The sequence below is a fragment of the Canis lupus genome, chromosome 5, assembly GCF_003254725.2.
Source record: "Canis lupus dingo isolate Sandy chromosome 5, ASM325472v2, whole genome shotgun sequence".
Lineage (NCBI taxonomy): Eukaryota > Metazoa > Chordata > Mammalia > Carnivora > Canidae > Canis > Canis lupus.
In genome coordinates, this window is record NC_064247.1 from 56,464,620 (window position 1) to 56,731,485 (window position 266,866).

The following is a 266,866-nucleotide window of genomic DNA, read 5'->3' on the forward strand; positions in this document are numbered from 1 at the left end:
GGGGCTCATGATGCCCCCAGGATGTGAGGGAAGGGGCCTTCCCCTGTGCCCACCCCCAGGACCCGGCCTAGGGAATGCAGGCAGCAGAGAGGCCTCCCGATGTGTGGGGAAGCCTGCTGTTCAGGCTGTGGTATTTGGAGCCTGCTGTGACTCCTGTGCGCTGCCCCTCCTCCCAAGATGGGGAAAGTCCCCAAGGAGGTCAGGGCAGAGGAAGGTGAGGCCACTGTGCTGACCCATGGGGTGAGGATGCAGGCAGCTTTCAGCACAGAGACCCCCTCTGGAACTAACCCAATGGAGTGGTGTATTAAAAATAACACACCATGACCGAATGAGTTTCATCACAGAAATCCAAGGCTGGTTTGATAGATTAACACAAGGAGAAAAGTGTGATCAGCTCAAGTGATGCAGTAAAAGTTCTTAATAAATCTTACAACCAACCCATTTGTGATTTTAAAGATACCTCTTAGCAAAGTGTCCACACGCTGAAACCTCGAAGCTGACGTCATAGGACCTGTGGAAGCCTCCAACCCATTCTCTTTAAGACCTGGGTCAGGTCAGGGTGCCCCATGGCCCGGCACAGCCTCACATGGTCCTGGAGACCTTCTCCATAGGGTGAGGAAAAATCAGCGAGGGGCATGGCATCTGGATATGAGAAGAGACAAAAACTGATGTTATTTGCAGAAGATCTGGATCATCCATCTAGAAAAACAAAGAGAATTGATGGGTAAACTCTTAGAACAAGAGCCCAATGAGAGCGCTGGATGAAAAACTAACCTACAAAAGCCAGTAACATTACCTTGAAGACATTATGTTGAGTGAAATTGGCTGTCACAAAAAGACAAACACCGTGTGGCTTCACTTACATGAGAAAACTGGACTGGTCAAGTCATACAGAGAGTGGATGGTGGCACGCAGGTTGGGGCGGGCATGAATGTTCATGGGACAGAGTTGGCTCGGGAACGCAGAAAGTTCTGGACATGGACATGGGGATGGCTGCACAGCGGTATGAATGTGCTTCATGCCCCTGAGATGTGTATCCAGAAAGGGTTAACATGGTAAATTTTATGTGAAGTATATTTTATCACAATAAAAAGGTCAATATTATAGTAAAGAATAGTAAAGATGCCAGACATGAAAGATCACATGTTGTGTGATTCCATTACTATGAAATATCCAGAATAGGCAAATCCATTGAACAAGAAAGCATATTAGTAGTTTTAGGGGCTGGGAGGTTGAGGAGTGAGTGCTTATGGGTGTGGGGCTTCCCTTGGGGCGATGAAAATGTCCTGGAACTAGGCAGAGGTGGTGGTTGCACAACATGTGAACACGCTAAGTGCCACTGCAACATATACTTTAAAATGGTTACTTTCAGGGCTGTGTGGCTGGCGCGTCAGGGGAGCATCCAACTCTTGATACCAGGGTTGTGAGCTCAAGACCCACTTTGGGTGTGGGGCTTAGGTTTTTGTTTCTGTTTTTTTTTTTTTTTTTCCAAAGGTTACTTTTACATTATGTAAAATCCACTTTTTTTTAAGGCAGGTTCCATGCCCAGTGTGGAGACCAATGTGGGGCCTGAACTCACAACCCAGAAACCAACACTCAAGCTGAAATTAAGAGTCAGTGACTTAACTGATTAAGCCACCCCGGCGCCCCTCACCTCATTTCTAACAAAGAAAAAAATCAATAGTGTTCTATATACCACCATTAACCAGTTAGGGGGAAAAATAAAGAATTCACAAGAGCAAGAAAAATGATAAAGTACCTGGGAGCTAACTGAAGCCAGAGTATACAGAGCATCTGTGGAGAGAATGGGAAGCCTCGATGGATGCCCTTGACACCAGTCTGAGTCCACAAGACGTGCTCTGCGCTTGTGGATGAGGCTTGAGCGTTAGACAAGTACCACTTCTCCCTCATGGACTGCAAAGCCCAAGCTGTCCTGTTCAAAATTACAGGTGGAGATTTTTCAGGAACTAGATAAATTTACTCTTAAAATCTGTGAGAGAAAAAGGTATGAATAACTAAGTAAACATAAAAAAAAGAGGGAAGAGGGACACCTGGGTGACTCAGCGGTTGGGTGTCTGCCTTTGGCTCAGGTCGCGATTCTGGAGTCCTGGGATCGAGTCCCGCACTGGGCTCCCTGCATGGAGCCTGCTTCTCCCTCTGCCTGTGTCTCTGCCTCTCTCTCTCTGTCTCTCATTAATAAATAAATAAAATCTTTAAAAAAAGAAAAAGAGGGAAGAGGAGAGCCAGCTCTTGCAGGTGTTAGGGGCACATGGCAAAGTGACAGTTTTATAAACCAGGTGCTCTGGGCAAAGCGAGACACAGACAGAGGAGACACAGCCCAGGGACGAATGTGCCATGACCTTATCTGGACAAATCAGTGGGATGGGGTCACTGTATGGTGCACAACAGAGCTGGATCCCTCATAGCTTGTGCAAGGCAGGCTGGAGAGCTCGCTGGTGCCTGGCATCCTAGGAGGCACAGGGAGCGAGACCCAAAGCAAAACCTCAAATGTACAAACCATCAGGCAAAGAATGGATGCATTTGATTGTATCAAAGTCAGGGATTCCTGACCAACGGACAGGATGGAACCTGAGTTCGTTGAAATGAGCAAATCCATTGGGGCTATCATCTAGAATATACTAGGAATTTTGCAATGTAGCAGGAAAAGGCTAGAAATCCCACCCCCCCCCCCAAAAAAAAAAAAGTGAGAAAAGGAGCGATGTCTACGAATGAGCATGTTTCCAGAGGAGGGCCCAAGCCCGAAGGCCTCATGTGGGGACATGGTTGGCACATGAGCAGTCAGATATGCAAGGTGGATCACAAAAAGGCATGTCAGGCTGCCCAGCACAGGCACCAGCATGTGGGCAGGTGTGCTCAGGGCAGCCGGCAGGGAGAGAGGAGCCGGTGGGACCTGTAGGCCTCCCCACAGCATGTGGGCAGACAGTCCCCCAGAGAGCAACACACATGCTAGGAGCATTTCTGGAAGCTCAGGCCACTCCATACATCTTGAAACTTGACACAGGGTGAACAAACCAGGGCGGAGAAGTGTCAGGCAGCTAGGTGCACTCAGGGCTGACAGTGCCCACACTCAAAGCAACCGTGGTCTGTGGGGAAGGGGCTGCGGTGGGTGTACGACCTGCTCCCCAGCTCACAGTGAGGAGGACTAGGGCCCTCCATCCGAGGAGCCCCGGCCACCTGCAGCCTGAGCCCATGCCCTAACATTATACCCCTTGCCTGTTGAGGGTCACAGCTTGTGGCCCTGCTGGAGCTCACTGTGTCCCCTGTTCCTTTTTTTTTTTTTTTTAAGATTTATTTATTTACTTATTCATGATAGACATAGAGAGAGAGAGAGAGAGAGAGAGAGGCAGAGACACAGGAGGAGGGAGAAGCAGGCTCCATGCTGGGAGCCCGATGCGTGACTTGATCCCAGGACTCCAAGATCGTGCCCTGGGCCAAAGGCAGGCACTAAACCACTGAGCCACCCAGGGATCCCCATGTCCCCTGTTCCTTATGCCTTGGCGTCCACTGTATAAGAGGGTGGGCCCCAAAGGAAGCCTCTACCCCCCCATGCGTGTTCCTGAGGGTTATTCCCAGCTTAGGCCTGGTGCGGTGTCCTCCTGCTCAGACAGGGCCTGTAGCTGCCCTGAACCACCTAGCTAGTGAGCTAGTGAGCCTTCTGCTGTCCCTGAGAGGGCCTGGGGGCATTCAGGGATCACACGATGCTTTAGGAAGAGGCTGGGGAGCCAGCGCCTCCTGACCCACCTGCCCAGGACCCTTGGGTCTGGGCTCTCAGCTCGGCCCCACCTCCCTTGTAGGGACAAGCTCAGTTCCCTACAACACCCAACACACAGAGATTCCCAGGGCCCCCAGCCCGTGACCCACACAGCAGGATGGAGTTGGGCCACCTGGACCCTGGTCCTCTGCACTGGATGGTGTTGCCTCCTCCCATGTGGTGGTGATGCCTGTCCCAGAGCTGGAGAAACTTAAGGTCTTTTCAGGGCAAACTGGTTTTAGGCTGTGTTTCCTGGTGCCCCGTATAATGGTTACTCTGGGCAGGGCCGGCTGGGCCATCCCCTGCCCCCCCTCCAGCCCCCACCATTATCCACAGGCCCACAAGAGTTCCGCATGGCCTCTGTCTCATCCAGCCACAGGATTGCAGGTCCAAGCCTTGGATAAGTACAGAACTAGTGGCCAGGAGAAGGGAAAGCAGGGTCTGTGGGTCGCAGGGGTAGGAGGCTCTTGAGAGAAATCACCATCCTGGGTGTGGGGTTACATGCCAGGAGAGGTAGGGGGCCACGGGGTGGGGAGTGGTCACCTAGCCGGCTTTCTACCCAAAGTGTCAGGAAGGGTTTGCGCCCACACGCTGGAGCCAGCGCCCACAGGACCTGAGAGGCCTGCCCCCCACTTCACTGCAGGAGGAGGTGAGACCTGGCTTGCAGCCCAGTGGGATGGCCAGCGAGTCCCCCAGCCCCTGTGACTGCTCTCTTTCTCTGTTCTTTTCTCTCTTTTTCCCCAAAGCAGGTTTCCTTGTGATTGAGGTATTTACTTTTAAGGGAAAGCCGCTTGGCATTCCTATGTAGACAGACACTATATACAACCCTGGTTTTCCCTCAGCAGAAGTTAAAAATTATTCAACGCAAAATTCCTGGGCTGTGTTGCAGAGGCCGGTTGTACCAGGCAAAGGTTTCCACCGCATTCCGCCCAGCCAGGCCACGATAAGGCAGCCCGGGGAGCTGCGCCTGCCGATGCTGCACTGCCACCCTGCCATCCTCACAGAGACCAGGTAGGACTCGAGGCTTCCGGGAAAGCGCCAGTGTGAAGTTTGTCTTGTGGGGTCTGTAGTGACCTCATCACGTGTGATCAGAGGTGGCTTGAAAGCCCTGCCAACTCTGCAGTTCTTCTCTCTGAGCCGTGGTCCAGCCCACAGTCTCTGGATGTCCTGGTGTTGCCAGTGGCACCATGACCAGGGGGAGGCCCCCAGCCCCTGGGGGAGAGTGGGGGTCTTTGGCAGGTGCTGCTTCTGCTGAAAGGGTCATATAAAAAGCTAGCAGTATTTCTATTTGTTGCAGGATGGGGAGGAATTATGCCCAAGGCACACCTTTGGGAGTGTTGGAAGCTATCTGGGAAAGCAGGAGGGGGCCAATAGGCCTGTGCTGGCCAGGGAGGCAGCCTGAGGTTCCACAGCACGGTGACCTGTTGGAAATCCAGCCTCACTGCCTGCCCGAAAAGGCCACAAGGTGACCTACAGGCCTCCCGGCAGAATGGGGGTCCTGAACCTCTGTGATGAATGTGGGTGTTTGAGCGTTCTCTGGGGAAGGATGTTGTTAAGTCCCTAAAATGTTCACTTATGACCCCATCACCTCTGAAGATGTCAGCCAGGACCCTGGGGGCTCAAGAAGGGAGGGAGCAAGACTGAGATCCTTCACATTTCCTAGATACGACAATGCCCTGAAAGCACTCTCAAGGAAACCAAATTTATTCCATTTCAAAAGACACTTTCATACTGTGCCCTACCCTAAAGGTATGGAGTTCATGATTGGCTGGAGTAGGGCCAGCTTCCTCCATCAAAGTTGAAATTGAACCCTGCCGAGATTTGGAGCCTGTGGTGTCATGGTAATGTGGGGACACAAAAGAAACAAGATGTGGCCTAAAACACAGGACAGCTCCACAATGGGGTTAGGCTTTGAGTGGTCACGTGGCAAAAGGGTCAGAATGTGGTGGCAACCATGCCTGCCAAAGAAGGTGGACTCAGGGTGAGGATGCTAGACTATGTGTGACCTTATCATAGAAAATGGACTTGTCCCTGCCATCTATCAAGAGGAGGTGGAGAGTGTGATAGTATTCGTAGGAGGCAGATAAGTTTTAGCTAGCTTTATTTGCAAGTCCTTCCACAGTCTTCATTGGCCAGAGGGGATACCAGCTGAGTTTTTATTTCATTTTTTATCAGAGTTATATTTGTATGTAGTATGAGTCAGACATTCCTATAAGGCTTGGACCAACACAGCCTCCCAGTTACCACCCCTCCATGCCATCCTCAAAGACAACCACTTCCTTATTCCAGACAATTCTTGTGTTATTTACCTGCATCTGTGTAGCAACATGATCAAACACCAGCTTCTTGCTTTAGTTTTAGATATTATCTACTGAATTCATTCTATGGAAGACAGCATTTCCTTCGTCCACTTCTCTTTACTCCCCCCCACACTTGCATCCTCTCTATTTTCAATGGAATTATGTTATAATTTTAGTTAGCTCTGTATTCAGGGATTAGTTTGTATTCCCCCCCAGCCTACGGCATGCATGGTAATTGTTCCAACACACATGCGTGTTGTTTTCCCTGGAGTTAATCATCACCTTTCTTTTTTTTGTGCTTGCTGAGTTTTCTCTGAACTCATTACTAATTCATCCTCAGATTCTTGCCGTGGCTTAAATTCAAACACATGGGGTATTTCTGAGGAGGTACCTGCAGGAGCTTTTGCCCTGCCCCAGTCCTGGTTAGTCCTCGTGCATCTGCGGCAAGGCTGGCACATCAAAATATCCCTCACCTTCATCCTGAAGATTCCCTTTGCTTCTCTCTAGGTTGGATTTTCCTGGATCCCACATCTTCCTCTTTCTTAATTACTCCTTGTTCTGGTGGAGCATGTCCTTCAGTAGCTTTCTGAGGAAGGGCAGGTGGCAGACACATGGCTTTAAAATATCTTTGATCCACTGTCACTTACGTGGCGGTTTGGTGGTGTATAGAACTCCGTTTTCCCTCTGAACTCTTAGTACATTACTCCAGTGGCTCTCAGTTTCTGATGCTGCTGTGGGTAATTGTGATGTTTTAACTCCTGATCTGTGGTATGAAAACCACCTTTTGATTTTCTTGCTGGAAGTGTTTAGGGATAACTTTTTGTCCCTAGTGTTCTGACAAATGATCTTTGTGTGGATTCATTTCCGTTCCTTTTGCTAAGTGCCCAGTAATTCTTTTGGTCTGGGAATTCCTTTCAGTTCCAAGAAACTTTCTTACATTATTAATTTTAAATTATTTCTTCCTTCCTATTTTCTCTGTCCCCTTCTTCTGTGGTAAATATTGGGATCCTGGACCTCTTAGACTGGCCTCTAACAACCTTTCCTAATTCCTTTTCCTGATCTTCTGGCTTTACTTTCAGTGTTCCAGCTCCTTTACTGAACTTTTCACTTCCTCTGTAATATTAATTTACAAGAGTTCATTTGGTTCTCTGAATATTTATTTCTACAGCATTCTGATCTTTTACTATGCTCACAATATTTTCTCTTATCTCTTTGAAGATATTAATGATCTTTTTAAAGTTTTCCTCTCATACAGACTGTGTATGGAGAAACACAATAAATATATCTTTCCCCATATTTCCTTAGAGTTACACTTACTATATCAAAGTTAAATCATAGCTGAATCAGAGTTAAAAACTCATAAATTGTCAAGAAAAACACAAGAAACTCTATGGAAGGATGGGTATGGGCTATGGCCCAGTGAGCCAATGAGCAAATCCTGAGCAATCAGACTTGAGAAAATTCAGATTCGCTATCTGTCAGGAAGGCAAAAGTCAGACGTAGGTCCATTTTCTGGAAGCAGAGCCTAGGGCAGGGAATCCTGTGTAAGGGGGGGTACTGGGGAGGAGGATACATCAGGGAGCAGGGAAGCAAGACTGGGTAGGGAAGGAGCTTCTGGCCTTGGGGAGCAGGCCACACTACTCTGCTGAGTATCAGTTATCATTTTGAGGGTGACAACCCCCAAGAGGCAGCTGAGAGCCCTGGGCAGTGGGGACTATATACCTACTAGAAGGGGGCACCTGGTTTCATGGGATGTGAGGTGTCATTTGGGAGGTGTCACACTTGCAAAATTGAAAAAGCAAAGCACCAATAGCTATGGAGGTGGACATAGGGAAAGCAAGATCTCATGTTTGGGGAGGGCACAGGTGCTTTGGCCTTTGGGGAAGGTGGTCTGTTCACATCGCTGGAATCAGGAGCATCTGTTAGGTGCCTGCAAGGAGGCGTCCTGTGGAGTCCCACAGGGTGTGATGGGAGGCAGAGGCAGTGCTCCCTAAGGGCTGGCTGTGTGTAAGTGTGTGTAGTCTGTCCACGGTGCACTGGTGGGTGTCCCAGTCTATCTGTCGCATCCCTGGTGGTGGGCCTGGGTCTCCTGTCTTTGGTTCCTGGTGTGTCCTTCCCAAAGGGGTTCATCATGAGTGTAATGCTCCTGTGTGCACAGATGTCATCTGCTCTACTACTCAGGGAGGCCATGAAAGAGAAAGGCTGGGAGCGGGTAGCACATGGTGTCCTCCCAACTGGCCCAGGGTAGACCCCACTGTGAAGCCTGCCACTTCTGGGGGATCCCCTGGTTAGACTCAGTTTCTGTTCCCAGGGAGTGGTGGGAAGGCGGCCAGTGGGACAGGCAGCCTTGCAAGTAGGGAGAATGTCTCACTCCCTACCCAGCTTGATTAACCCTGGGTGGGCCTTCAGCTGTTTCTACAGAAACCTACCACCTGGGCCCCCAAGGGACAAAACAATGCTCCCTCTAACCTGTCAGGTCTGTGCCAGAGTCACCAGTAGGAATTTTGGGGACATTCATGATGTCTGTCTCTCCATGACTTGGCTCAACAGGCTAGGTGGGGGGTTCCTGGGTCTGTTTGGACAAGCACATGGTTTCTTGGAGTTTAACCCAGTGGGTCATTGGTCTGGGGAGAGGGAAGTGTCCTAGAATGTGGATTCTGTGCTTGGTTTTCCTGAAAAAGAATGGTTTGATGAATTTGCACATCTTTGTTGTGAGCTCCTTGTTTAGTATCTATGAAACTGCAGGGTCTGGGAAGGCACACTTTCTCCCTCTCCTAAGAAACAGGCACCTAATATAATAGCACGACTGACCATCAGCTCACTGGGAAATCCCAAGTGCAGGCTTGCTCTCTCCCTGTATAGACCCCTCTCCAGCCCTTTCCCTACCACCCCATCCCACTCTGAAAACCAGAACACATCTGTCACTGCTCTCCATAAACCCATTCTTCACATGCTGTTAACACCAACAAAATCTCAATGACAACATCTGAGATGAGTTGAGATGGGCTGTCCCTGCCTCCCAGGACCTCACTGAGTGGCACTCCAGCAGGTGAGATGGCCTTGAGAGAGGGCAGGTCCCCACACCCTGGGGCCTGGAGCTGTCATCACACCCTGGGCATCTCTAAGAATGTTTGGGGTGGGGTGGGGGGGTGTCTGCAGGGCTCCCGGAGTCTGCCCCACAGTATGGGTGCTGACTCCTTCCAGTGCTCTGCAAACGGGTGCCTAGGAGAATGCACCCTGGGGAAGTGTCGGAGGTCCATATTTGTGCTGGCCCCAAGAAATAGCACTCAGGGGCAGAGCATGGGATTGAGTGGTTGGGGTGATGCCCCACAGAAGAACTTGGGGACCACAGAGTCCTCCAGAGGGACCAACTGACCACCAAGGCCCAAGGAAGAGGACACATAGAGGTCCATGGCTGACACTGACTGGAGCTCAAACCCAGGCCTCACTAGTGTCCCTTTTGTGGGGGGTGGGGGGGGTGTTGGTGATTTCTGGTTTGTGGTTTGTTCCTTTTTTACCAGGTTCCCTCCAGGCCAGAAGGGAGTAGTGTGGAGGGAGGGAGTGGGCTGCCTGATTCGTCATCACACTGCCCTCTGCAGCTCCCCTAGGGGGCTGCTCCAACCTGAGCCCAGACCAGCATGTCTGTGGCGTCAGAGGGTTTTAATGTCCAATGTGCTGGATGCCCAGGAGAGCCCTACCTGTGACCACACCTCCTAAGGCAGGTACGCTGCCTACAGCCCCTGACCATCTCCAGGGGCTCTGGAAAACCAGGCCCCAAGGCCACTGTCTACTGCTCCAGCTTCCCTGATGACAGGGCCCAAGGCTGCTCAGGGACATTTGGGTCATGGGACCAGCATGCTTGCACGCCCCCACACCTCCCTGCTCCAGGGCCTAGAGGGTCTTGCCACCTCCACCCCCAGGGAATGAGATGGTCCTAGGCCATGGTGAGCTGGTAAATGTTTAACAGCTGGCCCTGGGGTGTGGGCACCTGATTGGGGCATTTGTCCGTTTCCACGGTGTAAACGCCCACCACTGATCCCAAGCTGCCAGGGCACAGCCAGCGAACATTGAGGTGGGAAGAGATGTGAGTAATCTACCAGTGGGAGTGCTTCCTGAATCATGGCCTCCTCTTGTGGTCCTGTGTGGGAAGTGAACCACACAGAAGTACAGGTGTCCCCAGGTCAGAAAGTAGGGCTTTGGGGTCATCGTGGTCCTTGGCCACAGGGGTAATGGTGCATGCCCAAGCCTGGGCCAAAGGGCCTCCTGTGGCCCCCTTTTAAGCTTATGGGTGCATGAAGAGGGAACAAAGGGAGTGTGTCCAGAGCTGTAGTCTTGTGTCCACACACACCCTCTGAGGCCAAGAGAGACATTTACTCCCCAGCTGTCTGTGCCCTGTGGGTGGGGGGCGGGCAGAGCTCTGGAAACCAATAGGCTGGGGACGGTGGGGGTGGAGCTGGGGCCCTGGAGGGCTCTGGGCTGGGCAGAGGCCTGCAGGGCATAAGTGCCTGGGAGCCCCTCCTTGCCCTGGGGGTGGCCATGGGGTCCACACCAGGTGGGCAACCCCGGCCACCCTGTAGCAGCATGGGAGGAGGATTGCTGGTGGCCTCTGGGATGTCCTGGGGGTGCTAGGAGGGCTTCACCTTGAGAGGAGGCTCTGATCATTCCCAGAGCTCAGGGCAGGGGTCTCAGCTTTTGGGGTACAAGCCTGGACAGCAGCTCCCAGAGGGGCAGGCAGGGGGCACAGGGCTGAGGCTGCACCCTTGCTGATGGAATCCAAATACAGAGCTTTAAACTTCTTCCATGTGAGCAAACACCTGCCTTCTGCAGACTGGAAGGGGGTGGGGGCGACTCTCGTCCCCTGGGGGGTCTCTGCCCAGGCCTAGGCCTGTGCGACAGACAGGAGGGCGGATCCTTTTTCTGGTGGGACTCTGCAATCTCACCTTCATTTGTCTGGTTTAATTCAAGAGCAGGTGTGGATCTCTGGCAAACAAAGGTGCCACCCAGGCGGGCTTAACCCTTTCCCTGCTGATCTTCTCTGGACTTGGGGGTGAGGCAGGGTAGCAGACCTATGGGGTAAGAGGGCCAGAGGCCTGTCTCAGCCGGGAGGTCAATTTGCCCTAGGTCCTTGGCCACAGGCAGCACTGTGGGAATAGTGACCGCACTCCTGCTGACCAGCTGGGTCAGGTGGAGACCAGGAGACCCAGGCGGCCGCAGCCCACTCACTCCCTATGCAATCTCTTGGCATCAGGGCCTCTGGAGTCCGTGCACCTGTCCACGACCCCTCAGCTCCGCCTCTTCTTTGGTTTTCCAGCTAACAATGCAGGCAGGGCGCTTTGTGGTGGCCTCACCCTGGGGACTGTGCTCGTCCTGGGAGGGTAGGAGGGTGTGGGTGGGTGGGAAGCTCAGCTTTGCATAAGGAAACCTGAGCCCCACCAGGTGCGGGAGACAAAGCCTAGGGACCCGCCTGCTAGGCTCTGGGCGGATCCTCTACACGGAGTCTGGGGGGGTGGGGGGCTACCGTGCTGTGTGGACTCAGGAGGGGGAGGAGGAGGGAACCCGCAGGGCAGGGGCTGTGAGTGTGGGGGTCTAGGAGGCCCAAGTTTGCCCCAGCTTCCTGGCCCCTCCTGTGGGCCCTTCCCAGCTGCACATCTGTGGACCGAGGGCCGCAGGGCCGAGCTTGCTGGTCACAGCACGTGCACTTGTCCTTGGAGTCGTTTCCCAGAGAAGGGCAGATGCCCACCAGAAGCAGCAGCTCAGGGGTCTCCCTCTCCCTCCTTGCCTTTCCTTCCCTAGCCTTATGGCCCTATGTGGGGGCATGAGCTCCCTACCAGAGGGTCTGGGGCCTGCCCTCCTCTGCGCCCCAGCCTTCTGCAGTGTCCATGGCTCTAGATCCTTCTGGAGCCCTGACTACCTGCACTGTCATAGGGTGGGTGCTCCAGTACTCCTGAACCTGACCTCAGAAGCATCCCTGGGAACTTTGGGCACCTACAAAGGGAGGGGCTTTTTGGCAAGAGGCCTGTGCCACTCCCACCCAGCCTGCTGCAGGGGTGAGGCACAGTCTCTGGGCCTGGGTTCAGATCCCTGTGACCTGGGGGAAGGGTCAGGGTCTTCCGTCATAAGAACCGACAAAACCAGCATCCATGGGGAGGATGGAGTCCCCCAGGCCTCTCAGGCTCAGCCCACCCCAGAAGCTCAGGTGTCTGGGCTACCTGTACCCCCCTGCTCTCTGGTCCCTCGTCTCCTTCCTCCCCTGGACTCCACATGCTTGTGCACATACACATGCTAGTCACATGTGTGTTTGGTAACAGGTGCACACAGTCACACATAATCACCATATGTACACACACACACACACACACACACACACACACACACACGAGAGGAGTGTCCACCCGCTGCCCTGGAGCTGGGTGACAGCACTCTGGAGCGTCCTCTGGCCCCATCCTGGGGGATCCACCCCTCAGCCCCTCCAGTTCATTTCCAGAGTCTTCCAGGCACCAGTAGAGGGCAAGGCAAATGGTATCAGCCTCACGGAGAAAGAGCTTTAGGCCACAGGCCTTGCTGTCCTCGGTCTTGTGGAGACTGGAGTGGTCCTGACCTGGCACCTACCTCACTGGCTGGGCCAAGCTGATCTCACCCAAACAGGCTGCCCTGGGCTGGAGGCCATGGCTCCTTCCTGCTTCCCGCCTCCTCCAGGAATAGGGTGGGGCCCTTGTCTCCCCTGCCCCAGGGTGACTGCCTTCCCAGCTCCCATCACACTCTGGATATTCAGCAGCCTGTTGTCTGGGCAGGCAGAGTAGGGAAGCTCTTGAGACGCGGGGAGTGGGGGAACCCCACGCGCTACATGTGTGTCCATCAGAGCTGAGATGATTCCCTCTCCGCCAGAGACGGCCTGGCTTTGCTGGTCTGTGGAATGCAGTGAATTTTCCAGAAAGCTGAGTTTAAACGCATGCAATTTCAAGGAAGCATCCTTCACCCCAGGATTGTGTCCTCCCCGCTGATGGGTGCTGCAACCTTGATTGCTTTGTAAAATGACAGGTGGTAGGTGGCAGTATGTTTAGATGCCCTTTGCATCAAAGAAACACAGGCTGGACCCCAAAGTCCAGGACAGTGGGCCCGGTCTGTGTTCTTTGAGGGGAAGGGCAGAACAGGGGCCCACAGCTGTGCTCCCGGTCCACATGGTGGCCCCCAGACATTTGGAGGACGGAGGAGCCGTCCCGCCTGGGTGTCCTGAGCACACAGTGAAGGTGTGCACATGTTGTTGTCTTTCCACAGTGTCAGCTTTACTCAATCATAAAGCAAGGTTAATATAATTATAAAGCAGATCCAGGATTCCAACCCTGATGACATTTCACCCCGTGATTAGATGTGGCTTCTACCCGGCACACAGAGCACCGCACAGACAAGCTGGCCCCAGACAGGACAACGCAGGGGGTAGGAGGTGAGGGCCTGTGGGCGGGCAGCAGCTGGGACAAGGCCTGCGTCCCTGCATCCCTGGGTCCCGTCCAGGTCAACTCTTGGCACTGCCTGCTGCTCCCGGTCAGGCAGGGAAGGATCTCGGTTCTGTTCGGAGATGGATAGGCCAGAGCCTTTGGGGGCAGCTCCTTTTTAAAGTGGTCAGACGAAGAGGAGTCCGCGTCCTGAGTGACAGATTTCCTGTAGCCTGTGTGGCCGTGCCCCTCCCACCGCCCCAGACCCCTGCCCAAGGCTGAGGGGCCTACCTGGGCTCCTCCCTGAGGACAAGAACACCCTTTGCAAACAGACGGAAGCCCGGAGGCTCAGGCCAGGGGGGAAACCTCCTTTGCCAACACAATTACTCCTTCCCTATCCCAACTAACATCCCAAGGACAGGGAGGGTCCCAGGGACGGTGCAGGTGACTGGGTCATGCGACTGTCTACCTGCCCGCACAGGCCAGCCTGCACCTGCCCTCCTGCTGCATGTCCCTGTGCAGGCATCTCCTCAGGAGGACCCTACTGACCTTGCAGTCCTGACCTCGCTCCACAGAGGCTGCTCAGGTCCCAGTGACCCCAGAAAGGCCCTCCAGACACCTCCAAAGCCCATCCACAGGACTCAAGGTGTTCACGGGGACTCACGGGCACTCATAGTGCACCCCCACCTTTCACACAGAACCCCCTGGGGCCCGACAAGAGCCTGGGGTTCTGACCCGAAGAGGCCGATACCCTGGGGGGCCTGGGGGCAGCTGCTCCAGGTGGGAGCCATGACTTCAGAGAGCAGGACAGGTGACCCAAAACCCAGAGGGTGGATGTTTGATGAGGGGGCTGTGGGCCATGTTTACAGGCAATGTGCCTGTAAACATGGGGGGCAGTCTCCTTCTTCTGCCAGGGCTCCCTCCTCATGGTTCTAGACTATCCTGAGATGGAGGACCCCCATCTGACCCTGAGGAGGGAGGACCCCCTAAGTGATAGTGAGAAGGAAAGGCAGCTAGAGTTGGGCTGGGGTGGCAGCCAAGTGACAGTGGACTAGGAGCAACCCTTCCCACTGTTCACCCTAGAAACAAGACCTGGGGTGCCCCAGGTGTGATCCCAGCACCTTTCAACATCCAGATAGAGCTGGGGGAACACATGAGTGAGGCTCAGGCAGTCTGTAAGGTGAAATCTGAGGGAAGAAGTCCCTTGGCAGGTGCAGCCATGTGAAAGAACTGTTGGGACAAGAGGCAGTGTCCTGGGGTGACGCCCTGGAGTGAGCTAGTAAACTCTAGGATCTCACCTCTTGGACAAGTGGCTGGGATCCTCCTGGGCCATGGCAGGTTCACTGGGGCAGGGACCCCACTTAACAAGGGTGTGCTGTCCCCAGATCCCAGCCCAGAAGCACACCTTCAAGAATGATCTGTGCCCCCATGGGGAGCAAGTGGGGCTGGAGCTGAGGGGCTTCCAGCATGTAAACCAGGAGTGGATGTGGGACGGGGGGGTCCCTGTGCATCAAGTCAAGCCAGGATGCTGAGTGAGGGGTACCCTCTGACATGCATGCCCCTCTCTCAGGCAGCAGCTGAGGGCTCAAGCCACAGTGAGGGAAGAAATCCTTCTGAGCATCCCAGGCATCAGGACCAGCCCCTGGGTCCCCTTGTGCCTTCTACTTCACCCCAAATTCCCAGGCCTGCTGGACATGGTTGCTATGGGAGCATTTGGCCTCCTCATGTAGCGAGGCAGGTTCAAGATGTGGGAAAGCCCCAGGCAGACTTTTTCCTTGAAAGACCTGAAGCCCAGGTGGTATCACTAGCTGAGCTACAAATATTGTCCTTGAAGCTCATCCAGCATCCCGTTGTGCTTGGTCCAGCCAACGGCGGACACTCAGTGCTATGATCATTCCTATTATTCCTCGCAGGATGATGAATTAGAAAGGGTGAGGATTTATGGCCCCAGGAGTGTCCGATGTTCCCCTGCAGTTAGCCACTGTTCTTGCCCGCGTGTCCATGTTCCCTGTTGATGACCCGAGAGCTGCTCATAACTGACTGCTGTACGTTTAATCTCCAGCTTTCATGATTCTCACTACCTGGTCCCACAGTTTACTTCGGCAATAGTAAGACACGTCTGCACTTTGCTTGGCTAATTCCAGAAGTCTAAGTGCTTCGTGGCCATGCTCCGTCCCCGGCACAGGCCATGGGGCAGCCTGCCCCACCCAGCTTTGCAGCCCTGTCACTCCTAACATGTTAGTTTAGCATCCAGCCCTCACCCCCCACAGACAGAGGCCTTAGGGGATGGTCTGTCTTGTCTCTTCACACCTGGCCCCAGGATCAGCCCCTGGTAGGCCAGGACACCTGTCAATCATCAGTCAAGGCCAATGGACAATCAAATGGGACACGGGTCTTTAAGAGGCTCCCACATCCCTGGGGCCCTGGCCCAGCCTCCGCCCAGTTCTGGGGATGCTGCAGATGCTGCATAGAGGACCCCCCCAGGTGTTGCAGGGGTCCCCAAGGCACTGTGTAGGATCATGTCCCAAGCCTCAGTTAGACCAGAGGCCCACAGCATGGTCCCACCCATGGACAGGTGTGGGCAACAGAAAGGGGTTCACCTAGACCCAGGGTGGGTACAGGGTCCACTTCCCATGAGGACTTGAGGGACCACCCAGGTACTGGGGGCTGGAAGGGGGCTGCCCCTTCTGGCTGGGTGGGACATGGGCCGATCACTGTGGTCAAAACAGCCTCTATTTCCCCCTTAGATCGTCCCCACTCTCTTTCCTCAAAGGCCCCCAGGTCCGGGGCTGAGTGCTGGCACACACCCCTGCCCAGGACCCCATCCATAGAACCCCACCATCCACTCCCATGCTTCCTCCATCACCATCCATGCAAGCCTACTTCTTGTGAAGTGCTCACCCTACCACTCCTGTCCCCACCGAGCTGGTGTTCTAACGGGCCTCCCAACACCCTTCCACTGCTTGCCATACCCACAGAGGTCTCTGGGCTGGGCCCTGGGACCCCAGCCTCTGTGACCCGTCCCCAGGTCTGGCCTCCTGGGCTGCAGCCTCCCTGCTCCCTGACCCACAGGGCCAGTCTGTACTATTCCTCTCCAGCCCCGGGAGCATGGGCCACCGGCTGCCCCTGGGGCTGGATCCAGCAAGACGCTGTGGGACTTGTGAACCCCACTCCTCCCCTCCTGTGACACCTTCCGGGGTTTGCCCCTGACTCCTGGGGCGCGGCCTACCTGCCCACCGTCTGCCTTCTCAGGTCCCTGCTGACAGGGCTGTGAGGAGACACCTGGTCTTTGGCCTCCTCTCAGCCTGTGGTCAGGCTGGAGCCTTCCCTCAGGGTGGACGCTGTGCTCCTGGCCAAGGGGAGCCCCAGTGGACCTGTTCAGGGGCATCCTGGGGGCCCTACCCTCACAGGTCCACCTTGGCCCACACCATGCCGGCCACCTTCACCTTTCAACAGAACCTCCTTGGCTGCAGTCTCCAGTTTCTGCCTGTTGCTCTGCAGCCCTTCTCACAAAGCCTTCACTGCCTCTCCACGCTGCACCTCCAGAACCCACCGCGGGCTCCTCCCTCCTGCAGCCAAGGTCACAGAGGCCTCCCAGCCATGCCCTGATGCTCCCCTACCTTCCCACCAGCGCCTGTCTCCCTCCTCTTCCTCCCACTCACATGCAGGCCAAGGCCAGTCCCCAGGGCCCTTCCCAGCGGCTACATCCAGACCCGGGGCTATCCAGGGGTGCTGGATTCCTGGGACAGAGTTTCCGAGTGTCTTTGGAAATGCCAAATCCAGACCTGGAGGAGCCATGGGTCTGATGACAGCCACAGACCCACCCAGGTTCTAGGCAGCATTGCACACATGGTGGGAGGGTCAGCAAAGCCCTGACGCGTCTCGTCAGCATTTTGTAAACTTCCCAACTGCTGTGCTCACATTTCAGGGACCCAGGACTTTGGTGCCCTTCATGTGTGCCAGTGAATGGGTCAAAGAGCACAGACTCTCCTCACAAATTACCCCTCATATCCGAGAAGCCCACGAGAGCTGGCCTCTGGGTCGCTGACACCCTAGGGTCTGGTCTGGGTAGCCATCATGTTTGTCTGTTATGTGAAAAATCCTCCGCATCTCTCCCCAAATCTGCCCTGCCTCAGATTTTCGAGGCTTCACCCCAGTGCCCCCCTCCCATCCAGGTGCACAGTGGCCTCTGCAGCCCCTGCTGCCCCTGGACCCCAGTCCCAGTGCTGCTGGGATCTCCATCTGCTGCCCACAGGCATCAGGCCTATGAACGAATCATCTGAAGGGGCCCCACATTTCCTGCTGTCTGACCCAAGGGAGGGTGGGAGGATGGGGGTCCTTGCAGGTGCCAGTCAGCAACATGGGGGCAGGAGACACCGAACTCAGCCCTTGTGGGGGCCGCTGCTGGGAAGTGTGCAGACAGGCAAGGGCATAGACATGGAGGCATGGCAGCGGTTACCTGGGCCGGAGGGTTATCTAGCGGGTTTTCCTTCAGGGGGATAAAATGTTCTGGAACTAGATGCAGATGGCGCTTGCACAACATTTTGAGGCCACTAAATGCCACAGAGTTGTTCACTTTAAAACGGTTAGTTTCATGTTGTGTGAATGTCACCTCAGTTTAAAAATTCTCCCTTGGTAAACACCCCCCAAAGCAAACCCCGGCAGACCAGGATCCAGGTGCGGCTCAGGGCCATGGCGCGGCTGCCCTCGTCCTTTCTGCTTGAGCAGACCTGGAAGGCTCAGCTGGGAATGCATCTGTGCCCCTGGAAACAGGGGAGCCAGCCTCTCCTCCTGTGTGCGTCTCAAAAACAAAGCTGCCTGGTGCCGGGTGGGCGGCCCCAGAGCACGATCAGCCTCCAGTGAGTGGAAAAAGAGGGTGGTAATTTTCTGGAGCCCTATCCCTGGTGGCAGCCTCAGGCGTCTCCGTGACACTCTTCTGCCTTTGGAGACCAATTACTGAGGTGGAGGGGGTGAGCTGGGCCCAGCGGCCTCGTTAGCTTGCTTTCTCCATCCGAGGGGCCCAGGCAGCTCGGCAAGGCCCCAAGGGCCTGCGGGCGCAGAAGGAGCCTGGCCATGCCAGTTCCCCCACGTGGAGTCAGGGCTCTGCCCAGAGGAACAGGGGGCAGGCCCCTCCCCGGGGGCTGGGGTGCCCGGTGGTGCAGGACTGCAGAGCTCTCTCCCTGCCCTGGCAACAGCCCAGCTGACGCCTGCCTTTCCTGGGACCCAAGTTGCATCAGACAAGTGGCCCCATGAGGGGAGCACCATAGAGGGGGGAGGGGTGCTTCCTGGATGCCCCGCCTTCCGGCACCAGGCTGCAGCTCTGTCCTGCTTGGGATTACCACAGCCACCCCTCCTCCCCTGATGCTACCTGACCTGATAAATATGGGGTGTCTGGATAGTTTTGCCTCCATGGCCTGCAAGGCAGTCTGCTCAGACCAGACACTGGTTCCAGAGCAACTTCCCAAACAAGCCACTGACTCTCTGGAGGCCTCTCAGGGTAATCCTGTAGCAGGGCAAGAGCCATGGCCTTTCCTGACCCCTTGCCCACCCACCACAGGAGCAAGAGGAGCCCAGGACCTCGGCCCTCTTGCTGCCCGTCACCCCCTGGTACCTCCCGGGTACCTCATCTGAAGGCCCAAGGAAATGCCTCCCTGTTCACCTCAAAGCACAAGACTTGAGGCCATGACGTCCTCACTCCTGCTGGCCTGCAGATGGGCATCTGTGGGAGGAGCTGGCATGGCTCCAAGATCTGCCTCTGGCTCAGGGGGAGAGTTAGGAGAGGCCTCACCCACAGAACCTAACCTCTAGGCTCCTCCTTACAGTCACTCCCACGTCCCTCTGGACCAGCCCCTGAGTCCCTGTTCCCTGTAGTCATATTTGGATCTAACTTGGGGTATGGGACAAGACCTATACTTCCAGTCTCTCCACAGCTGGATCCTGGAGGACACCCCCTAGGACAGGCCCCTGCAGGAAGCACAGGACAGTAACAACCAAGGGGCCACCCAGGAGGATGGGGCATCCCCAGGTGGGAGGCCAGGGGACAGGATGGAAGAGGGTGACCTCCTCACTGACCCTGCCTGACCCTCTCACTGACTTCATTTGACCTCATGGCTCACCCCCTCCTGAACTTCTCACCTACCTCATCAGACCTCGTTGGCCCCACCTGACCTCACTCACTTCACATAACCTCTGGCTGAGCCCCCTGACCTCACTGATGCCACCTGACCTTCTTGCTAAAGACCCCACTTGACCTTGCTGACCTTCCCACTGACCTCATCTGACCTCTTACTGACCCCACCTGACCTCCTCCTCCCTCTTCTGACTCGTATTTCCTGAACCCTTGCTTCCTGCCTGCTGGGGGGTGGGGTGCCCCAAGTCTCGAGGGCTCATCCATAAGCGAGAAGGGGAACCTTCCAGAAGAGAGGCAGTGTGTCTCCAGGGAAGCCACCAGGAAGGCTGTGGCTGGGAGCGAGGGTCAGGTAGAGCCAGATGGTCGTGAGTGGGGCAGAGGGCCACTTGGGGCTTCGCTGTCTCCTACAGGCCCTGGGGGCCACTGAGGACACCGGGTGGGAGTGGACCCGAGAACCAACTGCAGGCAGGAGTGGCCAGCAGCATTCCCTATCCCCGCCGGGTGCTGTGCTGGGGCTGCCCCATCTCTGTGCCACCTCTGAGGTTCAGGGAGGCCAAGTGGGATTGTGGGGTACAGGCAGTGGACTCTCCAGAACTGTGACCGTGGCTGGAGAAGGCAGGTCAGGGGTGAGAGGTGGCAGGAAGCAGCATCACCACTGCAGCTAAGCTGGGCCTGGAGGGGTGGGGGGCCTGACAGACATCCATGCTCGCCAGCCCGGCTGGCCCAGAACCCTAGTCAGGGTGTCGAGGGTGGGAGGGAGGGGGGATGTGCCCTGCATCCTCCCAGCACTGTCTGGGGGCTGATAGGCAAGTTTCCCACACACTGCGAAGGCCCCCCATCATCCCTTTAGCTCTGGAGCCCCACCCTCTGCCCTGAATCTGAGAATTTTCACTCAAATTAGATGCTAATGCCGGCTACAGCTGGTGATTTGAAAACCAAATCTGAACCACCACACAAATGCTGCTGCCGTTCTGTGGCCCTCGGGCAGGGTTGGGCGGCAGGAGTCAGAGTGGGGGCTTCCAGGATGCAAAGTCACCCCTGTTGGTAGGGCCATTGGGAGCATCCGACACCTTCCAAGGTTTGCCCACGTGGTCCTGGACTGGGCCTCAGAAGGAGGCCAGAGCCCGGGGCCACCCCTGCCTTCAGGAATGAGGGAGGTTAGTGCCAGGGTCAGCTCCAAGGCCACTTGAAGTAAAGCCAGTGCTGGCCACAAGCTGACCTTGTACGTCTTGCTGTCTTTTTGCCTCCACATGGGGAAAGGTCACAGGACTGGTGCCCAGACACTGCCCAGACATCTGCCCAACAGATGCAAAAAAGCTGCTGCTGCTGTGTCTTGAACCCAAAACTTCCCTTTGTCCTCTGACCCCAAAGTGCTGGCCTGGGGCCACTGGCATCCCCCTTCCCAGTTGTGAGTGCCCCGGAAGTACACCTCGACATCCAGGTGGAGCTGGCACTCCAGCATCATTCATTCATTCATTCATTCATTCATTCATTCTGCAAACACCAGTGGTGCCATCTACATATGGCTGTACCTCATCTCCTGGTTGGCCCTGAACGATGTAGTGAGAGCTACATCAGACTGTGCAAATGAGTGCTAGGTGGAGTGTGGACCAGGCTCTGAGTTAGCAGATGATCTGGGCCTCACTGAGGTAACATGTGAGCAAAGAAGCCGAGAGGTGAGGGGGCCGATGAGCCCTCAGGAAGAGGCAAAGGCAGGCTCTGAGTGGGGAGAGCCTGCCAGGGACCAGGGGTCAGTGTGTCTGCACTTGCGGCACGTGGAGCTGAGCCTTTGGCCCTTGAGGTCAGCTGCGGGGCCAGCCAGGGTCACAGCACTGACCCAAGAGAGACAGTGGTGGTTAGAGCAGGCAGCAACACAGGCCAGAAGGATCTCCAGGTCTGGGTGCAGCCAGCTGTCCTGAGGGCTGGGGCTGGAGAGAGTGCAAGGGGACGGCTGGTACTGGAAGGACAGAGGGCCCCCAGTGAACATGGAGTGGGTCCACATGGGTCCATGGGTCCATGGACATGGTGTGGCAGGTGGGTAGTGTCTGGGAGCTGCTAGCACGCAGAGCATTCTGTCTGGGGACCAGAGACAGAGCACAGACAGACTGGGGCCTGTCCAGGTTCAGAGGTCAGAAGTGTCCAGGGTCAGGAGAGGAGGCCAAATGAAAGACCTGCTCCAAGACCACAGAATCAGATGATCAAGGGCAGAAGGTCTCAGCCGTGCCTGAGAACTGAGTGCTGGGCATGGGGAGGAGGCAAAGGGGAGCTGGGCAGCCCCCAGGGCTCAATCTCCACTGAAAGGCACCCAGCTGCTTGTAGAAACACGTGTTAGGGCCACACAAGATGAACAAAGTGTGGAAAGGAGGGGAGCCAGCCTGTTAGCCCCCCACCTGCCAAAACAGACACCAAAAATGGTGACAGATGCGAGTGTGTGAGGTGCGTGGGGAGGACAGGGAACCGCTTTTCCTTTCAAGAGAACCATGAACAAGAAAATTGCCATTCATGACCACTGGTGAGCAAAGCCAGAGCCACTGCTGTGACAGGCAGGGGGTCAGACACCACACAGGGGAACTTTGTGCAGAAGGACAGGCCCGGAACCTGCCTCAGACTCCTGTCAGTTATGACCAGGAGATAGAGCTCTAGGTGATGGCACGGGAGGAGGCGGCAGGGGGCCCTCCCCAGCCCAGGAAGCCGTCCCTGCCAGAGCCTTGGCCTGTTAGAAATGAGAGCTGAGCAGAGAGGGAGGCCAGGGGTCCTCAGGGTAGGGGGCAGGCTGGCTGAGGTCAGGGTATGGCAGGGTTGAGCTGGTCTTCCCCCACCATCACCTCGCCCCAGGCTTCTCCAGCAAGGAGGTTTCAAGGGGTCCTTAGCCGAGGGGCTCTGAGAGAGATGGGGTGCAGACACTCCTCGCCACCCCCTCCAGGGGGTCCACACCAAGGCCCCAGGCCTGTGGTCAGTTCGTGTTGCTGTCCTTCCCCAAGACAAATAGGACCACCCACCAGTTGCTCAGATCACAAGCCAGTCTTTGCTCAGGGCCTCTGGAAGTGCAGGGCACTTAGACGTCTTGGGATCCCCCCCGCCCCAACACCTGCCCCCTTCAGGCCCTGAGTCTCCAGAGCTCCCTCTGCAGGTTGGAAGAGAGGCCATGAGAAGGGAGGGCCATGAACAGAGCTGAGCCCCCATGGCCTTAAGGCCCCATTTCCATGGCTGCCTGGCTTCCTCCTGGAAGTTCTGGTTTTAGCAGGTGCTTCACATCTGTGAACCTGCTGAGTCCCCTGAAATGGTGACTGGGGGTGCATACTCAGTGCTCACAGCTCTGAGGTTCCAGCATCCTTGGAAGAGCTCTTGGTTTGATCCAAATGGTTTGATCTGGGAGTGCCCTTGTCCAGAACCCCACAACTCAGGATGTGCTCAAGGACGAGGCTGGCAGCACCAGGGTGGGTTCTGCCGATGAGCTCCATCAGAACCTGCTTTCTGACACCCACCTCTGGAGATTCCTGTGCAAGGGAAGTCGGAGGAAGCTGTGTCATCAGCCTGACACCCCTGGTCAGATGCCAAATGGCTGCCTGGCTCCCCAGACCTTTTCCCTCCAGGGCCTGCTCCTGGGGTTCACCTTTCACACAGCTGGCCTTGGCTATCCAAGGTGGGGGTCCATCTCCTGGGCCCCCTCAATCTCTCAGAGGCAAGACCCAGAAGCCCTTCCCTATCTGGCCCTGAGGATTCTTCAAAGAATGTTTAAATAGGGAAGCCTGGGTGGCTCAGCGGTTGAAGGTCTGCCTTTGGTTCAGGGCGTGATACCGGAGTCCCGGGATCGAGTCCTACATCGGGCTCCCTGCATGGAGCCTTCTTTTCCCTCTGCCTGTGTCTGTCTCTCTCTGTGTCTCTCATGAATGAATAAATAAAATCTTAAAAATATATTTATTTTTTATTCTTTTTAAAAAGGTTTTATTTATTCATTCATGAATAAATGAGACTCATGGCAGAGACACAGATACATATATATATATGTATGTTTATTTATTTAATATATGTTTAAATAAACTTTTTAGTTCCAGTATTTTCGAATATATAGAGAAGTTGCAAAAATAGTACCAAGTTCCTGTCAACCCCACCCCCAACTTCCCCATTATTATTCTTCCCTAGTGGGAAGCATCTGCCACAATGAACCAGTGTCAATACATTCCTATTATCTAAAGTCCACGCCTTAGTCAGATCTCCTTTGTTTCTCCAAAATATCCTCTTTCTGTCCCAGGATCCCATTCAGAATCTCACATGACATTTAGTCACCACATGTCCTTAGGTTCCTTTGGGTTGTGACCATCTCTCTTGTTCTTGTTGACCTTGCCTGTCCTGAGGGGTACTGGTCAAGTGCCTTGTGGGACCCGCCTTGATTTGGGTGCTCTGAGAATTCTCTCATGGTTAGGACCGTGTGCGGATTTGGGGAGTTCCACAGAGGTGCAGCACTCCCATCTATGCCATGCCAGGGTGTCTGCTGTCACTGTGATGTTGACCCTGACCTCCTCAACAAGGTTTTTCCATCAGTGGGGCTTTTTTTATTGTCTTGTATTTCAATTTCAATTACCTTTGAGTCCTGTTGCTCATTGTCATTATCATTGTTGTGTGAAGTGAAAATTAATTCAGATTGACCTGCCTTTTACACCTCCAGCCTCCTACCTGGAATCATTCTCCTTCAGGTGTGCGTCCTTGGTGGTTCTTTTATGGAAGGCTGCTGGTGGCAAATTATCCCAGTTCTTCTCTCTTGGCTTTTGTTTGTTTAGCTGTATTCCCCCTTTGTTCTGAGAAAAGACATTCTGGTTGGGGCTCCACCCTCACCTGTTTCCATCATCACTGTCCAGACATCAACAGTCACGCCCACTGTTGATGTCTTGTTTTTCTCTGGTTGCTCTTAATGTTTTGTCCTTGGTTTTCTGGGGGGGTTCACTTCAATGACAAGGTGTGGGTTTCTGTTTATTTAACCTATTGGAGATTCACTGGGCTTCCTGAATCCGTATTTTGATGGCCTTGAACAGCTTCAGAAAGTTTTCAGACAGTATCCTTTCAAGTATTAATGTCTTTCATTCTCTCCTCTTCCAATTCTGTATGTTTTATATATACCTATACATCTTTCCCTTCCTTCTGTATTTTTTGCATCTTTTTTTCCATTTCTTGCCTGCATTCTGGATAATTTCTTCTTACCTGCATTCCAATTGTTTTCAGCTACTTTTTTTTTTTTTTTTTTTTTTTTTAAGATTTTATTCATTTTGGAAGCAGCTGGGTAGCTCAGTGAGTTAAGTGGCTGACTCCTGATTTTGGCTCAGGTCATGATCTCAGGGTCCTGACATTGAACCTTGCCTCAGGCTCTGTGCTCAGCAGGGAGTCTGCTTAAGGATTCACTCTCTCTCTCTTTCTCCCCCTCTGCCCCCCCCCCACTGCTTTTGCTCTCTCTCTCTCAAATAATAAATCTTTTTTAAAAAAGATTTTAGGGATCCCTGGGTGACGCAGCAGTTTGGCGCCTGCCTTTGGCCGAGGGCGCGACCTGGAGACCCAGGATCGAATCCCACATCGGGCTCCCGGTGCATGGAGCCTGCTTCTCCCTTTGCCTGTGTCTCTGCCCCTCTCTCTCTCTGTGTATGACTATCATAAATAAATAAAAAAATTAAAAAAATAAAAAATTAAAAAAAATTAAAAAGATTTTATTTTTAAAAGATTTTTATTTATTTATTCACAAGAGACACAGAGAGAGAGATAGAGGCAGAGACACAGGCAGAGACACAGGCAGAGGGAGAAGCAGGCTCCACGCAGGGAGCCCGACGTGGGACTAGATCCCCGGTCTCCAGGATCACACCCTGGGCTGAAGGCGGCGCTAAACCGCTGAGCCACCCAGGTTGCCCTAAAAAAAAGATTTTTAAAAAGATTTTATTTTTAAGTAACTTCTATGCTGAATGTGGGGCTCGAACTCAGAACCCCAAGATCGAGAGCCACATGCTCCACTGACTGAGCCAGCCAACCACCCTCTTTTCAGCTACTTTTAACCTGATGTTAAGTCTATCCATTGAATTTTAAATTGTGTTTATGAAGTGTTTTCATTTCTAAATGTTCATTTGTTTTTTTAATCTACTATAAATTTTATAAGTTCCAGCTGCCTGAAGATACTAAACTTGTCTTCTTTTTTCTTTTTCAACATAGTAAATTTTTTTTTTTTTGGTCTGCATCTAATAATTCCAAAATCTGAGATTCTTGCAAATCTTTTGATCTCTGTTGTTTCTGCTGATTCTTGCTCGTGGTGCCTTATAGTCTTGCACGCCTGGTTATCTTTGTGTGCCAGTCATTATACTTGAAAACTTATTTGCAGGAATGATTTGATGCCTCGGGTAAAGGTGCCTTCCTGGTTCGTTTTTCTTCTGCTAGGCACCGGGGCCCTGCCCGCTCAGGGATTACCTTGACTTGAGGAAGATCCCAGCACTTGGACTGGGTTGTACTTATACCTCCTCTTCACTGGAGACCTTGGGAGTGGAGAGCTCCCTGCTCTCTGTGGGGAGAGTGTTCTGTTAGACCCACATGCTCACTTAGTGGGGACCCTGAGCTTTCATTTCTATCCCCCAGCTCCTCAAGACCATCAGAACAAAAACTCACATCTGATCCCACAGGACAGTGGCCTTTGTGCACATTTACCTCTCAAGGTGACAATTTTCCTTTTGTTGCAGCCTGAAATGCCCTTACCAATTCCATGGCTCACCAAAGCTTTAATAAGACAGCTCAGCATTTTGGTTATTTTCAGTGAGTGGCTTGGCCTCAGAGCCTCCTCCTTCCACTGTTGCCAAGAAGCAGCTTGGTGCTGGCCACATTCTCCTTCCTGGGGCTCTCTCTCCCTTGCTTTCAGGGCTCCTCACTCTCCTTCTTGCTCCTCTGTCTCCACTATGAGTCTGCCAATCACTTCCCAACCAGGAATCCCGGGACTCCTCCCGGCACAGTGGACTCTGACTGTGGCCTCCATTCCAACCAGTATATCTCCTGCCCAGGTTCTCAGCTGACTTCCTACAGCCAGCATGGACTCTCCACTTGAGAAATTCCCACTCAAATTCCACCTGCCCAATCAGAAACAGCAGGGCATCTGGGCTGAAACCACTGGACCCTGGGGAAGAATGTTCTGATTCCCCTCCAGCCTCCAGATGTTGCGATGCCAAGGGCTCTGTGCTCAGGCTCCTGGTCTCCACCTGCACCCACTCCCGTCTCATGGTGGCCTAGTGGAGCAGAGGCTCTGAAAACACACAGTGACCAGCTGCTGACAGGCTGAGCCCAGGAGGTCTGAGGGCTGACGTGGATTTGACATCCCAGAAGCCTCTGGGGACCTCAGTGACAGTGGCTGTAGACGATTGGATGGGTGAGCACTCAAGAAGTAAATGGACAGTTGGGACCAGGAGAAGTAAATGGACAGTACAGGGACAGTTGTACGTGGCAAAAGTACAGTGGACACAGGTTTTCAGCCTTCTGATGTTATCTGAATGGCAGGACCAGGTGTGGCTTTCAGGAAGAGGGACACAGGGACAACACAGGTGCTACAGGGTCTCAGGCAAAAAGCGTCAAGATCAGGACTGAGTCGGATTGCAGGAGAACGCATCAGAGTTGGGGGGCCTGTGGGTGTCACCGCCAGGCCCTGAGATGGTGGTCCAGAGCAGGATTATGGGGGAGGGGTGGCCAGGATTTATCCAGGAGATTTGGAGAGGGGTCCCCAGTGTGGAGTTAACCTTCACCCCATCTGTGGGCATGTCGGAGGTCTTCTGAGGTGACCAGTCCTCCAGCTTAGCCACACAGGGCTGGAGAGGCAGCCCTGGTCCTCTGAGCTTGGAGTAGTGAGCGGGTCCCTGGGCCTCGTACCAGGTGAGAAGAGCCAGGGCTTGAAGGCATGGAAATAGATAAGAAGGTGGGTGAAGAAGGGCCCCCTCGGCGCAGTGTCTAGTTATGGCAGTGCCACATGCATGCCAGGCTGTGCTTCCCTGTCCGCAGGGCAGGAGGGAGCACCTGGGTCAGGGGCTGGAAGCCAAGCTGCTGGGCAAGGCTGGAGGCATGGCTGCTACAGCCCCATCCTCACCAAATACACGGGCCCCTGCAACCTTCTGCGGAGGTGGAAAGGGACAACTGCTCCTCAGACAGCTCAGGGTGTGAGGGGGCGGTGAGGAAGCTGGGAAACACCAACGTGGGAGACCCTGAGGAGGCAGTGCTGGGGCCCTGTGGGAGAGCTCTTGTCCTGGGCACAATGTCCAAATCCAACCCCAAACACTAGCGTCCAGCTCTGCTGGGCCTGTGACTTGAACTTCTTCCCAGTTTCTCAATGTGTTCTAGGGCATTACTGAGGGGAGCCCCTTCCCCATCCATACCCCACCCCACCCCCCGCCCAAGGTGAGTGACTGCGTCTGCACCCTCCTCTCCCATGAGGGGCATTGACCCCAGAGACAGCTGCCAAAGTGGAGCATATGTGGGCTGGTAGCTGGCCCCAGAGTCTACACCTGCCCCAGGGGTTGGCTCTGCTGTAGCCAGAAGGTGAGTCAGATGGAGAAGCCTGAAGCTGCAGGAAGCCACTCAGCATGTGTAGAGGAGAAGCCTGGCCCAACCAGAACTGGAGGGACCTGCGCAGGCATCTTTGAGCTTGGGTCCCCTCAGAAACCAGAGCTGGCTAAGTCCTAGCAGAGTCCCCCTGCCCCCTGCGTCCAAGGCTCTAGAGGTTCCATGGCTCTCCCTCCCTGTACCCAGTACAGCCCAAGGGGTGGGGCAATCCCCTGGTACTGAGGTAGGACCCCCATCAGCCCAGTTTCCAGGCCATGGCTGAGCCTCAGGGGTGCAGAGACCCTGAGGGCAGCTGCGACTGGCTGCCATGCAGGAAGTAGCCAGGAGCCCCAACACAATAGTCCTTTGTCCCACCTGCCCCACCCAGGCAGGCCTTGGCACCAGCCAGGACTGGTGGCTGGAGGCTGGGCCCCCTCAGGCCAACTCTGCCACCAGCCTGTGCCCCCCAGCGTGAGGGTGGCCTTTGTCACCCTCCCAGGTCAGACCTTCCTTTCCTTGTCCCTGTCTCTCCTGTCCCACCCTGTCTGTGGTGCCATGGCAACATCCACACCCAGCAGGTGGGCTGGGCCAGAGCCTTCATGTGGCGGTTTCTCCAGTGATCCTGGCACCCGGTGCAGCTGCCACCTTCTAGGTCAGAACGGCACAGGCCTGATGTGCTGTGGGGGCTGGGCCCAGGCTGATCACTCTGGGCTCTGACACCACAGCTCTTCCCTTGCAAGAGGCCAGAGGCTCCAAGCCTTACCCCACTGCCCCTTTGTCCACATACATCCTTGAGGAATGGGGTGTCCTGCCCCCAGAGAGACCTGTGTGGGCAAGGGTCCCAAGCCTGCCCTCACAGCACCTCTGCACAGGGCAAGTGCTGGGATCTTGCAGCTGCCAAGAACTGGTGGTGGCCCACAGCTGCGTGGTTAGGACCAAAAGCCTCAAGCTCAGGGTCTGGAAGATGTTCATGGGCAGAGCTCAGCAGCACCTGGGGGCCATGGGACCCAGCCCTGCTGGCAGGATCTGCCCATGACAACTCCAAGAGCACAGGGAACGTCCCAACTGACCATGTGTCTGAAGCCGAGGGACAGGATGCTAGGGAATCCTGCATGTGCTGCCCTCCTGGGACCCCTTGCCAGCACCAGATGGCAGATCAATCATTTCCATAGTCTGACTTTGGATCATTTTTACTCTCTCTGGGACTCAAGTAGGACAGTGCAAGGAAAAGAGTGAGCAGTCAGTGCAGGGTCAGAGAGCAGGTGCTCAGCCAGACCAGAAACTTTCTCTTCAAAGCCATGAGCCCCTGGAGTCAGTCAACGAAGTTTCCATTAGCTGGGGGCCACCTGGCCGAGCCGCAGAGCACCTTGGTGCCCCCCTGGAGCTCTGGTTAGAGAGCACAGCTGCTGCTGTGCCTTTCCACCCAGGGTGGAGTGCTCTTCAGCCACCCAGCTGGCCAAGTTTGTGTCGCCCTTGCCCACTGTGCAGGAGTAGCGCGTGCCGAGGTCTCTCGCATGCTGAGCGCCAGTCACAGCACCATCTGGCTCCTCGTTCAACCTCCTGTAGAAAACAGTGTGCTCTCTTAACTCTGCGTCAGAGCTCACTGTGATCCGGGTGTTTCTGTGCATGTGAGCATTAGAGTCAATGGAAAGTACGATGTCCTCCTCGGCCAGCTGACCACAGGATCAGAGTAGTCACAGCAGGCCAGGCTCCACTGAGTGGCCAAAAAGCAAAAGGCATCCACCCCGCGGGCCTGCGACCTGGCAAAATTTCACTTCTCCCTCACCCGGGTGCCCCTTTCCTGACAGGCGACTGTCCCTGTCCTCCCCAGTGGCCCCAGATGTCACAACTGAGTGGGGAGCCACCCTGTCCTCACCACATCCTGGCTCTGGGGGCTCAGTGAACACTGGCTGTGGCCTCCTGCAGCCACCCCTCATCCTCCTGGGAGCTTCTGAATGCCCACGAGCCCCAACCCGACATTTCTGGGCAGAGCCAGGTGGTTCTGATGCAGGGCAGCACCAAGCAGCTCTGTGACTGAGAGGATGGGGCAGCGTGCAGACGTCAGGCTGTGGGCCTGAGACAGGGGTCAGCGGCGAGCAGCCCTTCCTCCCACTCCCATCCAACGGCAAATGCCTTTGAGTTTTGTTAGTGAGCAATGCCTTAGTCTCCCCAAAACACAGGTGCCAGGCCAGGTGCATCCTTCCCCCACACACACCTCCTGAGTGAGTGGTCCTGACAGCCCTGAGGAGGGGCATGCCTAGTGGGTCACCCTCATCAACACTGCCCTGGGGCTGGAGGTGGGAAGGTCGGAGTGTCAGAGATCACTGAAGCTCCAAGGCTGGGACCAGGGGAACTAGACCAACTCCCACTGCCCCCTGTGGAGGCAAGGCAGGTGCTCCCACCCCCAGCACTGCCTTTGGGGCAGAAGGCCAGGTTTCTGGGGTAGAGAGTGGATTCAAAGGGTCTTCCACCAGGACCCCAGTGATTAGGCCCATGAGGACTCCTGGACAGGGGGTGGGGAACACCCAGCCATCGTCTGGGACCTCTCTTGCAGTAGGGATGGGACAGCACTCCCTGAAGTGGCTACCGCCCTCAGGGGGGGCCTCTGAGGCAGCCACCAGCTCTTCTGGCCACCTCCACCCTGGAGGACAGCCTTTGGTGTAAGACCAGGCCCTGGATGGAAAGGTGAGGCTGAACCAAGCTGGGCTCCTGGGGTAGAACAAGCCCCAGCGTTGGCAGCCCGGGGGACAGGCCCTTTGTCACCAGGAGTTTACAGCAGAGCTGCAGGGTCGTTATGGAAAACAGCTGGGCCCTCAGGGATCTCTGCTGGTGGGGCCAATTACCCGTGAAGCTGTGTTTCATCACGGGACCTTCCGCCGGGAGTGTCCCCGCATTACCCCCCCAAACTGGACGGGGCCCTCAGACCGGCCCCTGCCCGGCAGAAGGGGCCTTCCGGCAGCCTGGCATCCCCAACATGTGGGTCTATGTGACACGTGTCTGCCCCGTTCTGCAGCCTCCTGCCCTAGGGCGTGGCTGGAGGCATACAGGGGAGGCAGACCCCCCCTTTGCTGCCACAGCCTGGGGCTGGGGCCAAGAGCCAGAGGGGCAGGTCCAGGCCTGGCCTTCTATCAATGGGAGCCTCAGTCCCGGGGTGCAGGGGGCCATTGCGGGGCCAGGCCTGGGGCCCAGCAGAGGGTGCAGGCTGTGACCTCAGTGGCCCCCTCCTCATGGGCAAGGCGGTGCCCAGGGGCCAGGACGGTAGCTTGCATACTCCATGCATGGCAGCTCCTACAGAAGCCTTCCTCCCTGGTTTTTGTTCAAGCTGGGCCCCGGCAGCAGCGGGCGGGCGAGGCGGGCGAGCTGGGCGAGGCGGGGGCAGGAATGTGTGCGGGGCCTGCCGCCCGCCCTGCCGCTGCGTCACGTCGCTGCCTCCCTCCTGGCCTATGGGAGCCCAGGGGACACACCTGTCGGCGGCCAGGAGCAGAGATTGGTCGGCAGTGAGCAGGCACCTGCATGGGGCGGGGTGAGGCCCTACATGTAAGGCGAGCCTGGGGCCACCGTCTCTTCCCTGCCCTGCCCTTCACAGCTGCAGAAGGACCCGCCACAGCCTCCATTGTTCCCCGTCGCTCTCCAAACTTCCCTGAAAGACCAGGCCAGCTGTCCACCTGCACACGTGTAAACCTAAGAGTTCCCTTTGTGAGGAGCCTGAGCTGCGGGAGGCAGGAAGCTGGTCTTTTCCAGGAGGCCGGCAGTCCTCGCCCGCCTCCAAGCCGCTCCGAGTTTGGATCTTGGTTGGGGGCAGGTTGGGCAGAAGCCAAACCTGGGCACCCAGGCGGTTCACCACGGGCTGACAGGTATTCGGGGTGACTGGTGCCAAAGCTTCTCTGATGTCTGTTCTGAGGCCTGGGGGGTCCTGGATGCAGGGACAGTGCGGAACGTGCAGGCCAGGCTGCAGGCCAGGCTGCCGGCCGGGGTCGGGGAGCGGCCTCCCGCCGTCCTTCAGGTGCAAGACCTGTTGGGGCAGGCAAGCCGGGAGGCGGCGGCCAGCAGCCTGAGGAGGCTGCTGTGTGGGGAGAGTCCTTCGAGTGGCTGGCTGACCCAGGGCAGACAGAGTGACGGTGGCCAACGGGCTCAGACGCGGGCCAGGGTGATCCTTCCCCTCCAAGGAGGTGCCCCTCTGGCTGAGCATGAGGGCTGTGGGCTGCAGAGCTGTCTCAGGCTGGCCGGGGCCGCTGAGGTCGGCGGGCGGAAGCAGCCAGGCAGTGGGTGTCCTCTAGCCACCCTGAAGGCAGCTCATGGTCACTGGCTGCCAGGGTTCCCGCCTTCCGCCTGGTGACGGGACCTTCTGGAAAGCTCCCCTGCTGGCCGCCGATGTGCCAGCTCCCAAGGCCCCTTGTTTCCTCGGCTGGCGCAGGGTGCGGGGAAGGGCCTGGTGGGGGGGCTCCGGGGTGGGATTCCGCAGTTTGCTCTCGGAGGGAAGGGCTTGGCTCTGGCGAGCAGGGCTCGGGATCAGAGCCGGTCTGACCTGGATTCAGGCCTTTCACGCCTGCGTCTGAGGCGCCAACAAAGCCGGAACCACCTCGGAGAAGGTGCGGGCCAGCCCCTCACCCAACACCCCTGCTGGGGCAGGTCCTCGGCTGTGTCTGTGGTCACGGCCCACAGACCCGAGCCGGAGCAGAGTGCGGCCCCGCCACCTCAGCGGTGTGTGCCCGGCTTTGAACTTGCCGCGTGGCTGCCCCAGAGCGGCTCCCACAGATCCGAGTCACTGGCTTTTCTAGAGGTGATAACATTGCTGCGAGGAGATGCTAACTGTCTGGGGCATAATGCAGAGCTCATGGTTCGTTTAGGGCACAGAAATACCATGTTTTCATTAATCCAGTGGGAGCATTCTAGGCCTTTTTTAGGCTGTCTGAAAATTTAGGTCTGTTTTGTTTTGTTTTTTTCTAGTAACCCAGATGAAATGCTTACAAGTCAGAGCAATTGGCAGGGTGTCGAATTGGCCAAAATAAGTGCAAAGCATTTCCTTTATGAAAGTGCAAAACAGCTGTAAGATAGGGACACCGTCCACTGTTACTTTTCCGACATTTTGGTCATTTGCAAATGCCTTCTCTGCAAAACCAGCGCGTAAGACCGTCTCTGGCGAGTCTGAGAGGAAGTGAATGGCCTAAAGGGGTCCCCCACCCCGAGGAGCCTCTGTGCCCCCGGCTGGCCGACGGTGGGCGCGCCCCGGGAGGGCTGCGAGCCGGTGCCCGCCGTGCCCTCCCTCCGTGTGCGGGAAATGGCGGCCGTGCAGGAAGCGCCCGGGTGTAGTCGGGCCAGCGCTCGCCGCCCCTCACCCCCAGCGGCCTCCGGGCCTGCGGGCTGATCTGCGCAGCACACAGGGGTTGGGTTTCAGGGCTTTGTTCTGTGTGCGGCCCTCAACGTTGATTAAGGCCCGTCAGGCAGGTTACCCCGCAAGTTAGGTTTTCACGCCAGGATCGCCAGGATCGCGTTCCCCACCCAGCTCTGTGCCCGTGTAGGTGGGACGGCCAAGGGCCGGTGGGAGAGGAGCCTGGAGGGTGCTGCTCTGGGCTTCTTGATTCATTCCTTGATTTTTCCGAGCTGAGCCTGCTTGGGATGGTGATGATTAACCAGACCCCACATCCGGGACCGACATAAGGCTGGCTTCCCCCTGCGACATCTGGCAGAGAAAGCTCCATTTAGGCAGTCTGAGACGGGGAGGGTTATTTTCACTTTTTGCGTATCACCCCATAAAACTTGCCACTCCTGTCTGCCCCAGACGTGGGACGCTTGGGCTCTTGACCTCGCGCTCAGCCGCAATCAGAGGCCAAGGCCAGGTTCTGGGTTCAGGAAGAGAGTGGGATTTTATCCTGGAACTTAGGAGGGAGCACTCTGCCACCCACCTCCCCCCGACCTGCCCCGGCTCTGTCCCCGTGTCTGTCCGCGTGTCCGTCCACGCACCTCTTCACCTCCCAGGTGAGAAGGTAGGGCTGATGGTGGGCAGCAAACAGCTGGGGAGGCCTATTCACCAGGCTCTCAGCCAGGCCATCTCTGGGCCTGTGGGGACTCCAGGGTCTCTGGCGCTCCCAAAGTTGGGCCGGCCCGGAGTGGCCAAGGACACTAGGGACTCCAGGCCCTGGCTCCAGAGGCCACCCAGCGGGAGGCCAGTCTGTGCACTGTGGGCTGGCTATGAGGGAGGGACCCTGGATACCCAACCCCCACTGCCTCCCCCTGTAGCCTGGCAGCAGAGAGTGGAGCTGAAATTTAACTCACCTCTGAAAGCAAAGTTGAGATGGTTTCACTTAGCTCAGAGAAAGGTGAAATTGCCTACCTCCAGCACACTGATTTTACAGGGTCCATGAGAGAGACCTTGAAAGGTGACGTATGGAGCCAGGACGGGTGGGAGGTGGTGACAGGGGCACAGGGCAGGAGCCTGACAGTGAGGTCCATCCCCTGAGCCTGGACATACTCACCTGGAGGCCTCCTTCCCAGGTGGAGGGCAGGCATCTCACCTGTCCCCCCAAAACGGCCTACATTAGGGTCGGGTCCCCTCAGAAATGTTGGCCATTCCCAAGGACAAAGCCAGAGAACTCGGCCTTGGCCAGGCAAGTGGACACAGTCTTTGTTGTGGTCAGCTGGACAGCCTGGGGGGAATGGGCATGGGCCTACACCCCCTCCCTACAGCCTCTGTGGGTGGAAGGTGCTGGAAAACTTGAGCTGCTCTGGCCCTCTCTCCGGGTCCAGGTGTCACGTGTGGCAGGCAGAGAAGAGGCAGAGGGAGGAAGAGCCTCCTCTGTTTTTCCAGGGCAGGGGCCCCAGGTGTGGGCATGGAGCTGCCCGCCTCCTTGACCCCACTCTGAACTCCAAGGACTGGCCTGGCCTGTGCAGGCATTGTTCGGGGGCCGGGGGCTGCAGTTGTCATCCTGTGTTCTGTGCTCGGGAGCAGGAGTGACTGCACTCTTACACCCTCCTTCAGGCCCACTGCCAGCTCACCCTCAGACCGCACAGCCAACAGCGGCCAGAACCACAGGGCCTCGGAGCAGTGGGGCGGGCACACAGAGCCATCTGTGACCTGGCTGGTGAGCAGGGTGCAGGATCTGGCCCTGAGGAGCTCCTGCCCTGCATGGGGGATGGGTCCTGAGGGGGCCCCTGGTACCCTCCTGCCTCGGGAGCCGTGGCCTGCTCCATCCTTGTCCCAACACCCTTCCACGCCCTTGACAAGGGCAGGAGGGGGCTGGGCTGGCGGCAGCCGTTAGGGTGGCGTCCAGGAGACAGAGGCTCATTGTCCGGCCTCAGCAGTCCTCCTGGTCTTAGACACACTCACATTCACATTCACCTGGACCCTGAGGGGGCCGGGCCTGATGTCCAGGCCTTTCCCTGGGACCACCCTCCTGTGGCCAGGACATCTGGCTCTCCTTGGTATTCACCCTACACTGAGAGCTGATGGCCCCGCTGAGCCCGGCAGGGCTGGCTGGGCAGGAGGTCACCTTGGGGTCCTGGCCTTTGAGGGTTTCCTGGCACTGCAGTCCAGCCTTCCCATGCTTGGTCCTTAGAGCTGTGGTCTGCCTGGCACTGGGGCCTCTCCTGAGACCCCATCCCTCTCAGATTCCTCCCCACCTCTGTGCCCCAAGAGGACTTGGTTCTAGGTCAGGCTGCTGATCACCTCCCATTGAGTCCCCAGCTGGGCGGCCCCCAGACCCAATAGGGGGCGGCCATCGCCATCTTACTGGGCAGCATTGGATGGTGTCAGGTCTCTAATACTGCCTGGTAATGATGACGGCGGGGCCCTGCGCGCAACGACGGGGCCGCCCTCCCCCACTCAGCCCCCACGCCCCTCCCTCTCCCCACGCAAGCTCTCTGCAGGCCACAGCTCCCCAGCAGATACCCACAGAGTCAGCCCACCCACTCAAAGTTCCCACATCCCATCCTGCCAGGTGGGGCTATGGGGCAGAAACATGACCCCTCCCCCGGGCCCAGATGTATCCCAGCACTCCTTCTTGGCCCCCCAGAAGGAAAGCTGTCCTGCAGCTGCACTGAGCAACCCCCAACCCAGGCTGATCCTGGATTAGGACGCTCAGGTATCTGGGCTCTGCCCACAGTCCCCAAGCAGGTGCTGCCACCACACCTGGCAGGTGTGGACTGAGCAGGCGACAACAAAGCGTCTGGAGGGCAAAGGCAGCCTGGGCCCCGGGGTGGCCCCGGGGTGGGAGGGCCACCTTGCAGACTGGCAGCAGCTCTAGCCCCAGGTCTCCTTGCTCTTCAGGGAGGCCTCCCCACACAGGGATCACAGGGATCCTCACCCACTTCCATCTGAACCCTGCCTACCCAGGGGTGGACCCCAGAAGTCTGTCCCTGTCCTCGGGCCGAGGCGCACCTGGGCCTCTGTGGGCATCTTACCGGACAGTGCTGGATTTCTTGGCTTGACTCTAACACTGTCTGGTAACGATGTTCAAAGGTGACCCACTGCCTGCCCACCAGGAAGCAGCCCGAGGACACCCGTCCTGAGCTCTTGGCCTCCACAGATGGGCCAAGGCCCAGGGCTGGCTCAGGGATGGGTCGACAGGCCTGTCTCAGCACCACAGCCCAACCCACCTGCAAGCGGGCACCCCTTTGCTGTCCCACTGAGCCCAGGCCGGGGGCCCCGATTCTCCCTCTGAGCAGAGTTCTCAGAGTGCTCTGATACCTGGGAGAGACCAGGAGGATTAGGACTCCAGGGCTGGAGAGGACCACCAGTCCTGTCCAAGACACCAATATCGTCCTGGGGGCCTGGCCCACACCCCACCCTGCCTGCCTTGCCCAGTGCGCATGCTATGGCTAGGCTGAGGGCTTTCAGCACAAACAGATGTTGGGACGGGGTCAGCAGCCACAGAAATGTATTTTCTGGCTGGTATGGAGCTGGCAGCAGGCAGCATGCCCTTCTTCCCTTCTCAGCCCCTCCTGCCCACCGTGCAGGGTCAGACGTCCCATTGTGGGTCCTGGGGCACCCTGGCCGGCCCTCTGGGAGCTAGCCCGGCCCTTAGAAGCCCCAGCCAAGCAGGGCCAGCCATGGGCAGTGACCTCTCTCACATCAGGACTGTTACCCTACAAAGGGGAACTCACTCCCTTGGTCAGCCAGAGATGCAGGAAGGACAAAGGTGTGGCAGGTGCCCCGGCCCAAACCCACAGGCGGAATGTAGTAGACACGCTGTGCTGTTTCCCAACGAGGACAGAGTCTCCCTCTCCCCCCACCAGCCCCCACGGTGTTGCAGTTGAGAATGAGAACATTGTCCAAAATCAGTGAGGCCGGGATGGCCTTTGTTTTATCTTTTTGATCTGAAGCCAGGACGCCGGTCTCCAGGCCTGCCCAGCTGACTTGCACAGGGGTGGCCCTTCTGGGCCCAGGGAACCCCACCCTGCACTGGGTCCCAGCTGGCCTCTTGGGAGGGAGGAGGGGTCTGTCCCTGGCCTCATTGTTACTCATTAACCAGCCAAGAACCATTCAGAAACCTGGTGAGGGTGCCACAGTGAGCATACTCAGAGTCAAGTGCAGGGAAATCAGATTGCCCGCTCCCCAGCTACACCCACAGACACACGCACCTAGAGGCTGCTGGGGCTGCTGGGGCTTGGATCTGTGGGAAAGGCCTCTTCAGGGCAGCCCCGGGCAACACAGGTCCTGGGAGGCTCCAGCCAGACACCAGGGGATAGTGGCTCCTGGGGACCGCTCTGCAACTCAGGAGGGTTGGGGGTCTCACGAGGTCTCACTGCTTCCTCAGGGTGCTGCAGGATGGGCAGCGCACTCCTGTCCTGGAAGTGCCACCGCCTGGAGGCCGCCCGCACCACAGCCTGCTGATGGGCGTCTTACCAGACACGGTTAGATCTGGGTTCTGGTGTCTAATACTGTCTGGTAATGCCGTTCATCCATGGCCTGACCACCGCCGAGGAGGAGCCCCTGCGGGGACACCAGGGGGAGGACGAGGCCTGTGGGCCCGCTCGTGGCTGAGCCAGGCGGTGCACACCTGCCCAGGCCCGGGGCCCCTGTGTCCCCTGCAGGGCACAGGTCAGGCAGGGTCCTCCCCAGCCGCTGTGACCCAGGCCATGACCCAGACCAGGGAGCCCTTCCCAGGCTTTGGCCTTTCTGTCATAGCCATGACGGATTCTCTGCATAATAAAGGGTGTGAGGTATGGAGGTGGCTGGCTTCTCTTCCTCTCAGGTGTGTGGGTGAGTGGGGCTGCAGGGGTCCAGCGGCCCCACCCTGAGGGTCTGCCAGCAGGTGAGGCAGACACCGTACTGTGCTGTCGGCACTGCCCTGAAGCCAGAAACCAGCCCAGGGGCCATAGTCAGTCACTCTCCTGGAGCCCCGCCTAGAGCCCTCTCCAGGGAAGTGACCTCACCCCTCACCCCTCTACACACCTGAGCCCGGCCGAGCGGGGCCTGAGGACGACAAGACCAAAGCAGCCCCAGATCTTCAAACTTCCAACCCAGGGCAAGGCAGGGCATGCAGAGCCAGCCGCGCACCCATGCTCTGCCCCTCGCCCCAGGCAGCACCAGGACACTGCAGACTGCTGGCGCAGAGACCCCCTGGATAAGACCCTACCCCTCTGCCTAGAGCAAGAAGCTCGGGGAAAGGGTGAGATGGGTAGTGGAGGGGGTGCAGGCCACCTTTGCTTCTTCTACAGCCTTAGCCCAGGGCCCCACCCGGTCCCCACAGGCCCATCTCCAGAGCTTAGGGAGCACCCTCCGGGTGCCAGACCATCACCATGGGGGTCGAAGGGCAGGCAGCCCTTAATCTTGGGCTCCCACCCTGAAGCCCCCCTCCCTGCTCCCCTCTCCTCTACCCACTAGGTACTCATGCACATGTCCCCTGTCTAAAGTAATCCTCAAACCAAACTTCTGGATGCTAATCCATCCTCAGCCTCAGGGCTGACCCCTAAAGCCCCTTCCTTCCCTTAAGAATTCCAATTAGGTCCTAGGGTCTACGTCTGGCCCAAGTGCTCAGCAGCCAGAGTCGAGGAGGAGGGGACCTCTGGGGACTCTGGGGAAGCTCCTCCCCACCTTCTCTCCTTCCATTACCAAATCTCTCCTGAGAACCTTTTGCAGATTCGCACAATCCTGCATACTGTGGGGAAGAGGAACATGCCTGAGAAGGAGGGGCAATGGTGATGAGGCTGGGAGGCAGGGCCTGTCAACTAGGAGGGCTGCCTGGGCAGTCAAGAAGGTGGTGCTTGGGTGGGGGAGTGGGGTTACAGTGGCCCAGGAAGGCCTCTAGGAGCAGATGTCCAAGAGGGCCATGCAGACACCTGCAGGAGCCAAGCAGAAGTACCAGAGGCCAGGGGCTGCACGCCATCAGACAGGAGGACTTCCAGGCCCAGTGTCCAGGTGGCACAGCCTGGTCCCAGCAAAGGCACCAACTACACAACCAGGCAGGAAGTGGCTGGGCCGTTCCCCTGCACCCCCAGCCCTGCAGGAAGGGCTCGGCCCCCAGCCTGGAGGCCCTGGGCTGCCCACTTGCCCCATGGCAAGTTAATGATTCCCCTGCTTCGCTCCAGGGTGCAGATGCGCAGTGACGTGCCCAGCCCCAGGCCATTACCATCATGAGAAAGGCTGGGGCGGCGCCCACACCATCCAGTTGGACAGGTTATGAGGCAGGGTTTTGGAGTTCAAGATCTTGTGTCGGCAAAGGCTGGGGACCCAGGGTGGTGGGCTGGCCCAGCCTGGGTGCCTCCAAGGGGCCTGGGCCCCCAGAGTTGATATGGGGAGGGAGCACAGATTCTGGAGGGGGTTCTGTGCTCAGGCCACCAAGAAGACCAGGGGCCCCACTCCCCATACCCACCGCTGCCCCAGCAGGCCCAGGCTGGGGGCTTGGCTGGATGAGCTCTCTGACATCCAGGCTGATGCACGGCCACCTCAGGGCAGAGTCAGAGACCATAGTCCAGCAGGACGGACCCCTGGAGCCCCCAGCACTGGCACAAACAGGCAAGGAGCCTGGGGGTGCATCAGCCTCTGTGTGGAGTCAGAGAGGCCTCGCCATTGTGGGGATCATCCACAGGACCTCAAAAGGAGCAGTTTAAGGGATATGTTTGTCTCCTGGGGCCATGTGACCAATAACCACAGACGGGGGGCTTGAAATCACAGAAATGTATTCTCTCACAGTCCAGGAGGCACAAGTCAGAGATGCAGGTGGGGGCGGGGGGCACTCTCTCCCATCTCTAGGGGACGCCCCCTCCTGCCCTTCCAGCCTCCCTGGGCTGTGGCCACACCAGCCCCTGCTCCCGTCTTCACGTGGTTTCTCCCGGGTCTCCTCTCTCTTTCTCCCTCTTGTGAGGATGCAGGGCCTCCAGCTAATCCAGGAGGATCTCCCTTCAAGATCCTTGACCACATCAGCAAATACCCTTTTTCCAAGTAAGGTCACATCTGCAGGTTCTGGGGCTTCAGACATGGGCTCATTTGGGGGCCACCCTCCAGCCCCACAAGTTAGGGTACCATAGGCAGACACAGCCTTGAGACCCACAGGACACTCTGAGGGTAATGAGGCTGTGTGACCGGAGGGCTGACACTACACAGGAGAGGCTGTAGTGACAGGAGATGAAAGAGCACAGGGTCAGGTCCTGGGGTCCTACCATGGATTTGGGGGTCTTCGGAAGGCTGCGGGGTGCTCCTGTGGAGGACCCAAGGCCCAGGTGGGGACCATGCACACCATGGCTCTGGCTCTGGCCAAGCCCCATCCTCCCTCCCTCCCACAGCCCCCTGCCCAGCTCCCCTCAGAGCCTGGCCTCCTGTGCCTGCCCTGCTCCCCTCACCTCTGGGCCACAGGGTTGCTGTTGCCCAGAGACTGTTGCCAGGCCACCACTGTTGTTCCCCCGGCAGAGGACTCACACCACTTTGCTGGGCAGGTAAGAGGGAGAGGTGGGCCAGCGGCGCGAGTCCTTGCTGGGCGTGAGGGCCGTGGCCGCCGTCCTGTGCACCCTCTCCACCGGAGACCCCGTGGGTTCTCTCAGGACTCTGCCCAGGAGCAGAAGGGAGATGAAGGAGGGTCAGGAGAGGGGAGTCCTGACTGAGATGAGCCCCCTCTGGGGGCGACCCACACCCCCAGAGCTGCTGCATGAGGATCACGAGCCCTCGGGCCAGGCCGAGAGGAGTGCACCTTCTGGGGGTGGTGGCTCCTCAGGACGAGCCCCCTTGCCCAGAACTAGGTCTGTCTTCCCGGACCAGCCCCACACAGGCCGCCCTCCCAGAGAGTCCACCCCCAGCCAGGAGGCCCCAACCCACCCAACAGTGTCAGCACCTCCCAGCACCTATGACGGCACTCGTGTGTCTGAGGAGAAGACGCAGGCAGGACCCTGACATCTCCTTTGCTTGGACATGTTCTGCAGGTTCACCGGGGTCTTCCTTTCATCACACCAGGGTGCTGCTTCCTGCCGGTCTTTTTACCTCACCAGGTAAAAAGTTTATTTCAAAATTTACTGTAGAGTCGAGCTGTCCCCTGCCCCCGGCAGTGCGGTCCCTGCTTCCACAGCCCTGTCTTGTCTGGTGGCCATCCTTCACCCGTGGGATCAACGCATGCCCTCAACGTCTCTGACCACAAAGCTTTGTCTCTGTATTTAGAATTATGTCCAGAGAAACCCTGAAAAGTGCAAGCGCTAAGGCAGAAGGCTCACGGAGCCGGGAGGTCTGACACCCGCACCACATGCCCACCTGTCACTCCACCAGCCTTGTGCAGACACCACAATGCACCGCCTGCGTGCCCACCCACAGTCCCTTTTTCTGCCCTTAATCTCTGTTAACTTCAATGACAAGAAACAATAACTCATGGCTTACTTCTCTGTGAAAGTAATAAACCTAGGTTTTCCCACTAGCAGCAGAGCACTCCTATGAAGGCTTTCGTAAGCTGAGATGGCGCAAAGCAAAAAGCCAAGTGCCATTAATTTATATGGAAAAAAAATCTTAGCATTCCCAGACCCTAAAATAACTTCTCTTAGGCTTTTCTGAAACCTTAGGATACGTCTTGCTAGTGGATGCAAAACCCAAATCGAGAGAAGCCCAGAGGGCTGGACGCAGGATGTGGGTGTGCCCCAGGAAGGAATGGGCAGGCCCAGCCGGCTGCTCATTGGCCCTAGAGGACTCGTGGAAATAGGAACACACCGTTTCCCCTTTTCACCTTTCTTTGTAAAAGCAGGTCCTAACGTAGGTCTTCCCTAAAAGTGAAGAGGTATAACCAGGGCCTTCAGACGTCCACATAAAGTTAGGGAAGCCAGCTCAGGTGCAGCCCCATCTCTGCTGTGCTCACATATCCATCAGCTTTGGATGGTGGAGGACAGGTTCGCTCCACTGCACGCAGTCTGCTCTGTCCAGAGCTCACCATCACCCTGTTCTACACCTGCTGTCTTCCTGCCCTTCCCAAGTCACGCCCAAATGCCCCGGCAAGTCCTCGTTGACATGTGACCATCCTCACAGCTGCCCCGGTTAGGCTGTGGCCACTGCCGGCCTGCATTACAGATGAACAAAGTGAGGCCCAGATGCACTGGCCGGGCTGCCCGGGAACTGGCCCAGGTGCTCTGACATGCAGCCCCCTAGCCCCTCCACCTCTCGGGGCTCCTGCCAGTCTGGCGCCCGCAGATGCCAGCTTAGCTCCATTTTCATCCTTCTGCCATCTCTTCGTTCTTCCTGCGCTCTCTCCCAGAACTTCCGACCGTTCCATTGCGTTTTCCATCTCCACGAGCCCTCTCACCCCTGTCCCTTTGTTGTGCCTGCAGCCAACCCCCTTTCAGGAAGCCAGTCTCCTCTTCACCACCTAGCACCTTCCAAGGGTAGGCTCCCTTGGGTCCCGTGTCTCCCACGCACTCACACTATCTGTGTGCGTGACCGTGTGTGGGGCTCTCACACCTGTGAAGGTCTCTGTCAGATGCGTGTTGACTTTGGGGCCACTCACCCATGAGTGCTGAGGGATGGTACTGAAGATTAGTATGTTGGGTGGGGGTTCCTATGCCCCCCAGCAGGACTCCTGGGACTTGCTGCTGGGTTCTGGGCACCTTGTGGAGGGGGCCAGGGTCTTCCAGCCCATGTGGAGATGGCACCCACAGGTATTCTCCCTGCTTTCAGCAGGCTTGTGACCCCCCAGCCATGCCGGGCCGGGGCCAGCACCCACATTTAGCCTCCTCCAAGGAAACCTCTCATTCTGCGTAGGCCAAGACTGAGGCAAGGGATTTGGGGTTGTCCACAATCACTCTGCCCACCCTCAGCCACCAGCCCAGCTCCCATAGTCAGGATGACAGCTCTTCACACTTTATCCCTCTTCTGTCCTACATGGGGATTGACTAGCCTGTTTCTTGGCTGACCAGCTGGTTTGTCTGCAAAATGATCGTCCTTTCTGAGGGACGACTCTCTGCTGGCACCTGCTTTGTCTTGCCGACTCTACAGTGTGCTCGCCTTTCTCCCCCTTCCGTGTTTTCAATGCTTTAGAAAGTCCCTACCTCCCAAGCAGCCCCCAAATTGGGAGGGGACCATTAATAAATGGCTAAAATTCCCTGAAATGTTCCCAAGTTGGCCGCATGGGAAAGGGTGCTTAGAAGGGGACATGGCCATTGGAGCAGGGCCTGGAGCAGCAGTGAGGATGATCTGGACACCTGACTGCCAGGCCTCATGTTGCAGAGCCACCTCAGCTCCGGGGAGGCACCCCACCTAGGGCCAGCATACCCCTCCAGGCCCACAGAGACCTGACAGCAGCCCTCCTTACAGCCGGCACCACCGAGGCCAAGCATGGCAAAGCCAGACAGACGGTCCCTGCAGAGAAAGCCTCGCCTGGGATAAACAGGATGTACAGATGGCCCTGCCTCCACAGGGCACCAGGCACCACAGTCACCACAGAGACAGGAGCCCGCCGCAAGCTGAAGCCCACGTCCAGGACGCCAGGAGGCACTCCTCCCCAGGGCTAGGACCACAGATGGCCCAGAGGCCCCACAGACGGGTTGGGGTGGTGTCCTCCCAGAGGTGCCCTTGCCCCGGGGTTTCCATGCCTGCAGCCCACAGCCATAGCCGCTTCATCCACCGTCAGGGGCCACCCACTCGGACCCATGTTAGTGGGAAGAGAGGCAAGCGGTCCAGGATGGCGGGGGTCCGGCAGAGCCACCCCCGAGGGCCAGGTGAATGCAGCTCCCAGCTTGGCTCCACCCCCATCCTCCAGCCAGTGCCTCGCTGGGGCAGGCATCCCATCCCCAAGGAAAGCAGTCCCATGGGCAGACCACATATAGCCATTCTCTGGGCGAGCGGCCAGAAGAAGGCCATGCACTGGGTATGAGGTCCAGGCCAGCTGAGCAGGGCAGAGGGCAGCACGACTGGGGTCTGAACAGGCACAGGGAGGGAGCACAGCTGCCCTCCATAGTCTGGGGGCACCACCCTGATGGGCAGCCATAGCAGGCATGGCCCCTGCCTGCCCCAGAACCCAGCCTCTGTCCAGGACAGCCTGGCCCCATTTCCCTTGCCTGATGTGGGTCATCCATGACATCATGATAGACATTGTGACCCTCCTGAGCACATCCCAGCACCATGTCTCCTCCCAGGTCCAGCCTCACACCCTAGCCCTCCCCTGCATGGAGTCCCTGCCCTGTTGGTAAGCAGGGACCCTGCCCACTCCAAGTCTGGCCCTAAATGGTGATGACTGCCTGCTGGCCCAAGATAGGTTCAGGCCCACTGGTCAGGACTCAGCCTAGGCTGAAATGAGCCCAGATGACTGGGGGAACTGCCCAGAAGCTGCTAGAAACAGGCAGGATGGCCAGATTCAGGATGGGCACCTCCCCCAGCGCCCCCCCTCGGACCCCACCCTGTTCACAGGCTGGGCCCATGAGAGACCAATGAGGAGCATCCAAGAGGAGCAGCTCCTACACTCGCTGAGCCAGCTGGGACAAGATGCAGGTGGGCTTGGGGCAGGGCTAAGGGACAGGAGAGCCTCCAGCCAGGCCAGAGCCTCTGACCGCAACCCCTCCCACCTGGCCACAGACCTCCTGGATGACACTGATGTTGCCAGGCCTCGGACCACTCTCCTGGAGAGACACCTGTTGGAGGGGGAGAAGCAGCCACACAGCACTGGGCAGGGGCCCTACTTCTACATTGGAGGGACCAATGGGGCCTCCATGTGAGTGGGGGGTGTTGGGGAGTCAGGCTCAAGGCCCAGCCCAGCCTCCACATCCCCACCCCCAGCATGCTTACCCACTCCCAGGTCCCTGAGACCCCCAGGGTCACCGCTGCCCCGTGCCCCTGCAGAATCAGCTCCTACTGCAAGAGCAAGGGCTGGCAGCGCATCCAGGACAGCCGGCGAGAGGACTATAAGCTGAAGTGGTGTGAGGTCAAGTGCAGAGACAACTACTACAGCTTCCGGGAAGGTAGCAGGGGAGGGGCCACGGGCTCTGGCCTGCAGCCAGCAAAATCCTTCTGGTCCTGAACCAGGGGCAAAGGGATGCCATTGTCTTCCATTCTGGGAGGTGGAGGCCATGGTGGGAGGCTGTGGTGGCCTGGGCAGCCCTGGCCCACAGCGCTGCATGCCAGCCAGGACTTTGCCGTATCAGGTGAGCAGCTGCTGTACCAGATTCCGAACAACAAGCTCCTCACCACCAAGATCGGGCTGCTCAGTGCCCTGAGGGAATACTCAAGGGTTGTGAACAAGATCCACAAGACATCACTATGTGCCCAGGCCAAGTAAGCCTGCCCTCGTCCCCCAGGGCACCCACCATCAACCCACCACATATCCCTGTGTCCTTCAGAGCAATAATACGTCGTCCACATACCCTGTCCCATGAACCCATTCACTGTCCTCTTCTAGGCTCCATATGCACCCCATCCAACAGGTCCGTCACTGGTCCTGACCCTCCCTGGAATCCATCCACTCACCGTTCTGTCTCCTTGCCTGCCATCCACTGCATCTACCTACCCCCATGGACCACCCAGTGATCTGTACACACACCCACTGTCGTCCACCCACCCACAACTGTTCCCCCAATCCTCCCATACCCACCACACAGTTGTGCATGAACAACTGTCCACTAATCTGCCTCCCCGTCCACCCCCACCAGGCAGGCAGCCTACCTGCTTACCCGGCCATCCATGACATCACCTTTACCTGTACATATCCAGCTATCCACCTATTTCAACAACTACCCATTTCAACAACTCTAGTCTACTCCCTCCAGGCATCTATCTACCGGAACACTGGCCCATCTACCTACTTCCAAAATCCATTTATACAACTACCCACCTATCCACATCGCCATCTATTCACTTCTCCAGACACCCACCAATCCATTCTCCATACACTACTAAGTAGCCACTCAGGCCAGGCCCTGTGTCCCCCCTGGGGTACAGATCTAGAAAGGACGCAGCATTTTTCCTTGAGGAGCTTACATGGAACAGCCCAGAACACCTCTGGCCACAGAGGTAGATGCTGAGCCATTCCGCCCTAGATGGAAGGATGGCCTGATGGTCAACGACAAGGGGTTAAGGGCACCCCTAAGACAGAGGATGAGGTGTGGACTAGGCAAGCATGTTCAGGGACCTATGCAGACCACTCACTGCATGCTGGACACCGTCCTGGCCTGGGGACACAGCTCTCAACTGTCCGCTCACAGTGCCTGAGCCGGTGTGGGTTGGAGTGCACCGGTGAGGTGGGAGAGGGGCCAGGGTGTGGGTGAGGCAGCCTACAGCCTGTAGAGAGGCCAGGTTACAAGGACCCAGAAAACACTGCTCCTGGCAAGGGAACAGCAGGTGCAGGCGTTGGCTTGTGGGGCAGAGGCAACCAGCTTTCCCATGGATACTGTCCCCCTGCTCCCGCAGGTCAGTCCCCTAGTGAGGCTGGCTGGCCTAGCTGGGGGGAGGGGACAGCCCGCCCTTCGACCCCACCCCACCTCCCTGCTCCCCTAGGGTCCTGAAAATGGAAGAATTTTTCCCAGAGACCTACCGTCTGGACATCAGGGATGACAGAGAGGCTTTTTTCACCCTCTTTGATGGTGAGAGGAGGCTGGACGCCAGGCCTGCTCTGGGGAGATGGGTTCAGGGATGGACAAGGACCAGGCAGGATTAGGGCAGGGCAGGACCCTGCGAGGTCACGGGGGTCGTGGCCATGGAGGGGAAGGGTGGAGCCGGGGGGAGGGGCGGGACCATGGCCTGGAGGGCAGTTGGAGCATGGGTGTGGTCACCCCGGGGCGTGGCCAGGGCCGTGACAGGCGTGGTCAGAGTGGGGCGAGGCTAACCTGGAGCTCACGCAGCTGTTCCTACAGAAAATCAGATATGGATCTGCAAGCCCACTGCCTCCAACCAGGGCAAAGGCATCTTTCTGCTCCGGAACCAGGAGGAGGTCGCTGCTCTGCAAGTCAAGGCCCAGAGCATCGAGGACGACCCCATCTACCGCAAGATGCCATTCAGGGCGCCTCAGGCGCGGGTCGTGCAAAGGTGACATTCAGGCTGGGGCTGACCATGCGCCCCTCTGGTGCCTGGGAGGGCTGGGGGGACCACAGGGCCCATAGAGGAGTCCTTGGTCATGGAATGGGGCTGTCTGTATAGCCAGCAGAGGTGAGGGTGTCACATCTTGTCCAGGTTGCAGAGGAGATGCCTGCTCCTCTATACACACACACACACACACACACACACAGGTTCCTGGACATAGGCCAAGCCTGGGCCCTGCCTCTCTGTCCTGCAGGAAGGCCAGCGTCTCCCCCAACCCCAGCCCAGCCAGCCCCAGCCGTCAGGCCTGGAGCCAGAGCTGACCACCCCTCCCTTGCTCCCTCTTCCAGGCAGTCCTCCCTGCCCACGGGGCCCAGTCTGCTCCCACCCTCAGGGCATCTAGTGAAAACCGCACCTTGGGGCACCTCAGACATGTGCAGAGGGCTGAGATTCAGGGGCCAGGTCTTCCCTCCCAATTCCCTGAGCTGTTCAGGCTCAGAAATGTCCCTTCAGAAGAAAGGGCCCACAGATCACACCCGGGACAACTGGTGCTGAGGAAGTGGTCTAGGCCCAAGTGAGGGCAAGGGAATACAAACTAGGCTGGCCATGTACTCAACCCCCATGCGTCCCCCCAGGTACATCCAGAATCCACTGCTACTGGATGGGAAGAAGTTTGATGTGCGCTCCTACCTGCTCATTGCCTGCGCCATGCCCTACATGGTCTTCTTTGGCCATGGCTACGCCCGCCTCACCCTCAGCCTTTATGACCCCCACTCCAGCGATCTCAGTGGCCACCTGACTAACCAGGTAAGGGTAGCCCATAGATGAGGGCCGTCTCTGCAGCCTGGGGACACAACCATTGCTTGGAACACAGAGAAGAGTTCAGGTATGGGCAGAAGCTCAGACCCAGAAGTGGCCCACTCTCTTTGATGGTGAGAGGCCGCTGGACGCCAGGCCTTCTCTGGGGAGATGGGTTCAGGGATGGACAAAGAGTGGGCACAATTAGGGCAGGACCAGGCCCTGAGAGGTCACGGTGGGGTGTGGTCATGGAGGGGAAGGGTGGAGCCAGGTGGGCCCTGGGTAGAGGTGGAGCCTGGGAAGTGCAGTTGGGAGGGGTCTCCATGAGGAGCTCAGCAAAGAGACCCCTGTGGGCAGAGGTTTCTATGGAAAGTTCTTAATGAGAAGGGTCCACATGGGGCCTTCCAGGAGGATCTGTGGGAGACTTGGTGGTTGAGAGGGTCACTGGAGGGTCTGGGCATCCTGGGATGGTGGTCTCCAGGTGCTGTACTCCCCTCAGTTTATGCAGAAGAAGAGCCCCCTGTACGTGCTGCTCAAAGAGGACACAGTGTGGAGCATGGACCGCCTCAACCGCCACATCAATGACAAGTTTAGGAAGACCAAGGGGCTCCCCAGAGACTGGGTCTTCACCACCTTCACGGTTTGTGTGCTCCTCCCCAACACCAGCCTGTGGGAGGGGGCTCAGGGTCAAGACCCCTTATGGTCGGGGCGGCAGGGCCACTGGACACAAGGTGCTCAGACAGTCCTGGGGGCTGTGTCTGTGCTAGTGTGTGTCAAGTGTGTCTCTGCATGTGAGCTTCTGAGTATGGCAGCTGGCCTCTCGAACGAGTCGCCAGTTACCCGCCCTCCCCACTTCTTCCTTCCCTCCCTCCTCCTCCCCCCTCCTCTCCACTCCTTCCCTCTCCTCCCACCCTTGATAATTTACACAACATGAAATTCACCATTTTAAAGTGTGCAGTTCAGGAATTTTTAGTATATTCACAAAGTTGTGCTATGATCACCACCTGGATCGTCAAACAGAAAGGGCCACACCCATTATCAGACACTCCCCATCATCTCCCCCAATTCTGGACATTTCATAATAATGGAATCATACAATATGTGGCCTTTCCTGCATATGTCAGTACTCCATTCCTTTTTGTGACTCAGTAATATTTCATCATAGGGATGTACAATTTGTTTGGATAAACATTTGTCACCTGATGATGGACATAGGTTGCTCCCATTTTTTGTCTATTATGAGTAATGCTGCTGTGAATATTCATGTGCAAGTTTTTGCATGAACATAGTTTCAGTTCTCTTGGATACATAGCTAGGAATGCTACTGTGAGGTAACGTGGTAACTTATGTTTAACATTTTGAGGAACTGCCAACTGTTTTCCATAGGGGCTGCCATATTTCACATTCCCACCAGTGATGTAGAAGGGTACAATTTCTCCATATTCTCACCAACACTTGTTTTTTTCCCTCCCTTCCTTCCTTCCTCTTTAGTCATCCAGTGGGTGTGAAGTGGTATCTCATGATGGTTTTGATTTACATTTCCCTAATGATCATGTTGGGCATTTTCTCACATGCTTATTGGCCATTTGTAAGTCTGTTTTAGAAAAATGTCTATTCAGATCATTTGTCCATTTTTCTTTGTTAGGCTATAAGAGCTTTTTACAGATTCCAGATACTAGACCCTTATCAAAAATGTGATTTGCATATATTTTCCCCATTCTGTGAGTTATCTTTTCACTTTTTTGATAATGTCCTTTTCCTTCCACAAAAGTTTTCAATTTTGAAGACACCCAATTCATCTATTTTTTCTTTGTTATTCATACCTTCAATTTCATATCTAAAAATCCATTGCCAAATCCAAAGTCATAGAGATTTGTATCTGTGTTTTCTTCGAAAAGTATTACCATTTTAGCTCTTACAGTTAGGTCATTGCCTCATTTTGAGTTAATTTTTGCATATGGTGTGAGGGACTCAACTTTATTCTTTTGTGTGTGGATGTCCAGCTTTCCTGCACCACTTGTCAAAGAGACTGTCCTTGGCACATTAACGAAAATCAATTGATTAGGTATGTCTGGGTTTATTTCTATCAATTCTATCCCATTGCTGTGTGTGCCAGCACACACTGTTTTGATAGCTCTTGCTTCATCCATTCTATGAATGTGTTGTATTACATTGACTGATTTTCCTGTATTACTCTTGCATTTCTGGCATAAATCAAACTCAGAAGTGATATATTAACCTTTAAATATGCTACTGGATTTAATTTGCTAGTACTTCAATGAGTATTTTTGGTCTACACACATAAGCAGTATTGGTCTATAGCACTCTCTTGCATGTTTGTCTGGTTTGAGGTGTGTTTCTTTTCTTCTGTTTTTTGGAAAGCTTGTGAAAGGTTACTGTTAATTCTTTCAATGTTTGGAAGAATTCACCAGTGAAGCCACCTTCTCCTGGGCTTTTCTTTGTGGGAAGGTTTTTTGAATGACTAATTCAACTTTTACTTGTTATAAGTTATTCAGATTTTCTATTTCTTATTGGGTCAAGCTTGTTACTTTGTCCATTTCTTTCAAGTTATCTAATTTGCTTGGCATAGCATCCTATGAACAATTATAATCATTTTTATAATTATTTTCGTCTCCACATAAGGTCTTTCTTTCTTGATTTCTTGAGTCTTCATTTTCTTGGTCAATCTAGCTAAGAGTATGTCTGTTTTGTCAGTCTTTTCAATGAATCAGCTTTTGGTTTCATCTATTTTCTCCGTGGTTTTTCTATTCTCTATTTCATTTGTAGCCACTCTAATCTTTATTATTTTCCTTCCTTCTGCTTGCTTTGGATTTTCTCTTCTTTTTCTAATTTATTAGGGTTAAAAGCTAGGTTATTGATTTGAGATCTCTTTTTTTTTATATGTGTTTACAGCCATAAATTTCCCCCTAAGAACTGATTTTACCGGATTGCATGAGATTTTGTATGTTCTATTTTCATTTCATTTGTTACTAAAGAGTGTGCTGTTTAATTTCCGCAGACTTGTAAATTTTCCAATTCTCCGTCTCGTTGATTTTTTTTTAAAGATTTTGTTTATTTATTCATGAGAGACACGGGGGGTGGGGGCAGAGACATAGGCAGAGGGAGAAGCAGGTTCCATGCAGGAAGCCTGACATGGGACTCGACCCTGGGTCTCCAGGATCACGCCCTGGGCTGAAGGCAGTGCTAAACCGCTGAGTCACTCAGGCTGCCCTCTCTTGTTGATTTTCAATTTCATTCCATTGTGGTCAGAGCAAATACTTGGTGTGATATGCACCCTTCCATAATCATTGAAACTTGCTGTATGTCCCAACATATTGTCTGTCCTGGAGAATAGTCAATGTGCACTTGAGAAGAATATGCATTCTGCTATTGTGGAAGGAGTGTTCTGTAGATGTCTGTTAAGGTCTACTTGGTTTACACTGCTGTTTGAGTTTTCTCTTTCCTGTTCATCTTCAGTTTAAACGTTCTATTCAACACTGAAAGTGGGGTATTGAAGTCTCCAACTATTATTATTGAATTGTCCATTTTGTCCTTCAATTCTGTTTTTGCTTCATGTATATTGAGGCTCTGTTGATAGGTGCACGTATGTTTACAATTATTACATCTTCTGGATCTATCATTTTACAGTGTCCTTTTCTTTATTTTCTCTGATATTAGTAAAGCCATTCCAGCTCTTTTGATACTGTTTGCATGATATACCTCTTTCCATTGTTCCACTTTTAATTATTCTTTGTTGTTGCCCTGAGGATTACCATTAAAATCTTAATTTATATCAATTTAGTTTCAATTAATACCATGTTAATATCCATAGTATTAAAAAAAAAAAACCTTGTTCCTATATAGTTCTTTCCCTCCCTTTATCTGTTACTGTCACAAATTACAGCTCTATATATTGTGTGGCCATCAACATTGATTTATAATTTTTACTTTATTGAGTTGTTTTTTAAATAAAAGAAAAAAAGAATTACCAAAAATTCATGTATATATGGCTTTTAAATTTAACTATGCTCTTTATTTTTTCATGTGAATTCAATTTATCATCTAGTGTCCTTTCATTTCAGCTTGAAAGGACCCTAAGGCAGTTCTACTAGTGATAACCTCTGGTTTTTAAAATCTAGGAACGTCTTGATTTCTGCTTCATTTCTGAAGAATAGTTTTGCCAGATATAGAATCCCTGGATAACAGCTTTTCCTTTCAGCCTCTGAATATGTCATCCCATGTCCTCTGGAATCCATGGTTTCTGATGAGAAGTTGGCTGTGTATCCTGTCAAGGATCCCTTGTGACTCATCACTTCTCTCTTGATTTCAATAGTCTGTCTTTTGAAAGTTTGCTTATGGTATAGTGGATCTCTGCGTTTATCCTAACTGGAGCTCACTGACCTTCTTGGGTGTATAGACTATTTTTTTTTTTAAATCAAATTTGGAAAGTTTTCTACCATTATTTCTTCAACTATTCTTCCTGCCTGTGACTCTCTTCTTCTGGGACTCCCATTATCTATGTTGGTCTGCTTGATGGTGTCTTACAAGTCTCTGTAGCTTTGTTTACTTTTCTTCATTCCTTTTTTCTGTTCCTCAGACTGGATAATCTCAATTGACCTATCTTCAAACAATTCAAATCTACTATTAAGTTCCTCTAGTGAATTCCATTTTTCATTTATTATACTTCTCTTTTTTTTAAGATTTAATTTATATGTTCATGAGAGACAGAGAGAGGCAAAGGGAGAAGCAGGCTCCATGCAGGGGGCCCAATGTGGGACTCAATCCCAGGTCTCCAGGATCACGCCCTGGGCCAAAGGCAGGCACTCAACCGCTGAGCCACCCAGGCTGCCCGTTTACTATACTTTTTAAATCCAGAAATTCTTTGTAGTTTCCTTTTATAATTTCCGTCTCTTCACTGATACTCTATTTGATAAGAAATCATTCTCATATTCTTCTTTAGTTATTTTCAAGTGAGGTCTTCTGGGGGCCAGCAGAAAGCACACAACAAATAGCTACAATTCTTTGCAAATCAAGTACATTCTGTCATCTCCAGTACTGAGAATTTAGACTTTTTTCAAGTCTAGCACTGAGCTAGGAAGTAGGGGATAAAATTATGGCAAGTTAAAATGCTACAAAGCTTGCTCTTCTTACCAAGATTCAAGATTTTTCTCTTTTTAAAGATTTTATTTATTTGACAGAAAGCATAAGCAGGGCAAGTGGAAGAGGGAAAAGCAGGCTCCCCTTTGAGCAGGGAGCCCAATGTGGGACTTGATCCCAGGAGCCTGGGATCACAAGCCAAGCCAAAGGCAGACACTTAACCAACTGAGCCACCCAGGCACCGCAAGATTTTTCTTTTGTAAGCACTACTCAGTTTGTTGTAAGCCTTTGATTAATTTCCAGAGTTCTGAAACAGTTGATTCTGATTACTTTTGCAGGTTCTTGTGTGTGTGTGTGTGTGTGTGTGTGTGTGTGTGTGTGTGTGACTTTCATGGAGTGATTTATTTTCAGATGTCCTTCCTCTGCCATTTTGCTGAGCCCTTGACCCACTCCGATGAGGCTTCTTCCTAGGGTGCCACTGAAACACTCACTGATGTCACAAGTGACCTCCATGTTGCCAAACCCAGACATCAGTTCCCAGTCCTCTTTGTCCCATCTGTCAGCCAATTTGGACACAACTGTTCATTCTCCGGTATTCTTTCCCTATGGCTTCCAGGACCTTGCCCACTCCCTCTTGGCCCCCTGTGCTGGCCCCCCATGTCCCAGCTACTGCTCTCTGGAGGCCTAGGGCTCTGCTCTTTATCTGCACCCATTGGTGATGAAAGTCTCTTGGCTCCACAATTAAACATCTAGCCCTGACCTCTCTCCTGAACTTGAGCCTTATATCCCAGGGCCTATCAACACCCCATCTGCAAGCTCATAAGCCTCCCAGACTCCATGGTTCTCCTTCTCTTCTCAGTTGATGGGGGACTTCATCCTTCCAGAGTCTCAGACCAAACACTTAGGGAGAACTCTGAGGCTCATAACCCATTCATAAACCAATCAGGTTAGCTCTACCTCAAAGTATATTCAGAATCCAGCCCATCAGCTCTACCTGCTTAAGGTAGGTAGATAATTGCATCTTCCTCATGTCCCCTCCATTTCTCTCAGCACAGCAGCCAGTAGACTCTATTAGGGCATGAATTAGTTATGCCCCTCCTCTGGTCCACCTCCCAGCAGCTCTGATATCAGCCTTAAAAGAAGGTGGTTCCCATGCCCCCATGATGTGACTGGCACCACTTTGGACTCATTTCCTGCTGCCCCTCCAGCTTGCTACAGCCCCAGCAGCCTCACTGTTTCCCCAATACCTTGGGCATGCTCACACTTACAGCTGTTGCTCTTCCCCCAAATTCCCCATCCCCTACCTCACAGACTTTCCATTCAGTCTTCAGTCCGATCACTATTTCCTCAATGAGACCAATACCCCATGCCCTTTTTACAACAACCACCTCAGAACCCTCCCAACACCTAACCCCACTTCATGTTCTTCATCAGCACTTATTGCTTGATATGCTGCACAAACTATGCAGTGACTCATGTATCACATTTGTTTTCTATCTCTCCTGCTACAACTGAGCTGCTCAAAGTTCTCTCCGTTCATATCTCCGGTACCTGCCATGAGGGAGGAGCTCCACATGTTTGCTGCAGGGATAAAACAAGAGTGAATGAGTTTCTAGCTGTGAGCCTGTGACTCAGTGTGAAAGTGTGAGCAGGTGTAGCTATGCAGGTGAGGTGAGGGCATAGGTGGGAGCACAGGTGAGGGGGCACAGATGGGAGCGCAAGTGAGGGGTGTGGCTGTGGCTGCTCAGGCCTGGGAGGTATAATCAAGGGGTGACATCCAGTCACCCCCTCCCTGCTCCACTCACAGAAGCGGATGCAGCAGATCATGGCCCACTGCTTCCAGGCTGTCAAGGCCAAGCTCCACTGCAAGCTGGGTTACTTCGACCTCATTGGCTGTGACTTCTTGATTGATGAGAACTTCAAGGTACCGCTGAGGTTTCCTGGGGCAAGTGGGCTTTGGTAGGCAGGTGCAAGGAGGCAGGGGCCACCTGTCTATACCCAAACCCCTCAGACAAGCCCATGGGGTGGAGTCTGCAGTCAGACACACACCCCCAAACCCCCCTCCCCAAGATCCTGCAGGCCCAGCAAGAGCCTTAGCCCCCTGAGCAAATAGGAGTGAGGCCACACAAAAGAAGTGGACTGCCTGGGATCACTAGGCCTTATGGGGGCCAGGGCCTCAGCCTCCTGTTGGCCAGGTGATGTGTGGGGACGGATGCTAACCAGTGTTGGGCCAGGTGTGGCTGCTGGAGATGAACTCCAACCCCGCTCTGCACACCAACTGTGAAGTCCTGAAGGAGGTGATTCCAGGCGTGATCGTGGAGACCCTGGGTGAGGCCCTTGTGCAGCCCCTACAAACCTCCAGCAGGCAGTTTGCCCAGCCTTGGATGTGCCATCCCACTCTCTTCCCAAATTCAGGTGCCCACAAGCTTAGCTCTCCGATGCCCTCGGGCCCCACAGAAGAAAGGCACCCCTGCCGGACCTCCCCACTACCCGGGTGCCTACCGCACCTGATCTCCACCCGCTCCCTCACCTCCTCTGCGTGCAGAACCTCCGCCCCAGCCCCGAACCGTGACGCCCCTCCCCGTCCCCTCCAACAATGCCCCCACTCACCCCCTCCCCCAGACCTGGCATTGGAGACCTTCCAGAAGAGCCTGCGCAACCAGAAGATGCTGCCTCTGCTCTCACAGCGCCGCTTCGTGCTCCTGCACAACGGTGAGACAGACCTGTGGCCGCGCCTGGGGGGCTCCCGCAGCGCCCTCCGGCCCCCGCCGCCCCGGGCCGCGTGCGAGGCCGACTGCTCGGCGCCACCTCCGACCCGCGCCGCAGACAGGCCGGGCGCTCGCAGGCCCGCGCTGCCCCGGAGCCCCCGCGGCGCGCACGGGCGGCCCCACTCGGAGCAGAGGCCCCGGGCACCCGGCCTGGGCCCGGACGGCGCCCAGAGCGCGGACCCGGCGCCTGAGCCCTGCGCGCGGCTGGCGGAGGAGGAGCGCGAGGAGCGCAGGAGCGCGGGCCACCGCGGCTCCTAGCGCCGGGCCACCAGCGCCCCCTCGGGACCTATAAAGACTACTTTGTTAGAGACGGGCCTCTGCGCCGATGGATGGCCCCAGGCGCTCCCGCGGGGGCTCCCCTGGACCCAGCGTCCTGCCCTCTGTCCTCGGGGGAGGGGGCTGCTGGAGGTGATGAGCTCCCCACAGCCGCCGCCTCTGCCCTCATGGGGCTGCCTCTATCCGGGAGAGTCAGCAGTTTCAGGGCTCCTCCAGACCACCCCGTGTCCCTCACTTACTGGGACCCTCCTGCAGCCCCACAACTCCCGCGATCCCTGCTGCCTGACTCTGTGATCCCCAGGAGAGGGTCTGGATGCCCATGGAGGGGAGAACTCGCTCACACCCACAGAGGCTGCCCCTGGGGCTGCCCTCACCCCTCAGGGCATCGCCCCTCTCAGGGGCCTGCATAGCACTTGGGCTCCGCTCCCCACTGCCGCCACCGCCCCTAACTTTCCCAAAGGCCAGACACTGAGGCCTGGAGGACCTAGGCCATGGGTGAGGGGACGTGGCCATGGCAGCACAGCCCTGAAGAACGAGCTCAACCAGCACTGGCCCTACCCTGGCCAGTCCCTGCATGGCTTCAGGTGTCCCCATTCCTCCTGGGCCCAGCCCTAAGGCCACAGGGAGATGCAGGGCCTCTGACGTGTCTAAGCCTCCTGCCACCACTGTGTCCAGGGCCAGTCATAATGCCTTCTCCACCTCTGCCCCCCACCCACCACCCCACCTCCTGGCCAGCTTGCACAACTCCTCATTTGCTCCCTTTCTTTCCCCTGCCCTCACCTCTCCAAATAGTTTCCCCAGCTCACAAATGCCCTCCTTCTGACTGGCTGGAACCCATTCTCTGTCCTGCCTCGGAGTGCTGGTGGGACCTGGGGTCAACAGGGGTCTGTTGTCCAGATGGGGGGGGGGGCCGGAAGTCAGAAGTCACAGTACCACTAGAGGGCACTATGCACCGGGCGGTTGCTCAGGCCAGGCAGCAGGCCTGGGGCCAGGGACTCACCTGTCCATCATTCACAAACCACCCACCCCACCCCTGTTGTACCCCTCACTCCACCCCACCCCCCATTTCCTCCACCCCCCACCCCCCCACACACATGATCTTGCTGCTGTGGCCTGGAATATGGGGCCCCCAGACCAAAGTCAAGAAGCACTTGTCACCATGTGCCTAGGGACCCTAGGTCCCCTCCCAGCACATCTGGTGATCAATCCTCACAGCTGGCCAAGCTCAGCCATTGCCTGCTGTGCAGCTGGGTCTGTTGGCTCTGCCATCAAAAGGCTGGGGAAGGAAGAAAACTAGCCTCCTTTGGGGTGGGGGTTCAGTGGCTGCCTGGGCCAAGCTGAGTACACCCAGGTCTTTGTAAGATACACACACCTTTGGGGTCAGGGCTGTGTGCCCTGCTAGCATTCAGGCTACTACACATTTCCTGATACGCTCCCCCTACACACACCCAGGCTTCTGTACCCTACCCTTTCTGGACACCCCATCCACCCTGCAAACCCCTGCCTACAGGTCCCCTGCCCTCCACATTATCTCTCAGTTCTTGATGTGGCTCATTGGTGCTTTCCCAGAGCGTTCCGGCTCTCCTCCCTGCCACAGTGGAGCCGTTCACCTGGCCATGCAGAGCTCACAGAGTGGCCTGAGGCCTCTGTGACACGCTTCCTTTTCCTGCTGCCTCCATAATCCCAGGCCCTAAGTGGGTGCAATGTGAAGAGAAGTGCACCTTAGCAGAACAGCTTGCCTTGTCCTAACTGAGCCTCCTCCCGGGGCTCCCCAAAAGGCCTATTTGTTGCTCTGGGGTCCCTGGCACCCCCTGAGAGCCCAAGTGTCAATAAATGAAGTTTCCCAAGAATCACTGCTGTTGGGCAGCCCAGGTGGCTCAGCAGTTTAGCACCGCCTTCAGCCCAGGGTGTGATCCTGGAGACCCAGGATCGAGTCCCAGTTCGGGCTCCCTGCATGGAGCCTGCTTCTCCCTCTGCCTACGTCTCTGAGCCTGCCTCTCTCTCTCTCTCTCTCCCTCTCTCCCTCTCTGCGTCTTTCATGAATAAATAAAATCTTTAAAAAAAAATCACTGCTGTTCAAACACCCAGAGGTGATGGCTACACCCCTGCCCCCCATCTGCCCACTGTCTGGGCCCCACTCAGCTCACACTTGGCCCTGAAGTGCCCTTTCCAGCCAGAACTGTAAGGACTACCAGGGAGAAAAAGGCCAGATACGGAGTTTGGGGTGCCGTGTACCTCCAAACACCTGGAGGTACGAGGTGGATCCCAGGATTCAAATGACACAGATGGGCAGCAGACACAGAAGAGGGGCTCAGGACGCCTTCAGGGGCTCAAGGAGCCTGCCCCAGAAGCACGGGAGGGACAGCTTCCCTAGTGCCTCAGACAGGGCTGCCAGCACCGCTGCTGGAGTTTGCAATTCAAGGTGAATACAGGCTCCTGGAAGCTAAGTATCTCCCCCGCCCCCCTCACCCACACTCCCTCCTTGCCTCTCCCCTTTTCCCCCTCCAAGGCTGAGTCCTAGGGTCCTACCGATAGGTGGGAAACTCAAGCAGTGCCTTCTGCTCTCACCAGGGCACCACTCAGGGACCCCCATCATTGCTGCATCCATCGGGGGGACTGCCCGGCACAGGCCCCACCTTGGCACCCACTGGGGCTTCCTTCAGCCTCTGGTGGACACAGTGCCGGGTCTGCTGAGCACCTTCTAGCAGCCACAGGTCTGATTCAGATAAAGGTCCCAAGGAGCCCCAAGGACTCAGAGGACCTTCCCCTGCACCCCCCGAAGCCCATCTCCTGTGGAATGTGTGTCTGAGAAAGGGGTCTGGAGCAGCACTGCCCCGAATCAGCATCTCTGGAAAGCATCTCAACTCCAGAAGCTTCCTGGAAACATGAGACACGCGGGGGTGGAGGTGACTCTATCTCCACCCCCAGCACAGCCACTTGGTGAAACTGCCACAGGGGCCACAGGGGTAACCCCTCCAGAAGCCTCAGACTTCAGCCCCACTGGAAGAAGACTGCTTGCTCCTGAATGTTCAGGAAACCACGAGGTGCAGGAGGTGGCCATGAGTGATGGCCGCACATCCTGTCAAAGCCCCAGCATGGTCAGGCCTGGCATCATGAACCTAAATTATCAACGTGCCTGGGGGCAGCCAGGCACCACCTGCCTTCGGACAGCTCCCTGCAGCTGTGGCAGGGCTGGGGCTGAGAGGGGCCAGTGTCCAGTTCCATCTCAGATGGGTGTCCAGCCGAGGGTGACCCACACTGGCCGGGTCCAGATCTCAGTAAAGGAAGAGGCAGGGGCCTTTTCCAGCAAGTGGAGGGGTGAGGAGCAGGGGGCGACTGTGGCAGGAAGCACTTCTGAGAACCACGGCGGCCTTCAGGCCCTTATCTGAGGTTTAACTAGACACCGTGGACTCCCAGCCGGAGCGGAGGAGCTGCGGTTTTCCAGAACAGCTAAAGAGCTGTTCCGTAGAGTGGGGGTTTCCAGAGGAAGCAGTCAGGTGCCTAGAGCTGGCGGGGCAGGGTTTCCTGGGGGGGTCTCTGTTGGGGCTCAGTGAGCCAGGAGGTCAGGCGGCCTGTCAGGCTCTGCTGCTGGGCATGCACCTGCCTCCATGCCGGGGAGCTGGGCTGAGTAGGAGGGCACAGGAGCCCCTACAGCCCCTTACGCCAGGTCCACCCCTCGGCCCACCCTGCCCCAGGCATTGCCCCCTCCAACACCCACCCACCCACACTTCCGTCCCCTAGACCTTGGGTCTGGTCAGTCCTCTCCCATCTAAAACCCCTAGTGGTACCTCTGCACAGCCATGCTCTGGGTTCTCCTCCTGACTCTACAGCCCCTGTGCCCCAAGCTGGGATGAGGGATGGGGGCATCTCTGTGAGGTGCTGTGGCGGAGGGACAGAGAGAAGGGGGCCGATCCAGCCCTCCCCAAAACCCTGAGATCCTCAGGGCCAGACCCCTCCTGCCCAGCCCCCCTGAATCTAGCCTCCTCCCCATTCTCCACCTGGGCCTTGGAATCTCCCACCCTGCTCTGTGCCGCCCCCATACTGACGTCAGGGTGCTACCACCCCACATGGGACCCCCCCCCGGGGAGTTTCCATGCTGAGTCAGCCAACAGAGAGGTCCCTCGGGACTTGGGTGTGTGCAGGCCAGAGTGGTTTCTCAGGAAGGTCTGTGAGTGCAGATGACCTGCCTCCTCTCCCCAACCACCACTGGGGACAGCTGAGCCATTGTTGGGGAACCCTTTGCCCTGGGGCAGCCTGAGCCAGCCACTATAGAAGGTCCTAGGCAGCTGTGAGCATCCCATGTGCCCCATCCATGGGAGTGAGACTGTCAAGTGACACAGGTGACAAGAGCAAGCCCAGAGGAGAGCTGGCTTCCCAAAGCAGGGTGGGTAAGGGGTGGGCAGGGCAGGAAACCTGGCCTGGAGACCCAAGAGTGGCCAGGAGTGTGGCCGGCAGGTCCCAGAGAAGTTTGCTGGGGGCTCTCCTAGAATGCACTTCACTGGCTTTGCCAGTGCTGTCTTCCACTGTCCCCTGACATCCAGCCAGGGATGAGCCCGGGATCCAGCAGGCATGGAGAGGATGAGGGCTTCCAGTATGAGTAAAATCATAAAGCAGTTGTTCACACCCCACCCTCCAGGGGTAGAAGCAGGATGTGCCATGCTGAAGTGGGGTGGGGACACAGGTGATGCCCTAGACACGATGCTTCCAGAGCTCTTCACCACCTCCTTGATGCCTGTTGGGACAATGAGTCAGGGGATGTTTCTGGGTAGCTACAGGCAGGAGAGGGGTGTAGGGGTTGTTGGAGCACTGACTTCGGGCAGGTGGCTGGGTGTGCTGGCACCTGCAGGGTGCTGCTGCCGAGACCAGCCTCCAGGGGCCTACCTTCCACACCCAGGACCGCTGTGTCAAGGATTTTTTTATCAAAGTCTCCAGGTGCGGGAAAGAACACTGCTCAGTTCCCACGAGCGGGAGCCTAGAACATGCCCCAAGGGACAAGGGTCTGGGGAGGTGGTGGAGGGAGGTAAGCAGTGAGACTTGGAGAAAGGGTGCAGGCCAAAGGCAGGTTACTGGGAGGTCACCCTCCAGACCACGACGTGCTGGGCGTAGACCTCGTCTGGGACTTGGGGGTGAATGACACAAGGAAAGGCCCCCTGCAGGAGCCAGTAGGCTGTGTGAGCAGCCCAGGACCCAGAGTCCGGAGCAGAAGCAGGCCAGAGACCAGACACAGAATCTAATGGTCCCAGTGTGCTGAGCAGATTGCCAGGGGAGGGGTTTCCAAAGAGCCGTGAAAAGGCACGCAGGACAAGTATCCATCATGGTGCCCTTCCTCCAAGAAGCCTTCCAAGTCCCATGGTCCCTGCTAAGTGCTTGTGTCCAGGACGAGAATGGCCCTGAGAGCTGCCCCCCACCCCCAGCCCCGCCTAGGCTGGAAGCAGATGAGGAGGGGGGAGAGGGGCTTCTAGTCAGGGAGGCCTTGTCTCCCTGTCCCCCGACCCCAGAACACATCCACTTGGGTCGCTACACAAGTGTTTATTAAGCGCTGCCGGCAGCCAGGTCCAGCACTGGGGCACAGCCTCCTGTCCTGGGAGCCGGGGGCCCCAGACAGGGCCAGCAAGGGAGGGAGGCAGTCATGGCTGTGTCTGTATCTCCTGTGGGGTCTGGCACAGCTGCTGTCTCTTCTGCAAGGTCTGGGGGATGGGTCACGGTCACCACCCCCCACCCACTTCCGCCATCGAGGGGAGCAGGGCCAGGCCCAGAGCTGGGGCCCCATGGCAGGGTAGGAGCCCTGGCTCCCAAGGGTCCACCCAGGGTGCTTCCTGGGTGGGCCAGCTCCGAGTCTGCAGCAGCAGAGGACAGCCAGGCCTCACACCCACAGGTCCCTTAGCTGGCCTTTGTCTGGCGACAGCTGCTCCCCCCGCTCTTCCTCAGGGAACTGGCAGCTGCAGGTGTCCTCTGCTGGCGGCCGTGTCTCCAGGAGCAGCTGGGTCTCTGCAAAGCAGCTTCAGTCAGCAGGCAGCCCAAGGACCCACCCCTCCCACCCCTGGGGACCACTGACCTGGCGGCCACCTACGATGCCCCCTCAGCTGCCAGATGTGCAGGACAAGCTGGGTCCCACTCAGGACCAGGATGCAGGTGGCCACGGTGAGGAGCACGATGGTCAGTGGATCACGCGGCTCGGTGGGTGGCAGCCCTGGGCTGCAGACAGCATTGTGTGTCTTGTTCCCGGGGAACGTGGTAGGATATCCAAACTGGGAGCAGCTGGGACACACGGACACAGAGCCCTCCATCAGCCCATGGCCACCGGAGCAACCCCTCCGCACGCTGCTGTCCTCTGACTTGTGCGAGGGTCACCGTGCCAGGAAGGATCGGAGAGGCCCCTCCCTCAGGAACTGCCCGGCCACCCGAAGGTCCTGCCAGGACTCACTCTGACCAGGGTTTGCAGCGACCCTCTTGGCCTCCAGAGAAGGTCCCTGCGGCACAGTCGACACACTCAAAGCCAAAATTGAAATTCCCTAGAGACAGACAGACAGCCAAGGTTTGTTGGGGCGGATGAGATGGGATCCATCTGGGGCCTGAGTCTACAGCGGAATGACTCCAACACACCTCATCCTCTAGACTGAGGTCTCTGATGCCTGCAAGACCCAGACCTGTTATAAATCATGTATGCCCCATTCCAGGCAGGCATCTGAGGGGGAAGCAGACTTGGGGAGACCCCAGGGCTGTGACCCTGAGCTGAGTGGAGGTCCCTGGGGGATCTGGGGATGGAGAGCTGTGTGGCACATGGCCAGAGGGAGGTGCAGGGGCCTGTCCCCTGGAAGGCTGGAGGGTGAGGGAGCCCAGAGGGGGTGGGGGTGGAAACCAGGCAAAGACCCAGGCCAGGCCTCATGCTTGGTCCAGTAGCCCGGAGGGCAAGAGGTCAGTGAGGATCCCAGATAGACCAGGTGAGGCTTGTGCCCCAGCTGCCCCTAGATCCTGCCCTATCCAACATCACAACGCTGCTCAAGTGACACTATGCTCTTCCCATCAGCCAAGTAAGCCCCAAGAGGATTTGAGCTGCTCCTTCTAGGATACACTTGACCACCAGACATGGCAACAGGGGGCAGGCCTAGTTTTGTCAGATCATCATGCAGATGCTTAAGGTACGTGGAGGACTGGGGGCCTGGTCAGAGCCAGGGCCTAAGGGCTAGACAGCCCTGGACACTCCACTACTTCACACAACCAGCCCTGAAGAATACCCTAACTCTGGAGAGAGAAAGCCAGGCTAGGACAGGGAAGGACTTCCCAGAGCTGCATGGGTGCTGGGACTCATATTTAGGCTGAAGCAATAAACAGCAGAGATGCCAGTGCCTGCCTGCCCAGAGGACATGAATGTACCTTCCACCCCCACATGGCACTGGCTACACACCCACTCCCATGAGCTCTGGCTCGGCCCTGGTCTAACCCACTGTCCTGCTCAGGCCACAGCTGCCAGTGACTTACCATGAGGCCGTACCTCCTGGCCAGGGGGGCAAGTGTGGTGCTTGCAGGTCTTGCACTGGGGGTCTCCACAGTGGAACCCTGGCTGGACACACGTGCAGTCCAGCTCAGGACAAACCTTCTCAGCTGAGCAAGAGAAAATCCAGCCCTCTCAGCAGCTGGGCCAAGCCCCTCCCTCCTCAGGGCTCTCCCAGGGGCCCTTCAGGGGGAATGGGATGATAAAGGGAAGGGCAGTCTCCCCACCCTCAGACCCCCATTTGGTCCAGCTGTCTGCCTCCTCGGCATCCAGCTCCTCCACCCATGTGGCCTGGCTGTGTCCCTCAACCCCTGAAGCTGCTCCCACCTAGGGGGAGTGACCAGAACACATCTCTGCTGGACAAGGGGTCCCCTGAGGGACCTGCTCCCTCTCCTTCCTGCACGGCCCCCAGCTGCCATGACCCTCAGGGCAGGCTGCCTGCCTCTGCAAGCCTCACTGAGACTTGGGACCCTCAGACCCTCCCTTCTCGATTCCCAGGCTCTGGCAGGCTGACACTCTGGGGTGTCTTCCTTGCAATATTTGTCCCCAAACTTGCTGTCTCCCACAGAGCTAGGGCCGGGGCAGGGAGTGTGCTGCCACCCTGACCTGGGCAGACAGTGGTGGCCTTTACCCTCAGCTGGAGCTGGGACAGCCTTCCTGCGCGGAGGACCCAACACTCGCCTTGGTGAGGGCTCTCACACCCCAGCCCCTCCTCAGAGGTCCTCCCTGCGCCCGCCCCCTTACCCCTTCCCCGGTTCCCCGGCCCTTACCCGCCTCACCCGGTGCGCACGGGCGACAGCAGCGCGCATCTGTCCCTGTTCCGCGCAGGAGGCGGCCTGGGCCGCAGCTCGGAGCCCCGGGGCGGCCCAGGCCCAGCGCGCAGAGCAGCACGACGCCGCACAGCCCCGCGCGCCGCGCCCCCATGGCCCCCGCGGCCCAGCGAGCTGGGAGATTTGAGGGGCCGGCCCACCACGCCCCCATCCGGCGCGCCCCGCCCCGCCCCGCCCCGCCACGAGGGCCTCTCCCCGGGCCGAGTGGAAGAAAGGGAACCCGCCGGCTGCACCTAGCGGCTCGCAGGGGGGTAGAACACTGCTCTGCGTGACCAGAGGGGCGGCAACAGGTCCTTACCGCTTTGTCTGAGCAGCAGGACTCCTTGTTACACACCAGGCACCCCAGGACCCCGGGCGTGGGAGCCGGCATGGGGCAGGAGCACCAGGGAAATCTGCAGCTGCCGCACAATTTTAGTGTGAACCCAAAACTGCTCTAAATTATTTTAAAAATTGAAAAAATTTAAGTCAACTGAGCCTGGCTGTATCTCAGGGAGGTGGGGTCTCTTGGCAGGCTGCAGAGCACCATCACGGAGGGAGGGAGGCCTCCAGGAGACTCATGTGCAGCGAGCAAGCAGAAAGAGGGTGACCTTTGGGGTTCCTAAGTGTCCTTGCACTTTGGTCCAGGAATTCCTACCTAGAATTTTTTTTAATTTTTTCTTTCTTTTTTTTTTTTTTTTTTTTTTTTTTTAATTTATGATAGTCACAGAGAGAGAGAGAGGCAGAGACACAGGCAGAGGGAGAAGCAGGCTCCATGCACCGGGAGCCCGACGTGGGATTCGATCCTAGGTCTCCAGGATCGTGCCCCGGGCCAAAGGCAGGCGCCAAACCGCTGCGCCACCCAGGGATCCCTCCTACCTAGAATTTAAATATGCCCCTGAATGTGTATGTGGGAGGGGGGACACAGAGCAGCCTGCCTCCCCAGCCTGCCCCCCCACCCCCAGCTAGGTCTGGGGCAACACTTCAAGGGGGAGGATCAGAAACCTGTTCTAGTCAAACCTGTGGATCTGTCCGGTCTAAAGGGATAGACACCAGCAGAAACTGTGGGAGCTAGATGCTAAGCGTCAGCATGCTGAGGTGGGAAGTGCTCACAGGGGAGCTAGTGCAGGGACTGCTCCCTCACTGTGCCTGGCTGGGTCCCCTAGCTTCCTCAGGAGGGCCTCACAGGCTTTTAAAGATCTCCACCTCCCTAGTCAGCTAGCCCCCATCAACAGGCATCATGGCCCTACCTGGTGAGGCTCAGCACAGAGCCCCACACCCAGAGGCCTCCCCACTTTCCAGGGATTGAGACAAGCCCCTCACTTGGCCATCAAGGTCTAACTGGGCTCCAGGTGCACATGAAGCCCCAGCACACACACCTCTGTAGCTGTGCAGATTCACTGCTCACAGCTTAGAGCCCCAGGGGGGCCCCATCACATCTCCCAACCCAGAGACCTCCTCAGATCTTAGGAGAGGTCTGGGCATTGATGGAACCTCTAGTCACTGGAAGCTCTGGGCCAGAGGTGGCTTGCTTAGGCCCCTGCTCTCACCACTGGGCCAGGTCCCACTCAGACCTCTCCAAACAGATCTGCTCCTCCTGGAGGGTGGGGAGGGCCAGCCCCCAACCGAGCTCTCCAACCAGAGAATTCAGCCTCCAGTTCACTATGAGCTTTGGCTTCCTCATGTGACACGGAGGGCCTCTGGATCCCTGCCTTCTCCGGGAAGCCTCCCTGGAGCCAGGGTCTTAGGAGCGTGACTGTGGTGACGCCCCGGGGCTGCAGGTGTGCTCATGCCCTCTGAGACCTGTGTCTGTACCTGGTCTCATGGGCAGCTGTCCCTTCTCCGAGGGGAATGACAGGACTTAATTCTCCAAGTCCCAGGATGCACAACTCCTCTGCAGGGGGCAAACCGGGTCCTACAGGGGAAGGAGGGGGCTCTTGGGTGGGTTCAGTAGAGCCCTGAGATCTCCCTTCAGCTCCCAGACACGGACCTGTGTCCAAGCGCTGGGACAAGAGGGACAGCTGGTAAAGGCGCTCCAAGCACAGAACCAATAGTTCTGGACCTTCGTCTACTGCTCAGTTCAAAGACCAAGGGGACAGGTCTGTGGCAGTGCAGGGTCACCCCAACTCTGGTAAGCGGGCAGTATACCGTGGCCCAGGAAAATGGGATCAATACCCAACAAATGATGCTTGTCAGACTGTGCATGTGCCAGCTGGCTCTTCTGGAAGCAGGGATAGAGAAACTTCTGGAAGTAGTTTGTTGTGGTGGAAGGGTGAAGGTGGGCTGGGCAGGAGCAGCTCTGTGCAGAAAATGTTCCCTGGGGAGCCTGGGGGTGAGCAGGAGAGGAAGGTTCTTCAGTGGCTGCCACCTACAGCCACACAGGAATCAAAGGGCCCAGGTTACGTGCCCATAGAGATGGTGGCTGACAAGCAGGGCCCCTCAAAAGGCAGGAGTGACGTCTGCGAAATGTCAGTGCCTGCGTGTGCTTTCTGGTCCCAGCCTCTCCGGAAGCCGCCCCCCCAGCCCTAGCCACAGGCTGCGTGGACAAGTGGAGCTTGCAGAACTGGGCAGCGCAGGAGAGATGATCTCTATCTGTGTTTTCCAGCCCTCTGTGAGCGGCTCACCGCATGTTTGCATCATCACTTGTCCCAGCTTACAGGAGTCACTTCTGTTTTGTTAGCAGAAGGTCCTTCAGTAACCAGAGGGGGTGGGATCTGACTGTGGGGGCACGGAGGGGGCTTCTGGAGCTTGTGTGAAATCACAGCTCAACACCCAGGCCTGGGGTCAGGTGGGGACGGGGATCAGGTGGGGGCTGGGGGTCAGGCAGGGCTGAGGTGGAGAGGGTCTGTGGGTTTTCTTTTTTTTTTTCTTTTTTTTTTTTTTCTGTGGGTTTTCAGCAGCCGGGCAGGGGGTAAGGGGTTGGACAGTGTGCTGAGGGTTGGTGAAGAAGCACAGAGAAGGCAACACTGTCCATGTTTCCACCCTATGGCAGGGATGGCTCAGCCAGGCAGGGGTGGGTATGGGCAAGAAACCCCGGGCCCCAGGACCTGACCTCTCCCCTGCCCCCACCCTGACTCCTCCACAGGTCCCATTGCACTTCCCCACGCCCAGGTGCTGTCCTGGGCACCACTGCCCCCACATCAAGGGTGCGGGTTTGCTGCCTGTGTTGAGGGCACGGCTTCCACTCTTCTGTTCACCGCCGAGTCCCACACCAGAGTACTGTGGGAAGCCAGTGTCAGTGGGATATGGAACAGCTCTGTCCTCTCTCCGCATGTTCAGGCGGGGACCAGAGGGGTCAGAGGTTTGAAGACAAGTTGGACAGGCCTCTGGGGCGACCTTGAGGAGACAGATGGCCCCAGAGACAAGGAGGGCTGGTGGCCAGGGCTGAGGCTCTGCCAGAGTCAAGGCCAGCATTTAGCGCTGGCCGCAGCCCCTCTGCCTTAAAGGACATCTACAATCTGGTCTGGTACCCATTAGGAGGGGCGCCATGGTTGTGGAAGACAAGCCACGGGCAGCGGGATTTTCCTGCTTGATGTCTCACAGAAAGCTGCTGTGCTCCAAACAGGCTCAGTTTCCCAAAGTGGTGATGCCCAACTTTTGCCACTTACTATCTGCAACACACTCACAGGTCTGGCAGGCCTTGAGGTTTGAAAGGCCTCAAGAAACAAGGAATGGCTCTTGAGCTCTGTGCTCTGGGGGAACACAGAGACCTGAAGGGTTGCCCTCAAATGTCCCCTTTGGGGCTGGGGTCTCAGGTCTCTCCTACCTGCTCCCACTAGAACCAGATCAGTGGGCTTCCTAGTGCCCTGGGCCTTCTCACCCAAGTGCAGGGTATCCGAGCAGCAGTTCTTAGATCCACCCAATAAGCGGCTGGGTGGTCTAGCCACCCCCAGGACACTGCAGGTGCCAGGACATGCCCAGAGAAAGGGTAAGCCCCTACCCCACACCCCTGCCTCAGTGGGAGATCCGTCTTCTGCCAGAGTGGGCACAGCCCAGCTCTCCCACCATGGGCGTGCAGCCGCCTCCCCACCCGCGCCCAGTCAGAGACCCACATTTGCCCATGTCATTTATTGGGGGGGGGGGCACCACCCTGGGCGGGGAGTATGCACAGCATACGTAGCAGAGCCCTGGATGCCAGCCCAGGAGCACCTAAAACGGCGCAGGTTGGGGTGGCGGGGTGACAGGGCACCCAGGTGACAGGATGTGCTGGCCAGTGCCTGGGGGCACCCACAATGCCCCTCAACATCCAGCAGACCCTCTGGGCCCCCAGCCTGGGGTGGGAGCACTGGCTGCTCAGATCTTGGCCAGGGTGGAGTTGGCGTCAGCATGCTCCTCTTGGATGGGGGTCCGGAAGCTATTTCCACCTGGGGAAGAGGAAAGAGCAGGAGGTGGCAGGTGGGTTAATGTCTCAGCCTTTTGGGAGGCAGTCTGGGCGGGGGTCACGGTGTATACTCACCGGGGGGCAGCCGCCAGGCTCTGTGGTGCAGGAGCAAGGCCAGTGCGGCTGCCACGGGGGCCAGCAAGCCTAGGCCCAAGCCCAGGACAGCAGCCAGCTGGGGGCCTGTGGGGAGGCGGGGCCTGCTGGATGGGGCCCCTGGAGGAGGGTGTCCACCCCAGGGTGGCCTCTTGAGGGGGGCAAGGGGGCAGAGGCCATTCCCAACACTTCCCTCCCTTCCTCACCCCCTTCCCTCTTGAGTCAGCAGAGGTTGCTGCTGGGGTGAAGCCACCCCCCTCTTACCCCTGGGGGGCTCCGTAGGGGGTGTGAAGGGCCCCTGCGAGGTCCTGGGCCAGGCCATAGTGGGCTGAGGGGTAGGGGGCCGGGTCAGGGGGCTCTGGGTCTCCCATGGCAGTGTGGCGGGGAGGCTCCTGTCCTCACAGACAGCGTCTGAGCTCTTGCTGGCCGGCTGCATTGTACGCCTTCCCATCAAGGTACAGCTGAGGAAGGCAGGGGTGTGGGTCAAGCTAGAGCCCACCCCCCACCCCACCAACTCCTCCCAGATTGACCAGATAGGCCCAGAACTAGGACAGGACCTGAACAGGTGGGGAGTAATGGGAGACCCACACGGGATCAGCTGAGGCAGCATCAGACTCCCACCCAGGGAACCACACCCTCAGTCCCCCTTTCCATGGGTTCCCCACCCCGTCCCCTCCTACCCACCCACCACTGACTCTTCTCTTCCTGCCTCTGCCCATGGAGGCCCTAGGTCTGGATGAGTGGGAGTTTCACAGCCTCCTCACTCCAACCCAGCTGCCAGGCTGGTGGGTGGGGGCTGGCAGGGCTAAGCAGGGAGACAGCAGGGTGGGGCCAGGGGTCATGAGGGGACAGGCACCAGTAGCACCCCCACCAGCCAGCCCGCAGGTCACTCACTTGGTCCAGGGCTTGCAGGCCTGGTCATCCCCTGGGGAGAAGTGTCCGGGTGGGCATGGGGCACAGTCTGCAACAAGGCAGCAGGACCATCTCAGCCCGTCCATGGCCACGTCGGGGACCCAGACACCATGGCTGCTGGGACTGGTACGTGAGGCTAGGCGCTCACCCTCCAGGGCTGCCAGACCCTCCTCCCTGCCCACAGTCCACCCACTGGCCCTGACCCAGGTGCCTCCCCCCACCCCATTCTTGGCATAACCTATTTGCTAGGGAAGGACCTTGGTCTGACAGGGCAGTGGGGGTGGCATGCAGTGGAAGTGATAGCATGTAATGTGGGAGACAGGCCTCCTTAATGGCTTCGGGTCCCCGAAGCCCCCTGGCCCCTCCAGGTCCCCCCTGCAGGCCCACAGAGCCTAACCTCTCATGCACATGCTGCCCACCCCGTGGGGCTCACCGACTCCACGCTTGTAGCCGTCCCGGGGCTCTGTGCCTGGCTTACAGCTGCAGATGGTGTCCTGCGTGGGTGTGCATCTCCTCTTGGGTTCACTCCCACTTCCTGGGAGGTGTCAGGAGCAGTTGGTGGGGCGCCCAGGGCGGTAGGTGGGCCCCCAGACCAGTGGCCCCATCCCCAGTCTCTGGATGCCACACTCTTTCTGGCCACAGGCTCCTGGGATGCCTCCCCATCCTCATGGCTGTTCCAGCCGCCCTTCCTGCCTCCTCTGAGGCCCGTGGCAGGACCCTGGGTGGAGGGGTGTGGGGGAGGGCCACCTGGCAGGCATGTGCTCCTCCCTGACCCCAAGTGGTGTCAGCCCCCCTGGTGGGAGGGGGTACTCCTAGCGGGCCTCTGTGGTGCAGCTGGCCCTGCTGTGGTTTGGGGCTTGTTTCTATGGTTGGGGGGCCCCATGTAAGTGCTGGGTGGAGCGACAGGGCCCCCAGCCACCCCCCCAAGGGCAGAGGGCCAGGGATCCGGGCTGGGGCTGGGTGGCACTCACTCTGATTGCACTGAGTGCAGGGCTTGCAGGGTTCGTAATTTGTAGCCTCATTGTAGAAGCCAGATGGACACTGATGACATTTGGTGTCATGGCTCCTACTGCAGCGGCTCTCCATTCCATAACCTGCAGCGGGACGTGGCTCAGACTCAGCCTGGCCCTGGCCCTGGCCCTGGCCCCGGTCCTGGCAGCCTCCTCCCCAGCCTCCGGCTGGCCCACTGTCCCAAGCCCCATGGCAGGTCACCCGGTCCATCAGCCCAAGTCCACTAGCGCATGACACTTGTGTCCCAGGACGCCATCAGCAAGTCCCCCACTCCCCATCCTCCATTCCTGTGTCTCCACCCACCCCCATGTCGAGTGTCCCTGCCCTCTGTCCCCGTGTCTCTACCCCTATGACCCCCAACCCCATGTTTCAGGTCCCCATGCCATCCTCCCCATGGGCACCGCTCCCCAATTCTGTGGCCAGGCCACTCACCTGGTGGGCAGTCATTGCAGCACTTGCCGTCTTTGGGGTAGGTGTTCCCGAAACAGTTGTGCTCAGCTACGGCACCCAGCACAAGCCCCAGGAGCAGGAGGGCTGAGTGAGGACCGCTGAGCCGCAGGGACTCCACGAACATCCTCATCTCTGCCAGCAGTACAGGAGTCTGGGGTTTTTCCTTGGAGGATGTGGCTATAAGGGCTGCGGAGGAGGGGTGGGGAGGGTGGGAGGAGGAGGGGACCAGAAGGAAGGAGACCCAGGAAGGGCTGGCGACCCCTGGCCTGGGCTGGTGGCAGGAAGGCAGCTTGTCTGGGCAGCCCCCACCAAGGCTAGGGGCTCCCGTCCCGCCCTGGGCCCCAGGGCCTTCATCCCCCCCGACGACACCCACTGAGCTCAGGCTCCGCCAGCAGGCACAGCATACCAGCCAGCACACAGAACCAGGCCCAAGTGAGGACTCGCAGCCCCCAGCCCCTGCCAGGGCCAGCATCTCTAGTCTGCACCCACCACCACACTGGACCCCTCTGCCCAGCACAACCGAGCCACTAAGGGCCCCTGCACAACCCCGCTTCTTCTGGGCCCTCATTCTCCATGTACAGGGCAGGGCAAACCCCTCGGGAGGAGCAGGTGGCTGCTCCTGCCATCCCCTCCCCACACATAAAAGGCTGCACAGAGCACACGGGTAAACCAAGGCAGCACACTGGGTTAGGAGACAGGCCCCTCACCATGTGGACCCTCTACTGGGCATCAGCTCACTGGTCCCAGACTCCAGAGCACGGTCGCCGGCCCAAGCGTCTGAAACTAGCTCAGACCGAGGCAGTGGTCAAGGACTGGGATGGCAGGAGGCCCACATGGTGAGGCCCTGCGTGTGGGAGCTTGTGCAGGGGTGTAGTGGTGCATGTGCGCTGCTGAGGTGCCTGAGCACAGCAGGTGTTAGGAACTGAATTGTGTCCTCAGAGTCACATGTTGAAGGCCTGACCCCCCAGTGTGGCTGTTTGGAGATGGTGCCTCTAGAGTGGGGGTGATGTTCAGATGGGGTCAGCAGGGTGGGCCCTGATCCCATAGGGCTCATCCTTCTGGGAGACCTCAGGAGAGCCCACAGAGGAGGCACATGAGGACAAGGAGGCAGCGTCTCCACCAAGCAGAGGCCCCAGGAGAAGGCAGTCCTGCCCACACTTGATCTCAGATTCCAGCCCCCAGGACTGAGAGACAGTCATCCATGGTACTCATCAGGATGGCCCAACAGACAGCACCTGCCCTGCATCCTGGGGACAAAATATGCCTGGGAGCAAGCATGAACCTGTATCTGTAAGGGTAGGGGGGTCCATCTGCACTCCCCTAGCTCCCTGGCCAGGCGGGGCCAGCAGGATGACTGTGTCCCCTCTGGTGGCCAAGCCTGCCCCACTCTAAACCCACCCTGGGCTGAGGGTGTCTCTACAGCACCCACAGGGCAGCAAAGACTGGGACGACCCACTGGATGGTCCCACGGAGCCCTTGGCATCCTCGGACACGGACCTGGCAGTTCCAGGGCAGGTGGGGAGGCCATGCGCAGGACCACTGTGGTGTGTAAAAGGGGAAGAACACATACACACACACACACACACACATGTGCACACACAGGCACATACATGTGCACGCGTCCTCTCTTACACGCACTCTCTCCGATATCACTGGGTGCTCTGGGGGCAGGGGAGGCTACACAGTGTCACTTTTGTTACCTTCCAAATCATAATCTTGAGATGAAATTAAGCATTCAACAGTTAATTTAAAAAGTGTGAGGCAGAGGGCCTCCTCGGGGAGGGCAGCCTCCCGTGGGCAGAGGTAGAGGCTGGAAATCCCCTTCCCCGAGGACAGGTGAGAAAGCTCCGTCCCAGCCCACCTGGGGAATTCCTCCCGGGCTGTGCTGGCAAGGCCGCCACACAGGCCATGGCCCAACAGCCACCTGCCCACTGGAGAGCGGCTCCTTGGAGCCAGGGGAGGCTGAGATATCCCAGGCACCCCAACTAGGGGGCAGAGAGAGAGGCAGGCTCCACCAGCGGCCAAAGGGCCACACAGGGAGGGGGTCGAGGGTCCAGGGTCAGGCAGCCTGGTGCGTGGGCATGTGCACCCCCCTCCACAGATGCTGAGAAACATCTATTTTTTTAAACTGACAAACGTGGCCTCTGAGGTTGAGCTAACTTGGGAGTCGGGCAGGCTGTGCTCTGCTCTAGGGTGCCTCTCCTCCTCTGGGGCCACCTGCTGGGTGGTCCCCACTGCCTGAGGCCCTGCACACTGGGCCCACATGACTGGGCATCTGTCCACTGTGACCCACGCAGCACAGATGGCCAACTGCATGTCATGCGCATGCTCACCCTCCACCCTGGGGTCCCAGCTGACCCCCCGGCACAGCCCACACTTCTGCTGAGCATCACACATCTGCTTGCTGCTGGCTCAGCCATGTGGGCCTGGCTGCGGGGACCCCTTCCCACCACGTACTCTCGTCCTCTCTGAAGTCTTTCCTCTTGTTTGCCTGGAAACCAGCACAGGTGTCACTGCGCCTCTGTTCCTCTGCAACGGCCCCACCCCACGCTGCTCGGAAGCAGGTCCCTGTGGCAAGGGCGGGTCACAGGGGCAGCTCAAGGAAGCCCCTCTGCCCACTTGGCTGGAGCCCCCACCCGAACAGGGCCCTCTAAGGCTCAAGCAGACCCACTGTCTGGGTGAGCTATCCACTAAGGTGCCACAAAACCACAGCTCAGGGCTCCTGAGGGGATGACCAACATGGAGGTGGGGAGGGTCGAGGCAGGGACTCAAGGCAGCAGCTGGGAGGCACGTGGGGTCAGAGACCCTCAGTTAAACCCCTCACAGCTCAGTGCCCTCTGTCCCCACATGCCAGACGAACACTGGGCACACTGACCCCCACAAAGGACCTGGGAAAGCAAGCATGAGAAATTCAGGCCTGGCAGGACCCAGGCTCTTGGGCCCCCAGCCCCAGCGCAGGCTCCGTGAGACTCCGGCCCCCTGACGGCTCTGCTGCATCCCCCACAGCCAACCCAGGACCTCTGTGTTCTCCCCCCCAGCCCCTGCTCTCAGGGTTTGTCCTCAGACCTTCCTCCTCTCCACCCCAGCTCCTCCCAGGGGGTCTCACCCAGGTTCCAGGCTCCTGATTTTGAATCCGTAGCCCAGACCCTCAGCATCCTGTGAGAGCTCTTTCCCACGTAACTGTGGGCCTCCCCATCACTAAACACATCCGGGGCCTGGTCCTTCCCGCACCTGCCCTGGCAGGAGCCTGACCAAACCCTCTGTTCTCACCAAACCACCCACCTCAAAAGCAGTAAGTGGAAGCCACCTAGCCACAAACATTCAAAATCATTTTATGGGATTTTTTTTTTCAACAAAAAAATGAAGCTAGGAGAAAAAAGCAACTGTAATTTAAAGTACATTAATGAGATTCTCGTCACAAGCGTTTGTGTTTTCGGAGACTAAACATTGTGGCGGCCCCTCCCCAGCACCCCGGGAAGGGGCAGGCACCCCCCAGAGGCCGGCCAAGAGCTCTCAGCAGAGCTCATTCTAATACTATGATCACTTCTTGGTCTTCAAGGAAACGGCAGGAACTGCGTTACTCCCCACAGATATGGTGAGGCTGCAGCGCCTTGATGCAGTCAGTTCTCAGAAGTGACCTGCACAGTCCTGTGGGACTCCATGCATGGAGGGTGGCCAGCCCACAACTGCACCTCGGGGATTTGGGCCCGTTCAAGCACATCTTCAGTAAGCCTGGAGCCACAGCTGTCGGGGCCACAGGAAGGGGGGCTTTTAGGAGGCACCAGGGGGCCGAGGTGTGCAGGGCAGGTGGCAGGTGGGGTGGGCTCAGAACTCCTCGTGCACATTCCGGGCATAGTCCATCAGTTTGCTGCCTGTGAAGAACTCGCTGTACTTGAGGACCTCCTCAGGCTCTAGGTGGTGGTTCTGGTTCTCATCGGCGATGGCGATCATCTGCTTGGCCTCGTTTAGGGCATTATACTCGTTCATGGGGTCCATGTAGTCCTACAATGGTTCCAAGCACAGGGCCACTGCAGACCCTGGCTGCCACGGCCCTGCCCAGCTGCCCACGCCCCGAGTGTCCTCTTCACTACAGCGGCGCAGGTCCACACTCGGTGACGGGCCTGAGAGCCCCCAGGACAGACACCCCGCCCCACTGGATGCTCCCTCAGGGAACCAGCATCAGGGCCTGACCTCTGACCCTAAAACCAGCACAGAGAGCCGCTCCTTATGCAAAACACCCCACTGGCTGACAGTATAGAAGCAGCAAGGACAGATGAGCATGTTCTGGAAGGCAGACACCAGGCTGGAAGTGGCTCAGGGCCAGGCAGCCTTCACCTGTGTGGGCACCCAAGACTTACCACCTCCACCTTTGTCAGGACACCTAACAGAAGGGAAGGGTTAGGGATAGGGAGGAGGGAAGCCCTGCCTTGAGTGGCCACCAGGGACCTGTCCACAGATCTATATGATACCCGGACACAGGCACAGACACGGACTCAACCAGCTGCGCCCGCCAGCTATCAACAGGGATCAGAGAATTCTGGCGTAAAGTGAATGAGTCATCCAGCAACGGGGAAAAACAAGCCCACACAGCACCTACACGACACTGGCGAAAACACTTCAGGGGAAGATGGTAGATTCCAACACCGTCTGTGGCCCCCAGCGCCCCAGCATCCAGCCAGCTGCCCATTGGGGAGCGGCTCCTTCTTGTCAAGAGGGGCCAAGACATCCCAAGCACCTTGACCTGGGGGCAGGTATAGTACCTGACTGGGCTGCCTGCTTTTCTGCTCAAATCTCATCTGAACAACAGAGATGACCACACTGGCAGGTGGATCCCCTCCCCCACACACAGGGAGCCCACCCCAGGTGCCCCCACAACCAACACTGCCTTCTCATCACCATAGCCCCTGCCTCGGGCACACCTGGAAGCCTGGGGACTTGGGCCCCACCTTGGGGGCGGGAGATGCCCCCACAAGCGCCTGCGCTCACCTCCAGTTCCGCCATGGTCACGATCCCGTCATGGTTGGCGTCAATCAATTCCTCAAACTCTTTTTTTCGGTCTCTGACCCAACTGTCATCAATGTCCTGGCCCTGCTGATTCTCTACTGTGCCCACGGGCAGAGAGATGAACTCAGGCAGTGAGAGCTGCTTGTCACCGTCCTGGTCTGTGGGATAGGGGAGGGGATGCTTGGACCTCAAGTGGGCATGGGACCACCCAGGCCCATCTAGGGGAAATCAACCAAACAGGTTCACTGCCAAATGTTCCATGTGTTAAATTTTAGCCTAAAGCAAAACACCTGACCCGCTCAGGAGCCTAGCGGAGGCCAGATGGTGCAGGACAAGGCCTGACCATCCCTTACCGCTGTGTAGCCACACAGCCTCCAAACCCCCAGGGCCACCGCTGCCAGGACGACTGGCTGCAGGTGTACCACGGACCCTGCCATCCAGCCCAGCCACCAGCAGGGAGGTACCAACACCCTCAGCCTCACCACCCCCTCAGGATGGGCCACAGGCCAGGCCTCACCCAGGTCCCGGACAATCTCTTTGACCATGAACTTGAGCATGCCACGGCTGTGCTCAGGGTGCAGAAATGACAGGAATTCATCCTCCGTCAGAAGCAGGTCTGAAGGGGGGTTGTCCGCCTGATACCAGCGATCCTTCAGGTTCTCTAGGACTTCCTGTGCTGGGAAAGGCCGACCTGTGAGGACCCAGCACCCAGGACACCTGCACGCACCTGAGCAGCTCTGAGATGTGCTGCCTGGATGGGCAAGGCTGGCCCAGGACACAGTGGTGCATGAGGCCAGGGGCTCAGCACCCCAAGGAGAGCTCAGCCCTCAGGAGGCACACAGTGCAGAGCCCCCCAGACAGACACAAACCCTCCCAAGATGCAGACACAGATCCCACGAGGTACAGATGCAGAGGCTCATGACACAAACCCCCCAAATATGGGTGCCGACCCCCCAACACACACCCCCAACACACACAGGCACAGACGCCCCCCCTGCAGGCCCCACCCTCAGCTACTGCTGCTGCTGTTTGCTCCTCGGGAGAAATGGAAAGCAGGATGTAGGCGGACCCACCCCCGCCACGCACCCACAGGAACAAAGCGCGACCTTATTCCCTTCTATCTCTTTCACGTGCGCGTATACGGTGGGTAGGGCTCTGGAGGAAAACCCAGCTTCCAGGTATGACTCAAGTATCCCCCACAGCCTCTCACCACAGTCCCCCTTCTCCCTCCGTGGGAGGCCTAGAGCCCAGCCTGAAGCTCCACAGGCTCCATAACTGTCCCAGTCTTCCAAGAGAGCGGCGTAGGCCAGGCAAGCAGGAAGAGTTCGGGCATGGAGGCCCTCACTGCCATCACCAAGAGCCAGGCCATGGCTGCATCCCACACAGCACCCGTCATCTCAAGCCCCAGCACCTTCTATGACAGAAGATCCCGTGGTGACCTACTTTTAATGGCAAATACACCTGAAGAAAGGTGGGAGTGACGACATGTTCTCGCCTGCTCTGCGTTGGGACAAGACGCGTGGGGACGGGTACAGAGTCTGTGAGCAGCTGTAACCCCTCAAGGACCTCACCATGAGGTCACTGGGGATTTAAGGGGTGCTGAACCCAACACCACAGCAGAGGTCAGACACACAAGCAGCAATGCCAGCAGTGCCAGAGGCTGGAGGGAGGCCTGGCACTGACCTGGGCAGGCCCCCATGTGTGGTACCTGGGGACAGCAGCCCCCCAAGCCCACGTGCATGTGCCAAGCATCCCTGAGGAGACACGCTGCCACATGGGAACTCTTGAGCCTACCTCTCAGCCCCCACCTGTGCTCCCTGGCATCCCACACCCTCAACACTGCTCCTCACTTCTGATGTCCCTCACCTGCTCATCCCCTCCAAACTAAAGAAGGGACACGTGCTGAAATGAAAACATTGATAGGCAGGCTTAGGCAGCAGAGCCCATGTCCCTGAAGGACAGGTCCTGACCCCAGACACACCTGAGGGAAAGGCGTTGCAGATAGACCAGATCCCAAGAGCAGGCGGGACAGGGGGCCGGCTCCCTGCACCCCAGTAGCCACCCAGACGCTGGTGTCAAATCGCCAACACCGGCAGGAGGACAGAGCCCTCTCCTCCCCCAGGACCCCTAGAGGCCTCTACCCTCTTCAGGGGACAGTGGAACCCCAGGACAAACCATGGAAACAAAACAGAAACAGACATGAAAAAGACAAACTACCATTTCAAAAAAAAATAATCGGGATCCCTGGGTGGCGCAGTGGTTTAGCGCCTGCCTTTGGCCCAGGGCGCGATCCTGGAGACCCGGGATCGAGTCCCACGTCGGGCTCCCGGTGCATGGAGCTTGCTTCTCCCTCTGCCTATGTCTCTGCCTCTCTCTCTCTCTCTCTCTCTCTCTGTGACTATCATAAATAAATAAAAGTTAAAAAAAAATAATCACATCCAAGGTACATGCTTTAAAAAGAACAGAAATGAAATTCTGGATGGCGCCCCAGGAATGGGGAAAGGCCAGCCAGTGTCCAAGGGTGTCCAGGAGCCTCCGTGCTGCTCAGGAAAAGGATCTGGTGCTGCTTAACCTGAGGCTCTTCTAAGTTACATATGCACCATGGTCAGATGAAGCAGGAAAAACAAACGTATGAGACACATGGACAGGGTGCCTGTAACAGGCAGCCCCCACGGGACAGCCCAAAAGCTGGGGGCTCAGACACAAACAGAAAAGGGAACTACAGACCAGTGTGTCTCATGCAAACATGCCCCACAAAAGATCAGCAAATTAAACCCAAAAACATGTAAGAAGAATTATAGACCATGACCAAATGGGACTCATCCGAGGTACACAAGGCCAGTACCATTTCAACATCTGGAAATCAATTACCGTGATCATCACATCAACAGCTGAAGAAGAAAACTTGTATGATCAGATCAACAGACAGAAAAAATGACACAAAATCCAACAGCCATTCATGATCCAAACTCTCAGCAAACTAGGAACAGAGGAGGATTTTCTCCAGCAAAGAACACCTACAGAAAACCTGCAGCTCACACCAGTTTAATGGGGAGAAACTTAACACTTCCTCTGAGATCAGAAAAAGGAAAAGGTGCCCCATCATCAATGCTCTCCAGCATGGTCCTGAAGTCCCAGGAAATATGGTAAGAGGAGGAGGCAGGAGGTATACAGATTGGGAAGAAGGAAACAAACTGTGTTCGCTGATGTCACTGTCACCTGTAGAGAAATCTGAGAGAACTAACTAAAGTCCTAAAACCACTAAGCAATCATAGCAAGACCGCAGGACAGAGATTAGCACAAAAAGGCCAGTCACTTCCCTGCTTGCCAGCAAGGAAGGCAAAGAATCAGGTGAAGGATGAACAGGGAAAATACAAACAGAAAGAAGGCATGACTGCCACCCAACAGAGGACAGAGGGGTCTGGGCCCCTAACCACAAACACTGGCACAGACAAGAGTGCCCACAGTCCCCCTGAAGACCCAGCAGCAGGGGACAGCCACAGCCCAGGGGCCGCAGCAGCAGCCCTCACAGAGCGAGGGGGCAGGGGGCGGGCACATGACAAACAGGGACCAAGTCATGGGTGCAAACATGCTGCAGAGAAACTTTCAAACACACATCACCAAGAGAAGACACGATAGGACAAGGTGGGATGCTGACTCACTGCGTGGAGGAAGAACAGGACGCAACAGGCAACACGCCAAAACTCGGCAGGGGCCCCAAACGGGATGCAGTGAGGGCTGTGAGGATCCTCCCCCGACCATCACGGACCCTGTCCTGGCCCACAGACCTCCCCAGCAAAAACCTATGGGAGGCCGCCTGCTGCTCCCATGGCCTGCCCGGCTAGAGGCCTCCCTCTAGGCATGCCACAGGGCCCAGGCACTCACTCTCCTCGTCGACTTTCAGCTCCTCCCCATTCTTTATCTTCTCCGCAATTTCTCGTTCATTGTGGCCTTTGCTCACCAAAAACTTCACCTTATACTCGTCCCATGACACATGCCCTAGAAGATAAGACCGATCCAAAATGGACAGTTTTGGGAAGAGGTATGTGATTGTTTGCAGACATCTGCCAGTATCCCCAGGCTGCAGGCAAGTACAGAAGCACTGAAGTGGCCACAGCACACCCCAAAGCCAGGCCCATGCCCCACACCCCCATCCTCGCCTGCAGGGGATGCATGAGCCAGGGGTCTGTCTTGGGGCCAGCACAATCGAACACTACGGCCTCACCTCCTCTGCCCCTACACACTGCCCTCCCCTGGCAGCCTCCAGCCCGTGGAGTCAGGGTGAGGTCACCATACCATCGCCATCGGGGTCCACAGCGTGGAAGTGCACCTTGCTCTCCTCGATGGCCTCCTGGAAGTGCTCTGCAGTTTTCTCCATGATCCAGTGCTGCATCTCCTTGGCGCTTATCTTCCGGTCAGTATTCACATCAACCCTGTGGCCAGACAAGCAACATCAGACGAGGTCTCCAGAACCCGGGACCAAAGGATGGCCAGCGGGACTCCACTGCCATGAACAGGGACACATTCTACCCAACAGTGACGCCAGAAGTGTCAGGGGACACTGGGGGTGGCAGGGAAGACTGGTGGTCTACTCTGTAGCAGCAGATCAGCATCACTTCCCCAGTAGTCTGGGGGCCACCGGGGGAGGACAGACTCGGCCCTTGCTCAAGACAGGTGGCATTGCCAACCCAAATCTACACACCCAGACACATGGGACCAGAGCTATGAAGCCAGAGCAGAGTCATGTTCCATACGTGGGTACAGATGGCTAAATGGAGAAGCAAATACAGATGCAAGTGTGCATATACGTGTGTGCATGCATCAGCACACACTCAGTGTATGAACTGGCTCATACACACGTGTGCACACTAGTATGTGTGTGCACGTGTTAACACACCTATGTTCACACACATCATCTAGCCCTGCCCACCAGGAGGGCCCCAGGAAGCGAACCCAGCAGTAATGCACAGAACCAGTGCCCAGATCTGGGCAATAAAAGAAGCCAGGGCTCCCTGGAGAGTTGCCCCTGGAGCACCTGGTAGTGCCAGCAAGTAAGGAAGTGCCCCAAAACAAACAAATGGAAGGCCTCCCCACCTCCAAGTGGGAATGATGCGAGTGGCAGACCAGCGCAGTACTGGATCCTACCCAAAGTGTACAAGAAATGTCCAGGAGTCCCGGCTGACAGAAGGAAACGAGTGATAAGTCAACGTACGGGGAGACAGAAATGCTCCCCACAGAAATCCAAGTCATACGGTGGCTCCCCTCCCCATCCCGCTGGAGGGCAACTGTCTCACTGAGTGGCTCCCAAAGAAGACGGGAGGGACAGGGAGACACTTGACAGACACCACCTGGACCAGGTGACCAGGCCAACGTGTCCTGAACTATCCTACAGATGCCAACTACCCACTAACGGGATTTGACAAGAGGGCCACCTCACCTCTGGGGTGTTCTTTCCCAAACCCCAACCCCACTCTCAGCACCAGAAAGCACAGCAAATAAACCCCAAATGAGGGACCCCACACCTGTGCAGTCCTCCCCAAAACTGTCAAGGTCATGAAAGAGTAAGAGAGAGACACCACCACATCCCAGAGGGGACAGAGGACCCGTGACACTCAGCGTCCCTGTCCCCTGAATGGACAGGGATGATGGGGAAGAGTGGAACATGAAGGCTGGAGTGTGGGCAACAGGAATAGCCCTGCTGATTCTTAGTTTTGACAAATGCACTGTGGTTACCTAAAGGTCAGTATAAGGGAGAACTGGCTGTCTTTGCCACTTTTCTGTAAATCTAATATTATTCCAAGATAAAAGTCTTATTTAAGAAATATTGTGGTGGGGTGCCTGAGTGGATCAGTCAATTAAGCACTCGATTCCTGATTTCGGCTTAGGTCATGATTTCAGGGTCGTGGGATCGAGCGCCATGTCAGGCTCTGTGCTCAGTGGGGAGATTCTCTCCCCCACTTCCCCTCATCACCCCCAAATGCATATGTGCAGGTGTCTGTGTTCTCTCTTTTTCTAATAAATAATTTTTTTTTTAATGTTGTGACAGGGGACCCCTGGATGGCTCAGCGGTTTGGCACCTGCCTTCAACCCAGGGTGTGGCCCCGGAGACCCGGGATCGAGTCCCGCGTCAGGCTCCCTGCATGGAGCCTGCTTCTCCCTCTGCCTGTGTCTCTGCCTCTCTCTCTCTCTCTGTGTCTCCAATGAATGAATGAATGAATGAATGAATGAATAAATGTTGTAACAGGATTACATTCATCAAAACCAGGTCCTTGAGACCACGTATAACTCGGGCAGAGGGCCAGTGAGGCAGCAGCTGACAAAAAGCCAGACGCCACAGTCTTGGGCCATGCAGCCTCTTGAAGCAGGAGTGGCCATAGATGGAAGTCAGTGTGGAAACCACAGTGGCAAGTGGTGGTGAGTAGAGTGAGGTGCTCCCCACCTGTGACCCCGCAAAATAAGTGATGCATAACAAAAATACCTCCTGTGGACAGCCACAGCCACACACCTCAGAAAGACTGAAAAGCAAGCAGCTTGCAAGGCAACCCCCATCTTCCCGCTGGCAACACGGCTTACTGGTCCCGTTTTCTCCACTTCCAGGGGATGTGTTCTTAGCATTGCTACCCCTCTGAGCAAGCGCGCACCTCTCCACCTGCAGGGCCCCTCGTGACTCCGTGCAGAGGGCAGCAGGTGCCCAGGAAGAAGAGGCCCAGGTGAGGTCTGGCATTAAGCCTGCTCCCTGCCTGCGCACAGACATCTGCACACCTGGACCTCAGAGCCCTGACAGGTGTGAGATACAGGTGGGGCTCCAGACACACCCCCAGCCCCCACAGTCCCAGGCTCATTGCTGAATTTTTGGCTCCCTGCTCTGTGCTCCGTCATGATAGCCAGCTATGTTCCAACCAGGTAAAGAACGAACCTTCAATATTGAAAACATAAGCACGGCAGGAAAACGCCTGCCTCCTGACTGCACCCCCTGCTCCAGTGTCAGGCGCCTGCTCCTGGCGCAGAGTCTCTGGGCAGTATCCCACCCTCTTTGGATTCTGCCCCATTGCCGTCACCTGTCCAAGAGGCCCTGCCTGGTCTCTCGAGGCCCGGCCCTCTCATGGCCCCTTCCTCCCAGAGCCCTGGGCCCCCCAACACACAAAAGTGCCAAGGGCTCTAAGGCCCAGAAGCAGCTCGGGGAGAACATGCTGTTGGCTCAACAGCTGAGTTTGAGTCTGTCTGATGGGAAGATGTTCTAACGGACACGATATTCACAGGTTTGAGGTTCCACAGGTATCTTGGGATCCAGGGTGAAGCCACCCTCTCCCAAGGAAGCCCAGGGCAGGTCTGGGTAGATGTCCTTGCCCAGTGTTTTTAGCCCAAAGGCTACCTGCGGGCACACAGCTGGCCCGTGGCCCAGTGAGTGGTGCAGACCACCCTCGTCACGCTGCCGGAAGGTGGCTCCCAGTGTGGGGAGGGATGCTCCCAACAGAGTCCTGGGGAGAGGCCAGGGACCTCGACGTTAGCCAGCCAAATCATGAACAGATTACCCAGTCTGGTGGTCCAGCGCCCACCTGTCTCCCACTCGGTCTCGGCCAGCCCACCATCCACAGACCTTCCAGCCGCCCTCAGCTGGTGGGATCCACCTCTCTCGCCAATACCTATCCAGGGAAACCCCATCAGGGCATCGTGGAGACACAGAACAAGCACTGCAATCTCGCTGCCTTGTGTGGGTTTGCCTCCATCTGACAAAGAAGGAGCCACCTGCTACCTGGTGGCTTGGTCCCTAGTTTTCCTCTGCTCACAGAAAACAGAAGACTTCACTCCAGATGAGAGTAAAACCTGGATGCTAGACGAGGCTTTAGCACATTTCATCAAGGGCAGAGACACCAGTTCCTCCAACTCAGCCCCAGAGGGGGCTGTCCAAGGAAGCATCAACCCTTTCCCCCTAGAGCCTCCTAGTTGCTCCTTTCTCCTGACCTCTGAACCCCACAGGCCCTGGTCTGGCGATGGTCCTCTTTCCAGATCTCTCACCTGGTGCCCAGACTTGGCCGAGGACACACTCACACTTGCTGGATGCTCCTCCTCAACTCCACTCGGTAACTGGTATACCCGACATCTCTGCTCTACTTGTAGGAGCCTTGCACTCGCCCCACCCTCTCTTACCTCCACCTGCAGCTGCTTAGTCCTCTCCCACCTACCCAGTGGTAAAACCCACCACACCCCTCAGCACACCCCAGCCTCTCCCAAGTTACTGCACTACCCACTCAGCCCTGCTGCCCTCCTATCTGTTCTCCACCTCATTTCACCCTACCCTAGAAATAAACAGCACCCAGCATATGCCGAGACTTTGTTCTCCCCACACCAAGGAAGCAGGGCTCTCAATGCTCCCTTCCATAGATGAGGACGCTGAGGCTGACAGGCTCAGGGAACAGAGTCCAGGTCCAACTACCAAGGGCCTCCTCCCAGGCTCATGCCCTGGCCATGAAGCCCCTCTACTCTCTTGGAGGCTCCAAAGCCACCAGGCCCTGTGCCCTCTGGACGTGTGTCCCCAGCCTGTGTGACACCTGTGTACACTCAGAGGGGCTCCTCTCAGTCTCCTTCCTGGAACCGAGAGCCATGAATCCTGGGTCCTGGAATGTGCCTGGACCACCAGTCACCAATACCCTGAGAGCCTGGGCCCCAACAGGCCTATGCTGGGCAGGGAGTCTCCTAAGGCTCAGGCCCCCTGAGATCTGTGGGCCCTGCCCAGCCCCAGCACATGGCTTGTGTGAGCTGTGGCCACAGGCCACAGGTGCCTACTTAGAAAAGATGACCATCAGCCTGTGTGAGCTGTGGTCCAGGCCCAGGTGCCTACTTAGAAAAGATAACCATCAGCTTCCGCCTGCTCCTCCGTGGCTCTGCATCCTCCTCAAACCCGTCCATGTCCTTCCCCAGGAAGACCTCCTGGTGGAAGTCCTTGTTGAGGTGTCCATCCATCTCCAGCTTCACCCCATTCAGGTGATCCGGGGGTAGGATCTCAGGCTCGTCCTTGGTGCCTGCTCTCTCCCGAGCAGATGAGTGGTTGGCAGGCCGGGCAGACACATCCATCAAAAGGATGACCCCCAAGAGCCATAGGCAGTGAGGAGCCAGGCCGCAGAGGGGAGCCTGCCTGAATGCCATGGCCACCCAGGTCCGGACTGTGAGATGGCCTGCAAGTGCGGCCAGGAGCTGGGGAGAGAGGAACAGGACAGGTCATTAGTGAGGCCTGGGTCACAACCTTCCCACCACCCCAGGTACTGTGAAAGGCCAACAGCCCACAGCTACCAGACCCCAGCATGCAATTAAAAGTCCACAAAGAGGACATGGCCAACGTTCAATGGAGCATCAGCAAATATTTCACTAAAGCAGCGCTTACTTTACAACACGATATAGAAATTCTTGGTTTATGGATCTATACTAGACATACTACTTTTCCATTTTCCAAATATGCTGGAGAAGCATCTTATCTCTCTCTCTTACTCAGATCTAAGTTGCCCCACCTCAAGGGCCACTCAGCACCACTAAACCTACCCCTTTTCAATGCCCACAGCGGCTATTCCCAAAACAGTGTTTCTCCATCCCTTCTGGTATTGAGACTGACTCCAGAGTCATGGTAACCCACTCTCCAAATCCCAACTCAGCATTTGTGAGCTCTGTCCCTTTGGCTCAGTCACCTGACCTCCCCAGCCTCGGTTTCTACCATGAAACAGGAAGCCCCCTACCCTAGTCTGAGGCACTGTGAGGACAGGGCCTGGTGCCAGCAAATGCCCAAACCACCCATCAGGGCACCAGCCCCTCCCTACCTTCCCATCTCAATGACCTGCAGGTGTGCACACACATACGCAGCAAGTACACAATTGTACACAAACACGAGCATACACACACACACACACACACACACACACAGCCCTGCTCGTGTTCACACAGGAACAAGAAGACAGGAAGTCTGTCATCCTCGGTATGCCTGGACCTGGCAATGAGGAATCAAGGCCACTCTTCCGTCTACTTCCCCACAGTAAGGATCCCAGGGCCACAAGTACTCATGCCCAGCACTTGGCCATCCCAGCCTCCTCCCATACCTGGCTCCTTCCACTTACCTGCTTTCCCTTCCAGGCTCCTCCAGATTCCCTTCTGGAATGACCTAGAACTCCCTTCTGGCTGGCGCCAGAACATGGCCCAGCTGCCTGCTCAGCGTCTAGCTCAGCTTCTCACAGACCTTCACACTCCACACTTCCCAAAAGAACAGCAGTTCCTTCTGGCCCTTTACTTAACCTGTCCTCATAGTCTGTCCACCTGGCAAACACCTGGTGGTCCCCTCGGGCACAGCTGAGGCCCTGCCCTCCTCTGGCAGTCTTTGCAGGGAGGAGCAGCAAAGGGAAGCCCAGTAGCGCCCAGGGCCCAGGGCTGCTGGCCCTGGAGGCACCCACAGCAGGCCAGGGTGCCACCTGCAGCCAAGTTGGGGCATGGCAGGAAGCACAGGACCTTCTACCTGGCCAAGCAGATGTCTATGCTGGCCAGCAGCACAGCCACCACAGCACAGCCTGAGGGCACACTGTGCAGGACACAAGCTCCACTGGCTGGTACGGCAACACGAGCAGATGCCACCACTTGCTTACTTGATGCTTCCTTTCAAATGTTCCTACTCCTGAATGGCACTATCCACCTGTCAGCTGACACCTTTATATGCTAGTCCTGTCAACCTGAGCACCACCTGGGCCCCACTCTCTGAACTTGTCTCATTCCTGGTCTGGGGGGCCTGCAATGTTTTCAGAAGCACGCAGGCTGGCCGGCTGCCCCAGGGTGTTCTCTGTGACAGGACTGCCCCTGAGTCACATCCACTGGAGCGCCACACCTCCTGCCCCTCACCATCCAAGCAGCAGTCACGCTGTCCACACAGCTGAACGAACATGTACAGGGGTTTCTACCACAGTGCACACACATGTTCCTGAAAATATCCGTGTTCTGCAGAAGCGCACAATAAAAAACACAGGGCCTGTGGGAACAACATGGGGTATGTGTCTCAAGACCAGCAGAGCCCTACATAAACAGACCCTGAGGAACCCAGTAAGTGGTGTTCACCCACTGTACCTTGCCCACTCGCTGTGGGCGAGGCACCCACAGCTCCAACCAGCAGCTTAGGGCCTGGGGGATTATGCTGAGTGGAGACGCCACTGGGGCCCAGGAGGACATGCAGCCTGTCACAAGCCTGCGGTCACTAGGGTCCAGTACTGGCCTTCCTTTCCTGCTCCTGCCTGCCAGAAAAGTGCTGTTCACACCAAGATAACCGCCCCTGACATTAATACAGCCCTCTCTGAACAGTGGACATAAAAACACGCATCGGGTCCAAGCAGACTGTACTTTGCTCCCGGAAAGAACAAACTCGATTCCTTCCTTATCTTCAAGGGCAGAACACTAGTTCTGCAGATAAAGCAACCTCGAAATAACCAAACGGATATCAGGAGGCCAAGTGAGACTTTATCTTCTCCCTTCAGAGGTTCCTTAGCAGGAAAGTAGCAGCGTGGCTGAGGATGCCATCAGGTGCTGGGTTCCTCACCCTCTGCCGGCCCTGCACCCCTGACCCTCAGGCCCCCACCCCCGACCCCGACACCTGATCCCCTGACCCGGACCCCCGACACCTGACCCCCACCCGGACCCCCTGATCCCGACACCCCAAGGCTGGGATTTCAAAGCGCAGGGAATCCCCATCCTCTAGAAGCGACGTGAATAGGGAAGGCAACACCCCCCAGGGCTCCCAGCTTCGGCGGACGCGACATTTCTCGGCCGCCCTGGGGTGTCCGTTCCGGCGAACCTCAATCTCTCGCGGTTAAAAGCGCAAACGCTTCACCTAAACGCCCCGTCACAGGTCTCGGGAGTCGCGTAGAGAAGGTCGGTAACAACTGACACTGGCCGACCCGGAAGCCAGGGTCTTCACACGCACAATTTCAAATCTTCACCAAGTCCCACCAGTTAGGGCAGCGAGGTCGCCTGGCCGGTAAACACCGGGGTCCCCCCGGCTCCCTTGCCGACCGGTCATCGTCAGCTTGTTTCCCGGAGGCAGCCGTCGCTGAGGGCAGAGATGACATGAGCCCAGGATCCAGCGGCCCGAGGGTGCGTCCGCAGGCCTCCCGCCGCCCCCTCCCCGCCCCGGGGCCCTCACTCACCGACCTCCCTTCCCTCGCTCAGGAGCCACCGAGCGGGACTCGAGCGCCCGTGACGCCTCTAACCGGACTCGCCTAGGCCGCGGCCATCTTTCTTCCGGGAAGAGGCGGACCAAGAACGGCGCGCGTGGGCACTACCCCAGCGCGACGATGCTGGTGCCGCCATCTTTTCTCCGGGCGGAAGTGACCGCGCGGCCCCTCCCAGAGGCAACCAACGAGCTGGGTGCGCGTGCCCACGTGACGGGCGGGCACGTGACCGGCAGCGCCGGGCCCTTCGCCTCCGCCGCCGGTGGAAGCGGCCTGGGCGCCGGCTTCGGGTCCTCCGGGGCGCCTCGCGCGCGCGCGCGCGCCCGCCATGAAGCTGCTGCGGCGCGCGTGGCGGCACCGGACAGCGCTGGGCCTGGGTGGCCTGGCGCTCTGCGGCGCCGGGCTGCTCTACTTGGCCCGCTGCGCCGCCGACGGCCCCCGCCCGCCGCCCGGCCGCAGCCTCCCGTCCGCCGGGCCCGCGCGCGCCACCGCCTTCCTGGCGGTGCTGGTGGCCAGCGCGCCCCGGGCGGCGGAGCGGCGCAGCGTGGTCCGCGGCACGTGGCTGGCGGCGGGGCGGCGCGGCGGCCCGGGCGACGTGTGGGCGCGCTTCGCGGTGGGCACGGGCGGCCTGGGCGCCGAGGAGCGCCGGGCCCTGGAGCGCGAGCAGGCACGGCACGGGGACCTGCTGCTGCTGCCGGCGCTGCGCGACGCCTACGAGAACCTCACGGCCAAGGTGCTGGCCATGCTGGCCTGGCTGGACGAGCACGTGGCCTTCGAGTTCGTTCTCAAGGCCGACGACGATTCGTTCGCGCGGCTGGACGCGCTGCTGGCCGAGCTGCGAGCCCGCGAGCCCGCGCGTCGCCGCCGCCTCTACTGGGGCTTCTTCTCGGGCCGCGGCCGCGTGAAGCCCGGAGGCCGCTGGCGTGAAGCCGCCTGGCAGCTCTGTGACTACTACCTGCCCTACGCGCTGGGCGGCGGCTACGTGCTCTCGGCCGACCTGGTGCACTACCTGCGCCTCAGCCGGGAGTACCTGCGCGCCTGGCACAGCGAGGACGTGTCCCTGGGCGCCTGGCTGGCGCCTGTGGACGTCCAGCGCGAGCACGACCCGCGCTTCGACACTGAGTACAAGTCCCGCGGCTGCAGCAACCAGTACCTGGTGACGCACAAGCAGAGCCTGGAGGACATGCTGGAGAAGCACCAGATGCTGACACGCGAGGGCCGCCTGTGCAAGCAGGAGGTGCAGCTGCGCCTCTCATATGTGTACGACTGGTCCGCGCCTCCGTCGCAGTGCTGCCAGAGGAAGGAGGGCATCCCCTGAGCCGCCCAGCACCCGGCGCTGGAGGGAGGCCAGGACAGATGCCTCAGGCGGGGTTCTGGGCGGCAGCTGCCGAGGGGGCCTCCCACCGGCCCTACAGGTTCCCGATGGTCACCCAGGATGAGTCCAGCCCTTCGGGGGACGGGGTGTATTTGGCGACCGGTGGGGTTTTCAGGCAGATGCTGAGTGGCAGTGGACAGCGTGTAGGGCCCAGCTCCAGTGGGTGCCTGGGGCTGTGCATCCCAGTGGTCACTATAGGGCTTGCCAGGGCAGCACATAATATCTAGGGAGAGATGTCTTGTTCCTGGAGTTCAGCCAGCATGGGCCTACACTGGGAAGATGCCCACCTCTGAGTGTGAGGGCAGGCAGAGGTGGCTGCAGCCCCTCCCGGGTCTGGGCGTGTGCTGCCTTCTCCCAGGGTAGAGGAAGGCAGCCAGAGGCTGGAGCCTCCAGGCACTTGCAGAGGCTGACCCCAAAGAAAGAATCCAGACTTGTTTGGGGGTGGGCACTAGGTCACAGCCTGCATCCTGCATTGACCGTCCATCTAGGAGGTCGCCACATTGGAGCTGTGGCTGCAGGGAACTGATCTTCCGGCCCTTGCATGCTGCGACTTGACTGTGTTGTGTTCCAGTGGCTTTTATCAAAATCACCGTAGATTTATTGGGTTAGGTTACCTTCTTTTATGTTCCACGTTGGTGTCATTTGTCGCGTGGTAATCCAAGAGTTAACCGTGTGTGATGTTAATTAGCTTCAATGGTATTTTGGTCTGTGTTGCTTTAGGGTGAATTCGTGATAAATGTAATTCAGTGCTAGCCTGTGATTTATAAATACTGTAAATTTGTGTAGATAAGAGATTAAGTTAGGAATGTGGACCTCAGTATTTTTTAAATTATTTAAGGGAAGACTTTTCTATCAGAACTTGGACTTTGTGGATTAATCTGTTTTTACAGCTTGAGTCGTAGACCTGTTGCTGCCTGTGTGTTTAAATGTGGAAGAATTCTAAAACTGTCCATTTCTCTTCCCAGTTTACACAAAAGTCAGTCCTATTGTCTCTTTCTGAAAAGACTTTCCTTTTAAGGCTTCCTCACGGCCATGCAGGGGCAAGTATTTCTCACACACGCATCTGTTATTGTAGACTCTGGGCTCAAGTTCCAGGAATCTGAACCCTTGGAAGCATCGGTGAGGTTTCCCACGTTCTGTCTTAAGAAAACAGGCTCTGCCAACTGGCGCATCCCTTTGGAGACAGCACTCTCCCTGCCGATCTTCTCTCATACCCTAACAGATCCCAGAAGATCAGTTTCTTTTTTCCCCATTAAATGTGAAAAGTGAGTGTTGTGGTCATCACAAAAGTAAAATAAACAGACTCCAGCACAGCCGTGAGCCCTTTTCTCAGTCCTGCAGTGTTCGATGCTAACGCACGTTCTTATTCTGGAACCTGGCTTGGGTTTGCTGTCCAGGTCACCCGGCCATGCCACCAGCATCTGCAGTCCTTCGGGGCAGTGCAGTCTGGGGGTGCAAATCTCTGACTTGCCTTTTTTCACTGCCATTCTTTTGTGTTCTTAGGCCATGGATTTTTTTATTTTTATTTTTTAAAAGATTTACTTATTTATTTATGACAGACATAGAGAAAGAGACAGAGACACAGGCAGAGGGAGAAGCAGGCTCCATGCCGGGATCCCGACTCAGGACTCGATCCCAGGACTCCAGGACCATGCCCTGGGCGAAAGGCAGGCGCTAAACCGCCGAGCCGCCCAGGGATCCCCTAGGCCATGGATTTTAAAAGCAGATGTCTTGTTCTGCTTGCACCACCATGACAAAACCCCACAGACAAGGCTCACAGTTCCTCACAGTTCTGGAGACTAGCAGTCAGATCAGAGTGCTAGCTAGCAAGGTGCAGTTCTGGGGAGGGTCCTCTTCCTGCTGTGCAGGTAGCCACTTTCTCGCCATGTCCTTAGGATGAGAGAGAGCCAGAGCAAGCTTTCTGGTGTCTTAACAAGGACACTAATACCAGCAGAGGGCCCACCATCATGACCTCAGCCAACACCAGCTCCAGTCACTATTACATTGGGGGTTAAAGCTTTAGTCTAAATTTTGGGGGACACAGTCCAAGCAGAAGGTTTGGGTTATTTTTGTTTAAAGGTAGAAGAATATCCAGAATTTGAAGTCTTGAGCTAGAAGGAAGGGGGGATGGTCTTGTGGTCGCAATTCTCCTGCTATTAGAAGGTAGAGCTGGGCCAGAGAGGTCCCATGACCCATGGGACCCCATCATGTCCTGTGATGGGACAAAATTCTAATTATAAGGTGACTGTGAGCCTTCTGATTGGCTGCCTCGAGGCAGGTCTGACTGCCCCATAAACACATTGTTTACAAGGCAAGGATTCATGAGAGGGTCCAGGTTTGGAGACACTGGTGAGCAGAAGGGGACCCTGCCAACTGAACAACAGGTTCTCAAGGAATGCTGAGAACAGTGGGACACCTGGACGTCTGTCTGAACCTTTGGATGGTTGAAGGGGATGGCATGTGTACATCTCCATCTTTCAAACAAGGAGACTGCTGGCATAGACCAGACAGCTTCTGGAGCCTGGGTTCCAATGACAGAGCCAGTTCTGAGCCGAAGACTGGACCTCGAGACCCCTGCCCAGCATCTGCGGTCCTGCTGTAGCTTCTGGGTTTCTCCAGAGTGGACCCCATAGAAAGTATGGCACCAATGTCCAAGACCTCCTCATAAAAAATCTAGGCATGTCTCTTTGGAGGAGGGGGTCCTGGAGCTTTAGCACTCAGTTGAATCACATGGAAATGCTAATGTGCATTCCCATTCACAAAAATGGGAACTTTGTATTGTTCAACCTAAGTCATTAAATTTCCAAACAGAACAGACCAGGCAGTGGGCTGACTGCATATCATTAGCACATTGTGATATCAGTGTTCAGACTACATGGAGCTGACAGCCAGTGGCCCCTTCCTACAGTGACCCTCCGCTGTCACCTTATCTGTTGTCACGGGGCCTTCGGATAGAGCCTGCCCTCCTGCGGTCCAACTGGTGGACTTTCCAGGTCAGGGTGCCCCTCCCCATCCACTGAGGCACCCCACTTGAGCTCCACACCATCTGGACATGTGTGCCCTGTGGACCAGAGGCTGAGCCAAGGTTCTCTGTGAGCCCAGCACTGTCCAGGAGGTGGGGATTTAGACCACCGAACGGGTTTTTATGGGGGATTTAGGATGCAGGACGGCTTGACTCTGCTCCCAGCCAAGCCAGTATCCTTCTCTTAGTTGCCATCAGAGCCCACTGACAGGGCATTGAGGCCAGACAGGGCAGGGGGGCATCCAGAACCCCCTCAGGTGGTGTGCCCCTCCTCGTGCAGGGTTCTGGTCCTGCCCCTCCCTCCCTCAAGACCAACATGGAGAGCAGGTATCTGGAGAGAGAACATGGGCCGTCAGAGGACCAGGATCACGTGCTGGCGCCTGCATTCAGCCCTGGCTACAGCCCCTTCACATTCCCGAGAACGGAGGAAAAGACGGGACCTAGACCCTGAGTGCTGTGGTCAAGGTCCCATGGCTAGAAAATGGGAGAAACTGGAGAAACATTGGCAGTAACAGGATGAATCTATGAAGATTTGTCAAGAAAGAAAAGCCCATCCCAAAAGATTGCCTACCGGGTACTTCCATTTCCAATGACATTCTTGGATGGTCACGGTTATAGACATGGAGGACAGATGAGCACTGCCAGGGGTCAAGGAGGGGAGGTGGGAGGGAGACAGAGGTGGCTCTCCTGGGGGTGGAACTGCCCGGCATCTGGCTTGAATATCAACATCCTGCTTGTGATATTGTCCAGTAGTTTTACAAGACTCTACCTTAAGGAGAGACAGGGTGAAGGGCACAGCAGCTCCCTGTATTATTTGTCACGAGTACATTGCATTTGCAATCATCTCAACATTTAAAATTTAATACAGAAATATATATTACATCACTAATTCTAATACAAAAGAGAGGAATGTGAGACCCAAGAGACTCTGGAGGAGGCAGTGCCCTCTTGGGTGGATGGCCACCAGGAAGGGACTGCAGTCACGTGGGGGAGAGAAGCGTGGCTCCCAGAGATGAGCCATGAGCTGTGTGGCCAATGGGAGTTGGTGCTGTAACCCACCATCTGCCCTGTTTCCCTGGATCTCAGCCAAGAGCCCCCATCCCCTCTCCTGCCCCCTCATACCCCCCAAAAGCCTGGGCCCACCTGGTGTGGCAGAGTTGGCAATAGCTGGGAAGGATAGGGGACATGGGAGGGATTGATGGGGACGAGGGCTGCAGTGTGGGGGGCCCACCCTGGACCCACACCTGTTGGAGGGGACCACGTAGCAACAGAGCTACAGGATTATGGTTGAGCCCTAGACCCGCACAGCTCCGGGTCCCTACCAGCCCCTGGCCCTCCCAGCTGCATGCACGTCACAGACCCCTGATCTCTGGGTGTCCACATCCGAGCTGGGAGGGCTGGGTCACAACAAGGATGGCCAGTGCCCTCCCAGCCCCCGCCTGACCTGGGCACCTTGGTCCCCATGGTGAGACCATTGCCTCTCGCTGTCAGGAGCCAAGGGAGCATATGGCTATTGGCCACAGATAGGCCCACTCAGGACCTCAGAGGAATCGGAGAGAACCCCACGTTCCACGGCCCTGGCCAGCAGGTCGCGCAGTGAAGTCCGAATTACCGCCCACTTGCTCCCTGGTGCTTGCACTCAGGTCCCAGAGGCTTGAAGAGAGGCTTGGCTTGTTTTCGCTCCTGCTAAGTATGCTCTGTTGTTATGCCTCTGTCCTGCCCTGAGTCCAGGGAGCAGGCACCACGACCTGGCCTCTTGAGGGGCCACAGTCCAGGCCCTGTGGGTCTCCTTGTTCCTAAGACCCGATGGTCCTCCAACTCTCGGTCCTGCCCAGGGGTTGCCCCTTCCAGCCCCCACCCAAGGGACCTTCCCCACAGCCTCCCTCGGTAACTAAAATCATCCCTCCACTTGTCCCCTGGCCTCTATGGGCACCCACTGCCCCTTCCTTGGGGCCAGGGTGGGCTTACTGCCAGCCTGGGCCACCCCAGTCCTCCTCCTCCCCACACACACCTGCTCCCACTCATTCCCAACACTCCTCCATTCCAGACCCATTCCCAGTCTCCCCAGCCCCCATGCCTCCTGTGGATGAGGCAATTGGCTCCCTATCCCTCCCATTCCCCCTTTCAGGAGCCCCAATGCTACCCCTCATGGCCACACTGCAGCCAGGTGACCCTACCCCCTGCACTGACCACTTCAATGATGACTGTCCTCTGCTGGGACACCTTCAGGAGTGCCAGGAGCTGCCACCCCTTCCGGCCTTACTGTGGGGTCCCACTAGAGGTTGTGCAGTGGGTGGGGTTGCCTCAGGAGTGGTAGCAGGTGAGGGGATGGAGGAGACGGACAGCCTCAGGCCTTCGGTGCATCTGCAATGACATGGAGGCTCCGGTACCCTGCTCTGCCCAGGGGCCAATGGGCATCTGTGCAGTGCAGCTGCTCCCAGCTCCAGGCCTCCCCGCACCCCAGAGGGGCTCAGAACAGGACATGGAAAGTGAGGAAAATGTACGAGGCTAGGACAGGGCACCAGGGCCAGGGGATTCTGTTCTGGGAGGTCCCAGGGATTGGGATGCCAGCCTCAGCTGCCCAAGTCAGAAGACGGGACAGAGGTGTGGCCCCCAATCTGAGCTCCCACAGGTGCCCAGGGGTCCATCCAGCCCCATCCAACTGGTGGGGTCCTGGAGAGAGTACCAAGCCTCAGAGGGGGAATCAGCCTCTGCAGAAGCCCAGAGTGGGGCTGGCGTGGCTCCTGCCCCTTTCCCCTCAACACAGAATTGAAGGCTACACCTGGCTGCCTTGGGAGTAGGGGTGTGTGTGGAGGGTGACCCAGGAAGTGATGAGGGTCAAGAGTCTCTACAGAGGGGTGTCCACTTGAGCGTAGAAATGAAAGCCACCCCAGAGCACACCCCCACCCTAGGAAGGGGACATGGTAGCTGGATGGGCAGCCAGAACCAGAATCCGGGAGGACTGGGCAGGTGGTTTTGGTGGGGGAAGCCAAAAGCAGCAGCAGCAGCTTGGCTGGCCCCTCAGCAGGGCCCTCCCACACTCCTGTGGCCACCTGCCAACGTGGTGCCCCATTGTCCCCTGGCCCCAGGTCCCTGCACTTCCCTTGCGCATGGCCCCAGAGCCCCTCCCGCTGGGCAGCAGGCTCCATCAAGCAGAGCTCATCTGGTTGTGGCGCTGGGTGATGCTCAAGGCTAGGGAGGAGCCAGGGCCCCAGAGTGGCCTGAACAGGACACTGCTCTGTCCACTGGATGGAGCTGGACCATGGGCTGCTCCATCCTCCAGAGTAAACACCACAGGCAGTGGCCAGAACTCTGCAAGGACACTCACCCAGATCCCGCCTCCCACTGACCCATGGCCTGACCCAGCCTGGTGACCCGAGGAGAAGGAAATCCAAGCCCTGCCCCCTCCCCTCCTCCCAGGAGTCTGAGGATGTCAATGGCCCAGCCCCCAAGAGGCCCCTGCACCCTGACACAGGCGCCCACTTGATCTTGCAAAGAGAGTGATGGATGGTTGGCCAGAACCAGACTGAAGCCCAAAACAGCACGTCACCGTGTCAGGCCCTCCAGCCACATACCTAGAGAGGCCCCCACCCTGTCCCTCTGGTCCCAGGGGAGGGATCAGACAACCCCCCAGTAAAGGCCTGGTAGTGCCCCCGGGGTCTGGACTGGTGTATTCTGCTCTGAGGGACCCCTGTGGCCAGGGCCCCCCGCATGGGTGGCAGGGGTCCAGGCCTATGGCAAGGGGCTGGGCAGCAGGCAAGGGGCTCCTCTGGAGATGCTTTACTTAAGTAATGGAGTTTTGTTTGGCCCTCTGACACCCTTCCTGTTCACTCCTGTTCTCGCTGCCACCCCCACACATACCCAGCTTCCAACTGAGCAGCCTGGAAGGGCCGCAAGAGCAGGTGGGGGTCCCTCCTACCCTCGAAGCCGCCCCAGGTGTGTGTGTGTGACATGCCGGCTGTTGCAAAACTGAAGTTATCACACCAGAGGAACCCATGAGTCATTGCCCCGAAGCAGGGGCTGCACCCCAAACCCTCCCAAACAAAGGCCTTTTGTCCCCAAGCAGCCCCCCCCCGCCCCCGCCAGCCCCAGGCCAGACCCGCCTGTGCACACCATCAGACTCGCAAGAGAGCAGACTTACTGGTGGCAGCAGCAGGCACAGGCTTGGGTCAGGTGTGTGTTCTCGACACCCAGACATGCTGCCGTGACCCAGCTGCAGGGTCTGGGCCCTGGGACACCCTGGGATGCTGAAGGCCTCAGCTCGGGTCAGCTCAGGTGCCCCAAGCTAGAGCCCCAGTACCTGGCTGACCTGGGGTAGGACCCTGAAGGCATGGAGAACTCAGAGCCCAGAGGGTACACTGGCCAAGACCAATCAGTGAGCAAGACCCCAGGTATGCAGCACCCCGCACCCCTTCCCCAGTCCCAGTCAGATCAGTGCTCTGTGTGCAGAAAAGCGACCTCAGGGGAGTTAAGGCTCCCTGCTGCCCCCCCGTGAGCTTCTGCCCCAGGATGGTGTACTGGAGCTTCTCCTTGGGGGTGAGGAACTCAGAGTTCCAGCCACCAGGTCCTGGACACCTGCCCTGTGTTTGCTCCCAAGGATCCTGGCAATTCTTGCTAAACAAAGAAAGTCCTGGTCCCAGGGCAGAGACAGAGGAGACACAGAGACTCACCCCATGCATGTCACACAGAGATACTCAGGGACACTGCAGCCCCACCACTCCAGGTCAGAGACACTGTCACAGCCACCAGGACAACGGGTCGGTACAAGGAGCCTGGGTACATGCAGACCCAAGAAGAGAAATACACAGGCTTCCAGGCCAAGTCTCAGTCCCTGGCCCAGGTCACAGGAGTCAGGATGTCTGGTGTGCAGGGAGGAACCTGACTGGGGATAGGGAGCCGGCCCCAGAACAGCCCCCTTACCAGCCCTAGGCCCACACTGAGGGAGCAAAGTCAGACCCAGAGCTGGGCCCTGGCCACAAAAGGCCAGCCCGCCTGGCCACAGGCTATCATCCACATGTCTTGCAGGTACCCCAGGGCCCAGGCCGGGGAGGGATGGGCTTCTGCAAGCTTCACCCCTGCGCTGTCCCATCCCTCAGCCCCACAGAGAGTCATGGGAAGAGGGGACAGGCAACCTTCCCGCTCACAGCCAGGAGCCCCCACTCTGCCCCTCTAGGTTCGTGCCATGCACCTGGGGTGTGGCCTGGCTCCTAAGCTAGTGGTTGCTCCTGGACCCCCACGGAGGACTTTCTATCTGTCCTGACACCCACATTCCTGTCCGCATTCAAACCAGACGGCACGCCAAGGGTCTGGAAGGGCTGGGCTGTGACCCAACATCAAGATGCCCCCTGCCCCAGTTTCCCAAGGCCCCAAGACCAGAGCTGTGGCAGCGCAGGGCCAGAGGATACTGGGGCACACCCCTTCCCAGGAGCACCCAACCTGCACAGCTGGCCCTGAGCCCTGCCTAGCCAGCCCCAGAGTCAGAGGGAGATTCTGAGATGTGAGCCCTAGAAGAGGTCAGTGTGGTCAGCCCATTGCTTCCTGCTGCTCCCGGGCAGGGCTTGGGTCAAGGGTGACCCCAAGGTCATACGGAGCTGTGGGCCCACTCTGGCTCTGCCACCCCGAAGCCCAGCTATAAAACCAGAGAGGCCAGGCCTGGAGAAGAACCCCATCTCCCAGACTCTCGTACCCCTTGAATCATCTCCACAAATATCCAGGGCCCCGTAGGGGCTCCAGATACCTCCCTAGGCCTCAGGGAGCTTGGGGTGGGGGCCACAGAGCAGCCAGCTCCCACTGAAGCAGGCCCCAGAGCCAGCGATGTCTCCATTGGACAGAGGCTGTCTTTGCTTTCACCTACGGGCCTATACCTGGGCTCTGGAAGGCCCTGCCCCGGCCCCTCGCTCACACGGGGCTGGGGGGGTGCGGGGGTTAGTCTGGCTTGCGTCCTGGGGGACCAGGTTGAGCCTGGGGCCTGAGCCCTGGAACCCCCGCCAGCTCATAACCCTGGACACTATACAGTAGCCCCCACGGACCATCCCAACCCCCCATAATTTCACTCCCACCCCCTCAGCGATAGAAGCTCAGCGGGACACAGAGCATTCCAGGGGGATTAGGTCTACGTGGTAACGGGGACCTCTGACTAGGGAGGTGAGAACAGGGAGACCAGACAGACCTGGAGGCAGGCGCAGTCAGGCGCCAGGACGAGCCCTGGCCACGCGCCCACCGTGGGCTTCCCAGGGCTGGCCTGCTCCATCCTTCTTGTCCCAGCCTCTCATCTGTCATCTCCTGTCACTCTCTGTGGGCCCTGGGCCCCATCCCTGGGTCTGGGTCTCCATCTCTGTCATCACAGCCCCCACAGCAGGTCTGGATCTAGTGAGACCTGCCCCCTCCTGGGCCTGACCAGGTAGAGGACTGGCTGGTGTTGAAGGACTGCAGGGAGCCCTCGGGCACAGCTGAGAATCTGCTGGGTGCTGGCCATCATGTCTCAGCATTCCCACCCCCTGTACCCTGGGGGAGCCTGTCTTCCGCTCTCTACAGGGTCTCAGGCATGGCCAGTGCCCACAGTCAAGCCCAGCACAGGGCCTCAAGGATGGGAAGGGGGGCCAGTGTCCCCTCCCAAGTTTCTGCCTCCCCTGTGCACATGTCCTCTCCCAACACACAGAAAGGCCCCCCGTGCCCCTGCCCCCCAAGCTGCCAGAATATCCCCACTCAGCATCCCCCCCTCCCCCTGCCCCTGACGCCACCCTGGGGCGACCAGGGAGAGAGGTGAGGACGGGTCATCGGCCAAGCCCGTGGTTGCCGCCAGCCCGGCACCAGTGCTCTCCTGCCTCATTACTCAGCGGGCTGCAGGGAGGGTCCCTCCCGGGCAAGTGCTCCCCCCAGTCCCGCTCCCCCAGGGCCTTCAGAGTCCCCAAGGGGCAGGGCTGGCCCTCAGCCTCTAATAGCTTCCTGCCCTGCTTCCCGTCTGGAGCATGTAGGCAGGCCCCAGAGCCCAGGCCCTCCCCCTGCCCCTGCCCCTGCCCCTGCCCAGCCCTGCTCAGCCTTGGAAAGGGGGCTTCAGGCCCTGCTGCTGCAGAGCCAGGCCCCACCCCCAGCCCCCAGGCATCTGCCGAGGGCCCAGGTGCCAACCCAAGATGGTATCTCGGCAGCTCTGCAGAGGCCCGGACATCCCAACACCAATTTACATTCTTTGGTCTGGGTTTGCTGGAGCCAAAACAGGGTGGGGGTTGGGGGCTCCAAGTACACACAGAACCTGCAGGCCGGACTCGGTCACCCCGCCTGGGGTCTGCGGCTGCCCGGTGTGGCAGCCACCAAGGTGAAGCGGGGTGCGGTAAGGTGCCCTCCCAGCCTAGGAGCGGACAGCCCCGGGCCCTGCCCCACTCATGAGCACTCAGCTCAGCTGGGGGTGGGCAGGAACGCCTTCTGGGTCACATGTGGCATTGGCAGCCTGCACACCCCCCCCCGGGACAAGGCCTTCCCAAGAGCTCCCCACCTTGCCCTCTGCACCCCAGACAGGCACAGAATGGGGTGTCTGGCCGCCATCTGACTCACCAACCTTGAGGACTTCCAGTGCCCCAGGATGAGAGACTCTGGGCCCCTGGCCCCACAGGTGTCATAGGCTGCTGCCCTCAAGACTGGACATGAGGCCACTAGTCCTTCCAGGGCCATACCCCCACCCCACCCCTATGATGACACAGTGACTAGGTGACAGGGGGGCTGAAAGCTCTTTATTGCTGTGAGCATAGGTTTAACAGTCAACACAGTAAACAGTGGGGACAGGAGGGACAGTCACACTTCCAGCCCCTGGCATGGCCCTCACGTGCCCAGGAGAAGGCCGGAGAAGCTGGAGCCACTCTGGATGGTGAGGCTTGTCCCGGAGCCATTGTCCACAAAGACGGAGGCATACTGTCCAGCCTGTAGACACCCCACATTGGACATCACCACCCACAGTCCCCACCTGCCCAGGGGGCAGCATCTGGACGAATGAAGCTCGAGCCCCACCAGGCAGCAGCCACCCCCAGGGTCTATCCACTCTGCACTGGGCAGTGCAGGCCCGAGACTCCAGTCCTAGGAGCTCTGCTCAGCAACCCAGCCCACGGCCTCACCTGCAGCTGCAGCAGCCCCTCCACATGCAGGGTGAAGACCCTGGCACGGCTCTCCAGGCCTGAGATGGCCACCAGGGACCTGGAGACAGTGCCCCAGGGTAGGGGTGAGGGTACCGCTGCCTGTGAGGCCAGGACCCCACCAGGTTCACAGGCAGCTCTGTGTTTGGAGTAGCCCCTTCCCTGTCTACGGGTGGGACAGTCCAGCCCTGGGCACCACCCCTGCAGCCCCCATAGCATCAAGGATGCCCCCAAGGAAGACAAGACTCACGCGTGTCGGTGACAGAGGGACTCGATGCAGACGAGCACCCGTACTGTGTCCCGAGCCCGCAGTCGCATCCTGCCCTGCATCTCCCTGTGGTCTGTGGAGACAGGCCTAGCCTGCAGCAGCCCCCAGGGAGCACAGAGCAGAGGGGGCAGGGGCCAGGCCCTGGGGCACACCACCAAGTACAGGCCCAGGAGCAGCTGAAGGCTGTGAGCAGGTGGGCCCCAAGCAATCCCCCCCAGTGGGATCTGCAAGGGGACCCAGGCCCCCACTCACCCACATGCAGGCTGGCAGAAAACTGGAAGATGGCAGTCATTGGAGCTGTGAACCGGCCGGAGGCCAGGCTCAAGCCAGACCCCCGCAGGAAGGCGCCCTGGGCAGCGGGCTGGAGGGATAGCAGGTGAACAGCCGGCTACAGGGCCTGGGCCCTCATCTCGCACATCCACCCTGGGGGAGGCGTCTGTGACCAACAGCCGCCACCCCAAGCAGACCCCAGGTGGGCAGGACAAGGGCAGAGGGTCACGGGCTCCTGGCCCTAAGGGATGGATGAACCCTCCAGAGCCCTCACCAGAGAGGGCATCCTGGCTCCTGAGCACCTTGCACCCCATCTATATTTGTGGCACACAGGACCTGCTAACCCTGACCCAGATGACCTCCCCCAGGTGCCCCCTGTGTGTCTGTGCTGGGTGGCCACCCCAGGCCAACTGTGAACCCTGCCCAGCAGTGGGGAGCCTACTCAGCACCTTGCCCACTCCCACTTCCCCTGCTGGCAGGTGAGGAGGGCCTCCAGCAGACGCCCCCAGGACACCAGGGCTCATCCCCACGCCCACTCACGGCCTGGAAGCCATGCAGTTCTACCAGCGTCTTCTCCTCCACCACCATGGGGCCCTTCAGTACACAGTGGAAGGCCTCTGCCACCAGCTGCCGACCTGTCCCCTCGGGCAGCAATGAGCCCAACAGCCCCAAGAACCGGCGCTCGGTAGCCTCTGGTGGGGGAAAGGGTGAGGACAGCATCTTGGGACCAGGGTGGAATCACCCCCAAGGCCTAGGCGGCAAGAGTCTGGGACAGGGGTCTCACCTTTCAGCATCTCCTGAAACTCTCGCAGCAGGGCCTCCTGGGTGATTGCAGCCCCGGGAGGTCCTGGGGGCCCCGGGGGCCCGGGGGGCCCGGGGGGTCCAGAGAGACCTCGCTGGAGGGAGGCAGGAGGAAGTGAGGGCCCCAGTGGGACCACAGCCACCCCTACCCTGGGTGCAGACCCTGGGGCTCACCGACTTCTGGTCCCGGCCCCGGCACCGTTTCTTTGAGGCCACGTCATCTGGCCGCCGGACGAAGTTCAGCCATGTCATGTGTGCATCTGAGAACTCAGACCCCAGGGCCTCAGGTGGCTGCAGGAACAGGGGACAGGGGACAGGGCTAGTGTTCCGGCTACTGGGCCCCGATGAGCCCTGCCCTACTGCCCTCAGCGGAGAGTGGGGAACCTCAGGGCCCAGGCAGGACTTAGAACACTCACAAGAAACATGGCAACAGGGCACTGCAGGCTACCCCTGGGGACCAAGACCAGGACACACAGGGCAAGGGCTTAGGTCCTTTGTGGAAGCCAGGACCTGCCATCCAAGGACCTTGGTTTGGGTTCTGTATTGGAGCGACCATGTCCCCTCCCACCACGCTGAGTTCCCGAGCAGACAGGCACACCCATGCACACCGGGGGCAACCCCGCAAGTCCCAACAGGGACCTGCCCTGGCTGGGGGCACAGTAAAGAGCAGAAGCAAGTTTCCTGGGAGGCTTCTCAAGAGCCTCAGAGACACCCAAGCCGGGGAGAGGAGAGACCCAGGCCCGGCTTTGTGCTGGGCATCAGGTGTGAGAGCTGGCAGCCTTGGCCCTCCCGCCAGCCCTGCTCCTCAGGCCGCAGGGAGGGCCCCTGGCTGGGAGGGGCAGAGCAAGCTGCCCAATACCATGTCCCCCTCCACCCTTCAATCACCCTCTCCTCGGCCCAGTTTCTGCCTAGAGCTGGCAGGACAGGCAGGAGCACCCTAAACCCCAAAGTCAAAGGAGAACCTCACCCTAAGGAAGGGGGCATGGGCTGGGGACAATCTGCCTTCTCTGAGGAAGGCTGCAGGCCAGGCTCCCACAGGACACTCACAAAACGGCTGAGAGAGCCACCAGCACGGCCGCCCTCAGAGAGCTGTCCCGGCAGGGCGGACTGAGAGGCCCCGACTCAGGGGTCCAGCCTGGCAGTCAGCCCTCAATCCCTCCCACAGTACGAGCCAGGTTTCTAGGACGGCCGGGGCTTCCCAGTATACCCCCAGACAGGCCTCTATCCCAGGGTGGGGTGTGGGAGGGGCAGGCAGGGGGGGTGCCTCCCAACCCTGATCTGGGCCCCACCCAGAGAGGAGAGAGAAGCCAAGAACGTTTGAATATCCCGGCTCCTCACATATCTGATACCTGCCTGACCCCCTGCCTGCCATCCACCCCGGCCACGAATGAGGAACGCAGGAGCCTTAACAGACAAGTCCATTAGTGGTCTAGGAGCCAAGGGCCACAGGTGCAAGGGCAGGTCGGAGATGAGCCCACAGCTAGCAGGAAGAACAGGACTCCCGGTGTCGGGGCACATGTCCTATGGCAGCCCCCCGCCCCCCCACCCCACGGACACCAGGGGTCCCAGTGTCTGGAGCACATGTCACAGTGCAGTCCCCGGCCCCCCCTTCCCCCCACCGCATGAAACCACTCCTGGAATAGAGATTTGCCTGCTTGTCCCCAGACTAACCGATGCCTGCCCCCAGAAGCTGCTAGTAGCCCACTTGGCTCTGGCTGGCCCAAAGACTCCCTCTCCTCAGCCTGCCCATCTGGAAAATGGGGCCTCAGGCTCCAACGGGCGCGTGGGCTGAGAGCAGCCAGGCTGGCCGCCACAGAGACGCCCTTAGGAGGTGGGAGGCCAGGATCAAAGGCGTGAGGGCCTAGGGGGTGGGGGACCTGCCTCAGCATCTGCCTCTCCCTTTCCAGGCCTCGGCTCCCAGGTGGGCAGCTGCACGAAGCCACCAGGCCTGTGCTTCTGGGGTTGGCTCCAAGACCTACTCTGGAGAGACTTGGCTCGAGAGGGTGGAGGGGAACCCAGGGGCAGACTGAGGCCAGAGACCATCTGGGGTGCTCACTACACAGTGGCAGTCAGGGCAAGGACCTCCAGGAAGCACAGAGTCCAGGCTAACCTCGGCCTCTCAGGCCACTCAAGTTGAGGGGTATCTGGATCCCCAACAAGGGTCTAGAGCTCCCCCCACCCATTCCTGAATTAGCAGCTACACGGAATGGCAGCAGACTGCTAGAAGCAGGTAGGACCTGGAGCTTCAGAGGGTTCAGTGCAGCCCCTCTGGGAAGGCCTCCTTCCCCCTCCCCTTCCCCTAGCTAGGGGTGTGGGGGGCACCCAGTGGCTGCTCCAAGACCAGCTGCTGCAAATCCTGCCCAAAGCCCCACTCCACCAAGACAGGATGGAGAGACCTGGAGAGCCAGACAGGGCAGAGACTGCAAGTAGGGGGACAGCTGAGAACCAGGGGCCCCCTGAAGCCTACAAGTGCATGCACACCCGTACCCACATGCAACCAGCCCGCACGTACCTTGGGGGAGCCCAGCAGCCCCTCGCGGTTGGATGTGGTGGCGGTGGGCTCAGTGCGCTGGCTGGGCTGCCGTGGCCTCTTGGGTTCCCGCCGCGCCCCAACACCCCCAAAGAGCATAAGCTGCAGCCAGAGGAGGGCCACGACAGCGGCTGCGCAAACCCAGTGCATGGCGCCTGGTGGCTCCAGACCTTGGTGGTGGCTCAGCGCTGTGAGGAGGGACACCCAGGTGTGCTCATGGGGGCGGCAGTGCAGCTGGCACTCAAAGCCCACATGCGGGGACTCGAGCCCAGGGGCCGCCTGGCTTCCCCCGCTGCATGTGCAGGCAGGGCGAACACCACGATGGGCAGACGACACGGGACACAGCAGGTGAAGACGTGCTCCTGCTCCAGAGGGCCAAAGGGCCAGAGGGCCAGGGCCGCTGCCGCCGCCTCCCCTCACACGCAGTGCCCTGGCTGCCCGAGAGCGCGCTGCGAGATAAACCCTCCCCTCCTCCCCAAAGCTCCAAGGGGGAGGGCTCATGCTCTGCTGATCTGCCAGCCTGGGGGCGTGGACGGGGTGTCAGGCTGCTTCAGGGGCTGCACCTCCCCCAGGCACTCCCTACTTTCGGAAACAGCTCCCACCCTTCCCCAGGAGGGTCATCTCACCCTGTAAACTGTTAAGGCGAATTCACTCCACCCGTCTCCCAGCTAAGCTCCTGGCACCTCACATCCAACCCCTTCAGGGTGGTGGCCCAGGCAGCCCAAGGGTAGTGACAAACTCCCATGGGACCAACAGCCCCAGCTGCCCTTCCTATGTATGACCTACCTCACTCGGGGTCCCCTCCCTCTGACACAGGTCCCCCCGACCCCACCCCCAGGCCCTGGTGATGCCTAGAGGCCAATTCAGACCCAGCTCCTGAGAAAGGCAGGACCCAGGAAGCAGGACAGCTGACCTACTGGTCTCCCAGCCTTGCCCTGGCCTAGGTGACCCTGGGCACTGGCTCTCCACTAGGGGCAAGCATGGCTACCCAGGGGAAGGACTGACCCTGTAGAAAGGAATGGTGGGTGGCCTGGCCAAAGTTGCTGGAGTCCTCCTCTCCCCTTTTCTTGGGGCACAAAAGAAACGCTGGGGAGTGCCCTCACCTAGCCAGGCCTCTTGGCTTCCTGCTATCCTGAGCCAGCAGGGGAAAGGGAGAGGAGTCCCCAGGCCTTGAGCTCTGGAGCTCAGCACAAGGGTGAGCCCTGCCTGGGTAGCTGTTTCCAGCCCGAGGAGAGGGAGCACAAGATTCCCCCCAGCTGGACCTGAGAAACAGTGAGCGGGTCCCAGGAAGAGTTAGGGCCTTCCTTAACCACCTCCACACTGCAGGCAACAGGATGGCCGGGGCCAGCTCAAGCCAACAAAGCCTGGCAGACTCATTGGCCACATGGCAGGGGCCCAAGTGGGCCCACAGCTGCCCCTCGGCAGATGAGACTTGGAATGGCCAAGGCTAGCCCCCGTGGGAGCCACTGCTCGCAGTCTAGCCTAGAGGAAGGCAGAGCACACTGGTCCTGGTGGCAGTGTAAGGGTCCCCTGGGCACTCTTCAATTTCCAGATGTCTGCTAGGAATGATGAAAGCAGACCCCAGCCCCAGACCACGTCCACAGTTGGCAAGTAGAGGCAGAGCTGCCCCACAGACAAGCCTGGTGGGAAGATGTGAGGAGTGTGTCTCCAGGGTCAGGGAGAGGTGGTCACCTCACAGGCCAGTGATGGTGAACCCTGCACTTGCTGTTGAAGCCTTGGCCCTTCTGGGTGTCCAGCTGGTAAGCCAGCTCTCAACGCCTGGGTCGTGAAGGGTGCCACAATGCAGAGGACCCACTTTTGCCCTGCCCGCCTGGAAGCCTAAATATGACCTGCACGCCCAAACCCTGCTCACCCCAGCCACCTGGACAATAAGCAGGAAGCAGGAGCCAGTCCCCTGGCCCATTGGTTCCTGAGTCTCAGTCCATGCTTTGCAGGGGATGCTGCCCCCCCGGGGCTCAGCGTCAGTGGCCCCTCCCCGACATCCCATGGGTCCTCCTGGGGCCCAGCACCGTGAGCACAGGAGCTGCTTGGAAACCACCAAGGAGACCCTGTTCTCCAGTGCTCCCCACCCTGCTGTTGCAGATACCAACTGGCCCTGAGGAGGGTTCAAGGCAGCGGCCGGTCCTCCATACCCACAGCCACAACCCAGGGCATCATTCCCACAGCAGCCTGCCCCCATGATGCCCCGGGCACAGAGGGGGCCACTGCAGGCTCAGACCCAGACCACACAGCTGCATTTGCACCTTCAGGTCTCAGACTTGAGCCTGGGGAAGCTTCGTGGGGCAGAAATGCTGTGGAGACCCTTGGCCAAGACCATGTCCCATGCCTCCAGGACTGCTTCTCCTGGGTCCATGCAGCATCAGTTTCAGCAGAGGCCTGCATCCAGGGGTTCACCTGGGCCAACTACTGGGGCACACATGTTCCACGGGTGGTGGCGGCCTGAGGAGGCCCAACTGCCCTCCACCAGGAACCCCTCCAGGGACAGCAGTGGGGACATCATGGGGTCAGACATACAGACCCAAACAACAAGCTCATTTAACTTTTTTTCACTTTTATTTATTTTAAGCAATCTCTACACCCAACGTGGGGCTCAAACCCACAACCACGAGATGAAGAGTCGCCTGCTCTTCCAACTGGGCCAGCCAGGCACCCCAAGGTCATCTTTTACCTCGGGTCACTTCAGATAGCACGCCACCTTGGACACTGGGTGAATGCTCTGTACAGCACGGATCTATTTCTACCGCTGACAAAGAGTTTTTAATAGTTGAGATTTCACATACGGCGAGAAAACCCACATTAAGTAAAATATTTGCTAAGTAATCTGCCTCTTGAAAACCGCAGGAAACACTAAGTGTTTGGGTCAGATACCAGCTGTGGACTGAGGCAAGGCCTGGACCAGCACGGCAGTGTGGCACTGCCCCAGGGCCCACAGCTCATCACGAGGCGCCTCCACACTGCACAGTAGCTCCAGCCCGTCACAGGCCATGCTGCTGGCCAGCCCACAGGCTAGCCTGTCAACCGCCTGAGACGGACATGGGTTTCCAATAGAGACAAAGCACAGCATTCAGGAACAAAGATATAATGGAAGATGTTGTTCACAAGAGTGAGTTAAATACACACAGTGGTAAATTATAGAGCAATTTTAAATAAACTGATCAAAAACCAAAGAATGTTGAAGACGTACAAGTGCATGGCTGCACTTGAAGCCCTATGGCCCTGGAGTGAGATCAGAGCACCTCAGCCTGGGACTCGCACACACACCACTTTCAAATGATGTGCAAGTGAAATCATCAGCCAGGTGCTTGATGGGAGCCGTATACAGCCCACCGGCCCGTCACTTCCTGTGATGCCCGAGCCGTGTGGGGTCTTCTAGGGAAGAGCCCATACTGGACATGGATGGATCAGCTGTGAAAAGGAACGTGTGAGCCCATCTACAGGGTGAACCACAGATCTGGACCAAGGGTGAGGGAGCCCCAAGGTGCACAGAACCTGCCTGTCAGGTGCTGACCCCCCACAGGGCTGCCGGGACCTTCCTGTGGGCATGAAGGGCATCCGCCTACAGCATCTGGGAAGCCAGAGGTGGCAGTGGGGACCCTGCCTGGCAGGGCTGTGGAGGGAAGTGGGGGGAGGGAAAACCACCTCAGGATCACACAGGACAAGGTGGCTCTTCAGGGGAAGGATGCCACCTTGTGGCCAGCCAGCAAGCAGATGCTGAACTTCAACCTCAGCAAAATGAAGAACCACGTTCCTAGGAGGGACCGCTTCTTCCCAAGCGGACACAAGCACATTTCAAATGCTGAGGCTGAACACCACATCTCCCGGACCCCGCCTGTGTCTGTCCTTGGCCCCCCTTGGGCCCCATGGCGGGCCCCCTGTCCCTGCCAACTGGGTGCAGCTGTGGGAACTGCCCCTGCCTGGTGAGCCAGGGCTCCAGTGGACCAAGAATGCACGCAGAATATGTGATAATCGAGTTTTGTATTTGTAAGTGACCAAATCTAATAAAATGAAAAACAGGTTTACTAAAACAGGTCCAAAAGACGATACAGGAGATAAGCTATAAAACCAAAGCGTGAAGCCCCTCCTCGACACCCAAGCTCCATGGTCCCCAACAGACCCCAGAGCGAGGTCAGGGAGCTGAGGATCTTGCATCTCCTCTAAATCCAAATTACACACTTTGGTTTTGTTTTCCTTTTCAAGGTTTTTAAAAAGCTAACCCCAGGAGTCAGGCAGGTCCACCCTGCGCTCGGCGGCACGTCCAGCCAGCCCATGGCAAGCTTGGGCCCAGTGTCCCTCGTTTTTGATCACTTCTGCTGGCCACGGCATATGGCTCACTCCTGCGCTATGCTTCTCAGCACATACTTGACCGTGTAGGCAAAGGCTGCAAACCCAACTATAACAAACAAGTTCGCCAGGGCGCCGCCCAGGAGTCCGTGGTGCCGGTTGGCCTGCTGGAGCCCTGCAAGGTGCGGCCCAGCCCCTGGTGCATGCCCATTGAGGAGCTGAAGCCCATTCTGACCATGGTGTGTTTCCCCATCTGGAACCACATCTGGTAAGGGGAGAGCCTGGGGTCGGCTACTGAGTTCGTCTTGGGCTTTCTGTTTTTGTTTGATTTCCTAAAATAAAAACAGAGAAACAGGGATTGGTCTAAACTAACAAGTTCCTTCAGGACTAGGAAGAGTCCCAAGATCCACCAGGAGCATGTGCTCAATCCCAACAGCCACTCTCAGAGGTGGGGACTGCTGCTTGTACAGAGACTTGTCACAATCACCAAACCTGCACCTCCCCGGCCCTTGACAGAGTGGGCCCAAGTGACATGGGATCACCATGGCTTGCACCTTAGGGCAGCCCCCTGGCCCCAGACCAAGAGCAGGGTCCATGCCAGTCCCCCATGGCATGCAGTCCACCTGAGGCGCTCCAGGCCCTGACATCCAAGTCCTCCCAGCCCCTGAGCACCTTGAGGAGGGGCCTAGGCTGCCCACACCAGTCAGCCCCACACACATGCATATGGGCACAGGTGCACTCTGTGCTGAGCATCTGCAGCACAGGGACACACAAGAGCACTGTCTTCTCTCTGGAAGATTTGAATCTGAAAGTGCTTCCAACAAGGAGGGAGCAAGACTGCTCGCTTCTGTTCCTTACCTCCACGACTTCAGGGAATAATTCACAAAAAACTTTGTCTTTCAAATTAAATGTTAAACTTTGTGCAGCCAGTTGTCTTTTCTAGGAAAAAAGAGAATAGAAATATCAGCCCAAAAACTAATTTCAATTCTTCTGAATCCTAAAGACTATTTTATCCTCAAAAGCTGCTATCCTATCGTTGAGAGCACTCAATAAGCTTTCTCTTCACAACAAACTAATTTAGTCTTATTAAGGCTTATCTTACCAGTACCATCAATTAATAACATTAGACTTGATTCCTACTTAAACACTGGGGAAATAAAAACCAGTTCACAAGGACTGCCTGCCCCTCCCAAGACCCCAGAGGAAGCTCGGCCCACCCTTCCCACTGCTGAAAGGAACTGCCAACATGCAACCATGCTCTCCAGCCCTCACCGTGAAGTCCGACGTCTCTATGCTGCCCAGGGTGGGGCCTTTCTCCACCATGAAGCTAAGGAGCCCAGTCAGTATGGTGGAGACAGACCAGGCAGGGTTCCACGTGTCTGGATGGAAATCCGTGATGGAAAGACACAGCCTGAAAAAGAGGGACCCACTCAATATAGCACACCCCCAGCCTGACCACACTCACACTTGAGAAGCAGAAATGCCTTACCTCGTATTGCACTTAAATCTTCCATTGGGCGTTATCATATAAATACTAGGAGGTTTAAAAGGAAATTCTCTGGGAAAAACTAGTTTTCCGTGGTAATAGCCACCTGTATCAAAACAGAGAAGGAGCCTTGTTACAGTCCAAAGCACAACTCCTGTAGGGGCAAACCCCTTGCACTTAGCCCCATTCCAGCCTCCAGGCTAGCGTCCCACCCCACATGGTCTCCCCTATCTCTGTGCCCACCTGCTAGCCACCAGGAACACAAGAGTCTTGCTGAAGGTCTCACTGGGGGCTCATGACCACAAATTAGGAGTGGCCCTTGCCCTGCATGACTAATGCTCAACCATCCTGTGCCCTCTCACTGAGAGTAGAACATCAGAAGAGAAGCTGCACCAGGTCCCTTGCTGGCCCCCTCCTGCCCTCCTCTACAGCATGTCAGCTGAGGTCACCCCTCTTCAGACCCGCTCTCTCCTGCACTACTCATTTCTTCTCCTCCACCAAACTACATCCAGCAGCTAGCAAAACTGCTATCATTTCTCCCACTTTAAATAAACCAAAAAACAAAACTCTGACTGCCACTCCCACCAACTCCAGACAGTTGCTCACTCTCCTTTATGGAACATCCCTGGAGAATCTTGTCCAAGTCTGCCCTGACAAGCTCTTCCTCCCACCCTGGTCCTCAACCCTGACATTGACATCAGCAGACCTCCCCACTGTGGCATTCCTGGCCCTGTCTCCTTGAGCCCCACCCTGGCATGGTGCCATCCCCATCCTACCCCCCTAAGTGCTGGCCACTGACTGGCTCCTCCGGTGCTCCCCCTGACCACTCCCACTTCTGGGTTCTCACAGCCTCCCGTGACACGGGGGTACAACCCACGGATGGACCAAGAGAGAACACTGCCCAGATAGGTCCAAGACAGAATTTCACTTATTTCCCCTCAAACAGCAACTCTACCCTCTTAGCCATTCAGACTAAAATCTAGGAGGCCTCATTGCCACCCCAGCTCCCTGCCAGTCTCCACCACCATTTCACACCTAACTCCATCAGCAAATCCTGTTGGCCGCACCTTCAACACTTTGGGAGACCTTGCTAATCTCACGGCCTTCACTCCTACCCGCTCACCTCCCACTCCTGCTGTCCTGAACCTACCTGAAGCCTCACACCCTCCTCTCAGGGCTGCACTGGGAGCCTGCTGGATATGCAGACCTTTGGGCAGACCACAGGCAGGCTAAGTGGAACACACACTGACAGGATACCCAGCGACATGTGCATATGCATGACTGCTCAGTGAGGCTTCACGAGCTGCCTTGACCTCCACCTGGGCTCCCTGCTGTCCCCTGCACCCTTGGTGTGGTCCCACCTCAAGAATTGGGACACACTAGTCCCAAAGCACCACACATCTCTGCTCCAATGCCACTCTTGGGTAGGACCACCCCACCACCTCATATGGGCTTCCCACCAGACCCCTGGCCACCTCACATGGGTACTATCTTCTACCCCAAGCTCTGCCCGTAGTGGAGGGATGACATGAGCTAGTAGTGTCCCTTGTAAGGCCAACCCAAACAGGCAGACAAGTCCACCAGTGAGTAACTAACACTATAAATGATTCTTGGGGCACACTCACTCAAAATCACAAGAAAACCCAAATTGGAAAATAATCAAGGGATACAAACAGGTGCTCTTCCCAGGAGGAAGCAGGAACAGCCAAAGTGCACTTGAACCAGTTGGCTCAGTACTACATAGGAAATGGCTGCCATGTGTAGCTCAGTGGAGGGTAGTGGAAGGCAGACACCGCCTCATTGCCTGAGTGTGAACCTGCAGGCTGCTGAGGAAACCTGCCAGGAAAAGGGAATTCTCAATACTTGCACTGACCCAGCAACTCTACCTCTTGTCATCTACTGGAAGAATGTGAGGTGAAAACCTCCCAGCGAGGGAAGGGCTCTGTGCAGGAGCCAAGCACAGGCAACCACACAGGGAGCAAATACCTCTCAGCGCAAACTGGAGAAGCAAGCACTCCTCCCCATTTAGGTGAGGACCTTCAAGGGGAGATGATGAATTCTGGGAGGATCTGTACTAGATGGGCCAGGAAGGTACATCCTAAAAGGTGAAGAGGCAAGGCAGGGGACCTGAGAGGATGGAGCCTCACCCAGAGGTCAAGTCCTCAGGGAGCACAGGGAAGCATGTCTCCCATGGCAACAACTCCCACATCCTTCCTTCCAAGTGTCCACAGAACAACGAGCACAGCCTTGGTAAAGCCCTAGGCAGAGAAACTACAGAGAGCACTATGGCCCTGGAAGGAGGCCAGGGAGAACAGTGCCCAGCATGATGCTGCATGTCAGTGCCGCACTTCCTCCACTGAACTGCTTTTGCAAATAAGGGAGTGGGGGTGGGGGGAGACCTCCATTGGCCACAGCTGTGCTGGACTGTTCCTGGTTCTCTACTCTGTTCCACTGACCTGCATTCCCACATTCCCTCCTGTCTGCTCACTGAAGCTACATAAGTCTTAAAATCAGGCAGAGAGACTCCTCCCACTTTATTCTTGTTTTAACTATTCTAGATTCTCTTCCCTTCCGTGTAAGTTTTAGAACAAAAATCTTAGAATAAGTTTGTGTATGTCTACAAAAAAAACCTTTGTTAGGACTTTGACAGAATTGTGTAAAATCTATAGATCAAGGAAGGGAGAATCTTTAGCAACACTTGTACTAGCAGGAAACTATTTCTGAGCTGTTAGGATCGGTGTGCCTGGAGCAGACCAGGAGTAACCTGGCTATGGAGTCCAGAGCAAAGACAGGGTCAGTGGACAACCAATGCGGAGTCAACCAGACATGCACAGGTAGAGGAGCCATGAGAGACTGAGAAGGAAGAGTCAGAACATCCAGAAGTCAGGGGAGCACCAAGTGAGGAGGAAGCTAGAGTCAACACCATCCAGTTCCACAGAGCCCCAGACACTGAGGTCTGAGATCTGCCCCTTGGATCCCTCTAGAATCAAAGTGGTCAGCAGAAGGCAAGGCTGCAGGCTGCAGAGTGGAGGAGGGGATGGGCAGAGACAAAGGGGAAGAATTAGGTACTGAGGTGGGCAGTGAGAGGAGGAGAGGCAGAGGAGGGGAAAGAGGAAGAGAGAAGGAGGAGCAGCAGCAGCAGGAAAAGTTCTGTCTCTGAAGGGAATCTTGAGGCAGCCTGAGGACCAGAACCAGCAGAGAAATTGAGTACCAGACACAAGGAAGCATTATGACAGCATTAGGTCTGGAAAGAGGGCACAGTGCCTCTTTCTGCAAAGTCAGGAGACCCCATGCAGGCAGGGTGTGGGTGAATGGGGTTCTCCTGCACCCCCAGCCCTGCACAGCTTCACTCCAGGCCTGCCCTCTCCTCTCCCAGCTAACTGCACCCTGTCCAGGTTCATTTCCCACAGCAACAAGCCTGGTTACAAAATTAATAAGTGTTCACTACTTATTTGGAAAATACTAAAACTACAAAAAATAAACTTAAAAATCAGGCACAGGAGATCCCTGGGTGGCTCAGTGGTTTAGCCTTCCGCCCAAGGCATAATGCTGGAGACCTGGGATCAAGTCCCATATCAGGTTTCCTGCATGGAGCCTGTTTCTCCCTCTGCCTGTGTCTCTGCCCCTCTCTCTCTGTGTCTCTCATGAATGAATAAATAAAATCTTTAAAAGAAAAAAAAAAAAAAACAGCACAATGCCCCTTGTGAGAGAGAACATGTAGTCTTAACAAGCATTTTAACATGATCTGTACAGACAGCCCTGAAGCCTGTTTTCTTTTTTTTAATTTTTATTTATTTATGATAGTCACACACACACACACACACACACACACACACACACACAGAGAGGCAGAGACATAGGCAGAGGGAGAAGCAGGCTCCATGCACCAGGAGCCCGACGTGGGATTCGATCCCGGGTCTCCAGGATCGCGCCCTGGGCCAAAGGCAGGTGCTAAACCGCTGCGCCACCCAGGGATCCCCGAAGCCTGTTTTCTGATGTATTTCTAGGAAGCTCACTTCAAGACCATGAAGCCCACGCCATGGCTGGGCATTCAGAGTCCCCAACATAATACTAACATACCCACCCTAAGACAGGCTTCTGCATCTGTTTCCCCAGAACAGGGACTCCTGCACCCAAGAAGAGTTCTCAGAAAGCTAGTGATACATATGCCAAATGTTCTCCAGCAGCTGGACTGTTTTCCAGTGAAATCTTACGCAAAACCCCCATGTCAAGGTAGATGTCACCCAAAGTGAGGACTGCGCACCTGGCCACAGCTCTGCCCTGGGCCTGCCCTGTCATGGCTCATCTCCCAACCTGGCCTACACCCTAAAGCTGGCATCAGGCTCCCTGAGGACCTCCGACTCGCTGATCTAATCCCAGGTCTACGTTGTAAGACACCAGAGGACCCTGGGTGGCATCACCAGATCAGCCTCAGCAGCAGTTAGGAGAGCAGAGGTGCCAGCTGACCCAGAGCAGATCCTGCATCCTCCCTAAGCCTCAGTACCCCATCCACAAAGGGGCCCACCACTTAGCTCAGAGGGCTCAGCAGAGTGAGTACCCAAAAAACACATCTTTTCTCTGACAATACTCATGTTGGTCTAAACAAACCCTAGGAGAAACTGGCCGCACTGTACTGCTCACCAGGCCTGTCTTCCAGCTCTGATCCCACTGAAGTCAGTAGCTGGGTCAACTCTGAGGTTCCAGAGAGCCCCTGAAGACAGCACAATGGCAACACCAAACACTTCTAGGATTTGGAGAAACACCAGGATGGATTCCAAGGAAGTCCAACCTCACTGATGCACATCCCAAATAGAGCATAATTCACAAATACAAAGGGCTTGATGGGAGAGGTATATTCAAATAGCAAATAGCCCTTTGTTCCTCTCAAAGACTTACCTTCATAAGGGGTCATCTCTGGGCCTCGGACCACATAGTGCCTGAGGGAGAGAAGAAAATCAGCTGGCTCTGGGGATGGCAAATTCTCCAAATTCTGAGTCACTTCAAGGCTGGGGTTGGTAGGATCCAGCCAAAACTAGACATTCACAAACATTCAGTAGGTGAACTTGTACTACAGATGGTTTAGCCACTTTGTAACAGAATCTTAGAAACTGTTTCTCCCAGTTTTCCCACAAAGTACTTTTGTGTCCAAGATGCAAGAAACAAATCCTCTCTAATCATTGCAGTCACCTGAAAAATTTTTGATGTTAATTTCACATACTTTCTTGAGGTGTACTTGGAAACTTGCATTCTTCATTCAGTATGCCCAAACATCATGAAGTAGGTGAAGCAGGGAGCAGCTGGTGACAGGAGGGGGGCTCTGTGTCCCCAGTCTGTCAAGGTTCTGGGAGAGCCAGGCATGACCTCAGAGCAGCTATCCTCCAGCAGGAGGAACAGGGACAGCCCATGACCATCACAGAAGTCCTCACACACAGCCCAAGCCCAGGTGGGGCCCACGTGCCTCAGACAAAAAGCAGCACCCAGACACCACTTTCCCGTGCAAATCAAGAGCTTCAGTTCTATGTCAAGAAGTGTTTGGACTTAAGGATTTTCAAACAAAACAGAAAAGCACAAAAGAGAAAGTAGAACCAACCAGAAATGCAAGACCAGACACTAACGCCTCTTCCCACAAACACCATTTTAATGCTGTGGACCATACATCACCTATCTGCTAGCTGATACATTTTACTCCAAAAACACTGCCATCCCATGTTGGCCGACCGGGAACAACTCTCAGAGCTAACCAAGCACATGACACACCCAGGAACATGGCCTTAATTTGTCACCTCCCAATTCCAGTGCCCAACTTGAGAACACTGCAAAGGGGCAGTGAGAGAGTACAGAGAGCCCAGCAGCCTGAGCATCAGAGCAAGGGATGGGCACCACTGACTCAGAGGCCATCCACAGCCTGACAGAAGAGCTTGTCCAACAGGCCTGACGTGGCTGTCCTCAGCCAGTTCTGGGGAGAGGGTCTCACCACCCCAACAGAGCCTAAATTCTTGGTGCTAAAAATAGGATTCATGCTGAAAGGAAGCCTACGTTCCTCCTGGGAGTCTGGAACACTGGGAGGTGCCAGGCAGAGGTGCCTACATGACCTGCTCCCACTGGAAATCCCGCACCCTAGGTCTCTAACAGGCTTCTCTGGTGGACAATACCTTACTTTTGTTGTCACACCAAGTCCTGTGAGTGCCCATGGGGATGGGAAGCTTGTGCCTGGTATCCTAGGGACCCTGCCCCCAGTGCCTTTTCCATTTGCTGATCTTGCTGTTTTTACACTGTACTAAATAAACCTTAGCAGCAGATCCTCCTTGTGAATGACTAAACCTGGGGACCTGAACTCATGGATAGGGAGAGGCTCCCCAGATAATGAGGATATCCCTGCATCTGCCAATCCTGTGTGTGGGGCCATGCTTGGTTTTCGTTGCTTGGGGGCAGGGAGAGTTCTGCTGTAACACTAAAGCCTCGTGCATACAAGGCCCACCTCACTTGCCATGGCTCTAAGCTGAGGGAGGTGGATCCAGAATCCCTGCACACCTGTCCAATCTGAAAAGTATTTCTTTGTAACTCAATTAAATCCATGTTCTCTGGATTTAAAAAATTAAAAATTAAAAAAATTAAAATCTTTAAAAAAAAAAACGGTTTTCTTTTTTTAGATGTGGACTCCACGCCCAATATGGGGCTTGAAGTCATGACCCTAAGATCCAGACCTGAGCTAAGATCAAGAGTCACTTAACCAACTGAGCCACTCAGGCACCCCTAAAACACACTTTTTAAGATCAAAACACAAAATACCTTTCAAACAGAAAATGCTTATTACCATTTCAGCCCTATGCTTTACTTCCCACAAAATCACCAACAAATCTCATAATGGCAGCATTTCTGTAGAAGCACATAGCCTACTAAGACCACACTTGAACACAGCCAAAGAATCACTACAAAATAAGTGTCTGTGAGGTACAGAACCTGCCATGTCAGCCCAAGGGCTGCCCAGGCTAGTGTCAGGTGCTGAAGTATTAGGACCGCTGACCCTCTGTCACAAACTCTCCAAGGCAGGAGAAACTACTTCACAGCACCAAGAGGCAAAGAGCAAGAGGAGAGTCTAGAAATGCAGTGTCCCCATCAACAACTGTGAGACCTCCAAACCCCAGAGCCTCGCCTATGGATCCCGCAGACCCAGCATCCCACCCCCACCCCAAAGGTATTCTCCATCACTCTCTCTCTCCAGCCCCAGCATGCAGGGGTTAAGGAAGACCCCATCATGGCCCAGGCTGACAGCCATTATGAACACAACCAGGGCATATCTGTAGGAATCAGTGTACTGGCATCTGGAAAAGGTTTAACACACCTTTCCCAATGCCAGGATGGGAGCACCAAGGCTACCCAACCAAGCCAGCAGAGAAACCAGGTGACAGTGTGGGGTGAATGGCAGTGCAGAGCCTTACCATTCAAGAATATTGGAAGGGAGGGGCTCAGCACAGATATAAGGTACCGGGTCCTTCTTAATTCGGAGATAGTCCTGTTTCAGCCGCTGGGTTGCTGTTGTTGGAGCTCTTTTATTGCTGTTGCTGCTCATCTATGAAAAACAAACATTTCTGTTTACAAAGAAACGAAAGACATGCCACTGCTTCCCTCACCCACAGATGGCTTCAGCAGTCCCACAACTTCTGCTTTCATTTCTGCAGCCCATCATCATGCACGGTTAATCCCAGCCACCCAGAACCCAGGCCTGCAGGTTGTCCTGACTTGCCCACCCACTCAGACGCCTGCAGGACTTGCAGATTCTCCTTTTCCGTCTGCCCTGCCACAACCTTCACTTATGTAATATCAGATGCAAAGATTAAACACACACACACACACACACAAAGCCTCATTCCTGTCCTCAAAGAACCTAAATGGAGAGAAAAACCTGATTTAAAGGGTTCTAAGTAGAGGTCTGCAGAAGCCAGCCTGGACCAGTGCTCCTGGGTGACTGGGGATCTCTCTACAACTCTGTGCAAACAAAACTTCTATACGACGGAAATTAGGATGCACCCCAAACCAACCGCCACCAAAAGCCTATTGTTAAACATTTTCCAACACATCTGCCACTGGTCAAAAGTGGATAGGAGGTACAGAGTAGCAGAGACAGGGTCTCTCTCTGAGACTGGAGAGAGGAGACGCTCAGAAGTCTGACACACATGCTGGGAAGAGGGAAAAGGAGTACCCTCCACACAGAAGGAGCTGCATCATGGGTCCAGGAAAGAGCGCTGGGCCAGTGTGTAAGGGGTCACAGAACCATAAGCAGAGATTGACAAGGCTGGCCAGGGAGGCAAGGCCAGGCAGTCAGGCAGCAGAGCAAAAAGTTTTTAGGCCCCAAGCCTTACAGGAGATCAGATTTTCTGTTAGATCACTTGGACGTGGGGCACCTGGGGGGTTCCACTGGCTAAGCGTCTAACCTTCAGCTCAGTTCATGATCCCAGGGTCCTGAGATCAAGCCCCAGGTCAGACTCCCTGCTCAGCGGGGAGTCTGCTTCTTCCTCTCCCTCTGCAACCCCTGCCAACCACTCATGCATGCACGCTCACCCATGCTTTCTCAAATAAGTTAACAAATAAAAATCTTTTTTTAAAAGGGAAGAAAAAAGATCACTTGGACAGTTCAGCGAAGGTCAAGTGGGACATGAGATGGCATAGGAGGACAGCACTGAAGGCTAAGGACCAGGAGCGAGGTCACAGCCTCACTCAGGAGGAGGAACGTGGCCTGGTTCAGGGGGCCCTGGGACACTTCAGCTATGCTCAGAGGCAGAGGGGAGGGATGGTGAGAGAGAAGATAGAGCACTGTCCCACCCTCACAGACATCAGAACAGCTCCAACTCGAACTGCTACATAAACTGAAGTTTCCCATAAGATGGCAAGGCAAAAAAGTTCTGCTGCTAAAAATAAAGTGTGAAAGTCACTGGTCTAAAATATGATAGAGACAGAGGACACGTAGGGGTACGCAGGAATGGAAAGGAGAAAGGAGCTTCCAGGCTACAGTGGTGGCAGATTGGAGCCATACCTGTCCTGCTCTCCTCCATGCTACTGACGCTGCCACTCAGCGATCTTAGCCCATCTTGCCACAGCACTGGACATCAGGGGTCAGGACCTCCACCCTGACCTCTGGCCTGCACAAACCAGAAGTGACTCCACCCCCACCTCCCACCATGATGCCTGCCTCTCCTCATCTCCACCTCGGAGCCTCTGCGTGCTCATTTCCCTAGCAACAGCCACAGCTCCCTCTGCTCCATCAGGTCAGAGGTCTGCGGACTCGTGCCCTCAGAGCACTAAACCCTTAAATGACAACCAGGACTCAGCGTGCTTACTCTACACCCCAGGGCCTGCAGAGCAGTCCTCCGCACACCACTGCCCAGCGCACTTCTTTGGGGCCCCTAAGTTTCAGAGCCTCTGTTCCCCTCCTCCTCCCGTTCCCACTCCACTTACCCTAATGCAGGGTCTCACTACTTCTCCCATTAACCATCACAACAGCCTTCCAACTGGCCTCCTAGTTTCTAGTCTCGCCCCATTTCTGTCCATCCTGTATACTTCAGTCAGATTAACTTTTTCCAGCCACAGTTCTGATCACAGCATTTCAAGATTCCCCCATAACCAAGCAAATAAACTTCAACACCTCCCCCTGCCTCTAAGCCCTCGACACAGGAGTCCCAGCTAGTCCTCCTAGTTCCCAACTCTCAAAACCCCTCCTTATCCTAACCATACAGCTGCTTCTCAACCTGGTTTCTACAGGCAGAAAAATCACTTAGGCCTTTTCTGGCCCAACTCAAAAGTGAAGTCCCTCAAAAGCCTCCCCGATTTCCCTAGTCAAATGCCTCCACCAGCCTCCTTGCTATCCAGCTCCACACCACGCAGGTGCCTGCCAGGCCCCGCAGAGATGCTGGTGAACTCACAGCAGGAACAGGCTGCGAACAGCCTGAGAAGGGAGTGCTTTCCCGCACAGTACTGCCCCCAAGCTCCTGGCCAAGCCAAGTGGGCCAGGTGGCTCACCTGGGAACAATACCTAATAACACAGCAACAACCCAAAAGCAGAACCACTACACCAGACTTGTTTAGTTTCTTTTAAATGGTCACCGTGAGGTTAACACTCTGCCATATGTAAAACAATTCAGTGGATAATTCAAATACCACTATGTTTGCACAGGCTGCATGCTTAATGAAGGTTACTGGACAGCTGCACAAAACTAAAGGGATCCTGCCTGGTCAGTCACAAACTTCTCTCTCCTTCTTACTCCCAAAGGCATGATCTTTAAAATCACATTCATGATCAACTACTCAGTTCATAAAAAAGAAAGGGCTCCCCACCGACCTCTCCTTTGCCTCACTCAGGGCCCCACAGCCTCTCCAGTCCACAGCATCTACACACACTATGAAGCAGGTCTCAAGTTCCTGCAAATCCCCACAGACAGGGCACACAGAGTAGGAGTCTGAAAGAAATAGAGTGCAGACATTTAAAACAAACAAACAGCATGAATAACCAATTTTCACATAGAGAAACTGAAAGAAAATAGCCTGAACCAACATCCCAGGGCAGGAGCCCCTTCAGCTTCCCATCGACACACTTGTCATGGGTCCAGCATCCATTCACCCTGCTCCTTTTCTCTCCACACATCTCTCCTTCTCCATGTAAGCGTAACTCAGTGACAGTGTGGCAAGAGACCTTGGCCTGACCAGTCACCAGGGCACGTGACACACTCAAGCCCACGACTTTCACGGAAGTTTCTCCTTTCTCCACCAGGATTGCTTCACAGTCTGGACAGACTCCCGGGGCTGATGGAGGCGTCCCCATCACCATTGGTGCACCTGCCTGAGCAGGGAGCTGCCACAGAGGTCAACACCTCCAAACAGTGCCGATGACCAACTGCAAGTCCTAGGCACCATGATCCGACCCTGCCTGACGGACACCGCAGGTTTTTCAACGAGGCCTCTTTCTACCAAAGCTAGACTACACCAAGTTCCCCTCACTGGGAATGGAAAGAGCAGCCCGCTCCTCTGCCGGGGGAGTTCCTGTGCACCTACCAGCGCTACTCCCCCCAGGCTGCGGCACTGCCTCTCTACCAGCTCTACGCCAGGCCTGAAAGAGGCCGGGGACCACAGTGGGATTAAATACAGACCAGCTAGTGGTACCGGCTGGAAAAAGAGCTAGAAGTGCACATGTGGCCGGACGTGGAGAGGGTGCAAGCGCCCTCAGTGCTGGAGCGCGGCCCGGGGCCCAAGCGGGGCCACCGACTGCGGCTTCCCACCCCAACCACCTGAATCTTCTATCGGCTGTTGGCCCAACAGGCCTCGCCCCGGGCACACTCACACCTGCCGGGATTCAGGGAACGAGCCGCCGGGCCTGAGGCGGCGGCGGGCTCAGGAGCAGCGCCCCCCCCCCCCCCCCCCGACTCCGAGGACATTTACACACCAAGATCTACGCCGGCTCGTCCTGGAGGTGCCCGCAAGCGCGCCACTAGCCCGAGGCCTCTCCGCAGGAGCCCCAGCCGCGGGGCCAACCTCACCCCCACGCTGGCCGGAGGAGCACCCCGGCCCGGAGCCCCGGGCGCCCCGCCGTAACCGACCTCCGGTTCCGCGCACGGAGGCTCCAGGCCAGGGCCGCTCGAGCGGCGGGGCGGGCGGAGACGAGCCTGGCAGCGGCCCCGTGCCCTCCGCGCGAACCGGCTCTGGCGGGGCGGGCGCGCGCTCACCTCTCCCCGTCGCCGCGCGTGGGCCGCCGCCGCGCTCAGGCTCGCCGTGGTCGAGGCCGGAGCAGGGAAGGAAGAGCCTCACCGCGCCGGGACCGAGGCCACCGCACCACCGCAGCGCCGCCACCGCCTCAGCTTGCAAGATGGCCGTTCCCCGGGCGGGGGAGGCTGAGCCCCGCTTCCGATTCCGGTGCGCCGCGCTCGGGGGCGGCCGCTCTAGCCGGCCGGGCGGACGTCGCCTGCGTCTCGCCGCCACATCCTGCCCCTCTCGGCCGGAATCGCCCGCGCGTGCGCACTGGCAGGCAGCTCCGTGGGGCGGGGCCCGAGGGCGGACGGTCTGCGCGTGCGCGCTGACGGCGGCTCAGCTGGGGGTGCGGGGCGGGGTTGGACCCCTGGGCCCTCCGGTGACGTGGTGAGCGGGCGCTGACCCATCCTTCCGACGTCCAGTGGGCTGCCCCGGGGACTATCAGCGGGCGCGGGATCCCGGAGCCCTCCCCACGAAGGAGGGTCGGCAGGGTCCGTCCCAGGCAGGGCACGCCCTTTGGGGAGGACAGCCCAGCCGGGGCAAAGGGTGACCCCCGAGGTGCCGGGTGAGCCGCCTGAGTTCACGGGTACCCCAACTCTCGCCCCAGCCACCTTCCAAAGAATGGGGCCAATCTGGCCAGGGGGACCCAGTCCTGTGCCCCCTTAACAGAAGAGTGCCGGAGGAACTAGCGTCCCCTGGGCCCCTAAGGGTCATGTCTGGCCACCAGGGAGGCCTGAGGTTGGGGAGCCCGGCCAGCACCTGTACCAGGTGGGGTCTGCTGGGCAAGCCTGTCCAGCCCCTGCCCATGGGGAGAGCCAGCCTCATAAAGATAGTTCCAGGTTCCCCAGCTGAATTTTCCACCCAGCCCATGAATAGTGTCATTATGCAACAGTGGACACTGCACTGAGGCTTGCTTTCTGCTCCCACGGTCCCCTCCCTGGCCTGGGGGAGGGGGAGGCAGAACTGGCCACCGGGCCATGGAGCATGCCTGAAGTGGGCAGGTGGGGATGCCGCTCCAAGGGCCAGCCACAAAAGGACCCTGATTGCAGAGGCCTGGAGCTGGTCCTCTCCACCTCCTCAAGTCGGCCATGGGGAAAGGTTTGGAGGGACATGAGGATGGCACACAGGAGGTAGGAAAGTTGGTGTCTGAATGCAGGGTGGGGTGGGTGGCTGAGCAGGCCAGCATACTTACTGCCTACTGCCCTCCCTGGAGAGAAGATCCAAGACAGGGCCGAGTGGACGCTGGGATGTCTCTCTTAGGTGGTGTCAGGGGAAATGCTGTGTATCAACTAGGAGGCGGGTGGTGGTCATCAGCCTGGACATATCTGGAGAGGCCATTGCTATGCTGTACTACATGGCATATCCATGGGATAGAGCTGGGGTTCCAAACCCTTCACCATGCCTAACTGCCTCTGGGCATGGGCCACGAGCCAACCAGGTGATGCATCACACTACAGTTGACAGTGGACACCAAGCACCGGCAGGTCCAGCCATGGCCGCTGGCAGAGGGCAAGCACCATGCTTACCCTTGAGTCTGGCCCACCCAGGGAATCTCAGGCAGGATCTAAGCAGCTGCAGACCTGACCCCAGGCCCTGGGCAGAACCTGGAAGGCATGCCCGTCATCCATTAGTCTGCAGCCAGGCAAGTCAGCCCATGGCAATCTGGCCTGCTTCCGCCTTCTACCCCATCACCCAGCCCTGGCCTTCCTTCCTCCTGGGGAGCCTGGCGGTTTCCAGAGCTCAGCCTCCAGTTGCCACATTCAGCATAGCCTTCACCCCTCCACCTCTTCCGGGGGTTCTCCCAGCCCCACGCGGGGCAGACCCAGCTGTTTTTAGCACACAGAAAGTTACATAAGGGAGGCCACAGCAGGGCACCTGGGGTTCAAGCACAGGTGTGTCTGGCACACGCCCACACACACCTGCAGAGTACAGGCAGTGACAGTGCAGGGCTGGGGCCTCAGGCAGGTAGAGGCCCTCTCCTGCCTCAGTTTGTCCCAGTGTAAAATGGGGGTGCCAACTTAATGTGGGAGCATCTTGATGGGAAGGCTCAGCTCAGAACTCCTTGGCATAAGCCCCCAACCTCCTGATCACCAAGCACCCCCGAGTCACACCTAAGGGCGAAGGTGTCCGAGACAGATGTGGCCTGCAGGTCCTGTGAAGACCCTCACCCTACAGCTCTACATATGCTGCCTTCCGGGCCAGCCCTCCGACCATAGAGCTGATGGCCTCAGCAGTTGAGACAGGGGTAGGCAACTAGGCTGGTGGCAAATGACAACGAGATCTTCTTAAACCCCAAAGCCATCCTTTTGGAGCAGAAGCTGGAGCCAGCCCTTCCTACCAGACTTCCAACCCCTGCCACTTCTGCCAGTGGCCAAACCGCAGGAAGAGGAAGGCTGTATTCACTCCTGAGCATCTTGAGTGAGAGCCTATGGCTCTGTGTCAGAAGAGCTGCCAGGAAACCAAGAGGGTTAGAATCAAGAAAACATCCCCTACCAGTTGCTGTTACCCGCCCCCTCCCTGAGCACAACTTGAAGGCCTCGGTCACATCTGACCAGTAGAGCCGCTTGGTTGGGGCTCAAGAGAGGGTACCAGGCAAGAAGTGTGCACACACCCCAGCCCTTCCAGTGGGAGACAGCCGGCCAGACCCTGACCCCCACCCACCCCCAGCTGGCTGGAGGCACCTCAGAGGCCTGCACAGAGGTCTCCTCTGTGCTGCTGAAGCCCCTGCTTAACCCTGTGGTCAGTGTTTGGGGGAGTGGGGAGGCTCTACGTTTCTCCTGGAAGCAGATAGGCCAACCCCCAGGCCCAGGGAGGGTGACCCCCACCTGCCCGTGCCTACCAGGAATCCAGCACACGTGCAGAGCCTGTGGGCTGTGACACCACAATTCCCTAGGACCAACTCTAAGCTGCCTCCGAGGGTAGGGCCACCCACAGGTAGACAGGCTGTGCTTGGGGTCCCCATGAAGCCCCAGCACCAACAGTCCCAGGTCAGCCCCAGCCTGGAAGGGGATTCCTCGACACCCTAGGCCCAGCTGCAGGGAAGCCCCAACTGGGGTTGTACTCAGGAGGTGGGGGCTAGACATCCTACTGTCCTTCTGGAGAGAGGGTGGATGACATGGGACCACCCACCTGTCCCTTCTGAGGCATCCTCACACTCCTTCAGTACAGCTACTGAGGTGTGACCACATGCGCCTGTCCTGTGCCAGGAGCTGGAGTCACCCTGTCCTGCTCCAGCCTGCATTCCTGCTCCTCCCCGGGCCAGTGAGGCCTGGAGAGGCAGGAGAAGGGATGTCCCAGGAAGGGAGGAGGGGGCTGCCAGCCTCACTGCCTCTGGATGCAGTCACTGTATCCTGGTGAGGCAGCCAGAGATCTCTCTGCCCTCCCTGAGGTAGACTCTGGGGTGACCTCCTCCCTTCCACTGGCTGATGACCCTTTGGCAGTCCTCCAGCTGTCTCCCCAGGAGGAGGGAGGGAAGGTTTGTGCCTGCTGCCTGGATGAGCTCTGACATGAGTCCCTCAGGCACAGGTCATCATCACACGGGAGCCTCTGCCCCTACCCCTCTGCCTGCAGGGCTCCCTCCCCCACAGGAAAGTGGGGTCTCCTGTTCCCTATAAGCAGTCCTGGGCTGGCAGGAACTCTGGGCAGACTTGAGCTCCCCAAGGCAGGAGTCCCTGGGACCCTCCTTCCTGGCTGCTCACTTCTTCAACCTCCTGAGCTGGGAGCCACAGGTCCTTCCTGTTCTAATGCCCCAGAGCACTCGGGCCCCTCTGCTGCTAAGAGGCCTCCCCTAGGCCAGTGTGCCCCCACTCCCTCGATAATGTAGCCTATCCCACAAAGGAAAATTGTTCTGTGGCAGAGGGCCTGAGACACCCCCAGGCCTGTGCTGAGTCTGGAGGCTCTGAGGGGGGACTTGGGGAGGGGGTATCTATTGTGCTGATCCCAGCTGGTCCCACTTCTGAGCCTTGAGCAGGAAGAGGAAACTGAGGCCCATTTTGCACTTGAGGAAATGGGCTCTGAGAGGTGGATTGATTTGGGCAAGATCACAGAGTCAGTGACAAAGCTGTGATTCGCATCCACACCCTGGTGAGTCTAGGGCCTGCTCTTCCCCAGGGATGACTTCCTTCTCCCAGACATCACCAGTGGCCATCTGCCTCCTTCCAAAGCCCCAAGGCTGATGACCTCACCCCCTCCCCGCCCAGAGCCAAGGTCCTACCAGCAGGGCCTATTAGGTGAGGCTCCCTCCATCATCCCAGTCCAGGCCCTCAGCACTGATTTGGGGTGGGGTGTCAGAACCTAGAGCCTGCCCTGCGGGTGCAGGGGGGCCTGAGCCACACCCCAGACCTGGGACCAGGCTGAGGGTCTGGTCATTTGGGATGGGGAGTCCTCTGAGTCATGCTGAGTCTGGGGTGTACAGGTTGTCCTGCCTTCAGCACACCCTCCAGCCTCACACAACCACACTGAGGTCAAAGATTTCAACCCCAGGACAGGGTGATCTGGACCTTGAGTGTGTATGTGGCCAAGACACATGGTATGTCCTCTTCGTAGATGCCGTGTCGTCTTATTCTGCAGTGTTATCAGTGGGAACAGTGAGCTGTGTGCCACAGGGCACCAGGTGCCATCTCCACACCCAGGCCCTGGGTTGTTCCCACAATTAGAGCCGGTCCCAGGGGCTGGGTGGCTGGCCCTAGACACCTGGGTTCCAGGAGTGGCGCCCCTGCCCACCATCCCTTGGTCACAGACACCTGGTCAGTGCTGGCAGTGCCCCCCAGAAAGGGATGTCTCACTCCCTGGCCTATCAGGAGTAGAGCAGGCAGAAAGATGAGGGTCCAGGGCCAGGCCAGGTCTGCTGGGAGCTGGAAGACTAGGTGTCTGACCCTAGGGAGATCCAAGCTTCAGGAGTTGGGGGGGATGGGAGGGTCTGCTCAGAGAGAGTCAGGTGAGTCAGGCAATGGGTCTCAGCCAGTAAAAGCCTCTCCTGTCCCTCTAGAAACCAAGAACCCCTCATGCCCAGGCCTTGCTTCTGGGGCTCTGGGCAAGAAAGGCTCACCCAGGGGAAGGACCCCCAGCCCTGCCCCTGTGCCTTCCCCTTCCAGGTCCGGAGAGGGTGTGTCTACCCCTGTGGCCTGGCCCCTCCCGCCTCCCCCACACCCCAGCCAGCCTGGTACAAATAGGAGGCAGCCTGGCCAGTGTTGGGCCACATCCCACTTTGTCTTGTCACCCACTAGAGCTGTCGTCACGGAGGCCAGCCATCGTGGGACAATGAAGGCTGCAGCTTCAAGGTACCTGAGGGCACCTGTCATGGGCTCCCCTTCCCATGCTGGGGGGCAGGGAGGGGCATCCTCGGGGTCTCTTGGTCACACAGGCCTGCTGACTGAGGGTTTGGTGTATGTGATGGGCATGTGTGTGTGCGTGTGTGCGCGTGCACGAAGGGGTCACGTGGCCCTGCCGTGGCTGTGTCTGACTCCAGATGTCTCAGGCCCCTGAGTGCATCTGGGCCTCCATCCCAAGTACCCTGACCCTGCCCCTATCTCAGGAGATGCCAGAGGCTCTTTGGGTCTTCAGGATCCCCATCTTACTGCCCTGGTAGCCCCAGCGGGTGCAGGAGGAGGCTGGCTGGGGCCACATGTCTAGAAGAGGGCATACATGGTTACTGGACTCAGAAAGAACCTTCTGGAGCCTTTGTGCCTAACCTATAACATACGGCTTAGGGTCCTTCTCATTCCTGGAGGCCCAGTGTGATCATGGGGGAGTATATGCAGGGGCAGAGCTCTGTGTGATGTGAGACCCAGTATCAGTCCCCGGCACTGGCAGGGCTAGCAGGCCTGGCCTCGTCAGGGTACCATGTCCCTGGGGTAGCCCTGGGTCTGGGCCTCTGTTTCTCCAGGCCCTCAGGTCTCCACCATTGGACAGCCCACTGGCTTTCACTGAAGCCCCAGGTCCACAAGCAGGGCTTCCCTGGGGACACAGCTCAGTCGGCGAAGCCTTGTCTAGGAGCCCATACCACTTGAACAATACCCAGGCCTGACCCTTGGCGCAGCTGTGGCTGGAGCAGTCTGGTTCCGTCAGCCCCAATCAAATGTGGCCATGCTGGCCACTAAGGGTTGGTAGAGGCCATTGAGGCCCAGAGCCTAGTCTTTCTGGAGCCCCCAGACCTCCAACGTTGGCTCTAGGCCCAAGGACACCCCAAGCAGGTCACCTGGCCTGCCCCTACCTAGAGGCCCCTGCCCTACTGGTGTGGACAGGAACCTGGACCTACCCAGCCTCAAGCCTGCCTGTAAACAGTAGAAAAGCTGCCCCTCTGCTGTCCCTGTCCCCACCAGGCAGACCCAGCTCCGGCTGCAATGAGACCTGCCTACAGAGGCTGGCCGGTGCCCTGGCAGGTGGCTGGGGAATCGCTGTGGGGCTGGACCCAGGACTCTGATAGGGCCTCAACAGGCTGGGCGATGCCCCCAGCAGCCAAGCGACATGACTGAAGTTCCTGGGGGCAGAGAATGGAAGTCCTGGTGGCGTGGGGTGAGGAGGCCCACATGGAGTCAGGCTGGGGCACAGGCTGGGGCCACACTAAGTTTGCTTCTTGGATGCAGGTAAGAGCCATGGCCCTCACTCCTGGTGGTTCCCCGAAGTTGCAGGAGGCGCAGCCGCCACTGCCACCACTGCCCGAGGACAGGCGGCAGGAGAGGCTAGTGGAGCTCCACACCTCCTTCAGGGAGCTCTTCACCTTCTTCTGCACCAATGCCACCATCCATGGCACCATCCGCCTCGTCTGCTCCAGCCACAACCGCCTCAAGACGGCATCCTGGGGGCTGCTGTTCGTGGGTGCCCTGGCTGCACTCTATTGGCAGTTTGGGCTCCTCTTTGAGCAGTACTGGCGCTACCCAGTCATCATGACGGTGTCCGTGCACTCGGAGCGAAAGCTCTTCCCGTCCGTCACTCTGTGCGACATGAACCCCCACAGGTAGGGGTAGGGGGCTGGCCAGTGGGTTTCTGACCCCCCGGCAGCCTGTGGGCATCTCCCCAGGTGTGGTCACAATGGAAGCCCCAGTGGCTCACAACGCCCAGGTCATGGGTGACTCCACCTCTCACTACACCCCTGTGCCCAGCCAGGAACTCTGAGCCCTCCGCCCTGGGCAGCGGTGGTGGGGAGTGGGAGCGGGGCACGTTCAGGGCCAGAGAGGAGCTATTTGGAGCCTGTTGTGATCTGTGCCACCCAGACACCCAGGTGCTGGGCAGCTGGGAAGGGTGAGGGGAGGTGGGAGGGAGCTTCCCAGAAGCATAGCCTGGAGCTAGGCTTCGGGTAGAAGGAGGCTGCAGGAGCAAAGATAGTGGAGGGGAGTCCACACGGGGCCCCTCTAGATTCCCCCAAACTGATCTTTGGGATCAGTGCCACAGAGGCCGGCACACTCTCCCCTGGCAGTACCTTGTGGCTGATGTGGGGGACTTCCGGGGTGGCTCTGACTCAACCTGCCCCCATCCCTTGCCCATCACCCCCTAGGCCGAGGTCAGCCTGCCACCATCTGCAGGTACTAGATGAGTTTGCCCGGGAGAATATCCACTCTCTCTACAAATTTAACTTCAGCGAGGACAGGGATGTCCTCTGTGCTGGTGACCGGGTCCCACTGCCGGCCTTCTACTTGGACCGCACGATCCGCCTGCAAAGGCTGAGCCAACCAGGTGATCAGAACAAAGTGGGTTTCAGACTGGTGAGTGTCCCTGGCCCTGAAAGGTCCTGGCATGGGTGTGGGCAGGAGAGGAGACCATGCTGAAGGGACCCCACACCCCACAGTGTAACAGCACAGGTGGAGACTGCTTCTACCGAGCTCACTCATCAGGTGTGACAGCCGCCAGAGAATGGTACCACTTCCACTATGTGAACATCTTGGCCCTGCTGCCCACTGCCCATGAGGACAGCCACCGAAGCCACAGAGGCCACTTTATCTTCTCCTGCCAATTTGATGGCCAGGACTGCCAGGCCCGGTGAGTGGGAGTGGGCAGGTGGCTGCTCCCCTCACCCCCCTGTGGCATGGGTGCCAGCCCTGGGGTCTGGCTGGCAGCAAACAGCTTCCTCCAGAGATAAGGCCACAGTCCCCCAGGCCATGTGCAATGGATCATGGCCCAAAGATGTGTGCTGGTCTGAGTGTGGCTCCTGGCTCCAGGTACTTCCAGACCGTCCACCACCCCACCTACGGCAGCTGTTACACCTTCAATGGCATCTCGGCCACGCAGCACCCGGGCATCACCCATGGTGAGTGCCATCCCCAGGCTGAATGGGACAGGGGGCCTCTGGGCCAGCCTGGCCTTACCCCCTCCTTTCCCAGGGATTAGCCTGGTCCTCAGAGCTGAGCAGCAGGACCAGGTCCCTCTGCTGTCCACGGAGGCCAGCATCAAGGTCATGATTCACGGGCGTGACCACACGCCCTTCCTGGAGCACCAGGGCTTCAGCGTCCGGCCAGGGACCGAGACCACCATTGGCATCCGAGAGGTGGGTGGGCTCCTGGGAGAAGGGGCAGAAGAGGGGCTCCACTTCTCTACCCAACCCTGGGGCATCAAGGCGGGGGACAGTGGAACTGAAGAGTGTCCCCTCCCATCAGGATGAGGTGCACCGGTTGGGGAGCCCCTACAGCCACTGCACCAGGGGTGCTGAGGGCGTGGATGTGCAGCTACTCTACAATGCCTCATATACCCTGCAGGTGAGTCTGGGGCCACAGGATGGGGGGAGCGTTCAGGAGGGACCCGGGAGGCCAGGAGAGAGGGTGGTCAGGGCAAAGCCAGGTAGGAGGGTCCAGGGGGAGGGGTGACCATGGAGGAGGGCACAAGGAGGGCAGGTGCTCCGCTGAAAAGGAGATGAACCGAGTCCTCTTACAGCCCCAGGAGAGGGCTGGTTCCCCCCAGGACCTTCAGCTCATGTCTCTGGCTGTTCCTCCCCACTCACCTGTCCCCCCAGACCTGCCTGGTGTCCTGCTTCCAGCAGCTGATGGTGGAGACCTGCTCCTGCGGCTACTACTTCTACCCCCTGCCGTCAGGGGCCGAGTACTGCAGCTACACCAGGCACCCCGGCTGGGGTGAGACCCAACCCCCCACCCCAGCCCCGCGCCCACGAGGGGGTGGAGCACTGTCAGGCCCTGCCCGGGATGGATCCTCCTGGGTTCATTGGTGACCCCTCCTCCACAGGTCACTGCTTCTACCGCCTCTACGGGGACCTGGGGACCCACCGGCTGGCCTGTGCCTCACGCTGCCCCAGGCCCTGCAGGTGAGCGCAGTGTGGGAGTCCAGAGCTGGGGATTGCTGCTGTAGCAGCAGCACCGCGGGAGTGTGATGGGGGCCTGTCTCTCCCAGGGAGTCTTCCTACAAGCTCTCCGCTGGGACCTCCAGGTGGCCTTCCTCAAAGTCAGCTGTGAGTCCCCTCAGGAGTGGGGTGGGGGGTGGGCATGCAGGTGGGTCTCACAGGTCCCAGGGAGCCCACCCTAGGGCAGCCTGGGCCCTGCAGTCCCCATGCCCTGCCTGCCGCCCAGCACCCTGAGGGCTGGCAGAAGCAGTGGTCACAGCGAGCCCTCTGTGTACAGGACTGGATCCTGTCCGCACTAGGCAAGCGGAACCCCAGGAGCCTGAGCCAGAACCCAGGCCTCAGGTGGGTGCATGCACCTTCAGGGGTCCTGGCCCTGCTGTCTTCCAGCCTGTCCTTCACTGCCCTGAGGAGGGGCCCTGCCAGGCTGGCCCAGGACCCAGCCCCTCACCCCTCTGCCTTGCCCTAGGAGCCATGTGGCCAAGGTGAACATCTTCTACCAGGAGCTCAACTACCGGACAGTGGATGAGACACCCATTTACTCGGTGAGCCCACCAGGAACCAGAGCAGGGCTGGGAGCAGGACCCAGAACCTCCCGGGGCCCAGCCCTGTGCACCAGCTCACTACCCACTGACGCTTGCAGGTGCCTCAGCTGCTTTCAGCCATGGGCAGCCTCTGGAGCCTGTGGTTTGGTTCATCTGTTCTCTCTGTCCTGGAGCTGCTGGAGCTGCTGCTTGATGCCATAGCCCTCGCACTGCTACTAGGCTGTCGCTGGCTCCGCAGAGTGCAGGCGCCTTCACCAGAGGCAGCCACAGGAGCATCCCGGGGTGCACCAGAAGCCAACCAGTTGCCCACGGATTGCAGGAATGACATTAATCCTCAGGGGGGGACCTGCCAGCCTCATCCCCCACAACGCTCCCGGGAGCCCTGGCAGGAGTCCTTGCTGAAGAGTTAGGCCAAGTGAGAGCCCCAGCCTCCCCACACCTGAACCTGCTGGAACTTGTCCTGATCCTGAAGGCTCTCCTGGCTGCCCAGGGTGAACCAGACCAGCCCCACAGAGCTGCCCCCAGCCAGCTAAGCCAAACCCAGGGCCCAGGAAGCAGCACCTGGACCTGCAGGCAGGCAGGCAGGCAGGCGGGTAAACACTCTCATCAGCCCAGCCACCCTGCCCAGTGGTGGTGGCCTCACTCAGGGATGCCCAGAGCAGTGTCTCTACTGCTCTGGATTCCCGTGTCTAGTCTGTGCATTGCTGTGAGTGTGTGCGTTGCAAGAGGGAGGGGGCTGGGCAGCCCAGGTGGCTCAGCGGTTTAGCGCCACCTTCAGCCCAGGGTGTGATCCTGGAGGCCCTGGATAGAGTCCCACGCCGGGCTCCCTGCGTGGAGCCTGCTTCTCCCTCTGCCTGTGTCTCTGCCTCTCTCTCTGTGTCTCTCATGAATAAATAAATAAATAAATAAATAAATAAATAAATAAATAAATATTTTAAAAAAAGAAAGAGGGAAGGGGTCCCCCATATGGGTGTGTGCCTGTATGGTCAGCGTCATATAAATTAATGTGTGTCTCTAAATCACCTGTGTGCAGGTGCGTGCAGGCATCAGCCAGAGCCTCCCTCAGCTCAGGGCAGGTGGGAGGGAAGGTAGAGCCAGGCTGGTACTTGGTAGCCTTGGGCTGCTTTGTAATAGAATCAGTGATTCCACCTGATGGCTACAGTGTGTGCGCTTCCCAGTTACCCCTCCTGCGTAAGCTGAAAACCCCTGGCTATAAATCCACACTCCTTGGAGCCACAGACGCACTGTGGGGGCTGGGGGACAGGAGGACACCGTGCCCATGGCCAGCTTGCAGGGCCAGGGCTTGCCCAGGAGACAGGACAAGCCCCAGACCACTCTCACAACTAAGCATCCACTCCCTACTGTGCCCTCCAGGGGGCACAGTCCAGGCCAGAGAAAGGAAGAGGGGCGGGGGGCTGGGGGAAGTCCCAAGGCCCCCAGCAGGACCCCAGCAGGACCCCAGCAGGCCCCCAGCAGGCCGTGGCTGCGTTCTGGTTTACTGCATCCTTTCAGGGCACGGATGCTCTCCCACTCAGGGTCACCATTAGGTGACCCAGAGACACCTCCTCCCCAGATGAGACAGAGTGGAGTAAGGCGGGTGAGCCAATGACAGGCAGGGATGCAAGCAGCAGTTTATTAACTGTGATCTGGAGCGGGGGCAGGTCCTGCCAGCCCGAGGCCCTGATGCAGGTAGTGGGTGGGAGGTGGGGGCAGAGCTCAAGCAGGGAGAAAGGAGGGAGTTAATTCTGCTCTTTAGGGGTCACAGCCAACAGGCGAGGGAGTTGGGGGACTCAGCACCCACCTTACCGCCCATGGAGCCTCCCTGGACAGCTTTTGCATAGTGGCCTTGGCCAGACCAAGGATGTAAGTTGGGGTGAGGCCCAGCCACTGCCCCAGGGCTCCCGGAAGGGGGAATGCAGGATGAACGCCTTGGTGGGCCCTGGGGGGTTGATCTGAGGGGCCCCTGGACCCATCCACAGGCCCGGCTTGAGGGGTGAGGCCAGTGAGGGGCAGGGTAGAGTTGCAGGAGCCTCCCCCCAGCAGCAGGCAGAGCCAGGTGTGTCAAGGTGGTCCTCAAGAATCCACAGAGAAAAGACGCAAGACAAAGTGAGAAAGAGGTCGTTGTAGAAAATCTGCTCAGTCTGTGACAAAGAATGTCAGATGCAGGGGTGGAAAGTGCCAAAGTCCTTTATGCACCGGCTCTGGGCCAGAGCCTCTGGAGAAGGCAGGGACAGGTCTCCGGCCACACAGCACTGGGGCCTGTGTGGCCAGCCACATGGCCTTGGGACGCCTGCGTCCAGCCAGGGCTGAGGCCCCAGGCCACAGCCCACCCCCCCAGCACCCGAGAAGCCCAGCCTGGATGCTGGTAACTAAGTGAGGTACACGGGTTGATTCCCTGGATGGGCTGCCCCTTCTGCCCTCAAAGGGCACTGGTGGCCAGCCACCAGCCCCAGGGCCTAGCAGAGGGGCTCTGGGGGTGTGTAGGTGGGACCCAACTAGCAGGTCAGTGTTCTACGGCAGTAAAGGTGGGGGCACGAGGTGACACAGGCCCTGAAGGCAGAGAGGACCTAGGATGGATGCAGGGGCATAAGGTGACACAGACCCCAGAGGGAGGGGGCGTCTGAGGGGCACAAGGTGATATGGGGCCTTCAGAGTGGTTTGTGACGTGAGCAACCCAGGTCCCCAGGAAAGGGGTCACCTGAAGACACGGGGTCCCCAGGTGTGATGAGGGGTGCCAGGCAATGCAGCACCTCCCAGGGGGAAAGTGGGGCTTCTTAAGACTCAGTGCTGGGGTCCCTCACAAGCCCTGGGGCTGGGGCGGCTCTAAGGAGAGCTGGCCAGGCCCTGGGGCTCTCAGGAATCGGGCCCAGGGCCACCAGAGGCAGGGCAGGCAGGGTGGGGGGACAGGGAGGCTCCCGCTGCAGCCTCTGGCCAGACCCGGCCGCCCACCCTAGCTCTCCTCCAGGTGGAGGCTGATGAACTCCTGGATGCACCTGCGGTACTGGAGCTCCGTGGGGCTGGTCCCCAGCAGGGCGCCCGGCTGGCCAGGGGGCGCCTCGGCCTCTCGCATCTCCTCAGCCATGCGTGCCAGACGCAGCCTGTGGGAGATGCAGGATGAGGCATGCCCCTTCCCCCACCTTGGTGGCCCCTCTACCCCTCACTGAGGACCCCAGGCTCTCTCCCCACCCCGCGGCCCCGCCCACGCTCACAAAGTGACAATGTCTGCGTTTGCCTCCTGGACCGCAATGCTCAGCGGGTCCTGCTGCTCATGGTCCAAGGCATGTTGGTCAGCCCCTCGCTTCAAGAACAGGCACACCTGACTGCAGTATGGAGAGGACGAGTCACAGGCAGCCCGGGGTGGGCTAAGGCAACCCTGGGCCCCCGCAGGCAGGAGGGGTGCCAGAGACTCACCCTGTGCGTCCCAGGAGCGTGGCGTGGTGCAGGGGCGCCCGGCCCCGGCTGTCTTTTTGGTTCACATCTGCTCCATTTTGCAGAAGGAATTCACAGACAATCAGGGAGCCCTAGGGAGCCGAGGACAGTTCAGGCTCAACTGAGGAAATGGACTTTGGCTGGTCTCCAGGAGGGTACAGGGTATCCTGGTGTTGGCACCATAAGGAAGCCAGTGCCAAAGACGCACCTGTGCCCTCCCCGCATCTGCTCACCCCTAGCACAGCCTGCACCAACGGCGTCTTGCCCTCGTCCTCTGTGTCAGCCCAGTTGACCTCCGCCCCGTGAGCCAGCGCGGCAGCCAGCGCAGGGAGGTCTCGGGTGCGCGCCGCTCGGTGTGCCAGGAGCCCAGGGTGTAGCTCACGCACGTCTGCCAGGCCCCAGGCCTCAGCCTCTCCGTCTGCCTCACCACTGGACTCCTCAGACTCTGCACCCTCTAAAGGGAGGAGTAAAGTCAGGGGCTGCAACATGGCCTGAAGGAGGGTCGGGGGAGGGCACAGGCTGGGCTGCAGTGAGGCAGGTAGGGTGCACCCACCCTCCTCCGTGACACTGTCCACCACGGAGCCTGTGCTGAAGGCCAGAACGTCCGAGCTGCCATCAGAGCTGCCCCCTAAGCCACTGTCGCTGCTCAGACCTGTGGGGTCCAGGGACAGATGGAGGTCCTTAGAGTACCTGACTCCTCCCAGAGCCCTGCAGGAAGGCTAGAATGCCCATCCATCCCTGGGAAATGCCCTAGAGGAGGGGAGCTCTGCCTAGGATGGCGGGAAGGGGAGAAAACCAAGTGATAGCTCAAAGGAGCTCAAGTAGCGCACCCAAGAGCATAGCTCCAGAGGAAGCCTACCCTCAGGCAGGTCAGCCCTAGCCGGATAGAGGGACTGAAGCATAACCATGCAGTCAGGCGTTCAGGCCTGTTCGTGGCGAGTGCATGCTGGGAGATCACCGCGCAGCGTGAGGTCTTCACCAAGTGCAGGGCACACCCCCATCCCTCCCCAGCACTGAGCGAAATCCCAGATGGCTTACCCAAGGGCAGCCCCAGACTTAGGAATGATGGTGAGGCAGCGCCCTCTGCTGCCAGAGGACACCCCCTCATCACCCCACCCCCGCCCTCTGAGTTCCTGGTCTGGGTCCAATGCCTTCTGTCTACATTGCCCAAAAAGCTCTACATAGGCAATGGGTAACCACTGGGTGCCAAGAAATCATTAACAGGAAGCCCTGCTTGTAGCATTGGGCCCCCAACTCCAAGGATTGTCTCTCAGGCTGGCTCCAGCACACAGCTGCCCAGGCCACAAGTGTGCATGCACACAAGTATGCACATGCCGTGTACACCCACGCACATCACATACACATACTGCAGTGTGCATACCACACACGCAATTCACATACATCAGTCTTGAGGATCATGGCCTTAGCCTCTGATCCAGTGGCCAAGTAAGCCCAAACCCTTGAGAGGCTATCTCAGCCTTAGCTCTCCTTGGCCCCCAGATTCTCCCCAGCCCTGTCCTCCCTGCAAGGAACACCAGTCCCTCCAGTCTCCAAGCAAGGGGCTTTGGCTGGCCACACTCAGCCACCTTACAGGTGAGCCATGCCTGGCCCCTGCACTGCTGCCCTGACTGGGGCCAAAGGCAGTGGGCAGCAGGGTACTAGAGTCCTCACAGCACTTACTACGTGGACCAGCTGCAGCAGCTCCTGCGTCAAAGTAGGAGAAGAGGGAGTCCAGCTCATCTGGGCAGAAAAGAGAGTCCCTCCGGAACTTGCGTTCCCCAGCACCTGCTGCAGGGAGGTGGGGAAATTGAGGCCTAATCATGCTGGGAGTCTCTGTGTCCCTCCTCCTGCCCTACCCTGATCTTCCTAGGGCCTGAGGCTTGGCAGCTACAGCCCACCTCCCACCCTTGCACAGGTATGTGAGCTGAGGGTGCAGCCCCCCTGGCACCTGAAGACAGAGCAGCCACGGAGGGCAGGACAGGCTCCAGTCGGACCTTGCGGCGGGCAGCGGGGGCTCGGGGGGAGCTGTGGTGGCGCTGGCACTTCTGCACCCGCCAGTGCCGAGGGGCCTCACGAGCTGGTGCTGAGGGCGGCTTCCGCAGGAACTTCTTTTCCACATACTTGTCCTTGATCCAGGCCTCTTTGTCTTGCCTGGACCAGGAGTGGACATGAGGTGGCACTCAAGGGCGGGGGCTCCCCTGGCCTGGTCTAGGCTACCCCTCCCCACCTCACCTGGGGCTGCTGGCTGTAGGCTTCTTGCTACCTGGTCCCTCACACTGAGCCTCGTAGATCTGGTTCATGGTGCTGTTTCCAAGCTCACACATCAGCTAGCAGGACACAGGGTGTGCCAACATCAGCTCCAGCTCCAGGGTGCCCCACATCCCCCAAGCTGGCAGACCTGGCTCCTGCTAGTGTGGCAGCTTGTAATGGCCTCATACATACATACCTTCAGCAGCTCCGGCTCCCACGAGTCCAGAGTCAGGGACCGCACCTTAGAGCAGTGGACACCCAGGCTCCTGGACAGTGAGGAGGTAGGGGTGAGTCAGGGAGCAGCTCGACCCCAGCACCCCTGCCCAGCCCACCCAGTGGGCCTACCTGTGAATGCCTGAGCACTCAATGCAGAGCAGCACACCCAGGTTGATGCTGGCCCAGCGGGGATCCAGCTGGCCACAGTCCCCACACTGGCTGTTGCCAGCCACATTCTGCACACGCTGCAGCACACTCTCGCCCTTGACACTGCGCTCCCGAGAGTCTGTAGCAGAGTCGATGCTACTCGTGGATGGAGATGCTGTGCGGTCCAGCCTCTGTGGATGGTGTAAGGGGCCACTCAGCCCTCAGGAGCTCCAGCCTCCATCACCCCAGGGGGACCCCCTCTCCCTCCCTAGCTGGAGGTGCCAGCACAGGCTAGGACAGCTAAAACATAAGCTGTGTGCTCACGTGTGCGTGCATACTCACACGTACACAATATGCACACCGGCCTATACAGACACATGCTGACATCGTACACATCTGCTTGCATGCAGCCTATAGGGGCCACCCCCCTGCAGCACACAGGTATCTCGCACACACATGCGCACACACACAGGGTACTAAGAGGGCCACACCTCACTGTAGCAGCTGTCTGGGCTCTCCCGGTAGGCGGAGGCAATGCTGGCTTGCACAGCTTGAACCCAGGCCTGCCGCAGCTTCTCTGAGTCGGCCTGTAGCATGCAGCTCCTGGAGGAAGGGGTCCATCAGGCCAGGCAGGCAGGGGCTCCCTCCCCACCCCTGCCCTGGGTTGGGCCTCCTCACTTGGTGGGTGACACGACCTCAAAGCAGAACCTCCGCTCAATGTCCTCACATGGCTTCACAGAGCACAGACGGAGGTCATCCACCACCACAGTCAGCACGTCCTGCAGGCAGTAGCACCATGGGCCTTGTGCTCAGCACCCAGCCCTGGTCCTGCACTGGCCACCTGTTTATCACTCTACTTCAAAGACACAGACTGTCTGACACCCAAGGGGTGTCCTCACCCCTGTACAACCTCCCCCCACAGAGCAGCCCACCCCAGGGTCCAGGAGGGGAGGGGCCCAGGAGTCACAGACCCAGCCCCAGCAGCCCTGAGGCGCACCTTGAGCTTCTTCTGGTAGACCAGCTGGCTGTTCTGGATGGAGAACCAGCGCCTGGGCAGGTGGATGGGCCAGGAGGGGGTCAGGCAGAGCCAACCCCATGTCTGCCCCACAGACCCCCTGGAAATACCCCTCCCTCACCGGTTCCATGTCTTGAAGGCATTACTGGCCCTCTTGAAGAGATAGCCCTCCATCACCACACCGCTGGGTGCATCCACATCAAACTCCACTTTGGGCTCATCATAGGAGAAGTCCTGGGGGTGGTAGGAGCCCAGCCCCTAGTGAGTGTCCACCCCTGGCTGTGAGGACACTGCCGCCCTGCCAGGCTTCCCCCAGAGCCAACGCTGAGGTGAGGCACTGCCCTCCACAGCCTCTTCCTGACCCCAGCACAGAACATCGCCCTGAACTCCCCGGGGGCAGATGCCTCCCATTACAGCTGAGGGCCCCCAGAGCTCTAGCCCTCACCCCACACCCACCCTTGTAGGGACAGCGGGCTCCGGGACCAGGAAGGAAGCTGCCTCCCCCCCCATCCGCAGTCTCCCATTCACACTGCCAGCTGGGACGTCTCCAGCCAGCCTGACAGAGCTCCATTCACAGGGACTGAGGAGACACTGAGTGTTGTCCTGTGTGTCCGCGGTAGGAGAGGAGGCCCAGCCACCTGCTTCCCTGGCTGAGCGGAGGCAGAGAGGGACAGCTGCGCCCTTCCCGCGGGGGACGCGGTCCAGCTCAGCCCAAGTCCCGCTGGTGCCAGCCTCGGCTTCCAGCAAGTGCTCTCGCAGGTGCTCGGCGCGGAGGCCAGGAGTTGTCCGTGGTGCTGAAGCTCTTGGGCGGGCAGAGGCCCCGCCCTCCCCGGGGACACGCCCACTCACCTGCAGCAAAGTCTGGTGGGGGTGCCGGGAGCAGCAGCGTGTGAGGAGGGGGAGAGAGAGCCAGTGAGTGTCAGCGGCTCCCAGCATCTGGAAATAGTCCCTCCTCCCTGCAGCCCACCTCAGGCCCACCTCCAGCCTGGGGCTGTCTAGACCAGGGCCAGCAACGGAGGCCTCCGAGACCACCACTAGCCCCAGGGAAGGAAAGCCCGTATCCCAGCCCCAGCCCCAGCATCTGTGAGCTCAGGAGGCTGGCCCCGCCGCCCACCCTACTGCTCCACTCCTCCAGGTTGAGGCTCCTAAGGATGGAGACCTCCCCCTCGGAGGGCGGGCGCATTTCAAAGAGGAACAGCATCAGCCCCTGCAGAGGCCGCAGGCCTACACAGGGAATAGGAGGTACTGGTTTCTTGGGGTCCCCATCCGTGCAGGGAGGTCAGGGGCTGAAGGGCCTCACCCGCTGCTGGATGGCAGCGTGCTTTCGCTCCATGTCCCGCTTTTCCACTGCAGAGTCGATCACCAGCTGGTCAAGCTGTGGGGGAGGGGCATGGGGGAGGAAGTGAATGAGCCTCCACTGAGACCTTGGTCTTGGGTCCACCTCACCCTAGGGCTCACCTCGGCTGCCAACTTCTTCATGTAGGGGTCCAGCTGGTGCAGCAGGCTGTAGCCTTGCTGAAAGAAACTGTACTGGGCATGCATGAAGGACAGCATCTGTAAGGGGGGCGGGTACAGGTGGGGGGTCCTCAGCAGCAGTGACCAGAGGACCCAATAGGTATCCTCACACCTAGCACACCTCACAAGCCTGCACTGGAGGCCAATGCCCCCACTCCCACCCCCTCACCAATCACTCACAGAATCCAAGATTTCAAACTTCTTCTTGGCCTGGAGGACATTGATCTGCCAGGGGAGAGGTGAACAGGTGAAGGGTGCTGGGGCTGAGGTAGCCCATGGCCTGTCCCCCAGGCTGCTTGTTGTCCCCTGAGACCTCCAGCTCATCTTCAGCTCCCTGCACTTTTGCCACCCTCACTCTCCCATGGTCATGGAGTCCTTCCCCAAGTTAAGACTTTGGGCTCTTCCCATGAACAAAGCCAGAAATTCTCACACCTGCTCTGAGGCCCTCCAAGCCCCCCTCACTCTTCAAGGCCTCAGTCCACCCCCTGCACCCTGCAGTCTTGCAGCCTCACATTCATCTCCAGCCCACTCCCACTGCTGAGCCTTTGCCTAGGCACCACCCCCCACCATGTTCCTTCCCAAGATCTGGCATCCAAGGTTTCCTGGAGCCAGAAGGGACTCTCTGAACGCCAGCCCCCTGCCCAGCGGCTGACCTGGAGTACATAGTCTAGTGCCAGGTGACGGAAGCACTTCCGGGTGAGGGTCAAGGCACCTGTGGCCTCCTCCACCTCATGGGGACGGTGCCGTGGAGCCTGGGCATTCCTCACGAGGGACAGCTCCATGTCCTCTCGAACTTTGTCAAACTGCTTCTTGGTCTCCTTGAACTTCCGCACATCCCTGGGGGCAGGGAGTGTCAGATGGGGCCTTGGGAGGAGTGCTTGTAGGTCTCCCACCTTCATGAATTGCCCTCCCTCCACTAGCACCCACTCTGTGCTCTGGGGCAGAGCCTCCCCTCCCTACTTCCCTGCCCCCGCACCCCCACCCCCACCCCCATGCCAGGGCTCTCCTCCTTCTCTCCCTCCTCTTCATCTTCCCTCTTCCCCTCCGTCCTCCCCCTCCCTCTCTTTCCCCACCCTTCCTCCTCTCCCTCCTCCTCTCTCCCTCCTTCCCCACTCCCTCCTTCCCAGTCCTTCCCCTCCCCATCCTCCCCCTCTCCACTTTTCCCCTTCTCCCCTCCTTCCTCCTCATCCTTCCTCCATCTCCCTCCCCCTCTCCCTCCTCCCCCATCCTCCTCTCCCACCAGTCCCCCTCTTGTGATCCAGGCCTCCTCCTGCCCTTCACCACTTCACTCCCAGGATCACTCCAGCCTAGAGACCCCCTGCCTCACCCTAGACCCCAGACTCATACTCAGATCCAACTCGACATCACTCAGGAGTGCCATAAGCACTCCACCTGTACATGAAGGCACAGAGCTCAGACCTCCACCCAGCCCTCGCCCCTCCCACCACCACCCTAACCCTCACCCCTTGCCTGGGGCCTGCCTGGCTACCCTGTGTCCTCTCTGACTCCATGCCCTGCCTTCCAGGCACTGCTTCCTCAACCTCAGCCTCACCCACCTCCAAGCCCTGGTTCCTGCTAAATCTCCACTCAGTCTTGAGGCCCCAGGCTTCCCAAATTAAGCATAGCTCTGGTCTGCTCCCCACTCCACCAACTCCTCCCAGGGCCAGTAGAGGGCAGGCCTCCCTCAGGGGTCTGAGGGCTACTCACTCTTTGACAAAGTTGTGGAGCTGCTGCCTCACAGACCTCTGGGCCTGGTCAAACAGGATCTGGGGGCCGAGGGAGGGAAGTGGTGTTGGGGTCTACTTCTATACAACTCCATGGGCTGAGCCCCTGTCCCTCCAAGGGAGGACCAGGGAAACCCGGCCCAGCCCTGCCTGGGCCCCAGCAGGTCACTCACACAGAGCCAGCCTCATGGGGTCCAGGAGAGTGGGTTTGGCCCCAGGCCTGGGTCACTGCCCAAAGGCCACAGCTGTGACCACCTGCCCATCTCCCCTACCTGGCTCTTAGCCAAACAAGAGACCAAAGCTATCTCAGGCAGGTCCCCCTCCTAAGGCACCACCTCATGCCAACTCAGAGCAGGCATACACAGGCCACTGAGTATACTCACTGCCTCCCAGGAGGCCACTTAAGTACAGCCAGGCCTACAGCAGAAAGGAGGGAGTCAGAGCCCAGAGCTCATGAGGGCTTGGCCTGGGGAACAGGAGACGGTGGAAGAGCCTCCCAACAACATGGATTGGGCCCAGAATCAGACCCTCCCATCATGGGAGGAGGGCTAGGCCCTAACTAGGGACAGAGAGACAGACAGACAACTAGGGCAGAATGCACTGTTCTGAGCTGGTTTATCTCTATACTTCCCCTGCTGGAGTGGGGCTCCTCGATCACTCTGGGACCCTGGTTCCCAAGCCGGGGTCTGACCACCCACAGGTGCTCGAGATCCTGAGAGACTCAAGGTCACCCATACCCAGCCTGGGTAGCAGTGAGGTCAGCAGTCATCCCTGGGCCGTGGGGTCAGCCGGGCCAAGTGGGGGACCCTAAAGGAGCCTCTGAGGTAGCCCCCACCCTGAGACCCCACTGTCCTCAGACCTGGGTTGATATTGTTCCCTCTGCCCCCCCCCCCAACTGTCTGGCCCCCATCTGGGACACAGTAGAGCACCTCAGTGGTATCCCCCCACCCTGGCAGGCTGAGGAGTAGGAATGTGGCTTCCTAATAGTGGCCAGCTCAGCTCTCTCTGAGCCAGCTGTGGGCAGTTCCAGGCTGGGCGGGGCCTGAGGGGAGCCAGTGGCGGGGCTGTTGGGATGAGTAGCCAGAGGGATGTGCTCTTGGCCAGGCCACCACACATCAACCCCCCGGGGCCAGGGCTTACCATGTGGTAGTTGACCATCTCCTGCAGGCTGTCTCCAAACCTCTGCAGACATTCCTAGGGGGAGACAGGGTAGGGAAGATGACACGGCTGTATTCCCAGGATTGTTGGCATCTCCTTGCCCACAGGTCTCAGAGTCACCCAGCCCTGCAGCCCAGCACAGATGCCCACCGGCGCCGACAGCCTAGGCACCATCACAGGGCTGCCTACCGGTGCCCACCCTCAGCTCCCCCCTCACCGAAATGACGGAGTCGCCCTGGCACTGCTGGGACAGGTCTCGAACACCACTCACGAACAGTCTGTTGGTTGTGACATAGGCTTTGCCAGCCTCTATCATGCTGCTGCACAGCTTGACCAGCTATGGATGATAGAAGGAGGACCATTCACTGTGCCTGCAAGTGGCAGCCCTCCCCTCCTCCCAGAGACCAGGCCCCAGGGCTAGGGACCACCCAGGGGCAGCCAGAGTTCATCTCAGTGCCCAGGACACAGCTGTCCCCACAGAGCCAGCCCTCTCTCTCACCCACCAGGAGCTATATGGACAGCCAGGGGCCGTGAGGGTCTTGGCTCCAGAGCAGAAGCCCAGAGCAGGGGAACACAGGGAGGAAGTGGGCATGGGGTCTTGGCCAGGGGCTGGCAGGACCAGCCAGTGAAGGCCTCAGGGATGCAATCCCTCCCTCTCCCTCTCCTCCTACCCCACTCCTTCCCCTGGGCCCAGTCACCCAAAAGCACCCTTTGCACCCTCCTTGCCCTACAGAGGGTGGGAGGGGACTCACAAAGGCCTACCCCCACTTCATGGGAGACACACATGTGCAAGCAGCATGTGCACCCTGGGACAGTTACGATAGGCTACAGCCAGGGAGAAGGGGGGACTGACCCAGACCCTGTACACCACACACGGGGGGGTGGGTGGAGGAGGCATGCCCTGCACACACACTCACATGTACACACATGCTTACACACTCGCACACACATATTCGCTCGCACACAAGCATGGCGGCCCGTGAGCCAGTCGGGGCCAGGCCTTGGGACAGAGCAGCAGCATTGGACCCCATGCACCCCACCCCACCCCAGACCCCACTTCACCTTGTCTAGTTTTGCCTCAATCTCCACCACGTCGGTTTCCACCTCATCAATAGTAGCCCTGCAACAAGAGCGAAGGTGTTTGCAGACCAACCCACAGCAAGCTGCTGAGCCCTGCAGGGCCAGGGGTCAGGCTGCGGTTTCCTTGTCCTCCATGCCTCCCCGTGAGGATGTGCAGTGGGAAAGGATCACAGAGCTTATGGCCACCTGCTCCTGTCAGCCCTCCTGCTGTCCAGGGTGCCTCAGATATGCAGGAAATGGAGGCTGGCAAAGGCAGATGCCCCCCTGGGCAGAGGGTGACGGACTGGGACCCAGGTCCACCTGACTCCAGAGCCACCCAGCCTCCACCCCACCACCCCTGTCAGCCGTGATGGCCCCACCTAGGGTCTGGCTGCTCTGGCCCCAGAGAGAGAAGGTCAGACGAGCCCCTGAGGACAGAGGGAGAGGCTGCAGCCATTCTCCTGGCCCACCCACTGCACTTCTTGGGGCTCAGTTGACCCCAGACCCCACCTTGGGCCTGGGGACCCGGGAGCAGACCAGTCTCAGGACCCAAAACCATAGGCCAGCTGCTTCCTCTGGTTCTAGCAGCATCACGAGAGCCCAGACTAACTGTGGAGGGGGGGCCCTGCTGAGTCCTCCAACCTCACCATGACAAACAGCACAGTTTGCTCAAAGGGAGCAGTGGGGCAAGCCTCAGAGGAGCCCACTCCCACCGGAACAGCCTGACAATGGTGCGGCCTCAGGGAGGCAAGAGTTAAGGAATGACATCACCAGAGAAGCCACACACACGGGAGAATCCCCGGAAGGCGGCGAGGCAGATGGATCAGGCACGTGACCCCCCTCCCTGGTTCTGGGAACAGGAAATAGGGAAAGAGGGCCAGGATCCCAGCGCCACCCCCCCAACCCGTTCAGCTGGTGAACTGGACCCATCTGCCTCCTGGGGGTGGACGACAGCAGGCAATGAGGGCCAGGGGTGACAGCAGGGCTCTGAGGGACTGCCAAGGCTCCAGAGACAGGTCTTAGGAGGAGGTCGGACAGAGGGAAGGCCATCCATGCCCAGTGGACCCTTGCTGCCCCCATGGCTGGTGGGGGTTGGGGGAAGTGGGGACTGTGTTCCGGGTTTCCCAGGCCTTGGCTCAGGGACCTAGTCTTTCATATGGGGTGTAGTTCTGTTTGCCCCCAATCTAGATCTGTCAGGAGGGCACCAGGATGCCCCAGCCAGGGACGTTGAAGTTCCCACCCCACTCCCTGACTGGTCCTGAGCTCCTCTCTGACCATGGGGATCTCTGAGTTCCAGAGAAGGGACTGACCACCCACCCAGGGGTAGATGCTGCTCCTGGGCAAGGAGGGGCCCCTCACCCTGCCCCGCAAGGGTGGGGCCAACTAGATGCTGATGAATGTGCTCACTGGGGCAAGGTAGGTGCTCTGCAGAGAGCAGAGAACCAGCACCCTGCCCTGGGGGCTCTGTGCCCATCTCCCAGCACCTGCCCTCAAGGACCTAAGGCCTCCTCTCCTGTCCTTCCTCCAGGATTTCTTCAGTAGCTTGGATGACAAGGAGGAGGGTGAGGCAGGCTTCCCCACCAAAGCCATGACTCAGCGCCTGAAGCCCCACCCAGGGGAGGGGGCAGCACCTCCAGGCCTGTCTGGAAGAGTCTGGACTCTCCCACATGCATCCCAAGGTTGTGGGGCTCTCCCCAGGCCAAGAGCGTGGGGGCATGGTCCCTATTTCCAGGGCTGGGGCCACCTGGCCTCTTGTCACTGACTACAGCCTCCCACCCAGCCTTACTGTGGCTGACCCCAGGCCTGCCACCAGGAAGTCCCAGGTTACATTTCAGTGGCACCTGAGGGTGCAGAAATAGTGGGACCCCAGGAGAACCTCAAACCCCTGTTAAATCTCAGTCCAACCCCGAAATCCACAATGTGGCTTCTGTGGCCCAAGGTTCAGATGAAGTTCCTCAGTCCCCATCCCAGGCCTAGCTGGGCACCTTCCTGGGGTAGCATCTCCCAGCCAGAGGAAGCACAGCAAAACCCAGGCAGCCACTGTACCCACTGTGGGCTATGGACAGACCAACCTAGTATGGGAGGGAAGGCCTGGAGGTGAATGAGGTGTCAATGAACCCAATTTGCCCAGGCAAAGTAGGTCTGCATCTCTCCACTCAGGGGAAGAAGGACCATAAGGCTCTGAGCAAGGGGCCAGGGTGAGGTGTGGAGGCTTCAATCAGGACTGAGGCCCCAGCTGAGGCCCCAGCTATATCCTCCCCCGTAGCCTGGGTTCTAAAGGACAGTGGGTGGTGGTAGGGATGTAGGATTGTGGGTGCCAGAATTGCTCACGCCCCCTCCCTCAATCAATCATCAACAGAAAATGGGAGAATGCAGAGGATCACCCCCAGACCTTCTGCCCCGGGGCCCTTCCTGGTCCAACCCCCCACCCCTCATCCCTAGCCTCCCCAAGCCTTTGCTGCTGGCTTCCCTGCGTGATGATTGTGCAAGGGGCCCGAGAGTAAGAGTACCAATCCGAAGGCTCACCAGCACATCCATACACAGGTCCTCTTGCTGGCACACCCAGAATTCAGCAGGCACACACACACATGACCAAGCACACGTGTGCACAGAAGCATGGTAGAAATGCTCATGTGCAAGCAAATGTACACACACACTGTGACACAGTGTACACATAGACACGTGTGCTCATAGATGTGACATACACAGGAGTACAGATATGTATGCCTGATGCCAGAACACACATGAACAAATTAGTATGTGTATCTTGTGCCAAAGCTCATGTGTGCATGATAAACATTCAGTACAAGTATGCATCCACGAGAAACATTACAGAGTGACACACACAGGTACATGCCCACATCAGCATGCCGCCCAAGGGTGCAGCCCACCCACCCACGCTCATGTCCAGGGTCAGGAGCCTCTGGGGAGAGTCCAGGGGAGCAGAGCTCACCCATACGTCCGCGACATAAGCATCTACACCTGATGCACAGAGGGTGCCCCGAGGTGCCAGCAGATGAGCCTGTCTGCCAGGAAGAACTAAAAAGACAAGCAGTGCAGAACCCCTAGCCGGAACTCCCACCCAGCCTACCCACCCTAGCCCCTGCCCCTCCAAGCTGCGAGGTCACCCCTGAGCGCGTGGCTCCCTGCTGCCTGACCGGCAGACACCCCCTCCACACAGACAGCCCTGGCCAGAGTTGGACGGCAGGGCCGGGAGGGTCTCAGTCCCGTTCAGGCACCCAGCACGGAGGTGCAGGCACAAAGCGGGGGTGAACACTCCCACGGAAAGGTGGCTCTCCTGGCAGCCTCCCCACCCCCCCACCCCACCCCCGCAAACCCCTGCGCGAGGTGACCAGCACAAGGGGCATCTTTTGTTCCAGGCCTTCGGGCCTGGGCTGCGGGCTTTGTGCGAGGCAGGGTCCTCCAGCTCCCGCCAGCGGCCCCCCCGGCCCCGCAAAAAGGCAGCAACGACACCCCCCAACTGGCGCCCACCCACGGCGGCCCGGGATGCCCCGAGGGGGCGGCGACCCCCGCCGACCACAAAGGGCCGCGCCGCCTCCGGGGGCGCACCTGAAGCGCGGCGAGTCCTTGATGCACTCTTCGAACTCCACCGTCATGGCTGCGGCGGCGGCGGCGCTCACTGGCACGAGGACCGCGGCGCTCCGAGCGGCATCCCCGGCCGCCCCGCTCGTCCGTCCGCCGGCCCGCCTGCGCCGCGCTCGGCGCCCGCCCGCCCTGGATTGAGGCCGCCGCGCCGCCGCCCCGCCCCGCCTGTCACAGCCGGGGAATGTCGCCAAAGTCCGCCGCCCGCGCGCGCCGCCGGCTGTCACGGCCGGGGAGCGTCGCCAAAGTCCGCCGCCCGCGCGCGCCTCCCGCTGTCACGGCCGGGGAGCGTCGCCATACGCCTCTTCCTGCGTCTCGGGCCGCGGCCACGCCTGGCTCTGGCCCGACGCCCCGTCGTCCGCCCCCTCGCTCCCAGGCCACTACGGGCCGCGACGGAGTCGGACCCAGACACAGTCGGCTGAACCCGGGGCGCTGGAAGGGCGCGGGACTGCTTGCTCCAGCAATGCGACCGCTGAGCAACTCGGGGCGTTTGCAAGAACCGCCGGCGCGGATCGTGGGGACGGAGCCACTCCAGGCCGGCGGGCGCGGGGGAACAGGAGCGAGGGTGGACGGAAGTGTGAAAGCCCACGGGAGCGCCTCCCGGGCGCCGCTGGCGGGATCCGGCCCACTCTCTCTCCAACGGCTCCGCAGTTTGCACCCGCTCCCTTAAGTCTGGCCCCGCCCCCCGCTCCCGCCCTCAGCCGTCGTGGGGCGGGTGAGTGCTGGACTGCCCAGGCGGGAGGAACGCTACGGCGCAGGCGCAGGGGCGGGGGCGTGGCCACGCTGCTTTTCTGGGCGCGCAGGCGCTCCGGGCACACGTGTGGTTCTGCTGAGTTTGGGGTGGCTCACCCCCAGCCTTCGCCCGGTCCCGCGGACCCGGAGCCTCTCCGCCGCTCCCGCCATGGGCCCGGCCTCAGGCTCGGTGACCGCGCGCTACCTCGTGTACTTCCAGTACTTGGGCACGGACTTTAAGTACGGCTCCGGTCCTCCCCGCGGCCCCGAGGTGGGGGGTGGGAGCCAGATTTAGGGCCCGACGCCGGGAGGACCGCGGGGGGGGGGGGGTGGCCTCCCCCTGCTCACCTGCGCCCGCCTTCTCCTGCAGCGGGGTCGCGGCCGTCAGGGGCTCCCAGCGCGCAGTCGGCGTCCTCAACTACCTGGAGGTGAGTTCTGCCTGCCCGCCGCCCGCAGTGGAGAGGGAGAGACCCGGGGCAGGGACATGTGGGAGCCCCCGCGCCCTGGGGCTGCGGCCTTCACCCCAGGGAGCTCTGTACCCGCAGGAAGCTGCAAAGCGGCTGAATTCGGTGGTGCCTGTCAGGTTCACGATCTCCAGCCGCACAGATGCGGGGGTTCACGCGCTGAGCAACGCGGCCCATCTGGACGTCCAGCGCCGCTCAGGCCAGCCTCCTTTCTCCCCCGAAGTCCTGGCAGAGGCACTCAACGCCCACGTGAGGCACCCGGCCATCCGGTGAGCACCCGTCTGCTGTCTCCAGACTGGTCCAGGGTGGGTGGAGGCCCTAAGTCCGGAATCTCTTGGGGTCAGGACGGAACTTTGTGGGATCTCTGTGGAGTACCTAATCTTGCTCCCACAGTGTACTGCAAGCTTTCAGAGTACCCAGTGACTTCCATGCCCGCCATGCAGCCACATCCAGGACCTACCTGTACCGCCTGGTCACGGGCTGCCACCGGCCTGACCAGCTGTCTGTGTTTGAACGAAACCGATGCTGGCCACTGAGGGCAGAGTGAGTGTGGGGTGTGCGTGAGCCAGAGGGGGTTGCCAGGCCCACCTGGCTGGCTACTCCCTCCTGACCACTCATCTGGCTCCCCACAGCTGCTTGGATGTGGATGCCATGCAGGAGGCTGCCCAGCACCTCCTGGGGACACATGACTTCAGAGCCTTCCAGTCAGCTGGCAGCCCGACCACTAGCTCAGTGCGCACACTGCGCCGAGCCTCAGTGTCCCCTGACCCAGGCAGCCCCTTTGTCCTTGCCCAGGAGAAGAGGTAAGGAAGGGCACCCTGCACACAGGCCAGAGGCTGGGGGAGCTCGACTTAGCACCTTCCCTGGCAAGGGTAGTGCACCCCTCTGGGCCCCATCAGCCCTCCTGGGGAGATTAGCTAGTCAGTTGAGTGGCATGGCCCCAACAGCCATGAACCTGCAAGCTGCCCCACTCCCCCACCCCGCCTGGGTTCCTGCCATACTGGGGGCAGAAAACAGAAAATGCTCTTTCTCCAAGGTCTCTCTGCCCTGCCCGGTGCGGCACTCATTGGCTAGTAAATGGACCTTGGCAGCTGCTGTAAAGGCTTTGCTGAAAAAGAAGCACCAGGCCAGTGGTTCCGGCCCTACCTGGCAGGGGGTTGCTTCTCCGGTCCCTGGGGCCTCTGGTCCGACCTCAGCTGTTGACTTACAAAACTTCCCAGTCTGAGCCAGCACTGAAGTGGGGAGGGGCTTCTGCATGGTCAGCTGAAGATCCCTGGCCTGGGGCTTGGGTGTCTGGTAGATGAGCTGGCTGTGCTCGAAGCCTCCACTGCCCCAGAGCCCTGCCCCCAGACCTCCACCTCAGCATCACCTCCACCTGAGGGCCCTGTCCCCACTGCCAAGGCCCTCAGAAGGCTCTGCTGCCCCTCCCACTCCCGATGCCCCTCCCACCAGCTTCACTTGAGGGTAGAGTGGCCAGTGGGAACTGCTGCGTTGGAAGACAGGGGGAACCAGTCTTCCCCAGCCTCCCCCCACCCCCCTCCCCCACCCACGAGGTTGTGGCATGGACTCAGAGCTGCCCTGGCCCAGAGACCACATGTGCTCGTGTTTCTAGGTTGCATTTCTGGAACCTGGAGTTCGAGAGCCGGTCCTTCCTATACAGACAGGTGGGCTCTGCCCTGAGCCACCTGGACGGGGGTGGGAGTGGGGGTGCCCTGAGGGCTGGGCCCAATGGCAGTCTTGGCCTTGGGTTGCAGGTGCGGAGGATGACAGCTGTGCTGGTGGCTGTGGGGCTAGGGGCCTTGAGGCCTGCTCAGGTGAAGGTGATCCTGGAAAGCCGAGACCCCCTGGGTAGGCACCAGGCGCGTGTGGCCCCAGCCCATGGCTTATTCCTCAAGTCAGTGCTCTACGAGAACCTTGGTAAGAGTGGACTGCCTGCAGAGATGCCAAGTACACCTACTGACTGACCCCCCTCCCTCCTGAGCCTGGGTGCTTGACAGGGGAGGAGCTCTTGGTGACAGGACAGCTATAGCCCTTATCTGTCCTGCTGCCAGGTGGGAATCCAGCCTGTGTTCAGCAGGAAAGTCAGGGCCCTGGAGGCAGAGAAACCCCAGATTAACCAAAAAATCCAGTTGGAGACCAGCAGCCCACAAGCAGGAGACTTGGAGTAAGGTACCTCTTTTCCTGGGGCCCCACACCCAAGCTATATTCCTGACCTGGGCCTGGAATCAAGTTCTTAGTAGGGGAGGGTTGGAGAGGCAGGGGCTCTTTTCAGAGAGTAGGGGGGCCTGGAGAGGCAGGGGCTCTGCAGCCTGGAAGAAGCTCCGCATCTACAGCCAGGCCCAGCCTCTGCAGAAAACCTTCTGTGCCCTACAGGGTTTACCACATGGAAGCCACAGAAAACCCCCAGAAGCCCCACTGAGGTCAGGGCAGCCAACACAGCCCAGCCACTGGACCCTGCCCAGCTCTGCAGGCATGTGGGCCTCCTGCCCCCCACTGGCCTGCACCTGCCCAAAGGCCCCACATGCCTGGGCACCTGCTATGGGTGGACTGAAGGAAAAAGGTTTGAGCATCAAGAAGGGAATATCCACACCGTCTTTGGTTCTGTTTTTACTGAAAATTAGTACCTCAGGTGCAGCCACCCATCTCAGGGGCTCAGGAACAGAAATAAAAGGTCATGAGGTCCCCAGAGTTCTTTCTTTCCTCAGCCAAAACCAGCCAGTTGGGCAGGCAGTGACACTTGTGGTCTTGTCCTCAAAGACAAGGCTGTAACCAGCCGTGGGCTCCCCATCCAGGGACACAGAATGAGGGCTGAGACACATGTGGCCCTGGAGGGGAAGCCCAAGTCCCTATGGTGACCAGCTGACCTTAGCTGCTGGCCTGGGGTAGGCCCTTCTTGAGCAGCGACGTGAGGTAACTTCCCAGCTCTTCGTCCTGGAGCCAGAGACAAGAGAAGGCGATCATCTTGTTCTCCCCAAGCAGCACACCTGGGCAGTCCCCACCCACCCTGACCTGCCACTTACCTGGTAGGTCCAGGAGACCAGCAGCACCTTGGTGCCTGGGTCCTCTGAGTGGGCAGCAGCCTGGATGAGGATGGACTCCACCGTCACAGACCCATCAGGAAGATGCTGCACACAGTGGTCCTTGAGGACACTGTGGGGAGGTGCAGTGAGACCCCACATTGTGCCCTCTGCCTGCCACCCCTAGGGCCAGGAGTGCAGTACCCACCTCTTCAGATGGCTATAGACACGCACGGCCATCTCCTGCTCCTTACGAGGGTCATGTAGGTGCACACGGCAGGTAAAGCGCAGCTGATGCTCAGCCAGGCCCAGTTCCTTGAGCGCCTGCTCTGAGGACACGAGCCGGAAGTTCTGTGGGGCAGGGGCAAGTCAGGGGGCATGGGGGCACCCCGTACCCCCACCCAGGCACACACATACTCACACTGTCCTTCATGATCAGAGTGCCATGTAGGAGCCGTGGCTTTTTGACATCAGGAAGCAATCCTGCAGAGAAAGGGACAGGGATGAGCGCTGTCCACCTGCTGTGCTGCTGCCCTGCCCCTGCCCACTGCCCTCCCTTGCATACCCTGTGCCATCTCCCGCTTCAGCAGCCCCAGTGAGATGCCCACAGGGATGCTGGGGCTTGTGGGCAGCGTCACCGTCTCACCATTGGCTGGCATGTAGCAGTTGACCCCTGGGCAAGAGAGAGGGGCAGAGAGCCTCAGTCCAGACCACCTGGCCCTGCCCACACTGAACCCATGGGTAGACCATGCCCACATTCCCTTTATCAGCCCAAGCCCACGCCCCCCCCCACCCCCACCCCATGCCTGGGCTGCCTACGGAATTCCTGCTCAATCTTCTGCTTCAGGAACTCCATCTTCTTGGCTTCCCCATGTACGAGCAGCACACTCTCGGGCTCCGCCTGGCCCACCAGCTGCATGATGCCCTTGGCATCAGCATGGGCACTGAAGGACATGTACTCCACCTGCATCTTGACCTCCAACTGCAGCGTCACAGTGCATATAGGCCGTTAACCACGAGCAGCAGGCTGAGGGCTCCCCACCAACCCAAGTAGGGACTTACCACCTGCCGCCCCTCCATCTCCAGTTTGCGCTGCCCACTGAGGATCTTATGGCCCACAGTGCCCTGCACGCAGTAGCCAGGCATGATGACCTATGGGAAGGGAGAAATGGAGCTGCCAGCCACCCCCACTCCCACCTCAGGGGGGTCCTCCCTGCCCGGCAGAACCTGTACCCTTAATGGCACCTTTCCTGTGCCAGCAGCTCCCTATCACAGGCCCCACTGCAGACCCAAGCCCACCCAGGCCTGAGAACCCATCAGCTCAGATGGCCAGAGGCTTTACTACCTGATGCAAATAGGCCAACATATAGCAGGAGTCGGCCTGGGTAAGACATGGCCCCAGCATACTGAGCCCTATTCTGACAACAGTGGTGTCTGCTAACCAAGCAGAGCTCCTGTCCTCACTAACCCCTTCCCCTACAGGCCCACATCTGATCCTGGGAGCCAGACCTCTTACCATGTTCTTCTCGTTCCCTGCCCACTTCCGAAAGATCTGCAGGGACTGGCCAGCGTGCAACATGCCTGGGGTGGCAAACACAACCTGCGGGGGTGTGTGCGACAATCAGGGCAGCAGTGCCCGCCTGTCATAGAACCAGTACTGGTCACAGGCCCTACCCTGACTTCCGTCCATCCCCCAGCACAGTGCACCCCATTCCCTAAGGGAGACCTATATGCAGGGACTCCTTGAATGTCCCAGGCACAGAGGAAGTGCATTATGTGGACAGCCAGCATTGGCCCAGGTGTCCAAGTCCGAGGCAGGTGTGACTATGTTACAAGAGACGCAGGAGAGCCATCCCCAGCCCTCCTGGCCAGAGCCTCACCATGGGACCTGGATTGTCAGCAAATGCTCGGTCAAAGGCCTTGATGTGCTTAAACTCAAACATGTTCCTCTGGACGAAGGTCTTACGGATCTTCTGGTTGGTCCAGGTTATGAAGAGCTTATAGTAGTGGTTGGCCTTCTCTGTCAGGCCCGTGGAGAAGTAAATGGGGGCCTTCAGGTTCATGCGTTCCCTGTGGGCAGTGCAGGGCCACAGTAGAGGAGGCTGCCATGGAATGACGGGCCCCTGTCACCCCCACACCACCAACCTGGGTTGTGCCCAGTGTAAGGAATGACTCCCTGATGCCCTCACCTCACCCTACAGTGGGTCAGATGATGGGAATACAGAGCATGTGGTTAGGGGGGCCTGGTGTGGGACAACATGACACCACAAGCCTCCTGGCTTGGGAAGGCACCCCTGCAGATGTCAGGCACCCTGACTCTACCTAATAGCTGCCAGCACTACAGCCTAAGCTCTGTACACCCTGCCTATGGCTAATGCCCACTCAGGCCAGAGGTCCCCGAAAACAATCTGGCTGCACCTACCAGAAGGTCTCCAGCAGGATGCAGAGCTCCTGAGCGCGGCCCAGGGCAAACACAGGGATCAGCACCTAAAGAGGGAGGACAAGGCTAGCTCATGCAGGAGCCCCAACCAAGCTGAACCCACATCTGATCACAGTGAGCAGACGCATGTTCCCTACGGCTGCCTGCTCAGGGAGCAGCTGCTATAAAGACTAGCCCTGCTGGTAGTTGATGGCCAGAGGCCCTATATGAGCCATAGGTAAGGCCCACACATTCTGCCCTTAAGTCCTGCTCCCAGCCACAATCTGTCCAGAAATGACCATGGTGGATACTCTGGCCAGCCTTATGCTGGGATCTGACATGAGGCCTGAATAAGCACTCCTCTAGTCCAGAGGAGTGTTTCCTACTAATGCTGAGCAAACTTTCCTCCCTGCATGCCCAGAACACACAGCACCCATCTCCTGACATGCCAGGGGTGGCTGAAGGACTGTGTAGCATGGTCAGGACAGGCACATAGCCCAGAGCCCTGCCTGACACCCTGCCAGCACCAGCTACCTTCCCGCCACGCTCCACAGCCTCGTGGACCTTCTTCAGAAAGTCTCGCTCCCGGCAGCGTTTGGAGTCCCGGATGGTGGTGGCATATGTAGATTCTGTGATGAGTAGGTTGGGGCGACATTTGTCAATCCAGGCGGCTCTGTAACAGAGGAGGGTATGGCCAGAGGTGGACAACCCACATGGCTGCAAAGCGAGAAGCAGCAAAACAGACCCCAGCCACAGCCTCCCTGGACCCTTTGGCAAAGCAGCACACTTCAGGGGAGACAGGAGGAAGAGCCTTTGCCATGCATAGGGGACACGTGGCAGAAACCAATGCACAGACAGCCCAGGCACCAAGCACATCCACAAGTATCACTGCACACTTGCGGGGGGGGTCCCCACAGGAGGAAACAAACCTGTCTACTCACCCCAAATGCCGGTCTGGGGTCATATTATAATCACCCTGGCAAAGAATGTGGCAGTAAAGTGGGTGCCTCCTCCCCCTGGCCAAGCAGCACCCCCTGTGCCCCAAATGCTTCCACTGACCGTGTAGACCACAGACTCTGAGCCCACTTTAATCTGGAACATGGCTGCCCCCAGCACGTGGCCTGCATAGTAGGCTTTGATTTCAAGTTCATCGTCCACCTACAGAGGAGAGGGTTCAAGTCAGGTCTGCCAGCTATGCTGGTATGTGGTCAGTTGAAGAGGATGGCAGAGGGACCAGGAAGGTAGACACCAGGAAGGCAGAGGGCAGAAGAGGAAAACATGGTTCCAAGCCTTATCATTTCCTGTTTCTCACACATAATGCCCAATTCTCAACCAAAAGCAGCCAGACACAAGAAATAAGACAAGACCATGTAAAACAAGAGAAACAACTATCTAGAGAAGTAGATTCAGGGCTCCTACAATTTTCAGACAGAGTTTGAGAGGGCTGTGATCAAAATATTTGGAGAAATTCAAGACAGAATGTTGACCAAAAAAATGAGAAATTATTTTAAAAAGCAGAAATTCTAAACCAGAAACTGTAATAACCCCAGTAAAGAACTGAACAGATTAATTTAACAGCATGTTATATATAATCAAAGAGTATCAATACATAGAAAGGACTGCCTAGCACAAAGCACAGAACAATAAACATGTGAGGGAAGGTCTGGAGCAAGAAGGCCTAACATTCCTCAATCTGGGCCCTGGGTTGAGGACAATGGGCAGGTGTAACACTGGAAGAATATGACAAAAGACCCCAGGTCACAGATCCAAGAGGCTTCACCTCTGGTAGGCTCCAGGAGAAGAGAACATGCAGGGCCACCACAGCACATGCACCATAATCCAAAGAAAAAGGCATAATCCTACAAGCAGCCTAAGATTAAAGATTCTCTTCCAGGGCAGCCCAGGTGGCTCAGCGGTTTAGTGCCGCCTTCAGCCCAGGGTGTAATCCTGGAGCCCCAGGATCGAGTCCCACATCGGGCTTCCTGCATGGAGCCTGCTTCTCCCTCAGCCTGCGTCTCTGCCTCTCTCTCTCATGAATTAATAAATAAAATCTTTTAAAAAAAAAAGATTCTCTTCCAAACAGTGAATAAGAAGACATATTCAAAGTACTGAGAGAAAGAAATTGCCAAACTATAATTCCACACAGAATGAAGAGTCCTTCAGGAATGAGAGTGAAGCAGACCCATGTGCAGACAAACAAAAGTGAATTCATTGCCAACAGATCCATACTGGCGTTCTTCAGGAGGAAAGTAAATTATCTCAAAAAGTGAAGAACAGGGTTCACCTGGGTGGCTCAATGGTTGAGCATCTGCCTTTGGCTCAGGGTGTAATAGGTCCTGGGATAGAGTCCTGCATTGGTCTCCTTGCAGGGAGCCTGCTTCTCTCTTCTTATGTCTCTGCCTCTCTGTGTCTCTCATGAATAAATAAAAATAAAATATTTGAGACTTCTGGATGGCTCAGCAGTTGAGTCTGCCTTCGGCTCAGGATGTGATCCTGGGATCCCAGGATCAAGTCCCACATAGAGCTCCCCGGATGGAGCTTGCTTCTCATTCTGCCTTTGTCTCTGCCTCTCTCTCTGTCTCTCTCATGAACAAATAAATAAAATCTTTAAAAATAAATAAAGGACGCCTGGATAGCTCAGCAGCTGAGTTGAAGGTGCTTCCCATGCAAGGGGAATTGTGCTAGAAGTAGGAGTTGAAGCCAAATAGCCAAATTCTGCCATCAGGAAGTGTGTCAGGGTCCAGCTGATCAAGAATGGCAAAAAATCACAGCTTGGTACTCAATGATGGCTGTTTGAATTTTATTGAGGAAAATGATGATGTTGTGGTTGCTGGATTTGGTCACAAAGGTCAAGCTGTTAGTGACATTCCTGGAGTTTGCTTTAAAATTGTTAAAATAGGGATCCCTGGGTGGCTCGGTGGTTTAGCGCTGCCTTCAGCCCAGGGTGTGGTCCTGGAGTCCCGGGATCGAGTCCCATGTCAGGCTCCCTGCGTGGAGCCTGCTTCTCCCTCTGCCTGTGTCTCTGCCTCTTGCTCTCTCTGTGTCTCTCATGAATAAATAAATGAAATCTTAAGAAAAGAAAATAGTTAAAATAGCCAACATCTCTCTTTTGGCCTTATACAAAGGCAAAAAGCGAAAACCAAGATCCTACGTTCGATGGTGAAAACAGGACAGTAATAAATTTTCAGGGAACCCTTGGTGGCGCAGCGGTTTGGCGCCTGCCTTTGGCCCAGGGCGCGATCCTGGAGACCCAGGATCGAATCCCACGTCAGGCTCCCATTGCATGGAGCCTGCTTCTCCCTCTGCCTATGTCTCTGCCTCTCTCTCTCTCTCTCTCTCTCTGTGACTATCATAAATAAATAAAAATTTAAAAGTAAATAAATAAATTTTCACATGTCTAAAACAAAACAAAACAAAATTACATGACACTTAAAAGAGTATTTTGACACTTAAAATGTATTTTGGGACGCCTGGGTGGCTCAGCGGTTGAGTGTCTGCCTTCAGCTCAGAGCGTGATCCTAGAGTCCCGGGATCAAGTCCCGCATCGGGCTCCCTGCATGGAGCCTGCTTCTCCCTCTGCCTATGTCTCTGCCTCTCTCTCTCTGTCTCTCATGAATAAATAAATAAATAATTTTTTTTAAAGAGCTACATTTAAACATGATGCGTAAAGCTGAAAGTAAAACAATAGAAAGACATACTATACAAAGAGCCAAAAGCAGGAAATCTGAGGATGGTATGATATTACCAGAGACACAGACTTTAAGATAAAAATCATTATTAAAGATAAACACACGTACTTCGTGTTGACAACAGGTTCAACCAGAAATGAAATAACTAAAAGTACACAGGTACCTAATAACAAGCAAAACCCACTGACCCTAAGAAGAAACAAACAAATCTATACTATAATCTTTGTGATAAATTTTACCCAATTTGATTGCATTTGCCTGCTTAAAACCCTTCACTTCCTCACTGACCCACACATAAGTTACTGAGACAAAAAACAAACTCCAGAGCCCAGTACTGGCTGCCTTTTGGGGTTTGCCCATCTCACTGTCCAGTCTCTGCCACCTGCTGCCCCTGGCGGACACACCCTCTCAGAAGCACTCAGGCAGAGCTGGGGAACAGCAGAGGTTCCACATGCTTGATGGGCGCTTGGCACACTGCCCTGTAAGCCTCTGAATCTGGGCTGGGACCCCATGTGCTTGCCCAGTGCTGCCTCCTGGTGGTCTCGCAATAGCAGAGTGAGATGGGGTCTGTTGGTACCCTGACCTGGACCGTCTGGTGGAGGTGGACAGCTACCACCTTCTTCATACAGTCTTTGATCATCTGGGAGGTGAAGAAGTTGGCCTCGCCCTTCTTGTCCACAGCAATCTTGCGGTAGTCCTCCAGCAGGATGGGGCAGATGGCCTGGGTGGGGTGGGTCATGTAGATGGGCCCGTCATAGCCCACCATCTCGCTGAAGTAGGGGAGTGCCCCACAGTGGTCCAGGTGGAAGTGGCTGGGGGTGCAACACAGGTCAGCCCAGGACCACTGCTCCCCAACCAAGCCTGCCCCCTCCACAGCCCCTCCACACCAGCAGAGACTCACAGCCATTCCATCCATTCATCCATTCATGTCCTGACTGCCTACTGTGTATCAGATGTTGTCCTAAGTACCACAGAATGAGGAATGAGCAAAATAGATAAAAACTACCATCTACCTGGAACTTACAGTCTAAGTGTCTGATGAAGTAGTAAGCAGTAAAGAGGTAATACTCGTATCAGATGGACACGTGTTCTATAGAGTAATAAGGAGGACGGGGCATCAGGACAGATACCATCTCTGGCAGATAGATGGGCAGGAAGACCCCATGGCATGTGAACCATGGCAGGAAGGCACTGGGGCAGAGGGAACAGAGTGCTGTGTGTCCACGAATGGAGCAGACCCGCTGCATTCAAGCCCATATCCAAGAGGAACCGAGACCACAAGAGCCTCAAAGCAGATGAGGACAGGGCTGCCTTGGGTCAGAGATCCTCTGGCTTGGAGATGCAGAGAGAAGACCAGCAAGAGGCTGTGTGGTCATCTGGCCACATGGAAAAGGTCAGGGTCTGAGAATGGGCTGGACCACACACACCGTGGACCATCTGGGTGGAGCGTGAGGAATTGGAGGAAAGCAGGAGCCCCATTCAGCCAGGCTGGGGAGGTCGACTGCCACCAGAGGGGCCTGACCCAAGTCTGGATGTCAGGGGCAGGGTGGATGGGAACATATGGGAAAGTCTGTGAGAATCGAGGACCAGCAGGAAGGGCATAGTCACTGCTGCCAAATGATGCTGAGAGGCTGAGTGAGGAGGCCTGAGAAGGAGCCTGGGGGAGATCTCACGAGAAACGGGCCATCCTGCAATGCGGCGGGGGGGTGAGGGGCCTCCCTACCATGGGCCTGTTGCCCTAACACAGCCTCATCTTCCTGGGGTACATGGAGCTCTCATTCATGACACTTGGGCACAGCCAATAGGCATGCATAGCACAGGATGCCCCCTAGCTCCACCGTGCTGACCAGAGCCCACCAAGGAGCAACTGTGAATACCTATGACCTCATGCACATACACAACCTCCAGGACGACCAGCCCTGGGGCGTGCCACATCAGTACCCTGGAACAAAACCTAGGCAGCTCTCCTGGGCTCTTAAGCGTCCTCAAGGTGGGGTTAGATGTGAGCCCACAGGGATCCCTGGGTGGCGCAGTGGTTTGGCGCCTGCCTTTGGCCCAGGGCGCGATCCTGGAGACCTGGGATCGAATCCCACGTCTGGCTCCCGGTGCATGGAGCCTGCTTCTCCCTCTGCCTGTGTCTCTGGCTCTGTCTCTCCTTCTCTCTCTCAAGAATAAATAAATAAAATCTTTAAAAATAAAAAAAATAAAAAAAGTTAAAAAAAAAAAAGATGTGAGCCCACAACACACAACACTACCACTAACAGCTGAAAGGTGCCCACCTGGGATCCCTGGGTGGCGCAGTGGTTTAGCGCCTGCCTTTGGCCCAGGGCGCGATCCTGGAGACCCGGGATCGAATCCCACGTCCGGCTCCCGGGGCATGGAGCCTGCTTCTCCCTCTGCCTATGTCTCTGCCTCTCTCTCTGTGACTATCATACATAAATAAAAAAATTAAAAAAAAAAAAATGAAAGGTGCCCACCTGATGATCACACAGTCCAGAAAGTCGGTCAGCCGGCCGTTGCGGGTGATGTAGGAGAAGTCAGGGAAGCGCCTCTGAGAAGCCAAGAGAAAGGGTCAGAGCACAGCATCCCTGGATCTGCCAGCATTCCAGAGAGCAGCCCCCAGGAGTGGGGAATGAGAGCGCAGGCTGAGCCTGGACACCAGCACCCCCACCTTTGTAGGCGACACCAGGATCACTGACTGCTCACAGCTCCAAGAACACAGGGAGGGGTCAAACTGCCAGAACCAGTAACCAAGCCCTGAGTGGGGAGTGCCAAGCTGCCCCACATGACCCTGCAAGGAGCCCAAGAGCCCCTGCTCCATACAGATCAACCTTTCCACACAAGGCACCCTATCTGTCAAGTGATAGTGGAGGGACTGCCGGGGAATGCAGTGACCCCAGACCCACCTGCCTCCTACTACTGCCCACCTGCCTAGACTTCCTACTCCACCATCAGAGCCTGACGCTCTGGAGCCTGGGGTCCTGCCGAGTGAGGTCCCTACAGGCCACCTTCCCTTGGGACTCACGTCATCATTGAAGCCCATGTGCATTCCACAGTCCAGCATGACATTCTTGCCAGCAATGGACACCAGGATGCAGCTTCGGCCCACATCCTGGCCAGCCCCTGAAAAGGAAGACGAGATTAGATGCTGCCACCCCCATGTCCCTTTCTCAACTGCTGCAAGTGATTGCCCCAGCCCCAAGATCAAGGCCTTACTACCTGCCTCATACCTCTACTGGGCACTCTGGGGCCCTGGCCCTGCAGAACCCTCAGTGTGCTGGACAAACCAGACCTCCATGGCTGCTGCACAGATGATGTGTGAGGCAAGAAGCATTGCCACTGCCACCCGTACACATAGTCCAGGGAAATGTGCAGGGCAGGGGCAAAGGCTACCAAGCAAGTTCTAGCTCACATGCCCTCCCCAATTCCACCTCCAGCCTCAGGCCCTGCCACTAACAACTAAATCAGATGGAAAAGCCCCGCACCTCGGGAGGCAGCAGCCCATCTACTGTGGCTGATCAGAACCTTCAAAGGCTAGGGACTGTGTAATAGGTGCTGGACTATGGTACTGGCACTTAATGGGGTTACATCGGTGCTCCACAGGGTGTCACCACCCCTCTTGAACACTCAATTGGGGTCGTATCTGAGCTGTGGGGCCCTCTCCCTCATGACCTACTCCCAGAAGGCATCAAGTACCTCCAGGCGATGTCACTGCAGAGGGGCACCTAAACGGTGTTTGCCCAGCTATGGGAAGCCACAGCCTCAGCTGTCCAGTGTACTGTAGTGTAGATGCCCCACTACCACACCCTCTCAGGGCACCCACAGCCCAGAATTTAACAGTCCTATCCATGTTCCTGACTTCAAGCCCTATTCATCTGCTCCAGCCCCAGGCACGAAACATCCATGCCACACCTCTAGCCATCCGTTACCTCCTCTGGGGTCTGGAGGCCCAAGAAGAAAGGGACACAGCCTTGCAGGACCTGATGACAGCAAATGACTATCTTTCCATCCTGATCCTACAAGCCTCCCTCTGCCAGCCATCTGAACCTTCTGTGAGCACCACACACATCATGGTGGCCCAGAACGGCTGGTCCTTTAGAAGCTTCAATCCCCCGTGACAACAGTAGGTGACTCCAACCAAGAGCTTTGTCTGTGTGCCTCAGGAAGCCCAGCCATAGGTAGTGGCCTGGAGGGCTCTCGTAGGCCTGCTCCTGCCCCACCAGGACACCAGGGTCTCAGCTGTATGCTCCCTGCTGTGCCTTTAACCCTTAAGCTGTGCCCAGCACAGGGGCCCTCCAGACATTGGAAGTGGGGGAAGGAGAGGGCTCCCCCTCTTTACAGAAGTCATGGGATCAGCCCATGGGCTCACTGGCTCTTAGCATGGGGCCAGGGATGGTTTCCCAGACTCTAGAGTTCAGCTCTTAGGTACTAGCCCCTGCTCCCAACAGGACAACCATCCCAGGGAGCAAGGACAGTGGCCCAAACTGGGCAGGGGATGTGAGGGAGTCTAGGACACACAAAAGGAGGCAAGACTCAGGAGCAAAGAAAGGTGACACCATGTCCACAGGAGTTTATGTTTCAGAGGAAGGAGACAATGGCCATGTAGATAAGACACAGCACTGAGCCCATCAGGTTGAGTTTAGACCCTGAAGAATATGACACAGAAGGTTCCAGAACCAGAACCAGGCAAGTAAGTCCACCTTAAAATGACTTCTGAGCAGGGTGGAGAGGGAAAGAGGGGAGATGGGAGGGGTATCTGTACAAAGGCTGTGTGGTTGGAGTGACCCAAGACTGTCTGTATCTGGTCCATGTGCCCAGGGAGCCCATGAGGCTGTGCTTTGCTGCTGCTGTGGCCCTGGGAGCACATTAGGTGCAGGTTGGGGTAACAAGCAGTAGAAAGGCAGAACGGCTCAAAGTGATGGTGAGAAAGAGGCCACATCCTGAAGGGGCAGGTTGGAGAGCACAACCGGAGGAGACCCTGGAGAGGTGCCAGAGGCAGGGGCATGGGGGGGTGTGCTCTAACCCGGTAGGAAGGAAGGGGTGTTCTCCCGCTCAGCGTCCACACGAGGGGATGCTATTTTGGGAAAGAGCTCATACCATGAGAAAGAAAATAGAGCTGCGGGGAACCGCACACGAAGCCCGGCCAGTTCTGGAAGAGCACGGAGTGCCAGGGCGGGGAGGGCGCCCAGAGACCTCTAAAGCGCGGGCCACCAAAGCGTAAAAAGGTAACCCCAGTTGTTCCTGGGACCCTGGATTCTCAGTGATCCTCCTCCTCCGCAACGTTCTGCGCTTTTTGGGCTTTTAAAAGTGCGCGCGTGTATCTTTTACAAAATGGAAAGCCTCTTTTAAAAATAAAAACAACAAAGAGCGTTGCAGAGATGAAGTGAGACAAGGCTGAAGTGAGAGCGGACGGCTGGACGGGGCGAGCGGGAAGCTGCGGGCAGCGGAGGCACAGTCCCCGCGGCCCGGTGCCAGCGCAGCGACCACGCAGGCCCTGCGGCTGTGCCGGGGCGTCGGAGGGTGGACCCCAGGAGAGGTCGCCCGGTCCCGGACCCACCCTCCTTTCACCGGGAGGAGCGCGGAGGGCGTAGCAGAGCCGCGGGCAGGGACCCGACCCACAGCCGCCCCCGGGAGGGGAGCCCGGCCCGGCCCTCCGCGGCCCACACTCACCCAGGGGAGTGACCCTAATCTCTGGCATGCTGCCGGCCGCGCTCCCGAGCCCTCACTAGCCGGCCGAACCACCGCGGCCCACCACACCCCCAACCGAACCCCAGGCGCGCCAGACGCGGCCCGCGGCGACGTACCGCGCAGGCGCAGCCCCAACGGGGCCAGCTTCCGGTGCGTCCGCCGGAAACGCCGGGCCGTGCGCCGAGCCTGCGGATTGGGCAACGAGCCACCAATCCCGGCGGCAGGTGGGAGAAGGGGCGGGGCGGCGGGGCGGCGGGGAGGAGGGTCCCGCGGCGGCGGCGGCGGCGGCGGCAGCGGCGGCGGCGGCTCAGGTGAGCCTCGGCGGCACAGGTGAGCGGGACGGTGGCAGGCTCGGGCCTGTGGCTGGGGGCAGAGTCCAACCGAACTTGGCAGGTGGGCCTGGTCATCGCCAAGGGGCCGGGCGCAGGACAGGGCGGCAGACTGCCTTGCTTCCCGCCCAGTCCCCCGGCCTCCTCTCGGGCAGGACCCGCCCGGGACCCGGGCCCCACTCTACCCGAGCGCGGGGTCCGAGCCCGGTGCCCCTTGGCCTCGCCTCTGCCCCCTGGGCTGGGTGTGGCGGGGTGGGCGCCTTCTTCTCCCGGGGCCTTCCGCCTGCTATCAGCTGTTAAGGCTGGGGTCTCAGGCAGCCCTCCTGACCGAGACTTGACCTTGGAGCTGTGGGCTGACCCTGGGGAGCCGTGCTGGTGCCCTGCATCACCTCCCCACAGCTGGCAGGCTGCCTGGCCGGGCTGCACAGCAGTGTGCTTCCTGTTTCCAAGTTCTGAAAGGTTCCCAGCCGCTCCCGTTGGCTGCCGGCTGTGGTTCTGGACTAGAGGGCCAGGCCCACAGGATGTCTGGTGGCCAGGAAGGGAGCCCCGAAGGTCTCAGAGACCATCTGCTCAGTGGATGAAAGACGGGCCCTGAGAGAGGGGAGGTGCGTGGTGGAAGTCTCTGGAGGAGGACCCTCTTTTTCCTGAGGCCAGGTCGACTGCCCCGACACCTGAAGATGGGGTGAGCTCATTTCTGGGGGCTCAGCAGCCGCCAAGCCCTAGCAGATAGTCCTGACATCCCAGGTGGTGATATGCAGCTGGGTCCAACCACAGTGCCAGCCCCAGGTGCCCAGGACAGCAGAGGCGGGATTGCCCAGTAGCACCCATTTAATGCGTGGGCAGTTGAATGTTTATGGAGTGACTGAATGTGAGCAGAACCCAGGGCAAGACTCTGGCCTAGGGCACTTCTGGAAGGTTCCTTGGGCTAGGAGAAGGCCTTGTGGCCGTCTTCAGAGTATGGAGGACCTTTGGCCCAGCTGCCCTTCTGTGTGGGTCCTATACAGCTCCAGTAGCAGTGAGAACCTTGGTGTCTGACAGTGGTGACCCCACAGTTCCTGCTCTAGCTCAAGATGCAGCAGTAAAGCAAGGAAGGGCCTGGCCCTCCACCTCACTCTACTGTCTTCTTTTTCATAGTGTTTATCTCTTTTTATGTACCATGTTGGAATTTTCTGGCTTTGTTATTATCCAACAACCTCCCCAAGAATATTCCTCATAGGCAGGGCTGTTTGTCTCATGGGGCATCCAACCTGGAAGGGTGCTTAGCTCTGGGCAGAGACTAAGCAAATTGTCTCTCCAACTGGTGAAGACAGATGCTTTCTGGTGAGAGAGACGAACAATAAACAATCAAGAAAACACGAGTTAGAGGTGTGTGCTGTAGGTAAGATACAGTAGAGTGATTTGAAAGCCTGGGTGACAAGGAGGGGCCATGCTAAGATCTGTGGGCCTGTGTTTGGGGCCAGGGGCATGGCAGCACTAGATCATTATGTGCGAGCATGTGATCCACACAGTGGAACAGGTCCCTAGGGAGGAGGGGATCAGGGGCCCACAGTGGGCTTTCAGTGTGGGGGAACCTGGATCTCAGCAGTTTCTTTCTGACTGCTCTCACCCCCACCCTGAAGCAATGACCTAGGGAGTGAGCTGACTCACAGGGAGACAACCCGTGTATTTCAGTGCATATTGAGAAATGGATGACTTGGAGTCGAACTTCAACCTGAAGATCGTCTTAGTCAGTTTCAAGCAGTGTCTCAATGAGAAGCAGGAGGTGCTGCTGGATCACTACCTCGCCGGCTGGAGGGGGCTAGTCAGGTACATTTGGGGGGCACTGCCTTGTGGAGCCTCCCCCAAAGGTGGGGCCTCCCCCAAAGGTGGGGCTTCCCTGGCCACACTTCCCACGTGCTGTACTATGGGCTGTGCATACCAGGCTCCCACTTACTTGGGCTGGTCAGCTGTTCTCTCTCACCACTTGCCTGACAGCACTGAGCCTTACTATCCCCGTCTAAAAGTGGATGTGTGTACCAGGAGGTGGGGGGCAGTCTCCCCCATACCCTGCGCTGAATGTCTACTTCCCCCTCGAGCAGGTTCCTGAACAGCCTGGGTGCCATCTTCTCATTCATCTCTAAGGATGTCACAACAAAGTTGCAGATCATGGAGTGTCTGCGCGGTGGCCCACAGCGGGAGCACTATAGCAGCCTGCAGTCCATGGTGGCCTACGAGGTGAGCCACAAGCTGGTGGACCTGGAGCGGCGCTCCCGCCACCCTGACTCAGGCTGCCGGACCGTGCTTCGGCTGCATCGTGCCCTGCGCTGGCTGCAGCTCTTCCTGGAAGGCCTGCGCACCAGCCCCGAGGATGCACGCACGGCTGTGCTCTGCACCGAGTCCTACAATGCCTCTCTGGCCGCATACCACCCCTGGATCATCCGCCGGGCTGTCACTGTGGCCTTCTGTACGTTGCCCACACGGAAGGTCTTCCTGGAGGCCATGAACGTAGGGTCCACGGAGCAGGCTGTGGAGATGCTGGGTGAGGCCCTGCCCTTCATCGAGCATGTCTACAACATCTCTCAGAAACTCTATGCTGAGCATTCTCTACTGGACCTGCCCTAAGAGCTGGTGGGCTGGGTGGGGCAGGGTCTCCCATCCAGAGCTGGCCTGGGGCAGCCAGCACCCAGAAGTCCCACCATGGAGACCTATGGGTGTCCCAGGAACAGGAAGAACACTTTCTTCTGGGCCGTGCTTCTGGCCTGTGGCACCTGGCCTGAGAAAAAGAAAGCAGGCCCTGGCAACCTGCTCCTCCCTGGCCACCGTGCTCTGCCCAAGGGCATCCTTGCTTTTCCCTCAGCCAAGTTACACAGATGTCCAATCAGGCCTCACCCAGACGGGTGAAGTGCAGAGGCAGGGCGGGGAAGGGGCGGGATCGACATTCATGCAAAACCTGGAGAAGCTGCCCCCTGCCTGGGAGCCAAGTGGTGAAGGTCCTTGTGGCACAGACTGCATCCCTCCTGCCAGCAAACACACTCAGCAGGAACTGGCCCACCTCGGTGTCTGTGCCCAGGTGCCCCGGGTCCTCCATACAGGGATGGCCGTCCCCAGGACAGGGATAGAACCCCTGGGCACCAGTTGGCAGTGTAGACTCTCTCCCTGCCCCTCACCTCCTTGTTAGTCAGGGGCCCACATGTCCTTAGCAGCCATAGTCAGGCACTGAAGCCCTGAGCAGAGCCTGCCCTGCCTCTCTCTGCACTCTCATCAGCTGCCCCCTGCAGCCACCCTGTCAGTCGGGTGCTCCTCCACCCAGGGGCTCTGCACTGCCCCAGAGCTCTAGCGAGCCCACAACTGTGCCAGCCCAGTGCTAGCCTTGCCCTCCCCGTCATCCAACAAAATGCCAGGTTCCCTCCTTGCTGCCCCTTGCTGCCCCAGCCCCACAGAGCTCATGAGGCCCATGATGATATGCACACACAGAGAGGCTAGACCCTTTTGTCCAGCTGACAGGCCAGCCATCGCCCAGCATTTGGGGGCCTGGCCTCTCCTACTGGCTCTTCACCGTGCTCAGGCCCCTTGACCCCAAGGGGACCATATCCACCATGCAGCAGATGTGCGCAAGTATGAGCTTGCAGAGACCCTGGGAAAGTGTAATCGGGTGATGGTTTTTCCAACATCAATAAATTCCACTTACAAAACAGGCAGTGTACTGCAGGATGGAGGTATTTGGTGTGTCAGGCAGCTGCTCACTGATGGGAAGAGGGGGTGACCCCATAGGGCTAAGGTCCTACTGCCAGGCTCAGAAGGCAGTGTCAACTGCAGGGACATGGGGCAATTCCTGGCCGGCATGGAGCAGGGGATGCTGCCTGTCCAAGGGGCTGGGGTGGAAGGAGAAGAAAGGTCTGCTCAGCCTGCAGCCTGTGGAGGGGGAGCCGCTCCTCACCACAGCCGTGGCTGGGACAGAAAGAGGAGACACGTCAGGCTGCATGCTTTTGGACACTCCACTCCAACATCAGACCCCATAGTGTCCAGAGCCAGGTTGCCTCCACCCCCAGGTCTGCCCTGCACCCAGCAGGGGCCACAGCACCATGTGGTACCAGCAAAGGCAGATGACTATGAAGGATCCACAAGGGCCAGAGTACAGGCTGCACGTGTGCCTCTAGTGTATACAGGTGCACGGCATGTTGTGTGCAGGTATGGGGCATCGAGCGTGTGTTACACACGTGTATGTGTGTCTCCTGAGTGCGCCACGTGGCACGGTCCCTCCCGATAGGCAGCAAATATCAGATCCCAGAACTCCTCTTATAAACATTGGCCAGACCCCAGCAGGGCTGAGACCACCCAGAGCTCCCACTCCACACCAGGGGCATCAGTAGTGTCTCCTAGTGTCCACATCTGAGCCTCATGTCAGGTCCCCCAGACCCAAGCCTAAAGAGACTGGTCTCTAGGGCACCCAGAGGCTGGGCTGGACCTGCTACCAGCAATTCCATCAGGACTTAGCTGCAAACACCTGGTGCAGACCCAGCGTCAGGGTCCTATTTGGTTACAGCCTCTCCTTGCTCATTTGCATACACTGTCCTGCAGGCCCATGTGCCCTCCATCCCCAGAGGGAGGCATCTGCTGTGTCAAGAGCCCAGGCTCAGAGGCCCCAAAGTTTCTAGCTTCAGACCCTTTTGGTTGCACTGTTCTCAGGCAGGCTGAGAGGCCACAGGTCCCCGACCCTGGGGCCCTCCCCACCCCAGCTACAGGATGGGAACCCAGCTGGCCAGCCGCTGTCCCCCTGGATGGTCTGCCCCCTGAGTCTGCAGGTGAAGCCACCCCTGGACACCACAACCACCACCCCCAACCCCCAGGCTGCTGACAGTTCTCCCAGGGCTGGAAGAAATGTTTCCGTACCTACTCCTCAGGTCACTTGCACCTCCCTCAGGCAGCTGGAGACCCCAGGACCCTCTGGCAGAGAAGTCCTGAGTGTCCTTCCTCCTTTCCAGGAGTGGGGTGGGGCTTGGGCACAGGCATGTAACAAGATGTGGTCAGTGGTCAGTCAGAGCCCGACTGCCCAGGTCACTGTCAATCAGAGAGCCTCGTGGTGGCATCAGGATAAACGAGTCCGGGATCCCTGGGTGGTACAGTGGTTTGGCGCCTGCCTTTGGCCCGGGGCACGATCCTGGAGACCCGGGATCAAATCCCACATCGGGCTCTCGGTGCATGGAGCCTGCTTCTCCCTCTGCCTGTGTCTCTGCCTCTCTCTCTGTGTGACTATCATAAATAAATAAAAATTTTAAAAATGTTTAAAAAAAAAAAAGGATAAACGAGTCCAAGAAGCGCAGACCTGCAAGGCCTAGGAAAGTGAGGGTGTCCCCAGGGGCCCCTGGACATGACTGGTAAGGACAGGTGATAATTTTGCTAAGCAAATCCTCTGCCCTCCCCTGCCCCCACTCATCATATTGGGGGCCCCCACTCGGTTCTCTCATTTGCCGTCCCTGCTGGAAGCTGCCACCTGCCATGGCAGGCCTGATGCTCCTGAGCCTCATGGCTCTCTTGGGCCTTGGAGCAGGCGCCCCATTGTGCTTATCCCGGCAGCTCAGGATGCAAGGGGACTATGTGCTGGGCGGGCTCTTCCCCCTGGGCACAGCTGAGGACACAGGTCTCAGTGACAGGACACAGCCCAATGCCACTGTGTGCACCAGGTAGGGATGCCGGGGCTGGGAAGCAAAGGGTGACGGGGTGGGGGGCTCAGCTCTGGGGTGCTCCCAAGGGAGGACGTGGGGTCAGCCCCCCACAACCCTTGTGGCCCAGGTTCTCGTCCCTCGGCCTGCTCTGGGCGCTGGCCATGAAGATGGCGGTGGAGGAGGTCAACAACAGGTCCACGCTGCTGCCAGGACTGCGCCTGGGCTACGACCTCTTTGACACATGTTCGGAGCCTGTGGTGGCCATGAAGCCCAGCCTCATGTTCATGGCCAAAGCGGGCAGCTGCGACATCGCCGCCTACTGCAACTACACGCAGTACCAGCCCCGTGTGCTGGCAGTCATTGGGCCACACTCATCTGAGCTCGCCCTCATCACCGGCAAGTTCTTCAGCTTCTTCCTCATGCCTCAGGTGTGCGCCCCCTCCTCTCCTGGGTCCCCTGCCCCCACTGGCCCTGCCCACAGGAGCCCCCACATCAGGAGGTGCCTCCCGGCTGCCACAGGTCAGCTACGGGGCCAGCACCGACCGGCTGAGCAACCGGGAGACGTTCCCATCCTTCTTCCGCACGGTGTCCAGCGACCGCGTACAGGCAGTGGCCATGGTGGAGCTGCTGCAGGAGCTTGGCTGGAACTGGGTGGCTGCAGTGGGCAGCGATGACGAGTATGGCCGGCAGGGCCTGAGCCTCTTCTCCAGCCTGGCCAATGCCAGGGGCATCTGTATTGCGCATGAGGGCCTGGTGCCATTGCCGCACACGAGTAGCCTGCGGCTGGGCACTGTCCAGGGCCTACTGCACCAGGTAAACCAGAGCAGCGTGCAGGTGGTGGTGCTTTTCTCTTCCACTCGTGCTGCCCGCACCCTCTTCAGCTACAGCATCCACTGCAGGCTCTCGCCCAAGGTTTGGGTGGCCAGTGAGGCCTGGCTGACCTCGGACCTGGTCATGACGCTGCCTGGCATGGCTGAGGTGGGCACCGTGCTTGGCTTTCTGCAGCAGGGCGCCCCAATACCCGAGTTCCCATCCTATGTGCAGACCTGCCTGGCCCTGGCTGCTGACCCTGCCTTTTGCGCCTCACTGGATGCAGAGCAGCCGGGCCTGGAAGAGCACGTGGTGGGGCCCCGCTGTCCCCAGTGTGACCACGTCACTCTGGAGGCTATGTCTGCAGGGCTGCTGCACCACCAGACCTTCGCGGCCTACGCAGCCGTGTATGGCGTGGCCCAGGCCCTCCACAACACACTGCTCTGCAATGCCTCAGGCTGCCCCCCACGGGAGCCAGTGCGGCCCTGGCAGGTAAGGCCAGGAGGCCCCGCACTTCTGAGGAGCAGTGTCAGTGGGGAGTCTGGGCCGGGGACAGCTACTGGCCTGGCCCCACCCACCTGCTCCAATCTGCCTACCAGCTCCTAGAAAACATGTACAACTTGACCTTCCGTGTGCGCGGCTTAGCACTGCAGTTCGATGCCAGGGGGAACGTGAATATGGATTATGACCTGAAACTGTGGGTGTGGCGGGACCTGAAGCCCGAGTTGCGCACCGTAGGTGCCTTCAACGGCCGCCTGAAGGTCTGGCACTCCCAGATGTCCTGGCACACACCTGGGAACCAGGTGAGCACCAGGTGGCACGGCCCTAACTGCACAGCAGCTTTCCCTTCAGCCCCATACGAGCTCTGGCTCTGCTGGGGGGGGGGGTGAGGTGGGGGAGCACCCCAAAGACTGGGCGGGCGCACTCAGCACAGCACAGCCTGAGCCCCAAGGCCTTTGTGGCAGCGGCCCGTGTCCCAGTGCTCCCGGCAGTGCGGGGAGGGCCAGGTGCGCCGTGTGAAGGGCTTCCACTCCTGCTGCTATGACTGCGTGGACTGCAAGGCGGGCACCTATCAGCGCAGCCCAGGTGAGCACCTCTCCAAGGCCCATACACACGGGACAGGTGGGGGCAGGGACCCCCAGGTCTCATGTCCTGACTCAAAGGCCAACTTTGAGGCCAGAGCAAGTGGGTGGGAGCCTGAACTCTCCCCCAAGTGCCCCATCTTTCCTCCCACATGACAGATGACCTCCTCTGCACCCAGTGTGACCAGAACCAGTGGTCCCCAGACCGGAGCACACGCTGCTTCCCCCGCAGGCTCACTTTCCTGGCATGGGGGCAGCCGGCTGTGCTGGTGCTGCTTATACTGCTGGCTCTGGCGCTGGGCCTGGTGCTGGTGGCCCTGGGGCTCTTTATTAGGCACCGGGACAGCCCACTGGTTCAGGCCTCAGGGGGGCCACGGGCCTGCTTTGGCTTGGCCTGCCTGGGCCTTGTCTGCCTCAGTGTCCTTCTGTTCCCTGGCCAGCCGGGCCCTGCCAGCTGCCTGGCCCAGCAGCCACTGCTTCACCTTCCACTCACTGGCTGTCTGAGCACACTTTTCCTGCAAGCGGCCCAGATATTTGTGGGTTCAGAGCTGCCATCAAGCTGGGCAGATCAGCTGCGTAGGTGCCTGCAGGGGCCCTGGGCCTGGTTGCTGGTGCTGCTTGCTTTGCTGGCGGAAGCGGCATTATGTGCCTGGTACCTGGTGGCCTTTCCACCAGAGGTGGTGACAGACTGGTGGGTGCTACCCACGCAGGTGCTGGTGCACTGCCGAGTGCGCTCCTGGATCAGCTTTGGCCTAGTGCATGCCATCAATGCCATGCTGGCCTTCCTCTGCTTCCTGGGCACGTTCTTGGTGCAGAGCCGGCCAGGCCGCTACAATGGCGCCCGGGGTCTCACTTTTGCCATGCTGGCCTACTTCATCACCTGGATCTCCTTTGTCCCTCTCTTTGCCAATGTGCATGTGGCCTACCAGCCCACTGTGCAGATGGCCGCCATCCTCCTCTGTGCCCTGGGCATCCTGGCCACCTTCCACCTGCCCAAGTGCTACCTGCTGCTGCAGCAGCTGGAGCTCAACAACCCGGAGTTCTTCCTAGGAGATGATGCCAGAGGACAGGGCAGCAGTGGTAGTGGGGGGAAGGAGACTTAGGGCAAAAACAAGTGACCCCTGACCCAGTGACCCCAGACCTAGCTGAGATACCCACAAATCACATTTCTATGAAGCAACCACCAACCTGGACCCCAGCTGCTGAGACCACCCCTTTCTAGATCCTAACTGTAGGCTAACTAGCTGACCTTGATGGAACAGTGACCGTTAGGCCTGTAGCATCCATGAAGGGCTTCAGCACCCACCTGAGGCCCCAGAAAAGCTTTGTCCCTGTCCTAGCCAAGGCCTGGCCAAGGCCTACCCATGTGATCCAGCCCTACTGAACAAAAGGTCCACGAAAAGGATCCTTGAGGCTCCTGGCGTTCATGCCAAGAGCTCAAGACACCTACCAGCCAGGTCACTTAAAGGCCAAACTGGGCATTACTTGCCTGGCCAGGCCCAGCCTGGAGCCTCCAGCCAGCACCCCCTCCAAGCATCACAGGGATGGGAGATTGGTAAGAGGGCTGGAGATGTCGTGACCCCTCTGCAGGGGTCTATGACTGACCACAGGACCAGATGGGGCAGGAATGGTGAGCAGGGAAGAGGGCTAGTGGGAGGGTACATACCCAACCTCCTTCTCTCTGTGGCCCAGGCCAAGCAGGGAAAATGGGGTTCGATGGCCACCAGCACCGTGGACAGAGCCCAGTGGGTGGGGGGGTGGGGGTCAGCACCAAGGCCAGCACCCACTGCCAAGACCCCTGGAGCCTGGAGCCAGCACCACGGACAGAAGAGCAGCTACCAGGACCCTACTGGCACCCAGCATCGGGCACAGAGCCCTGTCGCTGACCAGGGACCCAGAGGACAACACTGGGCCAGTCCTGGATCAGCTCTCAGCCAGGCCCTGGGGAGGTGGGACAAGCCCTCACACCCCAGCCTTCTAAGGTACCCCAGCAGAAAAGAAGGGACACAGGCCACACGTTAGTCCCATAAAATTAAATGCTTTTTAGTCTTTAAAATAACATTTACACAGAAGCAGCTCTATTAACTATCTGGATGGACACTCCGACTCGATACAGTATCTACAGCGCAGATGTGTGCAGGCCAGAAACGCCAGGAAGGAAGCGGCGTGAGTGGGTGGGCAGTCACTCGAGGACAGCAAGGAAGGGTGGGCTGGCTACCCCTCTTCCCCAGACCCAGCCTCTACGGCAGCTGTGGGCATCTGTGCCCCCTTACCCCTCAGGGTCACATCCCCACCACCGCCAGCTGAAACACGGCCCCCTCCCATCTCCCCTCACCCCCCCCCCCCCACTGTCAGACAGGACCTGTGTCCCTGCATTCAGTCTGAAGCCTGGTGGGCGCAGGAGCAGCTGACCTGGCCACCACCTCCCCTAGAGCACACAGGCCAGGCAATAAATAAATAAATTAGATCCCTACCCTGGACATCCACAGAAGGGCCTGGGGGTTCTGATTCCACCTTGACAAGGGCCAACCCAGCCCAGGAAAGAGTGGTGGGGCCTGTGATGGGCAAAGAGGGGGCCCAGGCCCAGCAGCCACTTCCCAGCATAGTCTGGGGCCCTGCACACAGCTCTGTAGGCAAGTGGGGGTCCCTGAGGCACACCCCAAGGGCACAGGGTCTGCATGGACACAAGCTGCTCCAAATGGGAATGGACGGACTGCCAAATTCAGATCATGGTGGTCTGGGGTGCCCTCAGCCCCTCGCCCAGCCTTCTCCCACTCTGCCAGGCCTGGGCCCCATGACCTGGCCTCTTGTGTGCATGAAAGCACAGGCTGGCTTGACCCAAGACAGCCACCAATAAGGCAAGCCCACATAAGCTCCAGAGGCTGTGCCCTCCTGCAGGAGTGGGCAGGACCACCGGCTCCCCCTCCAAGGGCCAAGCTGAAGGCACTCTCTCCTCAGTCACATGATGTCAACAAAGAATTCACAGGGGTTTCCCATAGCCTTCTGGAAGGACTGGCGGCTGCCTGTCAGCTCTGGGGGAACAGCCGCCAGCTCCCGGACAGGTGGCCCCCCAGGTGGCCCCACCACCACCGAGTATGCCTTTGTTAAGGGATACAGTGGAGGGAGCCCCGGGGCAGCAGCCGAGGCCTGGCTGTGAGGGCTGCTGCCCCGGCTGAGCTGACTAGCCGGACGCTCCCGCCAGCTGCTGCCACCGACCCCACTTGGTGCCGTGTGGTCCGACTCGCTGCCACTGCCCCCGGCTCCAGCCGCCCGGCGCTCCTTCTCACGGCCCAGTGCCCGCCGGCTGCTCCCGCCAGCACTCCGGGCAGACCCGCTGCTTTTGCTTCCTGGAGTCAAGAATGGGGGAGAGGAATGAGATGGTCAGCATCAGGCCAGGCCACTTCCAGGATGACCAGCCGCTGCCAGGGCAACCGGGTCAGAACCTGGTGGTCTCAAGCAGGGTGGGAGTGGGAAGGGGGCAGCCATGCAGACATGAGAGCAGGGCTGGCCCCACTCAGAGAAGCAAGAGCAGCTGCAGCAGGCTGGAGGGGGGGACGGGTGGGGAGAGGCAGGGTGAGTTGTGGCAGGCAGGCAGGGACACTCTGGGGCCAGCTCAGTGTCCCCTGTCTCACCCAATGCCTGATCTTGCAGCTGAGAACCTGAGACCCGAGTGAGGCCCTGTGTGCCCGGTGTTCCCATCGGCCATCCTGGGCACCCGACCCCGCCCCAAGACCCACCTTCTGTCCAGCCCCAAGGCCCTGGCCAGCTACTCAGCTCAGCCCCTGTCCTGGGCTCCCAGGAAGAGTGGGGAGCCTGAGAAGGCCAGCTGGCCGGGAACATGCCGAGAGAGACGCCGGGCACGACCCTGGCTTACCGGCCCGGAGGGTCCACTCCGCTAGTCCTTCAGTCTAAGGCTTGCTCAGCACAAAGCAAGGGATAGCACAAGTTACACAGCAGGCCCGGCCCGGATGCCCATTCCCGCCTACTGAGCATGCCACCACCGGCTGTGCCTGTCTGAGGCCCACAGGCACCCAACGGCAGCTTCCCCTTTGGCATCACTGCCCTCTGACCTGCTCTCCTCTCCCTCCCACTCCTGTTGGGGTCTGCTGGGCTGGCTGCCTGACCTCTCCCCTGCTCTCAGGGACACCTCTCAACATCCCTCGTTGGCTCCTGGGGATTCACAGTTATTTGGGGACCGTCCACCTCCGGCTCCTGGCCGAGGTGCAGGTGCTGAGGATACATATCTGTCCTCTACTGTGTCCTGGGACCTCTCTCCATCCCTCCCCAAGCCATCTCCTGGCCGTTAGCTTCTGCTGCATCTGGAATCCCCCCACTTACACATGCGCACACATGCACACATACAGAGACACGCACACACAAGGAAACACGCACACACAGACATGCACACATGCATGCACACAAACACGCACACACACATGCACACCACACACAACCACAGAGATGCATACATACACAAACACAGGCACACACACAACTGTGCACACACACACACGCACATACATGCACACACAGAGAAGCACGCACATGACTACCAAAGTCTGCAGGGTTCTCCCCATCCCCCTCAACCACTCACCCCTTCCAGAAGGAGCTCAACCAGGGCCTCAACACAGAGCAGGCAGGAGTGCACAGGGCAGAGAGGGTGGGCACACAGGGCAGAGCCAGGCGGCAGGGACAGAGGGGAGCTGGGCACCGAGCAGGCTCTCACCTTCACTCTGCTGACTCCCAGCACTGCCGCTGCCGTAGCTGAAGCCAGGGTCCTGGTAGGCGGGTGGGAAGCAGGGCGGGGGGCCCGGGTACTGGTAGGGGTAGCCCTGACCCAGGGGCCAGGGAGCGGCCGGATGGGGCAGTGGGGCCAGAGTGTCCTGATCCGAAGCCCCACTGGAGCCGCTGTTCAGGTTCAGGGCTGCGAGATCTGGCAGGAGGGGAAGGTGGGTGAGGGCAGGGTGGGCAGGCCCTCTGGGGAGCCCCACCCTGCAGCCCCCCACTCACTGCTGCACAGGTCCCCAAAGACGTAGTAGCACTGCTCCGAGAAGGTGATCTTGTTCACTGTGTGCCGCAGGAAGCCGCGCTTCAGCATGCTGCTGGCATACTTGCGGGCCTCACGCCTTTCCTTGAAGCCTTCCACATGTGTATACAGCCAGTCCACCACGTCCGCCCCTGGCCCGCAGCACACGTCAGGGCGCAGAGCCTGGGGGGCTGGACCCTGCCCGCCCAGAGCCAGCCCGGCAGGGACTTCTCACCAATGACGGCATTGGCAATGGTGATCTTGAGCCACATGCGATCACGGATCTCCAGGCCCGAGTCCGGCAGTTGCATGACGCGCACTACAGCACCCATGTCGCTCTTCACCGTCAGAGGCGCCTCCTCCAGTTCTGCAAGGCATGGCCCCCTACTCAGCCCTGAGCAGCCCCAGGCAGGGAGAGGGCTTGGGACAGGCCGCAGGTCCCTTGGCTGCAGCCCACCTTAGAGCCTAGACTCTGTGTAGGGTCTGTGGTCACAGAGCCTAGACCTTGAGGCTATCCAGTGACTGTGGGGCCTGATCCCACCACAGGAAGGACCCTCGCAGGGGCAGGGCAGGGAGACTGGATCTTTGTTCCCTCCCCCAGCAGATGCTGCATCAAGATCCTGGGCCCAAGCCCAGCGGCCACCCCCACTGCACGGACCAGAGCCCCTCCCTCTGCCCCTCCGCCAGCTCAGGATCGTTAGTCATGTTAGCTGCAGGAAAGCCAGGTGGGGGTCACATGCATGCACTGCCTCTGCTCTCTGGGAGGGAGGGACCACAGGGGTGGCCTGACCCCTCTGGGCATCTTCCAATTCCACCACCCAGACAGCTAATGGCAAGGAGGGCGGGTGTGCAGGCACACATGTGGGTCGGTGCTGGGTCAGACACACCCGCGTCAGCAGCGTCCATCCACGTGTGTGCCCTGGCGGTACGGCAGGACAGCCCTCGGGTGTGACTGCCAGGTGGGCACATCGGCCGGGTCCCTCGCCCACACGCCTCAGTTCCCTGCTCTCCTGAGCCGCCACTTACGTGGAGCGCCGGGCACAGAGCTGGTTAGTGAGGAGGAGCTGGTGCGCGTGACAGCGCTGGAGCAGGGGCTCGTACCGTAGCGGGGCAGGGCTCCCGTCAGTGCCGCCGTGTGGGACAGCCAGGCAGCAGGGTCGATGGGCCGCACCGGGTCAGCTGAGTGGCCACCGTGTGGTAATGGATGGATGGACAAACAGACGAGCAGATGGGAGCACACACGACAGAGCACGGGGGTCACAGAGGAAAGGACCTTCAGGCCGGGCCAGCGCCCTTATCCCCCCTCCCCTACAGCCGTGAGGGGTCACTCACCCCTCGGGATGGTGAAGTAGCTCCGGGGGGTCGGGTCCCAGCATTTGGCCACTGTGAGGCTGATGGGCCTGTGGGGTGTAGCAGGTCACACAGGCAAGGCCCTGCATGGGCCCCCCAACATGTCTCCCACCTGCCCTGTGTCTCACCCCGTCTGTGACACAATCTCCCGCAGCACCCGCACCGCGTCGTCATTGCTCATGTTCTCGAAGTTGATGTCATTCACCTGGGCAGGGAGGGGTTCAGTGAGGTGGAGTTGGGGGCCGACTCCAGCCCCCCAGCACCTCCCTGCGGCCCTGCACCTGCAGCAACATGTCGCCTGGCTCGATGCGCCCATCGGCTGCCACAGCACCGCCCTTCATGATGGAGCCGATGTAGATGCCACCATCACCCCGCTCGTTGCTCTGACCCACAATGCTGATGCCCAGGAAGTGGTGCCTCTCTGCAGGGGCAAGGGGCGAGCCGGCGCCTGCTGAGTGGGGCCACCTCGCCCAGGGAGTCCGCAGCCCGCGGGGGACCCTCCTGAGGCCTCACCCATGTTAAGAGTGACGGTGATTATGTTCAGGGACATGGTGGAGTCCGTGATGCTGCTGAAGGAAGAGGCCTGTGGACAGAGATCAGTGAGGGGATTGGACAGGGGCTTCAGAAGAGCAGACCCCACCCAGCACCCAGCTACCACCTACACGGTCCGCTTGCCGCAGGCGCTGCTTCCGCCGCCGGCGTTTGTGCTTCCGGATGAGCCGGGAGGAAGTGCTCTGCTCCGTGGAGCTGCTCAGTCTGGGAAGGGGCATGAAGGTCAGGGACCAGGCCAGAGGCTGCAGGGCTGCAGCGGGGTGGACAGAACAGGGCCCCCCCACCACACACACAAGACAGGGGATGCACACAATGGGCGACAGGCCAGCTCTGCACTAGCCAGGTGGATTGCGGAAAACACAGGGCTGATCAGAAGGTTCAGCTCCTGGTTGTACACACTCTCTACACACATGACACATACAAACCCCATACCTACATGGAGAGCTACTCAGGGAAGATAGACACAGACATTGAACCAGCCAGCATGTGCGTGTACATACACCTGCAACACACCTGCTCATGCACATGCCCACTCATATATACATGCCCTGGGAATCACATACATCCATGGTCACATACACCTATACACACCTGCATCCCCACACATGTACACACATATCTGTACATGCCTACACACCCACACATGACGTGCCTGTGCATACACACCTGTTCACACATACACCCATGCACATGTGCCCACGCTAGTCTGTGTGCATGCACAGACACCCTTATGTGTGCACATTGGTCACACACCTACCTGTGTGCCTGCTTGTGCATACCTGTTGCACACTTGCACAGACTTGCCCCCAGACACCACGCACATGCATACATACCCCATAACACACCTGTGCACACACATTTGTGTGCATACACATCTGCGTGCACACACACACTCACCGGCTTGTGTTGTCATCCTCGTCTGAGTCAATGAAGCTACTGGACTCAAGTTCACTGCTTAGCACGGTGGACGCACTGTCAGGGGGTAGCCCCAGGTCTCGCCGTCGGTCCCCCCTTGGGTGCCCGTTGGTCCGGGCAGCTGAGGGGACAGAAGAAGGGGAGCTGGTTATGGGGGTCCCCTGTGTGGCCTCAAGTATCAACTGCCCTGGGAGCCAGCCAGGTGACTGTGGGCTGCTGAGAGGGTCACTGGGGTGCTGGGCAGATAGATCTAGGGCCTCTACTCTGGGACCCCATCAGCTAGGGGGCAGTAACTGTGGATAGGCACAGTCATGGGGTCACCATAGGGGCCCAGGCATGTCTGAGGTACAGCCTTGTTACCCTCTTCGCGGTTCCGACGTCGGGCTCGCTCCCGCCGGTGGCTGACCATTGACTCCGTGCCGGTCTCATTGTCCATCCCATCACGGCTGCTGGCAACATTGGGGCTGTGCCCACAAGAGGGGGTGGGCTGGGGCGGGCTGGGCCACCACGCTGTGGACACTCTCCCGGCTCCTTGCCTCATCTCCCACCCACTCACCTGCCTAGAGGGTGCCTCTCTGCCTGCCCCTCCTCCACTGACCAGTTTCTACTGACCATGAGTCCCTGGTCAGCTGCCCCCCTCAACAGGCCTGGTAGGCAGCAGGCCCCTCAGAACCACCAGGCTCAGCCCCCAACCCACAGTCCTTACTGGAAAGAGGGGGGCCGGGAGTCCCCGATGCCGCCCGTTCTCTCAAGAGGTGGGGGCAGATCTGTGTGACCATCAGTGCTCTGAGATCCTGCATCTGAGTGTGCGCCCTCGGCCAGAACCAGCTATGGAGGAAAGCAGTGGCTCAGGGACACCTGCCAGCCTGCAGGCTCCCCAGCCCCACAGGTTCAGCCCACTCCAGCCCCCACCCTAGCCAAGCATCCTCTGCCAACATCCCATGGACTCACCCAGGAGACCACACGGCCATTGAAGCAGGGCAGCTTGGCATTGTCATCAGAGATCTCCTCCTTCACCACCCTGTGGGAAGACACTGCCATGAGACCCCTGGTACCAAGGCTGCTCCCCACAGCAGGCTCTGGAGGGAGAACCTCCCCACGCTCTTGTCCAGGGTCCACGCCAGCCCAGGGTGTCCAGCCACATGCTCAGATATCACTCCGTGTGGATGCCCCAGCCTGATGCATTCCCTTCCTGGGCACCCTTGTCATCCTTCTGGGGACCCCTCCCAGGGCCCAGGCCAGAGGGAAGTCCAAACTCCCAACTCTCCAGCAGCAGAAGGTCATCTCCTGGAATACCCTGTGCCAGTATCTACCTTGCTTTGTGTCTGTGTGCCCCATGGAGTACAGATCCATGAAAACAGGGTTCTGACTGGAGCACCCCCTCCACCTCCCACCCCCCAAATCTGGCCCCAACCCAGAACAGGGCCTGGTTCACAGCAGGCCTTGATACAGATGTGAGGATGATCAGACCGCATGAACACAGGCACACAGACCCGAACGTGCACCCTGAGGGGAGGCCTCTGCCCTCCTGGCCCGTCCACCTGGCTGCGAAGATAGAAGCAGACCCCACCCTCTGTAACAGCCCAACTCAAGGCCTGAAAGGACAGCCAGGCACAGGGCTACTGGGTGATGTGAGAATTCTCAGCCCCAGAGGCCAGCAAGCTCCAGCAGCCATACTGCCCAGCAGCCAGCCCCTGGCCTATGTCTTGATGCTGCCCCCAGTCAGGTGGGTTCGGGGGTAGGGAGGGTTCCCAGGCAGAACACAGAGAGCCAAAGCAATGCTAGCTAAGCAGGAAGGAAGCCACTGATGCCACGGCCAGACACAGGTGGGGGATGGGTCAGGTGTCAGATTCAAAGGGCCCAGGAAAGCAGCAGCCAGCAGGGTACACTGGGGGCAGCTGGGAAGGGCAGGCTGCCTAGTTATGGCCCAGATGCACCCCACACCGTGGCCTTCTTGAGGCTTAGGGATCAGGGCAGGCAGGGCCAGGCCCACAGCAGGAGCACCCCGATGCCCTACCTCCTGGAGCCCAGCCCTGCCCAACACAGCGGGATTTCCACACCCGGGACTGGGGCCCAGTGGAAAAACAGGAGCCAGGAGAACAGGCAGGAAGCAGCCTTGTGACCCGTTGAGCCTGGATGCCTTGACTCTGCTAGTCCTGGGCAGCAACAGGGGCAGGAGGCCTCCACAGATCTGGCACCCCACACTCCCCAAGGGAGCAAGGCCCAGGTCCATCACCCACCACCCAGGCCTCAGAAGACAGAAGAGACCAGGCCAGCCAGGGCAGGAGGGGGCAGCCTGCCAGAGTCCCACAGCAGCCCCTCAGACCCCTCCGCTCCCATGCCAGCCACATGTAACAATGAGGTGGACACCCCACAGGAAGAGAAGACCTCACATCTGCCACCCCAACTTATGCATGCACCACAGCCCTACAGAACTGAGCTTCCAGGGGATGCTAGGCCCCCGGCCAGGACTCAGCTGAGGTCACATAAGAAGCTGTCACCACAGGAAGACCTGAGGTGGCCTAGGGCCACCAAAAGCTCTGCCAGCCACAGCCAACATAGAGCCCTGAAGCCAGCCTCCCCTCCGCCCTCCCCCCCCCGGGTCCCATGGGTCCCAGCAGGCTGAGAGAAAGGTCCCTGAGTGAAAGCAGCAACAGAGAAACTCGGGAGGGACCTAACTCCTGTCTCACAGCCCAGGAGGCCCAGCCTCCTCTGCCATTCCCAAGCCCCCGCCCTTCCTGACTCACCCCCAGGCAGGCAGATGAGCTCCCCAGCCCCCACACCACTGGGCCTGCCTGGCTTTTTCAGGGGCCAACTGCCCACCTGACCAGGGCTTCCAGATGACCCAGCACCCAGGGCTGCCCGACCCTCTGTGCCCCCTACCCCTGCACAAATGAGCCCGAGGCCCAGAGTCCCTGCCTCTGGCCCCCCAACCTGAGAAACCCAAGTCCCCCAACCCAGCACTACAGAACATCCTGCTTTCCACCTGAGGCCTGAAGCCCGGGGGGGGGGGGCACCACAGCCCCCCCCGACACAGGTCAGCCAAGAGAGTGGGGCGGGGGGGGGGGGTGCCAGAGCAAGGGTGCAGGTGCTTTCCTCAGGATGCATGATGCCACCCACCACTGGCCAGCATAACCTCCAGGAGCTCCAGACAGAGTCGGGCAGGGGAGGCCTCAGTGGAGCCTGGGGGAATGCCTCCAAACAATTTAGGGGCTCCCTCCTGGGAGGGAGGGTGGAAAAGCAGGCCTCAGAAGCAGTCTCCACCAGCCTTTAGGGGTGGCCACCCAGGGGCACCCCCACTGGTATCAAGCCCCCAACCTCAGAATTCCTGGCAAGATCCTGGTTAGCCTCAAACTTGTGGCTGTTGGGCCCCGCCCGCCGCCCCCGCAGACTCGCCCTGGCAAGGAATCTGCTCAGAGCAGGGCCCTTGGAGCCAAGCACAGCCACAGGAGGACCCCCAGGGCTCCCAGAGGCCACAGCAGGCCACAGCCAACCCTTGCCCATGGGTCCCAGAAGCACAGGGTCCCCCCACTAGACCTTCCCACCACAGAGCAGGAAGATGGCTTGTACATGACATGGGGGACCTCAAAGAGCACCCCCTCATGCCCCCACAAGGCAGGGATCCTCAGCTCCTACCGTGCCTTCGCTTGTCCATTCCCCATGACCCCTACCTCCTGACCCTAGAGCTCCCCCAGGCTCAAGCTCTGCAGGCTACAGGGCAAGGGAGTCCCAGTCCTCTACACCTTGCCAGAAGCTCCAAAGGTGCCTGTCTGGACTCTCCCGACACCACTGGGGGCACTGACACCAGATAGACCAGCTGCAGCAGGCAGAGTGGGCATTCACCCAGGCAGGCGGGGTCAGGCCCAGCCCCCACCGCCTGCCCTGCAGTCTTCACACCGCCCACAGGCAGGTGGCTTCAGAGACCAGAACTCTTGGCCCAGAGATAGAGAGACCAGGGCCACTGCCAGGGAAATCAGCTAAGTGCCAAGTCTAGCCAGGCCTGGAATCAGCAAGGCAGCCCTAGTAGCAGGGGGACTCCAACCTCTGCCTCACAGTCTAAACACTGGGGTCAGACTCCTCCCTGTACCACTGCCTTCCAAAGCCAGAGTGTGGGACAGCTCTGGGCCAGCCTACCATAGGCCCGGCTTTGCTGTGACCTGCGTGGAGAAAGTGGGAGGTAGGCACAGAACCTTCCCTCCAACTTGGCCAAAAACAGGAGTGGGACCCAACCCAGAGCAGGTGACCGTGGCCATACCTCAGACTCCCCTCTTTCCTTGCTAGATGGCCAACTATAGCCAGGCACAGAGGCTTGGGTAACTCAAGGTCCAGCCCACAGCAGGACAGTAGGGGCAGGGGGCCCAGGCACATTAGGGTGTTCCTCACAGCCCCTGATCTGAGCCCCCTCTCATGGTGGGGCCACTGCCCCAGCCCATCCAGGATTGCCAAGAACATGCTCTTCCTCTCTGCCTCTCTGCAGCGATGGTGGTGAGCAAGAGAGTCATATTGTCCCAACTTCCCTCAGTTCCCTGAGAGCTGTAGAATGGCCCCAGCTTGACCTGACCTGGGGCTGCCTAGGGTCCATGCAAACCAGAGAATCCAGGAAATGGCCTCAATGTCAAAGTCCCGAGACACAGTCACACACAAGGACACAGGCTGCCTGAGGGCGGCCAGGCACACCTGCTCAGCCCACACGAGGCCTCTGAGTACCCCGCCCCCAGCACTGCTGAGCTGGGGATTCAAGTTACCCCTGGCAGTGCTTGGTCAGGCCTCAGACAGACAGCCTCCTCCTCACAGTGCCAGAGTCCCAGCCCAGTGCAAGTGGGAAGTCCCCTCAGCCACGACAGCCACCACTGAGGCTGGACGTGGGGACACTGACCCAGAGGCTGCCCAGAGTCAGCAGATGGCCCAGGCTGCTCCTTGGAACCCAAGTACTGGACAGCACCCCTTAGGTGGGGGCGGGGGAGGGACGACCTGTGGTCCCCAGTGATCCTTGATCTCTGCCCTAACCCTCAGGACCCTGGAGGAGGGGTTCAGAGACAGGCTGTCTTGAGCCTCTGGAAACTTCTGTGCTGGTGGTAGATCACCTCATTCCCCCCAAGCTAACTACTGTGGACCAGGGGGCAGTGCTAGGACCCTCCCCTTACACCCTTCGGACCCCCGGCCCTAGGAATCACAAGCCCTCCACAGGAGGAGGCAGTGGCATCCCGAGTCTGACAGGTGCCAAGGTGGGACCTCAGCTCACCCTGGGCCACTGAGCCACACAGGCCCAGGCCCAGAGTGGGCGCAGAGACGAGGGCCGTGCCTCCCCACTGTCCTGGTTCTTAGGCTCCCGGGCGGCAGCCAGGGCCCCGCGCCCTGACCCCCGCGCGTCCCCAGCTCAGGCAACAGCTCAGGACACAGCCAGGTGGGGCGCACGGCACCCCGGGAGACCGAGGCACCGCCGAGCCCGGGCCGGGCACGGACAGGTGCGGACACCCGCGCTCGCGCACAGGCCCCCCGCGGCCCACTGACCCGAAGTCCTGGTCCATGGACTTGAAGAAGAATTTGTAAGCGTGCACCGGCCGGTTGCTGAGCACATTCTTGAAGTCGGCCAGCGTGACGCGCTCCGGCGCCACGGGCAGCTTGACCAGGTACGGCGTCTCCTCCTCATCCATGTGATAGATGATCTTGGTCTCCGCCATGGCGCGGCAGCGGCGCGGGGCCCACCTCCCGGCCCGGCCCGGGGCTCGGACGCCGGCGCTTCCCCGCTGCCGGCCTGCGCCCCGCCCGCCCGCCCGCCGCCAGCCGCCGCCGCTCCCGGCCCGGCCGCTCCCAGGCCCCCGGCGCCCCGCCCGGCCGCCCCGGCCCCGGCCCCGCCCGCCCCGCCGGCCCTGGCTCTGCTCGCGCCCCGGCTACTGCCCCGCGGCCCGCGGCCGCCCATCCGCCCCGGCCTGGAGACGCAGGCAGGGAGGGCGTGAGGCCGGGCCGCGTCCCTGTGCCCCGCCGCCGCCGCCCCCTCGGGCCGCGCAGTTAAAGGGACCGCCGGCCCCAGGCTCAGCGCGCCCGCCGGGGGGCGCCCGAGAGCGGGCGGGGCCTGACGTCACCGGGCGGCCCGCGGCGCGGCGCGGGGCGGAGCGGCGCAGGCGCGGAAGGGCCGGAGGGCGGGGCGCGCGTGGGGGTGGGGGCGCGCGTGGGGGTGGGGGCCCGCGGAGTCCGCGCCAGCGCACAGCCCTTTCCGCCGTACCCTGTCGCGATCGCGATCCTCCTCTCGGGCCGGGGGTCCACGGCCCGGCTGGCGACAGGGCGCCCACTGTGTGCTCGGGCCGCAGCCCCCGCTGGGCCTAGGGTCTCGGCCGGCCGGACAGGGGCTCGTCCCTCGGGGGGGGGCCCAGACAACGCCAGGTTTCCCGCGGGGACCCGCAGGGTTGACCGCAGAACCCAGACCTCCGCCCCTTTGGGAGGGGCGCGGAAAGTCGGGGGACGCCCTGGTCGCATCGGAGGGCAGCAGGGGCCAGCTCGGGAGGTTAGGGTACTTAGGGCCTGGCGAGGGGGCTGGAGACAACTCGGTCTCTGCGCTCAGGCGCCCACTGCGGGTCCCACGGAGGCTCCGAGGAACACGGGCCAGGTGGTCGCGGCGGCTCACGGGTGCTGGCGTGGACATGTGTATGGGCGGCTGAAGGCACAGCGGAGGTCACCCTGGCAACGGTGCACACGCACGGTGCACAGAAGTGCCCAGACAAGGTGCACCTGGCAGCAGGTGAAGAGATCCCCCCACCCCAGCCCGGGGTCCTCTGTGGACCAGGGGAAACCCAGAGCAGCGCCCCTGGAGCTGTGGAGGGTCCAGCCACAGCTGCTACCACTGGACGTAGGTCTTCCTCACCCCAGGAAGAAGACTTGAGGCCACTAGAGGGAGTCCCACACTGATGAGCCTGAGGAACATGAGAGTCCATAGGATAGGACCCAAGAGTGATGATGCTGGGGGGATGCATGATGCCCCTTGCAACCTGTCCCCAGCACTCCCCTTGAGGCTGGCTGGAGCCTGGGGCTCTCCCAGCTGCCTAGTCTGACCATCCTTGGGTGGTGGATCAGCAGAGGAAAAAGCCCATCAGTCCACCACTGACTGGAGGATACAGACTTTGAAAGTCCCTGAGCCCAGGCTAAGGACCACCCCCAGGTCAGCCCAGGCCAAAGGTGCTGACTGACCATGATCCCCCTAGGCTCTGATAGAGTGGGCAGGGCTGTGTGAGGTTGGCACCCACTAGCAAAGCCTATGCCTTCTCCCTTTGGGTCTCAGTTTCCCCAGAAGTGATCTGAGGAAGCCAGGCAGTATAGCTTGGAGGAAGGGTCTCCCATGGCTCTCTGCTGCATGTCCAGGGGAGGGAGGCAGTCCCCACGCTGAGAGCTCACGGGGGACCAGCATGCCCCAGGCCAGACATAAATGACTGCTAGTCTCACAGATGCAGGGGATCTGATGCCCCATCTTTACTTTGTTCCCCCCACACACACACACACAAGCCCCTCTTTCTCACCTGACTGCCCAAGTCATATGAGAGAGTCTGGCAGCCAGAGGCTAGCAACCAGTACCAGACCTGACTGATGCGGTCAGGCTGGCACACTGCAAGGAGGGATGAGTTTGTGGCCAGAGCAGTGCAGCTACTGTGGGCCCAGGGGTCACTGGGCTGGGAGGGAGGCACATTGTCAAGCAAGCCACAGCTCCTTGGCCCAGCCTCCCTCCCAGCCTTCGCCACAGCAGGACCCTTGCAAGTGTGTGGTGAGGAGACAGCCACTCCAAGGTACTAAGCATTTTATGGAGTTCACACCTGGAGTCTGGAAGTTTACATAAGAGCCCGAGCCTAGAATGCCCACCTCAAACTCCTGCCGTGTTTCCTGGGGTATTTTTTCAAATGACCACTCAGAACTGAGCCTACAAAAAAATTAGTGACCACCACCCCAACCACCTTATAAGTAATAGATGTATGCTACCTTGATATCTCTTTGCTGATCTGGGATGGAGGATGGCCCTTCTAAAGCCTTGCTCACTGCACCCCTGTTCTGGGATCTGTAAGTAACAAATCTTTTGACTTTACTTCCCTGGTGAGGTGCTGAAACTGTGCATTCCTCAAAGTGGCCCTGGTGTTTCCCCTGCCCCGGAGTGGGAGCTGGGATGCCAAGTTACCTGCTGACCCTGTGTGGGTGGCTTATGCCCCTAATTTAATCAGGCATAATCTGCATATTCTTAACACCACCTCTGGGTTTCCAGCAGGGGGTGACAGACATCCTTTCCAGCCTCCTACTATCCTGGGAGAGTTTTGGAGGATGGGGTGCTTCCTCCTGCAGCCCTCTCCACTCCCCCTCACAAGGGTCCTGCCTTTGGCACCTACTCCTGTTTCCCTCCTCTTTATCCTCACACAACTAATCCCATGTTGGCATCTGCTTCTCAGAGGGCTGTCCTCCTCCATGTCCAAATAAGCCCTCAGAAGAGAATCTGGAACTCCTTCACAACCAGGAATAGTGCCATAGGATTCCCAGGATACCTGGATTCAGACCTTCCACCCAAAGAAATGGGCAGTGACAGCAGGGCTTCAGATGAAGGAAAGCATTTCGAGGTTCCCAAGGCCCAGACTCTGCCCCCCAGGACATGAAGTAGGAGCCACAGAAGCAGACCTAAAAATTATGTGGTCTTTATTGTGATGATGGTAGGTTCCCAGGGGGAGCAAATGTGGGGCGTTGGGGGTGGCAGCACAAGCCACTCTAGAACCACTTTTACCCCTCCCCTGTCCTCAGCCAAAACAGAAACCAAACAGGGTCCCAGCCCCAGACTACAGCCCAAGAAGGGGCTGTGGGAGGGGGGCCAGAGTCAGAAGTCACATGGAGCCCAGTGACTGTCAAGGCACTTGCTGGAAACAAAGCTGGAATAGAGTGGAAGACAGAGAAAAAGCCTAGGGCAGCCCTAAGTAGCCCCAACACAGAGCAGAGGGGAATTAGCCTGGGGCCTGGAGTGTGCAATCCCCAGGTCCTAGCTGTAGGCTCCCCCTAGAAAGGGGTGAAGAAGGGGCCAGGGTGCCAGCCCTGAGGCTGACCTGAACTCCAAGAGTCCCCACTGAGCACCAGCTCACAGTGGCAGGGGCCAGGAGAGCCTGAAGGATTGGGTTGGGGAACATCAGCAGGGTTAGGGTTGTGCCAGGGGGGGTGGGCAGGACCACCAGTGAGTATGGGAGCTGGCAACGGCCTGCTAAGAGCTGGTGAAGGGGCAGCTGCGGCTCCAGCAGAATCCCAACAAGCCCGTTGCTGCTTGTGAGGATTAGGATAGCTCTCAGGAAAGGGGTCTGGAGGCAGCCTCACTCTGTACCAGTCCAGGCCAAGTTCCAGGACAGCGGGACCAGCCGCTGGAAGGGGGTCGGGTGAGCCACATGAGAGTCAGGAGGTCATCCTCCAAGATAGACAGACAGGAGTTGGCAGGGCTGCTGGCCCAGCCAGGAGCCCAGGGTCACCTTATTTGCAGTACTCCTTCCTGAACACTGGAAGCCAAGGAAACAGGTGGACATCTGTCACAGGGACAAACACAAGGCAGACATCCAGCAGGACGGCCCAGGGACCCCTGCCCCTGGGGCTGGCTAGTGAGTGTGGATGGGGTGAGGTATGCCACTCACCTTTGTCCAAGTCAATGTTCTTGGTGGGCAGTGGGGTGTGGCCCAGCTCAGCCCTCTCCTTGAGGATGTTGTTTTTGTAATCTGGTGCAGGGAAAGAGCAGGGTGAGGCTCCCCCACCCAGAGATGTACCTTCCCTAGCTCAGGCCTGGGAGCCACAGTCTGCTCCTTGGTTCTGGGGCCCTCCCTCACCTAGCTGGATGTCCTCACTTCTGTAAACAGCCTGGTCGCCTGTAGCCACAGCAAACTCTGCCAAATTAACATCTTTCCTGGAGACAGGAGGGTGATTGGTGGTTAGAGCAGAGAGTGGGCTGGGGAGCAGTGGGGAAGTCTGGTCCCCAGGAAAGCCTGGAGGAGCCACTCACCCCTTTGACTTCCCCGACTTCTTGTCCGAGTACTGGTAGCCTGGGGAGGAAGAGTCATGTCGGGGATGGTCTCACCCCCCTCCCCAGCTCCCGCCCCTGCTCACCCTTTGCTCAGGGCACCGCATCCCACACCCTGCCTCTGGTCAGGGGAGGCTTCCTAGCGCTGTCCTCAACCCTGCAAGATGGAGCCCCCCTCACCTCCGCGGCGGCGCTGGCGGGTGGCCAGGATGACAGTGATGAGCAGGAGAATGAAGAGGAGCAGGGTGGCCAGCACGTAGCCCAGCTGCTGGAAGAAGTGGGCGCGGCCCTCGGGGACGATGACGTTGATGACGCTGCGGCCGCGCGGCAGGGTGGAATCTGCACAGGCCGAGCGGGGGCTGTGTCAGGGAGCGCGCAGCGCCCCCCATCCAGCGGGCACCCGACCCAGGCCGGCCCTCTGCGCTGGTCTGGGGAGAAAGGTGCGGCTTTGGGCGCCTCCCCTCGGCTAACACCCCGGGCCATGCGGGGGGGGGGGGGGGGGGGGGGGGAGGGGCGGGGAGGGGCGCACGGTACCTGGGCCGGGGGCGCCGCTGTGGCTGGAACCGTTGCCCGGCGAGTCCCGCGGGGGCGGCTCAGCGACTGGCTCGGTGACCCTCAGGTGAAAGATGCGGCGCTCGTGCAGGCCGCAGTAGTGGTGGTGCAGGTGGCAGGAGTAGGTGCCCTCATCAGCGGGCTCCAACGGGTCGATGCGCAGGGAGAAGTCGCCACGTGCAAACGCGTCCACCCCCACCGCCACGCGGTCGCGCAGGAAGGGCGGCCCGTAGGCCCGGCGCTCACCCGAGGCATACAGGTCCAGCAGGCGGTCAGCGCGGTCGTGCGGCACACCGGGCGGCTGTCGGTCCCAGTGCACGACCTGCTGCGCCTCCTCCAGATGCCGGTCGGTCCAGACGTGCTCCCGGTTCACGCAGGTTAGCAGCGCGGGCGCGCCGCGTTCTACCACCAGCACCTCCTTCTCGCCGTCCCAGTGCGCGCCAGCCTCCTGGGCTGGGGGTGCAGGCCGGTCAGCACCCGGTGGGAGGGCAGGGAGCCAGCGGGGACACGTCCCGGGGGCGGGAGGGGGGCGCACTCACGGTTGTCCGTGACCTCCAGGCGGACGGCCAGGGTCTCGTAGAGGTGGCAGTAATGGTGGTGCAGGTTACAGGTGTACAGCCCCTCGTCGGCATACTCCACCGCTACGACCGGGCAGGAAACCCAGCGGTGAAGTGCAAGGTGGGCCCGCCCAGCCCCTGCGCCCCGCCCCCCTCCCCGGCGCCCCGTCACCGCCCCGGGCTCCTTACCGCGGATGAGCAGCGAGAAGTTGCCGTCGTGGAAGGCAGAAGGCGGGAGCAGAAGGCGGCCGTGGTCGCGAGGCCCGTACACGCGCTGCTCGCCCGCCGAATACATGTCCACGAGTCTGCGAGCCGGGCCGCCGGCGGGGCTGCCGCTGAGGTCCCAGTGGACCACGCGCTGGCGGTCGTGCAGCCGGTCCTGCGTCCACACCATTCTCGGGCTCTGGCAGCGCAGCACGGCCAGGGCGCCCGCTGCCCAGCTCACGGTGGACTCGGACACTACGGAGCTGGCGGCAGGCAGGGACCCCGAGGGCACTGGTGGGGAGGAGGAGTCACTGGGGGAGGGACAGGACCCAAGGGCAAGGCATAGGGCGGGTCTGGCAAGTCAGGAGGGGGCCTGTTGTAGTTTCCAGGGGAGGGTGGCCACTAACCTGAGGAGAGAAGGACAGCAGAGCCTAGAAGAAGAAGAGAGTCCTACTGGGGAGGGGTTGACCTGAGCCTTTGCATCCAGGTCACCCACCCAGCCTGAGCCGACATGGCTCCCTGGGTCCCCTTACAGCACTTGCTGGGCTGGTGGGGTGGGGCATGTTAATGACTCCCTGTTAGCAGGTGGGGATTGTCAGAGGCTAGCAGATGAGATGGGCAAGGGGTCTCCTTTAGCCCCCCATGGTGCAGGCACGTCTCCCACGGACACCACCTCATCCCCACAGCCACCTGCCTGGGCCGTGGGACAGCATTCCCCTTTTGGGGGTGAGTGGTGGAGGCAGCTCTGGAGTATGTGCTTGTCACCAAGGGCCACCCTCAGGAATGGTGGCTAGTATCACCATCACTGCAGCAAGGCCACCAGAGCCCCAAAGCCTGATGCTCAAGGCTGGTTTTGAGGGCTCCTGCACCTTGGTATACAGTGAGGTACACACACCTGCCAAAGCTATGCCACACAAGCCCTCAAGAGTCCTTGCCCCAGCTGGGCACCCTGCCCCACACCCAGGTCTCACGGCTGGAGCCCCCGCAGCCCCCCTGAAGGGCAGAGGCCTGAGGCTGAGCAGGCTGGACCATCCGCACCCCCATAAGCAAGTTTCTGCTTCAGAGATGGGCTGAGCGCCCGGGACCAGGAGGAATGTGCCGGCTCAGCGGGCCAGCCCAGGAGGCGGGCTCAGGGGGCCTGGGAGCCAAGTGGGGGCTGGAACAGACCCTGTGAGCCTCACTGTTCCCAGGCCCCCTAGATCCCCCGACCTACTCCTCTTCTGACCACTAGGACAAGTGGAAGAGTGAGGTGGGCAAGGGACCCCAGGGAGAGGCACCCGCCACCTCAGCCTCCCTGCCTGTCTTAGCCCTCTTGTTCCTGAATCCGTGTGGTTTCCTGGGTCCTGGGGGGCCCCCGCATCCTGGTGAGCTGCCATCTTGAGCCCCCCCAACCCCCGCCCCGCCCCAGCCCCTTCCCAGCAGTGAGGGCGTCCCACTGCTCCACACTCAAGCTCCGACAGGCGGCTTTGCACAGCACACAAAGACCTGGTTGTGCCCCCACTCTGGACCCCCACCCACCCTGCACTCACTGTGTAGAAGCACAAGTTCCCAGAGCAGAACTTGGGACTGCAGCTCCATGGCGCCTGCCTGGCTCGCTGGCCTCGCTTTGTCTCACTTCTGCTCCAACTCTCCAGAAAAACAGCCCGGCCCCCTCCCCCTCCTTAGCCCCCACCATGACATCACAGAGCCCTGGGCGGGGTCAACAGTCTGCAGACCGCCCCCTCTGGCTCCAGCTGGCCCCTAGCCCTCCAGAAATCCTTGGCTGGCCTTTGGGTGGGTGGGTAGGAACATGGGCATGGTGCCCAACAACGTGAGGGGAATCAGAGCAGAGACCCTGCCCCTTCTCTGGCCCAGGTCCAGGAGGGGTAGGAGGGTGGAGGGCATGGTCCCAGATGCTGTGGGGGCAGCTGTGACATATGAGGCCCTTGGGGCTGCTGCAGGACTGGGCTCTGGGGTGCACATCACCTCCCTTCCACTCCTGTCGGGGGACCTTGGCCCAAGGTGTGGGCAGGATCCTCCCCCTCTGTGCTTGCTATGGAGCTTGAGGCATTCCTAACAGAAAGGCCTCCAGGGTTGGGACGCCTAAGGAGCCCAGGTTGCCAGACCTACACCTCTTCCAACTCTTCCCCTTAGCCTCCTCTGGGGGCTGCATTTCTTTATTTATGAAAGGAAAAGAACAGTCACAACACCCCTGGGGGGTGGGGCCCAGGGGGCTCCCTTAGGACAGCATGATGGGCCCTGCTGTTGATCAACATCTTTACCACCCAGGGGAGCCTGCCAGGGCATAAGGGTGGGGACCCTGAGCACTTTTGGCATTTGACCAGCCTCCAGCTCTGGCCTGGACCCCCATCTGCCCACCATCCAGGGCAGAGCTTGGTGTCCCTGAAAGCAAATCCTGGCTAAGACACTCCCTGCCCAGAGTGGAGGGAGGAAGGGAGGTATGGGAACCTCCCCAACGGAAGGCACAAATTTGAAGCTCTGGGAAAACTTACAGAGTCACATAAACAAATGCAAAATAACAGATCATACACTGCATACCAAACCCACTCTTTCTAGTTAAGCAAACCTCAAGAAGAAAAAAAAAAAGCAAACAACTACCAAAACCCACAGTGCGTTTTTTAAACTGCCCATTTGAATAGAATTATGGTCACTGGCCCCCGTCCCTGGTGGGTGGGGATCTCACCCATGAACCCTGTCCTGGTCCCCAATTCCTCAGACCAGCAAGGAACCCAGTCCAGCTGGTCTCCCCAGCTCCAGGCAAGGTGGGGAGACTGTCACAGCTGCAGAGGAATGAGGGGTCAGGACAGGGAGCGCCAGCCATGAGGATGTGAGGAGCCCCCCCCGCAATGGACTCATTTCCTCAGCAAGACCCAGGCCCTGGGGGTCAGAGCCCCTTTTCCAAACTGGAATCAGAACTGGTCCTGGTCCCAGCCCCTCCCTGGGCCTTTCATTCTGGAAAAAACAAGCCCTGCCTGGCTGGCTATGAGGCCTGGCCTCTCCTCCTGTTTTTTTAACTGGTTTATATTAGCTGGTGACCAATCTTCTCTGTGTCCCGCCCATGTCTCTCCATCTCTGTCCTCTGTTCCCGCCTCTGTCTGCTGGGCTGTCTCTCCACAGTGGAGGGAAGATGTCCAGGCAGTGCTAGAGGGAGGCAGAAATGGCCCAGCACTGGCCCCTGTCTGGAAGGGGACCAGGGTCAGCTCCCAGCCGAGGAGCCAGGAGCCTGTGGGCGCGCCTCCTCTCCCAGCAGGTTCCCTGGCCTTGGGCCCTGTGAGGCCCTCTCGGGTAGAAACCCAGCCCTCAGCTTGGCCCAGATGTGTAAGTCTGAGGGGGCCGCCACTGGGGGGCAGCTGACCCCAGTGAACCACTGGGCAAGAATGGACAGATGTGGTGCAGGGCTGCAACCCCTCTTGTCCCTCTCTGCCTGAGGCCAGCAAAACCAAAATGAGCAGCAAAGGCTGCTGTCCCCACCCCTACTCTTGGCAGTTAATAGCCACAGATGAGAGTAAAGTTAAAGTTTCAGCAGGCCACCTGCCCCTCCCCTGGCCAAGGCCTGAGACCTCCGACTCTTTCCCAAGTGACTGCCGATTGCTCAGTTCCCAGTGTCACTCAGCATCTCTGTTCCTTGGGAAGAGACCACCAGGACAAAGCCACTGACATCACCATGGTCACACCCTGAGCTCTGGCCAACCCCCTACCAGACCAGAGCCCTGTACCCACCTCCCCTCTTCTAGGAGGTGTGGCTGGACAATGCAGGGGCCAGCCAACCAGCCCCACTAAGAAGCAGGTTCTGGCTCCTGTTCCTGGGGACTCGGACATTCCAGGCAGCCAAGCTCACTGGGAGGAGAAACCACAGGCACTCAGAGATGCCACCAGACACAGACACGTGCTCGTGCCACTGTTCTGTCATTCAACAAATATTTGCTGAGCACCTATTGTGTGCCAAGGAACTGGAAGCTATTGGAGGGAGGCAGACAGATGGCAGGCCTGCTCTCGGACAAATAAGATCATCTGGAAGAAGTGTTGTCGAGAGACGAAAATGGCAGGATCTCCCTCCACAGGACTGAGCTGACGGCCTCTGATGGAGTAACACCCACAGGTAAATGTCCAGGCTGGGGCCTGGGGAAGCTGCCTCTCAGATGAGAGCAGAGCTGGGCTCATAGGGAGGTCTGCGGGGCTGCAGTCAGGCTCTCTTGCTGATAGGGTGCTTGGAGGGACTAAGGGAGGAGGATGTGGTCTGGGGACGCAGGCATGTGAGGTGACTCAGAGCCAGTAGGGCCTACACAAGCACACAAGGGACATAGCCCACCAAGGGCCAGGTGGGCTGCAGGACTGTCAGGTGCGGTCAGAGCACACTCTGTGTCCTCCCTTGAGTGCGGGCAGGGTGCTGTAACAACCAAAGGACGAGGGGCTGGGATGTCACTGTCTGATAGAGTCTCCATCGTGCTGCCTGGAGTCAACTTCTCCAGCTGGCCATTCTGTGAAAGAGCCCTTGGAGGGAACATGTGGGCAGCCCCCAGCCAACAGCCAAGAAGAAACTGGACCTCAGTCTGATGACAGCAAGGACCTGATTTCTGCTGCCCCCTAGGATGGAGTGGAAGGGGACTAGTGCCTCGGGTCCAGACGCAGCCCCGGCAGACATTTCATTTGGGAGGCCCTGAGCGGAGGCTCCTGTCTAGGTGTCTGACCCAGGGCAGCTCTGTAATAATAAAAGTGTTGCATTAAGCTGCTCAATGTGTGGTACAGCAATAGAAGACAAATGCAAGTGTCTCTGGAACAGAGCAAGGCCAGGCTTAAACCTGCAAAAGGCACAAGTTTCACAAGGAGAAGGGACTAGTTTGTCAGTTTGGGACTGGTGGCTGGCAGCAGGGCTGAGGCTGCCCAAGTTCCTTGGGAATCGCATGGATCATCAGTCACATGAGGCTCTTCCAATTTCACTGACAGTGTCTGCTGGTTCTGACCTGTTCTTGGAGGGGCCACCTTCTCCTGGAGGCTCGCCACCCTGCAGCGTTTCACACCATGAGGCAAGAACTGCGCCCATTCCGGGTCAGAAGAGTTGAGTGTGTCCCTCAGGAGAGCTGTGGGCTGGGAGGGTGAGGACTTCAGGGCGATGACCTGGCAGGACAGGCACCCAGCATGCTCAGTTGGTGGAGCGTGTGGTTCTCCATCTCAGAGTTGTGAGTTTGAGCCTCAGGCTGGGTGTAGCAATGACCTAAAATCTTGAGGGCACCTGGGTGGCTCAGGCAGTGAGGTACCCAACTCTCGATTTCAGTTCAGGTTGTGATCTCAGGGTAGAGGGCTCTGTGCTCAGCTGCCCCACCCCACTTGTGTGCTAGCTCTCTCTCAAAAAAATAAAAATAAAAAATACAGATAAGAATATGGAAATGTAGATACATTGCCTCATGGACCAGCCAAACTTTTCATCCTGGGAAAATGTCAAGCAAACAAGACCAAAGATTTGACTAGTCAGGGTCAGCCTCTCATCAGTGGTTTCCTGCCACAGCACCCAACCAAGGGCCACCCTTGGTCGGGTGCTCCTCCGCCTAGCTGCTCCCATCTGTGGGTGCACAGCAAGCCAGCCTGCCAAGGCACTGGAGCCCACCTCATAGACATTCTTGAACTGGAACCTGGCCCCGAGCTGCAGGGGGTGCGTCAGTGTTTTAACCTCTCCTGTGATGCCAAAATCACTTCCTCATTGTCCTTACAGATCCATCAGTTTTCAAGTCAGGAGCCAAAAACCATCAATTTTGTTCTAAGGGCCGTCACACGCAGTGCCTCTACTGGTGGGGGTGACCTCCATGGCCACCACATTTCTAGCGAGTTGGTTAGGGGACGGCCTTTGCTTCTGAAAGGCTGGGGCAGATGACCTGTGGAACAGCCACCAGCCCAGCCTCCTGAGAGGACCCAGAGCACTGCATCCACATGAGGTAGCTTCCCGGGTCCACGGAGGGAAGTTCACTTTACCGACCTCTCCGTTGGTGACAGATTTGGTTTATCCAGTTAGGTCCTGTTAGAAAAGAGACAGGCCTGCAGTGGTTGTGTGATGTGCCAGCTGTCAGGTTGCTGACCCTCCACCGTACCAGCCTCACAACGGGCGGTGCCCTTGGGCCTGGGACTTCTCCGAGCATCTCCACTTTACAGCAAGCATGGGTGTGAGCTCCCCCAGCAGGAACACACAGCAGGAAGGGGTTTTCCTGTGTGTCTGGCTGGGCTGGGTGGGTCAGCGGTGTCTTCCCATGACACAAGGTCCCTCGGCCATCTCGAAGCCTTGACCTGGCCTTGGTAATCTTTCTGCAGCACTGTCCACAGGGATACCAACCCTGCTTCACCCTGCAATGCACCTTGGGCAGTGCAGCTGGGAGGGTTCCCACTGCCTTGCATGCCCAGCACCCCCACCTGCACTCTCAGTTGGGACTGTCACTTACTCTGCCTCATCTTGCGGATCTTGGGCTGAGCTGAATGTGTTTCCAGGCCGTCTGCTTCAAGCCTTGGTGGGATCAGCTCGAGACCCCTGGGGAGGCCCCAAGGAGGCTGAGTCTGGGCGACAGAGATGCTTTTCCTGATGAAAAGAGAAAGTATCTGGTGGAAAGGCATCCTGGAGCCCTGACATGGCCACAGGAGAGAGTGCGGTAGGTGTCCAGGGTGGTCGCGTTTACCCAAAGCAGACCCTCCTATACATGCCCTTCTGACACCCTAGAACAGTCCATGATTTATGCACCTATGGCAGAGCCATGGCTTGCAGCATCCTAGCCCCCACCACACAGCATGGGGCAGGAGACCAGACCTGTGTCTGGGATCTTTTACTGCTCAAGAAGTCCGACAGGACAGCCTGTCTGTGTCCCACATAGTGCTGGTAGAATGGCTCACCGGGGGCCAGAGGATCCAGACAGCTTCCCTCTGGCACCTGGGGCCTCAAAGTGGCCATCAGCTGGGTCCTCTCTGTGTCTACATGGCCCATTCCCTGTCCATGTGGCCCCCCCACCCACATGGTCCTCTCTGTCCGTGTGGCCTCACAACCTCTTGGTACTCAGTAGTCTAGCCTAGCCTTCCTCCTGCTGATGGAAGCTGCCAGGCCCCAACATGAAAGCTCGGCAGCACTTGACCACACTCAGAGAGTCAGAGCAGGTGCCAGGCAGCCCTCAAGGGCCGGGAGTCAGACCCCAGCTCTCAATAGGAAGGACAGCAATCTCACGTTGCCAAGCAGCATGTGTACTGGGAAGGGGAAGTTGTTGTGACATCTTCAGAGATAATATACCACAGGAAGTGAGAGATGAATGGTGTAATGAAATGCAAATAATTCAGAGCACTGAGGTTTACAGAAGACATATTTTATGATAGAGAACAGTTATTTCAACATAAACACAGATGTGTACATTTATGTGACTGTAAATATTTTCTGGTAAAGTAACTTACCCGAGGCACCTGGGGGACTCAGTCTGTGCATCTGACTCTGGATTTCAGATCAGGTCAGGATCCAGGGTCATGAGTTCAAGCCCCAGTCGGGCTCTGTGCTGGATGTGGACACTACTTTAAAAAAAAAAAAAAAAAAAGCTCAATAAAGATAACTCACCTGACCTTAAAACCAGACCAGGACATTTAGTAAAGTTTATGCAAGTTTTGCATCATCAGTAAATAACCTAATCTTTCCAGAAGCTGTAACTTTCTATCATCTTATAACTGTTTTATTTTTTTAAGACTTTATTTATTTGACAGAGAGAGAGAGAGAGAGTGCGCACAAGCATGGGGAGGCAGAGGGAGACGGAGAAGCAGACCCCCCACTGAGCAGGGAGCCCTACACAGGACTCAATCCCAGGACCCCAGGAACATGACTCAAGCTGAAGACAGCTGCTTCACCAACTGAGCCACCCAGGTGTCCCCACATAGTTGTTTTAAATCAAAATCATAAAACGAGTCTAATTTGTCCAAGGATTCACCTTGATTAAAAATATTACCTGAGGGACACCTGGGTAGCTCAGCAGTTAAGCTTCTGCCTTCAGCCCAGCACAGGATCCTGGAGTCCTGGGATCGAGTCCTACATCAGGTTCCCTGCATAGAGCCTGCTTCCCCCTCTGCCTGTGTCTCTGCCTCTATCTCTTTCTTTCATGAATAAATAAATAAAATCTTAAAAATATATTACCTGAACTTTTTCTGATAGAAGCTGTCAGACTCTACATTTTTCAGCCTGACATTTAAGCGACACTGAATGAATGTTTATCTGAATTGAAGTCCCCTTGGCATTACTTGCTCTCTGCATGAATTTACATCTTTGCTTCTTATCCAACAATCAACCATTATCCCTGCTTTTTTCTTTCTTTTTGAGCTGTAGATTCTGCAAGAAAATGACCTTTCTTAAAGGGTGAACATTCCTAAGGCATTAGAAGCTAAATTTTTTTTTCCTTTGGAACTGTCATGTTCTCTATTTTAAATCTATACAAGCATGTATTACCCTATTTAAGCCCATCAGAATGGGCATTCCATCAAACTTCAGAGACTTTATAATCTCATACATCATTTTTGGTTTTCAGTTAAGATAGAAAGTTATACTAATATACTCATAAAAATCTTCTCAGTCTTCCAATCAAAGAATGTAATCAATTTCAGGAGGGCTACATGCCTCATGACCTCTCGATCAGTCCTCCAGTTGCCCAGTGGATTTCACTTTATGCTTCAGCCCAGTGTGGTTTATATTCTTTCTGACGCTTTCTCACTTGGCCAGTGAAAGCCTTCCATGCTGGCTCCTGAGCCCTCTGACACACCCACATAAGCCTTCGACAATGCTTATTCCATCTGGTATGAAAAGACGCCCCAGTTCCATATGCTTCTTGCCAGACCCAGTGTTAGAGTCACCAGATTAAGTACCACACAGGACACACATATAATGAAAACTACGTGTTCCTTATCCGAAATTCCAGTTGAATGAGGGGTTGTGTGCTTTAATTCCTCAAGTTGACAGCTGCACCTGGAAGCAGCTACATCTCCAAAGCATCCTGGCTCCCACTACAAGTGGACAGAAAGGGTGCTTTGAGAGTATTTCTGGGTGTCTTGGACATTTCTTGCAGAGCTCTGTAGACCACACATAAATATAAGTTTTACCAGAGGAAACCCACTAACATGGAAAACAGAGACCAAAGTCAACAAACAGAAAAACCATCTCAGAAGCAGAAACTAGACAGGGGTGATGGGGGCACTGTGCTTGAGAATATAGGTATCATTAATATCCTTACAGAAGAGATGACATCACATCTGTGAAACATAAACAGAGTGAGCACTATTAAAAATATCTCCCCAAAATACCCAAAACACAAAGCCTCTTAGAAATTAAAAATTATGTAACTGAAATTTTTAAAATTTCATTAAATAGATTAAAAGAAAATGTTGAAAATGCCAATGAGATAGGAAATGGGAAAGGAGAGAGGGTGGGCAGGTGACAGCACAGCAGCTCGGAGGATTTCCCAAGACTTTCTAGATTGCATCAGGCTTTTCCAAGTGGAAACAGATCTGTAGTGAACTACATCACTGTGAACACTGCAGAACAAGGAAAAAGAGAAGCTTCAAGAAAACAAGTTGGTGGCTTACTTCTCCTTTCCCTCTCTCTCAAATAAATAAATAAAACCTTTTAAAAAAAGAAATAGAAAGAATATATCTGAGATTATTACACTTAGGAGGAGTAAGTGTAAGTGTTGCTTTTTAAATCTTTCAGTTCTGGGACACCTGGGTGGCTCAGTGAGTTGAGCATCTGCCCTCCGCTTTGGTCATGATCCCAGGGTCCGGGAATCAAGTCCTGAGACAGGCTACCTGTGAGGAGCCTGCTTCTCCCTCTGCCTGTGTCTCTGCCTCTCTCTCTCTGTGTGTCTCTCATGAATAGAAAAATAAAATATATTTTTTAAAAACCTTGCAGTTCTGTGCGTGTGTGTAAGCACCAGGTAGTGATATCAATTTTTTAAAAAAGATTTACTTGACAGAGAGAGAGCACAAGCAGGGGGAAGGACAGAGGAGACGGAGAAGCAGACTTCCCAATGAGCAGGGAGCACAACGTGGGGCTTGATCCCAGGACCCTGGGGTCACGACCTGAGGCTGAAGGCAGATGTTAATCGACTGAGCCATCCAGGTGCCCCAAAATATATTCGAGTTTTTGTCAAAAACAATGTAAAAGCCACCAACTTAAAGATAGGACAATAAATGCCAAAAGAATCATCTAAGAGGGCTAAAACTGACCCTGGGAAAGGTGGTGTGCTATTTTTCATAGCACTATTGAACTACTGACCTAGTTCAGCATTCACAGGCAAAACTTCTATTAAAATAATTTTCTTAAATTAAGTTTCAGAGTCAGACTTGTAGCTGAATCATGAACAGGTTCTGAGCTTTGTGACTGTAGGTGAGGTAACCTCTGCTGTTGGATAAAACTAGCTGATCACAGATTTACTGTTACTAGGAAATGAAGCAGCTCCTATAAAGAACCTAGTACAGCACCTGGGACTGCAGGGAACCCACTCACACACGTCAATTAGTCCTTGTTGTATGATCTAGCTCCCATGAGCACTTTCCAGAAAAATATACTCCATGGGGGTACCTGGGGGGCTGTCAGTTGAGTGTCTGACTCTTAGTTTCAGCTCAGGTTGTAATCTCAGGGTAGTGGGATCAAGCTCTGTGCTTAGCAGGGAGTCTGCTTGAGATTCTCCCTCTGTCCCTCCCACCCCCACCTGTGCATGCTCTCTCTCAAATAAATAAACCTTTAAAAAAAAATGGAAAAAGACAAACATACTCCATGAAAACAAGGGAGAACATGGTGACCAGGACCCAGCAGATGGGGCCCAGGGCAGCCCAGACAGGGGACACCAGGAGGCTACTCCATGTGAACAAGAATCATTTCAGAAATTTGACCAAAACTGTGACTTTTAAAATTCTGTCAGCAAATTTAGGGCTGAATTTTGATAAATATAAAAACAAGGAAACAAACAGTTGTATGAAAAGGAAAATGTGATCTTGCTGAGCCCAGAGACCATGCAAGTGCTGTCAGGCTGTGGCATGCCCACCAGGAGGGAGTCCACTGAAGAAGCCGTGGTTGCCAGCTTGGTCAGACTCAAGTGGGCAAGAAGGAAACTGTTTTGTTATCAGCTTTGTAGAACAACTTCACATGGAGCTACAATCTTACTTGGCTGGGAAGTTAAAAAATAACTGCAAATACAAAGTACTGAAACCAACAAGGCCAATCAAAGTGAACACACTCCTTTTTGGAGGAGGGGAAGGGCCCAGAGCCCCCGGATCTGGGTGCAGAGGGAAGGCCATGTTGGAGCCCAGCCCTGCATACATGACCCACCTCAGCTGGGACAGATGGTGGGCAGGACAGCCCTGTCCATGAGAGGGTCTTGGTGGCCTCAGGGGCCCCGTCCACCCACACAGCAGACCCTGAAGGTCGGCCAGCTCTGCTCAGCAGGACTCTGAGCTGGATCAATCTCCTCCTGGACTGCAGATTGTCCACACCAAGGTGAGGCCAGCACTGGGGGCAAGGATGTGGGGCACAGAGTGCCAGGTCACAAAGCACTCACCGTGCATCCAGTTGTGGCAGAAACCTGTGCTCCCAAATTTACTGGGACAAGTACACTCTACAATTTACACTTTATGAGATGCACGTGCTATTAATACCACCCAACGTAGCTCAACCCTGGTTTTGACCATGTTCTCTAGGAGGTGGCACAAGCATGTACCCAGCCTGAGGCCTTCCCTCCCCTTTGCCTCAGGAGCCCTGACAGCTCTGCTGTTGTCCCAACTCCCTGCCCCCCTGGGTCATCAGGGAGCATTCAGAGCTTCCCTCCCCTGTACATCTGGGAGTGGTCCTCAGCAGATACACAGGCCACCCCACCTCCTAAAGAGAACCCCAGGCCCCCAGACGCTGTCCAGACACCCCACTCACCCTCCCTGGACTCTAGTTCTAGCCCTAGCACTCAGCTGTCATGCGACTCAATGTCCTGGATCGGATTCCTCATCCAAATGGCCCTAGAAGACTGAGGTCGGCAGTGGACAGAATTTGATGGGAGCATGGGCTGGACTCTGGGTACCCTGACAAGTGGTAGGGGCTGTCTCCACTGGTCCCTATCCTGAGGCTAACTCCAGACCCAGCTCTGGACTCCTCAGCCCCATCCCAGGAGCCACAGATCAAGAGCCCTTCAAGGGCTTTCCCCAGAACTTAGCCCTAGAGAGGACTGTCCCCACCCACATTCCAGTGACCCTTCTCACAGAGCTCAGCTGGCCAGGCCCGCGAAACAGGCTTCTTTCTCCATCTCCGTTCCATTTGGAGGCTGTGTCACTCTCACCAGCCTGCATACTCCTTGGACAACAGGGAGTGCAGCTGTTCCCAGCTCATCTGCCATAAGCAGGCCACAACCAGCCCCTCTCAGGACCCAACATCCAGCCTCAGCATCCTACCCTGAGGCCTGAGCCTGTCTGGCTCCTTCCATGGCCCACCGTGTGGCCAGGAACACACAGGCCAGAAGACACTGGCTGCATGGAGCAGCCAAGTGACAAGGAATGGGGGCTGAGCTCAGAGATGCCTCTACTTTGGGGCCAAGAGGCAGAGCCCCCAGCAGATGCCCAAGAACACCCCCAATACCTCTGGCCCTGGCTGGGGCCTCCTCTGGCCAGAAACCAAGCCCTAGGCAATGCCAGGAGCGGCACTCTGCCACACCCCTCCTGCCTCTGCCCTTTCACTGTGGGGGGTGCCTGGGGCCAGCAGGGAGAAGGGGCTGTACATCCCACAGCCTGGGGGGGGGCAGGGTGGAGGCCCCATACAGAAGAGGGAAGGGGTGGTTTCTTACAGCCTGGGAGGAACTGCAGAGATAAAAACAGAAACACCAAAATTGCCTCCTGAGGTCGTGGTTGGGGCCCAAATACATCCAAGCCACAGGCAGGACAAGCTCTGCACACAGGCAGCCCAGGCAGCAGCAGGGAGACAAGGATGTGGGGTCTGGGCCAGTTCAGGACCTGACCCCACAGGATCAGTGACATCTGGAACAGCGGTCTCAACCGTAGTATCACTGATGTCTGGGACAACCTATTCTCAGGTGTCAGCTGCCCTGTGCGTTGTAGGGCATTTATAGCAGCATTCCTAGCCTCTGTCCACTGTTGTCAGTGGGACCACCCCCAACTGAGACAACCAAGGTCTCCACATGTGGCCAGGAGCCCAACCCCTCAGCTGGCACTCACCCCAGGTGAAGCAGCTGGTGCCAGCTGCCAGCTCCCAGGAGTGTGGACCTGTGGCTTCCTGCACAGACCAGCCCATCACACCCCTGGAATCACAGCCCAGCCAAGCTGCTCACAGAGCTTTGTCTCCAGATAGCAGATCAACTTAGCATCCACTGCTCCTCTCACCCACCAGGGAAGGGTGGAGGGAGCCACGGAGCAGCCAATGCAACATGGCTGGGAGATATGGGAGCAGCCACCCAGCAGCTGCCGACACCACTGGCAGGCAGAGGCCAGGCTGAGATGCCAGGCGGAGCAGAGGCCAGACCTGGTACTAACAGGGCACAGTCCCCTCCACCTCAAGAGGCCTCACCACTGCACCATGGCACCTTTGCCCTCGCGCCCCCAAATGAGGAAACCCAAAACCCAGGAAGGATGCCTGTGACCCTAGCTGGGGGCCTAACAGGGCCCTTGGGCCCTCTCAGGTGACTGGGCTGGCAGGGTGCTCTGGCTGTCCTGGTTCCCAGCCCCCACCACAGGGGCTGCTGGGAGCCCAACTGCTGGCCCTCAGCAGCTGCATGCGGAAGCAGGCCTGCACCTTCCATGGTATCAGGTCTCCTCCAGATCATAGCCAGCTTCACACTCCTCACTGTCCATCATACACAGCCCCTCCGTGTGCTATGTCCCCTGACAGAAAGGGACCCAGTGCAGCCCAGTGAGTAGAAGCCTGCTTACCCAGCTGGCTAGCTGCCATGCACAGGGCAGGGGCCTGCCTGGCTCACTGAAACGTGGGGTGAGCAACATAGTCTGTGCCATTCCAGAGAAACTGCTGGGTAGCCCACGTGGCAGGCCTCCCCAAGACCTGCCTAACTGGCAGAGAACTCAACCCTGTTCCCAGACATGTTTCTGTGACAAGACAGAAAATCCCCACAGCCTGGGGAGAAGTGGTGTTGCCCTTATGGGTGGAGGGGATCCAGGAAAGGTACCAGCATCAGGATGCTGGGATGACTCAGACCTATCCTTTAACTCTGCCACCAGGAAGCAGGGCAGAGGCTGGAGAACAGCCTCTACCATGTTCATGGCTCTGACCAAGCTCCCCTGCTTGCAGCCCACCCTCACCAAGCCTGGATGTGGAGATCCACTGGTCTACACAGATGCTCCAGGGCTCCTCCAATTCCACAAACAGCATTCGTTTCTCAGCCACCCCCAACCCTGAACCTGCCAGAGGACACCCTCCCAGCCATCCTTTCCTATCAGCCCCCAGCCAGGGTCCCATGAGGGGGCAAAAGCCAAGGAACCCAAAGGAGACCAGTGGTCCCCAGTCCTCGCTGAGCAGGACATCTCAGGCAGCCATTTGAGGTCTGGGTCTGTGGGGCACTGCTGCCCCCCTCCCTGTTCCCTCTCATAGTCTGGCCCCCTAGGCCCCCAGCACTGTCCCCTGGTGCTTCTGCCATCAGAGGCTTAAGAGTCTGACTCCTCCTGTAGAAGACAGTACATGAGAGTGGGCCTGGGCCTCTGTCTACAGCTGTTCTGACATCATATTAGTAAATGAGGAGCCTGTCACTCCTGTGGGCTCAGCTCCAGAATAAGAGTCTTCTCAGGGAAGGGATCCCTATCTGCATCCTGGGGCTCTTGTGTCTCCTAGGAAACTGGAGGTTGGCACCAGCATCCATCCCAAGACAGGTGACACTTAGGCAGCAGGGGATACAGGACAGTCAGGGACAGAGGAGTTCCAGAACATTTATTACAGTGGGTTGCCAGCAGTAATAGGTCAGGGGAGAGGAGCACTAGATTCATTTGCCTTTCAGGTAGATCTTGGGGGTCTGCCAACCTGCAGGGGCTTCCTTCAGGCCTGCCTTCAGCCAGATACGCCTCAGGTCTCTCTCGAACTTGATCTGCGGGCACAGGAAGGGACAATGGACTGGTCGGTCTGTAGCACAGTCACACATTTCCATCCCAGGTTGAAAGGCTCGCGCTTACCTGCTTCCGTCTTAGGCGTCCTTCTCGGACCTTCCGCCGCAGGAACCGGGTCCTCTTGACTAGCTTACGGTACTTGTGATGGTTCATCTTTCGCCGGCGAATCTTCAGCACATTTTTGCACTGCATCTGGGGAGCATCCCAGACCTCCTCCATCCCCTTCTCAGCCCCCTGGCCCACCTGGCTAGGCGGACACTCATAGAGTTGGGATGGAGCCAGGGTCCCTGGGGCCCTGGCCTCTAGTCTGGGTAGGAGGTAGTGGGCGCTCAGCCAGCTCTCCAGGGGGCTGATAGACATCTTCCTAGGGACCAGCATCTCCTCAAGCTCCAGCTGGAACCTCTTCCCAGGGATGGAGGCAACTCCACTTGGGCGGGCTGGCTGTGTGCTGTAGCAGGGCCTGCAGGCTCGCCTGCCCAGCAGCCCCGAGGCCGGCCAGGGCCGACTGCAGCCTGCAGAACAGGGAAAGGCACAGTTACCACCCAAGCAGCGATGCTAGGGCTGAGCCCAGCCACCGCGGCTGGGGAGCAGCGCTGTCCACACGGAGGGGGATGCCCCGCACCTTGTTCCCTGCAGGAACTCACGCTGCCGTTCTCAAGCCCAGGCCTTCCCTTTTTGCTACTTGGTTGTTGGCTGGCCCACCTCCAGTGGGACGCACGGGCAGGTTGAGGGCGGGGGAAGGGGGGGGCAGGGACTCCTCGCTCCACATTCCTAAAGCAGGGTGCCTCTACACCCCGGGGTCCCTTACCTGCCCGAGGAACAGCCCTCAGCAGCGGGATCAGGCGCACCAGGAGCATGGTCCGTGGTTGTGGGGACCCCAGGCGCTCCAGGGGCTGCAATATAGGCAATGTAGGTGAGCGGGGGGTTACGCGGGGCGGCCGGGTTCCTGCCCGTCACCCTCATCACCTTGTCCCGCCGCGGCTCTGACTGCACCTGGAGCCTCCGCAGCCGACCCCCACGAGCCTCGGCGCCCGCCCAGGGACCCGCCTTGGGCGCACGGCCGTCAGGGCTTGCAGGCCCCGAGGCGGCGGTCCCCGTCCTAGCCCGGCCTCACTCGAGCGGCCCCGCAGCCGCGGTCTCCCGCAGACCCTACCCCCACCTAGCCCGGGGACCTGACACTGACCACTCCGGCGCCGACTTCAGGCACTTCCGGTCCTTCCCCAAACCGGCCCCCGGCCTCGCGTGCGACCCCCTCCTCCCAGAGCCCCCTGGCGCCCTCACGGCGTCCGACTCCGCGGCGGTGCAGGTCCAGCCGGGCCCAGATAGCGGCGGTTTCCGGCCAGAGGGGCGGCCCTCTCCGCCCACAGCCCGCAGCCTCAGCCTCTCCCTTATGGCGGCGAGGAAACTACATTTCCCATAAGATGCCCTGTGCGCCTGTGCAGTAAAGCCTCGCATCACGACCGACCAATCCGAGGCAGGCGGACGTGGCGTCGGCCCAGCGACGGAAAGAGTTCTCGGGGAGCCGACAGCGGCTGGTGAGCGAACGGCCTGGATCCCATATCCAGGGTCAAGAGGAGCCCCGCGGGAGGCGCCGGGGGTGCATGGAGAACATGGCGCTTTTGAAGGCCGAGAGCTCCTCTCCTGTGCCAGCGGGAGGACACCCAAAGACCGCAGGCAGCCCGGGTGTAGCTCCCCAGGATGTACCCCGCCAGCGGTCTTGCTAAGGTCGGCGTGGACAGTGGACCTCCGCCCCAGGGACTTGACTGCGGGCGCCCCGACCTCCCAGGAGGTGTCGCTAGGATTCCCAAGCAGCAAGGCCTCCACCCTCCCTCCCTCCGGGCATTTTACCGGCAGGTCACCGGAACGAGTGAGCCCCCTGGACCCACCGCCCTCGCCTTTCCTGGGGCCCACGCCCCAGCTGCCCTCCCAGCCGCCACCTACCCGACCCACACTTGCTGTCCTTCAGGACTAAGAGGATTGCAGGACCATTTTGTCCTTCCCCGACCCTCCCTCCGTGAGGGCCCAGAAAGTGGCGTTTGTCGGGCAGCAGACATGGCTCAAGCTCATCACGAGCCTCGGTGGAAGAGCAGTCCAGCACTCAATGAGACGAGAGCCGGGACTACAGGGCGTGCACAGGAACGAGCAAGCAGAACAAACCACACATTTCTGAACCTTCCGAATGTCCTGAGTAGAGAGAATTGTGTTTATTTAATCACGTAAAATGCATATATAGGAAACCTCTATTTGGGAGCTGGTGGCCTGCACACAGCATCGCACAGATAAAAATATACGACTTTCAACACAGATCTAAATACCTTCACATTTTAAAAATCAGAATTCTCTACACAAGTTTTAAGCTGACAGAATTCAAGTTCTGAGTTTTCATATATAGCTTTAACTTGTATTAAACACATGTTTATTTACAGGGCGGATAGAGAATAAGGGGCTATTAAGGCCATTTTCTCATCGTGAAACACTGCAAAATATGTACAGAAGTACAACCTAATATAGGCAAAGGTTCTAAAAGTCATTTTCTTGGTTTAACGTAATTGAGTATTGGTATGGGAGTAAAGACACAGCCTGTCATTAGCACCAAGCCACACCACTAGGATGTACGTGTCCGCTTCCACATCCAGCTGCCACAGGGCTGGCTGCTGAGGTGGGCCCTGTGCTGGCACCGGTGTGTACCGTGCCCAGGCCGGCCTAAAGGGCACCTCGCCGGCCTCTTGATTCCATCTCCAAAATCACGAGGTCCAGAGTTAACAGCCATTTCCAAAAAGAGTCACACACCACAAGGCAGTCATGCCCTGCCTGGTGTGCACACCAAGGATCAGAGGGCAGCGCTCTGGGAGCCCAGCACCTCACCTCCGATGCCTGCTGTGACCAGGGTGATCCCGCTCGTAGCGATGACCTGTTCGCTCGTAAGACCGAGAACGCTCCCTTCGCTGATCTCTATAGTAATGACTTTTTTTCTTATATTTCCCAGAATTATCTGCCCGCTCCCGTGAGCGGCTTCGAGAGCGAGAGGAGCTCCGGCTCCGGGATTTGTGTGGTTTCTGGGTGGGGTACTTGCAGTCCTTAGACTTCCGGTAGCTCCTCACCTTGGAGCCCTTGTACGGAGCACCTCTGTGTGCCTGTCTCGGTGGGGAGTCACTCCTGCTCCGTGAGCGGCTCTGAGACTTGGACCCACCAGACGTGGAGCCACTGTCACTTTTTCTGTGAGGAAGGACAAGCACCACCAAGTAGGTGACCATTCACCCCAACCACCTCCGGCAGCCACATCACCAGCCACCCTGGGGAAAACATCCCCTTGCCAGGTGCAGCCCCACCCCCCAACCAGGGGAGCTCTGGGCAGCAAGCACATACCTCCTCTTAGGAGAAGCAGATCGTGATGGGGACCTTGAGTAGCTCTGCTCACGACTGCCGCTCCGACTTCGACTCCCTCGCCCCTTTGGCAAGCTGAGAACACAGTGGGAGCAGTTACAGGCTTGAAGTCTCTGTAGCCCACCCTGAAGGCCTGCTTGGGATGCATGGGTACTCACCCATTTACTGGGCTGTCAGCCTTGATCTTCTTCACGCCATCCGTTTTCCTCTTGGCGTTTCTCACAGAGAGCGGGGAAGCTTTGTTTCCTTTCCCTTCTTTGGGGGATTCTGCTAGACCAAATACAGAAAGTTTAAAACCTGACCATCAGGGAAAAAAAAAAAAAAACCTGACCATCAGGAACCTGTTGTGATAGAAAACATATTAGCACAGCAAGACACCACCACTAATATGGGATGTAAGGAGACTCCCTGGTCGTGGCCTGGGACTCAGAACCTAACCATGCACCCAAAAGACAACAGACACAGATAAGCCACCTGTCTCCCTCGCTTTCTCTCAGGGACTGGGGACATGCTACAACCCAACAAAATAATCTACTACCCCAGATTTATAAAAATTTTCATCAGAAAATAAGCTAATTAGGTGGGCTGGATTAAAAAAAGGATTTTGGAAAGCCTGTCCACGTCCCTTGCTAATGAAAATATAAAAATAAGGTATGCCTGGCTGGCTCAGTTGGGGTGCATGCAATTCTTGATCTCAGGCTTTTAAGTTCAAGCTTGACACTGGGTGTAAAGATTACTTAAAAGTAAAATCCTGGGGCGCCTGCCTAGGTGCCTCAGTCAGTTAAGCATCTGCCTTCGAATTGGTCATGATCCTAGGGTCCTGGGATCAATCCCCACGTCAGGCTCCCTGCTCATTGGGGAGCCTGCCTCTCCCTCTCCCTCTGCCACCCCTCATGGCACATGCTCTCATACTCTCAAATCAATTAAGTCTTGAAAATAAAATATAAAAACGAAAACTTTAGGAGCGCCCCCTCACTTCACAGATCAACAAATGTCTGCTGGGGACCGTGGTTCCTGCCGAGTGCTCAGGCTAGCAGACACACAATTCCAAGAGAAATCTGGAGGAAAGGAGGGCCCCACATCCTTACACTCATGCTCACCGAGCTTGGGGGCAGGTGAGAACCCTGAAGCATTGTCCAGAGCCTGGGTGCTAGTAGGCAGCAGGCCTCTAGCTTGTGCCTTGGCCTCTTCAATGGCATGCCTTCTCTTCTCTACTTCACTTTCAAGGTGTGTCAGATCAACCTGTGGGAGTCAAAATCCAAAAAGATTCAGAACCAGGTACTTCTAGGTAACACAAATGCATATGTTACATGAAAAAACATAGAACCTTTTTCCGAGTATAAAGCTGAAGGATTTTTAAGCAGATTTCTTGAATTTCTTCTTCAGTTGCTCCAAACAAAAGAAACCAATGGGGACGATTGGGCAAAGGGATCTGTAAACACAAATATCATCACTTTAATACTTTTTTTCATGGCCACGAAGATTCTTCGGGCAATAAAAAACAAGCCTTTCTGGTCACCCAGAAACAGGCTTTTTATTGGCATTGATGCACATAATCTGAAGAACACTACATAGAAGTTTACTGAAGGCTGGAGAAAGAATCAGACCAGGATCCCCTGTGGTGGCACAACACTGACCTCCAGTGTCCGGGCAGCAAGATAAATGCAAGCACAGGCAATGCTCTCAGGCTGGAACCTCACGAACACATCTGTGCGTAGGCTGTCATTCATGTAATTCCTGAAAACCAAATGCAGGAAAGACTGCAACGCCCCGGACACCCCCAGGATACCCGTGCACGTCATCTAGATAAGATCACTACTCTATGCAGTCTACTCCTAGGCTTAGAGCTACACAGTCCTGTGAGGCTCAGGATTCCTGGAGAGACATTCTAACTGCTTTTTGCGAATACAGGACAGGAAAACAGGGAATTTACTGGAAAAAAAATCTAAAAAGCTGGCTGAATGTCAGACAACACATGTTGCTATGAAAGAGAACCGACTTTAACTTTACTTTTCCCTCAACTTCTGGCTGTTCTCGTGCAAAGCACAATGCCTCAGAGAGAAAATGTCTACTGTAGTGGTTGAAATGTACTTGATGAATATCTAAATGCTCAAAATCCATAGTGCAGAGAAACATGCAAACTCAAATGAATGGGCTGAGCAGGCAGCCTGCGAGGGCTCTTCTGAGACAAGCCGTCCTCTTGCATCTCTTTTCCTTGAAGAGGCGCTCAGGGCTTGGCCCTTCTCCTTCCATGAGTCCACTTGGAAAGGGAAAACACCCTCGGGCGCATGGGGACATCATGCAGAGGAAGGCTCAATGCCCAAAGGGAAGTCCTCTTCTCAGGTTTATCAAAGAACGGTTTCCAAATTGTCCCATTTCAATAACGAGTCTTAAAATGAACATTCATAAAATCAGACAAAAGCAATAAAACACTACAAGTTTCATCATAATCAATACATTTAAAACATTACTTTAGAAGATATAAAAATACAAAACATTTGCATGTTTAAAAAGCTTAAGGATTTTAAAATTGGCTACGTTTTCAACATTTTCCTTTAAAAACATGTCTAAGATTTAACAGACCAAAATCAGATCTCATATTAATTTCATCATTATTGCAAAAACAACACATTAATTCCATGAGAAAACAGTCAAACAGAGCATACATTTGTTGCTCCTAACATACCCCACTATGGCAACCCTTAGAGTCAGGCCACACCCACAGGGTAGCCAAGTCGGCTGTGTGATTTGATAAACCCCCACCCCAACCCTGGTAACTTTGCCCTAAACCCTGGAGAAGGTGATACACAAACCCACTCAGACTTCTCAGTGATATATTCAACATATGCCAGCTAGGGGCACCTGGCTCTGGAAGTTCTTGCTCCAGGCATCAAGAGATAATCAAGGAAAAAAACCTACATAATGGCACCAAGGCCGTAGGTCTCAGAGCATTGCAAGTGAACAGTTCAAACACTTCATAAACATAAGCATCAGTAACTTTTTTGGTTCTAATATTCAATACTCAAATAGTAATAACATTAATCTATTAACTTTTAAATCCTAAAAACAAAACAAATGAATTCCTTGAGATGTATATTTAAACTTATTGCTTATCTAAGTTACAATATAAAAAGTGTCCATGAAATAATTTAAAGATGCACACCTTTTACTAGAATGTATCAACACTTAGCTGCTGAAAAGAGCAACTTTAGGACTTCCAGGAATAATGCCATAATCCCACACTGAAGTCTGAATTCCCATCAGCCAATTCTTACAGCTTTCCATAGAAATTTTTTTAAGAGAAAGGTACTGCATCTTTATTGCACAGGTACAGCAGTTTTAAAGGGACAAATTTCAAGTCAAGACAGTTAACTCTAATCAATACAATTACCAAAGCACGACAGAGGATTAACAAGAAGCACAACCGTCAGAGAACCACAGCAGCAGTCGGCCAGCACTATACTATCGTGCGCATACCACCATCTAGAGCCAGCCTTCGGTGGAGAGCCTGCACTGGATTGGCTGAGGACGGCCGCTGTCCCTGCACCAAAGCGCTTGGACAGTAGAGGAGAAGTCTTAGTCACTTACCCTCAGAGGCTACCCTTTGATTGAAAGAGTACAGAAAAGAAAAGTCAAAATAGGTTCTCTATTAGATATGGCATAGCACCAGACAATTCAGGCAGCAAAAATATGACCCTTACAGACTTAACTCCGTGGGAAAAAATTCACAAAGTACCCAGCACTGACTATTACTTTAGGCTTCATTTCTAACATATGCATTGTTAATACTGGTCCCCAGAAAAACTTTACCCTAACCCTCCTTCTCCCACAGGATTGTAATAAGAAGCAGTTAGAAGCAACTTCAAAGAAGATAATAAAGTCACTACATCGACGTTGGCACCTGTGGGAAAGATCCCGATATGCCAAGTCAACAGTCTCCAAAGGGAAGCCCAGTGAATGCTCTCCTGGAAGGTCGGGGGAGGGTATGGGCCACCTTACCGTTATACTAGTGGCTGATACTTTGGGAGGCTGGTTAGAATTTACACTGCAGGAACACTGGGCACTCAGACAACTCAAGCCCACAACCAAGTCATGGGACTGACTACCCACTGCCCAAGTGCCTCAAATCAACATATTCCTGCACTGCCCTTGCTGGTCTCATAAAACAAGCAAGGAAGGTCAACTCACCATGAGGTCTGGACCAGGTGCTGGTTACGCTCACACTCTAACACCTGAAGGTACATAACGATTATCTGGAAGATACAGGTCAGGTAGTTATTACCAAAAACCTCGAGAACCCAAAATTCAGATCTTGAGAGCGTCCATGCAGTAAATATGAGCCTCATGCTAGATCCCAGAGGTGACTCCTGGTCATATGCCTGGTGCACAGCTCAGCTGGAGGGGAGTTTTTGCTGACAGGCCCCACTACCTGCTTTCCAACCCAGGCACCACAAAAGCATGTGAGGACCAGGCTGCACTCACAGCAAAGGCAGCCGCACTTTTCATGGCCATCACAAGGCAGATGCTCATTCTCATCTTCGACATAGTTTCCATCAGTGAGATTAGCTTGTCTTAAACATCTCTGTACCCTAGTCACCACCTTACACAAAATATGGTGTAAAAATACTTCAGCAAATTTTTAAAAAGCTCTAAAATCTATGTTAACTTATCAAGAATTTGATTTGATGTCAGAAAGTCAAACAAGCAAGAGAGAAAATAATACGAAGAAATTCACCAATAAAAAACAAATAAAAGCAAAGACGCAAATTGCAATCTTTTCTTTAAAAAAAAAATTTATGTGTGTCGCATTAAAAGTTCCCATGGTACTATATAGGAGCCATCCTCAACTGTCATGTGCTGCAAAGCTGCTTTAGTTAATTTAGAAATAAAGGGTTCAGAATCCTTCTAATTCCCCCACTAAAGAAAACAGCAACTTTAGAAAATTAGTTGTTGAGGAAAAAAAACAGAAACTGACAGATCTCATTTTTACAAATTCATCACTATTTTTGAAAGCTCAAACTCAAAAGATTCCGTTTCCAAAGCTCTTGAAAACATACTAGTAAAATTAACAGGTAGTATAAAGGCAATTAACAAGTAAGAAACTTTCAGACTTTAGATATAAATTGGAAAACCAAGTCAGGAACACATTTAATCCTCTTCAGAATTTTCAATCTTGGTGAGAACGGAGCAGTCAGGTGGGCTCCCGTGGCAGCTGGGCCACATACCCACCTTGTGAGGGTGCTTCACGTGGACACAGAAACCCAGCTCTTTGAGAACTCGTCTTTCTGCTTTTATAATCTGATTCTTTAAATTAACATAATCTTGATCCAACAGTAGAGGCACAGGTTTCCTACACAGACAAAGCACATGTCTACATAAGGGTCAAATAAAACGATGTCTTTCGAATCCCAATTACCTCCAAATGGTGAAAATCCACTGTAAATATAATATAGCTGTAGCTAGTTCACTTTGTTTCCTTTAACCAGAGAATCTTCCTAAAACCCCAGAGCTAACTTGATTATCCATTTTCAATACTTTTCCTTACAAGCAACAAACACAGAGCATAAGATTTCACGATCTCATCATACAAGTACTAATCTCACTTTACCTGACTCAAGACACAAATGTATCTGTTATAAGTGAACGGAAAACCACAGTACCAACAATGTAGGATATTTAAACAGCCTAAAACTCTATTTTCCAAAAGGCTTCCATGACCTTGAGGAGTATAAAGTTTGGGTTGTCTAGACAGTGGTTCTCAACCAGGAGCAATTTGCTATCTCCGGGCCAAGTCTGGAGACATTTCTGGCTGTCACAACTGAGAGATGAACCGTTAACATCCAGTTCAGAGACCAGGGTACTGTTAACCATCCTACAATGCACAAAACAGTCCTCACAATGAAGAATCATACAGCCTAAAATGTCAATGGTGTGGAAGTTGTGAATCCAACTCTAGAACATTCGGAGACAGGCATTAGCAAACAGGGAGACCAATGTTCATAAAACCGTACCCACGGTGCCCTGCCCTTTTTACTGGGGTTCCTTCACTCATCGAACGGCATCTGCGGGGTACCTCCTGGGCAGCAGGCCTCTCCTGTACACAAGTTTAACAGCTCAAACCCTTAGTTTTGTTTCAGAAACGTTAGTGAAACTTAACCACAGAACAAGGCGACCGATATTTACAACAGCTCTGACAAAGACTCACTTTTTCTCTCTCAGATGCCGAAGGCGATGAAAAACGTTGATGACATCCCGTATCCGTCTCGGGGCCTCCTCTATCTTGGAGGCCAGGTGAACACAAGCCATTGACACGTGCTGAAATGCAAGCATGTCAACACATAGATGTGTCCCTTCCCATCATACCGGCCTCCGACGACTCAAAGAGAGCGACGGGCGCAGAGCAGGGCCTCGCATAAAGGGCCGCCGCGGCGAGAGCACTCTGAGCGCAGGCACTCAAGGACAGCACGCCACCCCGCACCACCACGCCGCTGCCCCTCCCCGACACGACAGAGCCATTACCTCCATGGAATGCTTCACAAAAGACTTGGTGTAGAAGAACCGCTGGAACAGCACCTGCCCGGTAGCCATGGCCACCTGGAAAGAAATGTTCCGTCGCTTGTAAAAGCTTCGCGGTGAAGCCTCTCGCTCCGTGCGACGAACGGAGACGCTGGCGCGCACGCTGGCAAGCCACCGGGGCCCCGCGGCCCCGCCGCCCACCCAGCCTCCCGAGAACGGCGTCGGCCGCCCGCCGCCAACAAAGGGTCCGGCCGCCTCCACAGCGCCGGCGCGGCGGTTACCTCGGCCCGTGGCTCGTGGCCGCGCCCTCACCTGCGGCAGGCGGAGCAGGATGCCGGCCGCCTGGATGAGCTCGCAGCCCACCACGCGGAGGTCGGTCTCCGTGTCGGTGTCGAGGCCGCTAGACATGGACGGCGTGAAGCGGAGCTTGTCGTCGGGCAGGAGGCAGTTCTCCAAGGTGATGAGCACCCCGGAATACAGCCGGTCCCCGATCAGCATCCCCTGCGCCCCGGGACCTGCGCTCCCCGAGCCCGGGGTGCAGGCCGCTGCCGCGGGGGCCGCCGGCCCGGGAGCCCCAGCCGCGACCGTCGCCGCCGCCGCCGCCATTTTGTACCGCCGACTCCCCTTCGGGCTTCTTCCCGGCAGGGCGGCTCCTCGCGACGCTCCACGGCCACGGCCGCCCCGCCCCTCCGCGCGTCATTGGCTCGACCTGCGGGCCGCCCGGCGCTACCTCGCCGCGATTGGCTGCGCGACCTATCCGTCAGCGTTCTGGCGGACGTCGACGCCGTAGTTCAGGACGGGCGGGGGCGGGCTCGTCACCCAGGGTGCCCCGCGGCGCCCGTGTAAAACCCGGGTCACGGCCCGACCCGGAAGCGCTACGGCTGGTGGCCCGCCGCAGGTACCCTGAGGCTCGGGCCTACCCGGGAGGCGTCGTACCCTTTGCACGGAGAGCCGGCAGCTGGGGGAGCTCTCACCGCACAGCCCCGGCCTGTCCTGAGGTGGGGCGGGGGGTAGGTCCCCGCGACCGGGCCCGAAACCGCTCCAGGTCAGTGAGGGCACATGCGGGCGCGTGGCGGTTTTGTTTCCGCGGAGATCGCAGGCCTTGGAGGCCCCCTGGGGTGGCTGAGCGCGAGGAAGAGTTGGCGTGCGGGTAAGTTGTCCCCAGCCCATGCCCGCAGCAACGAGATGCGGTTTACCTGCGCCCACCCGGGTCCTCCCTGAGCTCACAGGGACAAGGGAGGAATAACTAAACGTCGAGTTCGAGGTTTCTGCGAAGCCTGGGTTAAGGCACGAGTGGCTCCGGACGGGCAGGAAGGGAGCTCGGACGTCGTTCCTCAGTGGGGAGCCGCTCTTGATGCCTCATCGCTTCTACCGGCCAGTCCCGTACCAGGGCAGCAGCTGCGGGATTCGTTGTCTTGCTGCACAGCTAGCCCAGACTTTCGTCATGACTAGTGCAAGAACTTCTGGGGGTGGGGTACGCTGGAGAGGAGATGACAGGGAAAAAGCCTACGGTGGGGAAGCTCCAGACGCTTGGAGATACTAGTTACTACACCCAACTCAAACTCCCAAACCCAGAGGCATCTCTGGCTTTCACCCCTGGTGACTCATACAGCGCCTGCCTCCCTCTCTTCATCTTCATCTTCATGGGCAACACGGTCACAGGGTCCCATCTCCCCTGATCCCAGGCTGCCAGCTCCAGGGTGCCCCGCTCTGTGGACTGAGCAGCACACTGTTGGGGAAAGGAGGAACATTCTTTTGTCAGGCAACAGCTTGTTTCTCCTTGTCCCTGCCATGAACCCAGGCTGACCTGAAGGAAAATTTGGGTCTTGTTGCTGGAGGGGGAGGGGTGCTGGGAGCAGCCCACAGTTATTTACATTTTCCTGTCCTTTATTGAGATGGACAAAAGCAGTTCCTACATAGCAGCTTACTGCACACAGAGTTCAGTACCCTACACCAAAGGACTATGTGTCCTCCACCCCGGTGTGTATTCAAAACCCACTCACTGATGATTGGTGTACACTGAGCACCTTGTGTGCAGAGCTAGTGAACAAGACAACCTCACACCTCCAAACGGTCTGGTCATCATTAGACTCAGTGAAAAGAGCCAGGAGGGGGAGCCTGTTAGGAGGCCAGTACAGTAACTGAGCCAGAAGACATGTTGGCCTGCAGGGAGGAGGAAGAAAAGACCATCGAGAGGTCACCAAGTAGTAGGTAGCCAGATTTTGATTGGCTTTCCATGAGTATGGAGGTGGGTCTTGAGTCCTCAATAGGAACCCAGTGACTCCAAGAAGACTGCTGACAAAGGATGGAGGACCCAGCATGGGAGCATTAGGAGTGGTGGAGGAAAGATGGGCACTCATTTTGGGTAGGTAGGTGTACATTGCCAGATAAAGGCCGACAACTGCTACTGTAGGCCTGAAGAACTTTCCTGGGGGCAGAGGGCAGAGCAGAGGGAAACAGTGCAAGGAGAGGGAGGGGAGGAAGTCCATGGTCCTTGGAGGTCAAGGGCTGACTATGTGTTGGATTTTGGTTCCAGATGGCTTTGATGAGAGTTATCTGGACATGATGGGACCAACTATAGACCAGTGGCAGGAAGCAAGAGGTAGAGACCAGAGCTGGGCAAGAGAGGAACAGACTCAAGCTGGAAGGAGCTCAAAGTACATTGAGAAGGAGTACAAAGTACAGTGAGAAGTACAAAGTACAGTGAGAGAAACGGGGGGTAATGGAAGGGACCTGGCCCGGAGCAGGGGGTAGATGCCAGACATATGGGTGGGGCAGAGTTACAGTTGCTATAAGTTGGTCTCTATCAGGGGAGTGAGGATGTTGGGAAATTGTTCCTAGGCTTGATTCTGTACTTACTGAAGTAGAGTATCTGGAAAAGGGACCCAAAACCCTTATGTTCAGGTCTCCCCACAGGTGATGTAAGGTTAGGCGGGGGAATGAGGGAAAAAGCAGAGAAATTGAAACTTGCACTCAACTCAGGGTGACTAAAGAGCCGAGCAACAAGGTCCTTGCTGGAAAGTGGAGACCTGGGGAGGGCCAGAGTGGGGCAGGTAGGCTTGGGTTCTAAGGACAGGCTACCCACATAGCCCTGAGAGGAGCTAGCATTAGAGTTCAGATATCTGGCACAAATCTCCCCACCTGCAGGAGCTCATTCATAGTTGACCCCTCACCCTAACAGTCTCCTCCCCTTACCCCACAAGGCACCCAAGGTATGTGTACTTATGCCAGAGAACACAACTCAAAACGCTGAACACCACACGAGCTTTATTTGCACATCTGTGTAAGATTTCTAGATTTGTCCCAGTAAGGGAAGAAGGGGCCTTTCTCTTACACCTGTCACTAAAATGCAAACTAATATAATTGCTGACCAAACTTACACACATGGTGACATAACTTTTAGCCCCTATGTTAACCACTGTGATTATCAGGGGGAAAAACACTTTTCCTAAGACATTCAGCTACAAAGGGCAGGCAATGTTGGAATCCCCCTCAGTGATGCTGCACCACTCTGGAAAATATGCCTTCAGGCTCTTTGCCATCCCCTAGGGCAGCAGCAAATCCTTCCAGTCGCCTCCTTTTGGCCAAAGCAGCCAAAGATTTAAAAGTCTTTGGTTCATAGATGGCTAGATCCGCAAGTACTTTCCTGTTGAGCTCCACCTGGCACTGGGAAGAAAATCAGAGCCTGTGTCAGCATCAGAAATGTGTTTTTAGGGGATCCCTGGGTGGCGTAGCGGTTTGGCGCCTGCCTTTGGCCCAGGGCGCGATCCTGGAGTCCCGGGATCGAATCCCACATCGGGCTCCCGCTGCATGGAGCCTGCTTCTCCCTCTGCCTGTGTCTCTGCCTCTCTCTCTCTCTCTCTCTGTGACTATCATAAATAAATTTTTAAAAAAAATTTAAAAATAAAGAAATGTGTTTTTATTGAAAAAACGACAAGACTGAATACAGCTGTCCTATGTTGAGTCAGCCAAAAGCATCTCCTCTGCTGAGCATACTATGCACGCCTCCAGGGCAGTCTCTTCCCTCATGGGACAAATGGTCTCTGGGGAGGTGAAGAGTGTGTGGAGAATGTGCTCAAGCAGCATGCTGGAGGATAAATATGAACAAGGACAAGAGGAAGGCATCCCTGCAAGAGGTGATGACACATGAACAAGAATATTGGCTTCCAGTCCTGGTGCCAGCCATGGAACTAATAAACTTGTTTGGGGCGGGGGGGGGGACTTTTTTGGAGTCAATGATCTACCATCACCCAGACACAACTACGATTGCTGGCCTGGGGTAACCCTTTAAGTCAACTTTGAAGAAGAAATCACAACTCTCCTACAAACAATGAAGTGAGACACAGAAAAGTATATGAGATACAGGCAGAGGATTAAGGAACAAAAGCAGGTATTCTCAATTCCCACAAGAAAATGAAACCAGATGTCCTATCAAGTAAAACTGCACGTGACTTCCAAAAACTGATGAACATAAGAAGCAAAAGAAAGGATGATCCCTGCACGTTAACCCCAACTATGCAGGGGTGGCTCCTACTCTACTACCTGAGCCTTGCACAAGGTCTATTCTGGGCCTAGGGTCTTCATCAGTAAAACGGCAATGTTAGGCATGAGGATCCTTGCAAATTACCAAAGACAGGGTGTGGTACAAGCTAGAAACACAACACCCACTCCTTTTTCCCCCCCCACTCCTCTTTTTAAGAAAAAAAACAAGAGGGATGCGTGGGTGGCTCCCTGGTTGAGCATCTGCCTTAGTCTCAGGGCATGATCCTGAGGTCCAGGGATCAAGTCTCACACTAGGCACCCTGCAAGGAGGCTGCCTCTCCCTCTGCCTATGTCTCTGCTTCTCTCATGAATAAATAAAAATTTTAATAATAAAATGTACACAAAAGGAGAGGGATTAGGGATCCCTGGGTGGCGCAGCGGTTTAGCGCCTGCCTTTGGCCCAGGGCACGATTCTGGAGACCCGGGATCGAATCCCACATTGGGCTACCGGTGCATGGAGCCTGCTTCTCCCTCTGCCTATGTCTCTGCCTCTCTCTCTCTGTGTGACTATCATAAATAAATAAAAATTTAAAAAAAAAAAAAAAAAGGAGAGGGATTAGGATAAACACCAAATCGAACAATTAACCAAGATTTTGTGACACATGCTTAATCTGTCCTGTCCAGGATAAGTCCCCATGCTGTTTGACTATGAGTTTCAACTTCACCTGCTACCTAATCAGAAATCTTTCAGTGCACAACTCAAATTACACTTTAAAGTGAAGTCCAAGTTTTCTGCTCTTTCTCTTGATGGAAAAACACAGTGGCTCATGTCCTGGTACCAGTTACCATATTTCCAATTCTGCTACCAGCAGAGCAAAGGCAAAGCAACTGTGATGAGTCCTTGAACCTGCCAGAACTCCACCTTGAGAACATATCAGGAGCTAACACTCCATGGCCTATTGCACTGGAGCACCCCAGTCAGGCTGCTTTCTATAGATTTCAACATTCAACAGGACCACATCCTCAACCGTACCTTAATTAAATTGACAATGAATGCCGGGTACTTCAGGCCATGTTCCTGGGAGGCAGCTGTGATTCGATTAATCCAGAGCTGAAATGGAACATTGAGATGCTTAAGGACCACATGTGCATTATGTCCACACCTCCCAACAAACGTTCTGAGTCAACTAAAAATCAAACAACTCTTTTTGCAAAAATGAATAGGAATAGAAAAGCCTGGGACCGCTCAGTGGTTGAGCGCCTGCCTTCAACCCAGGGTGTGATCCTGGAGACCAGGGATCGAGTCCCGCATCAGGCTCCTCTCTGGGAGCCTGCTTCTCCCTCTGCCTCTCTCTCTGTCTCTCATGAATAAATAAATAAAATCTTAAAAAAAAAAAAGGAGTAGAAAAGCCTGTGATTTATATTTAGGCACACTGGTCTGCAGTATAGTCAGCAGAATTTGATGTTCTTCATTCAAATGCCAGCTTCCTTCTAAATAAATAGGGAAATCACATGCTGTAAAGCATTAATTCAACACACATTTTGGGATCCTGAGAATACAAATGTGAGCAAAGGCTTCTGTGTCAGACACAGCTCAATCCAGAAAGGATCCATGTGAATGAATCAGAACAGCCACCGAGATCAGTGCTACCAGGTGGGGATGAAAAACTTGAGATGGAAGCTTCATGGAGTTGGAGGTAAAACGGTCTTGAAGGAGGTACAGGGCTGGAGGAGATAGGAGGGGAGGCATCACAGAGAACTTCCTGGCAAGTGGTAGCAGGGTAAGTTCCAGGCACAGCCAAAGGTCTGAAAACTGCAAGAAATCAAGGCTAGTGGTTTGGTGCAGCACGACCTAGAAAGGTAAGTCTGTTACGTGGAAGATTCCCAATAGATCTGGTCTGTTAAATAACAGGTTGGATTATGGGACACCTGACTGGCTCAGATGGTAGAGCCTGCAACTCTGAATCTCCAGGTTGTACAGATTACTTTAAAATTTTAAAATAAAAATAAGGGATTGGATTCTTAAGCCATTCTATACTCAATCTTAAGATCTTTTTTTTTAACTTTTTAAAAAATTTTTATTTATTTATGATAGTCACACAGAGAGAGAGAGGCAAAGACACAGGCAGAGGGAGAAGCGGGCTCCATGCACCAGGAGCCCGATGTGGGATTCGATTCCGGGTCTCCAGGATCGCACCCCCGGCCAAAGGCAGGCGCCAAACCGCTGCGCCACCCAGGGATCCCCTCAATCCTAAGATCTTACTCAAGTTCATTTTATTCCTTTACTTCAGTGGTTCCAATTTTTAAATGTGCATGAGAACCGTGTGTAGTGGTTTATTTAAACAGATTTCTAGAACCCACCTCCAGGCTTTCTGACTCAATAGGTGTAGTGGGCCCTGAGAATCTGCATTGCTAACAAGTTCCTAGATGAGGCAGCTGCTGTACAGGGACCTCACCCCTCTGTGAGCAGCAAATGCATGTGTGTTACCAGACACTGCTCACAAGTCTTCCCATACATTTGGACTGACCAGATCCATGCAGGGTCACAGCAAGTGGCACCACCTCTACCATTCTGCATAAATGAAAGGCATAAATGACAAAGCTGGGATACAGAGGTCACTCCTGCACATGAGACCATCGTGCACAGGGATTGCTTATCATGCTGTGACCCTGATCAACAGTTAATGAGGCATTTGTGACTTTAAAGGGTCAGAATTACTCCCTCTTCCTTATTCGTTCATCCAATACTTATAAATTGTTACTGATCTAGGCCGGAGGTTACAGCATTCAGCAGAGCGGAAAATCCCACCTAAAACTTACTTTGGGGGTGGGGAGCAATAACCAACCAACCAAGTCAAAGATGCTGCAGAAAGGACGCTCAATTCCCTAACCCCAACCCCAATGAGGGAGATGCGCCACAGGGAGGTGGGGCGTGACCCGGGCACGCAAAAGAAACGCCAAATGCGAAGAACACGTAAGGAAGCAGGCTAGGCTTCTCGCAGATGCACCTGGGAAGCCAAGAGAGGACCTACAGCAAGTGGGCGAGGGGAAGTGGCCAGAGACGGTCTCAGGGACCCAGTGGGCCTGGAGTCGGCTTCCACGGGGGGCGAGGCGCGGGGCAGGCAGGAATTGCCGGGGGTTCGGGTGTGGGAGGCGACAGTAGTGCGGAGGATGGGGACGCCATCCCGAGATGGGGGCGGAGAGGGTCAGGAGCAAGCGGCACAGGGGGAGGGGAAGCCCAGCCCCCGGGTCAGCGCTTACAGTCCGCATGTTCCTCTTCTTCAGTCTCCGCGCTTTTGTGCATTTCACAAACGCTCTGGTCACGGCTCTCACCGCCAGCTTGTAGCACCGATTCTTCCTTCCTCGGAAGTGCTGGGTCAAGAAACGGGAAAGGGGGTTCAGCGCGGCCAGGGCCGGGAGGACACGCGGGGGTGGGTGCGGGGCGTGCGCGGCCGACTCACCCGCGCGTGCTGCAGCACCTTCTGGACCCGCCAGTAGCGGTCCGTGAGGCGGCTCCGCAGCCAGAGCTGCGCGGTGAGGAAGACCATGGCGCCTGCGGGCCGGCGTCTCCACTCCGCCGCGCGCGCGCCGTGCCGCACCTAGAGGAAGTGGTGGCGGCGCCCGAGCGCTTCCGGGTCAGAGTCCCAACGGGGATTTCCGGGGTGCCGCGAGTGTGCCCGGCGCCCCCGCCACTCACAGCCCGAGTCTTTGCTCGAGGCGGGAGTGGGGCTCCCGGTCTTGAGTGTGTAGCGGGCCAGACGCAGTAGGTACGGGGGAGAAGGTAAATACTAATGGTCCCACTTGTTGGAGACGCCGGGAGTAGGCAGGTCCGCAGACGGAAGCTGGCGCGGGGGGGCGGGCTGCCGGCGGGCTCGGGGGCCCCTGTGGGGGCGGGGCTGCAGGCGGGGGGGACTGTTCTGCCACTGCGTGCGGCGGAGGGCTGCTTGACGCCTTAAGGATGCTGAACGCCGTCCACTTGTGCGCTCTAAAATGGCCAAAACGGGGACGCCTGGGTGGCTCAGCGGTTGGCGCCTGCGGTCAGCTCAGGTCGTGATCCCTGGGATCGAGTCCCGCATCGGGCTCCCTGCGTGGAGCTTGCTTCTCCCTCTGCCTCTCTCTGCTCTCTCTCTCTCAGTCTGTGTCTCTCATGGGTAAATAAATAAATGTTCAAAAAATTAACATACGAAAAAAAATAAATAAATAAAAAATAAAAAATTAACATACGTAAAATGGCCAAGAGAGGAGCTCGCTTCCGCAGCACGCATACTAAATATTGAAACGATCTGGTGGTAAATTTTATGTGTATTTACCACCGTACCGTTATATTACCATTATAATGAAAGGTAACGAAGTGGGGGGGGGGCAGAATGGGAGAGTGCACTTTCTTTCTAACTTTTTTAATTACAGAAAGATTGCAAGACTACTTCATGAAATTCCCCAATGTGCTTTACCCAATAGCATCAACTGTTTATATTTTTTCCTACATTTTAAAATTATTCTTTCTAGGGGTACCTGGGTCTTTCAGGCGGTTAAGCACCTGCCTTTAGCTTGGGTCATGATCTCAGGGTCCTAGGATGGAGCCCCACTTCTGGTTCCCTGCTTCGCAGCCTGTTTCTCCCTCGCCCCTCCCCCCTGCTCATACTCTCTCAAACAAGATCTTTTTTAAAAATTATTCTTTCTCTTTTTTTTTAATTTTTATTTATTTATGATAGGCACACAGTGAGAGAGAGAGAGAGGCCGAGACACAGGCAGAGGGAGAAGCAGGCTCCATGTACCAGGAGCCTGACGTGGGATTTGATCCCCGGTCTCCAGGATCATGCCCTGGGCCAAAGGCAGGCACTAAACCGCTGCACCACCCAGGGATCCCAAAATTATTCTTTCTATAAACGTTTATAAACTCAATAGTACGGTTTGTTGTTTTTTTTTTTTTTTTTTTCCTGGAGTATCAGAGGAGGTTGCAAATATCTAAATACTTGACCATGTATTTCCTAACAACAAGGACATACTCATGCAAACCACAGTAAAACGATCAAAATTGGGGAATTTAATGCTGTTATCTAATCCACAAGTTCTATTTCAATTTTGTTAACTGTTCTTTTTTTTTTTTTTTAAATGGACCACACACAGGGGTTGCACACTTGGGGCACCCTCATGGCACAGTTAAGCATCTAACTCTTGGTTTGTGCCCAGGTCATGATCTCAAGGTGGTGAGATTGAGCCCTAAGTGGGGCTCTGAGCTCCACCCGCAGGGAGTCCGCTTGAGGATTCTCTTTCCCTCCCTCTGCCCCTCCCCTTCATATGTACTCTCTCTCTACGCTAAATAAGTAGGGGCATCTGGGTGGTTTAGTCAGTTAAGCGCCTGCCTTCGGCTCAGGTCATGATCCCAGGGTCCTGGGATCAAGCCCCAAGTCAGGCTCTAAATAAATAATAAATAAAAGGGTTGCACACTCCACTGACCTGAGCCAACAGGTGCTTGCTGTTAAATGTTTTTATTGCTCTTTACCCTGTCCAGGATCATGCACTGCATTTACTTGTGTCTAATTTTTAGTTTAATCCTCAGCTTGTCTTTATCTTTCTTGACCCTGGTGTTTTTCAAGAGGTTGGGGGCAGCCCGGGTGGCTCAGCGGTTTAGCACCGCCTTCAGCCCAGGGCGTGATCCTGGAGACCTGGGATCGAGTCCTACATCAGGCTCCCTGCGGGGAGCCTGCTTCTCCCTCTGCCTGTATCTCTGCCTCTCTTTCTCTCTGTATCTCCCATGAATAAATAAATAAAGTCTTTAAAAATAAAATAAAATAACCTGTACTCACTTGTCTTGCTGCTTTGTTACGAGTCTTGGATTAAAAAACAATTTTTTGGGACGCCTAGGTGGCTCAGCAGTTGAGTGCCTGCCTTCTGCCTAGGGCGTGATCCTGGAGCCCTGGGATCGAGTCCCACATCAGGCTCCTTGCATGGAGAGTGCTTCTCCCTCTGCCTGTGTTTCTGCCTCTCTCTCTGTGTGTCTCTCATGAACAAATAAAATCTTTAAAAAACAAAAAACAATCTTTTGGGGCAGCTCCCGTGGCTCAGCGGTTTAGTGCCACCTTCAGCCCAGGGCGTGATCCTGGAGTCGCGGGATTGAGTCCCACATTGGGACTGCTTCTCCCTCTGCCTTGTCTCTGCCTCTCTCTCTCTCTCTCTCTCTCTCTCTCTGTGTCTCTCATAAATAAATAAATAAATAAATAAATAAATAAATAAATAAATAAATAAATAAATAAAATATTAAAAAAAAAAAACGAGTACAGGTTATTTATTTTGTAGAATGTCTGAGTTTGTCTGAGATTTCCTTACAAATAAAATCAGGTCAGGACGCCTGTGTGGCTCAGCGGTTTAGTGTCTGCCTTCAGCCCAGGGCGTGATCCTGGAGTCCAGGATCGAGTCCTACATCGTGCTTCCTGCATGGAGCCTGCTTCTCCCTATGCCTATGTCTCTGCCTCTCTGTGTCTTTCATAAATGAATAAATAAAATCCTTAAAAAAAAAAGTAGAATAAAAAAAAACACAAAAACAAACAAACAAAAAAAAAAGTAGAATCAGGTCATACATTTTTGGCAGAATACTACAGAAATTATATTGTGTCTTTGTCAGTGCATAGTATTAGGAGGCCTTGATGACAGCCTACCACACCATGAGTGCTATCAGCTCTGACCACTTGGTTGTAAGTAATAAGTAGCTTGTAGAGAAATTCTTTGTGATTCATTACAAGGTTTCCTATAGGTCCCTGAGATGGAGGTAGGAGTACAGAGGTGTCTTATGTAATGTTTGTTAAGGGGGAGGAAGCAGGGATCCCTGGGTGGCGCAGCGGTTTGGCGCCTGCCTTTGGCTCAGGGCGCGATCCTGGAGACCCGGGATCGAATCCCACGTCGGGCTCCCGGTGCATGGAGCCTGCTTCTCCCTCTGCCTGTGTCTCTGCCTCTCTCTCTGTGTGTGACTATCATAAATAAATAAATAAAAATTTAAAAAAAAAAAAAAGGGGGAGGAAGCAGGGGTGCCTGGGAGGCTCAGTCAGTTAAATGTCTGCCTTCTGCTCTGGTCGTGATCTCCGGGTCCTGGGATTGAGCCCCCTGCTTCTCCCTCTCCCCCTTTTGCTCCCCATTTTTGTGCTTGCTCTCTCACAGTGGAGAGGCCTCAGATAGGATGCAGATCAGACAACATGTGCACTCACCCAGTAGTTCTGAGCAGAGATCCCTATTAGAGATGCCTCATGTTAGGCAGAAATGGGAGACTCCAGTACTTTCACCATGTTCAGCCTGTGTCTAGAGCCACCAGGAGAAGCATACCATTTGCTAAGAGATGCTGTGGTGGACTTGAACCTGAATGGTGAGTGCAGTCTGGAATGGGTACCTAAGCAGCACCCCTCTGTGGCTACCACACTTTGAGACAACAAAGTTTCTCATCAAATTTGCGTTCATTCATTGTTGATTTTCTAGCCCCATCATTCTTTCCATATTTATTGGGATTCTACTCAAAGAAGAGCTTTCCCTTTTGGGACGGTGCAATTTTAAATTAGAGGGTCCAAAGAAGGGAGTTACTGATTGGGGCAGGCAGGTATCTGTAGGAAGAGTATGGCAGGCAGAGGAGTCAGCAAGTGCAAAGGACTAGAGGTAGGAGTACACCTGGTGTGGTCAAGAACAGTCAAAAGACCAGTGTGGTGGGAGTGAGGCAAACGAGAGTCCCAAGGACCTCTGAACTTCAGTAAGAAGTCAGAAGCCAGAGATGGAAACTGGTGAGGATGTGTAGGGCCTTGGTCTTGAAAGGACTTCATGTTCTGGTTATTTACCATGCTGCATTCAGGCTTCCTCGCAGCACAATGGCTTCAGGGCTGTCATTCCATACATAATGGCTGAAGGGCAAGGTAATACTTTATCTCCTTCTTTGCTCACCTGAGAGAACCGCACAGCATCATTTCAGGAGCCTGAATAGTCACAAAAGTTCACTCAATGTCAAAGGGCAAAGACAGAGTCTAGCTCTGGATGGGAATGTTAAGATTAAAAATAAAATTGCGGGATCCCTGGGTGGCTCAGTGGTTTAGTGCCTGCCTTTGGCCCAGGGCCTGATCCTGTAGATCCAGGATCGAGTCCCACATCGGGCTCCCTGCGGGGAGTCCGCTTCTCCCTCTGCCTGTGTCTCTGCCTCTCTGTGTCTCTCATGAATAAATAAATAAAATGTTTAAAAAAAATAAAATGAAATTGCCAGTCGTTTTACCAGAAAAAAAAATATATATATATAAATAAATATATATATATATATATATATATATATATATATATATATATATATATTATATAATATATATGTTTATTTGAGAAAAGAGAATTACAGTCCAGGACAAGCAAGTTACTACAATACCCGGAGAACAACCAAAGAGGATATTTTATAGAGGAAAGTGAGGAGTTGAGACAACAAAGGAGCTGGTAGAAACAAAATGTCCACTGGAGTAAACTGAGAGTGTGAAGTATAGTGGCTTCTCGCTGGCAGGGCTGTGGCTGTCTCTCACTGGATGAACTGCATCTGTCTCTCATTGGCTGGGCTGGGGCTGCCTCTCATTGGCTGGATTGTTATGGTCTCTCAGGCTGAGCTGTTGCTGGGAGATAAGGAAAGCCTCCTATCTCCTGCTGAGCTGATGAAGTAACACCCATCTGCAGGGTCCCTCTCTTCTTGTTGGGTCAGCAGTTGCTGAGGAGTGGTAGGGCCTGAGAGCCTCCTCTCCCACCCAAACCTCTCCAACTATATTTTCGTGAGGCTTTCTGTTGTTAATTTGCACAGGAGGAACATGGAGATCACATTGTAGAAAGAAGATGTGAATGACCCCTGGGTCACTCAGCGGTTGAGTGTCTGCTTTTGGCTCAGGGTGTGATCCCAGTCAGGGGATTGAGTCCTGCATCAGGCTCCCTGAGGGGAGTCTGCTTATCCCTCTGCCTATGTCCCTGCCTCTCTCTGTGTATGTCTCTCATGAATACATAAGTAAAATATATTTTTTAAGATTTTATTTATTTATTCATGAGAGACACAGAGAGAGAGAGGCAGAGACACAGGCAGGGGGAGAAGCAAGCTCTATGCAGGGAGCCTGACGTGGAACTCTATCCCGGGTCCCCAGGATCACACCCCAGGCTGCAGGTGGCACTAAACCGCTGCGCCACCGGGGCTGCCCTAAATAAGTAAAATATTAAAAAAAAAAAAAAAAAAAAAAAGAGAGCATGTGAGCTGGGTGAGGTCACTAGGGTATCTGGACAATACAATATGCGACACTGAGTTTTCACCTTGTGAACGGAAGAGTCACTGGGGGCATTCTGAGCAGGAGAGTAGCATCATCCAACTTAATAAACTTACAGCTGCCATTTGCAGAACAGACTGCAGGGAGGCAAGTGCTCAAGCAGGAAAACCAGTTACGCTGGAAGCTGGCTTAGCTGTGGCAACATTACATTTCAGGCAAAGCTGACTGTGGCTTGGACCATAGTAGATCCAATGGAGAAGGTGAGAGGCAGTTGGGTGCTGGGTATGCTCTGAAGGTAGAGCCTACAGACTGCTGGGCAGCTGGGTGTACAGCCATCCTGTGCCTTTGAAGACCATCCTCCCTGAGGATCCCAAAGATGTCACTGCAGTCCCCACTTTCCCTTATCCCCTGTGTGTCTGCTCTCCACACCCCTCCAGCTCAGCCCTAGGTCTCACTAGGAGTCACTGATATGCCCTCTCTCCCTGGTCTCCCATGTCCAGTCCATCAGCAAGTCCAGAGGGCTCTGCCCACAGTATCAGCCCAATTCTGCCTGCATATACCACCCTGGTGGCCAAGGTGCCACTATCTCACTGGTTTCCCTGTACCTCCCTTCCCTAGGCACATCAACTTTGTATTTGGCAGGTGCCTGAGCAGATCAGACCATGTCACATTTACATAAACTCCCTCAAGTCTTCCTATTGCCCTGGATGTAAATCCAAGCATTTCCATGGCCTGTAAGCAGAGGCGCTAATTTGGCACACAACACTCTTTTGAAAAATGAAATCTGTCCCATAAAGCCATCTCTCAGAAAAACTATAGTTTTAAATTGAATAATGGTGATGATTTTCTATGAAGATCCAGAGGTAGACCATAAGAAACAACTGTCCCTCTGTTTCAATTGTGCCACAGGAGTTTTAATTTATGGAAATGGCTGAGTGATGACAGGGAGAGGCTGACACCATTGAAAGAACATATCTTATTACTTGCGTTTCCTGAGACGAGAGGACATGCCATGCCCTACAGGGCCAAAGAGAGGCACCAATGTCCCTTGGAGGCAGAAGCAGGAAGAAGCAGAAAGCTCGGGCCAGAGCCTTTATAGGGGTTCTCACAGGAAAGACAAGGCAGAGCAAGGGAAACATTTGGGATTGGCTTGTCCAATATCCCAGTGGTCCTTGGTGCATAGGGCCTGCCTCTAGTTGTCTGGTGCCTGACCTTAGATAATTTAGGACAGAGGGAATATCCACTGGATGTATGAGAGAGGAGACAGCAATTCTGGGAGCAGGCCCTGGACAGAGGGGAGATGTAAGCAACTGTGGCCACTAATTTGGCCGTGTAACAAATGGATGCCAGAAGACAGATACTGGATCTCACGTGACATAGGAAGAACATCCCCATGGACAGTGAGAGCTGCTGCGGGTGACAAACCTAGGGTGGATTCAGGGGAGATTGCCACATCTTACTCAAATCTGCTGCCACTACTCAGGCTCTCTGCTAAACAGTGTGGAGGAATCTGGAGCTGTAGGGGTGATGTGCCCCCAGGGAGCAGTGGGCAGTCACAGGTTCATTACTGGAGCTCAAGCCACTGCTTCCTTCTCTTCCGGGAACCTCTCAGCCGTCCTCCCCGCAGGCAGGCAGGCAGCCTCAGTCCAGAAGAGAGGAACCTGGAGCACTGAAGGCTGTGGGAGCCAGGAGACTTCTGTCCAGCTCAGGGCCTCTGCAGCTATGTGCCCCTCCCACTCCTGCTCTCTGCAAAAGGTGGGCAGCTCTTGGCGCAAGCCTCCAGGGACACCAGGTCCTGGGCCACTTCACCCCATTGTGTCCTCAGGGTGGGGCTAGCCCCTCGGCTCAGCAAAAGGTCTGCAGTGGGGCCATGGCCATGCTCCCTGGCAAGGTGAAGGGGGGTGCTATGGAGCCATCCAGTGGCATTGACCTGCGCTCCCCTGTCCAGGAGGTGGCTGGCAACCTCTGCATGGCCTCCCCGGGCAGCATGGTGTAGGGGTGTGAGTCCCAATGAGTCTCGAGCATCCACCTCCACTCCCCAGGCTGCTAGCAGCTGGGCAGCAGGCAGGTGCCCCCCAGCAGCAGCCCTATGGAGTGCAGAGCGACTGTGCCTGTCCTTGAGGCTGGGGTCTGCCCCATGGTCAAGCAGCACCTCCATGTCCTGGAAGAGAAGGGAAGGAGAGGGCAGAGGTTGGCCATGGCCCACGCAGATGAAGGGCTGGGGTCACAGTTTCTATCTGACCCGCACGTCATCTGGCTTCCCCCACCTAACAGCCTCTTTCTCTGCACTGCTTCCCCATTTAGTAAAAATGAGCCAGCCCCTCTGCCACCCTGGGGAGATTCCACTCTGACAACCACCTGTCCTCCTAAACATCCTCAGATAAAATCCAAGACTAAGCAGCCCATGGCCTCCCTTCACTACCCAGGGCCCTGCTGGACTCAAGCATAGCCCTGGTGCTCATATGTATTTGCTGCTGCCAGTCACCCGCATGAAGTCCGAATGCCCGGCCATGCATGCTCCCCCACCCCAGGCTCCCAAGAGAGGTTACAAACGGGAGACACAGTCAATGCAGCTTTCTGGCTCCTGACAACGACCTCTCCCCACCCTGTTCCTACCCTCCAGTCCCGCTCCACCTGCCCAGGTGCCCGCCTGACTGTGGCCTCCCGGCAGACACACTGGACAAACACACTGCGATGTACCTGCCTGCGGCCCAGACTCGCCGCAACGCCGAGCGCCGTGGTCCCCGCGCTGTCCCGGGCGTCCACCCGCGCCCCGAGCGCTAGGAGGAGGCGCAGCGCCGCCACGCGCCCAGCAGCGGCCGCCACCAGCAGGGCGCCGTCCAGGCCCGCGCCGTCAGCCGCCAGGAGCTCCAGCACCGGCAGCCGTCCGCCCGCAGCCGCCCAGTGCGCAGCCGTCCAGCCGCGCGCATCCGCCAACGCGGGGCCCGGGCTCGGCGCGCCCAACAGGCGCCCCGCCAGCAGCGTGCGGCCCAGCGCCGCGGCCCAGTGCAGCGGGGTGAGGCCAGCCCCCGAGCGCGCCGCCGCCAGGGCCCCCCGCCGCAGAAGGAGCTCAGCCACCCGCAAGGACCCATGCCAGGCGGCCTCGTGGAGTGGAGTGCGCCCCGCGTGGTCGGCCGCTCCCACGGCGGCCCCTCGCTGCAGCAGCAGACGCACCAGGGGCACGTGGCCGCGCAGCACCGCCAGGTGGAGCGGGGTCCTGCCCCTGTGGTCCCTGTGGGCAACGAGGCTGGCGTGGCCGCGGGCAGGGGCGCCGGTAGAGGGGCCCTTTCCCCCGGGCCCAGACAAGGGACCCCCACCAACCCCGCCCTGGTGAAGATTCTTGGTCCAACCCTGGGGCTCACCTCTCTTCCACGCTGGCCCCTTGACGCAGTAGCTTCCTGGCCAGGCCAAGGTGACCCCTCCACACAGCTTGCAGCAGGAGGCCCCAGGCTTGTGGGTCACTGGGCCCCTCTGTCCTGGCTCCCAGGGCCTCCTCTGAGCCCAGTTCCACCCACCGAAGTTCCTGCTCACCTCCTGCCTCTGTCATGTCCTTCCCCCCTGGTTGGGAGCTTCCAGAGTCCATCTGGGAAGAACAAGAATCCTTCATGGATACTGGAGACCCCTGTCCAGCCCCTGTCCATGTGTCCTCAGGCCAATATGAACTGCCCACCACCACCACCATTCCCCAGGGACCAGGTTACCACTTAGCCTTCTGAAGGGTTTAGCTCCTAGTTACCCCTAAAGGGAGTCCACCCTGGGACTCTGTCATCCAACTAGGGGTCCTCTCCATGTGGTTCCTGGCCAAGCCACAGCCTGACAGCCCTCTCATGAAACACCTTCTGAAAGAGTGGAGGTGGGGCTGCTTGCGAAGGGCTAGAAGGCTGGAACCGAGGCTGTGGGGTGGGGATAGCAGTGCTCCCCCTGCGCCAGGGTCAGGGCCACTTCTATGCACTGTTTACCCAGCCACTTAAGAGGATACCCCGCCTGCTGGCAGCAGTCCCTGCTCCAGCACTTTTCCTCCCCTGCCAATTGCCAGGGCTCCTGGCTTGGCCTCCCTCCAGGGAAACAAAGGCCAGGCAGGCAGAAACACGCCCACAGCCTCTGATGTGCCATGACTTGCCCCAGGGAGGCACCCACATGCCTTCCTTTGGGTCCCTCCCTCAGGTCTTGCTCCTCATCCCCTACTCCTGTCCCTGCTGGCTAAGACCACCTCTGGGGCTAGAGCTTGGCTTCTCTCCTGATTCCAGGCTGTGGAGGTAAACTCCTCCACACCAGGATTGATTTACCATGGATGCTCAGCAACTTGGGTGACACTATGGAAAGTAGGGAGCCCCTTGAGGGTAGGTACTACCTAAGTGGCCAGCCAAAGCAAGGGAGCGGAGGTATCAGTTCCCTGCATCCCTTGACAGGCCGCGGGGGGTGGGGGGGGGTGCCCAGGAGCCCTGATATGGAAGAGCTACTTCCGTGGACACCGCACCCTGGGAGGACGGGTGGAAAATCCAATACCTCGTGAGAGCCAGGTAAGCCTAGAAACTGCCTTCCTGAAGGCAGGAGACTGTGAGGGCCAGCTGTGTGGCGGGTCATCCCAACTTCTGCCTCACTCAGCTATAAATGCATGCAGGCCTGTTGGGGCACCCACACAGAACAATCCCCTGAAGAGCAGAGGCCCACATTGGGCCTATGGCATCCCGGCCTAGAGCAGTCCTGGCACACTGAGGGAGCTCAGGGGTGCTTATAGCATGAGCGAATAAATGCAAGACTGACCAAGCAGAGGGTGGAGCTTAGGAGATTTGGCTGGTACCTTTTCCACCTGAACTCTGCATCCATCTGAACAGTATTGTTTGCAACATTTTTTTACCCTCATTTCATTATCTGAATAAATAAACAGCCACTATAAGATCTTGTTATGTTTATGCCTGTGAAAACAATTGTGTGTGTCGAGCAACAGGGCTTGGCATGTGTTGCAGGGAACCTCAGTTGGCATTCTCACAGGAGCATGTATTAGGCTTGCATTCCTTAAACCTGCTTGCACTGACTGCCATCCTCCACCATTCATTTGTGTCCAAAGGGAATTTACACACTGGAAAATGTTAGAAGTTGGATGTAATAAAGCCAATGGTGGGAGAAGGAGTGAAGGGGAGATGCTCATACCTGATCGCACAGCTTGTTCATTCAGCTCACAGGCAACCTACTCTTTGAATGTCAGCTAGTTATGTAAGCGGTTTTTAAAATGCCAAATGCTATGCAAGAAAAACCTAACATCTGTTAGGAGCTCAGAGCATTTTAGTAATTTGGAGGGAAATTAGTTGGGGTTTACGGAGTACCTGGGAATGCGTTCTCCCCAGGTGAAATAACAAAATGCACACTCCCACTGTTTTCAGGATGGACAAGGCTTCAACAGAAAGGATGCTGATAACCGTAGCTGCTGTTACTGAGCGCCTACTGTGTGCTAAGTCCTGCACTAAGTGCTTCACATGCCCTCTCAACACCCCTACGGTCTAGGCACCCAGTGTTTTCCCTGTTTTACTGAGGCTGACAGAGGCCAGGTTTGGGGATGAGGGCACCAGCAGGGACTAAGGTCAGGAAGTGCAGTGGGTGGCCACCTCAACACAGGGGCAACTGATGGGGCAGTTGTCAGAGTCAAGACCTATGAAATGAAGTCGTTGTGAGAGGGAGCTGGAAGCGAGGAGGGGGTGGGACCAGGAGGGAGGAGGGCCCCCAGAGCTAGGACAGCTGTGCAGCCCTGACCAGAACACACAGGAGCTGGCTGCAGAGACTGAGCAGGGCTGGAGCTGTAGTCGCCTGGCAGAGGGAAGCCCAGCCTGGCAGCAGGGCAAACTGAGGCTGGGGTGTGACCTCAGAGACTGATGGTCAGAGCTGCACCTACGTGGGCCAGCGTGCTCTCCCCCATCTGGGTCCTCTAAGGTTGCTGGGGTCTAGGTGGAAGTCTGACCTGAAGACCTAAGTCCTGCCATCTGAATACCTCTGTGAACCCACCAGGTGTGTTGCCTGCAAGAGCATGAGTGAACAGGAGAAGGAGACAGAGGAGGATGAAGGAGGGGGCACTTCAGACACAGCACCCATGCTGCCGGGAAGATTTCCTGACAGCCAGGCCTCAGCCCTGAGGTCCCCAGGGTGGGTAGGGCTGGCTGTCCGAGGCCTTGGGACTCTGTTGCTGCCTGGCCAAGCCCTGGCCAGACTTTTGCTGCACCTGCTGCTGCCTGCAACTGTGTTCGTGCTAGTACTGCTGCCAGCAGCTGCCATCGTGTACCTGGGATTCCTGTGCCACTCAAGGGTGAGCTAAGCCATCCATGGGCAGGGTGGGGGCTGGCTGGGGCCCTAGGGAGTGGGGGTCCTGAGAAGTGTGGGCCCTGGGGCTCTAGGTGAATTCCCTCCTCCCAGCATGGCCCCCTTGTCCCAGAGACATCTGTGTCCCTCCCTGGTAAGCCCCTGCTTCTGCCAACCACACACACACACACACACACACACACCCCGCAGCCACAGCAAAAGAAGAGCTTTTGTTTGTCACTGGATCAGACCTGCTCCCTCCCCTTCCGAGGCCCCCTAGCCTTGTACCAAGGGCCACCAGGGCCTGGACAGCTGGGCATGGGGGGAAGAAGAGGGAGGTCCCAGGAAGAGAAGGTGGAGATATTGCCAAAGTTCTCCAGTCCGCCACCCCTACGCGCACCCACAGCCCCTTGTAGACTGCTCCTGCCCTGGGCTGGACTTCCTCACGTGCAATGAGCTCTGGTTTGGTCGGTCAGAAGGGGGGAAGGGGTCGGTCAGAGGCGGGGGAGGGGCACAGACTGCAAGGCTGCAAAAGGGAAGGTGATGCGTCCGGTGAGAGCCCCGGGAAGGAGCTCCAGGTCAGTGCCAACACAGGGAAGGGCCCCAGGAGAGCAGACACGGAAGGACCGTGGGGATGGGACGATCCGGTGCAAGGCTCTGAGCCTCCCCTCAAGGGCCTCCTGCGCAGGTCATATGCTGCTTGGGCTCCGGTTCTTCTATTTTCAACTCACTAATGCCGGGGCCCAGCCAGCCCACCCCGCAAGCCCTCAGACTTGGGCCCAGGTCCCACCCCTCAGGGGCTAACTGACCGCGCGCCTAGCTGGGTCCACCTACTCCAGCCCCCAGTCCTTTACCAGGCCCCGCCCCACGGCCCCGCCCCCGACTTCGGGCCCCGCCCCCAGGCCCCCGCAGAGCCACCTGCTTCTGGCCGCTCGCCGCCCTGCCTGACTGCCCGCCTCGCCCCCAGGTTCACCCGGCACCTCGCCCCGCGTGCCGCACGCTGCTGTCGGATAGAGGCTCCGCGGCACTCATCGTTCTCGGCTTCCTCTCGCTGCCTCCTCTGCTCGTGCTCGCTTCCGCCGTCCGCACCCGCCTGGCCCGGCGCCTCCGCACGCTGCTGCCGCCCCCAGCTTGGCCCCCTGGACCTCGCCGCCACCAGGGGTCCAGCGACCGTGGGCGGGTGGGACGCCACCCCGACGAGGAGGAACAGCTCTGCGCCTGGGTGTGACCCCAGATGCCCCTCCATAGGACGAGACCTCCAAATCCCCCGCCCCATGAGGGAGCCCCCGGCTTGCAATCGCGGGGTCTGCGTCCAGGTTCCGTCCTAGAAAATTGCGGGCCTACCTCGGGGCTTCGTGCGCAGTGCTTGGAGTGGCCGCGAGATGGCACCGGACTCCCCCGGACCGAGGTCCGCCTGTCCCCAAGATCTCCCTATCCCCGCAGTTCCCTGTCATTGCGAGGAACCGGGAAGCCCCCAGGGAGGAGGGAAATGCCTCTCAGAGTAGGGGCGCATGGCCAGGCTCAGAAAAAGATGGCCTTCCTGGCTTCTGTCCCGCAGCCCTGCGGCCCCTTGTCTGGTCAGTCAGTGGGTCTGCAGAGGGTTCCACCGGTGCTGAGACTTGCGCGGGAGACTTCCACACTCCGCCAGAGGCACATAGTTCCAGAAGCTCAGCAGTGGCCAACAGCCCCAGGGCTTGCAGGGTTCAACCTGGGCTGGGGGTCAGGGCTCGGCTTGTGACCTGGGCTAGCATCTAGACAGGTGCCAGAGTTAAGAGCTCAGTCTCTCTGGATAATTTTAAGATCTTCTCTATCTTTTGCAATCTTTGGCTTTAAGCATATTTCTTTTCTTTTTAAAGATTTTATTTATTTATTCATGAGAGACACACACACACAGAGGCAGAGACACAGGTAGAGGGAGAAGCAGGCTCCATGCAGGGAGCCGGACTGGGACACGATCCTGGCTCTCCAGGATCATGCCCTGGGCTGACGGCGGCACTAAACCGCTGAGCCACCCAGGCTGCCCTTTAAGCATGTTTCTAGCCGTGGATGTGTTCTTATTCACCCATTCAGTATACACTGTGCTTCCCATCAGTTCTAGAGAATTCTCAGCCGTTACCTATGTCACCAAATTGGCCTCTCGTTGATTGTTTGCATTCTTTTTTGGGAGCATCTCTTCCCCTTTCCTCCTGGTGTCCACTTGCCTGTCTCTTGTATTTTTGTCTTCCTGGCTCTCTGGGCTGCATTCTGAGCAATTTCTTTATCTTCTTCCAGTTCACTAATTCGTTGGTTGTGTCTAATGTCTAATCTGCCAATTAGCTCATTCATTTAATTAATTTTAAGTTATTTTATTATATCAAAAAGTTATACTTGTTTCTTATTCAAATCTCATCAGATGGGAGAGAGTCTCCGTGCATCTCAATTTTGGGATTCCAGTTTTGCTTCAATTTCTTGAGCATTTCACCCACAGTTATTTTTTTAAAGATTTTATTTATTTATTTATTTGAGACAGAGAATGCGAGAGTGCACGAGGTGGGGGGAAGGCTCAGAGGCAGAAGAGAAACAGACTCCCAGCTGAGCGGGAACCCCCATGTGGGCTTGATCCCAAGACCCCGAGATAATGACCTGAGCTGAAGGCAGATGCTCAACTGACTGAGCTACCCAGGTGCCCCTACCCACAGTTATTTTATATTCTGTACCTAACAATTCTAATTTCTTACTCTCTGGGGGTCTGAATCTGTTATTTGTTGTTTCTGCTGATTCTCACTAACAGTATAGTGTTTCTTTGAATGGATGCTCATTTTCCACTGTCAACCTGCACCTGTGAGCATCCTGCAGGCATGTCCTTCCAGGAGGGATTCCCTCTGCACGGCATGCCCTATCTGGGCCTGGCTTGGGTCCTGGGCCAGCTTCTGTAATTGCACCTGTGGCTCCCCATCCCTTCGTCGAGGGGCCTCCCTGATACCCCACCTGTTTCCTTTTGTCTTCCTGAGTTTCTGTTCATTATTCTTCTGTTTATTTATTTTTAGTGTTTTTAATTTGGGGGGAACCTTAGAAGATATTTACTTCCCTGTAAGCCCAGCAGTGTCTTAAAACTGTGTTTCTTGGGGCAACTGGCTGGCTCAGTCAGTAGAGCATGTGACTCTTGATCTCAGAGTTGTCAGTTCAAGCCCCATGTTGGGTGTACAGATTACTTAAAAAAAAAAAAAAAACTACTAAAATGTGTATCTTGTTATTTGTCCAGAATCTAGGGTTAGCTGAAAGACCTTTTAAAGGATCTAGCATACCATGTTGTCGGCAGGTCTCTGTGTGAGTGGCAGGGCCAGAGCTCAGGGTTTAGGCTATGACAAGGATCAGGGGTTGTTCCGTGGCCTTGAGCAGAGCTCGGTGTGTGGCTGGCTTAGATCCCACAGGAGTTCTTGGGGTTTTCCAATTGTCTGCGCCCAGTCAGACAGGGGCCTGGCCGGCTGCCCAGCGCCCAAGGAGAGCTTCCCCTGGTCTGAAGCCGCCTTCCTTCCCCTCCTGCCCAAGGTTGGGCAGGCTCTGGCTAGGCTTCGAAGATGAGGACTCTCCTGAGGATCTGTCTGGCCCCAGAGTCATCAAAACAACAGCTGGGCCTGGTGGGGGGGTAGGGGGGAGGCCTTCATGGGGAGCTCAGCTGCCAGAACCTCGGGTTCCTAAGGTGTGTCCCAACTTCCCAGGCCTCCCCCAGGGGCACTGCATGGCCTCTAACTGACCCCAGGGATGACCTGCCTCAGCTCCAGCTCTGCACAGCCACTCACAAAAGGAGAACCTGTGGGGGCGCTGTAGGAGGTTAACAGAAGGGGCTCAGCAGTTGGCTTTTAGAGGTCCAGTGGGGGAAAGTCAAGGGCGGTGGCCTTTAGTTACTGGTGGGGCAGGCAGAGACCTCTACTTTGGGCAACAAATGCTTTTTTCCCGGGTGCCCAGATCCCTGCCCTGTAAGAGTGTTCCTGGTCATGGGGGAGGGGTCTCCATAGTGTGCGCCTGTGTGAGTGCATGTGCATGTGTCCCTCTGTCTGCTTTCCCTAATACCCCAGGCAGAGACATGGTTCCAACCCCACAGATCAGGAGATTGGGCTCCATAAGGCTCCTGGACCTGCCCAAGATCATTTATTCATTCACGAAGTATTTCCTGGGAGCTCAGGTGTTTGCAGGCACACCCTCAGACATTGGTGGCAGCTAGTAGGGGTCCTGGGGATTTGGCCAGTTCATTCCTGTCAGCCACACACCTGGTCTAAGCCCTGCTCCCATCTAGGCATGCGGGCTAGGCAAGGGGTTCTGGGCTGGAATAGGTGAGTGAGCTGCGTAGTGCTATCTCTGAAGGCTAAGTTCCTCATTCTGCCCCCAGGGCCCTATCCTGATCTCTGGGGAGCCCCTACCAAAGTATTGACACTGGTCTGTCCCTCCCTGCTCTCTGCTTACCAATCCAAACTGGCCTGGACCCTGCCTGGGGCTGGGGCTGGGTATGGTGATTATCTTCCTGTAAATTTCCAGCAGAGGGAACAAAAGCTGGGGTCCCACTGCAGGAAAGGCACACTACTCAGGTCTCTGCACAAGCTACGCACTCAGGAGCCTGGAAGCTGGCCTTCATTTCTGCCTCCTTCCCCTGTCCTTTAGCATCTACCTAAGATGGCAACTACCTTGGGGCCCCTTAGATGAGTAGCATTAGGACCCTGGCATCAACCCTGCCCCATACATGGCATGGGCTCTTGCCTTGCCCATGAAAGCCCTACAACCTTCCCCACCCTTTCTGCCCCCAGGCCTCCTTACTGCCCTTACACACACCAGCCAGCTTCCACCCTAGGGTCTTGGCACTTCCTGTAGCTCATGCCCACCTGGTACAGGGAAAATAAGTAGACTTGAATCTTGGCAAGCATGCTTATCCCCCTTCCAGCCTGGCAGCCCTCGGAGGACAGGGTGCCTGCATGTCCCCGATGCAGAATTTGGCATGAGGTTGGCCCCAGCACAGACTTGCTGGGATGAACACAGACAGGGTGATACCCACCTAATGCCCAGGCTGCCCGCCCTGAGTGGGGTTCAGCTGTAGGACCACAGAGGGCTGGCCTGGGCTCCTGCGGAGTGAGACAACAGGACCTGCAGACCCTCAGGACCAGTCCTTTAGGTGCTAGCATGTCCCTGACCATGAACGAGCAGGTGGAGTCTAGAAGAATGTGTGGGTGGGGCAGCTGGGTGAGTGGCAGCATGGCCCAAGTTCCCTTCTGAGAGGACCTGCTTCTCTTGCTGCCCTCACCCGCTGCCCCACTAGCTACCATGTGGTGGGATCTGGGGCCTCCAGCTTGTCCCACACCCCCAACTCAGGACCATAGCAACCCCTGTTCCTCTTTCAGTGTCCTCAAGTAATGTGCATGGGTACATCTATGTGAGATACAAACACATGAAAGTTAGAAGCACAGGGTGCCCCACTGGTGAGGGAAGGGGCCCACACTGCTCCACCCCTTAGGCCCAGAGTGCCCTCAGGCTGGGGTCATAGGCCTTGCGAACTGCCCTTTCCTGAGGGTCAACATGACCACAGTGAGCTAGGGACAAAAGGCCCTTCTTCTCTGCAGAGGCCTGGTCTGTGCGGAGGAGGGACTGTTCCGTGGAACCAGTGGGGGCAGGGCCAGGGCCTTCAGAGAGCAATGTCCCTGGGTTTCATGGAACCCCCTCCACCTGCCTGTGGACCAGTGGGATGGGATGGGCCAGTGCCAGGAAGTGATGCTCTGGGGCTCTCAGACTGGGCCAAGGCTGCGGGGTGGGGGAGTGGGGGAGGCCCGCCTCAGTCACACCAGGCCCAGGCAGGGGCCAGGCCTGGGGGAGGAAGAGGGCGGGTGGGCAGGGCCTGCTGTGTCCTGGCTCACTGTGTCCTTCTCAACCCCCCGGCCTCCCAGCCTGTCTTTCTTCTGAGAGGTTTCCGGACAATTATGTTTGTGCTTCCTCTGGCGTCTGCCTCAAGCACAGGCCTGACCCTGACGACTATTACACTCCTGGCTGACCCTTGCTCTCCCTGGGGACCCTCCATCTGCCTGTGTCTCCCCTTGAGGAGTGCAGGACACTGGAATGAGACTTGCCATGATGCTGGCAGCAGGGTCAGTGTGGCCAGGAGAGCCTCAGGGCAGTACAGGGGCTGGGGGAGTAGAACTGACCAGATGCAGGCAGGGGGGAGGGGGCCATCTCCCAGGGGTCAGGTAAGAGCTCAGCATGAGCAGGAAGAATGAGCCGAAGAACTGAAAAGGAACTCTACTGGGGCTGGTGGCTGAGTTCAGCCAAGCCCAGGCAGGGGCGTCAGCAGACCCATCCTCACACTGGGCCTCTCATCCTTTCTCCCTTGGTAGGAGAGGCTGGAGGGAGGAGGGCGGCTGCTTCCTTGAGGGCCTGAGTTGTGGCCAAGAAGACCCGCTCAGTTTTTCCAGAAGGGAGGGAAACTTCTCTGTCAGCCCAGCAGCACAGGCCACAGTGTGACCAGGCTCTGCTGGCTCCACAGGGGTTGGGGAACAAGCAAAGTGGCTGCTGCCTCACCACAGGGCAGCAGCCCACCATGGCCCAGCTCCCTGCCCCCGACAGTGGGTGCCCAGTAAGAGGGAGGATGAGCCACGAGGTGTTCGCACATGTTTACCTGGGTACCTCAACCCCGGAGCCCCCTGGGTTGGCTCTTGGCGGAAGCCCCAGCCCCCAGCTGCCACCACCTGGCCCTGGCGTCCACTCAGTGTCCCCGCCAGCTGCAGCCCTGGTCTGCCTGGTTTGTCTCAGGGCTGGGTGCCAGGCAAGGCCCCCCTGGGAGGCACGCCCCGGACTTCAGGGGACCAAGCCCGTGTCCCACCCCCTTCAACGGGGCCCAGGCGGAAGCACCAGGCAGTTTCTGGTCCCAACAGCAGCCTGAGGTCTGTGGAGCTGAGCCAGCACCAGCACTGCCAAGACTCCGTCTGAGGGGGTGGGGGCAGCGGGGACACAGTTCTCGCTCGTTCCTGCCCCAGCTCCTCCAGCTTGGCTGAGCCACTTCCTTTTTTAGGCAAAGTTGGAGCTCCAGCCTGTCTAACAGAGTGTCTCACCTGCCATAAAGGGAGGAAGGAAAACCATTGAGTCCCATCCGTCCTTGCTGCTGAGCATCCTCCTGCAGAGTGGGGAAGGGAGTGGACATCCTGGCAAAGGCACCACTGCCACCTCGCACTGGGGACCTGTGCCCTCCCGGCTCCACACAGTGGCTGGGAGAGGGCAGTGGTCTTACCAGTACTGAGGGACCTCATCTGGACCCTCAGCTCCTGCCTGGAAGACCTTGCCCTGCCCCACCTAAGGGTAGGGAATCTGCCCTGAAGGCCAAAGTGGTACCCAGGGTGCCCCCTGCAGTCAGCCATGCCTGGCCTGGCCCCACCAGAATCCCAGATGGCAAGGTTCCCGGCTTGCTCATGGGTCCCTCCAGAGGGCTGGGGGCCTGCCCTTGGTCCTGGCGTTTGATCTGGGGTTAGGCCCTGGGCCCTTCATTGGGCAGGGGATATGAGAACAACAATCATTCCAGCATGGTCACACTGGACAGGGCCTGAACAGCCATTCCCTGCTCCTAAGTCTCTTCTTCCAGGGAGTCAGGTGGAGTAGGGGGCTTTGTGTCCTTCTGGCCTCTGCCCCTCCCAATGCCCTGTTTTCTTTCTAAGTGTCCAGCCTCCAATGCCTACCCTTCTCTCAGCCCTGTGGTAGAAGTGAGTCCAGGGCCTGGACCTCGCTAGCCTGAGGTTGCTCTGGGTGTCACCCCCAGCCCCGTCGCACACCTGGACTGCCCTTGGGCCTGATTTCAGGGACTACTAGCACTGAGGGGTCACGGGCGGTGGGCTTGGGGGGGTGCCCAGCGTCATAGTTCCCTGCTCTGCTCCCGCCCAGGGGCAGGGGACAGCCCGGAGCCCGAGGCCTCCCAACCAGGACAGAGAGGTGGGGATGTGTGTCTGCACGTCCACGCGTGGGTGCCGCGGTCACAGCTCTGGAGCGCGGCGTGTCGCTGCCCGCCCGGGTCTGTCGGCGTGCAAGCCTCCCGGAGTCTGTGCGCTTCTGCACGCGGGGCCTGTGCTCCCGGGGGCGGGGCCTGGGTCTCGGGGGCGGGGCCCCAGGGGGCGGGGCCGGGTCCGGCCTGCGCGGCGGCGCGCCCTGCAGTCCCCGAGAGAGCGAGCCGAGAGCGGAGGACGAGCGCGCCCCTTCCCTTAGCGCGCGATGCTGGCCTGGAAGGCGCTCAGCCTGGCCCTGAGCCTGCGGCTGGCGCTGGCGCGGAGCGGCGCCGAACGTGGTGAGTGAGGCAGGCGGCGGGCTGCAGTCCAGCTCGGGCGGCGCCCCTGCCCCCGGCCGCCGGCGCAGGGCACCTCTAGCCTTCCCGCTGCGGCCCGCTGGGTCCGGACCGCCGCAGGGTACCCCACGCACCTGCGGTGGGCGGGTCCAGGTGCCCCGGGCTGCGAGGCAGGCACCAGATTAGGGGGGTGGGGCGTGTGGAAAGGTAGGGGGAGGTGTCTGTCGGGGAGGCGGTCTCTGCCTCAGTTTTTTTCTCCTTGGGATGAGGGATGGGATGGTAAGAGGGCTGGATTGGGGGAAACAGGCCGCAAGGCACAGAAGAGAATCCTGTCAGCCCTTGGCCCAGTGGTGGAAGGGGTGCCGGGAGGAGGGGGAAGGCCTGGGAGGGGTGGGGGGGGCCTCAGGCTGCTGCAGCAGGTAACCACTTCCTGGGTCCAGATGGAGCAGGGGATGGCTCGGGAGGAGGCGTGACATCATCTGTAAGTGGGGTCACGACTCCAGCCTGGCTGCACCGGCTGTGATCATTCTCTGTCCCCCTCAGTGCCCAGTCTCCCCAGCTGCTTTGTGCCCCCTGACACACACTAGTTGCTTTACCTAGAGGCAGGGCTGTGGGCCTGAGCTCCAGCCTGGAGGCTGGTTCTCTGGAAGCCAAGCCTGAGGGAAGGAACCCCCTGTGACCCAAGCCTGTCCACTCATACTCCTAGGGGCTGGGCCGGGACCCTTGGCTCCACCCTGCACAGAGTCTGCTGAGCAAAGGGAGGATGCTGGGGCTTTGAGGGGTTAGCTCTCCTTTACATATAAGATTTGAGCCCAGAGAGCACCCCAGGTACATGGCCAGGGGGCAGAGCTAGACCCTACTGAGATTGTGGGCCACTTATTGGCTCAGGACCCCTCCCCTTGTTCCCCCACAGGTGCCACTGTCAGGACCTTTGGGGGTGGGGTGAAGCAGGCTTTCAGGGCCTACTTGGGCAAGTTCCAGCTTCAGGAAAGCTCAGGCCCTGGGGGTTCTGCCCTGGGTGTGGGGCTCTCTGGGGGCTACCACCTGGGGCTGAACTCTCCCCTCTCCCCCAGGCGCCCCAGCCTCAGCCCCCCAGGGGGACCTGCTGTTTCTGTTGGACAGCTCTGCCAGCGTGTCTCATTATGAGTTTTCCCGAGTTCGGGAGTTTTTGGGGCAGCTGGTGGCCCTGCTGCCCCTGGGCCCCGGGGCTCTGCGTGCCAGCCTGGTACATGTGGGCAGCCGCCCGTACACCGAGTTCCCCTTCGGCCAGCACAGCTCAGGTGAGGCTGTCCAGGATGCCATACGGGCTGCAGCTCAGCGCATGGGCGACACCAACACTGGCCTGGCGCTGGCTTACGCCAAGGAGCAGCTGTTTGCAGAGGTGGCAGGGGCCCGGCCAGGGGTGCCCAAAGTGCTGGTGTGGGTGACAGACGGCGGCTCCAGCGACCCCGTGGGGCCCCCCATGCAGGAGCTGAAGGACCTGGGTGTCACTGTCTTCATCGTCAGTACTGGCCGTGGCAACCTCCTGGAGCTGTCAGCTGCTGCCTCGGCCCCTCCTGAGAAGCACCTGCAGTTTGTGGATGTCGATGACCTGCACATCATTGCCCAGGAGCTGACGGGATCCATTCTTGGTAGGGCCTGGGAGACCCCAGCAAGGGCCCCAGGAAGAGGTGGGGTGAGAGGAACTGGAGTGCCTGGAGCAGGGGCCAGGGCTCTGGAGTCAGTGTGGGTTGGGGGTCCAGCAGGGAGGTGACACACATGCTTCTCTGAGTATCCTTTAGGGACAGCTCCAACTGTGTGCCCTGTAGGCCCCCCTGCCTGGGCTGCAGCAGGACAGAGAGCCAGGCTTGAGTAAACACCTCCAGGTGGGGTTCTCTGATGATGGGCCTACCCATCAGTTGGGGGCCTGAAGTGGGCCAGGAGACCTACCCATCAGTTGGGGGCCTGAAGTGGGCCAGGAGACCAAGGGGCTGCATTTGGTGGGATGTGGGTACATGAGAGGAAGAGGGAGGGTACAAGCCCCAGGACTCTGCAGATGGACAGCACAGACTCCTGTATGTGTGTCAAGTCCTACCATGCCTGGGAATGAGAGAGCAAGGTCAGGAAGGGCCAGGACTGCCTCCCACAGAGCTTAGGCCCTACTACCCCAGGGGTAGGGACCGTCACAGAGGAGTGTGAGTGGGTTCACACCAATGGTGGTTTTTAGGATTGCTGGAGAGAAGGCTAGAGCAGGCAGGGCCCACTGCAGGGGCTAGCAGCTCCCCACCAACTTTCTTAGGGACCACCCTTGGCACCCTCCACCCCCAGGGAAACCTCACAGTGAGAGGGGCTGGAGATGAACAGCCTGATTACTGGTTCAGCCAGCTCTATCCACTGAAAAATGCCACTAACCCCAGGGTTCTTCCTAAGTCTCTGCCTGTGGGTTAATCATCCACCAAAAACCGGAAGGGGTTGGACTGGATTGCAAAGGGGTGGGGGTCCTCCCAAAGGTTTCCCCCAGGGACATGGGCCCCTGGTAGCCCCTGAGTCAACTGCAGCTGAGCCCACAGGGGACAGCAGGAGGAAAGGCAAGCAGCTGGACAGGAAAGACCCAAGGCTGCAGGGCAGTGAGGCTGTATGTAGGGTGGGGTCTGCATATGGGGGGATGGGCAGGAGGATGAGTGCCAGGCTGACTGCTGTAGCACCCAGCATTAAAGGAGGAAGCATCAGGATCCCAATGGGCATAATCCTGCCCAGACATTTATCAACCTTATGTGCTTGCATGGTCACTCAGATGGGGCCACGTGGGGTCACAGGCTCAGGAGTAATGCACATTTGGGGGTCCCACCCAGGAGCCCCCCTCCAAGAAACCTGAGGCAGGCAGTACTGTGACCCCATGTACAGCTCCTCCTGGGGTTGTCACATCACCACTCCTCAGGGTGTCCACCCACCCACGCATGGCCTCCCATCTTCTGGCTGCACCGATGGCGCCCCTTTGCCTTGACTCTCCAGAGCTGAGCTGACCACACCTGTGCTGGCCACTCGGGCTGGGGCGTGGCTGGTGCTCTATTCTCAGACACTACCTTTGAGGGGCCCTTATTCAGGCCACTGGAGTGGACAGGAAGTGGCCATTATACCTCCTCACCTGTCCGGGTTTATGGCTGAGGCAGGCAGGGAAGCGCCAGGTGGCGTCCCAAGTGGGCGACTGCACTGTCGTCGCCGGTGTGTGGGTCATGAGCACAGCTGGCATTGCGGAGCCTGGCTCCCTAGTGCTCCAGGTCCCCACCTCTCCCTGCCCGGGCCTCCCTGAGTCCGAAGTCGGGGCCCCATGCAGGGCAAGAGGAAGCCTGACCCCATGCACCACCCGCAGAGGCCATGCGGCCACAGCAGCTCCGTGCCTCCGAGGTCACGTCCAGCGGCTTCCGCCTGACCTGGCCGCCCCTGCTGACCCAAGGCTCTGGCTACTACGTGTTGGAGCTGGCACCCAGCGCGGAGCCAGGGACTGTGCGTCGCCAGCAACTACCCGGGAACGCCACGGGCTGGGCCTGGGTCGACCTCGCCCCTGACACGGACTACGATGTGGCTCTGGTGCCCGAGTCAAACGTGCGCCTGGTGAGGCCGCAGTACCTGCGGGTGCACACGCTGCCGGGTGAGCTGGGCGTGGAGGGCGGGCTGGGGTGGGGTGGGGCGGCCGCGACCGCGGGGCGGGGGCGGGGGCGGGGCCTGAGGGTCCGCCCAGCTCACGTGCGCTCCCCCTCCCTTCTCTCCACCTCTCCAGAGGAGGCCGGGCCAGAGCGCATCGTCATCTCGCACGCCCGGCCGCGCAGCCTGCGGGTGACCTGGGCCCCGGCGCTGGGCCCCGCCGCGGTGCTGGGCTATCACGTGCAGGTCGGGCCGCTTCTGGGCGGCGAGGCGCAGCGCCTGGAGGTGCCCGCGGGTCGCAACAGCACCACCCTGCAGGGCCTGGCGCCCGGTACCGCCTACCTGGTGACCGTCACGGCGGCCTTCCGTTCGGGCCGCGAGAGGGCGCTGTCTGCCAAGGCCTGCACGCCGGACGGCGAGCGCAGCCGCGCCCCGCGCCCGCTGCCGCCGGGGGCCGGGGGCCGGGAGCAGTGAGCCGGCCGCGCCGCCCCACACCGAGGGCCCCCTTCTCCCGAACCCGGCGGGGGAGGTGCCCACCGCCGAAACCAGGGCCTGCCCCGCGGCGATTCCGCCCGAACCCCCACCACCACCACCAGAACTCTTCTGCGGCGGAAGGTCCGCCCTGCCCGGGCGGCTGCCTGCTAGGACGCAGGCCTCACCTGACTCCCCCGCCTGACCCTCTGGGCCTGACCCTCTGCTGCCGCTGTGGCCGCAGCTCGTGCCATCGCGACCCCCTGCCCTACCTGGGCCAAGAGCTGGGCACATGGCGCTGTCCTTTGGGCAAGATTTAGCAGGAAGGTGGACAGGGGATCCGAGGCAGCCTGAGAACCTCAGATCCAGGACTGGCCTGAGCCCAGGACAGGAGGCAGCTGAGCAGAGCGGCTAGACCTCTCACTGTGTGAAGGACCAGACCCTCTGGTGGCAAGGGCTGGCATTGGGTTGAGAGGGCTTGGTCCAGCTGATGGTTCTGAGTCCCTGCGGCCACTCAGATCCTAGATGTTGGTAGAAGGTGGATGAGGGGGGCAAGGAGCTGCCTCTGGCCAGGGTCCAAAGTCTTCCCACAAGGGGACAGGATCCCTAAAACGGCAGGGAAGGAGGAGTGGTGGCAGGTTGATGGTGTGGTTACCGGGGGTGTTTAGTTGGCCTGAGGGTAGTGCCTGCTGGGGACAGTGGCCTTGCCTTCCTGCCGCAGGACAGCCACCGGGATGCAGATGACACCTTTCTGGAGACAGGAGGGCTCTTTGCTCCCAGCACCCCAAGGGAGTGCTGCTTCTGAGTGGGCAGCTTCCACAGATGTGGTTCCCCTGGGTGGGTTCACCCCAGCGATTCTCTGCGGCATCTTCTTACCCCACCTCCTGTCATGACTATTATCCTGGGGCCACCCGGCAAGTCCTGAGAGCAGAACCCGGTGTCCCTCGGTCCCACCAAGGCATGTACTCCTCTGTCTGCACCACTCAGTGCTCACTTTGCCTCCTCCCCACTAACATCCAGACTTTAAAATACAGTAAATTAGATGTAAACTGAGCCCTGCAGTCTCCGTGGAGTGCTTTGCAACCTTGTCCCAACGCTCCAGCTCTGTGAAAGCACTCACACGGAAGGCCACATTTGTGCCTGGCGCTGGAGAAGGGGAGAGGAGCTGAGCCCCTCCTGGTACTGAGACTCAGGACGTCCTGCCACCTGCAGCTCCTCTTCAGGGAGCCCTGGCCGGTCCTATGGGGTCTCAGGGACAGGGCAGGGCTGTAGCCACCAGAGCCTTCAGCCTAGGAGTGTGGCCCTAGCGCCCTCTGCTGGCAAGATCACTCTCAGCAGCAGTCTGACTTCCCAGAGCGGCCTACTAATGGGAAATTGAGACCAGAACCCAAGCAAACTGCAGGGTCTAGGAGGGTGGTCTTCGTGTCCCTGACAGTGTTCTCAGTTTGCCCACTCTGGGTTGGTGGGCATGTGTTCCGGGTCAGCCTTCAGCTGACCATTTGTCAAGAACCAGACTCCAAGAATCCCATGGCTCCCTGACAAAGCACTGAAGGCCTGCACCGCCCACTGGCTCCATGTACTGAACATTGTGGGGGCCAGCTGTGCCAGAGCCCAGGGTTTGCCTGTGGGACCAGAACAAGCAGAATGGGGAGGAGTTAAGGTGGTGGGTCCAGGGTCCCCTGGTAGTGCCCAGCCAGGCCAGACGTGCTCAGAGTAGGGAGGCATTGCTGAGTGACGTTGGGTTTCTCCTACTTGTCCCCAAAACCCCCAGGGAATCACGCCCAGGGAAGTCAAGTGGGATCATGTGGCCTGTGTGTGCCAATGCAGGAGTTTGCTTACGCACTGACCAGTGGCTAGCAGGGCAGCCGAGTCAGCTGGCTCCCTCCCGGGGCAGTGTCAACTGGAGAGGGAAACCTTCCCCAGGCCTGGAACTTGGGCCTGATCAGAACCCACATGCAGGCTAGTATGCCCCACCCTGATCCCCTGGGTACCCGTAGGTCCAAGCCTATTGGGCAGCCAGAGAGGACCCCCTTCCAGCCTGCAGGGGCTGAGTGGGGCTCCCCAGGGGCACCTATGTCCTCTCTTTGTGGGCTCATGGACAGTTTGGGGACCAAGATGTCCACTTGTATCTCCAATTTGTGCAGTCCTTCTTCCTGGTCTTCAGTGGTGGAGAACTCCCTCAGAGAAGAAAGCCACATGCTGGGCAGGGGATGTCAGGGAATCCGGCTGCATAACAGCTCAGCACAAGCAGCAGACAACCCCACATTTCTCTGCTAAATGTTAATGCATCATCGTAATTCCCTTTTATTAACTAAGTGTTTTTAGGAAAGATGTGTCTGCCCTCCACAATGGCTCCCGGTCTAAGATTTTAAAATGCTCAACCACTGAGCCACCCAGGTGCCCCCCCTTCTGTTTGTTTTGAGACTTTATTAGAGAGAGAAAGAACAAGCGGGAGCGAGGGGGCAGAAGGAGGGACAAGTGGACCCTCTGCTGAGCAGGGCCCCTACTGCAGGGATGTGGGGAAGCAGGGATGCAGGACTCGATCCCAGGACCCTGGGACCATGACCTAAGCTGAAGGCACAGGCTTCACCAGCTGAGCCCCCCAGGTGCCCTGGATAGGATGTTTTGTACCGCCCATCAAAAATCGGGGGACGCCTAAGTGGTCCTGTGGTTGAGCCTCTGCTTTCAGCCCAGGGTGTGATCCTGGGGTGCATGACTGAGTGAGTCCCGGGTGGGGCTCCCTGAAGGGAGCCTGCATATCCCTCTGCCTGTGTCTCCACCTCTTCATGAATAAATAAAAATCTTAAAAGAAATTGAAAAGTATGGGGCATCTGACTAGCTCCATACGTAGAGTGTCGGGCGTTCAAATCCCACAATGGGTAAGACTACTTGAAAAAAAAAGTTTTTTGTTTTTTCAAAAAGTATCTACATAGGGATGCCTGGGTGGCTTAACGGTTGAGCATCTGCCTTTGGCTCAGGGCATGATCCGCAGTTCCAAGATCGAGTCCCATATCGGGCTTCCTGCATAGGGCTTGTCTCTCCCTCTCTCTCTGTCTCTCGTGAATAAATAAAATCTTTTTTTTAAAAAAAGTATCTACATAGAGAGAGACGGAAATTGCAAAGTACGGAGCTCTTAGATGAGGGAAACTGGGACCCCCTCTCCCCCATCAAAGGGAGTGCACCTACCTTACCTAAATCCTTAAACAACCATCACCTCTTTCTGTTTTTCGAATTAAGGCAAGTTAAATGAAACTGATTTTATTTTTTTGAAACTGGTTTTTAAATGCAAGACTATTCTCAAAGCCATTCCTTTTTATATAAAAGTACACAAGCTTGCCAAATGCTGGCCTGGGCTGGACGGAGCAGAGTGGATGCCTTTTACCCACTTCCTCTTCTCGTTCCAGCAGAGCCTCTATGGGGTGCTGTGGGAGGTGCAGCTGGTGGCCGGTCCACTGCTGTTGGACAGGGAGGGCATCTGGCTGGGAAACTCATCTAGCCTTCTCTATGTGGGTGGGTGAAAGATCACAGAATTATCTTTAATTTTCCCCTCCTTTTCTTTGAGGGGAAAGACACGGGGGCTGGGGGGGGGGCAGAGACAGAGAGAGAGAGAGAGAGACAGACATAGACAGGGCAGCCCTGGTGGCGCAGCAGTTTAGCGCCGCCTGCAGCCCAGGGCTTGATCCTGGAGACCCTGGATCGAGTCCCACGTCGGGCTCTCTGCATGGAGCCTGCTTCTCCCTCTGCCTGAGTCTCTGCCTCTCTCTCTCTCTCTGTCTCTATGAATAAGTAAATAAAAATCTTTAAAAAATAAAAATGATAAAGTTAAAAAAAAGAGACATAGGCAGAGGGAGAAGCAGGAAGCCCGATGTGGGACTCGATCCCGGGACTCCAGGGTCACGCCCTGGGCCAAAGTCAGAGGCTCATCCGCTGAGCCACCCAGGCTTCCCAATTTTCCCCATATTTTCACCCAGGCTCAAAATTCTCCAATCTGGTAGCCCGGGTGGCTCAGCGGTTTAGCGCCGCCTTCAGCCCAGGGCGTGATCCAGGAGACCCAGGATCGAGTCCCACGTCGGGCTCCCGGTGCATGGAGCCTGCTTCTCCCTCTGCCTGTGTCTCTGCCTCTCTGTGTGTGTGTGTCTCATGAACAAATAAAATCTTAATTAGAAAGAAACTCTCCAATCTAGTGTGTGTGTGTGTGGGGGGGAGGTTCCCCCTCATTCTGGGACTTCACCGGCCCGTCAAGGAGACGAAAAGGGCAACTCAGATGTTGGCCCCAGAAGCGAACTTTGCTAAGTCGAAGCAGCGCCTTCTCCGTCCACCCTCCCCCGGCCCCGGCCCCGGCCCTCGGACTCCCGGGCGGGGCCGGCACGCAGCCTCGGAGGCTCCACCTCCGCGGAGGGCGCCGTGTCGTGGGACTCCTGGGCTTGAGATCCGTATCCATCCCATCCTCACCCACCCTGTTGCGGCACGAAGATCGCAGGCGCACTGAGGATGGAGCTCTGCGGAGGCCCCTTAAGGAGCTTGTCTTCCGCCGCCTGGGGCCCCACCGGCTTCCGCCCGACCGCCGCTTTCCGCAGGCTCTCCCTACGCCGCGTTGCCCGGACCACGCGAACCCCGCTCCGGCTCCCGGGCACCGGTCTCTCCGCCCCCGCTCCATTGGGGTAGCGCGGAGGCCTACAGCAGCAGGACACGTGCGTCCACCAACCGACTTTGTCCCTGATCGGTCCCCGTAACGGGGCGATTCGCCCCGCCCCTCGACGGCCCGCCCCCAGGGCCAGTCTGGGCAATCGTGGCGACGCGGCTGGTGACGTCGCGGAGCGGCGGCTAATCGGAACGCCGCACCATACGTGGCCCTCTTGCGCTTCCGTCGCCTGGGAGAAAGGGGCGTCCTTGCGCCTGCGCAGGCCCTCTGACCACCGGCTCGCTCCGCGTGGAGGTTGCCCGGACCCGCACGCTTCAGCTCCGCCAGAGCTCCCCGCGGCGACCGTGCCGGGCGGCTCTCGCGCGCCATGTCTTGGCTCTTCGGGATCAAGGGCCCCAAGGGCGAGGGCGCGGGGCCGCCGCTGTCCCTGCCGCCCGCTCAGCCCGGGGCCGAGGGCGGCGGAGACCGCGGCGGGGGGGACCGGCCGGCTCCCAAGGACAAATGGAGCAACTTTGACCCCACGGGCCTGGAACGTGCGGCCAAGGCGGCGCGGGAGCTGGAGCACTCGAGTAAGTGCAGCGGCGGGGGCGGGGGGCCAGCCTTCCGAGCGCCGGGCGTGCCGGGTCCCTGGGCGCAGGAGAGGTGCGCAGCTGTGTCCGCCGCACCTGCCCGGTGGGGACACCGCTCTGCGGGAATCAGCCTGGTGGCTGAAGCCGCCGTGCGTGCGGGGAGGGTGGGGTACCAGCACCTTCCCAGTTGCGACGCGTCCTTTGGTGAGGAAGCTGGTGCAGACGAACTTTGAGAGGTCGCAGGTGGCAGGTGCTCGGGCTGGAGTTCCTCAGTTACTGTCGACCAGGGGAGCTGCAGCCACGTGGCCGAAGCCCGGCCAACTCTGGGAGCCGAGTGCAGTGTTGTTAGCAGTTTTCCCCTTGAGAAGGGACCCGCAGTTGAGGGCCACTGGTTTTATGGAAAATAAAGCAGATGTGTGCTCGTTGGAAAGCATTAGCGTTCCGATAGGTGGGGTCTGTAAAACCACCAGATCAGTCTGTTCCGGCCCCACCTGATGGCCTTCCTGACCCAGGCCTTTGAGGCACCGTTATCTGCTGGACCTTCACTAAACTCACGTCTTTTCTTCCCCACTCTCTTTTATCACATTGGCTTAACGATTTTTGATTTAGGCTGTAGGGTAAGGGTGTGAGGACCTAGGATACAGAAGGTGCAGAATAAATATTGATCGGAAGAACACAGTAGTTCTCAAACTTTTGTTTGAACGGAGGTAGTCTTTTTTTCCGAGGTTGTATGGAGAAGTCACGTTGTAAACAGGTCTAAACAGAAGTCTGAGGAGGGGGAGGCTTGGCACTTCGTGGTTCAGTCCCTGCACTTCCCCAGGGCTGTGAGAACACCCTCGTGCAAGGATCCCCGGAGGAACATTAAAAACATTTACGTTTGGGTTGGGCCTAGGACAGCCTGCTTCCTTAGGCCTAGCTGGAACACCACTGGTCCCAAACCACGTGTATTGAGTTTGCAAGGTAATTTCAGTTACCAGGGTAGTTTGAGAAACCCTGGTTGGGCTGGGCATCAGGGCACCTCAGATAATGACAGGATTTTCTTTTCTTTTTTTTTTTTAAAGTCAAGTGTTTTTTTTTTTTTTATTTTAATTTTTATTTATTTATGATAGTCACAGAGAGAGAAAGAGAGAGGCAGAGACATAGGCAGAGGGAGAAGCAGGCTCCATGCACCGGAAGCCCGATGTGGGATTCGATCCCGGGTCTCCAGGATCGCGCCCTGGGCCAAAGGCAGGCGCCAAACCACTGCGCCACCCAGGGATCCCCAGGATTTTCTTTTTTTTATTAAGGTTTTATTTATTTATTCATGAGAGACACCCAGAGAGAGAGAGAGGCAGAGACACAGGCAGAGGGAGAAGCAGGCTCCATGCAGGGAGCCTGACATAGGACTTGATCCTGGGTCTCCAGGATCACGCCCTGGACGGATGCAGTGCTAAACCGCTGAGCCACCCGTGCTGCCCAGATGACAGATTTTTGACACATGACTCAATTTCTTGTCAGAGGTTTAGTTGGGGCAAATCTTTCTGCCCAGCTCTTGGGACATTTCTTCCACTCAGTCGTGCATAGAATTTCAAAGTTCTCTCTTTCTTGGAAGCTGAATCCTACTATCTCCAAACACATGTAATTATATGGGCTTTGGTGAATAGCCTTGAGTGTGTCTAAGAGGGGGTACGTAGGGACCCTTCCTCATGGAATTATGTCTCTGAATAGCCACAGAGCTCCTCCCCCACAATATACTCCACCTGGTCCTCAGGGCCTTGGCTTTTGCTCTCCCATGACCACGCCTTCATTTCTCCACCAAGCAGCATCTTCTGCAGAGTCCCCAGGGGCCAGTGTCTGGAAGTGATGGTCCCCCATCAGTCTCTACATCTAGGAGTTCTATTCTAAGTGTGGGCCCTACTTCATTTTATTTTTTAAAATTTTTAAGTAATTTTTACACCCAATGTGGAGCTCAAACTCCCAGCCCTGAGATCAAGAGTCACACGCTCCACCAACTCCGTCAGCTGGGTGCTCCCTCCTTCATTTTTGTTCCTGCCATCTTCCTGGCCTAACTGCTAGCCAGTGGGAGAGGTTTTACCCTGACGTATCACCTCCTTCTGTCCCCAAACACTTCTTCCCAGGGTGCCGCCTCATGCCCCTTTACTCAACAACCCCTCTGCAAACCCGTCTTTGTGGCATGCTCAGCTCATAGGCAGCAGTGCCTGCCTGGTTAGGCCCAGGCTGTTCATTTGACCTTACTACTGTCTCCAAGCAAACTAAGATGTCCTCAGCTGCTCCTGCGGTATGACCACTTGCTCTGTCCTTTGGGCCCAGCCTGATGCTTCTTCATTCTCTAGTCTCTAGGCTTACCTGAGTGCTCCAGGTATAACCCTATGAAGGTGGTTGTGTAAAAGAGCACTTTGCCTGTAGTGGGTACTAAACTAATGCTTTGGAATGCACCACTCCTGTTACAGGATGATTTCAAGGCGGTAAATGATCATCGGTAGTGTTGAAATTGTAGCTTGTGCTTAGTGGGGCATGTGGATGCCAGGCACTGTGCTGAGGTTACCTGCTCTTTTGTTTCCCTCTTTTGACAGTCAGTGGCTGAGAGATCTCTGTTTTCAGGTGAGGTTAACCTGACTGGCCGAAGGTCATGCTGTGAGTACAAAGGGCAGCTAGGACCTAATCTCAGCATTGTTGATCTGTGGCACCCACGCTCCTCTATGCTGCATCCAGATGAGCACTGTTGTTGGTCTCACTCCCTCCTGGTCAAGTGTCATTTATGTTAAAGGGGCTCCTAAAGTCTGTTCAAGCTTTGGCTTTGTGGCTTCCCAGATTTACAGTGCAGGGTATGGGACCTGGTGCCTTTGTGCTGCCTCTCCTTGGGGGCAGGTCCTCAGGTGTCCTGCACCCCTGATCACCAGGGCCCTAGGGAAGAGCCTTGAGGTGAGTTGTGGAGGCTGTGTCAGCCCAGTCTGGACTGGCTCTGAAGGTACTTCCCAGGGTTAGGCAATATGTTCTCGCCATACTGCCTTCCCTAACAGACTGAACACCGTGACTTCCACGTCCATTTCGATGTGTGGGTTGCTTATAGAACTACACACAGAAGTCATGCTCTAATTACTGATGTGTTTGCTGCAGCTTGGGCGTGTTGGGTACTGGGTTTGAAGGCTTCGAAAAGTAACACAGACCATGACACCGAGGTTGAAGGATAGATGTGAGGTCCGCAAAGGGAGAAAGCTATGTACGTTGTAGTGTCAGGGAACTGGGTTCACAGAGGTTCCCTACCTTCTTTCCATGCTGTTATGTATTAGAACATTTTTTTATGGTGAAACCTTATATATGGGGGAGAACTGTGTCATCACTGAAATATTTAAGAAGCTGGGTGCACAGGCTTTTTTGGCAAGGAGAGCACCAGAAATTAGTTTTTTTCCAGAATAGCCAAGTATTGATGGATATGAATTACGCCTTATGAATAAAATACACAAAAAAGATATTTATAACATATGTGTTTATAACACGAAGTCTGTGAAGAGCCATCACTCTGTGCGTTGGCTTATTTCTAACATAATTGTTTATTCCTAATCCTTTGTGTTACCTGTGTATGTTTGATAGCAGATTAATAATAGGTATTGGAGGGACGCCTGGTTGGTTCAGCGGTTAAGTGTCTGCCTTCAGTCTAGGGTGTAATCCTGGAGACCCGGAATCGAGTCCTGCATTGGGCTCCCTGCATGGAGCCTGCTTCTCCCTCTGCCTCTGCCTCTGCCTGTGTCTCTGCCTCTCTCTGTCTCTTGGGAATAAATAAATATAACTTTAAGAGTAATAATAATAATAGATACTAGAGACTTAAAAGAAATGGGCCTACCACGAAAAATATGGTACTGTAGCCACCCATTGTTTTTTGTTTAATTGGGAAATGACTGCCATGTTGACCATCCTACTCTCAACTAGCATGGGATAGCCTTTCTGATAGCTCTCCAGGATGTGACAGCTACGGGGGGGGGGGGGGGGGGGGGGCGGGGAGGATAAGGTCTTGTATGTGGGATTTTCTGTTGGGGGTGGGGCAGACATAGGTGACGAGAAGGGGCTGTGGTCTTTGGAGGGTGGGGTCACCAAACAAGATCTGGCCTAGGAATGAGAGTGGGAACATGTGTTTTGTGGTTGAGATTAGCTGTGGTCTCCCTGAAAGCCCCTTGGCACGCATGAATGCTTGCCTGGTGCCCCAGTGTCCTGACACCTGCTCTCTTCCTCTTCCCTACAGGACATGCTAAGGAGGCACTGAGTCTTGCACAGATGCAGGAGCAGACATTGCAGCTGGAGCAACAGTCCAAGCTAAAGGTAAGTAGTGGGTGTGGTGCTGGCAGTGGTCAGCCTCATCCCTGCGGCAGAGGAAGGACCTGGAAAGAGATGTGCACGTAGGCAGTAGGCACAGGGTGGGTGCTTCAGACCTCTCCTTTCTCAAATTTGCTTTCTTGCTTATGGTTAAGAAGGAAATAGGAGGAGGTCAAAGACAGTGGATTTGTGGCCCGAGTACAGTAGCAGAACTACCTGGAAGGGCTGTTGTAGGTGAGGACCATCTGGTCTCCCCAAGGGAGATTCTGACCTGGTTTCTCTGCATCCGGCAGGACCTTTATGCTGAGCATGTAGCAAGCATAAAAAAGGCACAGGCTCTGCCCTCCACCATTGGCTGTTGTAAAGCATAATTAAAAAGTGAGCACATTATATAAGGCACTGTGGAAGCAGTGTTGGGGAAGGGAGTGACAGACTTCCCAGGATACTGTCTCGCTCCTTGGGGGCCCACCCTGTCTGGTTCCCTGGTGCTTCCCTACCTGTGGGTCTGGGTCATCCTGGGGCTTGGTGCCCAAGTGGCCAGCAGATACGTAGGGTGCTGGTCCAGGCTATGTCTTCTGGACACACCGCCTGCTCCTGTCCAGCCCCTTTGGAGCCCACAGGGGAGAGGGTTGTTGAGGCAGTGTGAGCCCTGAGCTCAGAGCCCTGAGGAGGAGGCCCCAACAGTCTCTAGGCTTGCAGCAGCTGGTATATTCTATAGGAATACGAGGCTGCTGTGGAGCAGCTGAAGAGTGAGCAGATCCGCGTGCAGGCTGAGGAAAGGAGGAAGACTCTGAGTGAGGAGACACGGCAACACCAGGCTGTAAGGATCACATGGGCACAGGGGGGCCAGGGTGGAGCACTTTGGGGGCACACCAGGGTCCTAACGTTCAGTCTGGGTCAGTTACTGCCTCGTTGAGGCTCTGGGATGACCTTGTGCAAACCTCAAAAACCCATGGATCCGTCAGTGCTCAGTATGATGGGGAGCACACGAGTCCCAAGTGTGTTCGTTAACAGCAGGTGGAGGTGGGTGGCTTCTCTGAGGCCAACACCCAGTAAAGTCTGGATTCTTATGCTGGTTTCAGGCCATACACCAGTTTTTCCAGCTGAGCCATATTCACACTGCCCTCTTCCTCCCTAGAGAGCCCAGTACCAAGACAAGCTGGCCCGGCAGCGCTATGACGACCAGTTGAAGCAACAGGTGAGCTTAGCACACTTGCATGGAAGGGGTGCTGCCTCTGTCTTCCCTGAGAGCACAGGCATCTTTTGGGGCAGCGGGTAGGCCAGAATTCAGAGTTGTTTTACCAACCGTTAGTGCTGGGTCCCAGGAAAGCGTGCATGTGCATGCTTTTACACACACAACACACCGGCCCCCAGGCTCTGGCTGTGCTGAGGGTTCTGGGTGAGAATCTGGAAACCTGGCTGTGACATGTTCATGGTAAGGTGGTTTCCAAACATCTGTACCCGTTACGGCATTACAGCTTTTAAATTTCCCAGGGAAACTTGGGTTATCTGAAAGAATGAAATCTTACCATTTTCTACAACATGGTTGGAAGCTAGAGAATGTTATGCCAAGTCAGTCACAGAAAGACAAATATCGAAGGATTTCACCCATATGTGTAATTTAAGAAACAAAACAGGTGAACATGGGGGAAGGGGGGAGAACAAAGGATGGAGGGAAACAAACCATAAAAAATTCTTAACAGAGAACAAACAAATAGATTTGTTGGATGGGAAGAGGGGAGGGGCAGAGGGGGATGAGCATTCAGGAGGGCACATGATGGGATGGGCACTGGGTGTTGTAAGTGATGAACCACTCAATTCTACTCCTGAAACCAATATTGCACTCTGTGTTAACTACAATTTAAATAAAAAATTTTTTCAAAAAAAAAGAAAAGTAAACCTAATAGGGGAAAGACAGTGTTTTGAAGACTAGACTGGGGGCTCAGCGGTTTAGTGCATGCCTTCGGCCCAGGGTGTGATCCTGGAGTCCCAGGATCAAGTCCCACATTAGGCTCCCTGCATGGAGTCTGCTTCTCCCTCTGCCTGTGTCTCTGCCTCTCTCTCTGTGTCTCTCATGAATAAATAAAATATAAAAAAAAAAAAATGAAGACTGGACTGGGGATGCCCAGAGGTCTGCCCTGTGGCAGAACTTTGCTAGAGCATGAGCTCCTGTGCCACCGCCCCCCACTTCATGCACATGTGCACATGTCCTAGGTGAGATTCAAACTTGCTTGTAGAGGGCTATAGTGTGTGTAGGCCCTGGGGCGTCATTCTCAGAGAAGTTCTCAGGGGAACAGAGGCTTCCCCACAGGTTGGAGTATCTCCTCTCTTAGATTGTTGATCTTTCATAATATTTTTTAAATGGTATTTATTTATTCTTGAGAGAGAGAATGTGCATAAGCAAGGAGGAGGCACAGATGGAAGAGGAGTGAGATTCAGGCAGTCTCCCTGTTGAGCACAGAGCCCGACATGCAGCTCAATCCCATGAGTCTGACACTCAGAAGACTGAGCCACCCAGGTGCTCCTGATTGTTTCATAATTTTGAAAACTTTTCCCTTTCCTCTGTGGCTGCTTCTCAGCAACTTCTCAATGAGGAGAATTTACGGAAGCAGGAGGAGTCGGTGCAGAAGCAGGAGGCCATGAGGAGAGGTAGAGTTGTCATTTCTGCCTGGGGTTTGGGTGGCTGTGTCCTTGGAGCTGACCTGGGCTCGAGAAAGGCTTCTAGGGAAAGCAGGCTGTAGGCAAGCAACATTCCAAATGCTCCCGATGGGGTCTCCTAGGGGCTCCATGTCCTTCAGTTGGGACTTTGTAGCAGAGACCTAGGCAGGCTAGGTGTTCCCACAGGGTCTGCCATGTGTTGCCTCCCTCCTGTGAGAACAGTTGCCGGGGCCTCACTGGAAGGGATTAGGGACCCTGGGCTGAACACCATCTTCCTGTTGTTTCCCTGGGCAGCCACAGTGGAACGGGAGATGGAATTGCGCCACAAGAATGAAATGCTTCGCGTGGAGGCCGAGGCTCGGGCACGGGCCAAGGCTGAGCGTGAGAACGCGGACATTATTCGTGAGCAGATACGCTTGAAGGCTGCTGAGCACCGCCAGACCATCCTGGAGTCCATCAGGTGAGGCCCAATCCCCAGTGGGCCCCTGGCAGAGTCCTGTCGCAGATGTCTTCTGGCCCTTCACCTGTGTCAGGAGGCAGCCTCAACAGGTGCTCCCATGTGCTCACCTTCAGGGCTGACCTTCAAAGCCCTGGCCCTTTCTCCAGCCAACTGCCTAGATCCATTCTTCCCTGGTCACATTGCTGCTTCCTCTACAGGACAGCTGGCACCCTGTTTGGTGAAGGATTCCGTACCTTCGTGACAGACTGGGACAAAGTGACAGCCACGGTAAACATCCCTGCCACATATTCCTGCTTGTGGCCTATGTCGGGGTCTCCGGTGGGTCATGTCCCTCCCTCCTGCCAGCACTGAAAAGTGCCTGGTACTCAGTGGTGGGAAGTGTGCCAAGCAGGTCCAAGGTGTAAGCATGTGCTGCCGTTGTTCCTTCTCGCTCCCCTCTGGTGAAAACAGGATGTGGTGCAGCCTCTGGGTGGAGGGCACGTGAACAAGTCAGTGTTGACACTGGCAGCAGATGTGCTGGTAGAGGGGCTGGATGATGTGGGAGGAGGTGCTAGAGTTTCAGTTTCCCTCTTCCTAAAAAGGGTTGCCCTTTAGAAGGTGTAACTGGAAATCTACCTGGTGGCCTCAGGTATGAGGCCCAGCTAAAACTCCAGGGGGTCCCAGAGATGTGGCAGTGAACCCCCTTTAAACCATGTGCCTGTGAGGGTTCCCACCCTCTGGTGGGAAGCAGAAGGCAGCCAACAAGGCTGTAGGACTCCAGGCACATGTTCTGTGCCATGCAGCTCTTTAGCACTCAAGGCAGAGGGAAGGGCATTGGCTAGGACTGGTTCCTAAAAAGCCCCCCAATTCTGTAAGTACTTCTGCATGCCAGCATTGTACCAACCCGTCTAGGCTGCACAGTGTGACTGGGTGCCTGCTCACATGGTACTGATGTCTTAGCAAGGGGTGAGGCAAGTAACCATGCTGACCGTGAGTGTCCTGAGCATCTGCGTTCCTGGCCTTCTGACCTTTGAGGTGGTTTCTGCAAGTGCCTTGCTTTGTACGGAGTTCCAGCATCATTCTGGAGACAGTGAGGGGTGATAGATGAGGTCAGTTTGTGGCTCGAGGAAAGCAGGGTCTGGACTATCTAGGGAAGGTTAGCGAGGAAACCTGCAGCTAGTGAGAATGCTGGGATTTTTTTTGTTTTAAGATTTTATTTATTTGTTAGGATGTGTACACACGAGGTGGGGGGGTAAGCAGACCCCCTGCTGAGCAGGGAGCCTGACCTGGGGCTCCATCCCAGGACCGCAGGATCATGACCCTAGCTGAAGGCAGATGCTTCATTGATGGAGTCACCCAGGCACACCTGACTGCTGGTTCTTTTTTTTTTTTTTTTTTTTTTTACTGGTTCTTAAAATGGACCCTGGAGTCCTCTGACTCAGCCAGTGACTTGGGGTGAACAAGGGCACCCATCACACTCTTCCCAAACATCTTTTGAGTAACACCTGGTTGGTAGTGGGGATCCTGCTAAATGTGGGTGTAGGCTCCGTGGGTAGTGCAGCCTGAGGCCTGTTGGGGCTGGGTAAGCGGGGCAGTTGCTCTGGCTTCAGAACAGGGCTGCCTGGAGGTAGGTGCTGGCTTGGGGGTCTGACCATATCCTTCCATTCATTGCACAGGGAGCTGCTAGGACTGCAGCCTCGTGTTCAGATGAAGAAAATGGGCTTTCCTCCTGTCTGCCTTGGGTGCCCTTGGCTCAGAGCAGGGTTCATGCAGGAGGGACACCCAGCATTCATTCTAGCACAGATCTGGGTAGGGATACACATCCAAACCTTGTGGACAGAGCTGGTGTGGGCTTGGCTGCACTGTGTCCAAGCTCCTACCTCAAGCCTTGGTGCCTTACCTGCATGCTTACCTCCCTCCTGACCCTCCTCCTTGCCCATCTCTTCTTTGGGACTCTGGCACTTGCACATTGTCGCAGGTGCTGTGCCAGGTGACACAGAGTCTGGAATCTAAATGTCAGTGCCTGTCAGTATTGACAAAGAGAGCTGTACATGATAAAATTGGTGCAGTCAGTATGCTGACCTGTTCATTGTTTGAAGGAACTACTGGCTTTCGTTTAACTGTGGAATTCATTTATTCAGAAAAAGAAGAAAGAAGCTTCAGAAACTTCAGAAAGAAGTTTAGCTTTGAGTGATGGAGGGCATGGCCTGTACACAGGAGACCTGGCCACCACTCTGAGCTGTGCTCAGCCCTGCAGTGGCCTCTATGTGGATGTGGAGGCTCGCAGTTGAAAGCCACAGATAAAGATGTTCTAAACCTCAGGGGCTTGCTTCCCAGCTTATGTCTGAAATTGGCCACTGGATTGTGAGTGTTGCAGGGAAGGAAGAGGCTAATGAACCTGCAGGAAGAACTCAGGTCTTGTTACTGTAGTTTTGGTAAATAAGCAGTGGCTTTTCACCATCTACTCACATGTCTGATGTCTTTCTCATGACCCTGCATCATGCAGGGCTGAAGGAGGTTATGTGTGGGTGGTCAGAGGCCCTTAGGGCCAGTTTAGGCAGAGACCCAGCAAAGTGGCAAGAAGTTCTGAGGAAGGAGCTGTGTGGCTTTTTTTTTTTTTTTTTTTTTTTCTTTAAGCTGTGTGGCTTTACATCTGGGTGAGCTGCCATGCTGCTTCCTCTCCATTCTTTTTTTTTTTTTTCAAATTAATTTTTATTTATTTATGATAGTCACACAAAGAGAGGGAGAGGCAGAGACACAGGCAGAGGGAGAAGCAGGCTCCATGCACCGGGAGCCCAACATGGGATTCAATCCCGGGTCTCCAGGATCGCGCTCTGGGCCAAAGGCAGGCGCTAAACCGCTGCGCCACCCAGGGATCCCTCTTTTTTTTTTTTTTTAATATTTATTCATGAGAGACACAGGCAGAGAGAGCAGCAGACTCCATGCAGAGAGCCCAATGTGGGACTCAATCTTGGGACTCCAGGATCATGCCCTGGGCTGAAGGCAGACGCTCAACCGCTGAGCCACCCAGGCATCCCTCCATTCTTTTTTTTTAAATAAGTTCTACATCCAACGTGCAGCTTAACTCACGACCCCAAGATTGAGTCACATGCTTTTCCTATTCAGCCAGCCGGGTGCCCTCCCTCTGTTTTGATAGGAGAGGCAGGTTGGCCTTTCTGGGAGGCACCTGTAGGCATCTCACTGTGTCTGGGCTGTGAAGGTGCACACCCTCCCCAGTGCCCACTGCTGCATGGTCAGAGTAGCATCCTATTGTAGCATCTCTCTCTGTGACAAAGGGTCACAGAGAGAGATGTGTGAACTGGCTGAGGCACAGGAGACAGTGAGAGGAGCCCTGGGTGGACTTGACCTTGGGGGTAGCTGAACCTTTATATCCTGGGGTCCTGACACCAGGTGACACCACTTTTTCCTACTTTTGGCTTTGCCACAGTGTCTCTAAAAGGAACTCTATTTTAACTTTTTAAAGAAAACTTCCAGTGACCCACATCCATCATCCCCTGCCTCCAGTGGGGGTCACCTTTCTGGGGTGTCCATTTTACTACTCATTTTTCCCTGAAGTGTTTTATTTTTTATTTTATTAAGAGTTTATTTATTTTAGTGTGAAAAATGGAGACGTACGTGTGAGCAGTGGGGAGAGGTAGAAGGGGAGAGAATCTGGGCAGAGTCCACACTGAGCTCAGAGCTGGATGCAGGACCCAATTCCATTACTGAGAGGTCATGATCTGAGCCAAAACCAGAGTCAAGACACTCAACTGACTGCCCCCCCCACCTGGCCCCCCGCCCCCTCAAGTGTTTTAAGGTGAATTAAGAGCATTCCGACTAGTCTTGTGGTACCCCGTGTACTCAGATCTCTTTAGTGCTTTCCAGCTGTTGTAAACATCTGTGTTTGCTAGTTGAGTCTCTAATGTCCATCTTCAGTTTGGAATCCCTGCCTGCCCAGGGCGGTGTTGTGGGCTAGCAGTCCCGGCCTGCCCCCTGACAAAACCAGCAGGGATTCCGGACACAGGACTGGCTGAGGGGGAAAATGCCTCTTGGCCATTCTTCCTGTTTGATAAGCTGCTCCTAAGTCAATCATCAACCTTCCCAGTGAGATGGGTAGAGGGGTGGTCGCTGGAGAATGCTGGGCAATGTCAGATTCGGAAGCTGATGGCTACTTTGGGGCGGGTGCAGTCCCACCTCCCCCATCACAGTCCCTTTGGGCCCTTGTTTCTGTCACTGTGATCGCCATCTGGTCTCCTGGAACCTTGTGTGTGTGGTTTAAGAGTCGTTGTTTTCCCCTGCAGTGGCCAGGTTGTCTTGGAGGGAAGATGTTTCGGTTGAGTTTCTAAGTGTTGGTGTACTTTCCAGAAACCTCTTCTTACTGTTGGTCATGTGCCCTGTGATTGTGCTCCCCACCCCTGCCCCCGTGTTTGGTCTGTCCCCCATGAGCCTCAGGATCTCTGTCTACAGCTGAGGCTCTTGTCGCCTGGAAGCTTCCCTAGTATAGCTGGAGTGCATCCTCCAGTAGCTTTCTGAGAAAGAGTGGTTATGGTAAGCTTTTTGATAGGTCGCCTGTCTGGAAATGTCTGCAATCATATGACATCGAGCACCAGCTGGGATGCTCCTGTGTCAGCCTTGTCACCACCTCTCATGGGATGGGATGAGGTGAGGGCCCAGTGCCGACTACTAAACAGTGTGGCACAGGATGGGTGGAAGGCATTCACCTTCCTGCTGCCCCGCTCCAGGTGGCTGGGCTGACACTGCTGGCCCTCGGAGTCTACTCTGCTAAGAATGCCACATCTGTTGCTGGACGGTACATTGAAGCCCGGCTGGGGAAGCCGTCCCTGGTGCGAGAGACGTCTCGTATCACGGTGCTGGAGGCTCTGAGACACCCTGTGCAGGTAATTGTGGGCTCAGTCCTCACTGGAGTGGCATGTCCTGCCCAGTTCCTTCCGACATTTCAGCCAAGTTGTGAACATGTATTTTCACTTTCCCCTCTTCATCCAAATACTGTCTATTCTCTCTGGCTCATTGGATTTGGTTGTGGCTTTTTACTCCTTGATGTTGTCCTGGGAGCCTGTGCACATTTGCAGTGCAGAGACCCTCAGCCTAGTCCACTCCGTTGCCTCTGGATCTGTT

The 266,866-nt window shown here is 57.1% G+C and overlaps 22 protein-coding genes and 4 long non-coding RNA genes across 72 annotated transcripts in view; 10 read left to right on the top strand and 16 right to left on the bottom strand.

Moving 5' to 3' along the window:
- Positions 1-4,710: 4,710 nt before the first annotated feature.
- Positions 4,711-58,364, top strand: TTLL10 (tubulin tyrosine ligase like 10). Of its 8 annotated transcripts, XM_049110472.1 has the most exons (17): positions 31,901-32,027; positions 40,483-40,552; positions 40,894-41,043; positions 41,524-41,589; positions 43,886-44,289; positions 44,978-45,058; positions 45,143-45,278; positions 45,407-45,525; positions 45,709-45,838; positions 47,057-47,142; positions 47,413-47,584; positions 48,211-48,382; positions 48,873-49,013; positions 55,278-55,394; positions 55,705-55,798; positions 56,093-56,182; positions 58,084-58,364. In XM_049110472.1, the coding sequence occupies exons 5-17, from the start codon at positions 43,971-43,973 to the stop codon at positions 58,164-58,166; spliced, it is 1,740 nt and encodes a 579-aa protein (XP_048966429.1). In that variant the 5' UTR covers positions 31,901-32,027; positions 40,483-40,552; positions 40,894-41,043; positions 41,524-41,589; positions 43,886-43,970; the 3' UTR covers positions 58,167-58,364. The 8 variants fall into 8 exon arrangements, 7 of the variants coding, with proteins under 7 accessions (XP_048966428.1, XP_048966425.1, XP_048966426.1 ...); XM_049110471.1 differs by lacking the exons at positions 31,901-32,027; positions 40,483-40,552; positions 40,894-41,043 and adding an exon at positions 4,711-4,783; XR_007410858.1 differs by lacking the exons at positions 40,483-40,552; positions 58,084-58,364 and having other exon boundaries at positions 31,665-32,027; positions 55,666-55,798; positions 56,093-56,148.
- On the bottom strand, positions 29,337-36,018 carry LOC125755137 (uncharacterized). Its single transcript, XR_007410859.1, has 2 exons — positions 32,868-36,018; positions 29,337-32,752 (listed from the first exon to the last, which is right to left on the bottom strand). It is a non-coding gene; the product is annotated as an uncharacterized LOC125755137 (long non-coding RNA).
- On the bottom strand, positions 43,883-47,502 carry LOC125755138 (uncharacterized). Its single transcript, XR_007410860.1, has 2 exons — positions 47,386-47,502; positions 43,883-47,171 (listed from the first exon to the last, which is right to left on the bottom strand). It is a non-coding gene; the product is annotated as an uncharacterized LOC125755138 (long non-coding RNA).
- A 3,664-nt stretch (positions 58,365-62,028) lies between the features above and the next one.
- TNFRSF18 (TNF receptor superfamily member 18) lies at positions 62,029-64,932 on the bottom strand. 3 transcript variants are annotated; one of them, XM_049110474.1, is made up of 5 exons: positions 64,786-64,932; positions 63,994-64,116; positions 62,939-63,026; positions 62,570-62,772; positions 62,029-62,502 (listed from the first exon to the last, which is right to left on the bottom strand). In XM_049110474.1, the coding sequence occupies exons 1-5, from the start codon at positions 64,928-64,930 to the stop codon at positions 62,378-62,380; spliced, it is 684 nt and encodes a 227-aa protein (XP_048966431.1). In that variant the 5' UTR covers positions 64,931-64,932; the 3' UTR covers positions 62,029-62,377. The 3 variants fall into 3 exon arrangements, with proteins under 3 accessions (XP_048966431.1, XP_035571827.1, XP_048966432.1); XM_035715934.2 differs by having other exon boundaries at positions 64,777-64,932; XM_049110475.1 differs by lacking the exon at positions 63,994-64,116 and having other exon boundaries at positions 64,777-64,932.
- Positions 64,933-68,874: 3,942 nt separating this feature from the next.
- TNFRSF4 (TNF receptor superfamily member 4) lies at positions 68,875-71,841 on the bottom strand. 3 transcript variants are annotated; one of them, XM_025427574.3, is made up of 7 exons: positions 71,642-71,840; positions 71,170-71,292; positions 70,596-70,733; positions 70,181-70,247; positions 69,551-69,747; positions 69,269-69,373; positions 68,875-69,176 (listed from the first exon to the last, which is right to left on the bottom strand). In XM_025427574.3, the coding sequence occupies exons 1-7, from the start codon at positions 71,787-71,789 to the stop codon at positions 69,106-69,108; spliced, it is 849 nt and encodes a 282-aa protein (XP_025283359.1). In that variant the 5' UTR covers positions 71,790-71,840; the 3' UTR covers positions 68,875-69,105. The 3 variants fall into 3 exon arrangements, with proteins under 3 accessions (XP_025283359.1, XP_025283360.1, XP_025283361.2); XM_025427575.3 differs by having other exon boundaries at positions 70,632-70,733; positions 71,642-71,838; XM_025427576.3 differs by lacking the exon at positions 69,269-69,373 and having other exon boundaries at positions 71,642-71,841.
- Positions 71,842-74,975: 3,134 nt separating this feature from the next.
- SDF4 (stromal cell derived factor 4) lies at positions 74,976-89,004 on the bottom strand. 4 transcript variants are annotated; one of them, XM_025427578.3, is made up of 8 exons: positions 88,828-88,977; positions 88,512-88,730; positions 85,503-85,855; positions 80,960-81,096; positions 80,549-80,662; positions 77,181-77,339; positions 76,646-76,821; positions 74,976-75,661 (listed from the first exon to the last, which is right to left on the bottom strand). In XM_025427578.3, the coding sequence occupies exons 3-8, from the start codon at positions 85,805-85,807 to the stop codon at positions 75,485-75,487; spliced, it is 1,068 nt and encodes a 355-aa protein (XP_025283363.1). In that variant the 5' UTR covers positions 85,808-85,855; positions 88,512-88,730; positions 88,828-88,977; the 3' UTR covers positions 74,976-75,484. The 4 variants fall into 4 exon arrangements, with proteins under 4 accessions (XP_025283363.1, XP_025283364.1, XP_025283362.1 ...); XM_025427579.2 differs by having other exon boundaries at positions 88,832-88,973; XM_025427577.3 differs by lacking the exon at positions 88,512-88,730 and having other exon boundaries at positions 88,828-89,004.
- Positions 89,005-89,086: 82 nt separating this feature from the next.
- Positions 89,087-93,043, top strand: B3GALT6 (beta-1,3-galactosyltransferase 6). Its single transcript, XM_025427573.3, has one exon. It carries the CDS (start codon positions 89,180-89,182, stop codon positions 90,167-90,169), a length of 990 nt encoding a protein of 329 aa, XP_025283358.1. The 5' UTR covers positions 89,087-89,179; the 3' UTR covers positions 90,170-93,043.
- A 7,918-nt stretch (positions 93,044-100,961) lies between these two features.
- C1QTNF12 (C1q and TNF related 12) lies at positions 100,962-105,955 on the bottom strand. Its single transcript, XM_025427570.3, has 8 exons — positions 105,220-105,955; positions 102,882-102,998; positions 102,691-102,802; positions 102,447-102,598; positions 101,889-101,997; positions 101,619-101,709; positions 101,351-101,429; positions 100,962-101,159 (listed from the first exon to the last, which is right to left on the bottom strand). Exons 1-8 carry the CDS (start codon positions 105,736-105,738, stop codon positions 101,061-101,063), a joined length of 1,278 nt encoding a protein of 425 aa, XP_025283355.1. The 5' UTR covers positions 105,739-105,955; the 3' UTR covers positions 100,962-101,060.
- A 3,261-nt stretch (positions 105,956-109,216) lies between these two features.
- UBE2J2 (ubiquitin conjugating enzyme E2 J2) lies at positions 109,217-122,909 on the bottom strand. Of its 2 annotated transcripts, none has more exons than XM_025427572.3 (7): positions 122,737-122,909; positions 118,465-118,595; positions 115,922-115,962; positions 111,029-111,131; positions 110,812-110,950; positions 110,398-110,478; positions 109,217-109,871 (listed from the first exon to the last, which is right to left on the bottom strand). In XM_025427572.3, the coding sequence occupies exons 2-7, from the start codon at positions 118,593-118,595 to the stop codon at positions 109,587-109,589; spliced, it is 780 nt and encodes a 259-aa protein (XP_025283357.1). In that variant the 5' UTR covers positions 122,737-122,909; the 3' UTR covers positions 109,217-109,586. The 2 variants fall into 2 exon arrangements, with proteins under 2 accessions (XP_025283357.1, XP_025283356.1); XM_025427571.3 differs by lacking the exon at positions 122,737-122,909 and adding an exon at positions 122,457-122,649.
- A 162-nt stretch (positions 122,910-123,071) lies between these two features.
- On the top strand, positions 123,072-133,476 carry SCNN1D (sodium channel epithelial 1 subunit delta). Of its 4 annotated transcripts, none has more exons than XM_035715936.2 (14): positions 123,072-123,145; positions 127,984-128,037; positions 129,343-129,713; positions 130,251-130,458; positions 130,542-130,732; positions 130,912-131,000; positions 131,074-131,237; positions 131,347-131,445; positions 131,700-131,817; positions 131,927-132,005; positions 132,092-132,149; positions 132,319-132,383; positions 132,508-132,583; positions 132,682-133,476. In XM_035715936.2, exons 3-14 carry the CDS (start codon positions 129,352-129,354, stop codon positions 132,991-132,993), a joined length of 1,821 nt encoding a protein of 606 aa, XP_035571829.1. In that variant the 5' UTR covers positions 123,072-123,145; positions 127,984-128,037; positions 129,343-129,351; the 3' UTR covers positions 132,994-133,476. The 4 variants fall into 4 exon arrangements, 3 of the variants coding, with proteins under 3 accessions (XP_035571829.1, XP_025283354.1, XP_025283352.2); XM_025427569.3 differs by having other exon boundaries at positions 123,093-123,888; XM_025427567.3 differs by having other exon boundaries at positions 123,094-123,888; positions 129,465-129,713.
- A 726-nt stretch (positions 133,477-134,202) lies between these two features.
- Positions 134,203-148,860, bottom strand: ACAP3 (ArfGAP with coiled-coil, ankyrin repeat and PH domains 3). Of its 2 annotated transcripts, none has more exons than XM_025427554.3 (24): positions 148,667-148,860; positions 145,100-145,157; positions 144,255-144,374; positions 144,020-144,073; positions 142,863-142,921; positions 141,809-141,992; positions 141,336-141,380; positions 141,099-141,194; positions 140,941-141,015; positions 140,490-140,501; positions 139,762-139,874; positions 139,623-139,674; positions 139,304-139,404; positions 139,117-139,228; positions 138,608-138,816; positions 138,459-138,528; positions 138,245-138,339; positions 137,961-138,163; positions 137,693-137,797; positions 136,566-136,664; positions 136,246-136,466; positions 135,995-136,104; positions 135,793-135,903; positions 134,203-135,681 (listed from the first exon to the last, which is right to left on the bottom strand). In XM_025427554.3, the coding sequence occupies exons 1-24, from the start codon at positions 148,711-148,713 to the stop codon at positions 135,534-135,536; spliced, it is 2,499 nt and encodes an 832-aa protein (XP_025283339.1). In that variant the 5' UTR covers positions 148,714-148,860; the 3' UTR covers positions 134,203-135,533. The 2 variants fall into 2 exon arrangements, with proteins under 2 accessions (XP_025283339.1, XP_025283343.1); XM_025427558.3 differs by having other exon boundaries at positions 137,693-137,800; positions 148,667-148,858.
- Positions 148,861-149,466: 606 nt separating this feature from the next.
- Positions 149,467-152,581, top strand: PUSL1 (pseudouridine synthase like 1). Of its 2 annotated transcripts, XM_035715942.2 has the most exons (9): positions 149,469-149,671; positions 149,802-149,859; positions 149,977-150,164; positions 150,289-150,438; positions 150,528-150,698; positions 151,508-151,559; positions 151,650-151,812; positions 151,947-152,064; positions 152,269-152,581. In XM_035715942.2, the coding sequence occupies exons 1-8, from the start codon at positions 149,601-149,603 to the stop codon at positions 152,009-152,011; spliced, it is 918 nt and encodes a 305-aa protein (XP_035571835.1). In that variant the 5' UTR covers positions 149,469-149,600; the 3' UTR covers positions 152,012-152,064; positions 152,269-152,581. The 2 variants fall into 2 exon arrangements, with proteins under 2 accessions (XP_025283349.1, XP_035571835.1); XM_025427564.3 differs by lacking the exon at positions 151,650-151,812 and having other exon boundaries at positions 149,467-149,671.
- On the bottom strand, positions 152,490-164,846 carry INTS11 (integrator complex subunit 11). Of its 5 annotated transcripts, none has more exons than XM_025427562.3 (17): positions 164,825-164,846; positions 162,046-162,143; positions 161,498-161,571; positions 159,604-159,832; positions 156,391-156,489; positions 156,273-156,307; positions 155,866-156,004; positions 155,335-155,399; positions 154,793-154,982; positions 154,429-154,512; positions 153,975-154,064; positions 153,732-153,894; positions 153,478-153,585; positions 153,334-153,395; positions 153,121-153,263; positions 152,916-153,045; positions 152,490-152,826 (listed from the first exon to the last, which is right to left on the bottom strand). In XM_025427562.3, the coding sequence occupies exons 2-17, from the start codon at positions 162,082-162,084 to the stop codon at positions 152,761-152,763; spliced, it is 1,716 nt and encodes a 571-aa protein (XP_025283347.1). In that variant the 5' UTR covers positions 162,085-162,143; positions 164,825-164,846; the 3' UTR covers positions 152,490-152,760. The 5 variants fall into 5 exon arrangements, 3 of the variants coding, with proteins under 3 accessions (XP_025283347.1, XP_025283344.1, XP_025283346.1); XM_025427559.3 differs by having other exon boundaries at positions 164,691-164,840; XM_025427561.3 differs by lacking the exon at positions 164,825-164,846 and adding an exon at positions 164,691-164,817 and having other exon boundaries at positions 153,121-153,236.
- A 106-nt stretch (positions 164,847-164,952) lies between these two features.
- On the top strand, positions 164,953-168,710 carry LOC112647016 (ceramide-1-phosphate transfer protein). 2 transcript variants are annotated; one of them, XM_025427565.3, is made up of 3 exons: positions 164,953-165,038; positions 166,709-166,843; positions 167,116-168,710. In XM_025427565.3, the coding sequence occupies exons 2-3, from the start codon at positions 166,722-166,724 to the stop codon at positions 167,636-167,638; spliced, it is 645 nt and encodes a 214-aa protein (XP_025283350.1). In that variant the 5' UTR covers positions 164,953-165,038; positions 166,709-166,721; the 3' UTR covers positions 167,639-168,710. The 2 variants fall into 2 exon arrangements, with proteins under 2 accessions (XP_025283350.1, XP_025283351.1); XM_025427566.3 differs by having other exon boundaries at positions 164,961-165,019.
- A 1,744-nt stretch (positions 168,711-170,454) lies between these two features.
- On the top strand, positions 170,455-173,772 carry TAS1R3 (taste 1 receptor member 3). The gene is made up of 6 exons (XM_025428784.3): positions 170,455-170,697; positions 170,807-171,107; positions 171,199-171,981; positions 172,089-172,292; positions 172,455-172,575; positions 172,731-173,772. Exons 1-6 carry the CDS (start codon positions 170,513-170,515, stop codon positions 173,672-173,674), a joined length of 2,538 nt encoding a protein of 845 aa, XP_025284569.1. The 5' UTR covers positions 170,455-170,512; the 3' UTR covers positions 173,675-173,772.
- An 821-nt stretch (positions 173,773-174,593) lies between these two features.
- DVL1 (dishevelled segment polarity protein 1) lies at positions 174,594-186,183 on the bottom strand. Of its 3 annotated transcripts, XM_025427551.3 has the most exons (16): positions 185,926-186,183; positions 181,366-181,435; positions 181,121-181,242; positions 180,775-180,878; positions 180,397-180,535; positions 179,610-179,703; positions 179,461-179,530; positions 179,229-179,368; positions 179,076-179,152; positions 178,930-178,997; positions 178,624-178,776; positions 177,833-177,964; positions 177,582-177,749; positions 177,298-177,504; positions 176,446-176,485; positions 175,779-175,918 (listed from the first exon to the last, which is right to left on the bottom strand). In XM_025427551.3, the coding sequence occupies exons 1-15, from the start codon at positions 186,093-186,095 to the stop codon at positions 176,475-176,477; spliced, it is 1,725 nt and encodes a 574-aa protein (XP_025283336.1). In that variant the 5' UTR covers positions 186,096-186,183; the 3' UTR covers positions 175,779-175,918; positions 176,446-176,474. The 3 variants fall into 3 exon arrangements, with proteins under 3 accessions (XP_025283335.1, XP_025283333.1, XP_025283336.1); XM_025427550.3 differs by lacking the exon at positions 176,446-176,485 and having other exon boundaries at positions 174,594-175,918; positions 178,699-178,776; XM_025427548.3 differs by lacking the exon at positions 176,446-176,485 and having other exon boundaries at positions 174,594-175,918.
- A 2,875-nt stretch (positions 186,184-189,058) lies between these two features.
- Positions 189,059-193,412, bottom strand: MXRA8 (matrix remodeling associated 8). 3 transcript variants are annotated; one of them, XM_025427540.3, is made up of 10 exons: positions 193,266-193,412; positions 192,144-192,167; positions 191,722-192,027; positions 191,515-191,616; positions 190,958-191,428; positions 190,604-190,762; positions 190,406-190,445; positions 190,233-190,309; positions 190,044-190,124; positions 189,059-189,938 (listed from the first exon to the last, which is right to left on the bottom strand). In XM_025427540.3, the coding sequence occupies exons 1-10, from the start codon at positions 193,312-193,314 to the stop codon at positions 189,886-189,888; spliced, it is 1,362 nt and encodes a 453-aa protein (XP_025283325.1). In that variant the 5' UTR covers positions 193,315-193,412; the 3' UTR covers positions 189,059-189,885. The 3 variants fall into 3 exon arrangements, with proteins under 3 accessions (XP_025283325.1, XP_025283328.1, XP_025283327.1); XM_025427543.3 differs by having other exon boundaries at positions 189,059-189,911; positions 193,266-193,410; XM_025427542.3 differs by lacking the exon at positions 192,144-192,167 and having other exon boundaries at positions 193,266-193,393.
- Positions 193,413-193,437: 25 nt separating this feature from the next.
- On the top strand, positions 193,438-196,464 carry LOC112647011 (uncharacterized). Of its 2 annotated transcripts, none has more exons than XR_003128033.3 (2): positions 193,438-195,835; positions 196,111-196,464. It is a non-coding gene; the product is annotated as an uncharacterized LOC112647011 (long non-coding RNA). The 2 variants fall into 2 exon arrangements; XR_004815628.2 differs by having other exon boundaries at positions 196,170-196,464.
- A 10,168-nt stretch (positions 196,465-206,632) lies between these two features.
- AURKAIP1 (aurora kinase A interacting protein 1) lies at positions 206,633-208,241 on the bottom strand. 4 transcript variants are annotated; one of them, XM_035715949.2, is made up of 4 exons: positions 208,108-208,241; positions 207,635-207,719; positions 206,893-207,338; positions 206,633-206,807 (listed from the first exon to the last, which is right to left on the bottom strand). In XM_035715949.2, exons 2-4 carry the CDS (start codon positions 207,681-207,683, stop codon positions 206,706-206,708), a joined length of 597 nt encoding a protein of 198 aa, XP_035571842.1. In that variant the 5' UTR covers positions 207,684-207,719; positions 208,108-208,241; the 3' UTR covers positions 206,633-206,705. The 4 variants fall into 4 exon arrangements, with proteins under 4 accessions (XP_035571842.1, XP_025283329.1, XP_025283330.1 ...); XM_025427544.3 differs by having other exon boundaries at positions 208,010-208,212; XM_025427545.3 differs by having other exon boundaries at positions 208,004-208,117.
- Positions 208,242-209,008: 767 nt separating this feature from the next.
- Positions 209,009-217,516, bottom strand: CCNL2 (cyclin L2). 8 transcript variants are annotated; one of them, XM_025427535.3, is made up of 11 exons: positions 217,039-217,516; positions 216,730-216,804; positions 216,416-216,525; positions 215,440-215,560; positions 214,399-214,463; positions 211,848-211,947; positions 211,538-211,642; positions 211,311-211,452; positions 210,369-210,480; positions 210,193-210,285; positions 209,009-210,042 (listed from the first exon to the last, which is right to left on the bottom strand). In XM_025427535.3, exons 1-11 carry the CDS (start codon positions 217,330-217,332, stop codon positions 209,688-209,690), a joined length of 1,572 nt encoding a protein of 523 aa, XP_025283320.1. In that variant the 5' UTR covers positions 217,333-217,516; the 3' UTR covers positions 209,009-209,687. The 8 variants fall into 8 exon arrangements, 6 of the variants coding, with proteins under 6 accessions (XP_025283320.1, XP_025283321.1, XP_035571841.1 ...); XM_025427536.3 differs by having other exon boundaries at positions 210,369-210,477; positions 217,039-217,373; XM_035715948.2 differs by lacking the exons at positions 214,399-214,463; positions 215,440-215,560; positions 216,416-216,525; positions 216,730-216,804; positions 217,039-217,516 and adding an exon at positions 213,688-213,813.
- Positions 217,517-218,135: 619 nt separating this feature from the next.
- MRPL20 (mitochondrial ribosomal protein L20) lies at positions 218,136-224,836 on the bottom strand. Of its 3 annotated transcripts, none has more exons than XM_049110478.1 (4): positions 224,670-224,832; positions 224,470-224,580; positions 222,242-222,319; positions 218,136-218,455 (listed from the first exon to the last, which is right to left on the bottom strand). In XM_049110478.1, the coding sequence occupies exons 1-4, from the start codon at positions 224,754-224,756 to the stop codon at positions 218,273-218,275; spliced, it is 459 nt and encodes a 152-aa protein (XP_048966435.1). In that variant the 5' UTR covers positions 224,757-224,832; the 3' UTR covers positions 218,136-218,272. The 3 variants fall into 3 exon arrangements, with proteins under 3 accessions (XP_048966435.1, XP_025283332.1, XP_048966436.1); XM_025427547.3 differs by lacking the exon at positions 218,136-218,455 and adding an exon at positions 219,977-220,392 and having other exon boundaries at positions 224,670-224,836; XM_049110479.1 differs by lacking the exons at positions 218,136-218,455; positions 222,242-222,319 and adding an exon at positions 219,977-220,392 and having other exon boundaries at positions 224,670-224,831.
- A 4,724-nt stretch (positions 224,837-229,560) lies between these two features.
- Positions 229,561-234,844, bottom strand: ANKRD65 (ankyrin repeat domain 65). Its single transcript, XM_025427534.3, has 3 exons — positions 233,819-234,844; positions 233,157-233,688; positions 229,561-232,617 (listed from the first exon to the last, which is right to left on the bottom strand). The coding sequence occupies exons 1-3, from the start codon at positions 234,136-234,138 to the stop codon at positions 232,177-232,179; spliced, it is 1,293 nt and encodes a 430-aa protein (XP_025283319.1). The 5' UTR covers positions 234,139-234,844; the 3' UTR covers positions 229,561-232,176.
- Positions 234,845-236,183: 1,339 nt separating this feature from the next.
- Positions 236,184-239,104, top strand: TMEM88B (transmembrane protein 88B). Its single transcript, XM_025427531.3, has 2 exons — positions 236,184-236,751; positions 237,712-239,104. The coding sequence occupies exons 1-2, from the start codon at positions 236,476-236,478 to the stop codon at positions 237,970-237,972; spliced, it is 537 nt and encodes a 178-aa protein (XP_025283316.1). The 5' UTR covers positions 236,184-236,475; the 3' UTR covers positions 237,973-239,104.
- A 5,760-nt stretch (positions 239,105-244,864) lies between these two features.
- VWA1 (von Willebrand factor A domain containing 1) lies at positions 244,865-250,167 on the top strand. 2 transcript variants are annotated; one of them, XM_025427530.2, is made up of 4 exons: positions 244,868-245,025; positions 246,096-246,653; positions 248,372-248,650; positions 248,780-250,167. In XM_025427530.2, exons 1-4 carry the CDS (start codon positions 244,953-244,955, stop codon positions 249,115-249,117), a joined length of 1,248 nt encoding a protein of 415 aa, XP_025283315.1. In that variant the 5' UTR covers positions 244,868-244,952; the 3' UTR covers positions 249,118-250,167. The 2 variants fall into 2 exon arrangements, 1 of the variants encoding a protein (XP_025283315.1); XR_004815632.2 differs by lacking the exon at positions 248,780-250,167 and having other exon boundaries at positions 244,865-245,025; positions 246,491-246,653; positions 248,372-248,510.
- Positions 250,168-252,356: 2,189 nt separating this feature from the next.
- On the bottom strand, positions 252,357-254,010 carry LOC112647005 (uncharacterized). Its single transcript, XR_003128032.3, has 2 exons — positions 253,571-254,010; positions 252,357-252,616 (listed from the first exon to the last, which is right to left on the bottom strand). It is a non-coding gene; the product is annotated as an uncharacterized LOC112647005 (long non-coding RNA).
- Positions 253,999-266,866, top strand: part of LOC112647000 (ATPase family AAA domain containing 3A) — a 26,100-nt gene continuing 13,232 nt past the window's right edge. For 2 of the 4 annotated variants that reach the window (XR_004815629.2, XM_035715951.2), the window contains exons 1-8: positions 254,002-254,325; positions 258,563-258,639; positions 259,352-259,453; positions 259,772-259,831; positions 261,213-261,282; positions 261,586-261,751; positions 261,949-262,018; positions 266,473-266,628. Coding sequence is in view for 3 of the 4 variants with exons in the window: in XM_035715951.2 (XP_035571844.1) it covers positions 254,124-254,325; positions 258,563-258,639; positions 259,352-259,453; positions 259,772-259,831; positions 261,213-261,282; positions 261,586-261,751; positions 261,949-262,018; positions 266,473-266,628 (903 nt within the window). In the remaining variant the exon portion in view is untranslated. Of the gene's footprint in view, positions 254,326-258,562; positions 258,640-259,351; positions 259,454-259,771; positions 259,832-261,212; positions 261,283-261,585; positions 261,752-261,948; positions 262,019-266,472; positions 266,629-266,866 lie in introns of all 4 variants that reach the window. The other 2 variants (XM_049110480.1, XM_049110481.1) reach the window with 2 other exon arrangements.

Bases quoted from the DNA above. Each gene is read 5' to 3' on its own strand.
- C1QTNF12 (XM_025427570.3), bottom strand. From the start codon at position 105,738: ATGAGCCCTCCCCCTTGGAGCTTTGGGGAGGAGGGGAGGGTTTATCTC. The intron at 102,599-102,690 runs GTGAGACCCCTG...TTCCCCCACCAG, and splicing joins GTTTCAGGAGATGCTGAAAG to AGGCTACCGAGCGCCGGTTC. The intron at 101,430-101,618 runs GTGAGTCTTGTC...CACTGTCTCCAG, and splicing joins TCCCTCTGTCACCGACACGC to GTCCCTGGTGGCCATCTCAG.
- TNFRSF4 (XM_025427574.3), bottom strand. From the start codon at position 71,789: ATGAGGATGTTCGTGGAGTCCCTGCGGCTCAGCGGTCCTCACTCAGCC. The intron at 71,293-71,641 runs GTGAGTGGCCTG...GTCCCGCTGCAG, and splicing joins CTGCAATGACTGCCCACCAG to GTTATGGAATGGAGAGCCGC. The intron at 70,734-71,169 runs GTGAGTGCCACC...GACACCTCCCAG, and splicing joins CTGCACTCAGTGCAATCAGA to GAAGTGGGAGTGAACCCAAG.
- DVL1 (XM_025427548.3), bottom strand. From the start codon at position 186,095: ATGGCGGAGACCAAGATCATCTATCACATGGATGAGGAGGAGACGCCG. The intron at 178,777-178,929 runs GTGAGTGACCCC...GTGGCCACTCAG, and splicing joins CTACTTCACCATCCCGAGGG to CTGACCCGGTGCGGCCCATC. The intron at 175,919-177,297 runs GTGAGAGCCTGC...TCTTGACTCCAG, and splicing joins TGGGAGTCAGCAGAGTGAAG to GAAGCAAAAGCAGCGGGTCT.
- TNFRSF18 (XM_035715934.2), bottom strand. From the start codon at position 64,930: ATGGGGGCGCGGCGCGCGGGGCTGTGCGGCGTCGTGCTGCTCTGCGCG. The intron at 62,773-62,938 runs GTGAGTCCTGGC...CGTGTGTCCCAG, and splicing joins CGCTGCAAACCCTGGTCAGA to CTGCTCCCAGTTTGGATATC. The intron at 62,503-62,569 runs GTCAGTGGTCCC...GCTGCTTTGCAG, and splicing joins GCATCGTAGGTGGCCGCCAG to AGACCCAGCTGCTCCTGGAG.
- B3GALT6 (XM_025427573.3), top strand. From the start codon at position 89,180: ATGAAGCTGCTGCGGCGCGCGTGGCGGCACCGGACAGCGCTGGGCCTG.
- MXRA8 (XM_025427540.3), bottom strand. From the start codon at position 193,314: ATGGAGCTGCAGTCCCAAGTTCTGCTCTGGGAACTTGTGCTTCTACAC. The intron at 191,617-191,721 runs GTAAGGAGCCCG...GCCCGGTCGTAG, and splicing joins CTTCTCGCTGCTCATCCGCG to CGGTGGAGTATGCCGACGAG. The intron at 190,446-190,603 runs GTGAGGGGGGCT...CTTCCTCCCCAG, and splicing joins CCGCCAGCGCCGCCGCGGAG to GCTACCAGTACTCGGACAAG.
- MRPL20 (XM_049110478.1), bottom strand. From the start codon at position 224,756: ATGGTCTTCCTCACCGCGCAGCTCTGGCTGCGGAGCCGCCTCACGGAC. The intron at 224,581-224,669 runs GTGAGTCGGCCG...TTCTTGACCCAG, and splicing joins AGGTGCTGCAGCACGCGCGG to CACTTCCGAGGAAGGAAGAA. The intron at 218,456-222,241 runs GTACGGTTGAGG...TTTCCCCAACAG, and splicing joins TCATTGTCAATTTAATTAAG to TGTGCTGCTCAGTCCACAGA.
- SDF4 (XM_025427577.3), bottom strand. From the start codon at position 85,807: ATGGCATTCAGGCAGGCTCCCCTCTGCGGCCTGGCTCCTCACTGCCTA. The intron at 81,097-85,502 runs GTAGGCACCTGG...GTCTGGCCACAG, and splicing joins CTGATGGTTATCTTTTCTAA to GGTTGATGTGAATACTGACC. The intron at 80,663-80,959 runs GTATGGTGACCT...CTTATCTTCTAG, and splicing joins TGTGGACCCCGATGGCGATG to GGCATGTGTCATGGGACGAG.
- ANKRD65 (XM_025427534.3), bottom strand. From the start codon at position 234,138: ATGGTGGTGGTGGTGGGCAGTTCATATTGGCCTGAGGACACATGGACA. The intron at 233,689-233,818 runs GTGAGCCCCAGG...CGTTGCCCACAG, and splicing joins GGGGCCAGCGTGGAAGAGAG to GGACCACAGGGGCAGGACCC. The intron at 232,618-233,156 runs GTACATCGCAGT...CTTCTCTTCCAG, and splicing joins CGAGTCTGGGCCGCAGGCAG to GACATGGAGGTGCTGCTTGA.
- AURKAIP1 (XM_035715949.2), bottom strand. From the start codon at position 207,683: ATGCTCCTGGTGCGCCTGATCCCGCTGCTGAGGGCTGTTCCTCGGGCA. The intron at 207,339-207,634 runs GTAAGGGACCCC...CCTGTTCTGCAG, and splicing joins GAGGGCTGTTCCTCGGGCAG to GCTGCAGTCGGCCCTGGCCG. The intron at 206,808-206,892 runs GTAAGCGCGAGC...CTGTGCCCGCAG, and splicing joins GACGCCTAAGACGGAAGCAG to ATCAAGTTCGAGAGAGACCT.
- INTS11 (XM_025427559.3), bottom strand. From the start codon at position 164,718: ATGCCAGAGATTAGGGTCACTCCCCTGG. The intron at 159,833-161,497 runs GTGGGCACCTTT...TTGCACCCCCAG, and splicing joins CTGGACTGTGTGATCATCAG to CCACTTCCACCTGGACCACT. The intron at 156,005-156,272 runs GTGAGTAGACAG...CCTCTGTTACAG, and splicing joins ACCCCAGACCGGCATTTGGG to AGCCGCCTGGATTGACAAAT.
- VWA1 (XM_025427530.2), top strand. From the start codon at position 244,953: ATGCTGGCCTGGAAGGCGCTCAGCCTGGCCCTGAGCCTGCGGCTGGCG. The intron at 245,026-246,095 runs GTGAGTGAGGCA...CCTCTCCCCCAG, and splicing joins GCGGAGCGGCGCCGAACGTG to GCGCCCCAGCCTCAGCCCCC. The intron at 246,654-248,371 runs GTAGGGCCTGGG...CACCACCCGCAG, and splicing joins GCTGACGGGATCCATTCTTG to AGGCCATGCGGCCACAGCAG.
- TAS1R3 (XM_025428784.3), top strand. From the start codon at position 170,513: ATGGCAGGCCTGATGCTCCTGAGCCTCATGGCTCTCTTGGGCCTTGGA. The intron at 170,698-170,806 runs GTAGGGATGCCG...CTTGTGGCCCAG, and splicing joins AATGCCACTGTGTGCACCAG to GTTCTCGTCCCTCGGCCTGC. The intron at 172,293-172,454 runs GTGAGCACCAGG...CCTTTGTGGCAG, and splicing joins GGCACACACCTGGGAACCAG to CGGCCCGTGTCCCAGTGCTC.
- ACAP3 (XM_025427558.3), bottom strand. From the start codon at position 148,713: ATGACGGTGGAGTTCGAAGAGTGCATCAAGGACTCGCCGCGCTTCAG. The intron at 142,922-144,019 runs GTAAGCCCTGGC...CTCGGCCCCCAG, and splicing joins AGATGGTCAACTACCACATG to ATCCTGTTTGACCAGGCCCA. The intron at 136,467-136,565 runs GTGGGTGCACCC...TCCTCCCTTTAG, and splicing joins GGACAGTGTCACGGAGGAGG to AGGGTGCAGAGTCTGAGGAG.
- LOC112647016 (XM_025427565.3), top strand. From the start codon at position 166,722: ATGGATGACTTGGAGTCGAACTTCAACCTGAAGATCGTCTTAGTCAGT. The intron at 166,844-167,115 runs GTACATTTGGGG...CCCCTCGAGCAG, and splicing joins GGCTGGAGGGGGCTAGTCAG to GTTCCTGAACAGCCTGGGTG.
- TTLL10 (XM_049110468.1), top strand. From the start codon at position 31,687: ATGGGGCGGGGTGAGGCCCTACATGTAAGGCGAGCCTGGGGCCACCGT. The intron at 45,059-45,142 runs GTGGGCTTGGGG...ACCTGGCCACAG, and splicing joins CCAGCTGGGACAAGATGCAG to ACCTCCTGGATGACACTGAT. The intron at 47,143-47,412 runs GTGAGAGGAGGC...CTGTTCCTACAG, and splicing joins TTTTTTCACCCTCTTTGATG to AAAATCAGATATGGATCTGC.
- TMEM88B (XM_025427531.3), top strand. From the start codon at position 236,476: ATGAGTGAACAGGAGAAGGAGACAGAGGAGGATGAAGGAGGGGGCACT. The intron at 236,752-237,711 runs GTGAGCTAAGCC...CCTCGCCCCCAG, and splicing joins GATTCCTGTGCCACTCAAGG to GTTCACCCGGCACCTCGCCC.
- UBE2J2 (XM_025427572.3), bottom strand. From the start codon at position 118,595: ATGAGCAGCAACAGCAATAAAAGAGCTCCAACAACAGCAACCCAGCGG. The intron at 110,479-110,811 runs GTGAGGGCTGGA...CTTTTTTCCTAG, and splicing joins TAGAGACGTCGGACTTCACG to AAAAGACAACTGGCTGCACA. The intron at 109,872-110,397 runs GTAAGGAACAGA...TTTTTATTTTAG, and splicing joins TATTCCCTGAAGTCGTGGAG to GAAATCAAACAAAAACAGAA.
- SCNN1D (XM_025427569.3), top strand. From the start codon at position 123,847: ATGGGGAAAGGTTTGGAGGGACATGAGGATGGCACACAGGAG. The intron at 131,446-131,699 runs GTGAGTCTGGGG...CTGTCCCCCCAG, and splicing joins ATGCCTCATATACCCTGCAG to ACCTGCCTGGTGTCCTGCTT. The intron at 132,150-132,318 runs GTGAGTCCCCTC...CTCTGTGTACAG, and splicing joins GGCCTTCCTCAAAGTCAGCT to GACTGGATCCTGTCCGCACT.
- PUSL1 (XM_035715942.2), top strand. From the start codon at position 149,601: ATGGGCCCGGCCTCAGGCTCGGTGACCGCGCGCTACCTCGTGTACTTC. The intron at 149,860-149,976 runs GTGAGTTCTGCC...CTGTACCCGCAG, and splicing joins GCGTCCTCAACTACCTGGAG to GAAGCTGCAAAGCGGCTGAA. The intron at 150,165-150,288 runs GTGAGCACCCGT...TTGCTCCCACAG, and splicing joins GTGAGGCACCCGGCCATCCG to TGTACTGCAAGCTTTCAGAG.
- CCNL2 (XM_025427535.3), bottom strand. From the start codon at position 217,332: ATGGCGGCGGCGGCGGCGACGGTCGCGGCTGGGGCTCCCGGGCCGGCG. The intron at 216,526-216,729 runs GTAATGGCTCTG...CTTGCATTTCAG, and splicing joins TTGTGAAGCATTCCATGGAG to CACGTGTCAATGGCTTGTGT. The intron at 210,043-210,192 runs GTATGTGCTTGC...CCTTCCTCACAG, and splicing joins TCTGCTTCTCCTAAGAGGAG to AAAAAGTGACAGTGGCTCCA.